The sequence below is a fragment of the Ambystoma mexicanum genome, chromosome 3p, assembly GCF_040938575.1.
Source record: "Ambystoma mexicanum isolate Mex_15411 chromosome 3p, UKY_AmexF1_1, whole genome shotgun sequence".
NCBI classification, from domain to species: Eukaryota; Metazoa; Chordata; class Amphibia; order Caudata; family Ambystomatidae; genus Ambystoma; species Ambystoma mexicanum.
The window spans coordinates 715776469-716064826 of NC_090925.1; the positions used below are offsets into that span (position 1 = coordinate 715776469).

General features: G+C 47.1%; 1 protein-coding gene across 1 annotated transcript; it reads right to left on the reverse strand.

The window, feature by feature from the left end:
* Nucleotides 1-31822: 31822 nt before the first annotated feature.
* LOC138580767 (GDNF family receptor alpha-4-like) lies at nt 31823-211289 on the reverse strand. The gene is made up of 8 exons (XM_069651566.1): nt 210698-211289; nt 156389-156661; nt 148396-148488; nt 135849-136185; nt 130042-130151; nt 98368-98502; nt 42138-42253; nt 31823-39361 (listed from the first exon to the last, which is right to left on the reverse strand). Exons 1-8 carry the CDS (start codon nt 210846-210848, stop codon nt 39200-39202), a joined length of 1377 nt encoding a protein of 458 aa, XP_069507667.1. The 5' UTR covers nt 210849-211289; the 3' UTR covers nt 31823-39199.
* Between the last annotated feature and the right edge of the window lie 77069 nt (nt 211290-288358).

The window sequence follows — 288358 nt, forward strand, 5'->3', positions numbered from 1 at the left end:
AGTTTCCAGATTTTAGTACATTTAATTCTGTGTCAGCATAGCCACCTGCATGGGCCCCCCTTATCTTGACCTTCGTGAGGCAGGCTGGTAAGCTCTGAAGTTGGAGTCTTGTGAGCTGATGCTCTCCTCCCCTTCTCTGGTTGACCCCGATTTCCTAGGCATGAGCCGCTCTTTGTTGAGTTTCGATTCCGCTCCTTCTCTTGCCTTTGGAGTCACACTTGTATAATGTGCCTTATTGAGTTAGATATATGGTTGGCGCTTGCCGCTCTATCTTCTAATAAGCATTGCAAGCAGTATCGATTTCTTAGCATCTTGCGTTTCAAGCCTATTTACACACGTTTAACAGGACAGTTGCTTCCATCTTGTCTCGTAGCACTGTTTCCTCACGTTGTAACATTGTCTCCTCTCTGTGGCTATTCCATTCATTTTCGTAGTTACTCGCACTTATCTTGAATAGCTGCTTTTGTTAATTCACGGGTCTTGTACAGGCCCTTGTGTCATTTCCACTGGCCTTCCATTAAGGCTTTTGGAGTCTCTTCGTGGACAGTGTGTAGGTACGACTCATTTCGTATCAGCGGCTGGTATGGCTGTCTAATAGGGTACCGTGCTGCCCAGGGTTGTCTGGTTATGGGTGCTTCAACCGGTATGGATCTTCTGATGTATACTGGGCAGAGTCCCAGTGCAGCTCTTTCTAGGTTCATTTGCGCTCATACGTCACATATCTTGGCTAGTACGCTCCTGGTACCTCGAAATGAGAGGAAAGGGTGCAGGCCATGTCTTGGACCTCCTCTACACTGGGGTCTAATGTTTGTTGTTTAAGCAGTGGGAGGACCCAGTATTCTTTGAGGTTATTGGGCACTGTGTTATTCTTGGAGGAGGCATTGATAAGCTTAGAGATGAAAGGGGCTAGGTCTCTAGCTGCATCCTTTAGCATTTGGGCCGGACAACTTTGTCCCTTGCAATTGGAGGGTTTTAAGGAGAGTATCATTTTCTCAATTTCAAGGATAGAAATTTTCTTGAAACTGAAGGGTGTAGTAGTTCTGTCCAGTGTGGATTGGGGCGTTGCTGATCAGATGGGAGCAGTGAGGCCTTCTTATTAGCTATTTTAAGTTGGAGGGATGCAATTTTATTTGACAAAGCATTTTGTATGTCAGTACACCATTGCTAATCTTTGGGGACGTTGTTAGCTGAAGGGATCGGTGATTCAATTTCCCAAAGGATGGCGAATAGTTCCTTAGTGTTAGGCTTAGCCTTTGAGATTCTGTCGTTAAATGTGTTCTTTCTTGTGTTCATTATTTCTTTTTTGTAGAGTTTGGAATGGTCAGTTAGCTTGGCTTTGTTCTCGTCAGTGGGAGAGTGATGCCAAGTGGATTGGAGCTTTCTTTTTTGGAGTCTTAGTTCTTTAAATTGGGGTGTGAACCAGGCATTAAGATGAGATTTCTGCCTGCCTTTATGAAGTTTGATAGGTGCAATAATGTCCAGTGCCTTGGTCATGGCATTATTGAAGACATCCACTAGTAGGTTGGGGTCTGAGGTGCTTGTAAGGTTGTTTATAGAAGGAAGGAGATGAGGGAGTAGTTCGTTTTTCCACTGTGATATCCTTTTTACTTCTGGTTGGGAGTGGAGGTGCCATATCAATAGTTTTAGGGCTAAGGAGATCTAGTGTGGCGGAGAAGGGAATTAGATGGTGGTCAGTCCAGGGTTGTGGGTCAATGTTGGAGATGGCAATGTTACAGTTCAGATTGGCCAACCAATCGAGGGTCATTTCTTTGATATAGGTGGGGGTAATAACTTTTTGTGTGAGCCCATAGTCCTTCAGTAGAGCTGCTATTGATTGGGCATGTTTATTATCAGTGTCATTAAAGCCTAGATTAAAGTCCCCCAGCAAACAGAATTGTGAGTGGTCTTTTGTGTTATTGGCTAGAAGGCTAGTTAAGTCCTCCTTGAAGGTTCCCAGTGGACCCAGAGGTCTGTATACCAGATGGATAATTAGCATATGGTTTAATGGATACAGGAAGTTTGGCTGTGAGTATCTTGCATGATTGGCACAGTGGTGGGGTAGCAAGTCTTATGGGCAGATTAGTTTTAGATATGATAGCTAAACCTCCGCCTCTGGCCTTGGGTTTGTCAACTCTAAGTATCTGTTAGCTATCTGGTATGGCTAACATAAGGGCGGGTCCTGCTGCCTCATGGAGCCAAGTCTCAGTTAAGGCAAGCAGGTCCAGGTACCCATTGGTTAGGATGTCAGCAATTTCAATGGTGTGAGTCACCAGTTATCTGGCATTAATGAGCGATCCAGATACGGTTAAGTTACTATTAAGTTTGGGGTTGAGGGGATGTTTAGTTATGGGTATATTAATCCTTGTGGGAGTTTTAGGGATAGTGGAGGCAAGTGCAGAATTTGGGTTATTGTGCCTGTTCTCCTGCACTCGCCTAGTCGAGAGTTCATAGGTTTTGTTGATATTTCGTCTAGGACAGCTATTTTTGTTGTTAGTTTTCGGTTCATAAAGGCGGGGCAGTCTAGATCTGAGTCTCATGTTTCTGTCCTTAGGTGGGTAAGTTGAAATAGTGGCGAAGGCCATTATAGCGAAGAGGCTGAATAAGAGTAAGATTGATTGGTTTCATCTATAAAAGGCTGTAATATGTCCACATCACGATGTGTATTGTTAGCTGTGAAAAATCTCCAGAGTTTAGATTTCAAGGTTCTATTGAAGTGCTCAACAATAGGCACTTTAGCCTCATTGTGCATTACAAAATGATGCACGCTGTGTTGCATTTTGTAATTTTGCAGGCACCCATCCCTTACTGAAGACATGCTTGATAGCGGCTGTCACTTTTGAAGCAGTCTTAACCCTCAAAACCTCGGCAAAAAGTGTATTTTGATAAAATATCTATCACTGTCAAGATGTAGCATGCACCATCGTTCTGCTTTTCAAAGGGACTCATATTTACTGAATCCACCTGCCATTGTCTGTCAACATCAGATACCACAATCATTGTTCTTTTTAAAAAATTCTAGCATTTTTATGTTGTGTATATGCCTCTTGACCAGATAGCCATTCCTTGACAGCTCCATGTGTGATGGGCTGTTTGGCAAGTTGTAGTTTTCTATGAAGAGCGTAAACACCAACATAACTACCAATACCACTTTTATCATAATAGCTTTTATGCATTCTTAAATGAGAGTTGGTATCCATTCAAGCACTTGAAAAAATAAACAGAGGTGTGGCTGGTGAAAGACATTTTATTTTTATTATGGATATTGTACATGTAAGGTCTGGCACAGTGTTACCAATTGTGATATTTTTTCTACAGCATTATAAAGGGCGTTTTACAGACCTGCCCGTTCCCCCCACGTGTAACTCTGCATGCATACGAGACTTGAAGCATTTAAAAGTCCATACAACTCCTGGTCCTGTAAGATGTATCCCTAAATGCTGAATTAGGGTTCGGACAGGTCATCCAGGAACTGCTGCAATACCGCTCTAGGGTGTAGGTATAGAGAGTCCACATCGTATTTATACAAATACCAGTATTCATTCAATACCGGCAGCCAGGCGTGGGTACACATGTTACACATACACATTACACTTTTACAAGGACAATTGTTCTGGGGTGTAGGTACCCGTAGATATTTCGAGGTATTTGGGGCATTTTCAGATGTTCTCTTTCAGCATGGCGTATAACAGTTTTTCCACACATACACATCCTGGCTTCAGTTTACGTTCCACACGCATTGCTTGACCTTCAGAAGTCCTGTCCTAGAAAACAAATGTACACATATAAGGTGCAAGTTAATTGTTTTTTTTTATCTTTAAAACAGTTTCCGGCATATCAGGCACTACTTATGGTTCTTCCGAAAAATGCATAGGTCACAAAAATCTATTTGCATTAATCGGGCTATCTGATTTCTAAACACAAAACAGGGCCACCACCTGTAAAGATCTCATTTTTTTTCCACTGGATTGCGACAACTGTGTATTTTCAGGATGAAACATTCTCCACGCTATCATGTACGTGCATGCACGTGCCTTTATAGACCGCTTTAAACATCTGCAAAACTTTATATGAATTCATCATAAAACATATCTGTCTTATTGCTCGAGCATGATAATGCGGTTGTAGGAATTTATGATCATCATGTGGCAGGTCATCGCATTTATGCCCATAACACTAATAGTAATAATCACGCTTCAAGCATGTTTTCACTACACAGGTTGCAAAGGCTTGAGCAGTTAAGGTCTCCAACAGGGTCATAGTTTCCTCTTCTTCTTCTTCATCAGAACTTTCAAAGTGTTTTAGGCAGACACATTTCTTACACTTCTTGCTGCTCTGGGCTGCTCGGCTTTCGATAATTTTTTAGCAGCACACACAGTAAATATTGACCGTATTGAATGAAGACCACTGACTCTCAGTGCATCAACCTTATCTGCTGTTTTCTGCAATTCAAAAAAGAAAGAAGTTTAACTATTAAATATGTTTTTTAACAAGTGTTCACAGAGACACACACACACACACACACATACTTTTGTTACATACCAGATTGCACAGGTCAGGACCATCCGCTTCCATCTCCATAGCATTAACGGCATTCATAAACACCATGTCTTCATCGGTACACGTTTCTAGTTCTGGGGACATGGCGACCTATGGAAACAGCTCGTCCAGAACGCCCAGGTCCTCATACTTTAAGAGTCTTCATAGATTAATCCATATCAATGTAGTGTGTATCAATATAGACTGCATCGGTTATAACAGCATCTACACCATCACAGCATTCAGCAGCTGCTTTGATAGGGGAAACAGGCGGCATCATATTACCAAGCTTCATCATAACAAGGTGCAGACAGATCATCCTCATACTCCATAGCACTAGCATCAGGGTGTTGCGATTCCTCATCAGCTACAGGGGTTATCGTTGTCAGACTTTTCGGACTATAGTTGTTCTCCATTGTGTTCAAGTCATTGCTCCCTGAGATATTCTTAGAGTAGGAGCTGTAGCGCTTCATGATTCAGGGTATCGATGGCGTTGTACAAGCAGGTTTCCTAAGTCTTCAGGAGTGATGTATACCTCTCTCCAGAGCTCCTTCTGTATATATATATATATATATATATATATATATATATATATATATATATATATATATATTACCCTTCACTCCACCCACAGGGGCAGCATCACGCCAACATCATCTCTACAGTGCCCTGGCATACCATGACACATTTCAGGGTCAAAAGTGCACTACCTACATCACACCTACCCCAAAACATCACAGGTTAATGCCAGCATCATCTCTCCAGCGCCCTGGCGCACTATAAACCCTATGGCATGCTTCCAGATCTTGGAGGCAAACCAGCAGGGGGCCAAAAACAACATGTGCATCATTTCTGCATTATTATGTCGCCCCATGAACAGGTGCAAGGAGGGTCTGCATATGGCTTCACACAGATTACTACCGAGTCAAACTGCTGATGTCACTTGCCCACAACCGGGAGGCGGGCCTGTTGTATGACAACCATGATGCCACTTCCGGGGTGAACATTTTGGCAGGACAGGACTTGTGGGTGGCCCACATGATGTCACATCTAGGGTGGCACTTTTGGCAGGGCAGGACTTCCAGGTGACCCACATGATGTCACATCCGGGATAGGACGTCCGGTGGGGTGGGACTTCCGGGTGACCCCATTGATGCCACTTCTGGGGTGGGACTTCCGGTAGGACGGGACTTCTGGGTTAAAGGGGCGTTCCCACCTGTGAAATCTAACATGGGGAAAAAAGGGATAATTCCCCTCTACTGGGGCAGATATACGGCATACAGTGGACAAGAAACACATCTGGGGCTGTGGTTCGTGACTTGCGAGAGCCTAGAGGCAAAGAGAGCGATATGCAGCAAATCCAGAAGAGTGGAATGTAAACTGGGGCAGTTTTTGGAAAATGGGGGCAATGAGACCGTTCAGAGGAAAAGAGAGTTATATGGAGAGAATTAGGGGGCAGTGTAATATGCCATGTTGTAGTCCAGGCATAGATGAGAGTGATATGGGGATGTCAGGTAGTAGTGGGACATGGCAGGACACTACCTAATGCCCCTGATTTGACCCATGTCACTCACAGGGCAGTGTGATTGACATGGGTCAAATCAGGGGTATTTGGGCAGTTCTAAGGGCAATGGGGCTGACAGAGGGGAACATTAGACAGTATGTTATATGGAGCAGTTCTGGGTTTGCTGACAGGGATATGGACAAAATCAGTGGCCAATCGGGCACTTATATCGTCAGTGAAAGAATCGTGGGATGTGATATGGAGCAGTTTATTAATTCGTTTATTTTATGAAGAGTAATTATAAAAGTGTGAACTCGACCAGAAAATGGTTGACAGTGTTGCTGTACAATTCAGATATATCTAGAAAACAGTATAAAAATGCAATACAATGTAAAATACAAGTCATATATTCAAGAAACCCCTCTCGATGCACCCGTAAACCCAACCTTTCAAGCAAGATCATAAAACATACAACAACGACCTAACCAGCCCAATAATACGTTTGTCATCACCTTGTTCTGGACAGGTAAACGCGAGGGTGCTCCGGGCAGGGAGATGGATAGACTATTACAATAGAGAAATTCTGCCTCTGCGTTTTGGACTTCGTGACCCTGGGAATGCAGGGGCTCCTTACTTTATCATCTGTTGCTGCAGAAGATCAGCCACAAATGCCAGACAACGTATTTAAATTTAAAAAAGGATTAGTAAAGCCACTGCATAGACCCTGCTGAAGATGTGTGGGGACCCATTTCAACATGGGGGCCCCTGCTCAGAGCGAAAACTGTCTGAGGCACCCCTGGGGTGCATACATTACAATGGCGACAAAGATAAGATCAATAGCCGGTGGTTAGCACAAGACGCCGAGCCAGCAGGGAGCTGAAACACTAAATGACCACTGAAGAGCTATAAACACTGCTCTCTCGCTTCTTTGTCAGCAAGTGGCTGATGTGGGGAACCAGCGTTAGAAGTTAATGAGGTGATAACACGTCTGCATATCCCATGGGAAGTGACGGCGGGAAGGGCTTCAGGAAAGGCAGCTTGTAGTGCAAGCGCTGCAAAGCGCACAATTTAAGCCCAAGAACGAAAATAGAGAAAGGAATATATTGCTGTGTTGCAAGACTGCTTACCGACAACATGGGGGCAGTTGCTGGGGGGCCCCCTGAGACTCGGTGCCCCTTTCATGTGAAAAGGTTACAAGGCCCTGATGCCCTCCCTGAAGTGTATGGTTCAAGTAAACTTGGCACACCATCGTATTTTCTTGTGCCCTGTACTAGCTAGCTGCAGCATGAAAGGCCCGTGCAAGGGGTCCAATGCCTTTTTTGCCTCACCTACAGTTGAGCTTCCAACCATCAATAATAAAAAAATAACTTTCTACCGTTCTACTACAAATCTACAGTTGCAGGATCGGGTGCTGCGGAAGCTGGGCGTATATGGCCCCAGGAGTTTGTCATGAAAGGTTAGAACGTATAAGAAAGCTCAGCGAGCGGACCGACTCAAACACAGGCCATGTGCTCTTATTTGGCCCAAACAACACTTTGGCAACAAGTTTGAGATGAGGCAAATCGGGTGGCGGGGGGTCGGGGGGGGGGGCCGATTGACAATGAAGCTGTTGTGGCTGCAACGAGAAGATATGGATACCAGACAAAGACAGGCAAAATAATAGTATGAAGAAATGAGGCGAGAGTCCTGAGGAGGCGCAATGTGTGCAACACATGTCGACCTGCACCACAAAGCACAATGAATGTGACTGGTGTGTACACACTTGCATTGCTGAATATATATGGATGCTACAAAATAAAAAGAAACAGCGTTTACTGGTTTTATAATAATTTGGTTTGCTTCATTTTCAGTCCGCACCAAAATGGCCGACATTATCCTTTTCAATGAGAGGGACATGGGACAAAGGCGGGCATAGGCCAGGAAGTGGAACAGTACTTGTATTTATTTTATTTATTTGCATTTGCAAAGCGCACAACTGCCCTCGGGCTCTGTTAAGAATACTTGCTTAGTTACATAAGTGCATGTGGTCAGAGTCGGTAGCTTACTACACGAGAGCCAACCCCATCTTAAAGGGTGGCAACAACAGGTAGTGCATATGGTCAAAATAGGTGGCATAAACATGATAGCCAACCCCATCTTAAAGGGCGTCAGGAACAGGTAATGCATATGGTCAAAAATTGGTGGCATAAAACATGAGCGTCAACCTCATCTTAAAGGGTGGCAGCAACAGGTAGTGGATATAGTCAAAATAAGTGGCATAAAAACATGAGCGCCAACCCCGTCTTAATGGATGGCAACAACAGGTAATGCAGATGGTCGAAATAGGTGGCATAAAACATGAGCACCAACCCCAATTTAAAGGGTGGCGACAACAGGTAATGCACGGGAAAACGTAAGTAGTGAGATATGCGTGTCAGCCCCTAGTTACAGGCGGCAGTAGCATATAATACATAGACCAAGGGGGGCAGGGAGGGAGGCATACATGACACGGGCGACCAAGAGTGCCAGGGGGGTGGCATACATGACACTGGTGATGAAGGGGGCAGTGCTGCCGCGGCATACCATGGTGGACAGGGGTAGACAGGGTCTTCATTATGGGCCTTGGGTGGTGCGGCCGGCTCCCGGCTCCCGCCTCCCAGTTGCAGCCATTGGCTTAAGGGCCAATTGCAACCAATGGCAGAGGAGGCGGGGGCTGGTCCACAAAGCAGGAAGCATTTAACAAGTATTTCAAATGCCAGAAACGAATGAACAGCCATCTTGGAGGGCCTTGGCATGGTGGAAGAGAGCATGGCAACAGATGAAAATACCAAGTGCATGCAACAGCATAATCGAGGGGCGCATCATGCTGGACACAATCAGCCAAATGTTAATAGCATGGTCGATTTGTGCAAGTTCAGACCAGAATCAGAGTCGCTCGCATCAGCCACAAAAAAGTCAATGTTAATGTCTCAAGTCCTTACCCCCAGCAGAGCGCGGCGTGTTTTCAGATCCAGCGCAGATGTGGGGTGCTGGAGGGCAGAGGGAAGGGCTCCAACTCGAAGTTTAGATAGGAAATGAAAGAGCAGATGGAGGTAGGGCCCCGTTGTGGGTCTTAGGTGGTGCAGCAGGCTCCCGCCTTCCAGTTGCAGCCATTGGCTAAAGGGCCAATTACAACCAATGGGAGAGGAGGCGGGGGCTGGTCCACAAAGGCAATGAGAGGCGCCAGTGCCATTCGGAGTGCAATGGGGCCGAGAAGATGGCAATTCCTCAACGGTTTAAATGAGGCAACACAGGTATGGTATTGTTGGGCCTGGCAACACTATTTTCTGCTGCTTGTACACTGTCCCCCGAAACTGATGGTGCCGCTTTAAGTAAGCCATGCAAGAGTTCTGCTGTAAAACATGACTTCTCAGCATGATATTGGGTTTTAATGGGGCAACACTGGCATAAAATTGTTGGCACTGGTATCACAGTTTTCTGGAGCCATGTATGCTGGCATGGGTGGTGCTATTGAATCTGGCATATTATTGATCATGTGTAGTTAACTGGGGCAGTCTGGAAATGGCTTCGAAACGTACGAATTGGTATGGGGGTGTTTACAATGACAGTGTGGCATATTCAGCCGACGTTTGGCATACTTAGAAATCTGGTGTGTGGTGGTAACACACTGTCAGCTGATTTTGATTGCATTTTATATTCTGTATGTACTTTATCATCTAGCACGTGAGCAACGAGGTGCACTAAATGATACCTCTCCTGACACAGTGCATAGATCTGCTCTTTCTGGCACATGAATCACATTTGGCATGTATCCCAATGCACAGTTGGCATGTCTCCCAATGCACAGTCGCCATGTCTCCCAATCGGATAGGGACACTGTATATCACCTCCTGTTTCAGTGGTGTGGCACAAATATACAATTGGCTACTATGCATCCAGTCTTTCTGTCGGGCACACCATTTTATGATTGGCACATAATTGATTGGCTGAGACCACATGACTCTATATATTGTTGGTGACTTGACTATGGAAGCCAGTTGACTGAGGTTTTAAAGAGAGTTGGCTCTCCCTTTTTGACCAGAAGATGTTGAAGAATAAAAAACCCAGGACAGTGCTTCCTTACCCCCCATAATTGGTGAATTTCATGAATTTAAAGCGAGTGTCGGACGTTTCAAGGAGGACTGGTTCCCTCTTTGTCAACCCATTGGGGCCTATCAGTTGTTGTTAAATTAGAAGGGACTGCTTGCTGCGAGGTCCATGGGAGTTGACCAGTTGGCACCCCTTGTCTGAGGCGTCGCTAGCCACAGGCTCCCATGTCGAGCAGTTTGGGCTGGTGGCCTGGCAGGCTCTCCATCATTGATGAGTTGGAGCTCTTCATCGGAGGTGTTGAGAAAGCAGACTAATTGGCGATGCTGCTCAGTTGGAGCTGGGTATTTCTTAGCAGCCCCGATAAGGGGTTGAGATAAAATGATAATTTGGGATGTCTCCAGACCCAGCTGATGTTTCTTGCTTTCTTTTTCAACCTGTTTTACACATGAGTAATTATCAAGCTCACTTTAAAAAGGATCGCTTTGATTAACAGAATGGGCCTCATCGTAAGTTTGGCGGTGGCCTTGCCGGTAAAACCGGCAGGCTGCCGGCAAACTTCCGAAAAATTCCAGCGAATGGGCAATTACCGGTTCATTACGGCCCTGCCGGACGCGGTAATTGCCCATTCGCGGGCGCCGGAATGGAATGCTCCCCATTCCCATTTGAGCCCCATAGGGCTCAATGGGAATGGGGAGGTCGGATGCACCGGCACCATTCAGAATGGTGCCGGTCCATCCGACATGCTCTGCTCGCGGGTGCCGGTACGCTCGCCAGGTCAGACCTGGTGGGCGGGAAGGCCCCGCGAGCAGAACTCGTAGTTTGCCGGTCCGGGAACCACAGTAACGCCAAGCTTACCGGTACCGTAGTTCTCGGACGGGCAAACTTGTAATGAGGCCCAATGTGTTGATTTTTGAAAATCAATGAGATGGGCACGAATGTTTATGTTTATGTTTATTATTTGTATTGCGCACCAGACCCGTAGGTATCAGGGCGCAAAGCATAGGATAATTCACAGCTTGGTAATTGAGAGTTCAGTCTGGGAGACCTGTCGAATATCCACGAGGTGCATGGATGAGGTTGGAAGAAATGAAGTGCTCTTGTGGAATGAGGGGATATTTTTCAGAGTCTGACCACGGTGATGGCATCACCCTAGTCCTGCTCTTGAGTAGCCCTAATACAGAGGGAACTTAATTAAGCGTTAAGCACCCGTTCCAAGGGCTGGAACAGGTGTTAATGGCCCGGTGCCCAACTTAACGAGGGCCCTGGGACATTAACCCCCATTCCAGCCCTTGGAATGGGTGCTTAACGCTATTAGCACCCGTCACATGGGCTGGGATGGGGATAGCCGGAAATGGGTCGCCTCGCAGCGTCCTCTTCATGGAAAGAAAATACTATAGACAGATGGCTGCCATGGAATCGGAAGGCGGGGCTTCGTACAGGGCCCCTCTTCCATTTCCATGGTGAGCAAACGGAGCAGGGGCAGAAGATGGCAGACTATGAGGTCGGTGGGGGGGAAGATGGCGGACGGGGGAATCAGCCATCAGGCGGCTTGGAACGTGGGCTCAGATCAGCTGCTTCAGCCCGCGTTCCGTGCCACCTGATTGGCTAGCTTCGATGCCAAGGGTGCTGATGTAGACTAATAACAGAAGAGCATGTGGGATTTTCTAGTATACCTCAACAGAGAAGATGGTGGCCAAACATATCAGTAGACAAAAGACAATAATGGGACTAGTGTCCCTGCACTACAATGCACATTGCTTTAAAGCACAAAACACAGAAGATTAAACAAAACATTATGGTCTGGGGGGGGGGGCAGATTCCCTGGACCTTTGGTGTTCAGGCCAAGTCACAATAAGTTTGACACTCGGGGCACTTCCACTGTATTAATGTTCCAGAACTCCTCCAAGATGGCGAGCTTCACAACCCTAGCAAGATGTTTGCTTCCCTTTGCCCAGAGAGCAAATAGACTGATAGAACACATTCAAACAGAGGGCCATCTCAGCATAGTTCAGTGAGTTACATTCTTGCTGTTGAACTCTGTGTGCAACTATTCGGCTTTAGAGCCTGATAAACTGGGTAAAAGGAAGTTAGGTAAAATAAGGACTGTAATTTGCAGTGCAATGAAAGCAGCTTACCCATGGAAGCTTGTGCTCCATTCAACAAGTTCTTTTTGCTCTGAACCAGAGGTCTGCTACCTGCGATTCGCCACATGTTTTGGCCTACAACTCCCATGATCCACCACCATACACTATGCTAGTTAGAGCCACTGGGAGTCGTAGCCCAAAAGATTTCGGGAGTCACACTGTTGGAAATGGATTATTCTTTGCTGTGTGATTCCACCAGTGACACGGGTGTGGGGGGCTGAGGAAGATAAGGGGTTTGGGGTGACAGTGGGCAGAGCTGCAACAGTTGTTCTCGCCCCTGCCCCCCATTAACATTAGCCTCTCAGAAGATTACTCATGAGCACCTGGAAAATAACCCAAGGTTTCAAGTAACGTTGCAGTTAAACTATAAAAAGCCTTTCAAACTTGAATAGCTGTACTTGCGGAGGGCGTGGCCCAGCGGCAGCGGAGATGGCCACATAGTCGCGGAGCTCCCGAGACAGAGTATATCTTATATAAATATGAACTGATGACTTGGCCTGTCTATACTCTATTATCATTTGATATTGGTGCAACGTTTTATTTGTTTACAAATCCCCCCCTTCACCACAGCTACAACTGGATGTGTTACTGTGTTTCAGCTGGCCCAGAGGCGGTTTCATCTCAGAGCCTGCGTCTCCTCAGAGGCATTCAACTTCGATTCCTGCCGCTCTCTGTTGCAGTGCTCACTGCTTGATCCTATGGCAAGACAGGAGGCTCCTATTATGCATTACAATCTTACCTCTGAAACCACAGCAGCAAAGAAAAAACTTTTACAAACAAAAGAGTTTGAGAACAGAACTAAATAAAGTTCAATGTCAATGCAAAGTGGGGACTCCCCAATCCATCATGGAGGACAGGTCATGCCCTGCAGGAGAACAATGAGCAGGGACCATCCTCTATATAAATCCTTTACTCCAATCCCAACTCCTCTTTCTTTTCTGCTGATGCCACAGTTGAGTCACTCCTTTTAGTCCTTTCATTACTGTGCTGTCTTGACTTTTGTGTTTGCAGTGTGTTCTCTTGTGGAGTGTTTGCTTTTATAGCGTCCTCTTGTGAGGAAGTGTATCAGTGTTTTCACTTTTCACCAGGAAATGTTTATTTTGTTTAAGCGCATCTTCGGAGTTGCCTCAGACCTTCTGTCCCTCTCAGCTGCCCGTCGTGTGTGCCGGGCCTTTGAAGCCCTCGCTTCAGGCGGTCGCGGGAGGGTGTTGTTTGTCTACCAGCCCCCCCCCACACCTCCCCTTAAGAACACTGCGGAACAGCATGTTCTTGTTTGTTTAGGCGCAACAGGATTTCATTACACGCTGCTCGCGTGTTGTGTTTGCTTTGTGTTTGCTTTGTTTTCACTATAAAGGAGTAGTGCAGAAGGAATTATCACACGCTGCTCGTGTGTTTATTTTCCCTTGTATTTTTTTATCAGTGACGCGTGTGTCAGGCCTGCAGCGCGTCACTGTGAATTCGTAAGTAAAAGGAACTTCTTTGCATGCTACTCCAGTGTTTGTTTAGTTTCCATTATTAATGACGCGCACGGGCTGTCAAGAAACTAGGCTTCAAGCGTGCAGCGCGTCACAGTCATTTTCTTTTACAAAGTGAATTTATGGTACAATGCTCGCGTGTTGTTTATTTTAGTTTTTTCACTCATTTTTCAGTGATGTGTATTGGGCAGGGGGCATTTATTTACACATATATTTATATATATATTTTTTATGGTTTTTAGGAAGTGGTAGGCAGCTAGGCCCTTTGTATCACAATTAGATTTGAGTCAATTCTATTCAGATATTACTTTTTTAAGGATTAGATCCACACTGTTGAGTTCCTGTTTTTGTTTTGTCCTTCGAGATTTCGCACATTATATGTTGTTTCCCAAATAAACATTATATTTTATTTCATTTTTTGGAATGCAACCCATTAAAAATAGAGGTATTGATCTCGTGTCTCTCAGCTGAAAGAATGATTATATAAGTCGAGAGACAAAACTCATGAATTAATTTCACAAGTGATATTTGTTAAAAACGTTATTTGGAGTGTTGGACCAAGGATAGTCAAAGACTACTCCTATTTCTTATGGTTCGGAGATATGTTTTTTAGTGTAAGCTCCGTTCCTAAGATTTTTGAGTACTCAATCCCTTTTGGTGTTGGGATTAAGGTATGGCCTGAATTGGGGATATCTTTGATCCGTAGTTTTGCCAATCAGGTCACATCAAAAGCTGACCGGTTTCAGTGGTATTGAGATAATTGAGACCACTTTCTTCAGGGCTAAACACCAACACCAGTTATTGCGTAGTCTAATTTCTTCCACTGATACTGATGAATCTCTACTATTCAGATAGGAGGTAGCCCCATCACAGATGAGACAACTCCCATATGTCAAGGTCCTGGATTCGAACAAGTATAACAATTTACAGTGTCCCGAATCCAAAAAGAATTGCGCATTCTTTGCTCACCCGTACTGAGCGCACTGCAGTGACCCTTCCATTGAGCAGATCTCCTCACTCAGTCAGCTAGGCCCATCAACACGAAGTCCTGAGTTGGACTCAATGTTTTTAGTTTATTTTTCATTTATTTTAATTTTGTTTCAATTAATTAAGGTACGGTTCAGGTGTCACCCCACCCCTGCCCCAGGTGCAAACCTGTCATAAGCTTTGCTTCAGGTTTTGCACACGGGGGGGGGGGTTTCTAAGGAAACATCAAGTTGTGGAGGAAAGACCATGCAGAACGAGGTGTGAATTTCATACCCGCGCTTAGGAACACGAATGGTTGGGGTGTTCAGCACATTTCTAGAAGATAAATGTATTTGTATCATTATGGTTTTTTTCTTTCTGAAGATTATCAGCACAGCTGCTTTGTCTTGCTGTAGGCATACCATGACCTGCTCGGCTTCTGGCTTTGCCTGAATTATAAGGCGAGGTTAACCACTTGTGTGCTGCTGGGTGAGGAGCCTAGATGTGTGCTTGCACAGTATGTGTTTCTTAGGTTTCTCCTCTGTTGCAACGAGAATATAAATTGTTCGATGAATTTTAACCCTTTCCTGCTGGGTTTGTGATTTTATATTAAGGGCAAATTATATAAGTTTTCGTTTTTTTCTTCTATTAAAAGTGAGAGTTCAGCCATTGGTATGGCAGTAAGTCTTCATTGGACACTGTTGGTTAATCTTGGCTATCCTCACTAGTCTCAGCCTTAGGCGTCTATGAAAGAGTTTTTCTGTTTTAAGCTCTCTTTACGTACATTGGCTAACTAATATTTTTGTTACAGAACAACTCAGTTCTTCGCTCATCATCGCCCCCCATCCACCACCCTCTTTTTTCCCTCCCAGGTTAAGCAGGGAAGGGAGTAGGAGTAATAACGACAGTCCCTGTATGTTCCTTCTTGGATTTGATAGCTGTTACCTGCAGTTCCTTTTTTCTTTTCTTCTATTGATAACCTAGTGGCCTGGGGGTTTTTCCTCCAGAAAAGGGCTAGTTAAGCTTAGATCTCCCATTTATTTTGAGTGGCCCTCTTCCTGGATTAGATCGCTTAATGGTATCCTTTGGGTCCCAAAGGGGCAGGCCCCAGGAAAAGGGGGTAAATAAGGCCTGGAGGATTGTCAAGGGAGGTTATCGAATGTCTTGGGGTCAGATCACCCAGGCTTTAGTTCTGGCTTGGCCTCTTGGTGTGGGTACCTACGGAGCTGGACTTTAGGGATGGTTTGCCTGCTCGGCATCACTAACGCCTTTATTTCTATGGAACGGAGTAAGTTCTTTTCTCATGTGACTTCCCAATTGGTCATTAAGCAAGGTTGCTTTAATTGGGAAATTGCCCCTCAGGGGAATAGAGCCCGCTCCCTTCACTGTTTTTCTCCCTGGGCTCTTCCCGTCCTCGACAAAGCGCATCAAGAGGTATGCAGTATTACTCCTCTGCTCGAGGGGTTTGGACAAATTTTTTTGGCTCCGTTGGTGCCGACAGGGGTCGTGCTAGACCTTAGAGTATCTCCTTTATGCCTCATGGGATGGCCAGAGTTTTTTCTTGGAGGGTTCATTTTGAGTGTTTCCTCTCTCTCCTTTGTCCGTTTCCCGTACCTCCTTCCCTAGAGTTTAGTAAGGCAGATGGAATATGATAGTGTGGATGTAAGTGACCTCATAGGTTCTCGGTTGTGAACGCAATAACTATGCTCCTACTACATGGGGGGGGGGAATGGCCCAATAATAAATAACTTGCAAGGTCTAACATCTTTTGGTACATCTTCAAATGAAAAAAGGGTTTTTTATACCTATGGGCTGCATGATAAAGTTGGACCTCGGGGATGAGGGCTAGGTGGTTCTTCTGTTTCCTCCTCATCAGGAATCTCATCTTGGTTCCACTAATTGGTTTACACTTAACTTTGTCCTCTCTTTCGGTTTGGCCTTTTCCCATCAGTCTGGGGCTTCACTAGGTTAATGAAGCTGGTGATAACTCACCTCAGTTCCAAGGAGGGTTTTCGGATAATCATTTTTTCTTTGATGAAAGTTAGCGGTGTCTCTTCTACATTGATGGGGTTGTTTTGTTATTAATACAGGTGATTAGAAAGCCCTGCTTCTTCATCCTTCCGGATGACAGTCTCTCCTTCGAAAGAAAGTAGTCCATCTTCTTCCCTTGAAGGGAGCTTTTTCCCTCAGTTAGCTAACATGGAGGGCCAGATGGTCAGTTCCAGCAGAGTCAAAGTTTCAGATATCCTCGTAAGGCTCTGTCTTCTCGCACTTTGATTTCTGTTCCCTGAGATCACATTTGTGCTCCTTCAGTGACTCAAGCTCATGAATGCTTAGAATGGCTTGTCTCTTTACCGGTTCCCTCTCTGGGTATCTTTCCTGGGACAAATACCAACAGTTTGTGTTGAAGATGTAAGGATAGAACTTTCACAGACAGAGGTGGTCCTCTTTAGGGAGGAAACTGCATGTTAGCAGTCTGAAATTGATGGCGGACTCTCTTGCAGTCAGGAGTTTTTTCTGCAGGTTCTAGGTCAGACATATTTAGGGCGGGAGCATCGTAAGGTTAGACATGACTCTCTTGGCCAAGATCTTGCAAGTCTGGGTTACAATTTAGTGGTTCTTTCCTTTGTCCCTTACATGCTAGGTGCCCCGGCTTTGCGGTTAGAATGTGGATCCCATCCTTTTAGGAATCCACGGTGGATTTTACTGGTATAGTTCCTCTCTACCCGTGGCCTATCTCTGTTCCGAAGGGGGTTAACAATGGATAGGCAGTGTTTGCTCTGCAGGGCCTTCAGATTCTTTAGCTTTGGGTTTACACTCAAGCTAGGTATTTTTCTTCCAGGGAACGTTTATATATCGTGTCTGACTACTGCATTTTGTTTTATAAGGAAGGGTTGTCTGGGCTACCACTGTTTCTTCCAAGCTATCCAGGTGGTATATTTCTTTCTTTGAAAATGTTTTTCCGATGTCAGGCCATTAGAAATGGACAGTTTAATGTCTCCCTGAGCGGGAGGGTCATTTTTTCATTTTTCTTTGTTGACAGTATGGTTAGTGTAGGGCTTCCTCCTTTTATTATCAGATTCTTCCACAACTGTTTGATGTATGAGTTATTAGGTGTTTTTTAAAAATGTTTCAGTGGAATACGGAGGGTCTTAGTATCCTAATGCCTCTCTGCTGCTTTTGCTGTGGGAACTCTTTTGCGGGGTCCCTTGCCCCCCTTTTGACCAAATGGACCAAGTAGGTTTTGCAGAAAAAAGGGAAATAATTCTCCTTTCGTTCTTCAGTTAAAGATACTATGGTGTCTAGGACGTTTTCCTGAAAGGGGGGAAAAGTTATCATGCACCTGATTGGTCGGGGGAATAATAATTCGAATAATTTTATTGTTATCTCAGGTATATTAATAATGTTGGGGTTAATGTGATGGAAGGGCTTCGAACTTGCATAATAGGAGCCTCCTGTCTTGCCATAGAATGACTAATCCCACTCACTAACGTGAGAAGGGGTTTAGATTCTATTATAGACAAGGAGGTGAGTATTATCCCACCCTCCCACCCCTGATAGAATATGATATGGCATTTATAGCGCGCTTATGCACAGATGTTTCAAGAAAGAACATTTTTTGGTTTGTTGTTCTTCCCATCCTCCCACCCTTCTTTGTTTGTTGTTTCTTACAGCTTCGCACTGAGATGTTCTGTTCAGAAACATTGGACACAGTTACAAGATGTAGAGAGTGTGTGATCCGGGAGCTTCGCTGGATCCTGTCTTCATAATTGTATCATCTGGTCGGTGCAGTGGACGTCTGGTTCAAGGAAGCTACAGAAAGAGGAGTTGGGATTGGAGTAAAGGACTTATATAAAGGAGGGTCCCTGCTCATTGGTCTCCTGCACGGCATGACCTGTCCTCCATGATGGATTGGGGAGTCCCCACTTTACATTGATATTGAACTTTATTTAGTTCTGTTCTAAAACTATTTTGTTTGTAAAAGTTTTTTCTTTGCTGCTGTGGTGGAGGCATTTTATCTTTATTCTTCCTGTTCCTGGAGGTAATATTCACCGATACGAGTATCTCTTGGGGAAGCATTTCGGTGTCTCTCAGCATAGCGTGTGTGACACTTTCTCTTTGAAGTGGGGCCTTCTTCTTCTTTCAACAAAAAAAAGACTTTCACTGGAATAATCACTTGCTTTGCGCGCTGTAAGCACAGTTTACTTCATCCCGCGCATTGCTTATACTGTGGAGTTGATGTACAGCATCTGTCTGTGAACTCCTGGGAGGTCCCTTCCCTGCTCCATCTTATGCTGAAGCCCTCCTCACACAGCCCGGACCATTGACCACGTCACCTCCTGGCTTCATTAACATAACTAGACCCATCAATGCTGACCCCCAGTGGCCAAACCAAAAATTACACCTTTTAAATGTATTTGAATTCCTGCTCTATATTCAATTAATACTTACAATTGTTCTCCTTTTGCCTTGAAATATGGCGAATATCACCAACTCTGAAGTACTAGCTGATATTTCACCTTTTGTTGTCTGCCTGGAAAAAACGTTAGCAGAACCAAACCTCTATATCTACGCTGGATTCCCGCTCCTCCTCCATACAAGGAGAGCTCAAAGGTTTTAAAAATGAAATCAAGACTTTCTCTGGCAGACTTGAGGAAGCGGAAGAAAGAGTCAGCATATTGGAAAATAGGGTAGAAGGCCTTGAAAATATGCAATTGAGACTCGCACAATTGGAAGGGGAAGCTGCGGCATTGAGAGACGATCCCATCAACTTCCTCACCAAATGGATCCCTTCTGCCCTAGGCATCACCTTTTCACCCCCGCTAGAACTGCAGCTGGCTCATAGGATTAGACCCCACTTCTCCAGCAACAATACTTCACCAAGAACCTTTAAAGCTTGCTTCTTGAGCCATCAGCAAGCGCTTCAAATTTTACTAACAGCCAGCAAGAATTCTCCCATCCTTTTTCTGGGTAATAAAATCTTCATTTCCTCAGACTTTTCCAAAATTACCCAAACCAAAAGGAAAAGATTCCTGAATATGGGACCTCTCTTGAAATCCCTTAACATTAGATATGGTCTTTTAGACCCTGAAAGGATGATAATTACTATTCCAGATGGCCCTACCAAAGATTCACAGACCCACATGACCTCTACAATCTACTTCAAGCTCTTCAAGCATCACCGATGGATACAGCCTTACAGAACCCCTCGGTCAACATCACCAAGCCGGATTCCCTGCTTCTTTCACCTTCATACAAAAAACCTAAGAACAAACACATCAAGTGCACACCTAAGCCCAGCAAATCAACCTCCTCAATTCCATTTGATGTTCCATCTACCTCAACCCATCTTAGAGACAAATCAAGATCTCCCATTAAGTCCAATGATCCTTCTCTTCCAAATGTACAACCTTAACTGACTTCAAATGTGAGCTACACTTCATCATTACCTCACCCGACCAACTATGTATCCTTTAACTAATCTTACAGTTCATTACTTAATAGTTCCATTGGCCGTTTTGCGAGTTCATACTCTTATTACTTTTGACGTTAAGCTCAGCTCTTGCTCTTCGCTTCTCTTTGCCTGTGCTTATTCCGTCTCTGTGCTCTGGTATACCCCATAATACTCTTGCTCACTTGTTATTCAACTAATCTCACCATTATCCTTTTGTCATTAGTTATTCTTATATCATTTCTTTTAACCACCTTCTTCATTCTTATATGTTTCTCTCCCTATCGTTGTGTCCCTTTCCTTATGTTTTTTCCCCTGTACCTTGGCGTTATCACAGCATTTAGTAATTTGTAATTTTGTAATGGTTTACAGTTCTGCAAATCTCACTCATTGCATTATGTAATTGTGTTATTTATTACTGCGTTTTTCCTTGCTGGTGCCATGATCTTTTTTATCATTACAAATGTCTATTACGATTATAACTTGGAATGTCAAAGGGCTGAATCCTCCAATCAAACGTAGTAAGATAATTTCTCAACTTGCCAAACTCAAACCTGATGTTGTCCGTCTCCAAGAAACCCACTTGAGTTCTGATAGTGAACATTTCAAGATCAGAGCCCCTTGGGTCAGTCATACAATTTGTTCTAATGCTTTAGATAAGAAAGGTGGTGTAACTATATTAATCAACAAACGTCTACACTTTACATTAATGAGGGAAATTATCCTGAAGGCCGTTGGGTCATTATAGAAGCAATTATTAACAACCTGTCTGTTAATATAGTTAATATTTATGGTCCCAATGCCTCTAATCCCCTTTAATGGTCTAACTTTAATTTAAAGCTCTCACAGAAGATTTCTGACAGACTTATTGTCTGTGGAGATATGAATCAAGTTTATGAATTTACCCTTGATCGTAAATCTACCTCAAACTTTGTTAATTCCAAATTCCATAGTAATTTCCTAAGCCTACTTCAAATCTCAATTTAATTGACACTTATTGCTTCCGTCACCCAAGCACAAAAGACTTTACGTTTTATTCCCCTCCCCACCAATCCTTCTCTAGACTTGATTATATGTTTGCTAACACCTCTCTAACTCCTGATATTTAAAATTTTATAATTGGCCCCATAACCATTTCAGATCATGCTCATGTCTCCACGACGTTACAATGGACCGCTTTTTTTGAAACCTTCTCCCAGATGGAGATTGTATTCATTTCTCCTTAACGACAAATCCTTCATAGACAAAAAGTCCTTAATTGATGATTTCTTTCTCAATAATCGCCCTGAACATACATCCATCCATAACAATTTGGATACTTTAAAAGCCAATATCTGAGGGTTTATAATTCAATATGCTGCCACTAAAAAACGACAATCAGAAATTACGCACAACACTCTGGTGTCCTCTATCAAACTTATAGAGCAGTCATACTATGGAAACCCTGATTCCAAAACCTTGAAAGCTCTCATGGCCAAACGTATCGAATGTAATAAACTTTGCCCTGATAAAGCTGCTAATTCCTTACTTAAATCTAGAACTAAACTGCACATTGGATCCAACAAAGCTGTAAAAATGCTAGCTTCTTATTTAAAAAAGAAGGAAAAATCGCTAATTCCCTATATTCTCTCTTCTGATGGTATCAGATTAACCGATCCAAAAGATATCAATAATGCTTTTCGCGTTTTTTACTCAAATCTATAGTCCTCCGATCCTTCTATTAACACTTCTGAAATTCATTTGTTCTTCAGAAAAAAATAAAAAGTCCTCAAATCCCATTGACCTTTCCTCTCTTGAAATCCCTATCTCGTTTATCTGAAATTAAACAAGCCATTTCAGTGCTCAAACCTAATAAAGCTCCAGGTCCTGATGGGTTTACCGTAGATTTTAACAAAACATTTGGTGACTCCATTGCTCCAAAACTCTTACAATTATATTCACACTTTATTGAAATCAAATCAGTCAAAGTCCTGGTTCCTTTGGTGAAGTGCTTCTGGTACTCTTTCCCAAACCTGATAAGGATCCCTCCTTTGTTAAAAACTACAGACCCATCTCTCTTATTAATTCCGATTCCAAGATATTCACCAATATTTTGGCAAAACAATTAGAGCAATACCTCCCTAGGCTCACACACTCTGACCAGTCTGGTTTTATCAAAGATCGCCATGCTTCCTCCAACACCAGACTCTTATTGAACATGCTTGCTCACTCTCAAAACTCTGATGATCCCCTTACTCTCTTAACCCTTGATGCTGAGAAGAGAAAGCTTTTGATTGTGTCTCTTTGCCTTTTATGTTTAAACCCTTAAATTGGCATGGCTTCTCTCCTTATTTTATTAACCTGTTCAAAGTCCTATACTCATCCTCCACTACTAGAATCCTAATTAATAATTCCCTCTCCTCTTCTTTTCAAATTAAAAGAGGCACTCCTCAAGGTTCTCCCCTTTCTTCCCTATTTCTTCCCTACTATTTAATTTTGCACTAGAACCTCTCCAAAGCATTAGAACAAATTCCAACATCAAAGGCATCTTCATTAACAATATAGGAATCAAACGTTTGTCCTATGCTTATGACATTCTTCTTTATCTCTCTAACCCCGCCTCATTAATCCCACACTTAATAGCTACTATAAATCACTTCTCTATGATCTCTGGTTACAAGTTAAATTTTGATAAATCTGAGGTCATGCCTCTCACCAATGCATGTAATCCTACTAATACCCCACTATTCAGCATGTTTTGGCAACCCTCTCATCTTAAATATCTTGGGATCCAAATCACTAACATACTACTATTACGCTCAACACCAACCACTTAATTGAAAAAGTTACCGAAATTGTCTCAAGATGGTCTTGCCTTTTCTTATCTTGGTGGGGACGACTTGATATGATAAAAAGTATGATTAGCCCCATTCTTTTCTACTCTCTGTCTATGATCCCCACTGCGATTCACTCTTCATTCTACAAAATCTTTTCTCTCTTCTTTTTAAATTTGTATGGAATCATAAAGTACTACGCATTGCTATCAGCAAATTAAGACTCCCCAAACTCTCAAGGTGGGGGGGGGGGGTAAAATGCTGTAACTTCCAATTGTACCATAAAGCCTTTATTCTAAAACAACTAAATATTTTTAAACATTTTGAAACCCAACCTGAAATTGCCCCTCTTTGGGTAATTATTGAAACTAGCTTTATCTCTCCACTCTCCCTCTATCATTTCTTAATGACTTCCTCTTTACCCAACATTACCTCATTTCCTACTCTACATTTTTTTTAATCTATCTGGAATAAACTCTGTACCAATTCTTTCTCCAAAACCACTTTGGATGACATCATCCTTTGGTTTAATAAACAGAATTCTACCAAATCCAACCCCACTACTATTTATAGATGGTATTCCTCAGGTATCAAATTGATTAAACAACTTTTTCTTAATTCTACTGAGATCCCCTTTTTTACAGATTTGCCAACAATACAATGTTCCACAATCTGATCTCCCCTTTCACACATCCCTGATTAATAATTGAATAATTCCCTTTCTTCTTTAACCCAAAATTCCTCTACCCCGTTTCTGACTTTCGGAATCAGCAACCCTTCTATCAGGGCCGCCAAATGTTATACTTTCCTAAATGACCCTCCCTCACCCAATGTACTAAACCATAGCACGGTCAGAAGCTGGGAGACGGGCTGGAACCTTCAGCCGACCCAGCCCTTTGGACCCAAATTTGGAAATTATGTCACTCCACATCTGTCGCTGCCAATCTTACCCAAACTTTATTTTTCATTTATCACCGTGCCTTCCACACACCCCTACATATTGCCAAGACCAGGCCACCAGATAAGGTGTGTACTAGGCCTTTTTATGCATGTAAATCTTGTAAATACGACAGCTTTATTATTTTCGTGTGTACATTTACACATGGGTTTAGAACAGAGTGCAAAGGTTAGGTTACTTGACAGAAACCAGAAGGCTTCTTTTGATTTTTATCTACATGGATGTAATTGCAAGCCACCTCTGAAACAGAATGTAGTTCTCTGAAGCCTTTTGAAAAAAATAAACTGTATACTGTGATAAAAGGAATGGTTTCTTTCCATTCAGCTTCTCTTGTCTTGATGCTCATGGAGCAAACAGAAGCACTGTGCATATTTATTTTCCTAGAATTTTAGGATTGTATAATGAATAAGATGGAAAACTAAATTGCAATTGAGAATTCATATTTTGTAACAAATTATGCTTTTTGATCCAGTGAAAGCAAACCAGTATTGCACAATTGTATTTTTCAGAGTTCTAGTGCTGTGTGCATAATCAGACATTATTTTTACACTTATAATTTAATTTACACTACGATTATTAAAAGTGTGTAAAATAATGACTATGCACAGTCTAGTTTACATCCATTCTATCTTGCAGTCAGTGGGATACATTACTATAAATGGTCAGAGCCAGCAGAGTCTTTGCTCAAGGGTGATTATCATTACACCAATCACAGGTGTTCTAGCCTCTCAAATATTCAAGACTAAAATTAAAACATCCAAAACCGGACTCTCCAGGAAGTGCAAGCGCTGTTAAAAAACAAACGAAGGAAAGTTACATTGGTAATTGAAATAGAAACTCAGCAAAGCCTGTCCCTGTGATAATTCAGATAGGTATTTAACTTTATGTAGCGCTTCATAAATGGATTCGTCCAACAGCTAGGTACTGTGATTACTATACCTCAGTCGATACTCAGTTAACCAACCTCTGAAAGATGTTAGCCAATAAGAGAGCTCAGCCGGTTGAACACTTGTTGCTGCAATATGTGTGTGATCTGTAGGTTTCGGGTTTGAATCCTTTCGAGGTCGATAAAGGAGTCCCAATTTTGTTTTGGTGATAATTGTGATACATATGTTCTATGTACAGCGTTTTGCCAAAAGCGCTATATAAATAACCATTTGACAATTATATTAGATATAGAATTTAGCATGGAGTCCTTGCCTCTCTGCACTGTTGGATCATACATTGGCATACCATTAGGTAGTAATAGCTCTAGGAAATGAGGACTTTCATTAAACATCAAAAGACAATTCTGCTATCGAACCTCAAAATGCACAATACAATTCATGTTTGCTATGTAATTGGCTAGGTTTTTGAGATTTCAAAATTTAAATATATACAGGAGAGATCAAGGGCCAGACTTTCGAGAAATAATGAAAGGTGTATTCTGTCACAATGCAGAAAGCTGCCCGATAGTAATGATTTCCATACAGTTTTTGCACACGTCTGCTGGATGTCACATACATTTTACTCTCTTGCAAAGGAGAAAAGTCATTTTTACTCTCTTAAAATCACATTTACTCTCAAAGTTTAAAAATAGGGAGTAAAATACTCCCACCTCAAAATCTTATCTGGAGCACTGGCCAAGACCATGGATAATTCTCCCAATAATTGTTGGTCTTGTTATGAACCTAATGCTGATTTTCTTCATTTAATTTTAATTTTCAAGTGTTAATATGTATTCACTTTTTGGACTAAGATTTGGTCTTTCATGCAACAGATCTTTCACTTTACTGAACCATTATTACTTGCTGATCTTATGATTGGCTCCATTGTCAAACCTATAATACAAGAAATTGAATCTCCTACTCTATTTAATCTATTTGTCAGTATTGCGTTCAATAATATTATATGTAACTGTAATAACTCATCTAACATATCTTTTAACTGTTGGTGGAATTCCATATGCTCTGTTCATCGAATTAAAAAGTGTCGCACTTCTTCCTCTGACTGTTTTAACATATTTGTTTTTTTCAACTTAGTTTTTATTGACATTTTTTTCATAAAACAGATCGTTCAATAATACACAAATAACAAACTCAGGTTTAACCCTACCCCCGTCCTCTCCCTCCCCTGCTTATAACTAACCAAGCCCAGTAGGGCACTGGGGACTTTGATAACCACTAATTTGGGACCACAAGCCATAGGTCGGATGACAAAAGGGGTTAATCCAATGGAGCATATAGTGGATGCTGAAGAGCGCTTTTCAGTCAAAGAGCAAGGTGGGGCATTACCGGGCAGAGTTCCTCAAAGTCTCATTGTACCACAGTCCTCGTGGAGGAGCTCCACTGTCCAATCCAGGAGGAAGGCCTTCATTGTGTCGTGGGTCAGCGGTGTTAGTTTCTCATAAGTAAAGATCGAACAGAGTTTAGCCAGCCACTCTGATCTGGAGGGTACCAGGTTACTTTTCCATTTCTGAGCCAACGCTAGCCTCCCAGCTCTCAACATGGCCTGGACAACCTTAGGGAGGCTACACACATCTGATTCGGAGGAGGGGACTCCAAACAGGATTACAATGGGGTGCAGAGGGAGAGTGATGCCCACTATGTCTTTGATCCAACTCAGGAGCTCCGACCAATAGATCTGGACAGAGGAGCATTCCCACCATAAGTGACACCAAGTCCCCCGTTGGGTGCACTCCATAGGACAGAAAGGGGTTACACCGGGAAACATCTTAGATAGCCTATCGGGGAGAGGTGCCATGCGTGGAGGAGTTTGAAGTTGTGTTCCATGGCTGACATATACAGGGAATAGCCTAGGTCAGCTCATCCAAACCCCCCCCCCCCCGGTCTCTCTTCCCAAATCTGTTTGAATCGCTGTCTGCTTTCTAGATGAGCTGTGATCAGCACTTTATAGATCCTGGACAGCGTACCTCTCCTTCTCGAAGAAGACTCCACAATAACCAGATTGGAGTTTGCCCCTGGTTGGATAGCCTCTATCTATCTGTTCCTGAGGAGTTTCTCTTCTCTGGCTCTTTCCCGTCTTCTTGCTGCCCCCATCCCAATTAAGAGCCCCCCGGATCATAGCTTTAAAGGCCTCCCAGACTCCCGCCCACCACTTGGCCATTGTCATTATTCACAAAGTATTCTTTTACAGCTGCGAGGAGGGACTGGGCCAATTCTTTGTCCTTCAACAAGAGGTCGTTGCACGTCCACCTTGAGCTCTCGGAGGGGGCCCGGGACATCCCCAGTTGGACCCGAACTAGGTTGTGGTCCGACCACAGGATTAGGACGCAATGAACTGTCGACTAGGACATAGTTGATTCTAGAGAAAGAGGAGACCGGGTTAGAAAAAAAAGTGAAGAGGGGTTTTCGTCCATGGCGTGTTGAGTGAGAGTCCAAAAGCCCTAATTCGTCGTTAGTGTTTTGAAAAGAGAGGGCCATCCTCCTCTGTGTTTGGACATCCGTGTATGGGCAATTGGACTTCCTGTCATGCTGGAGGACCATGTTAAAATCACGGCCCACCAGGAGGACCCCCTCAGTGAATGCCATTTACGTCTTCACCCCCACCCAGAATTGGTCCTGAGCCTCGTTAGGGGCATAGATCCATACCAGAGTCACTTTGATACCCCCGATTTCCCCTTTCACCATTATGAAGCAACCATCCGAGTCTTTACACTGAGGCCTTGGTGCAAAGTGCGCTTTGGGGGACACAATAATTGCTACCCCACAAGGGGTATGAGGTGTGGAAGACTTCCTGAATGCGCTTGGACCTGAGCGACATCTCCCTACCCCTTGCCCAGTGGGTCTCCTGCAAAAATAGAAAATGCAGTTTCAGCCTATTAAACTCCTTCACCACCAAAGATCTCTTATGCGGAGAGTTCATCCCTCGAGCATTGAGCGAACCCACTGTCAGCGAGTGAAGTGCATCAGCCATCAGTGGGATGTCTCATTCTTGAGATCCCTCTAGGGACACACATATAACCCACCTCCCCCTATTGGCTTGGAAAATTCAGATCCTCTTCTGAAGGAGCAGTCACCAACAAATTCAGGTCCCCATTCGGTAGATACAACCAGAAATTACAAATTGTGTGTGGTGAACGTGCACAATCAATTCTTATGTGGTTCTTCAAATAAATCCAAATTCGATGAAATTCAAAATGCGGTGCATACCCGCTGGAGAGGTGCCTCCGTGAATCGGCACACAATGGAAACAAAAGGTGTGGACCAAGGCCGTAAAGCCAGCGGTGCGGGCTACACTCCCTACAACCAGAAATGACCCCACAACAGAAACTGAACCCCCAAATTACCCCCCTGGCCCCTGAATGCCTTGATTGCCTGCGACACGGGAGATGCCGCCCAACCAGGCCACCAACGTCCACCTCCACCAGGCCAATAGTCAACAATAAGCAATAATTTTTCGGAGCCCTCCCTCCCCCATAACTTTGACCACGAGGTCCTACTTCAGCATTACCCCCCCCCTTACAGGATAGTCCCCAGCCAGAATAGATGGCTTTGTAAACAAAGGAGAACTCTGGGCCAATGGGTCCAAGACAGCCTCAGTTGCTCCGAGGCAGTTGTCAAGAGTTTTGCCCCCCAACTCGTTATTCAAAAATGGAATAAAAACTGGGTTACAATTATTTGTTAGCAGACCTGGGGAGGTCAGAGCCACCCTCCTAAATTTTCTATTGCCACAGACTCTGCGCCTTTCTGTGAATCCGCTTGAGCGTCAGAGTGTCACAAGTTCTCCTTCCGTACTAGGCTGGTCGCCCCCCTGTCTGGGCTCACCAAGCAGTTCCCGGTTACTCTTTGGATGTCATCTTGCATGACCAAGGAGTATTTATAGCAATCATACTCAAAGGAGAGAGAGAAGGGGCGGCCTCATCTGTACCTTACCCCTTTCGGCTGGAGCCATTTCCTTAGAGGGCCACATAGCCCTCAACGAGCCAAGGTGAGAGCCGAGAGGTCTTGGTAGATTATTACCTTTGCATCTTCCCAGTCGATTGGGCCCTTTTTCCATGCCAGCTCGGGGATCTTACTCTTTTCCGAGTAATAGTGGAATCTCATGAGTATTGACCTGGGTCACCTGGGGGGGGGCCACTCTGTGCGCAGTCGATGGTTGGCTCGCTGGTGTTGCCCTCGTCAAATAGCTTACTAATCACTGAGTTCACAATCCTAATGATATCTGCTTGGGTTTCCCCTTCTCGTTCCGGAACCCCCGGGAATCTCAGGTTACTGCGTCGCTCCCTGGTCTCCATGTCATCGAGTTTAAGGGTGCATTTCTCCTGCCTCCTTTCCAGTTCTGACAGGCCCATATCAAATTGCATTTCAAGGAGATCGATCGAGGACTGGTTTGCCTCTAGGGTTTGGACTCGGTCATCTACAGAGTCTACCTTTTTATCCAAGGAGTCTAGCCTTTTGCTGGTGTCTGCCCTGAATCCACGGATCTCCTCCAGAAGGGCTGTCATACCCCTACTCATCGACAGGGCATCCATTGGTTCTGATTGCTCGGTAGCACCCATTGTACGTACTTCGGGCATCGGATACAGGGAGTGTCGAAAACCTTTGTAGGGATTTCATCCAGTCCATCAGGGGGGCCACGTTTTGCTAGGCTTGTTTGGACAAGTGGGGACTCCCACTCTGGGGGTGCACGAAGTGACCCCCCACCCCAAGGATCAGGACACAAAACAGTGATTCTCAAAGGGGAAGGTTCCACCAGGAGCTGCGCACTCAGACAAGGTCAGAGGGTATAAACCTTGATTGAAGGAAGAGTTTGTGGCTTTGGACTGTTAGGCATGTGAGGGGGGGTGTCTTACTGTTGGAGCTGGTCACAGAGCGAGGCCATGGCAGGGGCCGCGCTATCCGGTGTTGAATTGGAGCTTGTAGGCTTCTAGGGTCTCTGTACGGACCAGGTTCGGGTTCAGAGCAGGTTGACGCCGCTCCCTGGTGTTCTCATGCGCCCCCAGCAATGTAGTTATATTGAGCACCCGGGGTGGGAGTCAGCTCGGGGGGCTATGCGACGAGTATGCTTCGCTGTTGATCGAGGTAGGGAGACTCAGGTATCAGGGCAGGGGAGAGGTGTCAAATACCCACACTCCTCAAGGTGTTCACATATACGCCGGTGTCAGGGGGGGGGGGCTTTAACAGATGAGAGGTTGTGAGCAGGCCCTCATCCTTGGGACAGGGGTCTGATATGCTGAAAATCAACTCGGCGGAGTGTCACCCTCACTTTCCATTGATCGCCGGCTGGGGGTAGCACTGTGAACCTGTGAAGGGTGGCCCGCCTCTGCAGCGGGCTCCCCCAGGTCCCACCTCCCTCCAGGGGGTGAGCCCGATGATATCACTGAGGGAGGAGGCCACTGTGGCGCGTCTGGGTGTCTCCTCTCGCAAAGGGGGACCTGTGGAGAGCATCCTGACCCCTGGTGAGGTTGTAGAGATGATCAAGGGGGTGGCGGGGCCTGCACCGGGGCTCTGAGGCGAGGAAGCGCCAGCCACCACCTGACCACCTGAGGATCGGGATTAAGGCGAGTTCTGAAGGGGGGCAGCGGTCGCAGTGCACCTGTAGGGAGTGACTCGAGGGCAACGGGGGTATGTGCCTACACTCCCCTCGGCACCCCTCAAGGCATCGAGGAATCCCCTCCTCTATGATGCTCCCCGCTCACCTGAAGAAGAGGGCTAGCTGACGTGGCGGTGGGCCACAGGGCAGGACTCTCGGGCCTCGGGTAGCGTGGGTTACTCCGCCTGTGTCTCCCTCTCCCCCCTGTGCACGATGCAGGGAAGTGTCACCGGGTCCAGCCCGAGGGCGCTGCTGTCAACGGTGTAGGGGTCCTCCCCAGGCGTTATTAGGTGTCGGCTCCGAAAGGCAGCACCGGATTGGCGCTGGTCCCCCCTGATCCTCCGCGAGGCAGGGTGGTAAAAAGACTTCTCCGCAATCTCCTTCTCTGGCTCTTTGGTCGGTGCACGTACTGCTTCATAAATTCGCCTAGCCCGGAATTGGGGGGCGAGCGGTCTCCCTGGGGGCGAATCGATATTATCAGATGACAGGCCTCATCCGTGCCTCTGGCTTGGTCCTCGGGCTTTGGTGGGCATAGAGCCTCCGGTATTTCTCTCCTCCGGCGTCCTGCAGGCTCAGGGGGTCCCCTGTGGGGTGGAGTGGGGGGTGGGGGGGGGATTCTCCTGGGGGTTAGGGGGGGCTCAATCTCTCAATTTCGGCCCGTGTGGAGGAGACTGGCCGAGATGCGTCAGCTCATCTCGGCACCTCTTGATGGATCCTCTGTTTGTACACATTTATCAAAAAATGTAATTTATTTATTCATTATCTGAATAATCCTGACTAATTACGTCTTCATTTGACTGTGCCTTTCCTTTCCATAATGTTTTCTGTCCTGTTTCCTCGTCCTTGTCCTCCCCTTGTCTGTCTCAATATCCATCTAGTCATTTAATCGCTTTGAAGGTTTTTTGATACTTTATTCCTAGAGAATATATTTGTTGAAATCTGTTGATACCTGTTTAAAAAAGGGAGAACTTTTTCTTGAATCATCTGCTATTTACTCATTTAATAAAACATTATTAAACAGGAATAGCTGTACTTGCGTATTTGCTCCCGCCCCTCGGATCCCAGAGCCGGTGAGGTATTTGGACCTGGGGAATCTGGGACTAAAGGGACGCGGGGCCCCTGAGTGGGCGCGGCCACGCGCATTCTCCCTCTTCCGGCCCTGGGTGTGCAGCGGCACCAACACGTGCAAATCCCGCCTCTTTTTCAATAGGCCATCATAGCAGTCAGACCTCGGAATATCCTGGCTTTGAAAGACCACTCGCCACAGAATACGTGGAAAGGTACATTGCAAAGGAAGGCAGGCACATTAGAAGGACAGCAAGATAGTCAGGCACTGGGAAGCCAGCGAGCAAGATTAAGTACCACGGCACCGTTCACGTTAAAACTAGAGCTATATTTATTCACACATTACTGACAAATAACACTTTAGACATTAAAGCACAGTAGAATATACAGCATTAAATACATAGGTTTTGGAAGGCAGCCTAGAGTGGGGCAATCTAGGGTGAGAAGGCTGGGAAAGGACGGAAGGGTGGGAGCGTTGGCAAGGCAAGTGCTGGGAAAGACAATAGGCGTGAGGGTAGGGAAAGGTGGGAGAACTGGGAAAAGTGGGAGGCCTGGGAAAGTCAGAAGGCTGTGTAAGGAGGGCAGGCTAGGAAAGGAGATAGGGCTGGGAAAGGCGGGAGGGCAGGGAAAGGTGGGAGGGCTGGGAAAGGCAGTACGGCTGGGAAAGTCTGGAGGCTGGGGAGGGCGGGAGGGCTGAGAAAGGTGGGGGTGCTATAGGACATAGGAAAGTAAAAGTCTTTGGCGGTTGGAGGGAGACCATGAGAGACAGAGAGAGAGTTCTACACCACCCCGTACAGTCTTCCAATTGTCAAAGTGAAAAGCAGGGAATCATGGGAGCGAGAGAAGAGCCCACCTGTTTCATTCCAGTGGGAGAGGGTCTTGACCATAACCCGTTAAGCCACTCCACCAAGGACTGGCACACAAGCCCTCACAATAGGTTTGAATTGCTGAGCTGAACTTAATCCATTACTTGGTCATTGCCCAGCCTGGGGTAGCGTGGCCACATAACGTATTAGAAAAAGCCTGTTCTCCTCCCTGATGTCAGCGACAGATGCCCCCAATGTCACCCTGAGGGGAGGCCGGTTCTATAATAAGGGGGGTTATAATGCACTTAATAAATAGAGGTTTCTAAGCGCGGACCCAGGGATCGATCCTGTGCTGCCCTGCGTCGTCTTGCTTCCAAGGCGAGCACTTTGTCCCTGAGCTATCCTCCCGGCCCTGCCGTATTGTAGGGCAGTTGGCTGCCACTAGGACAGTTTGCCTTAAGTGGCTTGAGTCTGGACACTTGTGAGTGGTGGAGTTGGCCCTACCTTCTGTGATCCGGTGAAATAAGATCAAGGAAGACGCATGGGAGTCTCCACCATTCCGGGTGGGCTTCACCGCCTTTCAATGCTCTCTGAAGGGCAAAAGCGATGATTGTGGCCTGCTTGGTTCCCAGAAACAGTACAGTACGGTGGCCATTGAAAGTTGACAGAAAAGGTGGGTACTGTTTATTTATCGTTCTACCCTCGGGAGGCCTCTTCAGAGCGCTGAGATGGTGTAGGTAGAAACCCCTGGAGAAGTCTGTATGGTGGCTCTGCCAGCTTAAGGTCCGGAGCTCCAAAAGAACCGGTGAGTCTATAGGGCGTCACTCTAGCTTGTCTCGCTGTCCCTTATCTAGAAGGATCTGAAAAGCTGACCATCGCTGTCCGTAGCTTGTCTCGCTGGCCATTATCTGGAAGGATCTGGCAAACTGACCTTCACTGTCCCTAGCTTGTCTCGCTGGCCGTTACCTAGAAGGATCAAGAAAGCTGACGTTTGCTGTCTTGTCTGCTGTAGATGAGAAAGACACTAGTGTCTTTGGGCCGTCACTCTAGCTTGTCTCGCTGGTCGTTATCTAGAAGGATCTGGAAAGCTGACCTTCGCTGTCCCTAGCTTGTCTCGCTGACCGTTATCTAGAAGGATCTGAAAAGCTGACCATCGCTGTCCGTAGCTTGTCTCGCTGGCCGTTACCTAGAAGGATCTGGAAAGCTGACGTTTGCTGTCTTGTCTGCTATAGATGAGAAAGACACTAGTGTCTTTGGGGCGTCACTCTAGCTTGTCTCGCGTGGTCGTTATCTAGAAGGATCTGGAAAGCTGACCTTCGCTGTCCCTAGCTTGTCTCGCTGGCCATTGTCTAGAAGGATCTGGAAAGCTGAACTTTGCTGTCTAGTCGGCTGCAGATGAGAAGGATACTAGTGAGGTCCCCAGATGATGGTTGGAGGAAAGCTCCCAGTGTCAGGCAAAGCGTCTTCCAAACAATGCATAACGTAATCGACAATCAGTGAAATGTCTAGCAAAATGTAATCTGGGTCTGGATCACCTCATCTTGTATACCTTTCTGCGGCAAAGGTGTGTGCAGCTCAAGATACTAAAAAAGAAGCAGGGATTACGGGGGTGTCCCCTGGGCAATGAGGTCATCTAGGGGCCAACACCACAGTCTTCAAAGTCTACCGGACGAGGGAAAGTACACCCCTCCGAGGCATGGACGGAATGGGCCGATGCCGGCAAGTGGTGCGACTTATGGAAGTGCAGGTAAGTGTGGGGGCTGGGATAGGTCTGCTGAGAGCAGAGGGGGCGGGGGGCATTGGAGCAGTCAAGGCGAGTGATTGGAGAGCCACCATGGGAAGCCTCACCCACGCAATGTAAAGCCCCAGAAATCTGAACCGTGGAGAAGTGACCCAATCTATGATCAGGGAGCCTTAGCCTGAAGGTGGCGGCACGGTTTTGTGTGCTAAATAGTTTCAGCTCAGCTTAGATTCTTTTGTAGTAGTTGAGATGCGACCCCTGCAATGAAGAGGACCCTCCTGAGGGAGAAATCCCTGGTCAAGCCTTCCATGGTAGAAGACAAAGACCTCCGGGCACTGATTATTATCGAAGGTTGCATTTAGATTGCCGACCAGGGGTGGACTGGCCAGTAGGGAACTCTGGAGATTTCCCAGTAGACCTCTTTTGTGTGGTAAACTATTTTATTTCCAAATGTTCTCATAGGTAAAGGGTTGGACTTGCTGAAAATGCGCAATACGGGGCGACATTGAAAATTATTTCCAAGGCCTTTTCTTGTTCCCAGTGCATCCCTGGCTTCATCCAAGGCACACCCCTACATGAACGATAGGCCAGTTCTTGGCCTGTGGGCTCTATCTTTTGGATGCAAACGATCAAATATAGTTGGTGTTCAACCAGCCCCGAATGAGAAGGTGGCAAAGCGCCACCCATTGAAGATCCCCATCGCTCTCATGGCGCTCGATTTAAGGCGGTGACTCGTCCCGATTGATGCACCGACGATCCTGTTACCGCATAGGATTTGAGCTGGACACTCATGGAAATGTTGAAGTGCAGTGTCCATTAGAGCAATCCCTGGGGGACTCCACACGTGATGTTTGTGGCCGAGGTTATGCGCTTGCAGAGGAAGTGGGTGAACCCTTTCAGAGCTGAGCCATTAATGTGCAGGCATTCATTGAGGCGGCGAATACAGTGCACACAGTTTCAAAAAGCAGTGGAGAGGCGGGGCAGGTTCGGGAGAGCATGTGTGACCTTGACGTCTGGCAGCGAACAGCTCTTCATTAACATGTGGGAGGATGAGTGCGGGAATCCGATTGGTGATCACTCAAAGCAATGTGCAAGAAGTCCTGGCGGGAAAGAGGGGACTATGACTTGCAGAAGAAGGAATGTGTGTGCGGGAGGGGAAAGACACCACTACTGAAGATGTTTGAAAGGAATGTGTGCAGGGGTTGGGGGTAGCAAGACATTCTGTGGCAGAGGCTGAGGGGAGACACTTTGAGCAGTGACCCTAAATAAGAAATGATAAGAACAACCAATGTGTCTTTCTGGAATTCTATACAATGATTGCTAGACCCATTAAAGGTTTATTTCAGGCACACTTCAGGGGGTGAGTCACGGATTTCCTCTGTTCTTAAACACCTCAAATTCACAATGCAGCCAAAAACGTCCAAAAAGCATTTAGAGTAGAATAAGCATCCATTTCTGACTATGTATTTTGCTTTTCGCAAGTTGCAGTTATAGCATGATTTTTCTGCCGTGTCCTCGGTCACTTGACAAAATCGGTGTGCCTAAAAGCATGTGTACAGTGTACAAATGTTTGACCATAGCACATAAAGTGGCCCTTGATTTCATTGTGCCACAAATTAATGTTTTGTTCTAATGTGTCTATCTTTCCTATCTCCCCGGCCCGCTGTTCAGGATGTTTGTTTGCATGTATGAGGTAATTAGGGCCCAGAGTATGGGATGCCGTGTGAGTGCACTGCTTTCCCTCTGCTACTCTAAATTCTTTAATACACAGTTATGAACCCTCCCAATGGTATGTATTTTGCCAACCTCTGAAGCCTGAAAAGTAGATCAACGCAGGCTTGACATGTGACCAACTTTACACCAGACCTGCAAATTAACTGACCTGCTGTCAAATCTCAGTTACCAGTTTTATCGTATCCACTACACAGTGTAATTGCTCATTTTACTGTAGCTGGTAAGACAACTCAGTGGGTTGAGCACTCGCTGCTGAGATGTGTGTGTGATCTGCAGATTGCAGGTTCAAATCCCGGCAAGGCCAACTCAGCCCTTCATCCTTCTGAGGTTGATAAATGAGTACTAACACTGGTTGGATGATATTGTATGTATATTTGTTCTATATAAACAGCATAAGTGCTATATAATAACACATCATTATCTTTTGGCCTTGGGCGTCTGCTTGCATCCACAGCAATCTTGTTATATGGGCCTATACACACTGATAGTAACGATACATATTGTGATGCAGTCTTGTATAGAACGTATATCACATTACAGTGATATCGTAACCATATTTTTCGTAGTGTACTTAGGAACAATGCTATGTGATGCCACTTCCTGTTTTGTCAAGGGCTGAAAGGACATGTTCCATCTCTTCCGGTGATGTCACTTGGGGGTAGGGGCCAAAGGACATAATTTCCGGTGATGTAATCAGAGGTCAAGGGTCACGTGATGTCACTTCCACTACCCCTGGCATTATGGTGAAATGATGTCTCTGGGACGAGAACCAGACGTACCACAGGCAAAAGCTGCACTGGGGCCGGCTACTGTGAGCAGAAGTTTGAGGAAGCAGGGATACCGTGTGCACAGACTATATGGAACTGGAATGATCAGGGTAGAGCCATGGCTTGAAGGAGAATTAGAATCGAGTGAAGTGTGAGCAGCCAACAAAACTCCTCTAGTAAAGGCGAGTGAGCGTTCAGAGCTAGCTGGTGCCTGCTCTGCTGCTTCAGTCTTGCACTCTTTGCCACCTCTTGATTCCCAGCATACCTCCTACCAGCCATTTTCTGCACCAATTCCTTATCTGCTTCCTGGCGCCCGTCTCCTTGGAGCTCCATGGCCAACCATGGAAATGGAAAAGAGACTTTGCAAACTCCTTTTGCCATCTCATGTCAGCAATCCTGATTTTAGTTTATTTTGGACAGAAGAAACGTTTTGCGATCTCCGCGTAAGCCCTTACTTTTGCCCAAAAAAACATTATCCCAGCATCCTAATGGCAAACATCAATACGGTGACTCAGTTTGCTCGTACCTATTAACTCGTACTGTGGACTGTTACCACTCGGTACAATTCGCTGCGTCATGGAGTATTGCCTGATGACTACAGTGTGCAGAGGCTGGAGGGAAGCCAGATCGACAGCCTGCAAAGGCTGCAGGGATTGTGATGTGAGAATTGGGCAGATGGGCCCCGATCTGAGCTCACGCAGCAGGATTATGGTTAGTGAGACCCAAACTGGAGTGACCTCAGATGGGGGACATGCAGAAGGGTTTTGTGCTGACCAATCCCCTAGTCACCTTTGAGTTCCAGATGCCTTGTTCTGTGTTGACTGAATAGAAATGGCAGAAAGACTAAATGAGGGCATTTAAAGGAGTGACTACCACAGATATGTGAGCAGCAGCATGTTCGGCCTTCTGCTGTCTTGTCCTTGCTCCATCCATGTTATGTGGTGTGCATTATTATCTCACAGTGCGTACATCAACCCCCACGCTTCTCCCGGGTTAACCATTACCGGGGCCAATTGCTAGCCCAATGGAACCAGGATCAGAGCAGTGGGCAGTAAGTTTCATACCCGAATGAACCAGGGCCACACCTGGGGCTAGTGAGTGACATACTTGCCCCCAGGGACTAGCGCTTCCAGGATCCAAATCTGGACTGACGGGAAAATTGTGAAGAAGGAGTCAGCAAGCAGACAGAAGACAAGCAGCCACATTATGCCCCTTCCTCAGCAGTGTCCATCTGGGAAGAAGGAGTCAGCAAGCAGACAGAAGACAAGCAGCAACATTATGCCCCTTCCTCAGCAGTGTCCATCTGGGAAGAATGAGTCAGCAAGCAGACAGAAGACAAGCAGCAACATTATGCCCCTTCCTCAGCAGTGTCCAAGGGACTGTGGGCCCATCCATACAAGACCCGGTGCAGATGACGTATCTGGGCACATATGCCAGTGCGAGCCTTGCGGCGAGTAACTATCAGATCCTTTGCCGGGGCAGGGTCTGTGTACTTCTGACTATGGGATTGTTTGCCATTGGAAGACCTGCGTGAATGCCTTTAGGAGATCCCAAGCAGAGGGAGGGTCTGTGTCCATGTCTGAGGGTGAGACCGCATACACGTCCAAAAGGGGGCCGAGTACAGACCCAAGAGGGAGTAGACTGCATAAACCCATTAGACACCCTGCAGAGGAGTGAGGTCAGATAGAATTGAGCAGCTCCTCTTCCTCTGGTTGAATCCCATCCTCCTGGTCTTATTCTCTTCCTCTGGACATTCCTCGGTCTGTAAGTCCAGCGTGGGTGCTGTGGTCCGGCTCACAGGAGCAGGAGCAAGTCGTTGGTCCAACTGAAACGGCCATGGGCAAGTGCTGGCCCACTTTCTAGAGGGCGAGTGCAGGTAGGGCTTATTGAATCAGGAGTGGCCCCGCTGGGTGAAGAGAAGCTGGCCCGACTCAGTGAGAGTGTTGGTCTAGCCCGGCGAACCCAGATCAGATGACGCAGCTGGAATCCGAGACAGCGCAGGGAAGTAGCAGCGGGCCTAGTCTGGCTCAGGAAAGTCCGCTGAGTATGCAGGTCCGGTCCACGGATCTGGCTTTAAGTGCTGGCCCGGTTCAGCGAAGAGACAGAGATTCGTGGTCCAGTTCAATAAAGCTGAGCCAAGGGATTGTCTGGCTCAATAGAATGAGCTGAGCGCGGAACCGGCTCATTAACATAGAGGTGATTGGTGGTTCTCCTCAGTGAAGCTGGATGAATGCTGGTTTGGATTGGTTGAGCATGGAGCGTACTGGCCCACCCAGCGAAGCCAATGAAAGTGCTGACGATAGCAGGAGCAAGTGCTAGTTCCTATTGGGGAAAACTGGGGGCAAGCGATGGTCCCATCCTGTATAGCGGAAGTGATCGGCCAGTTCATAGAAGCCGGAGCCTTGTGGGGGTAATGACAGTCAAACGCCGGGGCCTGGACCAGCCTCTTCTTCAGATGGGGTGGGGTTTGCAGTTCTGATGTTAATGAGGGTAAGTGCTCCCCTTCCTGTGCCCCAAGGCAGAGCTGTCCCTCCTCCGCGCGGACCGAGAAATCAGTCTGCCCCAGATTGCACCCTTTCGAAGCAGAGAATATCAGTCACTATCAGTCCGGGCGGAGAGGGGGTGAGGGTCCAGCCTCAGGGGTGAGCTTGGGGCATCAGCGGCAGGAGGCACAGCAGCAGTGTCAGCCACAGAAAGGGGAATGGGGTGCAGGGCGCTGTGTTATTCGAGGAGCCCCGTGGACCCTTTGTAGAAGCTTCTTGGAGTTCTGCAAATTCACCCGTGTCCACCTCTACAGTCTGTTGAGAGAAGGACAGGGATTATGTGTTAGACGGGGGATGGGACAAACAGAAGGCAATTGACAAAACACAAAGCCACGCTGCCAACCACTGGGGGCGCCCAACCTGAACCCAGAAGCATAGCGAAGTGCAACTACCCCGCCCCTGAATCCCGCCTCTGCCAGGCGCCATCCATCCTGCGAACCATCACTGCACGCCATCAATGGCCACCAGCTGGCTTCTTGCGAACATCCTCCCTCCAGCGAGCCCAGGAGTGCAGGCGAGGCTGCACTCGGCACCTGCTGCCTTGCCCTAGCTCTCTGAAACGCAGGGCCTGTGTTGCCTGTCGCTAAGGCTGTGTGCTTTCATTTTGCTGCTACGGTTCAGGTATGTAAAGCACATCTGTTGCTCTGAGAGTGTCGCATGCTCCTTTTCAAACCTTTTCAGGTGGATAGTGGAAGCAATCTAAAAGAACAGATGTAATGTTTGTATTGAGGTAAATGAATAGCTCCCTGTTTTAGGCATTTACCCATCATTACAATCATTGAAAACACATGGGGCCGATTCATGGAATGTTCTGCACGGTTCAAAGTGACTTTGCACTGCTGAAAAGTGACTTTGCACTGCTAAAAAGTGACTTTGCTCTGCTGAAAAGAGACTTTGCTCTGCTGAAAAGAGACTTTGCACTGCTGAAAAGAGACTTTGCAATGCCGACACAAACCCCGTTTCATGGAGCCGTGCAAAGTGTATTTTTGCACTGCAAGTTCAGTGCAAAGGTCATTTTGTACTGCAAAAATGACTTTGCACTGCTAAAATACACTTTGCACAGTTCCATGAATGAGGGTTTGTGGCGGCAACCCAAAGTCACTTTTCAGCAGTGCAAAGTCACTTTGAACCGTGCAAAACATTCCATGAATCGGGCCCCAGGTGTTCACTTATGCAGCCTTAGGTCCTGTGTGGGGAATGACGGTAATGTGGTGTTCTGCAGATCAGGCCACTTAGAAAAGTCCCTCGTCTGATGTATTGAGGCCTGTCGGGGTTAGCAGGCTTGTGAATGAATGAATGAATGTCTGTCTGTCTGCCTCATGTTCCTCTTTTAGTTATATATGTCGACCCAACATTGACAACTGCTAGAGACAAGGGGGGGGAGGGGGCGTGGTTCGGTATTCTGGTTGGTGCGGCCAACATCCCTTGTTGTTTTGGTTGTGGCATCAGGGAGCTTAGGGAGGACCACTTTGGGCCTTCCCAAATCACTCTGGTGATTAGAGAGTAACACACCGTCTCACTATGTGCCCATCGCGAAAGCAGGAAGCATTCCCCATGCCAAGTGCCTGAGATCCTAACAACTATATCCTTATAAATGTTGGGATGCATGTCCAGATTTCCGCCCCCCCCCCCCCAAACGCTTTAGATTGCGGAAAATACATTGAAGGTGTGAGGGAGCGTGCAGTGGGGAGGGGGGAGGGGGGAGTCTTACTGATGGAAGTAAATGGCTGGGGTGGGGATTTAGAGGGGAAGAATAAACCACTTGCTTTGTGTTGATGTTGTGTAGAATAGTTTAACAGTAGCTTATGAACTAATGCTGCATTCACGGGTAGGCCTGAATTCTCGTGGGTCGTGTTGGAGACACAGAACAACGAGGCTTTATCATTATATTCCTAGGCGCGGCAAGGAACACGCATGCACACCCACACATTAATGTATTCAGTCGGGTCTTTGAACAATTGGGCGGGAATGTGCATAGCCGAACAGGCGAAGGGCTGTAGCCCCCGACGAAGGCCATACTCATGGAAGCCGGGGCAGAGGTCCTGGGTTCCCAAAACACGACCAAAAGATTTAGAGCATTAGCGGCCCCCAGAATGGTGGTCACTCCATTCGAACTACCAGATGTGTAGGAATACAAGTCTTAAATCCTCCATAAGGCGGGTTGATTAGCAGTGGAGTAACTTTGCTGAAAATGTTGGGGGGACATGACATCTGAAGAAAAGGTGCCCCAGCCAAATGAATGGGGATAACATGGTGCGTCATGAAAGTTGGGGGGAACAAACACCCCCGTCACCCCTAAAATTACGCCCATGTTGATTAGTGGATCTCACGGGAGGGCAACTGATAAGGGGGGAGCAGAGAACAACATGAAATATGATTTGGGCCAGGGAGAGCCAAGAGTGATGCTCATACGGTGGGGAGGGCATGATGAGGGCGCTGAGTTGTCTGAGATTGAGAAGAGGGCTGCTTTGTTCACAAGGACCAGACGGACCTCGAAGTTAACTGTCGAGTTCATGTTGATGACCAGGTGCATATCACGTGGTTAGGATTAAAGGTCGTGTGGTGCCAGTTGAATCTAACAAATTGCTTTGCAGTGTTTCAAGGTGGTAGAGGTCGTTGCCCACGTGTGGTGAAGATGGAAGAGAAGACAGCTAGACCAATAGGAGAATGGGCTATATGTAACTATTAGCATGTATATAGGCGGTAGCCAATGAGAGTGGGAGAGTAATGCTGTACATCGAGTGCGTCATGGATGACAATTTGCATGTTTATAAACTGCAGCCTGTGTGTAGAACCGGAGAGAGCTCTCTATGGCAGTGGGTTCATAATTCCCTGTCGCCCATGCCCTTTTGTATGCACAGTAAAGCTTGTGTTCTTCTCGAAAAGAGTACACCTATCCTTTTTCCGTAGTGGGCTGTATCTCCTTGGTCTTGTCACCGGTGAGTTACCCATCATAAGCACCCCTGAACTTCACCTTGAGTTCATTGCTATCATCTGATTTGACATTGGAGGGCTGAGCGTGTTTTCTTACCTGGTCCGTTTCTGGTGTGTGTGAGTTTTCATTGCGATCTCTTTGGAATGTACCGGAGGTTGAGAGAGCATGAGGCAATACCTCGTTCAGTCCCATCTGAGCTTTTATTGCTGCCTCTGTAATGAGAAGACATGCTATCATTGCAAGGAGAGTTCCACAAATAGTGCTGCAAATACTGACAATCTGCACCCTGGGCCTCTTTTGTGTTGTATTTCCACATTTCCTCATAGGAAAAGCATTGGGCATGCTGAAAATGTGTTATATGGGGCCCCTTTGAAGTGTATTTCCAGGGCCTCTTTTGGTCCCCAGTCCACCCCAGACTATAATATATCATGTATTATAATCATTATAATTTCTCTCGCTCTGTCTCGTTTCTCTCTCACACACACAAACACACTGAGCCTCCCTTTCGCTCTCTCTCTCTCTGTCCCTCTCTCTTCCTGTCTCTTTCACTGACGCTCTCTCTCTCTCTGGTTCTGTGTCTCACACACACAAACACACTCAGCCTCTCTTTTGCGCTCTCTCTCTGTCCCTCTATCTTTCGGTCTCTCTCTTTCACTGACTCTCTCTCTCTCTCTCTGGTTCTCTGTCTCACACACACAAACACTCTCTCTCTCTCTCTCTCTCTCTCTCCCTCTCTTTCCCCCTCTCTCTCGCTCTCTCGCTCTCTCTCTCTCTCTCTCTCTCTCTCTCTCTCTCTCTCTTTCACTCACTCTGCCTCCCTCTCTCTGCCTCTGTGCATGAGGCTGGGTCCATCTATCATTTCCATGTTAGCGAAGGAGATGATCGTGAATTCCGGGGGCGCCCTTGAAAAAGACCATGTGCTCTCGCTTTGCCCTGATAATGAGCTACAAACACTTAATGGACCTCATCACGAGTTGTGCAATATCCCGGCAGTAAACCCGCCGGGATATCGCCCAACGCAATTAGCGTTACTGCAACGCCGGATCACAAGTTGTAGTGGAGGGGTAAAGCCCCATTTTTACTGAGTCCATGGCCCTCAATGGAGCATTTTCGGCGCAATTACTGCAGTGGTAATTGCGCCTAAAATGGGCGGAAAGGCAACGCACTCACCTACAGCTCAGAGTTGGAGGTGAATGCTCCGGTTCCCCCAAACTCCTGATGAGGCCCATATGTGGTCGACAAACATATCCAAATTTCCTATGATTAAAGTCACTTCAAAGAACACCACTTTAATTCATCATTTTTACTCTGGGCTAAGGCAGTGTTTATGCATGGGTCCAATCTTGTCGATGCATTTCGGACTCTGTCCATCTTCAGGGCTGAACCAGGGCTCAAGTGGAGGGTACACGCGGGGGGTGGGGAGGCGGAGTACACCCATTTTTTTCAGAGGGTGGACTCAGTCCCCCCTCAGCTAAAATGGGAAACATTGAATGTCCTCTTTGAATTTATGCATTAAAGACGACCACAGGGATCAAACCACCGTCGTCAGGTTTTCCAGCCAGACACCACACCACTGCACTATATAACCTAATGAAAAATAAACATCTTTAGGTAAAATGTCCCGTTTCAGTACTTCAAGTCCCAGAGAAAACAGTTGTATTGATTCTTGGAGTTTAAAACATCCACACCTTTTAACGTTTCAAAAACACTATTAGAAGAAAATATCCCCTCTTGGTTTTATGTGTGTGTTGATTTTATAAAAGGCAAATTCCATTCATCCTGTGCAATTTGGGTGGTTATGCAAGGCCAATTTGATGAAATGTGCATATTTCACCTTGATATGCTAATTTCTGGCACCCTCACTTCCCACTGCATTTGTTGATGAGCCCCTCCCCCCCACTATCATTTTTAGGTCTTGACTCCTGTGCTGAACCCTTCTGGGTACCAAAGCTCCAGATTTGAACTGTGTTTTCAAATATCACTGGTAACTCTCCAGGATAAGACATGCAACCTCCTTCTTAGATCTAAACGCGCTCATCACGACTATAGACTGGGAGCAGCCAGCAAGGATGCTCGCGTTGCCACGGGGATGAGGCCATATTCCCGCCGTTTTTCTTCTCTGAAACAGTTCTCGAGTCTTTCTGTTCCAGCAGTTAGGCTGAGACACAGATGTGCAATGTATGTTTCTAAACGTGCCTAGTGTATACTACAATGCATGTGACGTAACAATGAAGCATTACTGGGCTGCCGTTGCAACCCTTGTGTGGGACTGTTCCTTATGAAGGCCCATCCTAGCGTGTGGACCAATCCACATTACGCATTTGTAAAGATCCTCCTGGATCTTGTAACAAGGTAATGCCACTCCACTCTCATGACACGTGCTGCAAATGGGGGACACCGCTCACTACTGGCAGCCTCTGTCATTACCACTGCCAGACCTGCTGAGACGCAGGTTCCACGTCCAGAGCGTCATGCATGGCCCCGTGAGCCAGTCCTCAGTTTTCACTGTGGATTCCGGGACTTGCAGTTTTCTATTCCCCTTATAATTAAGGGCTTACAAGCCGCAACATTCAAAGCGAAAGGTCAGGACCAGTGCTTTAAGTGGGCTAGGGCCCCCCTAGCCCCACCACAACATTGGCAGGATGCTTTATTCCACCGTTGCCTGTGATACATATTTCTATGTTTATAAAAGATGTCTTGCACATTACACAAACCATAGTAAGGTACGCATACAAATATATAAAATGTTTGCGTACCTTACTATGGTTTGTGTACGTTTTTAAGGCTATGCCCCATATGAGGCCTCCCCCCCTCGATTTCTTACCCCACTTAAAGCCCTGGTCACAACTGTCACAAGGGGTCACTCATGACATGTGACAACACGACAGCTATCCGAAGGGTCGACATCCAAAAAGGAGACAACAACCAATTCATTACATTGGTTGAGTTAAAAAAAATTGACATTCAAAACACCACCCTCCTGAAAGAAAGTCAACCTGTTTTTAAAAGAATTTGTTTATTATTTTTGACATGGAAGCCCACCCGTAAAGTCTGTCCCTGCACCTACCCCAACTCCTTTTCCTTACTTAACTGTCTTTGTGACATTATTTCTTCAATGTCAGCTCTTTTCCTGACATTTTTCGGGACCTGTCCTTTTCTGCCAAACTGTATTACTTGTTGAATCTGTTTTGTCTCCTTTCCAATGCCGCCATGTCGACCTTTAGCCATCTCCCCTCAGTCCAGGGCTGGACTGCCCCACCGGGACACCGGGACACCCCCCGCTAGGCCTCTGGCCTGTAGGGCCTCTTTTTGAGCGGAAGGATACATGTGTTACACATCGCGTCATTTTCCTCGGCTCCGCCTGGGTGATTTGCCTTGAATTGGCTGCCACCACTGACCGAGGCAGAGGCACCATCATTTTTTTTTCTTCCCAGCAGCTGGGCTGGGCCCGCCCGTGCGCTGGGCCTCCTGGGCTGGGCACCGCATTGGAATCGCACGTGCCCTGCTGCAGCCCAGGCTGTGCCCACAGTGCACACATTGGCAGCCCAGGTCAGCAGGGCAGGCAGCTGGCCCGGGCTGCATGAGGCCTTGGCAAGCCGCAAGATCGATGTCGATTGACTGTGTCAGGTAAGCAAGACGCTGAACGTCGCAATTGAAGGAACTTTATCTCGAGATTGTGTGATCATTTGCTTGAGTCGTTCCTCGAGTAAATAACTCCCCTGGCCTGTCCCTCTGTTAAGTTCCCGTAGTCACTATATTAATTAGCTCCCATCAGCAGGTGGGTGCACAAACGGGGGTCTCCGAGTGACAGCATGCCAGCCTTCATTGACAGCCTGAATGGGCCTAACTGGCATTCTTAGGCATTTCGCTACTAACGGGGGAAAGCATTTGTACTCCTGAACGTGGGAAAACGCTGATGTTGGTACAGCAGCACTCATGTTGTGCTGTTTTATTGCGAGACACATTAGGTATGAAAAGGCTTTAGTGTGTGGTGGTATGCTCATTCGCCAGTCCCAGAATGCAGCATCACAAGAGAATGGATGAGTGGTCTCGAAGGAAGACATTCAACTCAATGGTTCCCTTCATCGCAACTCAACCCCACTGCCCCCATGCCCTTCTCAATGCTGCGTGCATGTAGGATACATGCATGCTTGTGGATGCACACAGAGCGGGGCCTGCCCACAAGCATATTCAGCGACAACAAATTACAATATTGTTTTTCTAACTCAGGTTCACTAACGCTTGTTTTGTAAATATAATGGTGATAAACAAAACTACAAGTTCCAGAATGCAAAGCCTGGTTGCCTGAAATGTGCAGAACTGCCTGATGTGGGACACTCTCCATTTATATAATCATAGTATAAATGTCATTATACTTCTGTGAGTGCAAGGTACTCACCACACTGGCCCTAAGGTCTCAATAGTTATTTATGTCAGATGTATTGTTTTTTTCTGAGAAGTGTAGGCTCTCAGGTGGCAGGAGGGTTTACATTCTGCACTCTGCGCTCTGCAAATCAAAGATGATTAGCAGAGGAAGCACCCAGACACAGGTTTTGTGCGCACATAGCGTATGTTGGTTGTGCGTTCCTTCAAGCTAAGGGTGCTTCGATGCTACAGCATTGCGTGTAGCCAGTGGTTTAACCAATCATGTTATGTTACCCCTAGGGGATTTGTAGAGCACCCGTCCTGACTGGTTTTCTGCCTAACGTGCCAGAGTGTGATGGTTGCGAGTGGGATTGTGTGAACATAAGCTGGTGGGAGAGACGTGTGCTGGAACTTGTGCACACGATCTGTAAAGATGCTGGTTTATTTAAAAAAAGAGGTGGTTTTGTTCACAATGTGTGCAGAGCCATACCACAAATACCAAGTGCTTACACCTGAGAGGAACCTATCAGCGGTTTATAATGTAGTGTTTCTGAAATTCATAAATGAAAGACTCAAGCTATGGGATTTACCAGCAAGGTTTGGGCATAACAGGAAACACATTGAGCTTGCTTCGTTGAAACCTTACCATCTAACTTTTCACTCAAAACAAACATTAGCAAAGTCAGCAGTTTTGGTTTGTGAATAGGTATTAGTCATTTGCCAGGCACTGCTGTTAGATGCCCAGGTACTTGCACCATTTTGCACCTGTTACCATCAATTAATACCACCACGGCTGTGCCTGGCAAGTGCCCTTGCTGACACAAAAGCCCAAACTGTTGGCATTGCCAATGCTTGTTATATATGTCAGAGTTAAGCGCCCATTTGGTGCAAGTGCGATAAATAGCAGCTGCGCCTAAATCACCCTCTTGCCGAATAGGCGGTTCCAAATTGGCTTTCCCTCCACTGTGGCCACCCTGAAAGGGGCTCTGCCGTGAACTCTTCCATCCCATACCCGCCCCTTTCGAATCCCCCCTAAACCCCCTCGCTCCACCCTGGAAATGGAAGAGGGAATCCGCTTGGGACCTTGGCTCCCAAATGCATGGTGGCCTACTTTCCATGTTTTCACATAAACAGGACCCACCGGTTGCAAGCTTGCAGAGTCCCATTTGTTCCATCTATTACTCCACCCGTACCACCCGGGGCGTTTAGCACGTGATGCTAATAACTATAATGCCCTTTTCTTCTGGCCATTACCACTCAGTACAAACATCAGTATGCAGCATTATTACTTAAATAGAACACTCCCCATCTCACTCATTATGTATGTGTTCTCTTTCCAAGGTAGTTTGCAGATAATATAGCACTAAGGGTGAAACTCTAGAACATGCCCCATACTGCAAACCCAGCACTACAATCCCAGGCTCAGGCACTTTGGGTAAGTGGTGAAGCCGGGATTTGATCTGAATCTGCAATCTAGGCACTTAACCACATCTCTAACCATCTCCAGTGAATATTGATATGTTTTAAAGCAGTGTCATCCCAGGCCTAACATAATATATTTCTTTTTAAGGATTACATAAAAAATACACAAATCACATAACAAATCAACCTTCTAAAATATATATCATTATAAAAACATGTTAAGCAAAGGAATTGTGATTGTAGCTTTATTTTCTCCATCATAAAAAAAGAAGGGCAGCCGGCAGGCTAGACATCTGTCCATGGATGGCTGGTAAAGTCAGGGTTTGGGAACGGGAGCAGGTAGTCCGCTGTACTTGGTGATCTCAGAGGAGTTTCAATCATAATGCTCCTAATATGGCCCGCCATTGTCTGTCTGGGGCATCACTGCAGCAAGGGGAGGGGGCAGCCTGATGCTGTGAAGCACTGGCCAGGTGGCTCTATGTAGCGTAGGGTACTGTGCTATGAAACCGGACGCCCATGCCCAGTGCCAAGCTGCCAGAGTGGGAAACCACTCTCAGTCTAAAGCAGCACCCATGCACATTTGTGAAAGCACTTCTTTTCCCTGTTTGATACTCATTTTGCCCCCTCTTATATCCAAAAGCAAGGAGGCAGGAAAGACCATTCACCACCCATATGCTTGAGGATGCAGATTGCCACCACTTAGCCTCCAAGAGTCCTTCTTTCTCACGAAAAGGAATCCCAGACAGGACACATTCCTGCCTATTCCTTTCAATGGAAGCTGACCTCTGTGCTGATATGCCGTCTCTGCGCCACGACTTCTGAGCAAGAGATACTCCAGGGGCATTAGCAACGGTGTAAAGAGGGTCTTTCCAGCAACCTTTTAAGCAAGCATTGGCAATGCCAACAGTTTGGCCTTTTGTGTAGGCATGGGAAAGGCCCTTGCCACGCATTGCCCTAGTGGTATTAACGACCCTTTGTTGGTAGCAGGTGCAAAATGGCTTGAGCACCTGGGCATCTAATAGCAGTGCCTGGCAAAAGCTTCAAACATATGCACAATGCTTGTTTTTAACAGGGCTCCAGTGAAGGACACACAGAGTGCTTATAAATCGAGTGGCTGAAGGCAGGTCTGGTAAGACATTTTTATTACACCAGTAGCGTGTTTACTGCTCCAATTAAGTCATTCCTCCCTAGCTGTACTCCAATCCAATAGTTTTGACGTATAGGTGGCGCAAGCGACACCCAATAGTCCAAACTACAAATGGGAAAGCCCTCTTAAGCTAGTAGCGTAGATAAAGCGCTGCACACTTTTCACACCTAACATACTGTTATCGCTCTTAAATCCTATGTTCTTGAGTGTGTGCCATTTAGCCTTCCTGTATATTTCTAGTTTTCGACATTATAAAGTTGTGCCTACAATGACCAGAATGCATATAATGTGAGCCTAACAGCCAAGACTGGCTGATTATTTCAAACATCACAAGAAAAGTCTTTTAGTCATTGTTTAATACTGCAATCTATCGTGTTTTTTAATAATATTATTAATTTATGTAGCGCTTCTCCTAGCATCTAAGCGCTCGAACCCATGTTGTACAAAATCATCGCTTTTCAAAGGTGACCGCCTTGCTCCTAAGCGATCTTCCCAGTTAGGCAGGACGTGAATAGAAAGTGCAGTCGTGCAACAAAGGTGAACACGTTGTTGTTTTTATGGCAACCAATCGCACACAGTGCAGACTATTCTATTGATAAGTTTAAAAGCAAGTTTTATGCTGTAACGGGCCCTTGCGAGTGAGGTGTAAATGGACTGTTCCCACTCATCATTACACATGTGCACCTGACATGATAACAGTAACGCATTGCTTATATAGTGCTCCACAGCCATAGCCCTGGGAGCGCTGAAATACCAGAAGACATTATTATCCCACAGAGTGGTACTTAACTTATAGACCTTGGAAGGATGAAAGGCTGAGTTGATCCTGCCGGGATTCGAACCTGCCACAGCAGGATGCACACAGATATCAAGGGTGAGCGCTTATCTCACTGTGCTATCCGACCAGCTTAAAGGGATGCCAAATAGGTGGCTTAAAAGAAACAGGATGGGAGTGGGGAATTACCTCCAGCCTGCAAAGCCCTGCTGGAAGGGGCGGCCAGGCCTATTGGGAACTCTGGAGATTGCCCACTAGGCCTCTGCACCCTGGGCCTCTTCTTTATGGTAATGTATTGGATTTCCACATTTTCTGAAAGGAAAGGGGTTGGGCGTGCTGAAAATGTGTACTATGGGCCCACTTTGAAAATTATTTCCGGGGCCTCTTTTGGTTCCCAGTCCATCCCTGCCTCAGTCACTCGCCTCTGAAAGTCGGCCTTTGACCCTCCTCCTGGCACTGCCTAGCAATTTGATGGCAATAGGATGGCAGCAGCTGGAAAATGAGCATATGGTGGCAATGTCCAGCAAAAACCTGTTTAAAACCTATTTACAAGCCAAAATCGTTTGCTTTGCCAATGCGTGGCTTTTTACAGGACTCCTGTGCAAATAACACAACAGCGGTACGGATTATAAATCAATTGGCTGAAGGCACACTTGGATAAGACATTTTTATTATGCCGGCAGCACATTTATAGCTGCAATTGAGCCACTAAAGGCCTGGTTTACAAACATGTTTTAAATGGGACCTTCCCATGTCAAAGCGTGTTTGTAAATCGGGCCCTATGCCTCAGAAGAGTGTTTCGAAATTAAACTAGTAAGCATTATGCAGCTCCAGGTTTGACGTTACTGCTTAATAGAGCTATCTCAAGGTGATCCTAGGAGGGCGTGCTCGTAGGGGTATGAATAGCTAGGGGCAATCAATGCGTTGGTAAATACCACAAAACACATCCAAACTGTGGTCAATCCTCACATCTCAGCTCCCTCCTGTCTGTTCTCCCTTGCAATTGCAATAGTTTCTATTTATAGTTGACGTTTAGGGGCCGCCGAATTGCCAACACTAAAATAAAAAAATCTGCAAAACAAACGGCTCAGCACTTACTCAAGCAGGAGTAGCAGGTGCACATTGTTTCGTAGGCAGAGTGTAGTAGCTTGGAGTGGCTAAATCATCAGGCAGGAGGAGACACAGGCACCACTCCAGAGCCAGGTATGTAGAAAAGGTAGATTTGCTTTATTGTTACAGTTGCAGGTAGGAAAGTAAGTAAGGACGGAAGGTAACTCGCTTCTACTCCCTCTGGCTCTCTGCACAGAGAAAGAGAGGACGGCCATGCTGTAGGTAGGGGGACAGGTGATGATAAAGGTGGTAGGACGCGCCCCGCAGAAGGTGCGACATTGAAGAAGGACAAGTGGCCAAAGCAGAGGACCAGAGCCAAGATGCGGGAGGACGAGAGTGAGAAGCGGGCAAGTGAAGAAAGGAACAGGAGCTGCGAAGGAAGGGGAAATTAAGTACAGGCCGGGGTGAGCATACAGTGGAAAACACAAATGGTGGAGGCGCAGGGACATTCGGGCGCCTGAAGAGGAGGAAAGGCAAAGGGTGCGCAGAAAGCTGGGATGACATTAAAGCAGGCGACTGGAACGTTTGCTGTGAGGCAGTTAAGGCCAGGCAGCTCCAGCCACATTGTCATTAATGGAACAGCTAATGTGCCAATGTTTTAATTAATCAATAGTTCCTGGAGCCCCGGGTAATACTGGTTGGTCGGCGTTTGTGCTCAAGCAAAGCGATGGATGCATTAAAGGGGGCTGCGCGCTCTTAATCACGTAGCCGTGAGGCCGGGCGCTAGGCAGAGAGGCATGGAAGAAAGAAAAGAAAACAGGCCATTTAGTAATGGCCTCCCTCCGAGCAACGGGCGCGCAGTGTCCTAAGGGCGCAAGTCCCCTTTCTGTTTTCGTGCTGCGGGACCACTGGTGCAGTGGAGGGTGTAGTAGAGAGTGTGAGGCTGTTAGAGGACAAGGATGGGGGCCATGTGGCTCTGGGAGAGGGCAAGGAAAGCGGCAACAGGCATGCAAGGAGCGGGGTCAGCAGTAAGAGGACAGGCAAACACGTGGAATGGCGAGAGGCAACAGACTCCACAGCTGCACTGGCGAATATTGATTTATTTATTTTCTTATTTCTTATTTATTTATTTTCTTATAATGCGCAGGAGCCCACGGGCATCGGGGCGCCAAAGACTGAGAAAGGGAGTAGAGCAAGAATCCATATCATTCATCTCATTTAAACAAAACGAATAGTGCCCGGAACCCATGGATCCTGATTGGCTCTCAAGATCGCAAAGTTCAGGGTGCTGCTCTTGGTTACTGCTGCTGTGACAGTCTTCTCATAATCTGAAGTTCAAAGGTTCACTTTTTCTTTCATCCTTTGCGAGGTACTGAAATGAGCACATGCTGTTGGATAACAGAACCGCCTGTCAAATGTGCCAACAGACATTAAAATATAGCACAGCTGGGTGGGTTGCCTCGCTCGGCCCCGTAACACACTGCACATTATATCTCACAATACAACTGAGGGGATCGGGTGGGAAAGTCTTTTAAAGGAAAGACAAACGAGCCATGGGCTCTATGGGCCTGAGTCTCAAAAGATGTTTGGGAGCCAGTGATGCAATATGCTAGCATATCCCCTTCACTTGAGTCAAAAAAAAGTTCACCCCTTTGATAAAGTATTTCTGAATGTGCGCCTGATGTTCACATTCAGATGCCCTTCTTCTCTCCATGTGTGTCATTTTGCAAATCAAGCAGTGGAAGCAGGTTGCATTTCTATCCCTCATACAGGGATAGAAATGCATGTGTGCTTTTTTGACATTTCACAATGACAGACCATTCGAGGACCCATCTCCGTGAAACGTGCTCCTAACGGCCACATGGGTGATAGGATTCAATCTTACATTATTGTTTGTCACACACAATGTCACTAATTTATGCAAGTGGAACGTCCGGCACATCATTTGCTCTGGCGCACAGCCCCCTGGAGATGCCCAGTTACCCTGTATGATGAAGGTGACCTGCGCAGTTGAAAACATTGGGCATCTAAAAAGCGCATCTTCAAAGCTTTTATTAGATGCCCACATTTGTGTGAATGTAGCCCAGTGTGTTGGCAACAATGACATGGTATACTGATTTTGGATACACTTCATTTCCTTTTAGTTCTTCTTCCTCCCCTCCTTTAAGTGGGAGGGGAATTGGCTCCTCGCCATAATCCCCTTAAGCCCCACCAACTCCCCCTTGTAATCAACATTTTACCCACAACAGGCCCTTTTCCCTTTCTTGCTTTGTTTCTGGGTTAAGTGGGTTCATTATTGATAACAGATTCATTCTCGTTCTCGCTGCTTTTTTACCCCCAAGCAGGGACGTCATTTGGGGGTCGCCAGAGGTCGCAACTGCGACCTCGGAGTTCCCCCTTGCAACCTCTGTGGTCTCCCTTGCGACCTCTAAAAAAAGGGGAGATTTTTTGTTTTTTTGTTTTTGGTAAAGCAAGCTCCTGGGCTGTGTCCAGCACCATGTGGCTCTTTACTTCTGGTGTGGCTGGCTTTCTTGTTCAGGCCCCTTTAAAAAAGAAGAAAAAGAAGAACAGGAGTGCCACAAGTCTAACACTTTCAGCACTGACCCTAAATAAGAAAGAATAGGAATACCAAATAATGTGTCTTTCTGGAATTCTATACAAAAATTGCTAGACTCATTAAAGGTTTATTTCAGGCACACTTCAGGGGTGAGTCACAGGGTCTGTTCTTAAACGCCTCAACTCAGCTTTTCATCCTTCTGAGGTCGATAAATGAGTACCAACACAGGTTGGGTGATATTGGGTGTATATTTTTTCCATATAAAGCTATCTGATAACACATCATTATTATTTGGCAATGGACGCCTGCTTGCATTCACAGTAATTTGATAATATGGGCCTATACACACTGATCTTAACGATGCATATGGCGTTCCATTCTTGTATGAAATGTACATCACATTATAGTGATATCGTAACCATATTTTTCATAGTGTACAATGCTATGTGATGCCACATCCTGTTTTGTCAACGGGTGAAATGTCGTGTTCTATCGCTTCCCGTGAGATCACTTCGGGGTGGGGTAAAATGAAATCACTTCCTGTGATGTCATCAGGCATCAAGGGTCGTGTGATTTCACTTCCGCTACCCCTTGCATTTTGGTGAAATGATGTCCCTGCCCCCAAGCTTCTCACTAGGGGCACGGCAGACACATACTCCCTAGGCAGAGATAGCTGATGAATGTGGCGAGCCTTACACCCTCACACTTCCTAAGGCGGGCGCAGAGGAAATGCACAGAAAAGGTCACTGCGTGCCTGCCTTCCTCTGCGTCTGCCCCATCAAGGGATTCCCTGTACATGGCGTGGATGCCAGGAGGAAACACAGACGAGACCTTTCCCATCAGGTTTTATCACACTGTCCACTGGGATCAATATTGGCATCCCTACATCGGTGACCGCTTGTTCTATTAGTGGAAAAAGCAGGGAAAGTCTCTAGGAATCCATTCAAAATGACGGCTGGACTGTTCAGGATGGCGGCTGCCATTAATGAACCCCGCCATGCCTGCTTCATGGAGGTCGACAGGTTCATCCCATGAAGCGGTGACAGGCAAGGGAAGTCCGAGGTCAGCACTAATTCCCGTGGCTGTCACCGCGTCATGGGGTGAATCAAGCAAATCTGACAGAGCACTGGAACCGTAGACGCGGTAACAGTCAGGCTCTTTCTGACCAGTGGTTGAAGTGGGCAGGAGCGGTTGTGAGCGGTGCTCCTCTACGTTCCGTAATGGCTTCGTTTTTAAATAAAAGTGTAGGAAGAAGTTGAAACTTGCACTTCAGTGCTCTGCACTGACCATACCTTTAAATAGCAGGCACATTTGTTTGGGGGTTTGGATTCTGCGTGGGATGGGGCGTGGTGATCGAGTTTGTGGGAAGCGGGGGCAGGGCAGCAGGGAACAGAGTTCCACTACTTCTTTTCGCACACTTCGACCACTGTTTCTGACAGATTCTCTGGCACACCAGTGCCTGGAGGTTCTGAATTTAAGGAGGTCAAAAATCAAGGTAGCAATTGGCTCAAAACAGAGTTAGAGGGGTGGGATTTTAGAGCTTTGACGAATTGAAGAAAGTCTACTTCAAGTTTTAGGTGAGATGATAATATGCTGGCAGGGGCAGGTTTGCAAGGGGGGGGGGAGTTCATGGACAATTTTGTTTCCAAACCATTTGTATCTGGATGGGTAGGTGTGGAAGGCTGTTACCCAGCCCCAGCTGGAACAGTTTGTTGAGGTGGATGTGCAGACACTTATGTTCATTGAACAGAGTCTTGCATTGTGCCTTCTCCTCTCCTTGATTAGAAGCCGGTGAAGTTCCCTCAAGTGTGATGTGGCCTGTGCGTCCCAGGCAAAATATGATCTTGGGAGCATATTCCTGGGCCTTGTTCAATGTTCATGAATGTTTTAAAAAGCAAGCTGATATAGGGGGTATTGCAATAATCTGGATTTAACATAATCACTGCAAGGTTCAAGGAGATATTTTGGATTTTGGCTAATTACCTTAAGCGTATGTCCCCATAGAGAAGGCAGGTGTGACACAGCACATTTTTGCCAACTTTCTTCACTTGAGGTGTTTACAGGGAAGGTCATGCTCAAACAGGACGACATAACTGTAAGTCTCTGCATTACCATTTGAGGTAGGCTCAAAGAGTGTGGTCGGTCTAAGCACACAGACTGAAGCACTGCAGGGACCACAAGGAAAACATCTGATTTTGAATAACTGAGGTGAAGCCAATGCTGATGCATCCAGTGGTGGACATGTTTCAGCCATGCGGCTATTTGATGACAATCATCAGGGCCCTCCTGAATTGATATCAACGGTATAGATGCGGAAGTCAATATTGTGTGCTTTGATGATCAGGGCCAGGGGAGGGGGTAATATACCTGCCTTGAGCGAATTAGACGCACATAGCTGCCATGTTGTCCCAGGATATATGTGACATCATCAAGTTATCCTGGCTGTTCAGTTGCCAGCAGGTTGTATTTTGGCATGTGCATTTTAGTTTTTTGCACTATAGGTATGTGTCTACATGCCCCAGAATGCAAAGTACTGTTGGCTAGACATTGTAATAACAACATTTTTCCCACACTTTTTGTTTTCAATTAAGAACAATTATTGGCACCGTTAACAGTTTGGGCTTTTGTGTAGGCATGGGGAAAGACACTTGCCAGGCTCTGCCGGAGTGATGTTAACTGGCTATTGATAGTAGCAGGTACAAACTGGTGCGAGTACCTGGGCATCTAATAGCAGTGCATGGCAAATACCTTATATGTATGTACAAGTCAAAACTGTTGGCTTTGCCAATGCTTGTTTTTAACAGGACTTCAGGGAAGGACACGCAGAGTGGCTGATGGAAGACCTGGTTAAGACATCTTTATTGCACCAGCAGCAGGTTTACAACTACAATTAAGTGATTGCATTAACTCCCAGAAGGCTGCTTTGAAAAAAAACTGGAAGTCACTTTGAGTGCACGGTTTGATGGTAAGGCTTGAGTAAAGCAAGCTCAAAGAGTTCCCTTAAGGAAGTGCATTGGGCAAGGAGGGGCAAAAACTGGATGCGAGTCGCCATAGGGCTTAGCATGGCCATGGGCAGACAATGGGTGGCCAAATAACCAAACAACACCTACAAGCTGTGTGTCCCATCTCATATACCTACCAGCTAACCTTTGCCATGTGTCGTTCTCCTTCTGCACTTATCTAAAGTGCTCAACAGGGTTGTGTTCAACCATTTTACCAATTTCTTAGACATCCAGAACCTTTGAGGGCCCCTAAAAGCAAGTTTCCGCTCCTGTCCCTCCACGAAACTGCTCTCATGAATGTGTCAAATGTCATCACCTCTGCTAAACACTACAACTTATCCTGCATCCTAATTCTTCTTGGCCTGTTTGCTGCCTTTGACACTGTTAATCACTCTGATCTCCTTAATACTGTCTTTCTTTGTGGGATTTGTGATCGAGTCCTTGCCTGGATTGAATCCTACCTTGCACCTCGCCAATTCTCTATCTCGTGGAGGAACAACACCTCTCAACTCACTCCTCTTACTGTTGGTGTTCCACAAAGTTCTGTCTTTGGTCCACTTCTCTTTACACTCTAAACATCTGCTCTTGGGGCACTAATCTCCTCCTTTTGGTTCTCGTACCAACTCTTCGTGGATGGCACCCAAATCGTCTTCTCCTTTCCTGAACTCTCCCCTGATCTCTATATCAAAATTTCAAACGGTCTCTCTGCCATCAAATATTGGATGTCTTCACACTCTCTGATATTAAACTCTACCAAACAGATGTGCTCTTCTTCCCTGCCAAACACTCTCTCATCTCTTCCTCTGTCTATCCAGTTGCCAGCTGACACTCTCCCTTACTCTTCTTCTTCAGCTAGAAACCTCTGCATCATCTATGTCCCTTCCCACACCTTCCCTACTTTCATCTCCAAAACTGGAACAGCAGCTCGCCTCAATCACCTAAATACTAGGAAAATCAGGCATCTCCTTTCTTTCAATACCGCCAAGCATATCTTAACCACTCTTGTCTTCTGTAAACTGGACTACTGTGCCATCATCCACTTTGGTCTCATCAACTGTATTTCTGTCCTGAACTCCCTCGCTTCACACCTACTTCCGAATACTGTCACCAGGCGGGATGACTGATTATGAAACAGGACCAGATTCAAATCTCTTCTCCTGGTTCAGAAATCTGTCCACAGTAAGTCACCAGTGTATCTATCCTCCTCTACCATCTCATAATCTCTGCTCTGCCTCCTCGACTGCCCTTGTGGCTCCTCACCCTCCCTGTGCTTCCGCTCGCTTACCGCTCCTTCTCTCTTCTTGCACCACTTGCATGAAATTCTCTTCCCCCGGACAGCCGAGAAACAGTCCACGTGGATTTGTTTAAACTAAAAGCCTACCTCCTCGCCTCTGAGTTACCCTTTGTCTTAACCTACCTCTCATCTGCCTGCTAGCTAACATTTTTCCCTCGCCTCCAACCTACATCTGTTCCTCACTTCCTCTGCCTCACTCTAGCACTTCACCCATCATCGTCACATCCCACGCTCAGCTGACTGTACCGCCTGCCTACACTTAAAAATGTCTAGTGTTCATTGTCCTTAATCTTTGTGTGTCTACTTATGTATTGCCCCTGATGACTGTTCCATGTACCACCCTCCACAATCAGGTCAAAATGGCCCTCAAACTCACCGCGTGGCAAGAAGTTCACTGCTTCCCGTCAAATATGGTTTTGTATCTATTGTATGTTCTTTTGTGATCAAAAAAGCATTGTTCCTCTTGTATATAAATAAATATATGTAATTTCTCCCTAGCTGTATTCTGATGCAATAGTTTTGGCGTATAGGTGTCGCAAGTGAAACCTAATAGCCCAAACTAAAAATGAAGAGGTACATCAGTTCACAATTATCTTTTTCCTGATTGTAATTTGAATTTACAACATGGTGTATTTCGTGGTCTACTGTGATGAATCCCTGACAAAGATCTCCTCCTGTGTGGCCAGGGCCTGGCAGCCGCTACTTCATCCTGATCCTGACCCTGGGGGTAATATTATGGGGGAGGATTCCATGGGAGGAGACGGCCGTCAGGGAGAGGTGGTGACCCCATCAGGAGAGACTCAAGTCCTTGATGACTTGTTGTCATCATTTACATCCCTCTCATTATCAAACCCAGAAAATCCCTCCTGAAAATCACTCTCGTCGAAATACCATTTATTCCTCACAAAAATATAACACAAACGGTTGCATGTAATTATAACTAATGAAATAATAACTAATGAAAAAATAAATAACACAAAATAACTAATTCCAAAATAACTAATTCATTTTCTTGTTGTTTTTGGGGGCGTTCCTCCCAACCCCCCTTTTTAAAAATAAAAACACTTTTCCCCATTGCCAAAACCACTATTCCTTCTCACAACCCCATTTTTATTTTTTTTCAAAATTCGTTATTTTGGAATTAGTTGTGTTTTTATTCGTTATTTTTCCATTAGTTGTTTTGGATTCGATGTAATCACTGCATAACAACACAAACATAACATTTCCTGTTTATAATGTTTTCTTAAGTGAAAGTTCTGAACAAAATAACTGTAGAAATCTTAGAAAGTATGGGAACTCCAACTCCCATAAGGCCCCACGTACTGAGACAAGGAAGAGGAGATGATGCAGTTCTGAGAGTTAGGTTTCTCAAATATTGTCAAAATGGTCCTTTTCGTAATGAACTGGCATGTCATTCTGCTCTGCAGGGGGAGGATGCAAGGGCCTGCCATTCTGCTCTGCAGGGGGAGGATGCAAGGGCCTGCCATTCTGCTCTGCAGGGTGAGGATGCAAGTGCCTGCCATTCTACTCTGCAGGGGGAGGATGCAGGGGCCCGCTATTCTGCTCTGCAGGGGGAGGATGCAAGTGCCTGCCATTCTGCTCTGCAGGGGGAGGATGCAGGGGCATGCCATTCTGCTCTGCAGAAGGAGGATGCAAGGGCCTGCCATTCTGCTCTGCAGGGGGGAGGATGAAAGGGCCTGCCATTTTGCTCTGTAGGGGGAGGATGCAAGGGCCTGCAATTCTGCTTTGTAGGTGGAGGATGCAAGACCTCATTCGAGTGGCAAGCAGAGCTCCCAATCTGTACCTGCTCCAATCCTGCTTTCTGCCTTTGCATTCTGGGACGTGAAGTCCAGAATTTGTAATGGAAAAAAAGATACATTACTAAAGAATGCTGACAAATAACACGTGCATTTGATGGGCTGTGACTGCAAGACATGAGGCCAGTTGAGATCTCTGAACTAAGAGAACAGAGGAAGGATGGCCCCTGGAGGAACCCTTCAAAAGTGACCACATCAGTTGCATTGAGGGTTGTGGGGCCTGGCAGATGAGAAGAAAACCCCATGGAAGGTTAGGTATCTGTCACAGTGCCTATTTATTTATTTATTTATTTCTACCACGCCATAGCCCGCAGGCATCAGGACTATGCAGATTGCGCTGCCTTATGTTCAGCGGTTTGGACAGTCTCTTGTGGTGCGCGTGGTCCCTGCAAAGCGATGGAATGGGTCTGGCTCGTGCATGCGCCTCCACAATGCACAAAAGAACTATTGTAGACATTTGGGGAAGACACGAGAAGCACTCAGTGAATTTCTGGGAGATTAGACATGGGCGGCAAATGGGTCCCTGTGCGAAGGGCAAAGGAATCCAGGGCAGGGAGAGGCCTGGATGGAGCATTTTAGGAATCTATACTTTCACACGGATTGTCTCTCTGGGAGGGTTTACAACGCACGAGAGCGTGAGTGCAATCTCATCATAGATAGAAAAGACGTTTTGTCAGTTAGTAATAGTGCCAGCCCGTTGAGGCTGGCGGGCCACAATGATTTGTCCAATCAACTATTTAATGATCTCTTGAGGTATGGGCAACCATTCTGTTTTTGTTATTTGTACAAATCATAAAAAACGGAGTTTTACCTAAATCTTGGTAAACGGCATATGTGATCCCGATATTTAAAAAGGGCAACCGGGCAGACCCAGCGAATTGTAGACCCATAAGTATTTTCGACGCAGACAGTAACATTTTTGCAGCACTGGTCTTGAAAGACTTGCAAAATGGCCGAAAGGAGCCAGCAGGCGATGTAAAAACCAAAACAGATTCATGAAAGAAGTTGGAACCAGCCTAAATGGTTATTTTCTCAAATATTCGTAAGTGTAGGCCTGGGCTAAAGGCTCAAATTAAGCTATTTATGCTGTTACAATCACCCTAACCACCGCTTTTTATATGGTGAGTAGGGACTGTTGTGGGATAATCTGGCGAGATGGGGTCTTCTGAGGGGATTGTTAAATATTTTAATACATTTGCATAATGGTTCGAATGTTCAGGTAAGGTTACATCACCATGGAGACCTTACAAAAAAATATCATGACATATGCTGGTTACATTTTGGTTCCCAGCCGATTTAACCGGTACGTCTCCGACATTGGGGATGTCCTGGAAAAAGGCCCTTTTGTGCCTCCTAGAGTGGGAGATATTAAGGTTACTTGGCTGGCCCATGCAGGCGATTTTCTTTTTAGGCAATATGACCCTCAGAGGGGGTCCGAGGGCCATATTACCATTAATACCCCAGCACGTCGTACCATGGTACCAACTGCAATTTTGACTCGAGAAAGAAAAGCAAAAAATGGCCACCAGCGATCAGGAGAAGGGGCTAAACATAGTCCCTTCTCCCTTTCCATGGCAGCCATTCAGACGAATAGAAAAAAAGTAAACAAAAAAATAGCTGCCATGGAAAGGGAGAGGGGACTATTGTAGTCCCCTCTCCCTTTCCATGGCGGACAGTCACGGTAGGGACCCCGGAGCCATGGCGGCGGAGCTGAGGTTTCAGAGCCTTCTCGTTGTGGTAAGGTGAAGGGTGAGGGCCAATGAGCTTGCTTGTAACAGGCTCATTGACCCTCGTTGGGTACTAATATTTGATAGAACACAAGTAGGTTTGCAGAAGCTTATAAATGCTTTTCAGCAATATGCTGTAGAGGATCATCTGAAAATGAACACGTTCAAAACAAAGGTATTTGTAATGAGACCTTTGCGTAAGCCCCTGAATTTCACTTGGTTTGTCGACAAAGTTAAATTGGATATGAGAGATAAGTTTGTGTATGTGGGTTTCCCTGTAGTTTCTAAGTCAAATAAAGGCCAGATCTGGGAATATGTGTTGCATAAGGCTAACATCTTGGCGGCACAGATGGGCAAAATCTATGGGAAATACGGGAAATTCAGTTTGTATTTGTATTTTCTTTATTTATAAAGCGCACCTGGCCCACTCCGGGCGCATAATTTGGGTTACAACATGGATTAAGTGTATAGTTATACAAGGTAAGTAGCAGATTTGAGCAACAACTCCCATCTCATAACAACAACAGGGTAAACATAGTAAAGTACAATAGAGATGAACAGTTAGTTGAACAGTTAATCACATTTTATGAGCAAAAAGTTGTCCCTAAAATCTTGTAAGGTACAGAGGAGGTGCGAGAATGGTTTTGATAAAGAGTTTTAAAGCTACCACATTTGTGTGCCAGAAGCGGTAATTCACTTTGAAATAGCTATTAAGTCCTTAAAAGCCGTGGCTAAGTGGCGATTACTTGTTTTTGATAGGAAAATATTGGAACCCTAGTGATTTAAATCGATGGTCCAAAGCAGAAAATGGAAACGCATTGTTGTGTTTTCGCTAATAAGTGTCAATCATTATTGGGAGAAATGAATTTAACTAGGCATCTGTTAATTGAAAAAACCAAATTGGGTCAAACAAGCAATTTATGGCAAGTACTGGATAGACATGTTTGAAAAATCTCACAAATATCCACTATTTGCACAGATGAAATATGAACATAAAAAGTGGGGTGTGTTAGTTCTGTGCTCTAGCACCTTGAAGCGGCTCTTGTGCTAGATGGAATTACCAATAAAAGATCTCAGACCAAATACCAGACAGAATCAAGGAATATGAGAAATACTACTTTATTCTTATCTTAATAAAGCAGGGTCAACTGACAAACATCAGACTGATGCTTGCACATTCACACACAAACTTGATTACATAGAAGTCTTATACCCCAATATGCGTCATCTATGACATCATCCGACGTGGCATACTATAAAACCTACTGACGGGAGGGATTGGTTAGGGGAACATGTCTACATATAGAAAGTAGATGAGTTAGTATTTCATTGATGGTCTCTTATCTGTAAAACACACCTCAAACTACCTCGAAATACGTATAATAGCAGACAAAATGGCAGATTGGTCTATGCAACATTGTATAGCAGGTTGCCTCATAGACCCATTGATTGGTTGACTTGTCATGCAACCTTGGACTTTCGGCTTGCTAGCAGCATGAAAGGAAATCGAAACCCAGGTGCTTGAGTCACGTCACATTACTTCCCCCTTTCCCAACTAGGCCATCATCTCTCATCAGACCATCCATGAGCCAAAGTTTCCCGTCTGTAGTTGACCTTGCTGTTGCTCTCTGTTCTAGGACATGCGAAAGGAGTGAAAGCACATCATTTATCTTCATTTAAGGCTTAATGAATAGCCCTTGTTTTCAACTTCTGAATCACGCGTGAAGAGACCACAAATGTGTCCATTTCAACCTCCTATTTAATGCTATTTGATTCAATTTATCTGGGTGTTATTGCTTCCTTAGCCTCTAGAGAGTTGCTCACTCTACCTTACAGAGACTTTGTTCACTGTTAATTGTCCAATACATGGCTCTTGCAAATATTTTCTTTTCTTTTAATCTGAGAGAAATATGTCTTACGTCCATGTCTCATCCATCTGCCTCCCTTTGTGCTCGACAGTTATTTTTTAAAATAGAATCCTTGATCCTAGGCCAACAGACTTTTCATTTGCGCAGAAAGCCGTCGTCCAGCGTCTCCAGCACTGATCTTTTTCTGAGGTAGTGAGAAGGGATCTTCACACGACCGGGCGTCCATTTTCCAATAAGGGCCGTCCTTGACGCGATCTATATATTCCTCTATAGCAAGCTTCTATGCATCTTTTCCATCTAGCGTTACTGCATATTTACACGTATTGATCCACAAGTTACTTCATCTTATTTTTACATGCATTATCACTTTATCATTTCATACATGTTTCTCTTATCCCTCCAGTTACATCGTCACCCTTAAATATTTTCATATTGTTTATGCATATTCTTCATGACATCACTCTGCCCTTGTCAGATGTCACTCAGAGTTCCATAATGTCTATTGGTGCCTGCAGGCATCCATCGACTCTCTCAACGTGAGGGTACATTCGATATGGTTGTCTGAGTGCATAACATCTCCCATACACTCGAAGCTGTATAGGGGCAACACAGGGGGTCTCACATGCAGCTCTTCTCCTGCTGTTCCAGTATGACGGCGGTGAGGGGTCGGGAGTTAGGGTATATGCTTCTACCTGCTCCTCTACAGTTCTCAACTAGAACATTCGTGCTCAAACATTTTATAAGGTTTAGGTTGAATCTAATGTTGACAAGGGACATTGTAACAATTCGAAAGTTAATACTAAAAGAGCTGTATTCTGTAGATTCTGTGAGAATCCAAATGAGTTGGAAACATTGCGACACACAAGTATGGATTTTCCTAACTTAACGGAACCACGCATAGCATGTTTTAAATTGATAAAAGAATGGATTTTATTGATGTGAACAGTTTGTGGCAATGGATTTTAAGTGGCCTCTGTATGCCCCTGACTCTAGCTGTAGTGAAGTTTTTGAGTTAGATGAAACTGTTATAGTCTTATATAATGTAATGTAAAATTTATGAAAGAATATTGAGTCTCTGTCTACATTTCTGGAGGAAAGAATGTTATATGTTACACGTTGAAAGTTGTCGTTAATATTAAAATGCGGGTCTGTGGGTTTGAACTTGAGAGTGTGATATAGGAGAATAGGTACTGTTGGTATGTTTGCAGCTGCTCACGCTTTTTGCACCTCAACCAATGATTCAGATTCGTTTTTTCTCGTTGTTTTTGCATTACGTTGTTTGTGGGTTTACACCCATGTTTCCAGTATGCAGATCTAGGGCTCTTGCCTCATTCCTCAGCCATCAGGATCACGAGCTACTTCACAGGGCGCTAAACCGTGCAACTACTTTCCTGAAGCAGTCTGAAGGAAAGCTTGAAGCATCATGCCTGATCCAAGCCAGCCGACAGAAAGACAGATGCAGGACAGGTGCAAGGATTTTTGCCCAGGATGTCGATTGCCAGGGGAAGTGAAAGTGACATCTCACACTCAAAGTAATCACAGGAAGTGGTGCCATTCGACCCTTGGTTCCGATTATATAATTGGAAGTAAAATCATGTGGCCTTTGACCTTGATGAGTAGAAAGTGACTTTACAGATGTAACAGAAAAAAATGTTTGAGCTTATATAAGTTAATGTGTAATAAAAGGTGTTCCTACTGTGGCTGTTACCGCCTCCCGGTGTGGAGGTTAGTCTGAATGCATCCAGCCTATTATGATAAAACGGTGACTGATAGCCTGACAAGGTGTGATGGGCGAGCTGAACCACTTAAACACTCTTACACTTTCACCAGAGAGCAGCCCAAGCCCTTTCCACACGCCTCCTGCTGAAGCTCGCATTGAGTCGTGAGGCCACTCCCAAGAGTCACTAACCGCTATAACACATGCAGGAGAAAAAGAGTTCCGTTCCCAACATCTGCCAATGAGGAGGTTGGATGAAATATACTTCAATTGCCTTTTGTCTACTTTAATTAACCATCATATGTATACTTGGTGCTGCTTCGATATGCCATGGCAGATGTCATGATATGATGGGGGACATAAGGTGTGGCTTAGGGAAGATGATCTGAGGTTGGGAAGAGGGCGGTACACACACTACTTGTTTTTGTGATGATCCAGTTATGTGGCATTTCAATCTCTCATGGGTAGCCAAAGAAGGGACTTGAGACTGGGTTTGATACAGTGTTCTTTAGACCATCAGAGAACAGATCTGCTCGTGCGTTTTTGGGAGAATTGTAATTGGTGTAGTGAAGAGACCGGCAGGCAGCGAAGACAACATTACAAAGCCCAGAATAGCCAATATAGAAGGTTGGACAAAGGTGACGTATTTTCTGGATGAGACAGACATGTTACGAATTTCCTCATGGCTTTCTGCTTGAAGATGGCAGAAGCTGACCTTTGAGGCGATGTGGCATGCAAGAGAGAGGTTACTGTCAAAGACAACGCCCAAGTGATGGGCTTTGGAGAAAGGTTGTGGAGGGTCGAGCAAGTTCTTGTGCCAAGTGACAGTTAGAGGGGGAGGTGGATGGTTAGGGAGGGAAGGATTTCCCATGTAGACCCGTTTAGGCTTAGCCGGTTGGCATTCATTCAAGAGCTGAGACAATTCCACAGTGTCTTGGTGTACCTTAAAGCAGATTTGGTCACTGTGTGGAACAGGGGGTGGGGATGAATATTGAAGATTGAACATCAAGGAATTGCCTCAACAGCAGCTGAATAAGGACTCAAGAAGGTGGGTTCAGCGGGGGTGGGGTAATTTGGTTGTGGGATGCTTGCCCATGTGTATGCGGGTATGTGAGTGCTGTGTAAGAGAGTTTTCCTTTGGGCACAGAAAAGATTACGGAGCTCATGTTCGTTGTGGCGTGCCGTGAATGAAAAGTGTACAAGCCTTGAGACAGGCTTTAATGTCTTCCATTCTCGCCATGCAACATTTTCATTCATTTGTATGGTGGAGAGAAGGAGCTGAATGCAACTAGCATTTCTGCCAACTTACTTCCATTCTGCCATACAAGTGCTCCAGCATTTGCGCCGGAATGTATTTTAATGCTGGCACAAATGCTGGAGATCCCCATGGGGTCCGCCAGCTTCATGTTCAAAGCAAGGGGACCCCATAGGGATTCATTGTGCACATTGCCTGCCATCCTTGCATGGCAGGCAGCATGTGCAATTAACATTCAACATTGCCCAACATGCTCACATGTCAGGCAGCATTTAATTGTAATTGTAAACACTGCTTACCATGCTTGCTTGCATGGTAAGCAGTGTTCACAATCAAAATTAAACACTGCCAAGCATGGGAATGTCTGGCAATGTTTACTTGTAATTGTAAGCACTGTGTTCCATGCAAGCATGCAAAGCGGCACTCACAATTAAAAGTAAATGCTGACTGGCATGCCAGGCAGCGTTTGCTCACTTTGCACAGCGGAATGCAAATGTGCAGGGCAAAAAGAGAGTAAAAACAATCCGTAAATGCTTTCATACATGTTTCTTTTTACTCTCTGAGGGGCTCATGTTGGTCAGTGGCATAACATGATTGAAAGGCGTAAAAGCTTAAACGTCTTTCAATCATGCCGCGCCACATTTTCATGCATTTGTATGGCAGAGAGGAGAGGCGGAACAGACCTTACGTTTCCATCGCCTCGCTTCCTCTCCATCATACAAATACTCCAGCATTTGTGCCGGCATGGATTAACACTGCTTGCCATCCTTGCATGGCAGGTATCATGTACTATTGCAATTAAACCTTGCCAAACCTGCTCGTATGTTTCAGTGTCATTGTAATTGTGTCAGAGTAATTGTGAACACTACATAGCATGGTAAGCAGGGTTCACAATCAAATATGTCCGTGTTCTGTGTACAAGGATTGAGTAAATGGATCAGAACAGCACGGAGGGGGCTGCTTGCATGTAGGGGCAAATGTATGCCGTCCCCACCCCCATGTGAGCAAAGACCACGTTGGGCCACACATTAAACTTCAGTCGAAGTCCATAAAACCCTCTTTCCCACTCCCCGTTCGGCTTGCCACCGGCAAACAGAGAACTTTATCAGCCAAAGCCCATGGGCTCGCTCACATTGCATCTGTCAGCTGTTCGGGCCACATGACCAGCGGTTTTAGCCTTCGCCCAGATCACCTGACCCACGGCTGACAAACGCAGAAGAAATGGGCACTGTGCTTTCTAATTCCCGGGAGTGCTATTTCTCAACCAAAAAGTCCAAGCCTGCCAGAGCACAAAACACTCAGCAAAGCAAATCGAGGGAACTTACCGTCAGTCACCAGGGCTGGAGAGGCTGCTGGTCACTGGGAACCAAATGAGGCCCTGGAAATCATTTTCAAAGTGGCCCCATATTACACATGTTCGACAAGCCCAACCCTTTGCTATGAGAGCATTTGGAAATAAAATATTTTACCACAAAAAAGAGGCCCAGGGTGCAGAGCCCTAGCGGGAAATCTCCAGAGTTCCCTATAGGTCAGTCCACCCCAGCCATTCACTCCAACCCCCATAGCTGCCACTCCCTGATTCTTGTTGCAGGCTGTGTACAATGTATCTATTTTGGTGGGAGCGAAAAAGTGGCAGGAGGGAGAGTGCGGAGCGGGTAAGGGTACTACAAGAGGGGTGAGGTGCAGAGGAAATCAGATCTCCCAGTCTCCCAAATTGTCGGATTTTTTCTGTTCCGATTGGAAACATTGAACCTAAAGGTAACTACGTCAGTCAGAGTCCTGGTTATAGATCTAACTGTGCCGAGTGATCTGCCAAACAAAACCTGAAATTCACTTTTGATAATTTTGTGAAATTGAGTGTCACATTTCACCAATTACGCTGAAATGACTAAAGTGAAATTGCTACAAAACAATCCTATTCATAAGTGTTCATTAAGTTTTCGAAGGAAACCTGCTAGAATCGTTTATCTGCAGTTTGTTCATGCAAAGTTTTTCCACATCCTGCAAATGCATTTTTGCAGCCGTTCTTTTCATCGAGATGTGGATTCTTTACTAGAGTTTTCCACTTGTTTTGCTGAAAAGCAACCGTTCAAATTGTTTTTTTACTACAGGATTCCCCAGCATCTTAACCAGAGGCGTAAATGGAAAACAAAAATCATATTTTTTGCAATTGGGCGAAGTGAAATATCATGAATTTCACACAATCACGTCAGCCGAAATTAAATGTCCACACCTCTGTCCATTGCCCATCTGGGGCTTTGTTATGAAGGCCACAAAGGTCGACCATTTTGAGCCAACAAGCCACACCCACCATCCACTTTAGAACGTTGGGGAGCAGCACTACTTCTACCACATAAGGCCCTTTGCTAAGTTTCCCGAGGGTACTCCCCCCTCACCCCGGAAGAATATCTTGTCACCCACCAAAACAGATTCCAAATGTGGAGTGTTGCACTTTGTAAATTACACCAAACATAACTTAAGTTGTATTCTTGGGTACCCCTTCCCCCCACACAATCAAGCCTGCCTGTAGGGAATCCCACAACCGCCACCAAATAATCTGCCTTCATCCCTCAATTGCCATCGGCACCAAGAGGCTGTGTAAACCTTGACCTTAATAATGCTATACTTTGACATATATTGATGTATTGTCAAGACTCAACCACTGGCAAGACAGTCGCTTGGTGCGATGTTAGCAACATATGCCACGTGCAACTTTTTTCGGTGACTAACATCTAACTCTCATCCTTGTACTCTAACAGAAACCTGCGTATACGCTAGCAGCCATAGCGTACCTTCCCGCGCATACACTTCTAGCCATAGCCCACCTTCCCACGTATACGCTTCTAACCATAGCCCACCTTCCCATGTATACGCTAGCAGCCATATCCTACCTTCCCGCGCATACACTTGCAGCCATAGCCTACCTTCCCGCGCATACACTTGCAGCCATAGCCTACTTTCCCGTGCATACACTTGCAGCCATAGCCTACCTTCCCACGCACACAGTTGCAGCCATAGCCTACCTTCCCGCACATACACTTGCAGCCATAGCCTACCTTCCCGCACATACACTTGCAGCCATAGCCTACCTTCCCGCATATACGCTAGCAGCCATAGCCTACCTTCCAGCACATACACTTGCAGCCATAGCCTACCTTCCCGCGTATACACTAGCAGCCATAGCCTACCTTCCCGCGTACCCACTAGCAGCCATAGTCTACCTTCCCACGCATACACTTGCAGCCATAGCCTACCTTCCCACGCATACACTTGCAGCCATAGCCTACCTTCCCGCGCCTACACTTGCAGCCATAGCCTACCTTCCTGCGCATACACCTGCAGCCATAGCTTAACTTCCCGCACATACACTTGCAGCCATAGCCTACCTTCCCACGCATACACTTGCAGCCATAGCCTACCTTCCCGCGCCTACACTTGCAGCCATAGCCTACCTTCCTGCGCATACACCTGCAGCCATAGCACAACTTCCCGCACATACACTTGCAGCCATAGCCTACCTTCCTGTGTATCCACTAGCAGCCATAGTCTACCTTCCCGCGTGTACACCAGCAGCCATAGTCTACCTTCCCACGTATACAGTAGCAGCCATAGTCTACCTTCCCGCGCGTACACCAGCAGCCATAGTCTACCTTCCCACGTATACAGTAGCAGCCATAGTCTACCTTCCCACGCATACACTTGCAGCCATAGCCTACCTTCCCGCGCCTACACTTGCAGCCATAGCCTACCTTCCTGCGCATACACCTGCAGCCATAGCCCACCTTCCCGCGCATACACTTGCAGCCATAGCCTACCTTCCCGCGCATACACTTGTAGCCATAGCCCACCTTCCCGCGCATACACTTGTAGCCATAGCCTACCTTCCCGCACATACACTTGCAGCCATAGCCTACCTTCCCGCATATACGCTAGCAGCCATAGCCTACCTTCCCGTGTATCCACTAGCAGCCATAGTCTACCTTCCCGCGTGTACACCAGCAGCCATAGTCTACCTTCCCACGTATACAGTAGCAGCCATAGCCTACCTTCCCGTGTATCCACCAGCAGCCATAGTCTACCTTCCCGCGTATACACTAGCAGCCATAGCCTACCTTCCCGTGTATCCACCAGCAGCCATAGTCTACCTTCCCGCGTATCCACTATCAGCCATAGTCTACCTTCCCGCGTGTACACCAGCAGCCATAGTCTACCTTCCCACGCATACACTTGCAGCCATAGCCTACCTTCCCGCGCCTATACTTGCAGCCATAGCCTACCTTCCTGCGCATACACCTGCAGCCATAGCCCACCTTCCCGCGCATACACTTGCAGCCATAGCCTACCTTCCCGCGCATACACTTGTAGCCATAGCCCACCTTCCCGCGCATACACTTGTAGCCATAGCCCACCTTCCCGCGCATACGGTAGCAGCCATAGCCTACCTTCCAGCGCATACACTTGCAGCCATAGCCTACCTTCCCGCGCATACACTTGTAGCCATAGCCTACCTTCCCGCACATACACTTGCAGCCATAGCCTACCTTCCCGCATATACGCTAGCAGCCATAGCCTACCTTCCCGTGTATCCACTAGCAGCCATAGTCTACCTTCCCGCGTGTACACCAGCAGCCATAGTCTACCTTCCCACGTATACAGTAGCAGCCATAGCCTACCTTCCCGTGTATCCACCAGCAGCCATAGTCTACCTTCCCGCGTATACACTAGCAGCCATAGCCTACCTTCCCGTGTATCCACCAGCAGCCATAGTCTACCTTCCCGCGTATCCACTATCAGCCATAGTCTACCTTCCCGCGTGTACACCAGCAGCCATAGTCTACCTTCCCGCGTATCCACTATCAGCCATAGTCTACCTTCCCGCGTGTACACCAGCAGCCATAGTCTACCTTCCCGCGTATACAGTAGCAGCCATAGCCTACCGTCCTGCGTTCACGTCACATACATCCCCACGTCTAGCACTAACTCACCTATGACATCTTCCAGCTCCTTCCTCCCGCTCCTTTCCTCTATACTAAGTTGCAACTAAACTCACTGACAGGGTGATGACACACCATACACGCATCCTACGATCACTCTCATGCAGGCAACAGGCCGCAGATTGCTGAAAAGCAATACCCACATGAAGGAATGATATCTTGTGGCCTGCCAATCAAACATAAAATTGCGCTTTTCTCCCCCCCCCCAACCCACCAAAAATCTTTCCTTTCTTTCTTGCAGGACCCCAAGACACTATGCAAACGGCAGAAGCTGCCCTATGTTAAGCCCGTAACATGTGTGTGATAGCGTACGTGTGTTTGCGTCAATGTTTGCTTGTGCATGTGTGTGTGTGTGTGCGTGTGTGTGTGGCGTGTGAATGTATGTCTCCCCCTGTTTCTGTCTCTGTCTCTGTCTCTCTCTCTCTGAGATTGGGTAGTTATAGTAATATACGTAAATATGTCATATGTAAAGCACTTTAGCTTAAATCGCTATACGAAAACAAAAAATGTAAAAAAGTATTATAATATTATTGTTATAAAAAACAAATTATTATCTGCCACTGTGTTTGCTCTGCGACGGTGCCATATAATAATGCCCTAAAATGTATCCTCTGTGAGGAGTGAGGGTTGAGGAGGAGGAAAGAGGTGTGAGGAAGACAAAAGAGGAGAAAGAGGCAGGAGTGAGGGAGAAAACAGAGTGTCCTAAATGGTTGTTGCCTGAGCATCTCCCTGTCCATCCGTTTCTCTCGCTCTCTCTCTCTTCCCCACCCCCACAGGTGTCTGTCCTTGTGGTTCCTCACTTGTGTAATTGCGTCTCTCTTTCATGCAGCCGGAAGTGTATTAATGAGCAGGAACAATTCGTTGCATAGACTATGATCTTATAAATGCGGGCACATAGGCCAAGGCAAGCATCGTAAATATCAACAATCATAATATAGTAGCTTGCAAACTTTCCCTGCAAGCTATTTCCGGAGATAAGCGTGTGATGGAGCTCATGTGTGCAAGAGGCCATTACGAGTCGTTGCACCCCACACACCACATTTCGAATCACTTGGTTTGCACCTCAAGTTTTGGGCTTTCTTGATACGCTCTTGCCTCCCGAGCTGAGTGATCTGGTCGGGATGTACCATTCCAACATAGGAGGTAAGAATTCAGGGGCATCACCATCCGGGCACTTGAAGACCAATGTACAGAGGATTCTATTATGCAGGGGCAGCCAATCAAGACTTTCCCTCACCTCTGAGACATGATCAGATATGTTAGCACCGCACTGGTGTGGATTGCACCGTTGTGGATGCCTCACTATTGTATTTGTTCATTAAACCAATGTGCACGCTACCATCCAGTGCGTTTCCTGAGGAACATGCGAGAGTTGCCTATCGCCCCCACAATGACTGCACGCCGGTCCTTAGGCATGAAAGGCAGATTAGTTCAGAATCAGTCATGGGGCATCATAACAGGTTTGCCAGTTATTCTGGCGGGTTACCGGCAAACCCGCTTTACCGTCTCTGCCGCCTGATATCCCAGCATTACCGGGACATTACGGGTGGCGGAGTCATGGTAAGTTCCCATTCGCATGGGATGGGATTGCTGGAATCGCTGGCCCAGATAGGGGCCTGAACTACCAGCAGGTCAGGCCTGCTGGTATACCAGTGCTCCTACCTGCAGACTTGTGCTTTGCCAGCCTGGAAAAATGCCAGTGACGGAATTACCAGCAATATTTCCAGCATTTGTTCCAAACCAGCAAAGTTGTAATGATCCCCATAGACTTTTAAACTTACCCTTAAGTGAAATGGTTTCCCCAAAGGGGAAGAGGAAAATGTTTTGGGCTAGCCTTCTGATCTGAGCTTCTTATTTAGAGTGTTGTGGCTGGAGTTTGCCTTGTTTGGCTGAAGCCAGCGCTCAGCTTCCCGCCCAGAAATGTCATAAATTAATAGGCTTCTCCTTAACTTACTGCCCTCTGATAAAAAATGACCCTTACTTTAATCCAGATGCATGACAGGGATCAATGTAATACAGAAAATACATTTCTGCCCATGTTATTGCGTGTCATGAAGGTTTTTGTGATGTTTCGGACCAATTTTCTCCAGTAGATTCTTTTAACTAGGAACTTGACTCTTAAATGTCTGTAACCCTCTGTGGCACCTAAGGGGCCCCGCAGGTGGGGACTCCCACCAATGTGCCTGCGAGTTGCGGTGGTTCTGGTTAGTGGAAGCACACGTATGTAGCTATATTGGCTCACACAGAGCCCTTTATTCTCTCTGAAAGCTGCCAAAATGGAGTCTCCAGGCCACTGTTGTTTTTTACTCTTGTGTGATTGGGTGGAGATGGGGAATGGCCATTACGTGTCATTTCCTGACACGCGGCCTCTCCGGGAGCTCACAAAGGACTACTGTGGCTGTGCCTGAGGTTGGGAATGCCAGGGATTCCTCTGGATTCCACATCTTGTGACTTTGCCCAGGAAGATGCCTATGAAAGTTTGTGGTTGGTATCCAGCACTGAGGACTGGCTGCCAGATGATGTGTCCTTGCATGATTGAAGGTTTGGGTCACTTTCTGCCCTTCAGTTTCAGTATAAGATTGATCCTCTGCATCAATGCCTTGTCAAATGCTGGAATTTGATCCTGAGCAAAACTGAAGGTTGATGGCAGGAAGGATTTTAATTAATCATCACCTCTGACATTGCTCTGGGTAATCCTACAGAACATCATCTTTCAGCCTGCAATGCCATTACAGAAGGGAAACGACCATATGCAAACCAAGCTTGGCACCACCCCAAAAGGGTCCGTCCAGTCCAAACTGCCAGGTCACATCCCCTGTACACGAGAGCATAAGCAACCCCAAACATGTCTCAACATCACTGGGCATTGTCAGTGAGGCATAGCTTGGGAATTGAGCATAGCAGCTTCAAGACCGACTTCTGAGCATACCTGTCCAACTCGGGGTCACATAAGCAAAACTGAAGGTTGATGGCTGGAAGGTTTTGAATCAATCATAGCCTAAGGGGCATTGCTCTGCGCAAACCCTCCAGACAACCATTTTTTTCGAATTTGATTGCAAAGCATCCAGACAGACGGCCAATCCGAAGACAATGAAAGATGCACTCAACAGCATCTTTTGGGTCACTAGAAACCCGGCGGTGAATCTCAGCCCCTCTGAGTACTAGAGAAACCCTCGTTTGGTTAGCTTTCGCCTTTGTCTGGCAGGGACAACGGGATCTGTTGTCGTGAAAGGTTTTGAATCAATCATAGCCTCGGGGGCATTGCTCTGCGCAAACCCTCCAGACAATATTTTTTTTCGAATTTGATTGCAAAGCATCCAGACAGACGGCCAATCCGAAGACAATGAAAGATGCACTCAACAGCATCTTTTGGGTCCCAAGAAACCCGGCAGTGAATCTCAGCCCCTCCGACTACTAGAGAAACCCTTTTTTGGTTAGCTTTCGCCTTTGTCTGTCAGGGACAACGGGATCTGTTGTCATGAAGTCCTTTTCATGTTCATCCATCCTCTAGGGACCGCTTGTGCTGCTGACAATGGAATCCAAGCACTGCATCCTTCTGGCCTCCCAGTGCAGTTTTTGCCTCTACTGGACCTTGTATTCAACTCTTCGAGTGCGTAGCAGGATGATGGCACCAGGGCAACCTTCAGGTATGTGTCCTGCTGCACCTGGGATCTCTGCATTGATCCACTATTGATCCATCTCCGATCAGAATTCACTGCGCTACTGATTCTCCACCTGATCTTCCTACAGGAGTCCCTCTCAAATCAGGTGCAATTGGATTTCTGTGCCTCTGGGGTCACAGTCGTGGTTTGCTAACCATGCCCACGAATCCGACACCCACAGTATCACCAGCTACTGCTCCACTCGGTCTGCAGGCTCCTCCACAGCATGTCTCTGAAAGCATCTCTTCATTAGCTCTTTCTTCTCCGAGGTCCGCAGACTCTGGTTGAAGCAGTGATTCTATGCCTCCGGCATGGCAGGGCACCTGATCTGACCCATGCCCACCCAGCTGACAGTTGGGGCGTGAATCATTTGGGGGATGGTCCTATGTGGTGGCAGCAGGACGGGAGGGAGTGAGAAGAAGTGATTTTTTAAGCCACAAGTCAAAGGATTCCATCGGTAAGGGTTTTCCTGAGGCCGGGCGTGCTAGAAGGGTGCGTAGCAGGGCTTCAGACAGGTCAGGTAGGATCTTGACCTTGTTCCATCATTTGTACTCATGTACGGGGGCAGGATGGGCCTTGGGTGGTGGGGGCAGCGTGCAGACAGAGAAAGAAATGGCTGACTGGTCTGTCCAGATGAGGGGTATGGGACTAGATACAGAGACGAGGTCGGAGGAGCTGAAGATTGCATCAAGGGTGTGGCCGCAAATGTAGGTGGGACCTGCGGTATGTCGGGAAAGGTTGGGAGCCTCTAGACCAGGGGTGCACAACTGATTTTGACAGACGGCCGAAAGTACCTTCCATGAGGGCTATAGTGGGCCAAAAAACCCTCCACCCCCAACTCGGCACACACTCTCAAGCATGCACCCATACAGACCAGAATCCCCCACCCCCCAAAATCAGCACACTCTCAAACATGCACCGATACAGACCCACACCCCACCCCCCAAATCAGCACACAAAGGCCCTCATTACAACCTTGGTGGAGGACTGTGGCTATTAGCACCATGGTCCATGCCACTAAGGTTATGATTCCACCATGGTGGATGGCGGAATTACTGCCCCATTCCAAGGTGAGTGGGGCAGTAATTCCCCATTCACCATTTGCCCTTCCCCATTCCCATTTTTGCCCCCATAGGGCATAATGGGAATGGGGAAGGCGCTAATTACGGCACCGTGCCCATGCCGTAATTGGCTCCAAAGTCCCTTTGCGGGTTGGATTTTTAACACCTGCTAAAAGCAGGCGTTAAACACCAACCCGCAAAGGGACACTTGTAATCAGGCGTTAAGGGTTAACGGCGCCGACGGCGCCGTTAAACCCTTAACGTCTGAGTTGTAATGAGGGCCAGACTCTCAAGCATGCACCCATACAGACCTAAACCCCCTACCCCCCACTCAGCACACACTCAAGCATGCACCCATACAGACCCAAACCCCCCACTCCGAACCCCCAACCCCCAAATCAGCACACTCTCAAACAAGCACCCATACAGACCCGAACCCCCCACCCCCCAACTCAGCACACAAACTCTCAAGCATGCACCCATACAGACCCAAACCCCCACCCCCCAAATCAGCACACTCTCAAACATGCACCCATACAGACCTGAACCCCCCCAAATCAGCACACTCTCAAACAAGCACCCATACAGATCCGAAATCCCCAGCCCCCAAATCAGCACACTCTCAAACATGCACCCATACAGACCCGAACCCCACCCCCAAATCAGCACACAAACTCTCAAGCATGCACCCATACAGACCCAAACCCCCCAACTCAGCACACACACTCTCAATCATGCACCCATACAGACCCGAACCCTCCCACCCCCCAAATCAGCACACTCTCAAACAAGCACCCATACAGACCCAAACCCTCCACCCCCAACTCGGCACGCACTCTCAAGCATGCACCCATACAGACCAGAATCCCCCACCCCCCAAAATCAGCACACTCTCAAACATGCACCCATACATACCCGCACCCCACCCCCCAAATCAGCACACAAAGGCCCTCATTACAACCTTGGCGGAGGACCATGGCTATTAGCACCATGGTCCATGCCACTAAGGTTACGATTCCGCCATGGTGGATGGCGGAATTACTGCCCCATTCCAAGGTGAGTGGGGCGGTAATTCCCCATTCACCATTTGCCCTTCCCCATTCCCATTTTTGCCCCCATAGGGCATAATGGGAATGGGGAAGGCGCTAATTACGGCACCGTGCCCATGCCGTAATTGGCTCCAAAGTCCCTTTGCGGGTTGGATTTTTAACGCCTGCTAAAAGCAGGCGTTAAACACCAACCCGCAAAGGGACACTTGTAATCAGGCGTTAAGGGTTAACGGCGCCGACGGCACCGTTAAACCCTTAACGCCTGAGTTGTAATGAGGGCCAAACTCTCAAGCATGCACCCATACAGACCCAAACCCCCTACCCCCCAACTCCGAACCCCCAACCCCCCAAATCAGCACACTCTCAAACAAGCACCCATACAGACCCGCACCCCCCACCCCCCAACTCAGCACACAAACTCTCAAGCATGCACCCATACAGACCCAAACCCTCACCCCCCAAATCAGCACACTCTCAAACAAGCACCCATATAGACCCGAAATCCCCAGCCCCCAAATCAGCACACTCTCAAACATGCACCCATACAGACCCGAACCCCACCCCCAAATCAGCACACACACTCTCAATCATGCACCCATACAGACCAGAACCCCCCCAGATCAGCATACTCTCAAACATGCACCCATACAGACCCGAACCCCCACCCCCCAAATCAGCACACTCTCAAACAAGCACCCATACAGACCCAAACCCTCCACCCCCAACTCAGCACACACACTCTCAAGCATGCACCCATACAGACCAGAACACCCCACCCTCAAATCAGCATACAAACTAGCAAGCATGCACACATACAGACCCTGCATCTCAACATACACCGCACTTACACTCCAAAACAAACATTCATGCACACCCGACACCCCCCCACCCCTGCATCTCAACATACACAAAACAAACATTCAAAACCAAACATTCATACACATCCGACACCCCCCCACCCCCGCATCGCAACATACACAAAAAAAACATTCAAAACCAAACATTCATGCACATCCGACACCCCCCACCCCCGCATCTCAACATACACAAAAAAAACATTCAAAACCAAACATTCATACACACCCGACACCTCCCCCACCCCAACATACACAACACAAACATACAGCAAAACAGACCCGACACACAAACAGACCTCTTACTGGAGACGTGCTGGAAGGCAGGTAAGCTGCAACGCTGGCGAGGTAACTGGAATCGTACTACGGCTGGCGTGGTCCAAGGCTGAAATGCCTTCCGGCATCAATACTTATGGACCACGCCAGCCGTAGTGCTGGCACTCCATTGGTGCAGCACACACGCACTACGTGGCTCATAGGAGCGATGTGATGCGTGTGTGCTAAGCCAATGAGGGCCAGTGTTTTGTCTGGCCCGGAAGACAACAAAGACTTTCCTAATGGAGGGCGGCCGATGCTGCATGCGGGCCGCCCTCCATTAGCAAAGTCTTTGTGCCTCGCAGGCCAGACAAAACAGCATGGTGGGCCGCAACTGGCCCGCGGGCCGTATGTTGTGTACCCATGCTCTAGACTATCAACTAGGGGTTGGGCCATGGGGTTGTTGGGCACATCAAACCAGATGTTAAAGTCCCCCACTAGTGTGAGTGCTGGGTGGTTGATCAGAGTGGTAGCTAGTGAGTCGCAGAGAGTGTTGGCAAAATATGTAATAGGCAGTCTTAATTCAGTTTGTAAATACTCTAGTTTTTGTAAACAAAACAAGTTAAAATGTGAAAATCAATGAATGTTTGTAAAAGAAAGATTTCCGGCAGGTTCCTTTGTTCTTCACAAATTCTCCTTTAATGGAAAACCCAACGCGTTTTGAGCTGGTAACACGATTCAATCCTGATTCCTACTTTCTTAAGACCCGATATCACACAGGTTAGGATTTCCATACCACAGACCATTTTTTACATATCCACCAGGTCGCCCCTCTCTGGAGTTGCACGTGAACAACAGTGGAGATCCCAGGTGATACTTACCTTCCAAGTTAACTCACCGTATTTGAGTAAGAAGGTGAGAGTTTGTCTAGATTATCCTAGCTAGAGAACTTACAATGGAACGGTTGTTTGCAATGTATATCATCATACAGCACAGATATCCCATTAGTTCTTCTCCCCCCTTTTTTTTTACCTTGTAGAAATATGGGTACCATTGATGAACATATTTGGAACATGTCCATAGAGTGTACACAAGACCAGAACATTTCTGGAGCTTTTTACCTATAAGGTGACTTATCAAGCTTAAGATGCTTTTGGATCTTGATTGTATAGATATGTAATTCAGACATGATCAGAAATTGTTATATTGATAAAGCTTTTTCGTTAAATTACAGTAAGGGCCTCATTACGACCCTGGCGAAAAGGGCTTACCGGTACTGGTAAGGGTACCCGTACCGGTAATCCCTTAGCGCCTAATTACGAGGTCCCTTTGCGGGTGGCACTTTAATGCCTGCTTTTAGCAGGCGTTAAAAAACCAACCCGCAAAGGGACCTTGGCGGCAAGTACGCTGCCGCAATTTGCGGCACCGTACTTAGCGCCTTCCCCATTCCCATCGAGCCCTATGGGCCAAAAATGGGAATGGGGAAGGGCCATGGCGGCATGGGGAATTACCGCCCCGCCAACCTCAGAATGGGGCGGTAATTCCCCATTCCGCCATGGCGGAGTCAGTAAGTTACCGGCATGGACCATGGTGCTATTAGCACCATGGTCCAACGCCTGGGTCGTAATGAGGGCCTAAGACTTCAGACATATGAACCCTTGATAAAGAGCATACCAGCTCGCAACGTGTTGGGTTCCCCATTAAAGGAGAATTTGTCAAGAACAAAGGAACCTGCTAGAAATCTTTCTTTTACAAGCATTAATTGATTTTCACACATTAACGAGAGTATTTACAAACTTAACACTGTGGATTACATATATGTATGAACTTTTGTCAAAAGAGTTTGGCTGAGTTTCGGCCATTGAGAGTGTGCAGGGCACAGGAGTTTCTACATCTTGGGAGCTTTTATTCCACCTTGTATACTTCTACGGTCCATATGCCAGGACTGTCTTTTCTCCCCTGCACCTTAAATGTTCACAACCAGTAATCAAGACCAATTTATACTAATTCAACAGCCCCAAGTAGGTGTGCATTGTGGATCACTTTTTCAGAAGGTCAAATGATACAAGAATATCCATTGTTCTGAAATACTCTCTACGCGTGGGTTTCAAGCCCCTGTGAACTTGTTACCAAAAATGACCTCTTTGCTTTGGGCTTGACCTGGTGATAGCTGGAAATGGATTCCCTCTGGGTGATTGTATCTTCTTTTTCTTTTCCCAATGGGATCTCTGCTCTACTAATTTTACCGTTCATGTGCTTTAGTTCAAGTTTTCCTTTGTCCTGTTTATTGACCCAAATAAATCTCAATCTCTCTCACCCCAACCACTCCCGAAAAAACCCAAACTCCAACTTCACTGAATCTTGGTTTTGGCTAACTGGTAGCACACCTAGCAAAGGCCACTTATTGTCATATAGTACATATCATATACTTGGAATACCAAACAAGCCATCCTTCCGTATTTGCAAAAGAGTACAGCACACAATGATACGGATATGATATGTTATTATTCTAATAAGCAGAGGTTTCTAAGCGCAGACCGGGGATCGAACTTGTGTTGCTCCTTGTCGACTTGCTTCCAAGGCGAGCACGTTGCCCCTGAGCCATCCTCCCGAGATGGAGAGCATGCTTTCTGAAGCAGGGGGTGGGAAGGGTATGCCATGATAAGATATGATATGGCATTTATAACGCACCGATACACAAGTGTTTCAAAGCGCCATGAATAGCACTGAAAGCCGAGGTCCACTGCAGTAGTGAAGGCCTTTTTTCACTTACAAATACTCGGCCAATGAAGTAAGCTCTGGGCATTTAATGGCAATCGCTGGCGATCGATTGTCTAGCCATTCAATGACATTCCCACGTAATGCTGCGAGTACCTGACTTTTAATGGCAAAACCTGGAAATGGTGTACTGAGGCATTGTATAACCAAAAAAGTGATGGGTGGAAGGTTTTGATTTTTTTTTTTGCCCGTCTGGGCCATTGCAAAAAGGGGTCCAGCCATATGCAAATCAATCAAGTACTACCACCAAAGGGAGCAGCCCAGGCCGAACTGCTAGGGCGGGTCTCCCCTGCACGGAAGGACGGTTTTGAATTAATCTGAACCCCTGGCACAGCTCTGGGAAACCTTCCACACCACAGTAGTTTTTTAGCCAGTCTGCGCCAGGCAAAAGGGATCCAGCCATATGTAAATCAGTCAGGCACTGAGAGCAATGGCTGGTGTGTGAAAGCAATACCTGTCAAAATATGTCTGGCGAATGTCTGCATGTTGCTTTTACAAAAGCCAAGCCTATTTGTTTGTCAGTGCTTGTTTTATTTTGAGTATTTATTGAGCATAAACCTAGCTTACGGGATGCAGTGCATTGGCAGGGGTCATAGGCATATCAGAGACAGGTACACAGGGCACCAGTCCTGACAGCACAGCACGTACTTCCGGCTTGTCGGGAAAAATTAACATGTACAGTTAGTGGGGATAACATTAAGACTGAACAAGGGTGAGGTGGGAGATGGAACATGGAGGCAGGGCTGCAGAGGTTGGCGGCAGGACCTGGGGCGGGCACTGTTTCTATGCTTGTGTGTGTTACGCCGCTGTACGTACCTCTGAATATGGATATGTGTGTGTGTACGCGCGTGTGTGTGCGACTGCGCGTCTGCTAGCAAGTGTGTGAAAGTGCTGCAGACAAGAGGAAGGAAAGGGGTAAACATTTAACACAACTGTTTCCCTTCTTGGGATCCCGGGGAATGAAGCTTTTATGGATATTAAATATTTAGGCCGCAGGCTGCTGGGGAGGAAGGAGGCCGCTTCAGAGGGATTTTAATGCACGCATTTCATTGTATTTTACTTAACAGCTTCTGCCTTATCAACCCCTGCCAAGGAGGAGACAGCTAGCCGATAGCAAGAGATCGGACATCTCTTTCATTGGAAGAGGCATCACTCCGATTAAAAGAGATTGCATACTTCAATATTAGGAAGGGTTGGTGGGAGAATGGGGCACCTCACTTCCTCATGGCAGTATTCCCCTCCTGGTCCTGGGGTTTCCTCTAATGTTAATGTTAAAGGTATTTATATCACGCACCGTCACCACTGCTGTGGTCCCCAGGCGTTCTGGCGGATCTGAAAAGGAGGGTGTGAAGAGGGGGGGGCGGGTTAGTAGGGTGTAGTGGGAATAGGAAAGTGAGAGTTGTGATGCCCTGTTAGCCGCTTGAGTTTGGTTTTCACCGTTCGCTGAGCTTAAGTGCGGATTTCGGTCAGTGCCAAAATTCCCATGTGCTGTTGTGTCGGGTTATGTGTTGTTATTAGACAGTTGTTACAATGTGGTGAAGTGCGTGTGGATTGCTTTGCAGAGAGGTGGTTGTGTGAGTTTTTGAATGTTGAGTATACAGGAAGTTGAAATTTTAAAGTACGGTTATAATGGTTTTTAAGTATTTTGTCGATGTCTTACCATTTTGTCTTCGCGTTTCTGTCTTCCCGTTTCTGCACCCAACCTCTATGGTTATCCTGTGTGTTTGGTACTGTAGTTTGACTGCCTAGTTGGCGGGCATGTTGCGGAGTGGGAGTCCTCTTTTGTGTGGCCCCAATGGCTTGTGTTTCTACCTCATTTCCGCAACTTTCCCTGCTCTGCGGCAGGTGTAGTTTTGGTCACAGGACTTGTCCGTCATTGTCTATTCTGCTGGTTGTCCTCACCTATACAAGTACCCTTTAAGATTGGCGGCATGTGGGCCTGGGTGGGTGGTGCGCACCGACCCTCACTTTGATAATGGAGGGGCAGGTTAGGGATTATGGTTTCCTTCGGGCGTATTCACGGTTCCCTTGTGGTCGTTTCTTCCTAGTTAATTCCTCCCGAATCTGAGCAAAGAGCCAAGTTTTGAGTAGTTTTCTGAACTCCAAATGACCTCTTGTGTTGTGTATGTTTTTTGGTGGGTTATTCCAGGTTAAGGTTGCCAGGTGAAAGAAGGATTATACTACGAATGTTCTTTTTTTGTAATGATTTGGTACTAGGCGAATGCCGCATGGTTATTTCTTTTCTTTAGGAACTCTGCTCCTTGGCCGTGGACTGCTCTGTGCATTATGCACATCGTTTTGAACTTTATTCTCTCTTTCATTGGCAGCCAGTGTAGTGGGCTTATGGCCCTTTAGGAACCTGCATGCAATGGATGGGTTCACAGAATAACTCTTGAGTCCAAATAACCAAACCAACTCAGGAAGATGGCAAAGTACTGTTTTATTCTCAATTAAATAAAACAGGGAGTTACAACGAACATCAACGGACGTACACTCGATTTCTCTCATAAAACAAGATTACATACTCAAAATACATCAGAGGTGATGTCATACTATGTGGCAAACAATGTAAAACCTACTGGAATCAGGATAGGCTTAGGGGGAACATCTAAGTACATATTATATAGGAACCAGGATTTTACTTGTTTGCCCACTGTCAGGTGGACAATATATGCCTATCTCTAAAACATGTCATCTTCAAAAACATTAGGTACACAGTTTCTCATTGGTCTTCAAACTATAAGGTCCTTTGTTATACAAACCACTACAATTGGTGGGCATGCTTGCGCCAGGTCTGGAACATTCAGTTAATTTAGCAGCACGTAACCCCAGACCCAGGTGCAAGGAGATGAGGCCTGACTCGACCTCCCTGCCCAATTAGTCCAGCATCTCTCATCACCCAAGCCTTGTTCCATGAAGATTGTCTTTGAACTTGGCCTTGCAAAGTACCCTTGTCTCTGAGAATACATGGGAGTGCGGGCACCTACTATCGTTGTTCTAGGACTCCAAGTTCGACTCTATCTTCATCCTTGGCTCACGTGACAGGAGACCATGTTTTGGTCCATTTTGCAGGTTTTAAATGTCTTAAATGAATAAAACTTGGCACTCTTGGTGTTCTTTCTTTTCACCTTAACAAGAAACACAAGCATCAGAGAATTTTATCCATCGCATGTTCACTCCTTTCCAGAATAGATAGCCGACCTTGGGTGCTTCTATCTTGGCTTCATGCCAGACAACCTCGCCGTGCAGCTTCACTATTCAGCTTATTCTTACTGCAACACAATTTTCCCTTTGTTCTTCATGGATCCTGGCTTACTAAATTTGTGATACCGATGTCCAGCTTTCTATACAGTGGTGGCTTCGCCTGCATTCTATTCGCTACATATAGCCAGCTTCTATGATGAGTTAGTCCACCTTGTGTTTCAGCGTCTGTACAGTTATTGAACGGTTGATTCTCTGTAGCACTTTGTGCATGTGTAATCTTCTTTTTCATATTTAAAAGTTCACTTTACTCTTTACTTTGTCATTAGTTTCTGTAGGATCCATACACTCTCTTCCGCCAGTATCCTGAGACATCGTTCATATTCTCTTATGACGTCACAGGCTTCTTTCTTTGTTTCTTTTCTCATAATCCTTCTTGGAGTGCCTCCCTCAGATGGTCATCCCTTCGGCGATACATTCCGAAGGGTTGTCTCAATGTGTATCTTCTTTCGAATATACGCTGCGGTATTGGCATAACTGCTGGTGTCAAACACGGTATGATCTCAGGCTTCCAACATATGGGAGGTAAGGAGGTGGGGTTTTCTGCATGCAACTGCTCCTCTACAGTAGCATTTCCAGCGCTGGGGTAATGTGTTCTCTTCCTGGTAGTCTGAGCAGGTGTCTTGCCGCAGCGTTCTGGATGCGCTGATGTTTTTTTAACAGTCGTTCTGGCATTCCTAGGTATAGGCTGTTGGCATAGTCTACTCTAGACATGCTGAGTGCGATGATGGTGAGTGTTTTGTGGGTAAAAGAGAGGAATGGTGGGATCCTTTTTACTGTGTGTTGCAGAAAGAAACATTTCTTGATTATGGCGTTTACTTGTGTTTCAAGTGTTAGTTCATTGTCCATCAAGACTCCCAGGTTTTTTACTGTCGTTGATGGAGTCGGTGATGTAGTGGTTGTTTTCCTCCCTTTTTTTAGCTATGATCATTATTTCATTTTTGCCCGGGTTGAGATTGAGGCTGTTTGTGTTCATCCAGCTGTAGAGCTCTTGTAGGCAGTCGTACATCGTTTTGTTTTCTTCTTGTGTATCTTGTATTTTGTAGACGATCTGTGTGTCATCTGCGTAGTTGTAGCATGTGAGGCTGTGTTTTTTTGATGAGTTTGACTAGTGGCATCGGGTATATATTGAAGAGCAACGGGAAGAAGGATGATCCTTGTGCTACTTCCCAAGTGGATTACCTTGTAGTAGATTTGAAAGGTTTGATCCAAACAGGCTCTGTCCTGTTTGTTAGGAAGGATTTAAACCATAGTAGGGCTGTGTTAGAGATTCCCATTTCTTCTAGTCTCCCGATGAGGATTTCATGGTTGACTGTGTCATGTGCTGCAGAGAAGTCCAGAAGGTGCTGTGCTTTTGTCTGAGTCTGCATTAGTCTTTAGATCATTCCAGATTGAGAACAGTGCCGTTTCCGTTCCCCTCATCTGTCTGAAGCTTTCTTGTGCTTGGTCCAACAGTTGGTGCTCTTCTATGAATGATTGTGTTATTCTGTAGACGTATGTCTCGAGTAGTTTAGCTGGGTAGGGGATGTTGGGTCTGTAGTTGGAGAGGTCTTCCACGTTTCCTGCTGTCTGCTTGAGGAGCGGCTTGATCTATGCTGCTTTGAATGATTGCTGTACTTTTCCTGCTGAAAGTGATTGGTTGAAAAGGTTTCTCTAGTATTCCATGGGTGTTCCTTGCATGAGAATTGATTTGTGTATGTCTGGAGGGCATCGATCCATGGGGGAGCCTGCTTTTTTGCTGTTGCTTACCAGCTTGACAAATGTCTCAGCTGATAATTGGGGCAAGCTTCGGGGTTTGTCTGGTGATCCTCGGTTGGCTGGGTGGGTTGCATGTTGTAGTCAATTGGTCTGCTTTATATATATGATCTGTTGGATGGTGGTGATGTTGTCTGTGAAGTGGTCTGCAAGGTCATTGCATAACTTCATTGAAGGTATCGCAGCATTGTTGCAGCCAGGAGGGTTTCTTATTTTGTTTATGATGTTAAACAATCCTTTTGGGTGTTGGTGGCTTTGGTGTCTCTGTTGTCATAGTATTTCTTTGTGGCCTTATGGATTTCATTCTTCTATAAGTGGATTTGTCACTGGAGTTGTCATTTCTTCACCTGATCATTTTCTTTTCTCCATTATAATTCAAGTTGCTGTTTTTTTCTTTTCATGGCGCAGAGTAGCAGGGTAAACCATTTTGGATGATGGGGTGAAAGGTTTTTCCTTTGAGATCCCGTCAATCATTCCAGCAATCCATTTATGAAGAAGTTCTGTTTTTATTTCGAGGTCAGCTTCGTCCAGGTTTTTTGGTGGTTTGTTGATTTCTAGTAGTTCTGCTATGTTGCTAGCTCTGATGGCTCTCCAGTTTCTTTTCATGATAGTTGGCAGTTTGGCTGGTTGTTTGGCCGTTGTCGTGGGGAGTGTGATCACAAATGGAATGATGAGGTGGTCACTCCAGAGGAATTTGTAGAGGTGGTATCATGGTGGTGAGAGGTTTGTTGGCGAATATTGCATCTAGCGTATGTCCCGCAGTGTGGGTTGCTCCTTTAACTAGCTGATTTTCTTTTTTTTTTTTTTTTTTTTTTTTAAAATGGTAGCAAAAATTAATTTACACCTTTACAAAATGTTGTCAGAAATAACATAACAAAAATCACAATATACTATTGGGTACAACACAAAATATAAAACCACTTATACATCAAAGCTTATAATACAACAAGTTTAAAATTCATTAAACACATAATACAATATAAAACAAATTTCTCTTTTCAGGTTTTTTTTTTTTTTTCTGTGATAATTACAATCTCCTGGACCGCTCAAGAATACCCGTTACAATTCAATTTAATTACATGTCCGTTTGAAAAAAGTGCACATATAGATTTTAAAAAATAACACCAGTGCGCATCAATAGGGACAAAAGGATTGCCTCTCCTTTTACAATAAAACTTCATGATGCCAGTTATACTACATTCGTTGGTCTAAATACTATTTGGATGCCAGTCTAGCGACAGTGTCCTTCGTGGTATACATCGATTTATTTAATAACAAAAGGTCTTTCTCAATCATATTCACAACTCTCACTATTGCTAGCATGATAGAATTAGACTGGCCCCACATACAGTGCAGCCAAACCAACTGGCGCTCGGTACCAGGGAATCAATTAGGTCCTGTTGCGTCATGTTCAAAGATCTCAAGATTGCCAACATATGTGAATTAAATTCAACAATAGATGCCGGATGATCTTCATTTAGCATTAAGCTAAAATCCTCATAAAGGGAATTAGCTGGGGGCAAAATCATTTTACTAAATGAGGTTAACCTGCGCCAGTCGTGTTTATCTGCTAAAGGATAAAGTCCCAGTTCATGTAAAAGAATTGGATTAGGCAAATAACCAGGAAGATCTAAAACCCTTTTCCAGAGCTTGCCTTGGTGAAGATTTAGTAGTGGCCCCAAATTTACCAAGCAGGCATCCAGTGTATAAAGTAGAATAGGTTCTACTTTCATAGTATAATAGTGGAGCAGGGGCAATAATGAGTATCTACAGTACCTAGCGAAAATAATCCACATCTGGGCAGACAGATGGTTCAACTTAATGTCCAACACTAGACGCCACTTACCGACAGACATGCCATTTGATATATGGTACCCCAAATACGTGATCTCTTCCCTCATCATAATTGGATGTGAATTTACAGCATACTTAAATCTCAAATCTTTCTTCTTGAATGGAAAGGCTATTATATGAGATTTAGCTGAATTAATTGTCAAATTATTCTGGATACAATACTCATGGAAGATATTTAGTTTGTTTTGAAGCCCAAAGGGTACCTTGTCAAATAGAATGACATCATCGGCGAATGCCAACCAGTGAAGACGAAACTTGCCCAAGGTTACCGGGAATGTGTTGGTTCCCTCCCATATTTTCTCAATATCGGCCAGGTATAAATTGAAAAGTACCACGGCCAAGTTGCAGCCCTGCTTCACACCAATTCTTGTCGGGATGCTGTCAGATAACAGGCCCTCTGGGTTGATGCGCACCCTATAGGAAGTATTTTGATGAACAGCCGCTATTATCGCCACCAGCTCAGAGGGGATACCATAAGACAGCATCTTCTGCCAAAGGCGGTTGCACAATACGCTGTCAAATGCCGCTGATAGATGTAAAGATGCCATATAGATCGTACCATTTGGCTGAGCACGTGATGCTGACAATAAATGGGCAAGAATTGACGCATTAAGCTGCGTGCCCATTTCTCTACGAAAGCCAACCTGGGCTTTAGAAAGAATATTAGCGGCGTTGACATGAGACTCCAGTTCACACAGGACCAGCGTGAAATGCTTTTTGCTGAAATATCAATTAAGGCTATTGGCCTGACGTTTAGAGGGTCATTTAAAGCACCCTTTTTGTGAATTGGAATTACAATTGCCATGTGCCAGGAAGGAGGAATTTTTCCAGTTTGATATATTAGCTGGTAGCAAGAGAGCAAATACCTGGCCCAAAACTGGGGGTCGTCCTTAAATACACACAGCGGCACCCCGTCAGGCCCAGCCGCTTTTGAAAATTTCATTTGTGAAATTGCCCATATGATATCCTTAATTTCCCATGGACAAACGGAGGGAAACTTCAACTGCAAGTTAAGGGACTCCAGCCTTCTGTGTGGTTTCCTGGCAGATTGTATTTCTGGAGAAAGAATTTCATCCATTCAGGGCCAGATATAACTGCCACCATGCGGTTATCCACCTTGCCCAAAGGGTTTCTTAGAATAGACCATTGGTCCCTTGTATTTTTCTTGCAAAGCAGTTCAATCATCTGTTGATTGGCAAGATCATAAGCAGCATAATGCAGAAACTTCAGCTTTAACTTAAAGCGAGTAACAATAACGTTTTTTTCTCTTTTTTGGTTTCCTAGGCTGGTCATGATGCCTCTTACCTTCCGAAGCTCGCTATTTTTTTGAGTTTTTAATTTGGCAACCTCTGCCATGTATGTGGGTACGGCTTTCGCAGAGCTATTTTCAAGGCATTCCTTGGATAAGCTCACCAAGTGCGTTCGGATCATCTTCAGATTTAATTTGTTCATTTTTTCCACATTCTCCACAGATAAGTGCTCATCGTGATTCAGCAAAAGATCCCTATTTACATGAAACACAATTTTTTGACAAGTTCTGGGCTGCCATCTGACAGACAGAACATGCCTGTCACTTTCCACCATAGCAGCAGGCTCGGCGATTTCGTATGCATGAAGCCCCATGTGTCAGTAAGTACTCAACATTCGAAGGTCACTCAAACCCACACTCAGAACTGTGATGAGGTCGAGCAAACCAGAACATACCACTGATGATGCAAACACATAATCAATAAGAGACGAAGAAGTCCCGCGCTTCCAAGAGGTTTTGCTGGCATGAGTGGCAAATTGGATCGGATAAATGCCCCACGCTTCAAAGAAACTGGCCCATCGATTTCCTCTCCGAAAAGCTTGATGTGCATATGGGGAGGAGTAATCGGAAGGCCGAGTGGTGCCCTCCAGTTCTAGATACAAGTTCAAATCGCCCCCAATTATAATCTCGTGATTAGGACAAAGGAGAGCAGCAAGGCCCAGGATTCTGTTTGATTCCTCTAAAACCGAATCCAAAGAAACAGCACTCGGATTCCAGTAAATGGATAACAGGTGCAGTGAATGAATTTTGCAATCAGTAAAGGTCAGCTCCACCAATATACAAGACTCAGTTTTATCTAAAGTGCGTGACACCACCTTCAAGGCATTATTGATAAGAATTGCGATGCCACCAGATGGACGACCAGAGCGGAAATGTCATGCAGGGACACTGAAACATGTGTAACTATCAAACGCGAGAGCGTCCAGTGCCATTGTTTCCTGCAACAGTAAAATGTCGGGCCTGTGATGTTTCCCGACCATGCCAAGCCTTGAGATTACATACGCCGTAGCAATTCCAAGATGCAACGGCAATCCCAGACAGTTCCGAATCCGAGGTTGCAGGTTTCATAGATGCTGCCACTTTAATCAAGGGCTCCAACCATGACAAACCACTTAACACCTGTGTAAGCGAAGCGAGTTGTAGGGTTAGTTGGTTGGCGTGCAACTCGAAAGGGGGCTGCTACAGGGGCTTCTACTTGAGCGGTGGGGGCTGGCGTAACAAAGTCCAAGAAGGCCCAAGCACACTCCATATCCGCAAACAAACAAGGAGTGAGGCCCAATGATTCAAAGTCGTCTGTGAAATCCAGGATTCATTTAGTTATTATCTGTGATTGAACTCTACATAGCACTCTGTGATTGTTGTGGGGAGCTAGCTTTACCCAATCCAGGTCCTTTGATGATAAATTCCTTAACGAAGGCATCTGAAAAAATGAGTTCATCAAAAAGGACCTGTTAATCCTGTCAAGACCATTTATGTCCGGATTACTGACCCATCCAAGTATTACTTTCATCTCCTTAGGGGTTTCCGAGAAAGACAACATGTCAGCAGTTGACTCCCCTAGATGAATCATTCGAGCTGGGTCTTCATCCCGAGAGATACTGCATATCAGTGCCAAGGATACCGGCACAGCCTCCGGATTGGAAACAAGACTCACCTCCTCTTCTCTCCCCAGCATGACAGATTCCTGTCGTACTGGGTCGGTAGACTTGCCCCCATAATTCGAAGATGCGGTCAATGTCTCGTTAGTCATTTTTGGGTTAATTACAGATTTTGTGTCTGCAGTGGCCCGCTTGACCACTTTTTTGCTTTCAATGTTAGGAAAAAAGCAGTGAAGTTGAGGTTGAGACTTAACAGGTGAGGTTTTAGGGGGAATAGGAGAAGGCACTTGCATATTGCCACATTTTAGTGCTTTGATTTGGAGGTGTTTTTTACTTTCCTCGTTCAAATCACGAAGATCCAGAGCCAGGTCATCCTGGCTGGTCCCTATGTTGGTACTCAATACAGGAGTAATTTCTTTATGAGTCTGGGGGCCCGAATCCAGGATGGCTTTTTTTGTCACTTTCTTCTGTGTGGCCTTCACAAGATTTAGGCGTTTTTGAGCTCTCAAGGAAGTACCTTCCGGCTTGCTCTGAATGAGTCACCTCTAGCTCACATGGCAACGGGGGAGCTACAGATTCGGTGATGATCTAACTCTCAATAATATCCGTTAATGCAGAGGGGCTGTCAGGTAAGTGATCAACCCTACTAGCATGCTCCATTCCTCCACTTGAACAGTCAGAGGCTTCCAAAGGTTGCGACTTCCCAGCCAACTTGAAAAGTATATGTTCAACCTGGAAGAGATGATCGTGGTGTAGTTTGGCTACTTCCATCAGATCGATAGCCTCGGAGTCGGGATGTTCTAAACCAACCTTCTTGTCCCCTTGCAACACTTGCGAGTACGATCTTTGTGGCAAGTAGACATTCAAATGCCCATTTTCCGTTTGAGAACCTTGCGACCGTGATGGAGGAGTAGAAGAAGCGGGTGTTGATAAAGCTACAACATTTGCCAGCATTTTTTCAAATTGAGCAAAATAGAAGGCCTTCGATTGCTCCTCCGCCAGAATAAAGCCTTCCAGTCTGGCCATCTTTTCTTTCATAAAGGCTATAGAGCCTTGCATTTCCCCTAGGGAGCAATGGGTAAGGCCATGGCCCTTATCCAGGAGATTGAGTATTCGTGAAATCACTGGAAAGTTAACAGGGTCAGTGGAAAAGGTACCAACAGGTGAGTCTCCTGGAGTTGAGGATGACCGCGCTTCCTCTTTAGATGCAGTGAGGCCAACATCATCATTCCCCAGAGTAAAGGCATCTAGTACATGGGGCAGAGGATCCCTAGGTGAGTGAACATAAGCACCATGGCATTATTATAGCCAGAGGACACACCACCTCCCGCTCCCCTCACTGGGGTAGCTGGCCAATCTTTGCCAAGGTCGCTGAACTTTTTACAACTTAATTCATCAGGAAGATGAAAATGGACTTGTTCGTGAAAAGGAAAGGACCTAGAGGCGGGTGAGGAGGGACCCAAGGATAGCCGCACTCGTTTATCCAATTCACTCATAATTGTGGGCGCCAGCATTGATGTATCCGATACGTGAGGGAAGCCCTCTTGCTCCTGCTAGAAATGCAGTTACTGTCGTGAGCATGGGCAATATCACAGACCATCTCCCCGTCGTTTTCATTGGCTTCTTCAACAGAAAAGGTGGGGAGATTCCCCAGCACGGGGGGACTGTTATCAAAGACTCCAAGCAAGGAGCGAAGTCCTCCATTTTGGAAGCATCAGGTACACCTTCATCTGGCTCAACAGCCGCCCCATCAGACAAAGTTGACATCGATAGTAGGGACTTTTTATTGGAAGGTAAAAGAGGTAAAGTACTGTTATGCAATTTGATCCCCCCGTGCTTCCGAAGGCCTTTCGGTGGAATATCAGACTTAAAGCCGCTTCTCAGAGCGTGGCTCATGATCTACGCCTGGAACAAACACCGGTAAGCAAAAGCTGGTAGGAGGATACAATTGGTGTATATGCGACTGGAGCAGCGAACCAACCGCTGCTGGGACCCAGTGCCACTATTCAAAATAACTACCACCCATCCCTCTCACTCACAAGATGGGATCCTTTGTATAGGGACCAGAAGAAAAAGGAGAGCAGAACAAAACAATGTACATCAGACGCTGCAGTGCAGAGAAGAAGAGAAAAAAAAATGTAAAAAGGAAAAACAAAAGAAAGATAGCTATGGACACCACAAAAGAAAAGTTATCAGGTGGTCTAAACAGTCTTAACAAACACCCCTACCAAACGTCATAGCGTGAATTTAGAGTTGCAAAAGAGGTTACCCAAAAATAGCTGTTCCAAGCACAAAGCTCCTATGGTAACATGACGCTATCTATTCGTTGGTAGAAAATATCATTACAATGTTAGATTTAAAGTCATGGAACACCTATAAGCACCTAGGCCCCGAGGATCAAAGGCATAAAGCCTGCAGTCTCCGGAGGTAAAAAATAGGTGCTCGTGCGTTCCAGCCAGCATAAAGGTTTGTCAACACCCTCAATCACAATAGCCTGTTTTAACAAAGACCTAACTTTGCAGGAAACTATACTTTTATTCCGTGTACCATTAGTCCTAATGTCGGAGCCCTAAACCGACAATTGCCCATAACCAGGGGCATCAATGCTCGCTCCACTAAAGTGCGCCAAGAACCCAAAACGGCGATAGCCACCAATGCCCACTGCTGCAAACAGCTAAGTATGATGCTAAACTAGTTCAAATTTGACATAGAGGCCCATTTCGCCCCTAACCTTTCTGCCGAGAGAGGCTCGCCAGCCAAACAAACTGTTACCCTGGAGCCCGGCGGCCCGCCCCGCGCACCGCGAACAGCAAACAGTACTTGTCAGTACTTTGCGGTGCGCGGGGCGGGTGCGCCAGGATGCAAGTATTTATGGAGGCTGGGGAGACGTTGCACGGCAGAGGGGGCGGAGCCTCCTTCCAGAGTGTGTACCTTGGAGAAAGTAGAGAGATGGTGTTAAGCACACAAGTTACCAAGTTTAACTCTGGTATGCTAGCGTTAAGGGCACACAGCTTCAATGGGCTCCTAAAAAAACAGTCATAGGGGCACACAGTCACCTCCTACCTCTTCCGTTCGGGGCCAGGCAGACTGGATGTCACCAATTAAGACATCCTCCAGGTGCAAAGTCAATAACGCAACACAAAGGCTGCTCCGGGCTGCGTAGGGCTGGGAAGCTGGAGAGCGGCAGTGGGCCTCAACGTTCCAGTAAAGAGCTGGCGGCAGTCAGCAAACAGTACTTGTCAGTACTTTGCGGTGCTAGCAAAATAGCTGATGTAGTTTCATTGTCTTCAGTTGTTTGGTTAGTGATTTCTGTGAGTTAGCGGATTCTTCATCAAACCAGATGTTAAAGTCTCTGAGGATTACTAGGTGTTCCTGGTTGAGGGCTAGGTTGGCGATTGCTTCAGCGAATACGTTGGTGAAGGTTGCATCGTATGTTGGGGGTCTGGATACCAGAACGAATTTGAGGTTTGTTTTGGGATTTGCTGTTAGGTGAAGGATCATGGATTCCCAGTTTTTGATGTTTAGTGGTTCATCCATTTTAATTTGGAGGTGTTTTCTTTGTATGCTATCGCCAGTTCTCCTCCTCTTTTGTTTTTCCTGTTTACTTGTGAACACTTGAAGTTGTCAGGGATGCAGTTATGCAATGTGGGTTTGTAGTTGTCATCTAGCCATGTTTCGGTTATGAATAGGAAGGCGATATCACCTTTGCATAGGAAGTCGGAAATATCTGTGGCATCTTTTGACATTGATCTGGCATTGATTAGGTTGCAGTGGATTTTTTTGACGCAGTTAGAATTGTTTTTCAATCCTTGCTTTGACTTTTGGTTGTTCTGTTGGGCTTCTTCTCTGTTTAGGTTACAATTTGGTTGGTGCTCCATGTATTCTGCTTCCTTGCTGAAACAATCTGTTAGGTTGATTGTCGGGTTAATGATAAATTCTTCTGCTTCTTCATCTTCTATGTTTTGATGTGGCTGCTCGTGGTGCCATTTTGTTTTTGTGATGTAAGGGGTGAGGGCATTGGTTTCATTCCTTCCTATTCTTGGGTCATCTCTTCTCTTCCTGTGGGGTTCCGGTCGGTTCTCAGTGTGCCTGGACGAATCAGCGCTGTTGAGTTGTGTAGGCGGTGAGACAGTTGCGAGATACAGTGTTAGACATAGGGTTTTAGCTCTTCTTCTGATATTTGTTTCATTGGCTGGGGTGTTTTCCGTTGTGTGTTCTGTATTTGTGGCGGTTTCTGTTGGAGTTGGGTGTGTATCCGGTTGTTTTTTTTTTCTGTTTCTCTTTGGCGGCGTCCTGCTCTTTGACGGGGCATTTTAGGGTCTTTGGTGGTGCAATAGCTTGGACTTTTGATTACAGGGGCTGTAGCCCAGCTGTAGGACTTTGTGTGGTTTGAATGTTTGTGAGTTTTGTCCTCTTCCGCTGTGATAATGGGGTGTATTCTGTTGGCTTGTGTCTTTGTAGGTTGTTTATGATCCAGTGGTGAAGATGCTTTTGAGGGCTGCTCTTGTCGGTTGGCTGGAGTGCCTGCATAAGACTGAGTTGTAGATGTTGTGGGGTTCCTGGTTTGGTTGTTCTAGGGTGAAGGATGTATCGCTCAAGGTTTTCAACAGTGGTTGGCCAGGTAGTGATTTATGGTTCCGGACTTCTATCTTCCGATGGCCGAATGTCTAAGCAGGACATGGTCCGTTTTTCCGGTTACTATGGGTTTTCAATGGAGAGGTCACGCTGTTGGACTAACTAGCTCCTGAAATTAGACTGTGGGTTCACGTTTAACTGGGGCAATGATCTGGCTCTAAGCAATTGCTTTCTGTGGCTAGCTGGGTGTTCCCGGAAAGTGGTGAGGTCCTGGGGTTAGGCAAATGGCATGCAATGGGGTACCCACTTAGATTCAAGGTTCCTGGCTAGCGGGAGGGTTGCTAGGTCTCAGAATACAATAGGCAGATGTCATATGTCCCCCTGGCTTGGTATTCCTGTCTAGTGGGAGAAGGCCTAGGTTTCACACCACATAGGGAAAATAGGGAGAACACACTTAGATTTGGAATTCCTGTATTCCCAATGCAATTAGCTGGTACGGGAGAACACACCTAGATTTGAGAATCCTCTATAGTAGGAGAGAGGCCTAGGTTCCACAATACATTGCTAGGTACGAGAGAACACACCTAGATTTGAGAATCCTGTATAATGGAGAGAGGCCTATGTTTCACAATACAATAGATTTCACAATACAATAGGCAGATACGGGGGAAATCACACCCAGATTTGAGATTCCTGTATAGTGGGAGAGAGGCCTAGGTTTCACTTTACAATTAGCGGTATGGGAGAACACACCTAGATTTGAGAATCCTGTACAGTGGGAGAGGGGCCTAGGTTTCACACTACAATAGGCAGATATGGGGAAAGTACACCCAGATTTGAGATTCCTGTATAGTTGAAGAGAGGCCTAGGTTTCACAATACAATTAGTGGTATGGGAGAACACACCTAGATTTGAGATTCATGTATAGTGTGAGACAGGCCTCGGTTTCACAATACAATTAGTGGTACGGTAGAAACGCACCTAGATTTGAGATTCCTGTACAGTGGGAGAGAGGCTTAGGTTTCACAATACAATTAGAGGTACAGGAGAACACACCTACATTTGAGAATCTTGTATAGTGGGAGAGAGGCCTAGGTTTCACAATACAATTAGCGATACGGGAGAACACACCTAGATCTGAGAATCCTGAATTGTGGGAGAAGGCCTAGGTTTCACAATATAATTAGCGGTATGGGAGAACATACGTAGATTTGAGAATCCTGTATAGTGGGAGAAGGCCTAGGTTTCACACTACAAAAGGCAGATATGGGGAAATCACACCCAGATTTAAGATTCCTGTATAGTGGAAGAGAGGTCTATGTTTCACAATACAATTGGTGGTATGGGAGAATGCACCTAGATTTGAGATTCCTGTACAGTGGGAGAGAGGCCTAGTTTTCACAATACAATTAGCGGTACGGGAGAACACACCTAGATTTGAGAATCCTTTATAGTGCAGAAGGCCTAGGTTTCACAATACAAAAGGTTTTTAAAACAGTTTGTGTTCACAATGGATTTCCTAGCGAGTGTGACGGATGTGCCTGGTTGGTGTACTTCTTTCAAGTGGTGGTGGTGTTTGGTGGGGTGAATGCTAATGTTGTTATTAGTACCAGTGAAATTGTGCCTACCTCAACCGTTGATGCTGGTTAACCGCAGTCTGTTCCACGTTTGGCGCATCTGGACACTGCAGCCAACTGCTACTGCTGGTTTGCGGGTGGAATTATGCCTTTGCAACCACCTCGTTGATTGCGGTTGCAGCAGGGAAATGTTGGCTGTTAGGGGAATGGTTTGAGTTTCACACTGCACCCGGGGACTCAGGTGGGAGCACTGCTGGTCCTTTTCCTTGAGCTCAGTGCAGTGAATGAGCTAGGTGATGGGGCACAGTGGGTCTGTTTGGTTATATATGTCACTGAGGGATTGAGGGGTAGTTGGCAGTTTAGGCTGAGTTTATGTTAGTGGGTGCCTTCTTCCCCTGCTGACACCTGTAGACACAGTCTGGAGCTGCTACTGTGGGAGCCACCCTTTGACTTGGGGCCCTCAGACGGAGGGGCTGCCGGGCAGGGGGGCTGCCTTAGAGTGTTGTCTAATATGTGGGAAAGGGCCAATCAGGATGCAGGGGCTGGTTGGGAGGCAGGGATGTGGACCGACGAGGAAGCGGGCAGGGGTCTGGGCACTAGTACGCACACAGCGCTTCTGGCGCTTTTGAAGATATAAATTGGATAATTTCAGCTGGCTCTAGCAGCGGGGAGTTCTCTGCTGCTTACCTTGGCCTTCTGGTGGAGCGCAATGGTGGATTCACCCACCGGAGGCACCAGGTTACTGGCCCTGTGTTGTGGGTGGAGGGAAAGGCCAATCAGTGCCAAGCCGGCACTTTCAAAGTTCAACTCCGCGGAAAGGTTCTCTCAGCCCTGCATCCTTCTGAGGCAGATACGTTATGTACCATTAAATTGGATCATAACAACAGCTATAATTAAGTACAGTGCTTAGACGTGGGAGGAGCTTGGCAGAAAGCACTACATAAAATCCTGATGTGTGTATTCTTACTATTACACAGGCATATGTTAATGTACTTACAGAGGCATACATCGCCAGGGCTTAAATAGGTCCCTGTTGTCGGCCATTACACAGGCAGTTACCGCTCGGACTCACAAATGCACTTAGTACTATCACTTACGATGACTGATAATATTTATGCGGCTAGGGGGTGAGCCTTCCTCGTATAATATCAGGACTCCTAACGCCAATCTAAGGCATCAGTGTTTAAGAGTGTGTATGAAGCTTCTTCACAATGAAACTATTTTGCACATGCGTGATGCCAAGACTCATTCAACACGCAAGTGCTGGCGCTGTAATTCATTTGAGCCTGAGACACTGAAGCACTTGCTAGTCCTGTCTCTTGCTCTCATACACTTTTGCATTGTTCATTTTGGCAGGTTTGTTTTTAATCATTCACACGTGGATTGTGGCAAGTTATGGAGACGTTTGCACTGTGCCGAAACGACCTCCCCCATAATACTGGCGGCGTTCACTTTTTTAAGTGTCTTAAAACTTGTTTATCGACATTTTTATGTGTTTTAAAGATGGCCTTTCTTTTATTTTCTTGTCCTATTTACTCTTCCATACTTCTTTCTCTGCTGTTTACATCATGTATGCGTGTGCATTGCAATGAATGAATTATTATGTGTATTTATATAAATGTGTTAAATTCTGAACTGTTTTATTGATGACAAAAACAATATATATGTGTATATATATATATATATATATATATATATATATATATATATATGCAGCAAGATGGCCCTTAGGATGGCACGTTACTTACGCAGGCAGGTGTTACTTGTGAACAGGTTGAGGATGGCGTTGCACTCTTCCAGGTGGTTCCCACTACCTTCACACGTGCACCAGATGGAGATGTCCAGGCTAGAGTTGCTGATGTAGTTGGGAGTCAACGTGGTACCTTCGCCAGAAAAGAAAAGGGAAGACTCTGAGAACGCTATCTTTTCATGAAGGAAAGGTTAATGAGAGCTGTGGGGCCAGCAGAACCCGGCCGGTGCAAGCTCCTCCCACTGCCCACCGGTGATAGCTTCTCACACTGCCCAGCCACTGCCCAGTCATTATAGCTTCTCACACTGCCTATCACCAGACCAAGCTTCTCCCACTGCCCAACCATGATCGTTTCTACCACTGGCCAGCAATGATTTTATTTATGTATTGTGCATTTGTAAGGCCATTATACAGCAAGTAAATTGTGTTTCAAAGCTCCCACAGGGCAACAGGGAGGGAACAATGGATTTAAATACAGTTAAAACACTGAAGGATAAGGACGGACCTACTAGGCCTTGTGAGCATTCAGAACATGCAAGTGCAGGGAGAGGAGAAGGGAAGTGGGAGTGGGGGTAAGTGCTAGAAGTGCACATGCTCATGAGTTAGCAGAAGATGTAAGTGCATAGTGGAGGAAGTGCTATGGAGAGGTCAGTTGCAATAAATAGATAAGTGCAGGCCTACAATGGCATAGGCCAGTGGGTATCAAGGCAAGTGCTGAGAGCGGGGCAGAGACTGAAGGGGATTGGGTTTGGGAGGCCAGGGCCCAGAAGGACATATACAGGCCCTGGTCACCAAACTCAGCAACTTTGGGATTAGCAGAGGAGGGAGGAAGGGAAGGAGGTGGTGAAAAAGAAAGTCTTGAAGAGGTTCCAGAGTTTTAAGAGTTCCAGCTCAAGACGAAGAGGAAGGGGTGGAGCTGTTCCATAGGAGGGAGCCAGCTGAGTAAAGAGATTGACCATCAGCACTCTGTTTAACGAAGCGCTTGACACACAGGGAGTTGGTACCGGAAGAATGTAAAGATCTGCATGGAGAGTATTTAGTAAGAGCAAGTTGGAGATAGCGAGGTCCCCAGCCCCAGCAAGCGGGAGCCAGTGGACAGTTTTTAGGGCTGAAGAGATGTGGTCCCTTGGCTTGAGGCCAAGGATAGGTTTTGCTGTCTTATTCTGGTTTAGCTGGTGGGGTCGCAGAGAGGAAGAGGGTAGATTCAGGAGAAGGCTATTGCAGTAGTCTAGCCTAGAATGACCCCCAGACCTCTGGAGCCATTGAGCTTCTGGGGAAAAGTGAGAAAGGGGAGAATGCCTTTGAGGTGGAAGAGTAGAACGTGGGACTTCTCAGCAAGGTCCTGAATGTGAGGAAGGAAAGAAAGAGAGGAGTCAAAGAAGACTCCAAGGTGTCTGACTTTGGATGAAGGAAATGGGGGAGAGCACATAGAGGAAGGCCAGAATGAGGGGAAAAAAGAGGGAGCAGGAGTCCCAATAGGAAGGATCTCAGTCTTGCTGGCATTGAGGCAGAGATCGTTGAACGTGCACCAAGACTGGATGGCAGATAGGTAGTCAGGAATGATGGAAGAAGTAAGGAGAGGGTCAGAGGGAAGTTTGAAGAAGAGTTGGGTGTCACCTGTGTAACACTGGGGGTTAGGGGAGAAGGTAGAAATGAGATGTGCCAGTGGGACAAGTTAAGTGTTAAAGAGCCAGGGGGAGAGTTTGGAGTCCTGAGGGACACCACAAGTGGACAGAGGTAGGGGAGGAGAAAGTTCCCAGAATAACCTGGAACTGACGGTCAGTGAGGAAGGAGGTCAACCAGTCCAGTGACCACTCCGAGATACCCAGGGTATCATAGAGCCTTTTTATGAGGATGGAATGGTTGACCGTGTCAAAAGCAGAGGAGAGATCAAATAGAATGAGGGCAGCTGGAGAGTTAGAGTTAAGAGATGCAAGCAGTTCCTCACGGGTATTCAGAAAAGCAGTGTCCGTGCTTCTGGATGCTCAGAATCCAGATTGATGGTCGTGGAGGCAAACAAGTTCAAGTGTGCGAGGTAAGTTGGGGGAAGCCCAACTTCCCCAGGAGTTTCCCAAGGAAGGGGGTGATAGATATAGGGCGGTAGTTGGCTGAACAAGTTGGGTCTGCTGAAGGTTTTTTAAGTAGAGGGTGCACAAGGGAGTGCTTGAGGAAGGAGGGGAAAGATCCAGTGGTGAAATAGTGGTTGCAGAAATCAGCAAGCGCAGGGGCAAGACAGCCAATATTGTCCTTAATGGTTCTGGAGGAGCAGCGGGAAACCTCTTTGGAGGAGACCTTCATGGAGTCGATGACGCTGGAGATAAAGGAAGAAGAAGGGTGTGAGACCATATGAGGCATGGGGACAAAGGAGGGAGGTGAGAGGGACGCAAGGATGCTCAGGATGTCCTGAGTTTTTGTAGTAAAGTGTGTGGCCAATGCTTTGCAGAGGGCTTGGGAGGGGATGGGTGAGGGGGAGACTGCGGAAGGGTTGGCTAGTTCCCTTCCACAGCTTTGCACACTACCTATCACCAGTACAAGCTTCTCCCCCCATGATAGCTTCTGCCACTGCCCACCACCAAGGTGAACTTCTCCCACTGCCCAAACGTGATAACTTATCACACTAGACACTAGCTATCACCTGTGCAAACAGCTTTTCCCACTACCCACCCGTGACAGCTTATCATGCTTCCCACCTGTGATAGATTTTCATACTGCCAATCAACAGTGCAAGCTTCTCCCACTGTCCACCCATGATAGCTTCTCAGGCTACCCATTGCAAGCTTCTCCCACTGTCCACCCATGATATCTTGCCCAACTGCCCACCTGTAATAGCATTTCACACTGTAATTACCAGTGTGAGCTTTTCCCACTGACCACCAGTGATAGCTTCTCACACTACCTATCTCCAGTGCAAGCTTCTCCCGCTTCCCACCTGTGACAGCTTCTCATACTGCCAATCAACAGTGCCAGCTTCTCCCACTACCTACCCGTGATATCTTCTCCCTCTGCCCATTACAAGTAGGAGCTTCAACCACTACCCATCCATGATAGATTCTCCAACTGCCCTCCTGTAATAGCTTTTCACACTGCAATTACCAGTGTGAGGTTTTCCCACTGCCTACCCGTGATAGCTTCTCACACTACCTATCTCCAGTGCAAACTTCTCCCACTACCCACCCGTGATATCGTCCCCCTCTGCCCATCACCAGCGTGAGCGTGTCCCACTGCCCACCCATGATAGCTTCTCTCATTGGCCTCCTGTGATAGATTTTGACTGCCCATCAACAAAGAAAGCTTCTCCCACTGGCCATGCATGATAGCTTCTCCCACTGCCCAACTGTGATAGCTTCTCACACTACCCATCACCAGTGTGAGCTTCCACACACGGCCCAGCCATGATAGCTTCCAATACCACCTATGCCCAGTGCGAGCTTCACTGCCCACCCGTGATAGCTTCTCACGTTACCCATCTTCTTTCCAAACTTCTCCCACTACCCACCCGTGATATCGTCTCCCTCTGCCCATCACCAAGTGAGTGTGTCTCACTGCCCACCCGTGGTAGCTTCCCCTATTGCCGCCCAGAGATAGCTTCTCACACTGCTCATCAACAGTGGATGCTTCGGACACTGCCTATGCATGATAGCTCCTTCTGCCCACCTGTAATAGATTTTCACACTGCCCATCAACAGTGTAAGATTCTCCCACTGTCCAGCTGTGATAGCTTCTCACAGTGCCCATCAATAGTGTGAGCTTCTCCCACTGCTTACCCACCCGAGGTAGCTTCTCACACAGCCCACCTGTGACAGTTTCTCCCACTGCCCATTCTCAGTGTAAGCTTCTCCCACTGCCTATTCATGATGGCTTGTACCACTGCCCTCATGTGTTAGCTTCTCCCACTGCACATCACCGGTGCAAGCTTCTCACACTATGCACCCATGATAGTCTCATGCTGTCCATCACCGGCGAAAGCTTCTCACACTGCCCACCAGTTAGAGCTCCTGTTAGTGCCTAACATTGCTGCAATTTAAGAGATCATGTCTGAACCAAGGCAAAGACAAGATAGAACAGTTGCCTTCAGGGGGTCCACAAATAGTGCAGAGACCCTTCAGGGTACACTGAACAGGAGCAACAGCATGTTGTTGATGGGAGCCATAGATGACATTAAGAAAATTGTGTGGCATGCCCAGAGGGCATTTGTGGTCCCCGTGCACAAGAGAGACTTCCTGCATTTACTTGGGGCTGATATCCATATATATAGCCCATTGTGTGGTAGACACATAGTGTTCACCAAACCCAGACTGGGGATGCCATTATGAGAGGTCACAGATGGCCCCAAGGACCGCGCAAACCCAGGGTGTGGGGGTGTAGATATGGGCCAGAACAGCCTCACAGCATGCTGTAGCATCCTCATCAAGTCATGAGTAGCATTGACAATGTTGGGGTTGGATCATTGCCTTAGCCCCAACATTGCCACTTTATATAGGCCTAGCAAACACCCACAGGAGTGGGTGCAGTTTGAGGCCGCACCTATCTTGGTAGGGGCCTTCATGATCCTCCAGAAAGGTTGGGCCTCTTGCTGCTTGCCGCACTCTCTGTGGCACAGTCACACAGACATCTCAGGTCAGGGTGGGAACAGAGTGGGTTCGGGCTGAACTTGAAAATAGGACTGGTTGTGTTAAAAACACACGTGTCATCCTCTTCCCATTGTTCTGCTTGCTAGACGGACGTCGTGTTTCTATGCAGTCATTTACCATCAGGGAGCATGGAGAAGGAATGTGACATCATCAAGAGAGGCCGAAGCGGAAGGTGACATCATCAGCAAGGGCAGCAGCGGAGTGTGACTAGACAGGGAAGTTCTCGCACTGTCTGGAATCCTGCAATGTTTATACGGTAAGCACTGGCACAGGGCCAGAAGTGAGATCATCGCAGGCCCAGAGACGGGGATGGGAATGTGACATCATCAGCCGGGATTACGTGAGAGCTCATCACCAGGATGGCGGGTCTGAGCACGCCGTCAACCCGACCTTTCAGGGCCACAGGAGCCGTTTATATTCTCTGCTCTTTAGTATATTACTTCTGAGGAGAAAGCGGGCCCCATCTGCGTGGGACTGCCAGGTCACCTTGCTCTCGCGCCGACTAATTGAATGTGCGCATTTGGATATTGCCGAGCACTTCTCCTCATAAATAGGAGTCTCTAGGCACTGGGGTGACCTCAAGCCCGCGAGCTTTCGTATACGACCATCTGGGTGCTTTCTTAAACTGTGAGGCAATTCCCACAGACCTACCCGAGACTGTTCCATGCCTTCACAGGCAGCGCAGACCCTGCCCCCTCCCCCACCAGGCTAAGAATGAAGCCTCGGCATCTCCTCAAGGGTTCGCGCTTAAGGATATTTGAAATGTATTTTGGACATGGGCCGAGGGCAGGTTCGAGGATTTGCACAGGGAAGCGCCCCATTTTGTATATGGAATGGCATCTCGGGAAGGGACAGGCCACTAAATGGCATCAGTCTTTGGTACTGTAGCATATGACAGGGCGTTAAGCACCACACATGTAGTAGAGGCAGACAGCATTGCACCGAGCTTAAGAATGGTCACTAGCATAACTGGAACAACAAATATAAGGGCCTCATTCTGAGTCTGCAGGTCCGGTATTGATGTATACCAGCACTTTACCAGCCGGACCAGCCGACTTCAGGTTTGCTGGTGGGTCACCCGAGTTACCTCCAGCAAAAGGCTGGAGGTAAGGCAGGTGCCCTACCGGCAAAAAACGCTGTCATTACCGGCATCGGTATTGCCGGCGCTTGTAATGACTGCAAATCCCCTTATGGAGTCCTTTCGGACTCCATGAATGTGGATTTACACAGTCACTTCGGCACCCGTAATCTGGCGGTAATCGGTGCCGGAATCGGTAACCTTTGCCGATATCCTCGTGGCTCTACTGCCAGGATATTGGCAATTTTGGAATGATAGGGGCTCATTCCCAGTCGGGCAGTCCGGTAAAAAAGTGCTAATGTCCATTGATACCGGGCCACCCGACTACGGGTTTGCCGGTGGGGCACTTTGGCTTACCTCCAGCTAAAGGCTGGAGGTAACCTAGGCGCCCTACTGGTAATAAAAGCCCTCATTACTGCCACCGGCATTACCGGTGATGGTAATGACAGCAAATCCCCTCATGGAGTCCAGTGGAACTCCTTTAATGGGGATTTACACTGCACCGCCGGCACTCTTAATCCAGGGGCAATGTCGCCAGACCGAGTGCCGGAAACGGTAACAGTCTTTACATGTATCCTGGCGGCTCTACCCCCAGGATACCGGCAAGGTTGTAATGAGGCCCATAGTCTTTTAAGCTAGGATTGAAGCTTTTTTTCCTGAAAATTATATACTCTGAACTAAATCATCTCTCGGGAATACATTTTGGCAGATAAACTACAGAAAGGGAAAATGATTTGCTCAGCTATCAGGCCATGTGCAACTATTCAAGGTAGTAGGAACGATCCCGAAGGTGCTGCGTGTTCCCAGAAAATTGCCATCACCAATCTCCTAGGACCTAAGACAGAACGCTCGACTTTGAACCTGTATAATTGTTGTATCTTTCTACCGTTGGTTCGATGGGAACAGCTTCCCTCCATCTAACTTGAATGAATAGGCCCTGTTTTGTGGATTCAGGTCACGAGTGTAGGGACCGCGAAATGGGGCTCTCTTGCTTGTAATTTTAGAGGATTTTTAACGGTGTCTCTCGGAGGTGCCCCATCTCTTCTGGTAACTGTAACTTTCCTGTCTTGTTTGCCCTTGGCGAGGCTGTGCTCCGTGTTTGCACTGGAAGCCTTGTCTGCGTGCTGCTGCAGGATCAGTCTGTCAGCCTTTCCCTGTATTCTAGAGTTCGCCCTACTTTCACCATTCACTGCAGCGCACGTATGGCTTCCATCTTTGTTCTTTTGGCCGTCCATGTAAATCACAATTAAGCATGAGCAAGCTGTCGTATGAATTCTCAGGCGTCTTGCTGTTTCCGCATAGCTAAAGATATACTCATGTGTGTCAGTCCTCTAACTATGTGAGTCATAAGCATTTGCTTCGTGTCTATCTGCAATAAACTTAAATGTTTGTGTAGCTTTGTGCATGGATGCCTATATGCTTCATGCCTAACGCATCTAGGTCATGATGTCAGTAGTGACTCCATCAGCTTCTTCAAGGTTATAGTCAGTCAACGTGTTCGATCGATGACAGCTGTATCTCCTCAACATTGTCAGCCGGGTATGGTGTGAATGGTTGTCTGAGTGTACAGCATTTCTCGCATCTGCGATACATCGATGATGGCGAAGAAAGGCATAGAAGTGATGTGTATCTCTCGTTTCTCTGTCTTCAGGCTGAGAGTTGGGTGGGGGTCAAAAGGGCCGCACTTGCATCTCCCTCTTCACACTGTTTAAAATCTTCCCAAACGCGCTAAACATTGCAGATGCTACGTCCACTGGCATGGGAGCTTGTGTTTTTTGAGAGGCCGGATTTTGAAAATCCAGCCCTATTTTATCATTGGTTATACATGCATATTCTTTCAGTAACTGATAAGACACTGGAGAAACACTCCTGCTTTTCTCAGGCACCAGCATAAACCCATCTCCTACATTTTGAACTATTTGTAGCTCCAACATACTCTTTGCTGGTAGTACACTGCTGAGTGTGTTGCAGGAATCAGCATAGACTGGATACCTACACCAGCATAGCTCCCCCACCTACCACGTCAGCGCGCATACACAATAGAAAGACATCCTATCATGCAACTGGCATGACAACAGACTAGGAAATGTCCAATTTGTGACTGTTGCTGAGATTTGAGACTGCAGTACCATCTCAAATAACTGAAAGGGTTGTATTTACACCACTTTTGTAGGTTGGGCAAGTGAAATATGCAATTGCACATTTTAGAAAATATGCAAGGCCATCCTTCAATTCTGCGAAAAAGTTTTCAGAGTATTCACAACGGTACATATAAAAGTCAGAAGTGCAGAAGAGCAAACCATTAACTAGAAATGGTTAAAATGGGCCCAAAGAGGACAGGAAGGGGGCGTACACCATGCAAAGTAACAGCATTAGAGGTGTATGCAGGGAGTGGCCATGCAAATAAACCATAACCTTAGGAAACAGTAGACTGTATAAGCGATGAAAATGGCCTATTCATGAAAGGTAAACAACTGGTTTCAGATTAATTCAAAACCTTCCAGCCATCACCTCCTTTGTTATGCTTTGTCACCCCAAGTGGAACGGGTATACCCAGATGTGGGTCCCGAGTTTGCAGGTCCTAAAGACCCAATCTACACCTCACTGATGATGCCCAATGAGTCTGAAACATGTCTGGGGTTGCTTGTGTCTGGACCAGAAGGGATGTCACCAATCAGTTCGGGCTGGACTGGCCCTTTAGGGTGGGACAAGCCTGATTTGCATATTTTCTTTCCCCTTTCTGTAATGGTTAGGCAGCTGAAGACTGATGGTCTGGGGGGTTGCCCAGAGCAATGCCATAGGTTAACATTAATTCTAAACCTTTCAGCCATCATTTCTTTTATTTTGCTTCAGTCACCCCGAGTGGGACGGGTATGTCCTGATGTAGATCCCGAACCTGCTGTGCCTAGAGACCCGAGATACCCCTAACTAATGATGCCCAATGAAGCCGAAACATGTCTTGGGTTACTTTTGGTCACATGCAGGAGGCATGTGATCAAGCAGCTGGGGTTGGACTGCCCTTATTGGGGTAGGACCAAGCCTGATATGCACGTGGTCTTTCCCCTTTCTTTAATGGATTGGCAGGCTGAAGAACGGTGGTCTCGAGGGTTGCCCAAAGCAATTGCAATGTCCTAAAATTATTTCTAAAGCTTCCAGCCATCACCTCTTGTGTTTTGTCTAGTCACCCAGAAAAATGCCTGTCAGTTCTGAAGTGTAGCGAGGGCTATGGGGATCTGCCTGTTCTTTTTTTAAACATGACTGATCCAGCGGACATGTCACTGCTTGAGCTTGCAGAAGGTGAGAGCTACGCGTGCTACCATATGACGGACATGACGGTACAGTGGTAGGGTGGCCTGACCACACTACCATGCATGAGTTCATGGGCCATACCACCTTAAACGTAGGTGGTATCTGTCCTGCATTTATTTGCCTCTGAATCCCTTCTGAGGAGCAATGACATCACAATGTGGATGTGAAAGGCCTCGAACAGACAGACCTCACTCGAAGGTCTCTCAACACCTCTCCAGGCCCCATGATGCCTGTGTAAGAGCAAGGTCAATGTTGGGATTCTAGAACATAGCTGCCTCCCTAGTGCGTGCATTCACGTGCGCGCGTGTGTGTGTGTGTGTTGTGCGCGCGTACATGCATGCATGATTGCGTGGGTCTGTGCGCATGTGTGTGTGGTGAGATTGACTGCACCCATGAGACACAGAACGCCTATTCTAGAACACGAAATGCTGGCATTTAATCAATGCACATGGTGGCCTGACGCCAACCACATCCTCATGAAAGTCAATGGCAACGACCCTGGTTCCTCCCTCCACGCTGGCATTTAATCAATGCACCTGGTGGCATGACGCCAACAACATCATCATGAAAGTCAATGGCAACGATCCCGGTTCCTCCCTACACAGCTACATTTACAACCGCTCTAAAAATACACGGCAATTCGAGGCCAGCTGGTACGTGGCACCTGCTTGCTTGGTGATTATTGCATGGACAAAATTAGAGCATACATGTACATTGGTCCAACAGACAAGGCTTGCATGACATTGGAACCCAACAGGTGACAGTCCGTGATGATAACAAAGCCTTCTGACACCAAACAGAAACTTGGTTGGCAGAGGTCAGCAGCATTTAAGTGAAGGGCACACCTTGGCGTCCAAACGGTGGTCTAGATGCAGAGGTCCATCCTCTGCTGCCAGGCCCATTCAATGAGCACTGTGCCCTAGGACCCTGTCTCAATGTGCAAGACGATAGGGGCCTTGATTGGTGCACAGCAGAGATCTGCCGCCTTTGGCTCGGCACATGTTCTGGACTACAGCTCCCATCAGCTCTATCTACAGCCCAGCAGGTTGCAGAGCCGTGGTGTACAGCGTAGCACTTCAGCACTGCCTTCTAATCCATGCCAGTCATGGCTTGCACCCGGAGCCACCGCGTAGTCCCATGTGCAGCTGTCCTGGGACTGAGGGATGTGTGAGTGGGCCTAAAAGGCCACACGGTACAAACATACTTCACCTAAAGCGATGCCAGCCATGACAAATGATACAGTGTGCAGGATTTAATGCATATAGCTGCAAGGAGGGGAAAACAGTTGCTCCACGCCCCGCCTCTGGATCACATTAGCAATGCAGCCAAGATCGGGCGCTTCCATCCTACACTCTTGGAGGGCCTGAAGATGCTGCGCCTAAATCGGCGATCCCTCCACTCGTCCCCAATTCTTCCCCAGTGTAGATAGCTCCCTCTACCCCTCCCAGCTCCTTTGCTACCCCCACAACTTTACTTGTAATGCCCCCGGGGGGTGGAGGGGTGGCCCCTATGTACAGCGCTCCATTGCTTCCCAGCCAGGCTTGCCCTATATAAATCCCCTACATACATGCAACCTTGATATGGACGGCATATGTTCTATACTTGGCATCAGTGTGAGGGCAATATTATTGACCAATATGCCATACCAATTTGTTCCACAGCCACAAATTGCCCCTCTGCTCTATTTTCTGGATCAGATCCTGAGCGAGCGAGGTCCAGGCAACAAAATGGACGAGGAGTAGCGTGCAGTCAAGGGTCCTGATGAAGATCTTGTGTTTGAGTGCGTGTGTGTCGTGAAGGGAACCACAACTCGTTTTTCTGAAACGAGTGCGTCCACTTGAGGCAAAGCACTCCCCCATGCATTTCGTTACCGTTTCAAATGAATCCGTTATGAACTTGACCCGCCTCAACTAATGACTCTCTAGTGCTTTGGTGCGGTGGGTGTTTGTGCGCAGGCAACCCTGTCAGTCCACTGAAACGTAGTTGGAGTACCAAAGGGAGTCAGGACTTCAGGTACAAAAGCAATGACGTTTACTGCATCCATTGTGGCAGGTAGTGATGCCTTTTTTTCAGCGTGGGGGGGGGGGGTGAATGATAGTGGTAAGAACCAGAGGCCACAGCCTGCATCACCTCCACTATTTCACTGTCATTGCCACACCCCACTCCTTCAGGTGCATCCATCCATGTGGGTCAATTTGCTTCCAATATGGTGCCTCCAACAAAAGCTGTGCAGTATAAATGTATCTGGGCGGGGGGCGTGGGGGGAGAGAGCCAGAATAGCAAAGCAGATCATGATCTGAGGCCGCAACACATGGGGACTGGCGGTCCCAGAGGTTTCCAGCAGCCCAACTATCCCACGCATTCCCCTGGACACAATCCTCAGACCCACCATGTTTGAAACAGATAGAAGAAGCATGCTGCAAATCCCCCCTGACTGACCACCCGCACATACGGGTGCCGAAAAATCAGCCAAACGCAGGCCCCCTAAAAGTAACACACAATAACAGTGGCAAACTAGAAAGCAGCTGCTCAGAAATGGGGCTGCACAATAAGTCAATATGCCAATGTGTGTTATGATGTATTCTGGGATATACACAATGTCTGATGTTACTGTCATTTGTTAAAATGACAATAAAATGTTATGTTGAAAGAAAAAAAAAATCTCCCTGGTAGAGCGCCTGTCGGTCGGCTTTGTCGAAAATATTAGCCTATTGGGAGGGTGGAGAGAGACCTTTTGTTTGTGTGCTACCATCAATTTATGTCACCAGTTTGGGGGTGCACTGTAGAGTTGGATTGTTCTCCACAATTGTTCCGTAAAGCACACTCAAATTCGAGTGCTAACACAATTTGGCATGTGCCGGATGAAAGTGACAGTTGCCACAATGTCCCTCTATGGAAGCCATGCAACGAGAGAGTGCAGCAAAGCTGATATGTCCAAAAGCATATATATGATATGGCATTTATAACGCGCCTATACACAAGTGCTTCAAAGCAGGTTGAGGCAAGGGAGAGGGAACAGAGGGAAGACAGACAACGATCTTACTGTGCCAGGTGACATTGAGATTGCACAATATATAGCGCTCCAGGGTGTGCTGACAGATTCATGCAACACTTCAGGAAGCGCAAGCATCTGTTCACCACAGAGTTGGTGCACAGTGTCCCATATCATAGGCTCCTGAGTGGCCCCAAACTTCCCTTGCCAGAATGCACGGCTCTATAGGTTCGATATATGGGTGGTTCTAGGTACACCCTCAAGTGAGGGTGGGCTCCCATTTTGTAAGTTCTCAAATGAGTGCCAGGCCATGTGCCTTCTCTCCTGTCACCCCTCCCACTCAGCCAGTTTCCTTCTGGGGGTCCAGCGGTGTTATGGACACCTCTGAAGACACTGCTAGGCTCTCCTAGACTTCATCTGCATATACTGCTCCTTCCCAAACCAGTTACCTGCTTTCATTCAGAATAGTGGACACTGAATATGTACCTAGGGGACTCGTTAACATGACCCAGTGACACTTCGTTTCCAGGCCAACCTGGAGGCAGATCCTTGACTTGCTAGCAAGGCTTCAAAATCCTTATGGACAGTAGATCACATGGGATCCCTGCATGATAACAGATCCAAGATTGCCACTGCTGATGCAGCCTCCTCTGAGAGCTTAGATCACATGGGATCCCTTCATGATCACACCTCCAAGATTTCCACTGCTGATGCAGCCACCTCTGAGAGCTTAGATCACATGGGATCCCTTCATGATCACACCTCCAAGATTGCCACTGTTGATGCAGCCACCTCTGAGAGCTTAGATCACATGGGATCCCTTCATGATCACACCTCCAAGATTTCCACTGCTGATGCAGCCTCCTCTGAGAGCTTAGATCACATGGGATCCCTTTATGATCACACCTCCAGAATTGCCACTGTTGATGCAGCCTCCTCTGAGAGCTTAGATCACATGGGATCCCTTCATGATCACACCTCCAAGATTGCCACTGCTGATGCAGCCTCCTCTGAGAGCTTAGATCACATGGGATCCCTGCATGATCACAGCTCCAAGATTGGCACTGCTGATGCAGCCTCCTCTGAGAGCTTAGATCACATGGGATCCCTTTATGATCACACCTCCAGAATTGCCACTGTTGATGCAGCCTCCTCTGAGAGCTTAGATCACATGGGATCCCTTCATGATCACACCTCCAAGATTTCCACTGCTGATGCAGCCACCTCTGAGAGCTTAGATCACATGGGATCCCTTCATGATCACACCTCCAAGATTGCCACTGTTGATGCAGCCACCTCTGAGAGCTTAGATCACATGGGATCCCTTTATGATCACACCTCCAGAATTGCCACTGTTGATGCAGCCTCCTCTGAGAGCTTAGATCACATGGGATCCCTTCATGATCACACCTCCAAGATTGCCACTGCTGATGCAGCCTCCTCTGAGAGCTTAGATCACATGGGATCCCTGCATGATAACAGCTCCAAGATTGCCACTGCTGATGCAGCCTCCTCTGAGAGCTTAGATCACATGGGATCCCTTTATGATCACACCTCCAGAATTGCCACTGTTGATGCAGCCTCCTCTGAGAGCTTAGATCACATGGGATCCCTTCATGATCACACCTCCAAGATTGCCACTGCTGATGCAGCCTCCTCTGAGAGCTTAGATCACATGGGATCCCTGCATGATAACAGCTCCAAGATTGCCACTGCTGATGCAGCCTCCTCTGAGAGCTTAGATCACATGGGATCCCTTCATGATCACACCTCCAAGCTTGCCACTGTTGATGCAGCCTCCTTTGAGAGTTGAGCATGAAATGCTTGCTGGATGCTAACAGCGGTCTATGTAGTATAACTGTCTACAGGCCGCCTGGTTATGTTATGTTAAGAAGCTTTTACACTGTGCCAAATCCACACCATAGTGGGCTCAGAGTGCCTGGCTTATCTTGTAGGTAACTGTGTTCTGCTTCGCCAGGGATGGCCAGACCTTGGTTTGGGGAGGGACGAGGAGTGGGGAGGAAAAAAAAGAAGGAAAGTCAGTGCTTTTTATGACAGAGATCTGGGTAGTGAATGTTTGTCATACTGTGGGGGGTGGGTCAGTTGGAGTGCCGTCAGCTCTTGAGGAAGGTGGTGTCCCTGGTTGTTGTTTCAAAATCATTGGTAGAGTGATTGGCAGTTTGCTTGGAGAGCCTCAAAGTGATTGTATGCGTGATGGGCCGGATGTTGTGCTCAAGTCACCCAATAAAAAGACGGTCTTAATCTTGATGAGGTCTTTCCTTGTCTCGCTCTTCTCTAAAGAATGGCCTGACGCCAAACTGCTGGAATTGATGGCTGATGTTGTACTGTTACAGGAAACCCATCTTTTGCAAGCCTATTGGCACAGACTTCGATCTAGGTGGTTTTGCATCCCTCAGGCTCAACGAGCTGGATTGGCTATATTACTTGCTCACTGCCTGAATTTTACTTTGGTTAAATCCACTAAAGATCCACACAGGAGATACTTGGGTTTTCATATCCAGATTGGGGAGGTGGACGTTACTTTGTTCTCGATTTATGGTCCCAATCAGTTTCAGGACACGTTTTATACCCAGATATTACCTCATATTGCACAGTTTCAGAAGGGTGACCTTGTAGTGCGAGGGCGGGGGGGGGGGGCTTTAACTTAGTGCTTGAAGAGAGGCTGGATAGATCGGCCGTGACGGGGGGGTCTATTGCAACCAGGTCTGACTCTCTTGGGAGAGCCATCCGAGACCTAAGACTGGTGGATATTTGGAGATGTAGCACCCTCAGGATAGGGATTATATCCACTTTTCTCATATCCATCACAGTCATTCCCGGATTGATTTCTTTTTGGTTTCCCGCTCCTTAGTTCCGAAGGCAGCTGCTACTCTATTGAGTTGGCGCTAGTTTCAGATCATACTCCAATTGTAATCCAGATAGAGGGGCTCACACAGGGGGCTAGGAAGACTTCCCTTTGGAAATTCAATGAATCTTTGCTCACTGACGCAACCTTCAGCGCCTCCATTGCCGAACGCATTGCTCTGTATTTTCAAGAAAAGCTTACAGGGGATTTGGCCATTGTGACCGTTTGGGACGCTTTAAAGCCTACACTGCGAAGGGAAATTATTAGCATGGCTTCTGCTAGGAAACTAATTTTACGTTCCCGGATGGAGGTGGTGGAAAAACCCGTGACTGAGCTGGATTCACTATACAAAAGCGGGGGTGACTGTGATACTGGAAATGCATTGGAGGGACAGGGCCTTCCTGTCCTTGACCTGTAGTCCTTTTTTAATTTGTGTTCTGTATTGTTTTCTGCCCAGAAGTCCATGTGGGACTCCTGGCAGGGCAGATTTTCCTGTTTTTGGTTTGGTGTGCAGACCCATGGGATACCCTTATGGCACCCATTGGTGAGGGTGCAACCTTGTGCCCCTAGTGTATGTTTTTGGGCACCTGTGTGTGACCCACAGAGCAGGGTATAGGCTGGTGGCAGCTCCATGCTGAATTTGACAGCTGCTCTGAGTATCCTCCATTTTGGGATACCCAGGCCCTGCCATTGGAATAAGTTGATTCCTGATAGGAAACAAGATGGCCCCTGTGGCCTCTTGCTTTCTATTGCCTGTTACCTTGTTTTCCCAAAGTCCTGGGAAGCCCTGACTCTGTCCCTTCCCCCTGACTGGCTGTTGGGTGGAAGTTCCATATATGGTGTTGTTGTCAAGTCCAGGTAAGACTAGCTGGAGCCAGGGTCGGACTGGCCCTTTCGGTCTTTCGGCCCGTGGCCGAACGACTTTGGGGTCCCCTGGGGCCGGTTTTCCGGCAGCCACCTCTGGGCCGGTTTAAAAAAAAAAAAATGTCTTTTTTTTTTTATTGGAAGACCGGCCCAGGCCCGGCCTAGTGTGTGTGTGTGCGACGAGCCGCGTCGCGAGTATTCGCGGGCCGCGGCCAAGTCAGATGGGGATGGCCGGATGGGGGGGTTGAGTGAGTCGCCTGCCCTGGGCTGGGCGAGCCAGCCAGTCAGTGAGGAGGTAGGGCTTGGAGGCGGGAGTCAGGAGGGCGAGGCGCCGTGCGCAGGCGGCGCCGGCACACTATGTGAGTGAGAGTCTGCTCTGCACAATCATCATAGCAAGGTAACACTAGTCACTAGATGCATGCAGATGCATGTGCATAATTCACGGGCCGGTGTCGCGTCGGTGGGCCTGGGCCACTGCAGGGCCAGGGGGCCAGTGCGCCTGCCGTCAGCTCACGAGCCTCTGGCCTGCGGCTGCGGCGGCCACAGAGAGAACGACTTGTTTAATCTGTGGGACTCGGAGCCGGAGGGAGGCAGGCTGAAGCAATTGCAAACACCAAAGCAATTGTAACACCTGCCTCCCTCCTCCCCTCCGAGTCCTCCTGACCCTGGGGGCTACAGCCTGCCTGCAGGCTGACTGAGGGCTCCGCTGAGCTGGGGCCGAGCCTGGCACTGTAAACACAGTGACACATTTCACACTTGCTTTCAACTTTGCTGCGGAAGTAAGTAACACTTCTTTGCAAAGTTGAAAGCAACTGTCTTCAACTTGTGTGCCTGGGGGCTGGGCTGGGCCCCGGGGCCGCCGGCGCCGTGGACGAATCGGACCCAATGAAAATTCCACCCAATTTGCCGCCAAATCGCCAATGCATACATTATGCTGCTGGCTGGGCTGCTGCTACATGAGCCCCAGTGCCCCACAAGCACACGCCGTCTGCAGTGGACCTCGAGACCGACAGTGCCAGTGCCCACAGCCCACACAGGACAGGAGGACCACAAGGCAGCACTGAGGCGACCGGCCAGCAGACAGTGGAGCCAGTGCCGGCCACACAGACAGCAGGCAGCAGCCCAGCCACCAGCCAGCCAACTGAGGTAAGGAGTGGACTGGAGTGGGACTACTGTGAGCAACGTAAACATTAGGGCAGAGCCTGAGGAAAAACATAACAAGTGCCTTTGTGTCTCAGCCACACCGTCCCTTTTCAGGGGCTTTCCCTGCCATGCCATGCCATGTGAGTGTGCCTGGGGTGGGGGGGGCGGGTGCATGCAGGTCTGCTGTAAAGTGATATACATATACAGGAATGGATCACCATATGTATCATTAATATCAGCGCATATGGGCCAATTTACCAAATTACTGTGAATGCAAGCAGATGTCCAAGGCCAAATGATAATGTTGTGTTATTGTATAGCACTTACTTGTAAGAGCTTCATATAGACCAAATATACCTACAAAGTCACCCAACCTGTGTTGGTACTCACTTATCAATCTCAGCAAGATAAAAGGCTGAGTTGACCTCTCTGGGAGCTGAACCTGCAACCTGCAGAGCACACGCACATTGCAGCAGTGAGCGCTGAACCCACTGAGCTATCTTACCGGCTATAACTATCAGAAAACTAGCCACTTAAGAAACACATAGTCACATGCTGCTGACCACAGCCCATTTTAAATTAGGGGTTGCAAGGGAGACCACAGGGGTAGCAAGGGAGGCTTCAGGGGTCACCAGGCAGACCCCTGGCAACTCCTACATGACATGCCTGCCAGATGTGGTTTGATTTACAAATACCCGTTTCATAAAATGTGTATGCAATGGTCACCATATGTGCAGTGAGATATATAATTATGTCGGCTGACGCCTCACGTTTAGCTATATTTTATTTTATTTTGCACAATGTTTCCAGTGTCCTCCATAATACAAATAGAGTTTGGTTGTGCCGTTGACCAGGGCAATGAATGATGTGTATTATTACATAGCACTTCATGCCGGACACCTCCCTGCTAAGGTGAGAGGCACTGCTGCTGCCCACTTGCTGCCTCTCTGACTGAACCTCTGATCCTGGGCTTACCGTGCAGGTCTGCTGTGCCACTGTGATGCGCACATGCACTCGCACGGCACATCCCGCTCAGACCCATCCCTCATTACTCTCGTGAGTCCGAGTTGCCAGCTATTAGCATACCGTGTCCTCGCAGTGATGTGTGGCGCAAGAGCCAAACTGAAATTGCACTGTCACCAAAAAGGAAGAGCGCGAAATGCCCCCTCGCCCCCCACCCACCGCACAGCCCTCACTTGGAGCAATACAAACGGAGCAGCAGGGGATGAATACTACCCCCACCCCCCAGCCCCACCTGAGCCCTTCCTGGCACAACTGCATTCATTTCGCTGTTTATTTTCCCTGGGGGTGGGCAGGGGGCGGGGGTCGATTGGCACCTACCCATGGGTTGGTGCCTTTTTCTTTGAAAATGATGCATTGATTTTTTTTCCGATTTCCTGTGGTGGTATTTTCACCCAATGTTATTTTTTATGTAATTAGAGGGTGGGGGCCAAACCCGGGGCAGAGAAAAGGAGTAGGGGGCTCCTTTGGCGCGAGGCTGCAGCGAAGAAGCACGGTTCGAGTTTCTGAGCAGGAAGGGGGTGGGGGATTGAATTATTAATGCACTTTGCAAGCGGCGAGAGTAGTTGGTGGTGACCAGTGTCATTCCAGGCTGCTGCAGAAAAGGGGGGAAGAGGGGAGCTTTTGTATTTTCGCACCTTCTGCCGGGGAAATAAAGGAGGGGGCTGAGGGGAGTACCTGCCTGCTTCTCTTTTTTTCCCTCGTTCTTTCTGGACGCCCACGAGATATTTGGGGCGATTTTCTGCAGTATTTGAACGTCAGAGCACTAACAATTAAGTGGATGGATTTGTGCCGAAAAAGTGATGCATCCCAATGTACGTTTCTGGTGTCACTCTGCCAAAGCGTGTTAAGTACTGTGCTGCTTTGATTCACAACTGTAACCCTGTGCATGGGAAATTAAGTTTAAATTTTAAAAAAAGTAACTATTTGCCTGGCGGGCCCGGCGCCTGAGGAAAACATGTATCTGGTAAATGTGTTTTTATTGTTTTTACCGTGTTTTAAATGTTAATATTGTATTTGATTGACAATTGTGCTTCTATGGCAATATGCCGAAATAACGTTATTTTACTACTACGACTAAAAAGCACCCAAATAGCCCCATTCTTTGGCACAAGTGGACAATTGGGTGCAATGCAAATTGAAATCTAGTCAACACACGGTTGCACAAAGAAAAGCAAACTTTTTTTAATAAATCCTTTTACTTTTCCCTTATACAAGTCTGGGCCTGTGGTGGGGGGGTGGTTGTACGTTTGGAGCCTGCAGAGCTTCTACAGGCCACGACCTATAGGCGAGCCCGCCCTTCAAAGCTAACAGCGCAAGGCATCCTTTTGGCCGAGGCCTAAAAGCATCCTTTGAAATGTGGTGCTCATCAGAGTCCGGTAATTCCCCAGTCCTGGTCCCAATTCCAGCTCAAGTCTTTCCATCTTTCCTTCTTCTTTGACCGAAGGCTTTCTGTCCATTTGTTTTAAAATTTTCAATATTCTTCCTTTTCTCTCATCAAATGTTACTCAGTTTCCTCTGCACATCTGCCTTTTATAGTTTCCATCGTCTTTTAATTTCTCTCTCTTCAGACTCACCTTTTTTTGTCCTTAACCTATCTTGCAAACTTCTGTTTCCGTTTATTTTTCGACTTTTACCTTCTCTTTTGTGTTAATATTTATCAATTTCAAACTATTTTCCTACCCTGCTAAGTCACCAAGTGTTTGTTTCTGATTTCATTTCCCTTTCATTGTGTATATCCCTACTCCATAGTCCAAACTTATTTTTCTTTAGACCCCACCCTTACCGTACACTTCCTCTGCCTGCATACACCCACTCTCTTTTTGCCTCCTGCCTGAGTACCAAATGCATACATGTGTTCTTCCCCAGCCCCCACCAGGGCCCATCCATCGCTCTTTTTGCACTTGTTTGCCCCTCTAGAACTTACCTTCCTCCCCAGGCTGCATCTCAGGTTCTGCTCTTATTGGCCTGCCTTGACCCAGCCCACCTCCCCAGGCTCCATCTCTCTTGCTGCCCTGGTTGGTCTCTCGTGCCCCAGCCCACCTACCCAGGCTCCATCTCTCCTCCTGCCCTGGTTGGTCTCTCGTGCCCCAGCCCACCTCCCCAGGCTCCATCTCTCTTGCTGCCCTTGTTGGCCTCTCTTGCTGCAGCCCACCTCCCAGGCTCCATCTCTCCTCCTGCCCTGGTTGGTCTCTCGTGCCCCAACCCACCTCCCCAGGCTCCATCTCTCCTCCTGCCCTGGTTGGTCTCTCGTGCCCCAGCCACCTCCCCAGGCTCCATCTCTCTTGCTGCCCTTGTTGGCCTCTCTTGCTCCAGCCCACCTCCCAGGCTCCATCTCTCCTCAAGCCCTGGTTGGTCTCTCGTGCCCCAGCCCACCTCCACAGGCTCCATCTCTGTCCCTGCCCTTGTTGGCCTCTCTTGCTCCAGCCCACCTCCCCAGGCTCCCTCTGTGTTCCTGCCCTTGTTGGTCTCTCTCGTGCCCCAGGCTCCATCTCTGTGCACCTCAAATGTTGTGTATGTTTGTGTGTGTCCAGCATGGACTCCGCTATGTTTACACTTTGTTTCCATCATGTGACAAGCTGTTTCTGTAATTCTGTGCCACATTGTAAGTTTGGCGGTATCAACTATGGTAATACCGCTCAACTGAAATTCCTCTTACTGCATGCGGCTACGATAATACTACAACTGATTTAGGGTTGGTGCCAAGTACAAGTTATTGCCCGCTTTTGAGGCCAATTGAACTGCATTGGGGACATGTGGTAATAAGATGAGGCAACAAGCAGGCAGCATACGCATGGGCTGCAAAGGCCATTATCGTGTTTTTCGGCAAGATAGGCGCTACTCTGGAATGCCACCTGTTACCACCATACTTATAGTGAGGCCGACAGTGGCAGACTGGCCCATAAGGAACTTGGGAACACTCCAGAGGGGCCTATGCCTCTGAGGACCTGTCTGGGGCTGATCCAGTTACGAGTTTTATTTTTCCACCATCCGACAAGTATGTCATAATTTTTTCACTGGTCTATTGCAAGACTGAGCTCAGCTGTTCTTGGTGAGGGCAGCAGTCAGAATTAGGTGGCACAGCCATGGGCCAATTTATTGCCCTACTGCCATGCTTTCATGCTTAGTCTCCCTACCTTTCCACATTCAGTTTCCAGTGATACATGCCTTTCGAAACCGAGCCTATAGTATGGACATTGTGAGCTAAGGGGGGTGGGGTGGGGCTGGGCATGTTGAAGGCTATAGCTGTACCAGTTCTGGTGATGAATGCGAGGAGTTTGGGTTGTAAAAGCTACTGGACGTGAGCAGTAGCTCGCTGTGCCTGTTACTGGAAATGGTGTTACCTTGCGCTATCTATTGCCTGACATGTGGGAATTCGCTCCTCTACCCGTTACTAAATGGGTGCAGCAACGTTCACAGAGAATGATCAGGGGCCGCTTGTGTTTGAGCTGGCTTTACCATGGCTGAGAGCAGGCTGTACCAGTTATGCTGTACGGCCCCTTGGGCATCAGAGCTGGTTGTATTTGTTACTGGGCAATGTGGGCATGAGCGAAATGTAGTAACTGTATCCGTTTTGGAAGCTGGCTGTACCTGTTCATTGGCATGAATAGTTAGGTAAAGAGTATTGCATGCTGATACATTGCTTTCCTTGATAGAGATGGATTGTGGCCCTGCCCATGATAAAACATGACTTTTTTCTGTGGGGAGGGGTTGCAACTGGGGGAAAAGATGAGGGAAAAAGTGTCAGTACTTAAAAGTCAGTTGAGCTGGCATACGTAGCATTTTCTGACCTCTCCCTAAACCTCATTTCAGTTTCCCTCCCCCCTCCCCTCCTATCCAACCATCGTCACCCTAACCCTCCTTCCCTGCTGGGGTTGTGGAGCCCTGTATAAGCATTGACTTGCAGCAGGTCCCAAAACCGCAGTGGGGGTGGTTGCTTCATGCCACTCCTGCGCCTCGGAGCTGTGGACGGACCCTGTCACAGAACTGTATGCAAAGTAATGTTATTTTATGAGTTGTGTTATAATGTAACAGACACATGAACCCTCAATATGTAGCATTTTCTGTAAAAGTCATGAATTGAGGCGATTCACGGATGATGGTTTGAGGGCCACATTTTTTGAGGCGAGGGGTGGGCCACTTTTTTGAGGCGAGGGGTGGTCCACTTTTTTTTTGTTGTCCGGGCCTATTTCTTGTCCCAGTCCGACCCTGGCTGGAGCCTTCCCAGTGACTGTATGTTGTGGGTACACCCTGTGGGTGGCATCTGGGTGAATGGAGTGTGTGACCAATATGCACCTCTGTTGTGGATATCCAGTTTGTGGTGTTTGACACAATGACTGAGACAGCCCTGCCCGAAACTGGTATGAATGCAGAGTGTAGTGTTGAATGGCTGGGTACTTGTCCCAATACACATTCCTTGTTGTGAGTGTCTGAGAGGGAGGAGAATGGCCTGAAAGCACTGTATGCCAGATTGGCTGACTGACTGCTGAATGCCCTTCTGAGTGATTGGTTGCCGGAGTGTGACCCAGCAGAATGAAAGCGAGATCAACTAGTATATCTCAGGCCTCTCACTGCTAGAATTCGTTCAGAAGCTGAAGTTGAAACTGACGCTTGATCTCGACAACCGAGCCCAAAGAAGAAGGTTTACTGCCGTCTTCTTTCGCCCAAATCTTAAAGCCGCTGAGCCGTCGAGACTGATCCAAAAGAGGACCTGGTTAGGCACCCTCTTCCTGTGTTCCGAGGGACCATCGAGCACTGCTAACCTTCGCCGAAGCTCCCTGGAATTGAGATCCTCGACAGGCTGCCGACCGGATACGGGGACCACCGAGGAGAATGAAGATAAGCACCGGACATTCCATCACCGTCGTCAACCAGGGTTCGCAGGTTTGATATAACCGTTGGAGGCCCGTCGAAGCCGTGTTGCCCAGAAGAGGGGACTGATTGACGTCGTGCCATCGACGATCGGAGCCAAAACGCTCCTTTGCCTAAGACTTTTGATTCACACACACGCTGGACGCACTGCCGCCCGCCTTATCCCGCCGGAGAAGGCCAGGCTGTCAACGCAATAAGGAGCACAGTGGGTTTCCCGCCACCCAAAAACCATAGAGATGCCGGATGACTCGAGCCCTTGCTGGGCCACAGTTCTTCACAAACTCTTTCCGGTCCTGAACTATCAACATTGAGGTGCCCCACACGCCTCTTCCTTACAGGGTGTCTTCGCTCCATCATCGATGAGCACCGTTGGGACCGAAGCTGCCGCCTCGACGCCTAGTTCACTTTCTTCAAGGGATCTCGACGATCCGTGTCTCCTGCTTTAAAGGGAGCCGCTCAAGAAGGATCTGTCGACGACTCGTTGTCGACCTCTGCTATTCCAGGTACATTGGGGTGGTAGAAACATTGTAGAAGGAAATAAGACTTATTGAACAATATATGGACTGGGCTTGTAGTATATCTTTATTTTACAGGTTGCCCAGGTGGGGGGGGATCTCCACACAGAACTGTGTTTACTGGTAGGGGCCATTATTCTGCCAATTGTTCTAAACCAACTGCTTTCCTCCTATATCTATTGTTGGTTACCTTTATTAAGTGAGTTGTGTGACATTTGACCAGAGTACAGTTGATGCACTTTAATGAAATCTGATAATAATTGTGGTACCACTTAGAACTGTATATATTTGCCATTATAGATTACCTGAGCACAAAGTGAGTTATTGTGATTGTATATAACCTTGAACTTAATTTTATAAAGACTGTGTTTTAACTAATACAGTGTGTGGACATTCCTTTGTGGGTGTGTGGGGACCACACTGTACTTAAGAACCAGCCTGCATCACCTCCTGAGAAGCTAGGCCTTGATTGCTCGTCCATTGCTACCAACAATAGAGAATCTTGGCTGGGGTCCGCTGTGCCTCTCCTCTACCATCTAGAGAGCAGCAGTACAGACACCCACCTCCAGTCTTTACAGTGACCGCAAAGTCTATAGACAACTTCAAGTGGCCAGGGCTGAACTTAAAGCTTTATGGGCATCAGATATTTCTTATAAGCTGCTCCGGACGAAGCAATTTTATTCAGGACTTCCATCAAGGCTTCTCGCCTCCTTGCATATAAAGTCTGAGAATAAAAGTCTGAGAAAGCTAAAACCACCATTATTAAACTCTGTGATAGCGCTTGTCAATTGAAAGCGGATGAAGGATCTAAGCTGTGCATCCTGGTGGAATATTATAAGTCCCTCTTTAATGCAGATAGCTGGGATGTAGCAGCTCAAGGAGCCTTTATCAGGGAGGCGCGCTTACCTTCTATAGCCATTGAAGCTCGTCATAAATTTGAAAACCTGATCACGTTGGATGAGATCACCCAGATTATAGGTTCTCTCCCTAATAAGGGATGGCTATTCAGCATCCTTCTATAAGAAATGTATTGACCTACTCGCCCCACAACTAGTCATCTTATTTAATAGCTTTGCCGACTCTGTGCAGTTTTGCCTTTCATGGGGGAATCCCTGCTTTCACTTATTAGCAAACCGGATAAAGACCCCACCTATTGCAGTTCTAAATATTGACTCCTGAATTTACTCTAAAGTTCTTGCAGCCCGATTGGCGGATATCCCCCCTGAGTATAATTCAGATGGACCAGGAAGGTTTTATACCTGGGCGCCAAATCTTAAATGTGATTGAACATGCAAGGAGGTACAACCATGACTTGGCGGTACTATCTATTGATGCCGAAAAGGCGTTTGACCGCATGGATTGGACATACCTTTTGGAGGTGCTGAGAGGATTTGATTTTCGGCCAGTATTTATTAAAATGATACTGGCCAACTTTGTTCATCCAACCACTCATATAAAATTAAATGGGGCTCTGTCTGAATCACTTGCTCTGTCTAGGGGAACTGTCCAGTGGTGTCCGTTATCTCCCCTATTATTTCTGTTATCGATGGAGCCATTAGCAAAAAAGGTCTGACTAGCAGACAACATTCACAGCATCACTATAGCAGGATGTCAGCATATGATTGCCCTCTATGCCGATGACCTACTCTTCCACATGCACAGGTCTCATACTACTCTACCTCTGATAACTCTTTTATTGGAATCGTTTCACGAGGTCTCTGGCTTTAAAATGAATTACTCCAAATCCACTATCCTTAACGTGTCTGTGAACCCTGAGACAAAGCAGGAACTTCAGAGAGCCTTTGAATTTCAGTGGTCAGTCGTCCCATAGGTATCTGGGGGTTCAGATCTCTTCACATTCCCAACTGTATACCCGTACTATCCCTGAGCTCTTTTCCTCCTCTGAAGCGGACTTGGCCCACTGGGCTCTATTGGATATCTCCTGGCTGGGTCGTGTCGCAGCCCTCAAAATGATGTTATTGCCTAGGTTATTGTATGTTTTCCAAGCCCCCCAATTTGGGTTCCCAAACAGGCATTTGGGCTCAGAAGTCTCTGAGGGTTCCCCATCACACGCTGCTGATGGCGAGGGATAAAGGGGGCCTGGGAGTCCCGGATATAGAAAGTTATCTTTACGCAGCAAGATTAACCACCTTATTCGAAATGCATGAAGTAAAAAAACCACAAGTACTCCACTTTTGCGCTTCAAATTGTAAATATATTGTTTATGTTTTTCACATTGTTTTTTTCATTAGTGCCAATGTTGGTTAATTGATCTTCATTTACATTCACATTGATATCAAACTTTAGGTTGTTGGCGATTCAAACTATAGGTAATTCAGAAGGTCATTACATTGTCATTCACATCATATTGTGGTTGGTTTCAATATTGGAAAAGGTTTGTATGGTTCCTCAGGAGGGATTGGGCTTCAACATGATGATATTGCGCTATGATAAGATTTGTCGTGCACTTCCTAAATTCGTTGTAGTATTGCTGAATATAGCCAGTGTTTTGTCTTACCACAGATTACTCTTAGTCTTTTGTAGTTGATGATCCACGTTGTTGCAGCTCGATTTTGAGGAAGTACAACGGATACGATTGTCCGATTCGAAATCATGAATGCTGTTCAGAACCCTAAGCATTGGTTAAATATAGAGCAGTCTAAGATCCAGGTCCCTCTACATGACTGGTGTTGGAGATCACCCGTAGTTCGTAAGAAAGAGGCTGGCATCCTTACATCGACTAGGGTCTTGATGGAATATTGGGACAAAGCGGCCCGTAAGTATCAAGGGAATACATTTCCCTCCCCCTTACTCGTGTTCGGCGCACCCTAGAATTTCCGCCAGGCTTTCCACCAACTCGGTTCAGCAGGTTTGGAGCGCTTAGGGCAGCTTTTTGAATCCGAAGAACCACTGACCTTTGATAAATGTAAACAGCTCTTCTTGGTCTGGGATATTGATAAGTACACCTATATTCAACTGCGTCACTGGATCTCCAATATTAAGGTCACCCAGGGTGTCAAACGGGATGCTACGCCATTTGAAGACTTGTTCATAGGGGATGCCCCCTTTGTAGGGTTTCTGCATTGTATCGTATCCTTGATGCCTGCAGCTTTAAGCCCCCACATGCTTACATTTTGCGCTGGGAGGAGGAAATGAATACCCCTATCGACGATCTCTCATGATATAATGTATGGACCAGGGCTGCTAAATCCTCCAGGTGTGTGCTCCTGAAAGAAAACAGTTATACATTATTATTTCACTGGTATCTAACCCCCTCACGACTTCATAAAATGAATCCTGCCGTTTCCAATTGCTGTTGCCGCTGGGCGCAGGCTCCTGGGTCTCTTTACCATATTTGGTGGTCCTGTACAATAATTCAGGTGTACTGGAAGCAGGTTTTGGCCCAAATTAAAAGGATCACCAGTGTGGAGCTGCCCATTGAACTCTTGGTGCTGCTGCTGGGAGACGAGGATCCCGGGGGGCACTACAAACTGTCCACCACAATGTCCTGATTACTTACACACTTTTTAGTCGCTGCTAGAATCGTGGTAGCACCTAATTGGAAGTCGCCTGTAGCCCCAGAGATCTGAGAATGGTGGGCTAAATTGTAGTTTATTGTAACCATGCATAAAATTGAAGCTGCCTAAAAAGGCGAGATGCCTACATTTCTTGCAGAATGGGCGCCCCTCCTTCAACTTCTTACTGAAAATGATAATCCTGGTCGCCATCATACCTCATGATATAACGTCCTTTACAGTACTCTGCTACTTTTGTTCTATGAACTTTGTGCCTGATGGACAGAAATGCTTCCTGGATTATTTTATGCCCTGTGCTCAGCGACAGTATGGTTTATTTGTATTTTGTATATCCCATTTTTGTTTGGTCTCCCCCTTTTTTGACTTGTTTTGTTCGTGTATGCCTTTACGATGTTTGCTATACTTAGCATCTTTTTGAAGCCTTTTCGCTATTATAAAATTGTTGGCTCTACTGCATTGTTGATGCTTTACATATGATTAATAAAATTTGAATTATAAAAATAAATGGCCTATGTTGCCAGCCTGCAAGCTGTCTGCAACAATGTCCTCGTTGTTGGGGATTTTAACATTTGTTTGTATGCTGTTGACAAAAAGTCCTGTGTACTGTTCCTGAGCTCTTGTGAAGCTCTCGCCATGAAGGTCCGGCCCTCTAGTTTCGTTTAGTTTATTTATAGAGCGCACCAAGCCCAAGGCATCTAGTTCCAGCCACGTGGTTGGACACACGCTGGAAGCCTTTCTATCCCCTGGCTTATCTCATGTCAGTCCTTCCTTCCTGCTTACTTCTGGCATGGCAGATCCTGCCAGGGCCGAGGCCCTGGCCACCCTCAGTGGTGTCTATGTAATTTCACGAGTCTTTGCCCACTCCGGGCTATGGGCCTCATTACACGGATGGCGGAGAACCATGGCGCTATTAGCGCCATGGTTTATGCCGGTAAAATACCGGCACCGCCTTGGCGGAAAGGGGAATTACCGCCCCATTCCAAGGTTGGCGGGGCGGTAATTCCCCCTTCCCCATTCCCATTTTTGCCCCATAGGGCATAATGGGGAAGGCGCTAATTACGGTACCGCAAATTGCGGTACCGTAATTAGCTCCCTGGGTCCCTTTGCGGGTTGGTTTTTAATGCCTGCAAAAAGCAGGCGTTAAATCCCCCAACCCGCAAAAAGGGACCTCGTAGTAAGGAGGTAAGGATTTACCGGTACCAGTATTTTACCGGTACCGGTAAATCCTTACCGCCATCCGTGTAATGAGGCCCTATGTCTTTCTGCCAACCTGTGCATCATCTCCCTGCTTCTTGCATGATCCTGGCTTCTTTATCACTGGTTCTGTGCAGCAACTTCCTTTTTCCCCACTGCACTTTCCTGCCTTTCTTGTTGCACCCCATGCCCTTCATTATTCACCCTTTCCCGGGTTCTCTTTCCCTTGAAGTACCCCTACGCTGTCCCCCTGCTTTTCCCCACAGCACTTTTCTCTCTTTCTCCTTTGCGTTCCCTGCTCACTCCATCTCTTCCTTCCATTTTCTCACTCCCCCGCACCCTCTTCCCATAAATTCTAACCTTGTCGCCCAGCTATCGACACTGCCTATGGTGCTCCACTTTGGCCCTTTGGCATGCCACGCTTGTCCCCGCCTCTTCCTCCCTGCTACTGCCCCCAAGGATACTTTCTCTTGGTGACGCCTTGACCCAGAAACAGTCTGGCATGACCTGCACACAGGATATGCCATTGGGCCTCATTACGCGGTAGGCTGTAAGGGAATACCGGCACCGGTAAGGGCACCGGTGCCGGTAATCCCTTACCACCCTATCCCGAGGTCCCTTAGCGGGTCCCTTCCTTAACGCCTGGTTTTACCAGGCGTTATGGAAGGGACCCGTTAAGGGACTTCAGAGCTAAAAACGGTACCACAAATTGCGGTACCGTTATTAGCTCCATCCCCATTCCCATTGAGCCCTATGGGGGCCCAAATGGGAATGGGGAATGGTTCCCGGAATGGGGACTTACCGGGTCCTCCAAGGTTGGAATGACCCGGTAAGTCCCTATTTCGGGAACCCGGACCTGGAATGCGGTAAGGGGGTAGCCATGGTGCTAAAAGCACCATGGCTACCTCCTACCTCGTAATGAGGCCCATTGTCTGCTTCCCTGGGACCCGATGCTAAAGTACAGCATTTCAATCCATTTTGTATTGGGCCCACATTGTCAATGGGCCTCATTCCGAGGTTGGCGGTAAAAGGGTTAACGGCGCTGGTGCTGTCAACTCCTTACCGCCCCATTACGAGACTGCTTGCGGGACCCACAAAGGGTGCCTGGTAAAACCTGTTGTTAGCCCCTCCCCCATTCCCATTGAGCCTTATGGGGGCTCCAATGGAAATGGGGATGTACCAGGTCCGGGTTCCTTGAATGAGGAATTACCGGGTCCTCCAAGGTTGGAATGGCCCTGTAATTCCTCATTCAAGGAACCCGGACCCAGTACCCAGTAAGGGGGTAACCATGCCGCAAATTGCGGCATAGTTACCTCCAAGGTCGTAATGACCCCCAATGTCTCGGTGTACTTATCCCTCTGAAACCACTGAGTACGCTTCAATGATGTTGCGTGCCTTTACCTAAAGCTATTGAAGCGGGTCTCGGCTGAAGCCTTTGATGCCACCTTCTCCTCACCATGTTAATTCTTGGTGTCATCTTCGTTGGCCCTGGACACCCTTTCCCACTGTTCTTCACTGCTCCCATTGCCCAGAAGAGGATAAAAACCTCCTCAGAAGCGCAACAGCTGGTTTGACACTGACCTTGCACTCATCAAGAGGGACAACTGTGCCCTCGAATGGCAATGGCATACAACCAAGACCAGGAAGGGCAAGCTTGCATGCCTACGCCACTTGAGAAGTTACCACAGCACCATCACATGCAACACAATGGCTGCCCTACGCACGTGCATTGACCCGGTCACTAACAGTTCCGCTGAAGTATTCAGCCTCTGTAAAGAGTTGAGTTTGGATGTTGTACGCTCCCTTATGCCCGTTATCCCCCATGCTCTGCCTGATAACGTGTCGTTCCTCTTGGCCAAGTCCAATATTGCCATTCTAGCCATGCCTTCCGCTATGGGCCCTCCTGTCCCCACAGCTCGTCCTACTGCCTTCTACACAGCTTTAAGACAGGTAACTTCTGCAGAACTCACTAACATGGGGAGGAGGATGAACGCATCAATGGGACAGGTCGTGCCCTGCTCTGCCAGCACTGTCAAAAATAATATTGCTTGCTTGGCCCCTGCTCAAACCCCTTAATGCCATAGTTCCATATAGGCTGATGTGTTTTCCTCAAGAGCTTAAATGGTCCCACATCTTTCCTCTGCTCAAAAAGTTGTCAAATGGCCGATCGCAATCACCCAGTTACATAGCAAGCTCCTGGAGAAGATGGCCTTTACTCAGCTATAAGGCTTTGAATAAGCACATAGCTTGCTCCATGGCCACCCAAGTGGGTTCCCACCTGACAGAGGAGCTGAGCCTGCTCTCCTTTTTTAGTTCAGCTTCTCCATTTCTTCGACAACGTCTCCCCTGCCATCCTCACCCTCCTGGACTTATACACTGCCTTCTACACGGTCCATCATGCCACCATTCTGAACCATTCAAAAACATCCTTTGGCATCAGTGGAAGTGCTTTTGGGTGGAGCTCCTCCTTCGTCGTAGATAGACAGTCCAAGTCATTCCTCTTCGAGTCAAGAACCTCGAACTGAGGAGTCCCTCCGGGCTGTATCCTCTCCCCCTGGCTCTTCATCATGTACCTACAGCTACTGGCTGGATCTATTGTTCCCATCTACTACACCTTCAAGTCTATTCTGATGCCCCTTAGATCACTTTCAAAATGGCCTGTGCAGTACTCTGGAAAAAATGCCCCCACCCCCTCTTAGGCACGGACGGGCACACATGGGGAGGGTTTTATAGGTAACCAAGCTAGATGGAAGCAAAGGCATTTCCAAATAACAGCACAGTGTTGCAAAGCATATCACTGAATATCATGAACACATGACCAAGGCTGACGCAGCATGGCATAGCATAACCAACATAATGCAGCAACCCAAGTATAGTATAGCAAAGCTCAACAGACAAGACACTGTAGCATTCCGACCCCAGCGTAATGAGAGACACCACAGCACCTGCTGCTCCTTTCAGTGGCAGAATTAGATCATTTCTAGAAGAGCACAGCACTTGCCTAAACTGGGCCCGTTCTCCACAGCACAAGAGCCCCCACTTAAAAGCTACTTCAAGTACTCAAGAGCGACCATGACAGTAGGACCCGGGCATTGCCATCAGCACGGGAGCTGTGTATCTTCCTATTGAACATACACTACGCCGACCCCCTGCCGCCCCAGCCCTCGCCCCACCTTGCAAGCATAACCCCCCCATGAATCCCCCCCCACTCACCCTCTCCCTCCCTCCCCACACTCACAGTGTAGGTCGGGGTTCCTGCTCATCACTAAGGGGTCGATCAGTTGGGCAGGTCCACGTTTCTAATGTGTCTACCACTCCAAAGTGGTATACCGAACCGAATACTCAGCACGGTCCCCACCGACCAAATCTGAGTGCCCATAGCCCCACCTGTTGATGCTTTGCCCCTGGGTTCAGGGAGAGGACAGGTGGCACTTGCCCCCAGATCACCCCAGCGCTTGCCGTGTGACGCACGACGATTGTTCTGCTTGCTGCAGTTGTCCGATTCACATTGCAAAATGGCTGACTTCTGGGCGCTGGTTTCCATGTGTTTAGAGAGCTTCGGGAGCGCTCTGACGCGGCTCTCGGGTGCCATGTTAGCTGTGGATAAGTTGGGGGAGGAAAACAACAATGAACAAAGCAGAGAAACAATCACCTATCAGGCCCATGTAGGACTGCAAGCAGGCGGCCCGGTGGTCCTGTGCGCAGGCAGCCGCGGCTCGGCCCAGGTGCTGGCAATGGTTCTGGAAGTGGGCCAGTCGGGACCTGTAAGAGCAGAAACAACGGTGAACAGTCACTCAAGAAGGCAGCACAGCAGAGCAAGCAGAGGGGAACAGGGAGAGCAAGCATTGGTCCCAAGGGTGCGTGGAGTGCAGGAGAGCAGACGTTCAGGCGACGGGTGAGTACAGGGTAGACTGGGATATATAGGATAAGAGAGCTAAAGGAATGATAAAAGCAGGAAAGTGGAGATCACGAGAATAAGGAATGAAAGAGAGAAACACGAAGGCCATGCAAGCAAAGCAGGCAACAGGGAATTCTAGATAGCACAGCTAGGGGGATGATAAATACAGGAAAGTAGAGATCACACGAATGTGGAAGCAAGAGATCAAAGCTGAGGGTATGCGAGGGAAGCAGGGCAATACCAACAGGGAATTCTAGATAGCAGAGCTAGGGGAATAATAAATACAGGAAAGTAGAGATCACACGAATGTGGAAGCAAGAGAGCAAAGCCGAGGGCATGCGAGGGAAGCAGGGCAATACCAACAGGGAATTCTAGATAGCAGAGCTAGGGGAATAATAAATACAGGAAAGTAGAGATCACAGGACTATTGAATGCAAGAGAGCAACGCCGAGGGCATGCGAGGAACACCAGACCACTAGCAGCAGGGAATTCTAGATAGCACAGCTAGGGGGTGATAAATACAGGAAAGTAGAGATCACACGAATGTGGAAGCAAGAGGGCAAAGCTGAGGGCATGCGAGGGAAGCAGGGCAATACCAACAGGCAATACTGGATAGCAGAGCTGGGGCGGGGGTTGATAAATACAGGAAAGTAGAGATCACACGAATGTGGAAGCAAGAGGGCAAAGCTGAGGGCATGCGAGGGAAGCAGGGCAATAGCAACATGGAATACTGGATAGCAGAGCTGGGGGGGGGGGTGATAAATACAGGAAAGTAGGGATCACATGAATATGGAATGCAAGAGAGCAAAGCTGAGGACATGCAGGGAACACCAGGCCAATAGCAATCGGGAATAATAGAGCTCCATGAATGATAAATACACTAAAGTAGATGGAGTGGATGTCAAACGAATGTGGAATGCAAGCGAGCAAAGAAGGGCAAAAGGAATGGAGGATACAGGCGAAGAGAGCTGGAGGATCATACATGCAGGGGAGCAGAGGTCACGGGGCAGGGGTTCCCCGGTACTGGCAGAGCCATGGCCTCTGTGTTGGTCAGCAGCGTGTCACTATGGTATGGCTTGGGGCTCCGTCGTCTGCTGGGTGTGGGCTTGCCTACGGGGAGATCCTCAGAGAGGATATATCTTGTGACCTTCCCCAGCTATCCTGTGTCAGTAGGTGGAAGGGACATGTGCTTTGGTCCACCATCTGGCCATATTGCGATCCCTTCTTGCAGGAGCTTGGACGTAGCGACCCTCGGCAACATCTGGCCAGAGCTCCGTCTGCGTTAGTGAGCCAGACCCCATCGGTTGTGTCATTTGCTGGAACAGGAGCTTTGTATAAGTGTAGAGTCCGGTGACCGGACCCAAGACCTGCGGTGTGCGTCCGGCCCAGCTGCATGGATAGCATATGTGTAATGTGAGTCCGATATGATGGAATTGACAGAAACTGTTGCCGTGAGTTTGGATTGTTTTTCTATAGCAAAGGGACAGATGTACAGTGATGCCAGGTCAGAGATGTTCCCACAGCATCGAAGGTCTTCACCATGCTGGATGGAGAGTGTGGGGGGGAGGGGCAAGGGACGGGTAGGGGCATGCACAGGCTCGTGGCTGGGCACAAGGCATAGGAAGAACCCAGAAGCGACTGGACATTGTACAAACCATTCAGAGGTATGTGTGGGGAAGGAGGTCAGGACGGGTGTACGGGGGTGGAGGGGGATCCACCCCTTCATGGCAGCAAGAAGTGGGGGAGTGGGGTGGGACTCCCCTTACAAGACATCCAGCGGGCTGGACAGGGAGCATGCAGCAGGGGGAAGTCGCCCCGAGATACTGGCGTTGGGTTTGGTGATCATTGAGTAGGTGAAAGGAGAAGGGTGATGTGTGGGTGCCATTGAGTAGGTGAAAGGAGATGGGTGATGTGTGGGTACCATTGAGTAGGTGAAAGGAGAAGGGTGATGTGTGGGTACCATTGAGTAGGTGAAAGAAGGGTGATGTGTGGGTACCATTGAGTAGGTGAAAGGAGATGGGTGATGTGTGGGTACCATTGAGTAGGTGAAAGGAGAAGGGTGATGTGTGGGTACCATTGAGTAGGTGAAAGAAGGGTGATGTGTGGGTACCATTGAGTAGGTAAAAGGAGAAGGGTGATGTGTGGGTACCATTGAGTAGGTGAAAGGAGAAGGGTGATGTGTGGGTACCATTGAGTAGGTGAAAGGAGATGGGTGATGTGTGGGTACCATTGAATAGGTGAAAGGAGAAGGGTGATGTGTGGGTACCATCGAGTAGGTGAAAGAAGGGTGATGTGTGGGTACCATCGAGTAGGTGAAAGGAGAAGGGTGATGTGTGGGTACCATTGAGTAGGTGAAAGGAGAAGGGTGACGTGTGGGTACCATTGAGTAAGTGAAAGGAGAAGGGTGACGTGTGGGTACCATTGAGTAGGTGAAAGGAGAAGGTTGACGTGTGGGTACCATTGAGTAGGTGAAAGGAGAAGGGTGATGTGTGGGTACCATTGAGTAGGTGAAAGGAGAAGGTTGATGTGTGGGTACCATTGAGTAGGTGAAAGGAGAAGGGTGATGTGTGGGTACCATTGAGTAGGTGAAAGGAGAAGGGTGATGTGTGGGTACCATTGAGTAGGTGAAAGAAGGGTGATGTGTGGGTACCATTGAGTAGGTGAAAGGAGAAGGGTGATGTGTGGGTACCATTGAATAGGTGAAAGGAGAAGGGTGATGTGTGGGTACCATTGAGTAGGTGAAAGGAGAAGAGTGATGTGTGGGTACCATTGAGTAGGTGAAAGGAGAAGGGTGATGTGTGGGTACAGTTGCATGTTTGTGGCATGTAATACACAGGTCTTTGTATCCCCCTCCCCCCTCTGCCCTAAGCGGCTGGGTATGAGCTGGCAGGTTAGTCAAGGATGGCTTGGAGCTTTCTCTATGGCTTCTCCCTATTATACATGTCTACTGTGGGATTCAATTGGGCAATCTTTAAATACATGATTGAGTGGAGTAGTGTGTGGATCAAGTGGTGCGTTAGAGGCACCTCATGCAGAAGTCTTTGCCTCCTTGCCCTCTGCCGGTTCTAGGTGGCAGGTTAGGCGGGGCTGTCGAGAAATCATGTTTTAAGTCATTTATTAAGGAGAGGTGGCCATGCTTTAAGCCGGTGTGGCCAGAAAGGCTGTGCCAGAGTTCCATTTCTAGAAGGTTGTCACCAGCATGTTCCATCTGGCAGGGTAGTCTTGCAAGCAGAAGGCATAGGCTTTCTCTCTGATGGCGGGTGGTGCAGTATGTGGACAGCTGATCCTCCAGGAATTGTGGTCTCCTGCTAGAGTAGGCTTGTGCGTGAGGCACCTGATTGAGAACCCGGGAAGAGCCTACCCGGCCCTCGGATGATGCAAGCTCTAGAAGTGAATGTAGCGGCAGTATGGCACTGGTGCTTTGGACCCTCAACGGTTTGCTGATAAGACACATCATGCTGCATACACAGAGGACATTGACATAGTCTAGTTGTGTGAAGAAAAGTGCAATTGCGTCATATATTCCATGCCGGTATGCTAGGTTCGGCACGACGTGTCACCTTGTGTGGAAGTGGACGAACCTGGTGTTGGCTTGAGGTGCTAGAGAGAGCCAGACACCAAGGCTTCCAATAGCCATGACTGAGCCAGGCATGAGCCATGACACTGTCAGGCATGGGCAGAGTGCATGACCAAGGGAGAGCTGGGGTTGGACAGCTCGGGTGATGCACACAAGGACTTCAGGTTTGCCCGGGTTTAGTTGTAGATGGTTCCTGGTCATTCTGCTGTTGATCTCTCGTAGGCAATCTCCAGTGTTTTAGGTGCATCTGGGGAAAGTGGAAGCTGTTTAATCTGCACATGTACTTCTCTGGACTGCCTCCTGTAGCAGGTGGAACTTTTTGTTTTCAGTGGAGACAGCATCCCCCCTCATCTGAGCTACCACTCGCTTGATCAGCTTGCTCCGAGTTTACTCTCCTCCCGCCTTGAGAATAGGGGAGCTGCAGTCCGGGTTCCCCAAGATGCCACACGATCACCGAGATACAGCTGAGAGTGGGCATTGTGTAGGGTATCCAAGACACCTACCTTCCTCAGCCGAGATGTGTCTCCCATCAGTACTCCATGCATTTCCGCAATGGTATAGGAGGGTGAGGGGTGGGTGACGCTGGCGACAATCGACTAAGATCCCTTTCCACACAGGCTGACTTGCGTGGTCCTGGGAATAAGTGGTGATCTGGTCAAAACAGGGTGCAGGAACCCACACTACCTGGGGGAGTGGGTGTGCAGTCCCGTTGACACCCGGAAAAGGGGACATTACCTCCATGTCAATGGGTATTTGTGGTATGTTGTCAGATGCTGTTTGTGCATGTACATTTTTTGTGTATGACATCTAGCAAGGGTAGTGTTGTTTATGAGTGGCATACCACCCAGGGTCACCTAAATGAAAGGGGGCACATTAAGCTATGAAGAATGGGAGAGGCAGCATTTTGTGTGGTCATTGGTTACATGTTTGTACCCTGAACTGTGTGTGATGTCGATGTGCACTGGAGAAGTTGGAGTCCTACCAGTCCCAGCGCAGTGCAGCCCATCTTCTCATGAGACGCGCGTTGTCTACTGTGACTGCAAGTCGGGGGATCCATCTTAGATTCAGGTGCCTGAAACTAGAGGCCGGAAGATGGACGCCAGACAGGAAGTTGGGAAAATGACCGGAACTTGGCATATTCTGGACGAGAACACTGTCCAGTCCACTGATTCTCACCGTATCTCCACAGGCATGGGCCTAAGGATCAAAGGAATGCCGATGGATCCCTTCTGGTGAGCTCATTTCCAGCAAGCCCCTGTCTTTACGCCCTCACACACTCTATCCATTTCCCCAGCATCCTAATGTAGAGTGCATGGGCTCCTCTGAGTCTTGGCACAGGCTGAAAGATGGATTCCCTGCTTTCCAGCCTAGGCTTACTTTGCTCATATGCCACCTCCTGAAAGAGAAGTAATGGCGCAGGACTGACCGTTTGGGTCACTGTCCCGGTAGGCTAGACTGTGTGATGGGTTCCTGAGTCCAGTGTGCACTCTGCGGCTCAGGGTTGCATTCAAGCATCAGAACCAGCACTTTGTAATTAGCCTCTTTATATTCTTATATAATCTTTTTTTTATCCAGTGGATGAGTTTATTTAGAAGTACACTTCAAAGCATGCAAATAAGCACCTTGAAGCGCTTAAACATCGGTTTTCATTTATAAGCAACCACTGTTTGGCTTGATCGCCGGTCTGTTTTTTGGAAAGACATGATGTATCCCTCAACAGAGCCCAGTATGTCTACTTGAACTAAAGTGTCCCAATGGCTACCCACCTTCAAAGGGCCCACATGACAAATAAAGAGCAAAGGCATCACGGGAGAGTAGAGAATTCTCAACTTTGGAATACAAAGAAGGTCAAGCAGATATCAAAGGAATGGGGGGGGCAGCAAATCTCGGGTGAATGCATGATACAGCAGCCCTTGGGGTAACTGAGAATAGAACAGAGCTTAGATGCACGGTAAGTTCCAGAAACACCTGGTTCGAGCAGTACCTGCACACGTGATCCCGCTGACAAGAGTCCATCAGCAGCAGACAGTTCCGCTGCACGGGTTCTTCATGGGAGCACTGTGGCACAATGGTATTGCGCCGCCGCTCGCCACACTGCGCATCCTGACACGGGCAGAAGAGCATGCGCCTGGTGAAGTCCTCCGGAACCTTCTCGAAGAAGTAGCGTAATTCGCGGTGGCACTTGCGTTGATTGCAGGCTCCCCCGGTGTTGTCGGCGCTGCATGCCGACACGTACTCGTTGCGGTGCCTCCGACATCGGCGGTTCGCCAAGCAGACGTTTGCCATATCCAGACACAGATTGTTCCCACTGTCAAGAGAGTCTGGAGAACCACAACATTGTCGTTATTTTCTTTGTTTTCCTTTTATACACAATAATAAAGAATATATATTTCATATATTTAAAATCTACCTAAATGTATTGTCCCACCACCACCAGTCAATTTTCTTTATTGCCATTTTTGTGCACAGCTCGCCCACAGAACAGGAGATAAGGATACATCATTTCTTCTGAATTCATGACTAAGACCAATACAGTTTGTATGGAAGTCAACAGGCATAATTTCAAGAGGCTCACTACTTTAGTTTCTTCACACGTTGCGCTAAATGTGCCCACGGTACTGCATCCAAGACAATGGCAAACACATACACCCTCCTCAGGACACCATACACAAGCCGCTCCGCTCCCTGACAAGCTGGCCCACCATCCAATCCCTGTGGGTCCAGCATATTTAACCTGTCCAGGTCAGGGCTGACCAACCAACTCCTCCTAGCTTCAGGACAGAGGTTGGCTGGGGTGAGTGTGTCCATTGGAATTATTCCTTGCCCAGGTGTTGTGGAAAGAGCCACAATTTGAGAGATTTGCAAAATTGGAGAATTGTGGGGGCATTCCGGGCCGAAACACCGGGATCAAGTTCCAGAAGGTGAGTGCATGACAATAGAAGGATTGTTTGCGGGTCCTCTCTTTGTGGACGAGTTGTGATACAAGCCAGTTGGTCGATTTTTCTGCACGAGGAGCGTGTGCCACCAGATATGTGAAGAAAAACACTCTCCTCACATAGCAGAAGCTGTGTGAGCTCAAGAGAATGATCCTTCACCTGCAAGAGCTGATTGTTAGAGGAGTTTTCAGGATTCAAGGAATATTGCAGGATCCCTCCAGCAGCCTTGCAACACCCGCCAAGTCTTTCATGCTAGGATGGGCCTAGCATCACATGACCACAAGGACCAGCCAAGTCCTGCACCCCCAGATCCAACATATGGGCTGAGTAGTTAGTTACAAGTATGACACTGAAGTTCACTCTCAACAAGCATGCCTGAATCCCTGATCTTATTTTTTTCTGCAGTGCACTCAGATGTGGAAGCTACCCATGGAGGTAGTGGAGAGACTTTCTTCTACCTGGCATCAGCAAGTGGCTGAGAGCAGCTCAAACACACCCACAGTTCCCGTGCATCCCTACTCCCTCTATCTGGAAACATGAACAGTGTGCACCAGGGATTACCACAAAGAGAGTTCTACCATTTCTTGCTTTTCACTGCCATGCAACAAGTTCATTTGAGGTGTTTCTACACAAACCTGTTCAGGGGTCAACTCTGCGTAACTGCGCTGTCATGCCCAAGTACAGAAAGACAAGGTGAAATACTGCAGCATGTGCCAAGCTACCATTTTGTGTGGACTGTCCTTGTGGTTTCCACCCAGAGCAGCCATCTTGGACAAAGGACTTGAAAAGGCCGGTCTCGCTTACTGGGAAATCCACCATTGATAGAAGGTACTTTGCGCCCCAACGACTTATTCAATATTGAGAAATTGCGCAGATTTAGCGAACATTCTTCAGCAAAGAGACCGTTGTGGAGTTTGTGTTCTCTGTAAACCGTAATCCTTCCCAACTCCTCATTTGTCTCTTGCCAGCTAAGCATAGATTTCAACTCCTAAGCCCTCTAATTATAATTTAAAACATTCATTTTCTGCTTTGGAATTTATCTGTCAGTACATTTAATGTTTTTGTTTAATGCTTGTATTACCATTTTTTCTAGGATAACAAAAAAGATCCTAAGTACAATTTCTAGAACCCCAAAAGATCCTGCAGATTCTTGAGTTTAAATAATGTTAAAGGGAGGCTGGATCTGCGATGGAACAGCACATGGGCTACAGGGAAGCGCTCTATTAAATATGTTATTGAACTGGATCAATATATGTAAAGCTTGAAAGAACGACTTACTTAATTGCACATTAAAATGAACAATGAGGGCGTTACTCTTTTCTGAATGATCATTACCCGACCGTCAAGCAGTAAATTTAATAGCACCACCAAGTGCACATTATGTGTTATAGTGTAAAAGTAAGTAGAACGAACAGTGAGGGGATGTGTGGGTTGGAAAGTAAGGAGCGGAGGATGTCTAGGTCAATTTATACGTTTTCCATAAAGAGGCAGTGCACCCCATACAATAAGGGTATCTACTGAAATATGTTTACTTCTCCTCCTCTGAACAGAACCCTGTGTCAGGGAGGTAGTGACGATGCTGTTCATAGGGTGCGTTACCTGATAAATCCAGAGGGTCTACTCTAGCGTATTGGTCAGGTCTTCCAAAGGCAGCGAGTTACACCATGGATCATGGTTCAATGCTGATGACCAATTAGCATGGATGTATGTATCAAAGGGCTCCTAGCAGGTCTTTCCAGGATCATATTGGAAAGTATTGTGTTCCCAGGGCAGCCCTCAAGGGACAGATGTGGCCAATGCAGCATCGACTGACCCGGAGGACCATCCAAGCCCTGCATCCCAAGTCATGGCCTGGGATAAGCAGCACCAATCCGAATGCTCGGGTATCATCATAGAAAGTATTTAGTGATGAGCAATCGTAAACATTGGTTTATAAAAGACAATCAAGACTCACGGTGAAAACATGCGTGCGATCAGACTCGGCCAGCTCTATGTGGTCGCACCGCTTGAGTCCACTAGTGCCTATGCATGGAGATGTACAAGACTGATATAATTCTAGCAGAGGCTGGAGCTACGGAGGGTCTTCTCCAAGAAATGTATAACATCCCCCGCAGTCTCTCTGTCCAAGATTGGACCCGTTTCATTTTCCCACATTCTTTCAAGAATTGCCTTTGTGTGCCAGTACAAACAGTCCCTCAACGCTTCATAGAATTCTGATGTCTTGACATGAGCTGTTCTTGCTTGGTTCTGTTCTTACCTTTTGAAGGAGTCATTTCCCTCAGCCTCTCCTTCTGCAAATGATCTAGCACGGATGCTAGATCGTGAGGTGTCCATTTTGGCAAATCCAATTAATAGCTTGTGCAATCATCGGTAGAGCAGGTATGCGTTAAGGGGGAGGAGGACAACTACAGATGTTCCAGTGATCCCCATATTAGTCCCTCGTGAGGGGGATATTAGTGAAGCCAAACATGTGATTGCTTGCGCATTAAAAGCCTTTCCATATCTAGCAGAACTGCAGAGAATACTCCCCCCCCCCTTCCAGCATATCTGTAATGTGGCTTTTCAACACTTGTCCACTTTCTACAGGAAGACCCTAACACGACACAACATCCTCAGCTTTGGGAATTGATTCTAATCACTATAGAATACTGATTATTTGCTCTATTTCTTATTATTTTGAATAGAGGTACAGTTGTACTCATCACTCTGTGTTTTTGCTTTTTGATCTAATCTAAGCATCTCAGTGATAAATAACCGTTTTTTCGTCAAGATTGAAAATTGTTTTAGGTCTTTTTTCGTTTGTGTATTCTTTTTTATGTACTAATTCTCACTTTTTTTGATTGTTTGAAAGTTTCAATACTCAATTTACAAATGGAAGATCTACATTTATGTTTTTGATTGTATATGTTCTTCCAAGTTGGATTTTATTATATGTACCATTTTTTGATATAAAGGTTTAACATCAATCTTTCTGAATATCTGTTCATTGTGAAGGAGTGTTTCAGTACACATATTTGCATGCAAAATTGATAACCATTTAGGTTATGTGGGTCTAGACCGGGTGAAAATTTCTAATTCATTTATATTTCACACTGACTAACCCCAAGCATACTAGTACCTTTGTTTTGCTGAGATCACTTTCTACAGGAAACATTACCAAAGGCGTGTGCATGTTCCCGTAGAACCCTGGTGGGAAGAGCAAATGTACCCACAGGGAATATTAAAAGAACTTGTGTGGCCATCGCATTGATCGTTGAAAGATGCTTCCAGCTCAGCTATTGGGCTTTGGCAGAACATATTGGGTCCTTACTATATAAGCAACAAATGATAGTGACCTTAACTTCTAGAGTTCCTTGGGAGGATGCTAGGTTCATTGCCAGATAACAATTTCATTGTGAGAGGTAATGGAAACCACCTACTTGACCACCTCTTGGATCATTGAGCCAATGTGAACGTTAGAGTAATTAACAAATAAGATTTCCTAAAACATTGAAAATAAGGAATAATAGAAACTCTGAAGGTTTCATCACCTGAGAGACCTTGAATACATATTCTTCTCCATTGCGGAACTGTGGACCGCATTTCCTGTGCCGCCCACAAAAGAGGCTGTACAGGAAACACTGCCCACAAAAGCCCGGCAACAGAAGAGGAGGGCGTACGAGGGGCAAGTTGGACCCAGAGAGGAGGGTGGTGGCACAGGACAGGTGTGAAGGTGTGTGGTATGTGTGGGGCGGGTGGGGCTTTGAGTTGTGCAGGATGGTAGGAGGGGCGTGCTGGGCACCGAAAAGCAGTTAAACTGTACCTGGTGGGTTCAGGGGCAATGTGGGGAGTGGACAGGGAAGACTCGGCAAGAGATGGGGCCTGGCTGAGAGGGAAAGGGTGAGGACGCTTGTTGTAGGGGACTCTGAGGGGGTGAAAACCCCTGATGAATATGATCTATAACTATTCGTGGCACGTTTGAGGACAATCCGGTGTAGCCCAAAAAAGTGCAGCCTTTTCGGAGAAACATCAAATGGGCGACTGTTCGACTAAGAATCTTCTAGTCATGCCAATATGCGTCACACTGGAGCCAGGGGTACAGTGGGTGCCATTATAAGAAGCATATACATTTCTGATCACCATAGTACAGATTTATTCCACTAATTACCATGAAACAACTTAATATCAACTGAACTTTTACTTGGTAAAAGAGACAGATATCAAGGACGCGGTTACTCGGTGTAGAAAAGGAGTCTCTGACGTTAAGACATTCATCGCAAACAATTTGAGCATATTGAAAGCTACTTTACAAAAACACAATGAAATTCATGGCCACAAAAAAGAGATCATCAAACATTTCGGAAGAAATGGCTTACAACGCCAGCTGTCTGCACTGACTACATATACAGCTGCTAATGACCTAGAGGTAAACAAGCAAAAAACGAAGATCATGGTGTTTGAAAAAAAATCACAAAAAGAAAAAGAAGAACTCATGGTTTCTGTCTGGAAACAAAATCGAACAAGTGACAGAATTTAAATATCTTGGAGTCCACATTGACTCCACGGCTAAAGACTCAGCGATGCAACATCATCTCTTGGAAAAAATGAAAACTCTAGCCTCGCAAGCAAAAATATTGGATAATAAATACGGACGCTTTTCATTGTTGCCCCAACTTAAATTCTACAGGGGCAAAGTTATCCCAGCTATTACCTATGGAGCTGATGCTATGCCATCTTTACCCAATTTTCTATGGGCTAAACTGGAGAGTCTCTTCTGGCGCTCAGTACTGAATCTACCATCTTCCACTCCGATCGCCTTGATAAGACGTGAACTCTACCTCTCCTCTCTAGAGTCAATAGTTAAAAGAGTGTCAGTCATGCTATACCGGAAGATCAAAGATCCCTCTTCCTCTGGCGGAGATGAATTCAACTAAATCCATGCTATTGTCCAAATGGGAGCTAATGTGCCTACAGCAACTCGAAATCAGCGGCAGCTCCATGGAAGTACTCTTGGGCAATCCAACAAAAACTAAATTACGAATCGAAGAAATGGATTGGATAAGTACATTGGATAAGGCATCTGAGTACAAGCTAACTAGTCACTTACCTCCAACACGCAGAAAATTGAATGTAATTCAATCCTTTCTGATAAAACATCCAAACAGAAAAACTCGGAACACTCTTCTGCGTGCGAGGTTAAATCTGTTACCCACAAATGAAATCCTGCACACAAGGGGCCTTTATCCAACTAATACTTGCCGCTTTTGCAACAACACCGAACAAAGCAAAACACTACGGCACCTCTTATTACTGTGTCCAGGTACAGACAAATTCAGACCACCATACATACTCCATCACCTAAAGAATGCCTACCTGAGGGAAGAAGAACTTTGGTGGGACCGTTTAATAGGAGGCTTGAGACCATCTTGGACTATAGCAGCCACTAAAATTTTGGACCAGATCTTTGCACACGCACCTCTGTGCTAGAGTGAGCCGATACAAACAGATGGTAGGGAGTGTTCTCACTTTGTGCTTTTGCCTCCGCTTTCACCCTCACTATTCTCGTCTTCACCTTTACCTCCATCTTCATCCTCATTTTACTTTTGAAACCTTATAATTTCTTCACGACTTTTCGTTTCATTTTTTTTATTGGACAAATATGCTGTGAAATTTCTGTTCATCTTCTTGTAAAAATCACTACGGTGATTATATACTCGTATAAAAAAAAAAAGAAAAAAAAAAACTGTTGGAAAGGAGTACATTTTGAATAGGTTCCCAAAGGATTTTAAGGAAACTTCTGAAACTCAGTGTTCAGTATAATTAAAATTAGAGCACCCTAGTGTTGTTTCCAGAAAACTGCGTGCTATACGACCTGGTATCACCCGCAGATTGTATATAACCTGGAAATTAAATGAGGGCGCTTACATTCGCCGCTGCCACCTCTGGCGCTGCCTATGATAGCCTGGAAAATGTACTCACCGCCTGCTAGTTAATAGCAGCGTTTTCCAAAGCCACTCATATCCACGTCCCATTCCGGAACTACAATAGTTGATGTTCCACATTGACGTAGCCCCGCCCCCTCCAGGAAGACAAACACATTTTACTTTTGTTAGTCTCGGGAGGATAGCTCAGGGGCAACGCGCTCGCCTTGAACGCGAGATGACGCGGAGCAACACCGGTGCGATCCCTGGGTCTGCGCTTAGAAACCTCTGTGTATTAAGAACGTTATAAATGACCAATCATCATAACTGTTTCCAGTTTACCTCTACATAAAGCATTGCGCTTTGCGCTCTGCCACAACTTAATGCCCCTTCTATATGCAGTGATATAAAAAGGGATCATGGCCCTCAATACCTTTTTAGCCAGTGCACGCCAGCAACGTTTTCATCTTCCTGCTGTGCAAACCTGTATAGCGTAGCCCCCACTCCTTCACATAAACTAGACAAACATTTTCTGTTGGGCAACAATGCTGAAAATAAAACGAACATACATCCAAAGTAAGTGTAACACATTTTTAAATAATACAAATACCCATATGGTAAATGTTGTAAAAAATGTTTATTCATTATACTTTTGTAACTAATTGGTCACTACTTTAACCCTGAATATGCATACCTGAAAAGAAAAGAGAGTGTGGCAGAAAGGACAAATTGAGGTTTGGCGCACTTGACCAAAGAGTAAGATGGTTGACAGGCAGCAGAAGGGTGTGAACACCCTGCCTACAGTGTGCACTTAAATAAACTATGACGAGGGTTGGTTTGCTCCCAAGAATTGCGCACACAACCAAAAATTACAATGCTCAATTAAGCGTAGTTTAATGCAGTTCGAAGACACCTAATTGAGCATTGTCATTTTCGGTTTTGTGCGCAATTCTTGGGAGCAAACCAACCCTCATCATACCTGAAGAGAAACCTTAACAAAAAAACACCTGCATGTTATCAAATTATAAACTCCACCCACCCACTGCTAATTACCTCTCACAAACATCTTAAAACAGCCACAACCAGGGAAACACTGGTAGGGAAGCACCTTGTACTTTCTACTGCAATCTCCAACCCTTTTCCCAATAAATACTTAATTTCTGCAGCATGTATGTATGTGTCATTTGTCAATTTTCCTACTCTAATTAAACAATGGGGGTGTTCTAACAGCTTTATAGACCTGCAGCTGGGGCTGTACCGGGTGTTATGGTCCCTCATACCTCGTTAAAGGCCCTTGCTTCGCTCGGGCCATTAACTCGTCCTTCAGGGCCCATACCTCCCAGTACGGCTCGAGCTGCAGGTCTATAAAGCTGTAGTAAAAAGTCAAACACCAAACAAGAAAGGAAAAAGAGCATCCAAGCTAAGGGATAAGAAGGGAAACCCAGTTGCAAAAGGAAATGATATTGTAAAAATGTTTGCAAGCCAACATACAACGCTTATACAAGTCTGAGCTGGAGCCAAGTTATGGAGCGTTGGAGAGGCTCTACGTGGAGATGTCACACCGCAGTAACATTGCACAGACACAGTTGTAAGGACAAAGAAAGACTCTGCCATTCCGATGAGTTACAGTCTGATCGCGCCAGAAATGCTGAATGCAAATTGCATGCCAAGATTTTAGTAAACAGGCTTTTGTAGGTCCCCTTGAAGATGATGTAACAAAATCCATCAGGCTTCGTAAAACGACCAATTTGGGTCAGCAAATTCAAGGCCTCTATGCAATATGTATGGCACTTAGGCATGTCCTGATTACTTACCGGTAATCTTCATTACTCCCAGTCCTACTCTTCCACGTTAGGCACACTGGGACTGGGATGCGGAAGCAGGAAGTAGTTTTAGAGCGAGAGTCCGGCGCCCCACTCTTCAGTCAAAAAAAAGTGAATCACCATTTGCATAGAAAGCAAACTCAGTCTAGGGGTTTTGCATAGGAGTGTGACTGGTGAAACGAAGAACCCATCCAACCCATGCTCTAATATGGCGTGGGCCGGGTGAAAACTGCATTTCACAAGTTGAAAACTGATACATGTCAACTGTAGCCGTTTCTATTTAAATAATAATCCACGCCCATTTTGAAAAGGCGATGGGCACCAGACACGGAGGCCAATATCTCCCCTAATATTATTTCTGTTTGGCGCCCCCTGCTGGAGAGGTTTCAACAGAAGGAGGCGTTCATAGGGATCAAAATAGGTGATTCAGAGAAAATGGTGTCGTCCTAATATGACACTAAAAATCCAGAAGTCACGCTCTAATGTTACAATCTGTTGACGTCAGTCACAAAAATGCAAAGCACAGTGATGCATTTGGGGGCTTTTAAAGTGCCCTTTGCCAGCTCTTGTGAACCTAATTTCTTTTTCTGTATAAGAATTGTGTCCACCTCCTAACCTGCTTCCTAACCTCACGGCCTAGCATTCTTAAACAATGGTCGAAAATATCTCACACACAGAAACGATTAAAACACAGACGCCCTGTTACTGCACATACACAGTTATTGCCCAGACGCAATTACCGCTCAGATACCCATGATGTACAGGCAACAATAAAACACAAACCATTTAGCACAAATGCACGATTACTTCGCAGACACGTTTGACGTGCAGACACTGTCGACGCACGAAAGCCTTTGGTGCACAGACCCTATTGCAGTCGAGACACCCTTAAAGTGACATTTTATTTTCAAAATATTCAACTAATCATCATCGTCACCTTCCTGAACCGCAGTTGACTAAATGTAAACAAGCAACATTTCAGAATTACTCTTTGCCACTCTACAGTAACTATTACAAAGTAGGAATAATAGATTGAGAGCTGGAAAGCTGACTTTGGGCCTCCTTACAAGTACGGCGGTCCGGAAATAAGGGTGCCAGTAGCATTGTGCCTGCACACTTTCCCGACCGCCATACTGTCCTGCCTGGTTCTCAGGCCCCTACTAGCATAGTTGTCACGTAAGTACCGGCATTGATAGCAACAGTGCCAACGCTTCTGTGTCTCCATGGAAATGGGGAGTAACCGTTACCGCTGCCACTTGGGATATCCCGGTGGCAGTGGGATATCAGGTGGCGGTACGGCTGTTACGGAGTTGCCAGAAACCCATTGCCTACCGGCGGGTTTTCTGGCAACGTCGTAATGAGGCCAATTGTTCAGATGATGCTGCTTGCCCTCTGAAACCGAAGACCACACTGTATTACCACATTACACATTAAACAATTGCCCTCATTACGAGTTGGGGACAAAGGGGATACCGGGCACCATTAAGGACATCGGTGCCGGTAATCCCTTTGCGCCCTATTCCGAGGTCCCTTAGCGGGTCCCTTCCTTAACGCCTGGTTTTACCAGGCGTTATGGACGGGGCCCGTTAAGGGACTTCAGAGCTAATAACGGTACCGCAATTTGCGGTACCGTTATTAGCGCCTTCCCATTGAGCCCTATGCAGGCTGAAATAGGAATAGGGGAATGGCTTTTTCAATGGGGACTTACCAGTCCCGCAAAGGTTGGAATAGACCGGTAAGTCCCCATTGAACCAGGGCGGACTTGGTACCGGTATTGGAGGTAGTCATGGTGCAAACAGCGCCATGATTACCTCTAAACTCGGAATGAGGGCCAATATAACTGAAAATAACATCTGTCTCTATCTCTCTCTCATCTCACACACACACACACACACACTCTTTGGAGGTGTATACATTGTACTGTGTAGTGCAGTGATACAATAGGCCTCATTACAAGGCTGGCGGTCCTGTAATGAACGGTGCCGGTACGGGACTGGCACCTTTCATTACGGGCTGCCTGATTATGAGGTCCCCTAGCAGGAACCGGAACAGATGTCTGGTAAAACCAGGTGTCCTTTCCAGGTCCCGGGAGGGTACCAAGGAGCTAATAACAGGCCTGTTACCAACGGGCCCGTTATTAGCTCCATCCCCAATACCGTTGAGCCCTATGGGGGCTCAAATGAGAATGGGGAATGGTTCTGCGCATGAGGAATTACCGTGTCCTCCAAGGTCGGAATGACCCGGTAATTCCTCATTCACAGACCCCGGTATTGGAGCCTGGTATGGAGGCCCAGTGTAGCACTATGTTCACTTTCAGACAGGAAGCAGCATCAGATGAACAAAGTCATGCTGCAAGTCCTCAATCTATTCTTGTTACTTTGTAGAAGTTGCTGAAGCATGGCAAACAGTCATTCTAAAAGTGCAACCCCTGTCTGCTCAAAGGAGTCAATCTGAGGGCTCATTTTGCAGGACAATTTGTGCATTTACAAATAGTCAGTTGCAATTTACCAATATTCCACTGATTATGGTTTCAATGATACCACTCCTTTAAAGTCAAGACCACACATGCCTTCCCAGTGGGGGGCCCTGGAATTAAGCACATGGAGCAGATGCAGGGCCGCCTGAGGGCCTCAATGAGCCGCGACCTAGAAGAAAGCCATATCTTAAAATGTAGGCCGAGATCCGGCGACAGCTCGTCATAAATCCAGGATTTAATGTTCACAGCGAGTGTGTTCATTGAATTAATGTCGCTGCAACGGGTTACTTATCCCTTCACAGAAATGGCCGCCAAGGTCATTGCAGAAAGGGCAGACACCGCCAGACTTCAAGACTTCGGTCCTTCGGTTACAGCAAGAAAATGTCATTGCTGTATAATAAGCTGCTACATGCAGCCCAATCAAAACGCTTGAACAGTGCCTAATAACAGACAACCAGAACCAGAACAGAGAAACTCTAGTAATCTACTGATTGTCCAATTGGAACTCAAGGACATCTGTCCCTAACAATTGTCCAATTAGAAGCAAAGCAGAATTGTCATTTACTAATGCCCCAATCAGAGCAAAGAAACAACATCCCAACCAATAATCCAAAGAAACCGTGAACTCTTCCTAATGGACCAGTCAGAACCGAGGAACACCAGCTCCTACTAATAGTTCAATCACAACCAAAGAGCAACAGTCCCTGCTAATCACCCTCTCGGACATCAGAACATCCATGATTAAGTCCCCATCTGAAGTACCGAACAAACACTCTTTTCAACCCACTATCAATGGCCAATCCAAGCTCCAGGAACAACAGAATCATTCCCACCAAATGCTCAATCAAAAATCGGCAAATTAGTCCCTTGCACGGGTCTAGTCAAAAACAAGCAGCGAAAGGCCAGACTGCATGGCCAATCAGAAGCAGCCAAAAAAAAAAAAAACACGCTATACTTATGGCACAATCAAAACTCTAGAAAACTGTGCCCTACCAGTGACCAAACCTGAACGCAAGAACAACAGCCCTCGAGAGATAGCCCAACACGAGCCAAGGAAAGCACCCCTTACCAATGATCCAGTTAGAAATTAGGGAAAGTAGACCATGCTAATGCCAAGCAAAACCAAAGAACAACATCCCCTTTTATTTGCCAATCCGAGCCCAAGAACCAGAGCATCCTACTTCTGACCCACTCGGAAGCTGGAAACAAGAGCGCTCTATTGAACGCGGAGAAAGTGGGCCAGGTTGGTGCAGTCCAGGGTGCTCCGCTACACGAGTCCCATCATGTCTCGGGAGGATAGCTCAGGGGCAATGTGCTCGCCTTGGAACCTCTGGGTATTAAGTGCATTATAAGTAACCTTTCATATCATATCATTCATTCATCTATGTATTCATACCTGAGATCAGTGCGGCCAGGTGTGAGAAGTCTGTAGTGCCGGGCAGCTCTGTCTCTGCATCCTCATAGGGCGAGTCTTCCAAGCCCAAAAACCCTAGAGTGACAAATGGAGCCAGAGTCACAGAGGTCCCCCGTTCAGAGCTACGGTGAGGTCCATACATTTCCATCATATCATGCGATAAGACAATATAGCATGGGGTGATATGTCATAACGTTTCAAGAGATAGCAAAAGATCATATGGCATGAGATAGCATCACATGAGAGACCATAAAATAATGTCACATGATCTAATCTAACATAAGAAAAGATGACATAACTTGAGATAGCATAACATAAAACGAGATAAAATATTGCAAGATTAGAAAGCATGAAATTCATATCACCAAATAACATGTCATGTGATAACCTAACATCAGATAACCTAATACAGGATGCATAATATATCATACCAATAAAATGCAAGGTAGCAGCAGGGTTTTCGGAAGCAGGAGGGGAACTACAATTGCAAGCCGCCCTGTTAGTCCTTGACCTCTCAACTACCTAGGGCACTGTGGATTGGGCTAGAAGGCAAAAATAATGGGCTAGGATGTTTGGAACGGCCTTAAAATGGGGGTTTTCCTTTATCCACAAATGAAGACAAGTGCAGGTGGACCCTTGGGTGTTGTCCTTAAGCAGGGTAACGTGTCGAGGGTTTGTGGGGTCCCCGTTGACATGTGCTCTGGCAACACCCACATTCACATCTGATTGGAAATTGACTCCAGGGGCTAGAATAGCATCACCACACGCCTCGACCACATCTACTGGAGGATGCAAGAAGGGGTCTTCCATTGGACGACACTAACATCTGAAATCCTGGAAATGAAATGGCAAAGCCTGAAATAATCCTGTCTGACTGGCCCTCAAGGCTAGGAAAACTCCCGGCCACAACACAAAGAAGTTCGAACCTGGCATTATGGACGAGGGTTTAAACTTTCAGATATCACAGCACTGGAAAATCCTGTCGCTCCGCCAAATCAACTGTTGGGTGGGACAAACCAGGCTCCTGGGGATGGCGTTCCTCGTCTGCTGCAACGTGGCCTACGCTCCTCCAAACCAACTATTGGGTGGTACAAACCAGGGTCTTGGGGGTGGTGTTCGTGGTCTACTGCTACGTGGCCTACTCTGAGCTTTCCAAAAGTCCAATTAAGAGGCTGTGAAGACTCCAGGCCTAGCGGCAGCTAGAATGTGTCAGAATCTGCAGAAATGAGACCCTGTGAAAATTCTCATGAGTGGCCTCCAATGGCTCCACATGGAGTCTAAAAGGAAGTTCAAGATAATGGGCCTCATTACGAGGTAGGAGGTAGCCATGGTGCTATTATCATCATGGCTACCCCCTTACCACATTCTGGGTCCGGGTTCCTGAAAAAGGGATTTACCGGGTCATTCCAACCTTGGAGGACCCGGTAAGTCCCCATTCCGGGAACCATTCCCCATTCCCATTCCAGCCCCCATAGGGCTCAATGGGAATGGGGATGGGGATGGAGCTAATAACGGTACCACAATTTGAGGTACCGTTATTAGCTCTGAAGTCCCTTAACATGTCCCTTCGATAACGCCTGGTAAAACCAGGGGCCTCATTCCGAGTTGGAGGTTAACATGGCACTATTAGCGCCATGACTTCCTCCAATACCGGTACCGAGTCCGCCCTCGTACAATGGGGACTTACTGGTCTATTCCGATCTTGCACAAAGACTGGTAGGGCAAAGGACCGGCTTGCCCACAGAAAATGGGGCTTCTCTGCATCCTCGTCAGATCTGCTGGCTGTCTTCTCATCTACTAAGGGGTGTTGAAAATGCAAGAGCATGACCACAGGTGTCTGAAGGTTCCGGACCCAGGAATCTGGAATGGCCCAAACTACAGCCTTTCGGTAGAGCCACCAGAGTCTCTGGAGGCTCTTAACGATGGTGCTGGTCGGACTGCCCTTCGGGGCAGAGGTGGCTATGAAGCGGTGTGCCAACGACACGTGCCAGATGGGGAATCGGGCCTCGCAATCGGCTAGATTCTATATTTCTATATCTACAATGTTCTCAGAACTGTAAAGAAAACAGTGTTCCCTAGGGACGGTACCATGGCAGAAAAAGCTGTACAAAACACCTAAATACACAAATAAATAATGTACCATTGAATAACATAACACAGCATAGCGTGAAGATACATAACACCGGATAAGATAACGAGGTAACCCAATCTAATATGTGAACACAGAGCAACACGATAAAATATCAAATAAAAATGTAACACGTGATTAGGAGAGAATAACTTCAGATAACGCCTTGTTTTATGTGATCCCTACAGAGATTTTTCAGTTTTGTGGTAAAATTAGAGATGTTACTATTTTTAAGCTTAATAACATGTCTGTTATCGAGCTCAGAAGGGTGGAAGTTGGAGTCTACTTGCGGAATTCAAAGCTGGGTCAGCAAAAGACGGATGTCCGCGGCTGGTATTTATTCCATTTGTTACCTTGCCCGATACTTTGGGATAACATGTGAGATGGCATAATGTAACACTGGATAACAGAAAATAAAATCACAACTTGAGGAAACATAAGAAAACATAACATGAGATAATGCAGTATAGCATAGCGTGGGATAACAGAGTGTGAGATATTGCAAGATAGCATAGTATGGGATAACACAGTGTAAGATATTGCAAGAAAGCATAGCATGGGATGATGGGTAGTGAGATATTTCAAGATAGCATAGAATGGGAAACGGCATAAGATAATGCAACATTGCATTGGGATAATGGATCATGAGATAATGCAAGATAGCACTGCAAGATAGGATGGGATAACAGTGCAAAAGATATTGCAAGATAGCATAGCATGGGATAATGGAGCATGAGATATTTCAAGATAGCATAGAATGGGAAACAGAGCTTGAGATAATGCAAGATGGCATAATATGGGATAACAGATCGTGAAATAATGCAAGATGGCATAGCGTGGGATAACAGACCGTGAGATAATGAAAGATGGCATAGCATCAGTTAACGAACCGTGAGATAATGCAAGATAGCACAGCATGGGATAACAGGGCATGAGATATTGCAAGATAACATAGCATGGGAAACAGAGCAGGAAATATTGCAAGATAGGATAACATGGGATAAGAGAGCATGAGATAATGCAAGATAGCATAGCATGGGGTAACGGATGGTGAAATAATACACAATAGCATGGGAAAAGAGATAATGCAGGATAGCAGAGCATGAGATAATATAGAGCATGCCAATAGAAACAGAGCAGGAAATACTGCAATATAGCGTAGCATGGGATAACAGAGTATGTGATAATGCAGGATAGCATAGCATGGGATAACAGAGAATGAGATAATGCAAGATAGCATAGCGTGGGATAACAGAGCATGCGATATAGCAAGATAGCATAGGATGGGAAACAGAGTGTGAGATCATGCAAGATAGCATGGCATGGAATATCCAAGCGTGAGATAATGCAAGATAGTACAGAATGGGATAGCAGAGCATACGATAATGCAAGCTGGCATAGCATGTTTATTATTATTATTATTATATTTATTGAGCATGAGATAATGGAGCATGAGATTATGCAGAATAGCGTAGCATGGGATAACAGAGCAAGCGATACATTGGCAATGTCATAACTTTGGTAGGGATCGCATATCCTAGAATGCTAATCAACATCATTTGAATTTTAAAAACTATTTACCCAACTGCAAGTCATGCTATTAAATAGGTAAGGAATTAAATTGGGAGTCAGTCAGTGCAGTAATCCAAACTAACAATTCCTGTGAGGGTGCCATAAGCAGGAGTGGTGTCTTCGCAGAGCACTGCACCACATTCTCCCTCAAAACATTGCTTGCTCCCCGTTTGCTAAAACCACCCCAAGCATTTACAGCAGTGTAACCAGAGGAAAACACACAGATATCTTGAAGGAGAGAGATTTTGTATGGGTAAAAGGAGAGAGAGAGCAGCAACAGGGGCCGCGGTGGAGAAGGGTCTAGCGTTCGGGGATATTCATTGTCATTTTGTGGTGTCCTGCAAAAAGCGTGTGTGTGTGTGTGTGTGTGTGTGTGTTTTTTTGCACTAGCAGCCCATCAGTGGCCAGATCATTTCCTTAGCAATGCCAGAAGAGACGGATCATCAGACTTATTCATAAAGGGACGCTTTCCAAGAAGAAAGGGCATTTGGAAAACCAACATGGTATGTGTTCTTGGCTAAGCAAATTATTTAATTGTACTAACATTTCAATCGGGGTCTTTTTGAAATGGGACTTCTAATTGTGACTTCTGGTATATATTGCAGAATTCATGGAAATGTTATACGCATCTTACTGAGCAAAAAGCACATTATCGAAGCCAATTGTAATCATAAAAATTAGGATGACAAATAGCACAATGAGGGCTCTTTGCTAATTTGCTTGAAATCAAAAAGCATTTTGAGAACATTAGAATGAACACAGGTCTTTTTATTTAACACAGATGTCAGTGATAAAAGGGTTGTATGCTTCAAACACTTAGTGCATAATGCGCCTGGACTTGGTGTCATTTCATGTTCACAACACTCACCCTAACATTGAAGGGTCTCTGACCATGAACAATGGATCATACAGAGCCTTGTAATCTGGATGTGAGGACGAAATCACTGGCACCTGTCTGCACTTACGGGGGTCGCCTAGCTGAAATTTAAAAGAGGAGGAGTGGAGAGTGGAGAGTGGAATTTGGGTCACGGAGAATTTCTTTTATTTATTTCATTGCTTTTTTATAATGCCACTTAATAGCCGGGTTCGGTTTCTGAGCACGAATCTGGGATTCCTAACTCTGCTGCTCTGTGTGGTCTTGCTTCCAAGACCAGCACGTTGACCCTGGGCTATTCGCACAGATAAAGAGATCTGTGTGAATGACCAGTTGCCAATGGACAGACATGCTTAGAAAATTATGTATATAGGATAGAGAAAGTACAATGAAGATAAGATAGCTGAGCTAAGAAAGCTTGCAATGGAAGGACTCGACTGAGATGTACCCGCTCTGGCTAGCGACGGCCTCCAACACCCTCACCCCTGCCCAGAGGCGTTGCTAGGGGTGGGGCTGTAACCCCGGGTCTTTTGGTGGTAGCCCCAGATAGAAGCTCAGGGGTTACAACCAAAAAGGCTAGCTAGCCCCGAGTCCCGACAGTCCCAAAATTAGCATAGCCCCGGATATTTTCCAGACCTAGCAACACCCCTGGGCCCTGACCCTTCCTCCAGAAATAAATGTCCATCTAACCGGTTTTAATGGGGAGAAAGCAGCTTTTGTGAAACTCTCTCACTGTCCCCCTCCGCTTGCTACGAGAAGACTTCTTTTTTTCAGATACAGCTCAAGACACAATTGTTTAGTCTGTATTTGCGTGATTAATTATTTAGTATTTATTTTCAGTTTCTTTTTAATTGCTGCATTTGCTGGGTTTATTTGTTTTTTAATACTTTTATTATGAAGCATCTGATGCCTATGGCCTTGTTGACGCTTTGAAACAGGCTAATAAAAAGTAAAAATAACACAAATTGCATAGATAGCATAATAATGTGTTCAATAAAACATGCACAGTGATAGGAAAACATCAAAGGAAATGCAATGAGGTAGCACAATAACGTGCATGAGTGTAAGGCAGCCTAGGCCCTGCAGTGCAGCACAATAACGAGCATGAGTGTAAGGCAGCCTAGGCCCTGCAGTGCAGCACAATAACAAGCATGAGTGTAAGGCAGCCGAGGCCTGGGCCTAGCTGCAGTGCAGCACAATAACGAGCATGTGAGTAAGGCAGCCAGGCCCTGCAGCGCAGCACAATAACGAGCATGAGTGTAAGGCAGCCGAGGCCTGCGCCTGCAGTGCAGCACAATAACGAGCATGAGTGTAAGGCAGCCGAGGCCTGCGCCTGCAATGCAGCACAATAACGAGCATGAGTGTAAGGCAACCGAGGCCTGGGCCTAGCTGTAGTGCAGCACAATAACGAGCATGTGAGTAAGGCAGCCAGGCCCTGCAGCACAACACAATAACGAGCATGAGTGTAAGGCAGCCGAGGCCTGGGCCTAGCTGTAGTGCAGCACAATAACGAGCATGAGTGTAAGGCAACCGAGGCCTGGGCCTAGCTGTAGTGCAGCACAATAACGAGCATGTGAGTAAGGCAGCCAGGCCCTGCAGCACAACACAATAACGAGCATGAGTGTAAGGCAGCCGAGGCCTGGGCCTAGCTGTAGTGCAGCACAATAACGAGCATGAGTGTAAGGCAGCCGAGGGCTGTGCCTGCAGTGCAGCACAATAACGAGCATGAGTGTAAGGCAGCCGAGGGCTGTGCCTGCAGTGCAGCACAATAACGAGCATGAGTGTAAGGCAGCCAAGCCCTGTGCCTGCAGTGCAGCACACTAACAAGCATGAGTGTAAGGCAGCCGAGGCCTGGGCCTACCTGTAGTGCCGCACAATAACGAGCATGTGAGTAAGGCAGCCAGGCCCTGCAGCGCAGCACAACTAAGAGCATGAGTGTAAGGCAGCCGAGGGCTGTGCCTGCAGTGCAGCACAATAACGAGCATGAGTGTAAGGCAGCCGAGGCCTGTGCCTGCAGTGCAGCACAATAACGAGCATGAGTGTAAGGCAGCCGAGGCCTGCGCCTGCAGTGCAGCACACTAACAAGCATGAGTGTAAGGCAGCCTAGGCCTGGGCCTAGCTGTAGTGCAGCACAATAACGAGCATGTGAGTAAGGCAGCCAGGCCCTGCAGCGCAGCACAACTAAGAGCATGAGTGTAAGGCAGCCGAGGGCTGTGCCTGCAGTGCAGCACAATAACGAGCATGAGTGTAAGGCAGCCGAGGCCTGTGCCTGCAGTGCAGCACAATAACGAGCATGAGTGTAAGGCAGCCGAGGCCTGTGCCTGCAGTGCAGCACAATAACGAGCATGAGTGTAAGGCAGCCGAGCCCTGTGCCTGCAGTGCAAGGCATGATTCTTGCGAAGTCCTCTCTAGCCACGGCGAGGTCACCTATCAATGGAAGCCCAGCCTGTGGGAATGCAGACCGGGTGGCATTGTGCACACGTGCAACTCTAGGATATAATTATCACCCACTCCAAGGGTGGTTGTCATGTATGGATGTGGTTTTCTTGCAATTACCGCGTAAGTCCATCTTCATGCGGTTTCATAGAGCTTTTGGGAAGAGGTGAGGGGTGGAATAGTAGAACGCGAGGCGGGAAACGAGGAGGATCGGGATTGGGTGGGAGGAGAAGGAAGGGGGGAGAGTCAAAGGAAACAAGGGCCGAGTTAGAACGTCGGCAGCACAGTGGGGTAGTGACCTAAAGTGCACCTTGGCTCTCTCCCATACGGATACATTTCCCTGGAGAGCCCAGAGGTAGAGGCAAAGCAGGTAAACCAGGAAGGGGTTTGCACCCTGCTGACCACACTGAAGATGTGATGCAGTGCCCAATGGGCCACGAGCACCTCAACCTTCAATGCTACTCAGGCGAGGGTTTGAGCCCCATTATTTGCTTTGAATGCAGAGTGTGAATGCGCACGTGCAGGTTCTTTGTGGGTGTTCTGCCATTACATGGCAGAATATTTCAACGAAGCCCATTACATCGATTTTTTTTAACACATTTCGCTCCAATGTAAATGGTGGGGTTGGGTTCGGGTATTAATTAAGGTGGGGGGATGTGATTGGCGGGCTGCATGGGGTCTCCCACCATCTCATTTTTTAACACAACTCGCAGCAATATATATGACAGGGTTGGGTTAGGGTATTAATTAAGGTAGCGGTATGTGATTGGGGGGGGCTGCAGGGGGTCTCCCCCCACATTGAACTGCGGTAAAATGTTTTTTAAATCGATGCAATGGCCTTTGGGGAAATATCCTGGAAGAAATGACATGGATCCTCTTTGTGTTCTATTATGAACAGTGAAGACGGGCTCCAGGGCCCAACAGTCTGCAGCCCCATCTTCTACATCTTGGTCGCTCTTTGTTACCTGCGGCAAAGACAGGACGCAGGGCCCAGTAGATCCGGAGGCATTGGTTCTCACTGCGCATTCGGCGCTGACACTTGCAGATCCCAAGGGGGCTTCGGTGAAGCATCCTTTTGGCCTCGAGGCACTGCTGGCCCAGCTCATGACTGTTGGCGGCACCCGGTGAGCATTGGCCAAGCAGATGGTAGCTGGCAGTGCAGGGGGCCTGCTGCAGGCATAGTCTCTCTGCGTCAATGCAGTCCGTCTGCAGGCTGGCCACAGCCGCCAGCGAGGCACCTGTCACGGGTAGATAGATGAAGGAAGACACGGTCACCAAGAGCAGGTATAGTCGCCACAATCAATAATACAGTTACCACAAGCGGGCACAAACCTCACCAGCAAAGAACTGTTGCAACAAGCAAGCAATCTGTACAACTGCCATAAGCAGCACTGCCATCTTGTGAAGACGTCTCTGTAATGAAGGAATCCAGTACCAACAGGCATAGCTACTGCAAGATGGCACATTCACAGCATCACGAGCAGGCAGGGGTGCCTCTGTAGGCACACGTTTTAATGTCATAACGACCACACAATAATGTCAGAAGAGCTGTGAATGTGATTTCAAAAGTGAATATTATCAAAAGCATTATCAGGAAGATACCATCACGTCCCACAGCAGGAGTGATTGATATCTGGATATCTGCCAGCCAGAGCAGCTGGGAGTGGTCTAGAGATACAGACGACTAAGGCAGAGTGGCCATGAGTCCCCACTACTTTCTCAACAACAACGCTGGGGATCCCAATGGCATCCCAGAATTCGGCAAAGCATTTTCTCAGAAATGAGTAGATTAATGGCAAGTATATCAGGGACATAACATACAGGGATAGAGCCCCAAACTATTGAGAGAAAGTAACAAGATCAAACGTTCTTTAAATACATTGGCCCTCATTACAACCCCGGCATTAACCAATGGCGCTATTAGCGCCATGATTTACGCCAGTAACTTACCGATTCCCCAATGGTGAAATGGGGAATTACTACCCCATTCCAAGGTTGGCGGGGCGGTAATTCCCCATTTACCATTGGCCCTTCCCCATTCCCATTGTTGCCCCATAGGGCTCAATGAGAAAGGGGAAGGCGGTAATTATGGTACCACAAATTGCGGTACCGTAATTACCTTCAAGGTCCCTTTGCGGGTCCCTACCTTAACGGCTGGTCCAGACCAGCCTTTAAGGTCGGGAGCCGCAAAGGGACCTCATAGTAAGGCGTGAAGGGGTTAAGGGCGCCGCAACCTTTTACGGCGCCGTTAACTCCTGAGTCGTAATGACCCCCATTGTGATTGACACAGGCGTGATTGACACAGGCTTGTGCAGACCCTCCCCCCCTCTCCTAAATGCAGCTTAACAAAGTGGAACAAACCGCATTTGAGACAGCATCACTCAAGTTGCTTCAATGTGCAAAGCATCCTGAAGTAATACCATGTTTTGCAAGAGATGCATGGATGCATAAAAAAACAAAATGGTTGTTTTATACTAGAAGGTAACACCACAGTGCATACAAATCCAATGGTGGCATGTCATACTGGTCCTATACTATTCAATGCTGAAAAAGCATTTGCTAGTGTCACGTGGCATATTCTCTGGCCATCCTTAGGGGCAGTAACGGTTCTATGGGGAATTGGGTTTGTGGGGCAGCATGCTATATTTCATCCTGCCAGCATACATCAGTGTAAGTCGACACATTGCAGAGTCATTTTCAGTTCTACCCGGTACAGGACAAAGGGAGACCTCTCCTATCCCCAATGAATTTTGTACGGTGCATGGAGCCTTTTTATGTGTGCAATTAAGAGCACAGGGTTGTTTTTATACGAATACACTGCGAACAGTATTTGTATACGCAGTTTATATGGCAATTACAACAGGTGAAATGGCACAGTCCATAGCTTTCATTAAAGAGCTAGCAAATTTATATGGGCAATATTCTAGCTACAAGCTTAATCTTTCGGAAAATGGTATTAAAGGAGCATAAAAAGTCGACATACAATAAAGAGGGAAGGGAGTACCTTGGAATTAAGTTTACATTTAGTAGTTTATTTAAGATAAAAATGATGAGACTATTGAGGATTAGTCCAGATTCTGTCACAGAATGCAAGAAGCCTGGGCTGCCGCTAATAGGCAATATAATCAAAATGATTATGCTTACTAGTTTATTATACTTATTCGGGGTGCTGACTCTCTACATCCATGCAGCATTCTTTCACAAACTTCAGAGTTTAAGGGCCTCATTACACGGACGGCGGTAAGGGTTAACGGTCATGGTACCGGTGACCGTTAACCCTTACCGCCTTAAGTTTATGTTTATATGCTTCTATAGCGCCGTAAGCCCGCAGGCATCAGGGCGCTCTGACACATAATAGGTACGGGCTAAATTGGACATCCAGATCTCTGGCTCCGGTGCGTATCAAGAGGACTATTTAAATAGGTGGGTTTTCAGGAGTTTTCGAAATTGGAGGCGATTTTCTTGGCTTCTCAGGGTTATCGGAAGGGCATTCCATATCTGAACCGCCTTTACTATGAAAGATCTGCCCATACCGGATTTCAGCCTCTGTTTCTGTTCGACTAGTAGGTTCTTACCAGCTGAGCGAAGATGTCTCTTGGGTGTATAAAATTCAATATTTTTCTTTCGATAGTGGGGCGCTTTGCCAAAAAGGCATTTATGTACCAAGGTGAGGGCTTTAAATTCAATCCTGTCTTTGACTCTAAGCCAGTGGAGAGATTCTCTCGCTGTGTTAACATGGTCTCTTCTAGCCAGTTGTTTTACAGTCCTGACCACGTCATTTTGTATGACTTGGCAGTGTTAGGACACCTACCTGTACTGGGCGGCGGGGCTCTGGGGGGGCGTGCTGGTTCCTGGCGGCTGTACCCACGTCTCAGATTGTGGAGACGACGCGCCGCCCCGGGCACATTTCCCCGGCGGATTTGCTCTGTCCTGGCCCGTGTGGGGCACGGTTGTCGTTCACGCAGCTGTTCGAACGTGTTTGCGTTCCAAACCTCGTTCGCGAGGCGACATCCATTCGCGCATGCGCATTGCAGCGCGGTTCAAGCCTCGTTTTCACACGGGACCGCTACTTAAGCGATCCGAATTGTTTTCCCATCGCGTCTCAACGCGGTTGGTTCCCTTCCGCTTCGCTCCCTGGTTCTGAGGTTCTTGGGTCCTGATCCTGTGCCTGGGCTGTGTCCTTCCTGCCCCTACCCTTGTCTGGCTCCCCTTTCCCTTCCCTCTCCTGTCTTCTTGTGTACTCCGGTCTACCTCCCTGGGGAATCCTCCTGCTTCCATCCTTGCCTGAGTTGCCCACTTCCTGCTGAGTCTCCTGTGGTCCTGGTCTGCTTCCCCGGCTCTCCTGCATTGGTACCTTGGATTCACTGCTTACCTGTACCTGTACCATAGACTCTTTGCTTACCGGCATTGGCACCTTGGACTCCCAGCTTACCTGTACTGGCTACTTTTGTACTTCACTATCCTGGATAGCTGCTTGGGATACTTGCCGGTACCTGCCAGAAACATCTACGACCTTCCCAGTCAGTGCTTGCACTGTTCTGACGCCACGTTAATATTGGGAAGCGTCATTCGTGGCGTCAGGAGCCGGCCCCAGTTCAATCCTGTATTACAGGACGGGTCCGGGGTTGGTTCTTTGCATCGCTACTCTTCATTTGCGAAGACTTCATCAGCTACGTGTCTACCTCTACCACGACCTGGCTACCTCGGCACGCAAGACTTCTGGAGATACAGGTACGCCCCGTCCTCGGGACACACAACTTAACAGATTGAGACGCCTTATCCCCAGTTCTGAGACGGAGATGGAGGAATCCCAGGAGATCCATGACGAAGTCAGAGCCTTAAGAGCAGAAATGGCGGTATTACGTCAGGAGAATCTCAATCTTCGCCAGATGGTCATGCAAGGAACCCCTGTTATTCCACATGCGGAGACACCAATGGCTTCTACCGCACCCATGAAGTTTGATGGTGATCCTAGGCGTGTGGCAGAATTCTGCAACCATTGCAGGATACATTTTTTGTTCCGGGCATCACATTTCACACAAGAAAAGGCTAAGATCGGCTACATCTTGGGAAATCTAACAGGAAGTGCTTTGGCTTGGGCTTCTCCCTTGGTATCGGCTAACAGTCCCATTCTTAATGATTTTGTGGCATTTGAGAAAGCATTTTTGGAGGTATTTCAGTCTCCCAATTTGGCTGTTACGGCACAGAATCAGTTGATGGATTTAAAACAAGGACCCAGTGATATTATCACTTATATAAGTCGGTTCCGTCAATTGGCTACGGACTCTCAATGGCCCGAAGTAACGCAAAAAACTCTGTTCAGACGCGGCCTAAGAGAAGAATACAAGGATGAGTTACTTCACATACCCGAACCTGAGACTCTGCCGTTACTCCAGGAGCAGGTCCTACGTATTGATCATCGCCTGGCCGAAAGAAGAGGTGAGAGACGTCGGTTAGAGAGGTTCCTTCCCCGACCACTTCCTCAGGCTGGAGGCGCGCCTGTCAGTTCGGAGATGGGTTTAGAACCGATGCAGCTAGGAGCACTCAGAGGACCATTATCGGAGGCTGAGAAAAGACGCAGGAGAAGTCTCCGTCTTTGTTTGTATTGTGGTACTGCCGGACATTTTCTCAGTGCTTGTCCATTGCGACCAATCAAGAAGGCGGAAAACTAAGAGGCCTGTCGCAACGGAGGAAGGCAGTGACAGGCCCTTCGATCTCTTCAGTCCTTCCCATTCCTGTGACGACCCATCCACCCATGACTCCGGTGGCCCTTATGGCTCTTCAGATCCGGGTTACCTGGCATAGCAAATCAGTGATTGTATTGGGTCTTCTGGATAGTGGAGCCTCAGGTAATTACGTGGACTTTGAATTTTCCAAGAAGAACGGGATACCTCTGCTTGATAAGGATCGTGCTACCCTGGTGGAGGTAATTGATGGAACCCCTTTGGCCTCCGGTCCGGTTCGCCAACATACCGGAATACTACAGTTACAGATAGCTGAACACCACAAACTGATTTCTCTTGATGTGATTAAATCACCCTCATACCCGATAATTCTGGGGTTGCCGTGGCTATTACATCATAACCCCATTATTGATTGGGCTTCCCGTAACCTGACCTTCGCTTCCAATCGATGTAGTCGGGAGTGTAACACCTTCGTACCTAGTACCGGATCTTCCACTATTGCCACTCAGACAGAAGGATCAGGACCATTCCACGTGTGTACCTTGTCTTCGGTACCCTCCGACTACAACGATTACCATGAGGTATTTTCTGAACCTGGTACCATTCCTTTGCCACCTCACAGAGACTTTGATTGTGCCATAGAACTACTACCCGATGCAGTAATTCCTCATGGCAAATTGTATTCCTTATCACCTCACGAGAGAGAGGTCCTGCAAGAATACTTGGATGACTGTCTTCAGAAGGGTTATATAACACCTTCTAAGTCACCTGCGGGATTCCCTTTGTTCTTTGTGAAAAAGAAGGAGGGCACTTTACGGCCTTGTGTGGACTATAGGCAATTAAACGACATCACACGAAAGGATCGATATCCGTTGCCCTTGATACGCAACATTATGGAGTCTTTGCGGAATGCCCGTATATTTTCTAAGTTGGATCTCCGAGGGGCATACCATTTAGTACGTATCAAGCCGGGCGACGAATGGAAGACGGCCTTTAAGACCCCAGCAGGGCATTTTGAGTATCGTGTTATGCCGTTTGGTCTGTGCAACGCTCCAGCTGTTTTTCAACGTCTAATGGACGACATTTTCTCGGATTTGATTGGTGTATCCGTATGGGTATACCTCGATGATATTTTGATATTCTCCAAAGAGAAAGAGGAACATCCACGTCATGTGAAGGAGGTTCTTGGTCGGTTACATCACAATCACTTATATGCCAAAGCTGAGAAATGTCACTTTCATCAGAGTAGTATCGAATTTCTTGGATATGTTATTAGTGAATCCGGAATACACATGGATCCTGCCAAGGTACGGGCGATTCAGGAGTGGAGACAACCTTCCGACTTGAAATCTCTTCAGCGTTTCTTAGGATTCGCCAATTTTTACCGGCGTTTCATACCTGCCTATTCGGAAGTAACCGCGCCTTTGTCAGATTTGACCAGCAACAAGACTCCGTTCAGATGGACTGCAACAGCAACCAGTGCTTTCAAGAAACTGAAGGAGGCATACAGTACTTCCCCGATTTTACATCATCCTGATGAGAACAGGCCATTCATCGTGGAGGCAGATGCTTCCGATTTTGCTGTTGGGGCTGTCCTTCTTCAAGACGATCCACAGACAGGGTTGGAGGTTCCTGTTGCCTATTATTCCCGGAAGTTAACATCCAGCGAAAGAAATTATGCAATCATTGAAAAGGAGCTATTGGCCATAAAGGTTGCATTTGAGGAATGGCGTCACCATCTTCTGGGGGGAAGATTCTCAGTGGAAGTACGCACTGACAACCGGAACCTACAGTATCTACGCTCCTTACAGTGTCGTACTTCTCGTTTGGCTCGTTGGGCCTTGTTCTTTTCCCAATTTGATTTCACGATTTCCTACATCCCTCAGTCACGCAATTCGAAGGCTGACGCTCTTTCCCGCTCCCTGGAGAACAACGTTGAACTAGATCATCGAGCTCAACAATTACTTCCTTCTAAACACTTCTTGTTGGTTATATCTCAATGCCTGGATACCATCCTACAGGACACTCAAAAGGATCCCAAGTATTCCTTACTTCTCCAACACCCTTCAATTAGGGAGAACGGTGGCCTACTCTTCTTTCACAATCGGTTATACCTCCCCACTGAGGTACTTCGGACTGCCGTCCTGCAAGCATTACACGATTCTAAGATTGGGGGACATCGCGGCATTCGATCCACTCAGGAACTGATTTCTCGCCAATTTTGGTGGCCAGGATGGGCTAGGCAGACAAGAGAATATGTGGAATGTTGCCCAGTGTGTGCCCAGGTCAAGATTCCACGAAAGAAACCTATTGGACTTCTCCAACCCACCGAGAGAGCACCATATCCTTGGCATACTATTGCCACCGATTTTATTGTGGACCTCCCTCCCTCGGAAGAATATACATGCATCATGGTGGTCATCGATTGTTTTTCTAAGCTAGCCCATTTCATTCCATTCCGGAAGGTACCTTCAGCCGGTAGTATGGCTCAGGCCTTTTTACATTCTGTTTATCGCTTACATGGGCTTCCTGAGAAGATTATTTCAGACCGTGGATCTCAGTTCATTTCTGCCTTTTGGAAGCAACTTTGCCGTCACTTGGGTGTCCAGCGTGCTCTCAGTTCCGGCTATCATCCACAATCCAATGGCCTGACTGAGCGGACTAATCAGACTTTGGAGCAATACTTACGCTGTTTTTCCAATGCTTCTCAATCCAACTGGGCAAAACATCTGGATCTGGCTGAGGTGGCTTATAACAGCTCTAAACACTCAGCCACTGGAATGAGTCCTTTCTATTGTTCCTCGGGTCTTCATCCCAGGTTGATTCCATTTCATCCTGTTCCTTCCAGTGCAGTTCCTTCCGCGGATCAGATGGTTGCTGACATCCAGAAGAATCAGATCCAGGCCACGGGAGCTCTCGCCAAGGCATGTGAAAGTATGAAGGCACAGGCTGATAGGAGAAGGAGTAGTGAGCCAGCTTTCCAGGTTGGGGACATGGTATGGCTCTCTTCTAAGAATCTACCAGTACACAATCTCCCGACTAAATTAGCACCCCGTTTTCTGGGACCTTTCCGGGTGATCAGACGAATCTCCTCTGTGGCATTCAAGTTGGATTTGCCGCAGTCTTGGCGGATTCACCCCGTCTTCCATGTGTCTCTCTTTAAACCGTTTCGGTCTGATCCGTACGGTCGTTCGCATTCTCGGCCCACGGCCATTGATGTGGGAGGCACTCCGGAATTTGAGGTGCAGGAGATTTGTGACTCCCGTTTCTTCCGGGGTAGGCTTCAATTTTTGGTGGACTGGAAGGGTTACCCTGCTTGTGATCGGACTTGGGAACCTTGTGTGAACGTTCATGCCCCCCGTCTACTACGGGAATTTTTTCGTAGGAATCCCTGGAAACCGGGTGCTCCGGGTCTTTCTGGTGGGGAGCATAGTGTTAGGACACCTACCTGTACTGGGCGGCGGGGCTCTGGGGGGCGTGCTGGTTCCTGGCGGCTGTACCCACGTCTCAGATAGTGGAGACGACGCGCCGCCCCGGGCACATTTCCCCGGCGGATTTGCTCTGTCCTGGCCCGTGGGGGGCACGGTTGTCGTTCACGCAGCTGTTCGAACGTGTTTGCGTTCCAAACCTCGTTCGCGAGGCGACATCCATTCGCGCATGCGCATTGCAGCGCGGTTCAAGCCTCGTTTTCACACGGGACCGCTACTTAAGCGATCCGAATTGTTTTCCCATCGCGTCTCAACGCGGTTGGTTCCCTTCCGCTTCGCTCCCTGGTTCTGAGGTTCTTGGGTCCTGATCCTGTGCCTGGGCTGTGTCCTTCCTGCCCCTACCCTTGTCTGGCTCCCCTTTCCCTTCCCTCTCCTGTCTTCTTGTGTACTCTGGTCTACCTCCCTGGGGAATCCTCCTGCTTCCATCCTTGCCTGAGTTGCCCACTTCCTGCTGAGTCTCCTGTGGTCCTGGTCTGCTTCCCCGGCTCTCCTGCATTGGTACCTTGGATTCACTGCTTACCTGTACCTGTACCATAGACTCTTTGCTTACCGGCATTGGCACCTTGGACTCCCAGCTTACCTGTACTGGCTACTTTTGTACTTCACTATCCTGGATAGCTGCTTGGGATACTTGCCGGTACCTGCCAGAAACATCTACGACCTTCCCAGTCAGTGCTTGCACTGTTCTGACGCCACGTTAATATTGGGAAGCGTCATTCGTGGCGTCAGGAGCCGGCCCCAGTTCAATCCTGTATTACAGGACGGGTCCGGGGTTGGTTCTTTGCGTCGCTACTCTTCATTTGCGAAGACTTCATCAGCTACGTGTCTACCTCTACCACGACCTGGCTACCTCGGCACGCAAGACTTCTGGAGATACAGGTACGCCCCGTCCTCGGGACACACAACTTAACAGGCAGGTATGTATGTCTTTAGCGCAACCCCCTATCAAAAGGGCATTGCCATAGTCCAGCCTTGATAACACTACTGCCCTGGCAATGGTAGCCATGTTGTTGTCATTCAAGAACGGTCTGATGGCCCTCATTAATCGCAGATAATAGGCAGTGTTCTTACGTAAGAGAATCGCCTGAGCCTCTGAATTAAACGAGGAATTCATCATCATACCCAGCGTCTTTACTTGACTGGAGACTGTAATGATGGCTTTTTTAATCTGGAATGTTTTATATTCCCCACCCAATTTTTCCAATTGGGAAGGCCTTACTACGAGGTCCCTTTGCGGGTTGGAGACTTTAACGGCTGCTTTTTGCAGGCGTTAAAAACCAAACCGCAAAGGGACCAGGGAGCTAATTACGGTACCGCAATTTGAGGTGCCGTAATTAGCACCTTCCCCATTCCCATTATGCCCTATGGGGCAAAAATGGGAATGGGGAAGGGCAATGGGGAAAGGGGAATTACCGCCCCACCAACCTTGGAATAGGGCGGTAATTCCCCTTTCCTCCAAGGCGGTGCCGGTATTTTACCAGCATGGACTAATAGCACCTTGGTCCACCGCCGTCTGTGTAATGAGGCCCTCGGACTTAGCTTTATTTGGAACAACAAAAAAGCAAGAAAATAAATTGACATTCATATGCCTAGCAAAAGAAAGGGGCAAGTTGGCCTCACAGATTTTAACAGATAACGGGCCTCATCACAAGTTGGGCTGTAGCCCTTAAATGCGGTGGTAACGGTGTTACCGCCGCATTTAAGGGTTGGCCCTATCACGAGTTGGGCGCTAAATCGGCTGTTTTACCTCCAGCTTTTTTTCTGAAGGTGAAAATCCCTGTTTTCGGCTGTATTACAGCCGGCTGTATTAGCCCGCAGTATTAGCACCGAAAATTCCCCATTGAATCCAATGGACCCTTTCAGGAATGGGGATTTACCGTTCAGTCCCAATCCATGACCCGGTGTTAATACCACCGGACCAGTCGGCTCTAGGGCTATTACAGTCGGCGGTATTACAGCCGGGAATACAACCCAACTCGTGATGAGGCCCAATATATAAAAATATAAGCTAATCAAATGTCAGACAAAGAAAGCGGGAAAACGCTTGTAAAGGAGCGGCATGGGGTCTCTAGCAGTCACCCCGATTACCAGCAAACGGATACTTGGGTCCCAACAAAATCCCTGCCGCAAGAACGGAGACTCAACCATAGGGCACATTTTACTGTCTTTATTATCCAACAAAAATTACAGGGATCACACTAGAACAGCATATCATTTCCAGAGCTCTCATCCTTCAAATGTGTGTCACTCCGTTTTAACCAGGTGTACAAAAACAGGTTACGTCCCACAAAACCTGTCATGGGTGTGGATTGGTCAGTTTAGGGAAACTATGCGTGCAATGTATAGATGCTAGTATGATTATTGGATCACCATATCTGGTGGCTCCGCCTGGAGCCACCTCCACCTACAACAAACAGAAAGTTGCAGGAAAGTAAATAAGCTATTGGCCACTACATCATAATACGTTTTTATGTGAAAGTTAACTACGGATTGGACAAATCGTGTCTTCCCAGCCTTGGGACATTGGACATCTTCTACACTGGGTGTACCTTTTCAAGGCGATGGGAACGAGCACAGAGGTGCTGTTTGTTCCATCATGTTGCCATCTCTGATCACCTGAGTCTGAGAGAGTACATTCAGTTGTTACCGTTGAGGAACACTTGTATCTTTCCACCTCTGGTTCAACGGTAACAGCTTCTCTCCATCTACCTTGAGTGAATAGGCATTGTCCTGTTCTCCCTTGTCACGTGTGTAGAGTCCACGAAATGGAGCTCTCCTGCTTGTAATTATGACAATTTTAGACTGCATTTCTTGCAGATGCCTTATCGTCTTGGTAATTGAAAACATTCCATCGCTGCTCGTCCTTGACTAAGGTGTACACTGTGTCTGTACTGAAAGCTCGGTCTGTCTGCCTTTTGCTGAATCAGGCTGTCAGCCCCTCAATGTATTTCGAAGTCTGTCATAATTTCCATCTTTGTTCTTATGGCTTTCCATGTTAGTTGCAATTAAGCATGTGCAAGCTCGATATATTAATTCTTGGCATCTTGCTGTTTCTGCTATGGCAAAGTCTTGCGCTCTCTCTCTCTATATATATATATATATATATATATATATATATATATATATATATATATGTGTGTGTGTGTGTCCATGCTCTACCTGCGTGAATCACAAGCATTTGTTTTGTGTCTACCTGCAATAATCTAACGTATGTTTGCGTAGCTTCGTGCATGGATGCCCGTGCACTTCATGTCTACGTGCACCTACGTCGTGATGTCAGTGATGATGTCATTAGATTCACGCATTATAGTCAGTCGACCTGTTAGATTGATGACAACTCTACCTCCTCCACATCGTCAGTAGGGTATGTTCTGAATGGCTGTCTGAGGGAGTAACGTTTCTCGCATCTGCAATACATCGACGATGGTGCTGAAGGGCCTAGGAGTGATGTGCATCTGTCATTTCTCTGCCTTCGGCTGCGAGTCCCCACACTTGGACCTCAGTCTTCAGAAAGCAGCCAGATATACTTTTCGTAAGTAGAGGAAATACCAAATTACATACTACGAAGCTGGGTGAGTGCTTTTTCCAATAGAATTACATTGAAGACGATCCAAACTGTGTTCAGATTTGGTTGTAATGATTACACAGAGGAAACCTATACATTATCGAATTCTGTCATAGACTGCATTCAAAGTCTCCCAATGATATTTCAAGACCCAGACACCAGCCAATGGACACAAAAGAGAAATGAAAATTGAGGGTTTCTTCCAAGCGAACAGTCAGATATATTCTGAACAAGAACTACCAACCTCACCTAAAAACATTTTTTTTAAATTTCTGTAGGGTAGAGTCTGCCTTCAAAGAGAACGGGCAGAATTAAAATCCATGCTCATGCACCATATTTCCTGAAAGATGCACCAAATGTGCAACCATTTCAAAGATGGAGGACGACATGAAATAATAGGAAAAAGACTATAATGAGGAGTGGGCCGCAGGTAGTCAGGGTCATCCGGGCCCTCTATAAATCAGAAAACAAGTCTAATACACACAGCACTAATCCCATAAAATGTTAAACTTGAATATCTCAAAACCATATTCGATCTATATTGATCATCAAATCAACTATTTAATGCAGAGGAAGAATTAACTCATAGCGTCCATGATGGTTCCGTCCAAACACTGTCCTACTACATGTTTTTCATTTTTGCAATGACATGTTTGAATTTTTCTTTACAAATGTTTGATTGGGAGGTGTGGGTAGTGAACAAAGCAAGATGTGAGCCTCGGGGCTGTGCTGATGGCGCTGCTGGACTCTGGAATAAGGATGGGAATCTTATTGTGGAATTCTGAATTGAGGCGGACCTCACTTAAACCCACAGAAAGTTCAAAATCCTGATGCTCCCCAGTGAATTCAGCTGTGATCACCCTGGAGTGTTAGGAGCGTGCTGAGTCCAGCATCCTAAGATGATGGCCAGGGCCTAATTCTGAACAAAACGGGAGCTGCTATCTACTACAGTAGACCACAAACAGCTTGCTTGGTGATTGCACACCTGGGGTTGCGTGTGTGGTGGGGGCTGTAGTGCGAGAGTTCACATTCCACCTACGTGTTGCTGGACAGTAACCTGACGAAAAGAAAACTAAAGCGCCTGGGGTTTGAACCTACCTTCTGGCAGTGCAGGGAGCTGCACCAATACCCAGGATTGTGAGCTGCTGAGGCACAAATTGAGGTTTGGGAGTCACTATTACAGCAGGGACAGAGGTGCTGAGAATGATGGCTGAACTCACCATTAAAATTGAGGAGGCGGTAACTCTGGGCGGCTTACACATGCTTTGGTAGGTGTTCCAATGCAGGATATAGTACTGTGAATCAAGAAGTTGCATGAGACTTTGGAGCAGAAGATTAGTGAGTGAGCAGTGGGGGAGACTTTGGAGCAGAAGATTAGTGAGTGAGCAGAGGGGGAGACTTTGGAGCAGAAGATTAGTGAGTTAGCAGTGGGGGAGACTTTGGAGCAGAAGATTAGTGAGTTAGGAGACTTTGCTCCGGGGCGATCTTCAAGAATTGCCAGAGTGGGTCACTCATAACGAAACACAAGTGGCCAAACTAGAAGATCAAGTTAAGGCACTAAAGGAAAAAAGTGGCTGAGGTTGTCACTAACACCAAGGTCCCCGAGGGAAGATGCTTACATCTGTTCCCATCAGAGTACAATTAATTGGAAGTCTCCAGGGCTGCCTCCTTGCTGGAAAAGCTGCCACTCAAAGCAATGGGCTTGACTAGATGGTCAAGGCTTTTTTACAATGGAATCAGCACATAGGGCACCGACAAAGAAGCCGCTCCCGTGGCACCTCCAAGAGCACGGATTACCAAAGTGCTCAATTTCTGGGGGAATGTGGTGGACCTCCTCGAAGTCAGAACAAAATGGATTCTGTCCTGGAAAACCAAAATGTAGCCATCATAATAGGCGGTAATTTTAATGTACATTGCGGTGACCCCCTTGACAATGGAAGGTTTGGCCACCTGCCGTGAGTCTGAAGTGCAAGCAAGGCGACAACCTAAGGAGACCATTGCTGAACTGCATGGCAGCATCCACATGGCAATGGTTAATGGGAGAGGACCAGGAGCCCCGGCCGGCTATCCTACTTGACACCAGGGTCAAAAGGCATCCACATTGGATGTCTTTTTTTAATGCTGCAAAAAACTAGAATTGGATACAAGACATGAATATTAAAGAAACAAAGGAGAGTGATCATGCCACATTGTGCATAAGGTTAGAAGTCTTGTATAAGAATGCAATAGACTAATGCCTCAAAAATCTCCCAACAAGGTAACCAAATATATTGGACCAAAAGATCAATAATGACCTTTAATCTGAACCATGAGCAGGCTCTGGAGAGCATGATCTTATTACCCAAAAGAAAAGGGCAATGAGACAAGCAATTGGAGAAATCCACAAAAAAAAAGAGGATATACATTAGCCCAGAAACTGGGGAACATAAAACAGCTGTAATGAAGCTATACAACTGGTTGAACATGCTTTACTGTTCTGAAAAAAACTAAAAATGGCAGGTGTTATTACATGTATTAGCTGCTAAATATACCAAAATATACTGGCAGCCATTGAATGAAGATGCTGCTCCAGTAACATCACTAATCAATGTCATTACTGAAGAGCAGTGGGCGGCCCATGCAAAAGACCTAACTCCACCAAAAAATGAGACGCGTGATATATTGGTCCTCATTACACGGTAGGGGATTACCGGCACCGGTGCCGGTAATCCCCTACCGCCCTACTACGAGGTCCCTTAGCGGGTCCCGTCCTTAACGTGTGGTCTGCCCAGGCGTTATGGACGGTTCCTGCTGAGGGACCTCAGAGCTAATAACGGTACCGCAAATTGTGGTACCGTTATTAGCTCCTTCCCCATTCCCATTGAGCCCTATGGGGGCTCAATGGGAATGGGGAATGGTTCCCGGAATGGGGACTTACCGGTCCCGCAAAGGTCGGAATAGACCAGTAAGTCCCTATTCCGGGAACCCGGACTTCGATGGCGGTAGGGGGTAGCCATGACGCTAATAGCGCCATGGCTACCGCCTACCGTGTAATGAGGCCCATTGACTAAGGCCCACTGTAATATAAGCAAATACGATATCGAGGATATCGAGAACATCACAAGAGGACTGAGAAACACAGGTGCACCGGGCCCGGACGGCCTGACTGATACAATCTTGAAGGCAAACCCCTGACACACGGGCTCTGCTCCTACGCTGAGGTTTTCATAACAAACCAGTAAGAAATAAGATCCCAAGATCCTGGCAAAACTCCTTGCTGATCCCGGTCCACAAGGTGGGGGGGAAGGGATAAAATCCCAATAATTATAGACTCCTGGCCCTGTTGGACGTGACCGGCGAGGTCTTTGCCACAGAACCTAGGGAGTCGCCCGCTAGAATGAGCTCTCTCTCAACGTATGCCAAACAGGCTTCCGGAAACATTGCTCCACAATCCACAACATACTATTTGTGAGAGCATTGACATCCCGAGCGAAAGGTGGCATAGGACCACCACTGCATGTGGGATTTATTGATTTCAGCTGAGCGTTTGACCGAGTCAATGTTTGGGGAAAGTTAAAATCCTGGGGGATTGACCCGGGATTACTTAATATGATCATCTTATTGCACAAAAGACGCGCAGGTCAGAGTGAGGCTGGATGGGGGAGGGAGCACTTCACCAAACCTGCAAACCGCAAAGTAGGCCTGAAACCAGGATGGGTGCTGCACGCACCGAGGCTTTTCAATCTTTATATAGCCAACATGAAAAGCGCACTGGGCGAAGCAAGGAGCTTTCCCTCCTCTTGGGGGTGGGGGGCAAAGCTACTTAACATGATGGCATATGCCAATGATGTGGTCATTTTTTACCACATCTGGACGGGGCTCAAGAGGTCATTACATGCACTCAGTGGATATGCTGGAGCCAATGATTTGGTGATGACTTACAACAAAACTTAAATAATGTATTTTGGGGCCAAAAGGAAAAACATTAAAGAGAGCATAACTTTAAACTCCAGCAAGATAGAGAGAATGAGTGAATACAAGTATTTGGGAGCTTCTATAATGGAAAGAAATTGGATGTTGACCTATATGAGCTCTTGAAAGGAAGAGCCTTGAGAAAGCTAGTGGCAGTGGAAAATGTCTTGAGAACACAGGCTGGTCTTACCATGTTAGGCCAAGTGCTATTTTATCAGCAGTGTATTGTACCAACTGTTCTATATGGATTGAAGTCATACAACCAACTGGATCCCCTTAGGCAGATGCGACTCGAGGGGACCATCCTGAGAAGAATATTGAAAGCCCCAAAGAACGAACCTCTGAGCACAATGCGACTTGGGCTGGGCCTTACTCCCCTGTATACCAAGCGGTTAATAAGAGGTGGATGTTTATTGGTAGAAAATTATAAAGGAATTTGAAATTCCGATCTATGAGTTATTGGGCAGGGAGCTGGCCAAGAAGGAATCTGGGAGGCTAAAAGATTATAACAAGGTGTACAGCATTTTTTGAGGCCATTGATTGGACCCCTTATTGGGAAGAAGACGCTGTGACAATACATAAGCAATTAGGGGAAAAGGCTAAAATATAGGATATATGTGAGAGCTTGCAATCCCAGAAGAACTATAAACTTACTCAAGATCTCATTGAGGGAACACACATTCTGGGCAAGATGCAGCCACATTTATTGAAATTCCAGAGTCCTACGACAAGGAGGGAATTCATGCCACTTAGGCTGAATCGCCTTCCGTGTCGAGCGGTGATGGGATCACGATTTCATATCCCACGGGAGCAGTGCCTTTGAGGGTAATGTGAAATGGCAAAGGAACAAACTGCAAGACATTTACTTACCCAGTGCCCCCAAACAGAAAACAAGAGACAATTGATTTTGGGTAAGTTTGGTTCGTTTTCAGAACAAATGAAGAACGATATGTTCTGGGGACGGCGTCTGTTGGGAAACCAGCAGTCATGGGTTACGGTTTATGGCCATAATGACCCTCTGGAGAGAAATTGTAACAATCTTAGACAGGGAAATATAAAACCTCGCCATGGGGTGGCTTTGGTACATATCCTATGAGGAATTGTCCGAACTCTTTTATTAATCGGGACCCTGTGAGTGACAAATGATGATGCATAGTTTGGTTTATTGAGACGAGTATGTACTGTATACTGTGATGTTGATGTCTAAATGCGTATACGAATAGTGTTTAAAGTTACTATAGCACACTAAATCCTAAATAAATAAATAATTCTGCCCTTTCAGTGTATCCTGTTTATACCGCAACTGCCGAAATTGCGACACTGATACCAAGAAGTCAAGAAAACCCTCCCACAACTCAACCTGAAACAGCAAAGCTTACGGTGATCCATTAACACAACATAACACGTTCTTTTTTTTATCTTTTTTTCAAGGCAGTGGTTGGACCTACAGGTGCTTAACTTTGCACAAGAACATCCCAAGTGATGAGGTTGCTGACGGAAGGGAAGATCTGGAATCCAAATTACCCTCAACCTGCAGATCGTTAAGCCGTTGGGTCTTCCTGGGTTCCCCAACAGTCGCCTCCCTCACATTAAAGGTTGATCCTTTAGCTATACAACAGACAGAGATGGGGGCGTGTCTTACTCACCAAGGCAATGATTGACGCCCAAGCCACAAAGCGTTTGGTGCACTCAGGGTGGGGCCACCTCCTCTCTTCTCTCCCCGAGTGGCCATCATGTGACACTTGAAAACTCCCAAAACACACATTTTTCCATTCCTTTTAATTTCAAAAGATACAATTCTAAAGGATGTGAGGCGACTCCATGGTACACACTACAGTGTAGTTTTCTTATTTAGTGGCGCCACATTGTAGGGTTTTTCCCTAAATGGAGTTTTCAATATTCCCAAGCGAGAGACTTTACATGGTAGTTTCTCCCCTAAATCCCTTTACCTTGGTGGCAAGATCCTTGTGTCCCATAGGAGCACACAGAATAACCATTTGGTTTATCCAATTCGTCGCATTTTCTCCTTTCGGCATTTGGGACTAGGGTTGGGAACCTGATCAGTGTGTTCCAAATGTCGAAGACTATGCCTTGTTCCCTGAGATAATGTCTTGTGTGAGCACCACTGGGCATTTGATACTGTAGGGACGGGATTTAATGACACGCTTAATAAGAATGGAGACATAGCATGATAATGAGATCGCCACATGAACAAGTGGCTCACTCCGTGCGTGAAGCCATGTGATAACTTGAGCTCCTGGATGTGTGGGGGAGCCATATCAAGCATATATGGAGCGCCTGGAGACTGCCCTTGGGTGGTAGTGGTGTGCGGTAAAAATCAACATAACATATGTATACAGCCCACCTGTCTGCAATACACCTACACAAATAGATTATACACTTGCATCCAAGGGGTATTTGCAATGGTTTTCCGATTCATGGCATTTTACCAAGGGTAATCTCTGACCACTCCCCCGTATGAGGCACATATAGATAGTCAATGCAGCGTCGCGCGATACCTTAATGGCAATTGAGACTAGAATCTTGAGAGGACAATGTGTTCCATGAGGCTCTTGGGGGAGAATGGGTAAATTTCTTTGAAGACAAACAGGGATCAACTGGTTTAAAGGGAATCATTTGGGACACCTGTCCCATGCTCAACTGAAAAAACACGAAGAGTTGATTGGATCATTGGAAAACTACCCGTCCGGGAAGGACCAGCAAATCTCTGCACTTGCAGAAACCCGAGGACCTCGTGTCTCAACACTTGAAACGTCACAGGGGTTTGAGTGTAGATCGTGGCAATGCAAACATCATGCGTATGATGATAAGGCAGGCAAAAAACGGGCCTGTCTAGTCGACAATCCTGAGAATAGGCCCACCATCAGCACAATACGGGGCATGGGAGCCCACATCCCACCCAAAGAGGAAGATGTCAAGGAGGCCTTTGTAAATTACTTCAGAATGTTGCGCACTCAACTCCCTGGAGTGGATCGAGAACAGATGTTGGAAGCCATACTGCTGCATACCCTACCCAAACCATCAAAAGAACAGAAACAATTACCAGACAGAAATATTTCTTTACAAGAAATAATGACACCTTTCTGATCCATGTGGAGGGGTGGAGCTCCCGAACCATACGGATTGCCAGCTGAGTTTATCCTACATAAGCACGGTTATATGTGATCTTACCACAAACAATTACAGAGTGGTACATTTCATCGTACACAAAACACCGAAAAACAGCAGATTTATTTTTGTTTTTTTAATTTCGAGGGTCCCTCCCACAAGCCCCCCGTTTTTCGGTGTTTGTGTCCACTCAGTGTTTTGTTTGTGATACAATGGGCCTCATTATAAGGGTGGCAGGAACGGTATGAATGGTGTCTGTAAGGCACCGGCACCGTCCATACCGTCCCGCCGCATTACGAGTTCTGCTAGCGGGTTCCTGGCGGGCTGTGCAGCACCCGCGAGCAGAACTCGTCATTGCACCGGCACTGTTATCAACGGTGCCGGTGCAACCATGCTCCCCACCCCCATTCTGCCCTATGGGGTGGAATGGGGATAGGGAGCCCGGCAATACCGCCACCTGCAAATGGCCAATTACCGGCCCATTCAACTCGTAATGGGACGGTTATTGCCCAATCGCGGGTGGCAGGGCCAGTAGCGAGCATGCTGCCATACAGGCATTGCTACCGCCATGCTCGTAATGAGGCCCAATGACTGGATACCATAAGAAGATCTACGGGCTCTGAAATTTCTAGAGGTGACTGAAGAGACAGCATAACTGGGGCGACTGGCTGACACCCTGAGAGCGGTAGTTAGCTCAGCACTGCTAAAACCTGACAGATGTCAATGTACTTACACCCCAGACAGAGCAGTGCCGCAGTTCCCGTGCCTGGTGTGGTCCGCATGGGGCGGGCTGGGCTTACACCAGGCACATTGACAAAGTTGAGATGGGTCGCACATGTCATCCTAGAGTCAAGTGGGGCGGCTGATGAGTTGGCAGTTGTCTCACTCAACGCTGAAAGAGCCTTTGGCTCTGTGGGTTGTGACTTCATGCTTGTGGTCTTGGAGTGGATGATTTTAACCCCTGGGTTCCTAAGGGTTGTCCGCCTGTTGTAAAATGAGCCAATGGCTTGGATTCACAAAGGAGAGGTGATTTCTAGAAAGTGGTCAGAGGAGGGGGGGGGTACGAGACAGGGATGCCCTCTGGCTCTGTGTAAACATGTTCTTTGCAAGCTACAAGGGATCCCACTAAATTTAGCAGGACACATTGCGTAATGCCCGATTCAGTAGACTGAACTATGTGGGGGCCGGCATGATGGTGCCAAGTGGCCCCCACAGCTATTATTCTTGTCTCCTTCGGGGATAGCAGACAGACCCCAGGCCATAGTGGCTTCCTCAGAGGGTGCTTCCCAGCCATGTGCAAGATGGTGGCTGCACTGGACTATTCCTCTGTTCAGTGGGCCGCAGTGTCAGAGGAGTGCTAGCACCAGTTGAGGATACACCTAGTCATGAGTAGCCGGTGATATGAATGGACAGATACACCAATGCTTGCAGAGCTTACATAAGCAAGAACTACCTGGCCTTGAAGTTTTCAGGGGTATTAATTGACGGTGCAAACCACAAGAGGAGATTTTCTTTGGATTCCCAACGCCCACGAGGAAGCTCTTGGATTGCAATCAAAGATCAAGCAGGTATTGCGTCCGTCAGCCCATGGAAAGGTGATCTAAATGAAATTTCATGACATCTCCTGGTCTACTTTGTCAGAATAATTAGTGGGTGAGGATGCTTGGAGCTTGGTGGTGATGTGTTCCCCTACCGGCCTACCTTAAGGTACCTACAGGGCTCTCCATGGCAGACTTGCAAAGTAAGATCAACTGGAATTCGATAGAAATGGTACCTGACCCAAATGTTTTAGGATCTACTGCCCGAAATGTGGGGAGGAAAAGGCGTAACTGGTACACATGTTTTGGGCATGCCCAGAAATAAGGAGATTCTAGGGGGAGGTAGCACACTGTTTGAAGGAGGCGGAGATAAACCTGGAGGTGGAATGGGTGTGGGCATGCATGGTAGGGCGGTTTCCCAGACCGAGGAAATTGAAACACATAAGCAAACTTAAAGATCTGGCTAATATACTCGCTAAACGCAGAATTGCAATGGGCTGGAAGGCGAATAACAGACCGAGTATAGTGACCTGGTGGCATGATCTTCGGAAATGGGCGGACACGGAGACAGTGGTGTGGAGTGAAGCATTAATAAGAGGAGGGGAGGAAGAGGTGGAATTGTTGACATCCTGGAGGCAATTGGTGGCTACACTGTCTGAGTCAGACCAGGCTCACCTGGAGGACAACAGTTCTTCTGGGGAAGAAGTGGAGGGGGTGCCCTTAGAAATGGTGGGGCAAGGTGGCGATGTGGGTTAGGCTCGGGATGTGGGGGAGACAGGAGGGCAGTGGACGCATTATGAGACTGTACAGAAGATCTGGAATGAATACTGTTGTTCACTGTCTGGAGTTATGTTTGTTGAAATTAATAAAAATTGATTAAAAAAAAAAACAAAAAAAAAACATGGACATGGAGTGGCACAGCAGACTGCACAGTAGTCCAAGACTGCATTTGGAAGCTACTGATCCATAGTACCCGCATGAACTTGATAGCAAATATGTGTGAGTGCTTGACCGTAACACATCACCTTTAGGAAAGGTACTTTATAATCCAGTGTGTGTCTATTAGGGAATAATTTTAGAGAGATGATACAGGATTAAGACAATCAAAAGAAGAAAAGGACAATGGTCCTCATCATTCTTGCCCCTGGCAGACGAGGCACATGGTTTAGACCAGTCTGCTACTAAAGCTGACTTAGCGGCCATGCTGTAGTAGGAACTAAAGAGGGAAATAGCTTGAAATAGCACATTGCAGGGTCAATTTCTCTAAGTCCAAAGCGGAGTTATATAAAATCATTGCAGCCCCTGAAAAAGAGTAGACAGCACTAAGATGGCAATGTGTGACTATCCACCGAACAGGGTGAGTCTGTTGGAAGCACATTTCCAAGTGCCGTTCGATAATCAAGAAGACTCTGAAAATCGCTCCTGTCAAAACAATATCCGAAGGATTCCTCTTGACATCGCCCCTGAAGAACTAGAACTATTTCTCCAGGACTTGCTGAAACACTCTCTGCACTTAACAGATGACTCCAACCCCATTCTTCATTGACCGCACAAAGAAGGCTGCAGAAAAAGAAGGACCTCCTTCTTGGCATTAAAACTAGAGTTCAATTCTCTAGAATTAAGGAGATATTTTGGCAGAAATCTGCCACAAAAAAGAAATATCTTTTAAAAGCGCTAGCCTATATTTCTTCCAGGACGTGGCCAAGGAAACTTTTGATAAAAGGAAGGCTCTTTAGCAAGTAAAATCCTGTATTTGCAAAAAGGCAGCTTCAGTGTCGATCACGTTTCCCATGCAGGCTTATTTTCCATGTCCAGAGTGACTCCATATCAGCCTCCACAATGGACAAAACCACTGGGATCCTAAAAGCAGAAGATTCATCAAGCCCATCTGAAGGGGCTTTGGTGACCGAGTCAGAGACGGAGCGGGATGGCTCATGAAGGCAACCGAGAAAAAGGGAAATGCTCTTTGCCAGGTGGAGTGGGTCAACAATAATAGCCTTTGCCAGGTGGCGTCTGTCCCCAATGATAGCCTTTGCCAGGTGGAGTGTGTCTGCAATAATAGCCTTTGCCAGGTGGAGTGTGTCCCCAATGCTAGCCTTTGCCAGGTGGGGTCTGTCCCCAATGATAGCCTTTGCCAGGTGGAGTGTGTCCCCAATGCTAGCCTTTGCCAGGCAGAGAGTGCCCTCAGTAAAAGGAATAAAGGAAAGAGAACTGGAGACAGACTGAGCTGACTGGTAAGGTGGTAAGGGGGAATCCACACAGTGAGGATGTTTGCACCCTTCCTGTGCGCCAACAGGGGCTCACTGTGGCAAATGGTCAGATCTTTCACCGCCGCAGGGTTTGGGGATGGGGAGGTGGGAAGGCAGCCTTTGTGACCTGAATTTAATCCATAAGCAGCTTTTTCGGCGGTGCATTGCTATGCAGGTTCTTTAGAGTCAGGGTAGGCGTGTTCTTGAGGGGTCTCATGGCGATTTAGAAGTCAGAAGAATCTGCGCACCTCCCACATACAGAGAGGGGCCCTATGAGGCAGATTGTGTGCTCTTTCACTGCCATGGAAATTTGGGGGGGGGGGGTTGTGGGTGGTGTGAGGAACCTGAAGGTAACATCATTAACTTCTCAGGGAAAGTCTGTTCCTAGGTGGTCAGGGAAGAGCAGATGTTACCGGACACCAACCCTGGGGAGTGGCTGTCTGTGGGAGGATTACCTGGGAAAAGACCGACCCCAGGAAGAGGAGGCTTTTCTATTGGAAAAAGAAACATACAATTCCCCTGTGGTTCAGAATAACGACTGTAACTTTACACCAGCCCCTATATCTATGTCACGTTGTATGATAGAAGATGTAGGGAAAACTCTTGATTGCGATTATGTGTCAGAAAAGATGTACTTAGACGAAGATGAACAATCGAGTAATGAATATTACTCCTTCAGAGAAACCACTGACACATACTAGCTGTTCTCATCATGTAATCAATACTGGGAACTTAAAAACTTAAAAAGTAAGAGTGATCTGAGAAGATAAAGGGCCTCATTACGACCCAGGCGCTAATGGGTTAACGGCGCCTTAAAAGGCTGCAGCGCCGTTAAACTATTAGCGCCTAATTACGAGGTCCCTTTGCGGGACCCGACCTGAACGGCTGGTTTTACCAGCCGTTAAAGTAGGGACCCGCAAAGGGACCTTGGTGCTAAGTACGGTGCCGCAATTTGCGGCACCGTACTTAGCGCCTTCCCCATTCCCATTGAGCCCTATGGGGCAAAAATGGGAATGGGGAAGGGCCATGGAGGAAGGGGGAATTACCGCCCTGCCAACCTTGTAATGGGGTGGTAATTCCCCCTTTCTCCATGGCGGAGTCGGTAACTTACCGGCATGGACCATGGTGCTAATAGCACCATGGTCTTCCGCCAGGGTCGTAATGAGGCCCAAAGTCTCTTGGATCCTGATGCGATTCAGGAAGTAGCAACGGCATGGGGTGAACAAGTAGACGCGAGTGAACCAGAGAAACCCTGTAGCGAAGAGTCTGAGTCGGAGAGACTGCGGTCACAAGGCTGGGGGCAGCGGAAGCCCCAGAGTGAAGGCCAAAGCAGTGAGTGGAGCGAAAGGGGCTGGAGCAGTCGCTGCGAGAAGGAGGAGGTCCAAGCCACAACTTTCACACAGCAGAGGACGCAGAAGTCACAAAGAAGGTCCGGTGAGCCTGGTGGAAGCCATAAGGGAACTGGGATGCTTCAGCGCATGTACCGCAAACCACCCATAGAGGTGAATCTCTGCACGACGGAGATAACCAAACAAAATGAATGCACAAACATTGTCAAAAGTCAATAGTAAGGACATTGGAAGTCTAAAGAAAGGAAACCGAGTGAATGATCAAACATTGTCAAAAGCCAATAGTGATGACATTCGAAGTCTAAAGAAAGGAACCCGAATGAATGATCAAACATTGTCAAAAGCCAATAGTGATGACATCAAAGTTTTAAAGAAAGGAAACCGAATGAATGATCAAACATTGTCAAAAGCCAATAGGGATGACATTGAAGGTTTAAAGAAAGGAAACCGAGTTAATGATCAAGCATTGGCAAAAGTCAATAGTAATGACATTGAAAGTATAAGGAAAGGAAGCCAAGTAAATGACCAACATTGTACAAAACCAATGGTTATCACAGTGAAAATACAACAGAGCTAAATCAAGATGTTGAGCAAGCATTGGACAAAAACTGTAACCAAAAGGTTAAAATCTCGAATAAAGTTATCCAAGAGGGAAGGCAACCCTTAATGAAAGGTATTTGTGAATTCATTGACCGCTTGAAAATCCTGAGAAAGGGCAAGAAGGAAATTGGAATAACGTTGTCAAGTGTCAAGAGAGGAGGGTCGAGGACCCAATAATGGAGAAAAGGAAAATTATTAGAAGTCTGGACAAGCCCTGGCAGGAGTGTATACCAGGCACATTGAGAACAGTTTAAACCTGGCAGGCGAGTTTACCAGGTCTTGAGAAAGTGAAATTGCTTAATGAAGTACTGGGACTTTTGGCAGGAGAGTACCCCAGGTATTACAAAGGAAACGAATATTGTTTAATGAAGAACTGGGAATCATATCACAAGAGTATACCAGGTATTCTAAAGAAACTCTTTAAGGAGAATTGGGATTGCTGATTGGAGGGCACACCAGGTTTTCACAAAGGCAGCTGAACCTAATTTTCAACTTTAAAGGCAAATTAATTGGTGAAAGCGATCATTTTATTATGCTGAAGGGACTAATTGATTATTTCAAAATGACTTGAACCTCGGTGCATTCTCCCAACGAGAAACTAGGCACATTTTTGACCATGCTCTTTCCATTACTGACAAGATTTTATGAGGGAGAGCTCATCTTGGGTAGGGATTTCAATGTCATTTTGGACCGCAATGTTCATAACTGTAGGTAGGCACCTACGAAGACCAGCAAGCACTCCTGGCGCAAGGGGCAGCGGATATGAATCTTGCAGATATCCGGAGGCACATGAATTACCAGTGCTTTGCCCGCTTTTATCATCCCCAAGTGGGTTATTATAGAATAGATTTATTGTGTGCATCTCGAGAGATCAGAGAAGGCCCCTCTGACACCAGCATAGGACAAATAGTATGTTCAGGCCATGCACTGATAGTCATGCTAACCATGTTTGATGTCACACAGACTCCTAAGAAACCCCCTTGTAACCTGCATGAGGTCCTGTTAAAAGATCCAGTAATATTGGGTTACAGAGGCGGGACTCCGGCAGCACTTTAACAAAAAGGACCTTGGGGACATGGCACACCCTCAATCTGGGAGGCTAAGAAGGCAGTCATTAGAGGGCCAGTAACTGATCAGTCATAGGCATACATCCCGTGATGGACCGCCCTATAGGATGGCTGCAGCTCTGCCAGGCACACGCCAATCATATTGCTCAAAGGGTAACAGGGCTAAGCGCCTCATTGGCATATAGGGTGAAGTGCATGCAAAGAGCAACATCGCTGCCCTTAGAAATGAAAATCATATGAAATTATATTTAGTGTATCAAGGTGCGAGAACACTCCTGGCAAGGAACACTCAGAGAAGCGGCCCAAACCACAACTAACGCCCCTTGCACCCAGTAGGCCTGATTCACAGAACGTTTTCCTATGGGATTGCACTATTATACAACGCTTCCGTTAATCAGGCCCAGAGAGTCCAATCAAGCGATCAATCCAAACAACATAGATTTGCTCACAACCTCTGTGGAAAACTCTGCAGAGCTAGAAAAGGATAGCCAGCAATGTCCTAAGGCGTGGCCTTCCTAGAAGAGTCCGGTCCTGAAGGATTCTCTCCTTGATTCGACAAGACATTTCTCGCCATTCTGCCGGGATCCCCAACTAGGCTATTGAATTCCTTCTTAACCTTGAAATAGGTCACGGGTTCAATGTCAGGGCCTGACAGAGGGGCTATTGCAGACCGATAGCTCTGTGAAATGTTGATGCTAAAATGTTTACTAAAATAATTGTTAACAGGGTGAATCTGATCATTCCCTCCGGATTAAACAAGATACAGAAAGGGGTGACGTCTCCATGACAGTTTCAGAGAGATAATCGAACTACGGACAAGAAAGGAGTAGCCAATTGTATTTTTAGTGGCAGATGTTAATAAGGCTTTTGATAGTATTGAGTGGAGGGTTATACAGAGAACCCTTACCACATATGTGACCCGAAAATTACTAAATTAATTTAAAAAAAGATTGGAGACCACTTTAAATGCCCCCAAACCAGGATTATAGTATACTCTGAGCATATGCAAGTCCTGTGACTGTTTTGGGGCGCTGGGTAGGGTTATCTGCTACACCGCTATTCTTAGCGCTATCCACGGGGGCTGAATCAGAATGCAACAGGAGATGAAGTAATGCAAGGGGGAGGCACAAGCCACCAAATTGCCCTGTATGGCGAAGCTCCCATGTTCTTCATGAAAAACATTGTGATGACCTTGCCAGCTATCAGACAGGAGCAGAGTACATTTAAGGCGGTATCCCGGTTTTCTACAAATTACAACCATCTTACAACCTCAGCATCTCAGAATCTTCCTAGCCTAGGCCTGAGCTAAACTGAATATGCCTTCAAGTGGGAGACAGACACCCTGGATTATCTAGGGGTTAAGTCGGCATGAACACCTAGATGTCTGCTCAAAGAAAACGCATCAAGGAAGATTTGAACAGGTGGGTGGGTGTCGGGGGGGTGGGAGGGGCTTGGTGTGGGGGAATGTATTATGCCAAAATGGCTGTCCTTTCAAAGCTGCCATTTGTGTTTCAAACCATCCCAGTAATTATCCCCAGGTGAAACGTGCAAGCCTTTCTGGAGGAAAATATGTACTTTTATTTTTAAAGGCAGATGCCCAGGGTCCCAAGAAAACTTGTAATAAGATCATTGAGCCTTCCTGGTTACCTTGCAAGAAGAGTATTAGGACCTTTTGAGATAAAAGGATCTTCACGTGTTTTTAGCTGTGGTTTCTACAAGTGTATTTATTTACATTGAAACATAGGGCCTCATTACACGGTAGGCGGTAGCCATGGCGCTTTTAGCGCCATGGCTACCCCCTTACCGCATTCCGGGTCCGTGTTCCCGGAATGGGGATTTACCAGGTAATTCCGACCCTGGCGGGACCAGTAAGTCCCCATTCCGGGAACCATTCCCTATTCCCATTTGAGCCCCCATAGGGCTCAATGGGAATGGGGAAGGAGCTAATAACGGGCCGCTACTAGCGGGCCCGTTATTAGCTCTGAAGTCCCTCCACGGGTCCCTTCCTTAACGCCTGGTAAAACCAGGCGTTAAGGAAGGGACCCGCTAAGGGATCCCGTAGTAGGGTGGTAAGGGATTACCGGCACCAGCGCCCTTACCGATGCGGTAATCCCTTACCGCATACCGTGTAATGAGGCCCATAGTCTAGACACATTGGGCCTCATTACGATATTCGCAGAACGGGTTAATGGGCTCCGCTAATGGAAACTGACCCGTTAAACCCGTCCCGCAAAATTACGAGGTCCCCTTGCGGGTCCCGGTAAGGACGCCTGGCAAAACCAGGCCTCGTTACCGGGTCCCGCGAGGGGAAGAGGGAGCTAACAACGGCCCGTTGTTAGCTCCCTCTCCCATTCCCATTGAGCCCTATGGGAACCCGGTAAAGGAGCCCGGTTTGGTGGCAGTCATGGAGCTAATAGCTACCGCCAAACTCGTAATGAGGCCCATTGTCTGCAAAGAGAAGGTCAGCCAACACGTGTTTCAACCCCAGAGGGTGTTTATCAAGGCTGATTTGTTATAGGTTGCAAACAGTTTCCAATACCATATTACAATATTGTGGGGCAATAGTGTTCAGATTGTTGGAAAATTTGTGATAAGTGGTGAGTAGTGACAGTGTGATTGTGATTTAACATCGTTCGTTTTTAATGTAAAAAGCAGACAAAATTAAAATGTTATATACGTTGGTCAAATGACTGCAAGTCATAATAGACTTGCAAACAAAATAACGAGGATGAGGAGGAAAAAGAAGACAAAAGTGGGAGGAAAAGAAATAGAATTAGGTTTAGATTTTTTGGTCTTGGATTGGCATATATTTGAAAAAAGTAAAGGAAGAAAGAAAATGGGGGCCGAAAGCATCTTAGTAGATTGGTAAGGTGAATGGGATCAATTCCGTGAAATTGTCAAGGCCAATGGGCGAAGTCATCCAATATGCTATGGGTCATTTAGGCTGTGCATGTGGAAAGGTTAATGGGGGAAAAATGTATCATCAGAATGTTTATTCAATCCCGAAGTTGCTGGCAATGTAAACAGTTTGCTGGCCGTGGTGAAAGTGTACAAAAGACACGAACGCTGTGGTGGTGACGATTAGTTAGACTGGTGCAAATTAATGAGATCGAAATGGGTTCTGGTTTGTGGGTGCCAGATGTGGAAAGATATTTCAAGCATGTGAGCTGTTTTTGAAGCACACCGTTTCCAAACGTCTGTGGATCCGATGTTGTACCTCCCACCGAAAGATAGGGTCCACCACAGTAACATCATTTACATGGCCTATAGGAAATATGGCAATACCCAAACCAAACACACAAAATTCTGTTGTGGGCCAGTTTTTTTGGGTCAAAGTGGGCCACTTTTTGGCCCATGTGGACCAGTTTGATAAGTTACTTCACCATGCGGCTAGTAGTTTTGACCAGCGTTACTGAATAAATATTCTTTAAAATGCACAAGTTGCATCACATTTTATCAAAAACCTCTGCCTTGGGTATTACGCAAATAGGGATGAATTGCCATTTGCAACTGTGGCCCACTTTTTCATTTGTGCCCGAGACAATGTTATCCCCCAGTCCGACCCTGCCAGGGTTCTCAGGGCCGTGCAATTCTTTGCTCACTCCAAACCAGGAGTAATCTGCATTCGGCAAATGGACCAGGAGGATTGTTGAATCTTGACCAACGCTGTATTGATGGATCGCTGCTGACCGTTGCACAATGCAAGGACTTGCTGTGGGCAGAAGAGGGTGAACAGTTCCAGTATGTCCGACTAAGACACTGGATTACCAATGGAGAAGTCTTACGGGCACGCACACACTACCCCCCTATGAGGAACTCTTGGTAGATCCGCTAGAGTCTATATTTATTACTAAATTTTGCAGGTCCCTAGGCAGGTAGGATAGGATTGAGAATGTAGTATGTGTTAAATTGGGGAAGGGATCCAGGTATGGAAATGTGCTTGGCAAACTGGCCTAAGATCTGGGGAAGAGCTGGCAGGTGTTCCCAAAGTCTCACAATCAAGGGGATTTCTTATTAACTGTGCTACAGATAGTTTCTTATTAGAATCATCACAGTAATCCCGCTTGATCCTTCTGTTATCTTTTTAGGCTTTAGTGGTGGTGATGGTCACTCTCCTATGTCTGATAGTTCAACTAAAGTATTGGCTCACATGGGACGCTCTGCAAGGCTCACCTTATCTTATATTTGGAAAGCGGAAGATGGACATTAGTTTGAATGTGTCAGGTCAAACTATGAGACCAGGGTCTGATGGAAAGAAAACGATGCTGCCATCAACAACCAAGTCTCCAACTTTCTGAAAATCTGATAAAGTGGCTCAGATCTGTCCATAACCCAATTGCTCTTGCGGGTAGAGCTTTGACTGGTTTGGAGTAATCCGCTGTATTTGCCTGAAGGGATCATTTTGTACTATTTGCAAAACATGAAATGAGCTAAAAGTTTGTTTATAAAAATAAAAGTGTGAGGGGAAGGTGTTAATAGGTATATGTATAGTTACACTTGGCCTATTTGACAAAGAACATATCATTTGCATTGCCACGGCTTTCAGCAGGATAGTTCTTGGAAGAGGGGTTCCCAGAACGTTTTGTGCATTTTTAAGAACTCTGGGTTTCACCCCAAGCTACCCAGAGTAATCCAGACATGGACCCCTTGCTCACTGTGCTTAGAGAGGCACAGCTCCACCTCACTGATGAGGCCCGACTAGGCCGAAACACGTGTCTGGGGTTGCTGTTCGTTGTTCAGAGGAGAATTGCCTAGCATTTTGGTGCTGGACTGCCCTTGTGGGTGGGTCAAAGACTGATATGCAAATAGTTATTTCTCCTCTCTGAAAAGTACAGTGAGGTAAAACGTGTTTGTAGACCCTCACAAGTGGGCACCTTCCCATAGAACAGGTTATTTGGCTGTGTTCGTTCTCGGTAGTGAGACCTTTTTGTGCACTTTCAGCAGGACACCCAGACTAAACCTGCAATTAAGCCACTACTAGTCCAGGAGACGGTTCTACGTTTATATAAAGACACCTCATTAAACGTATGCATTTTGGTCCATATGGCTTTGAGCAAAATGCACACATTCAAACAGCTGTCTGCAAATAAGCATATTGCACAATAGACACCTCGGAGAGAAGAAATATGTCGGTGAACGCACCAACAGTAGGAAATATATATGAGCCAACCACCTATGCATACATTTTGGTAGATATGGCACCATTTGATGACATATGTGGACAATGTATGTATGTGGGGTTCTTGAATAACACTCCATACCATCTTGAGGTTTTTTTTAAGCGCTCTGGTGGAAGAAGTTAAGAAATAACATGAGCACAACATTTATTTTTAATGCTTCGTATCGCAATGGAGCACCTCACTTATAAATGAAAGACTCATGCACATTGATCAATATACAGCCATGGTCTTAATTGTCGCTATGGTTTCCGATTCTCATAGTGGTGCAAGTAAAAAAAAGTGCAGATAAAGCACTTTATTTTACTTGCGCAGCTTTAAGAAATGTACAGGTCACCTTATTCACAAAGGTGACCTATGTTTCTTGGGGCTGCGCGGGAACGCAAAAGATGCGCTGGCCATCTCGCTTGCAAACATTCCCGGCACTAGTGTATGACAGGCCCTTTAAGTGTCCTTTATTGTGAAATGTGGACAAAAAAATAAAAAAAGCATTTCAGTACCTGTTTATGGGATAGAAATAGAACAGCAACAATTCAAACCGCTGCTGTCACACTTAAATAACAATGCACAATAGAGTCAGAAATGACCATGTCATGCCTTACGCATCCCCCTGCCCTTGTTCCCAAGACGCTTAGGGGAACATGTCTCATTTCTACGCATTTCAAAGTGCATCCCAATTTCAAAATGCCCCCTTAATTGTGCAACTGCGCAAGGAAGTCTGACTGTGCAATGGGCATATTTAGATGCTCTTTGCGATAAGGGCACAACTTGCTTTGGGGCAAGTGATGAGATGCAGGGACATCATTTAGGGGTCGCACCTGCGACCCCTGAGGTCTCCCTTGCTACCCCTAAATAAAAAGTTAAAATAAAAAATCATTCGTTTTTATTTTTAGTTGAGGCTCCTTGGCTGGGGCCAGCAGCATGTGGTTCTGTGTTTCTTGAGTGGCTCGTTTTCTGATAGCTATAGCCAGTTAGATAGCTCAGTGGGTTGAACACTCGCTGCTGCAATGTGCGGGTGCTCTGCAGGTTGAAGGTTTGGCTCCTGGCAAGGTCAACTCGGCCTTTCATCCTGTAGAGGTTGATAAATGAGTACTGACACAGGTTGGGTGATATTGGGCCTCATTATGAGTCAGGCGTTAAGGGGTTAATGGTGCCGTAAACGGCGCCGACCCTTAACGCCTGATTACAAGGTCCCTTAGCGCCATGGTGATTTTAACGCCTGCTTTTTGCAGGCGTTAAAATCCATGGCGCTAAGGGACCATGGTGCTAATTACGCCACCGTAATTTACGGTGGCATAATTAAAGCCTTCCCCACTCCCATTATGCCCTATGGGGCAAGAATGGGGAAGGGTAAAATGGGAAATGGGGATTTATCACCCCACTCACCTTGGAATGGGGCGGTAAATCCGCCATCCACCATGGTGTAAACGTAGTTTACACCATGGTGGTAAGGATACGACCCAGGCGGTAATTTACCGCCTGGGTCGTAATGAGGCCCATTGTATGTATATTTGTGTTATATGAAGTGCTTACACGTAAGTGCTATATAATAACACATCATTATAGTTTGGCCTTGGACGTCTGCTCGCAATCACAGTAATTTGGTGAATGGGCCTACATGCGCTGATATTAATGATACATATGGTGATCCAATCTTGTATGAAATGTATATGACTTTACAGTGATATAATAACTATAGTTTTCATAGTGTTCTTTGAAACAATGCTATGTGATGCCACTTCCTGTTTTGTCAAGGGGTGAAATGTTGTGTTCCATCGCTTCCCGTGATGTGACTTCGGGGTGGGGTCAAATGAGATCACTACCTGTGATGTCAGAGGTCCAGGGTCATGTGATGTCACTTCCGCTACCCCTGGCATTTTGGTGAAATTAAGTCCCCGATGAGATGTATTGTTGAGCAAAAATTGCGAATCTGCATATATGTATGTATGTCCCTAGATCTCAAAGGGTTAATTTTTTTTGTCCCCGCCTTTTGGTCTCTGCATAATTTCTGGTGGAAGAGTCTGATCATCAGCCAACCAAATAAATGCAAACACACAGCACAGAAAAAGTGCAGTCTAGCACAGATCGGGCTGAATGTCATTAAGAACATGTCTGTTGAAATCGGTGGTTTTTTAAACTGGGGGTTTGGGGGGGGGGGGGGGTCCTTCATTGATTAGGTTGCACTAGTCGAGATGGGACGTTGCAAAGGCAAGGACTCAGCACAATGCTGAGAGGAATGGGCAGAGGTGGTGTAAGCCACCTAGGAGAAGCACTGGGCGCGGCGTGTAATGAAGACATGGAGCAAGATCACAAAAACGTTGCACCGGTGCAAGTGCAAAGTTGCACCATATTAGCACGACTGCAAAGTTTGCCCTAGTGCAAAAAATCATTGACATGTGCACTTTTGCATGGTATAATTAGTAGCGCAAATCTTGCCCTAGTGCAAAAATATGCACTTTAAATGCATTCTTGTACCAGGGCAAAGTTTGCCCATGTGCTAATACCATTCCGTATTAGCAGTAGAGCAGACTTTGACCTGGTGCTAAAATGAATTGAGTGCATGTTTTTGCACTAAGACAATTTTTGCGCTACTAATTATGCCATGAAAAATTGCACATGTCAATGATTTTTCGCACTAGGGCAAACTTTGCAGTCGTGCTAATACGGTGCAACTATGAACTAGCACCGGTGCAACGTTTTTGTAATTTAGCCCCATGTCTTCATTACACGTCATTTACCGGAACAAATGCGTGCGAACCCTGTAAAAGGTTCCTGCACCCTGCTACACTGCTTACAAGCACCCCCAAGTGTGATCGGAACCGCGACTGCGTGTACGCACCCCTAAACCTGACGCCTGATCTTACCTCTGTGTGGAGATTCCTATGAGCAAGTGTCTGTACTCCTGCCTTCGGGTGGCAGATAGTTAGAGTGCATTTGTCCCGGGAGGATAGCACAGCTGCAACATGCTCGCCTTGGAAACAAGACGACACGAAACAACACAGGTTCGATCACCGGGTCCGCACTTAGAAACCTCTGGGTATTAAATGCGTTATGAATACGCAACTAAGACATAGGACCTCATTACGAGGTAGGAGGTAGCCATGGCGCTATTAGTGCCATGGATACCCCCTTACCGCATTCCGGGTCCGTGTTTCTGGAATAGGGACTTACCAAGTCATTCCGACCTTGGAGGACCCAGTAAGTTCCCATTCCGGGAACCATTTCCTATTCCCATTCGAGCCCCCATAGGGCTCAATGGGAATGGGGGTGGAGCTAATAACGGGCCAGCTATTTAGCTCTGAAGTCCCTTAACAGGTCCCTTCCATAACGCCTGGTAAAACCAGGCGTTGAGGAAGGGACCCACTAAGGGACCTCGGAATAGGGTGGTAAGGGATTACCGGTATCCTTACCGGTGCCGGTAATCCCTTCCCGTCCACCTCGTAATGAGGCCCATATTCCTGTAACAGCACCTCGATGCCCCCGTGCTGAGTGAGCGCTTTAAAAATGCAAATGAAATAAAAAATTGCATGGCCATTTCCTTGGTGAGGGGTTGCATAGACCGATCCAAGAATACGCTTGGTTATAAGCATTTGTGTGTGTGCGATAGACTGCCTGTGGGTCGTCCTCGTAATGCCCACATTTTCCCTTGTTTTTCCCCATTTTGCGTGTTCCGCATCCAACTCTGGTCTATGCACAGATCACAGCCACGCTCTGCGTCTTGCGCAATGCATTTGGCCGCTCGCAGAGACATGCCGAGCCTGCGCAAAGTCCTCCCACAGTTCGAAAAAGTCCTGCGCAGACGATTCCATGAATTGACAAACTGAGTTGAGTGCGGCACGCAATGTCCCGATTTAAAGTGCAAATAATTCCATAAATCAGGGCCTGAACCTCCAACACACTTCTTCCACAGATGCTCAGAAGGATTGACGGATGTCCTGTGGCCATGGCATTGCAGAACCATTGCATCTTACGGTCATTCACAATCTCTTGTGAGGATAGCTCAGCAGCAAAATGCTCGCCTTGGAAACAAGACGACACGGACCAACACAGGTTCGATTCCCAGGTCCGCGCTTGGAAACCTCTGGGTATTAAGTGTGTTATAAATCACCTATCATATCAATAAATATACAAAAGGTGCGCAGCCTCTTTCCCCAGGCAAGAGGAGGGTGTGCGATGGGTGCGTAGCATAAGCACTCACCTCTGACATGGGGCAAGCCTGTTCATAGAAAGTTTGGTTCCTTGCCCATTTAGCACTTTTTCCTTCCCAGTCAACAAAAATAAGTACATTGAGTAATTATTACAGCGCTTCGAAGTGTGAGGTATCCTGCATAAAGAGTGATACGCTATTATTACGCCAAACATCAGAAAGCGGGCAAAGCACCAACGGGCTGATTAAAAGCGAATGTAAAACCCGTACGGAAATGATATACTTTGCATCCTGATAAGATGCCCTGTCTGTTTTTTTGGGCCTCGCCAGACTGCGGTCAGTGATGTATGTTTAATTAAGTCTGGACGCTGAAAGAATGATCTCGAAGTTTCCCAGCTGCTGCTCGTGTTGGTGCCAGCGCGTGTTTACTCCTCAACGGCTGCGCAGCTGAGCGCGCGGGGGAGCAGGTGGCGCGGCAACCGTGACGCGTTCCCCTCGCCTCCTGTTGCACGTGCTGGGACACCGTCGCCCCGCGTGTTTGAACAGGACTTTGGGTGAATTGCCTACTGCTTGACGTGTCTTGTTACCTGCGTGTGAGTAAACGAACTGTACGATAAAACTACAGTTGCAAACAACCATGCACAGCTGGGCCGTTCGGTATGCAAACAAACGAGAGCCAAGCGGCGATTGGTTATCAAATCTGTACTTATTCGCTCATGAGCTAGCTAAGTCTGGGCGCTGTGGATTGAGTCTAAGGCAGAGCGGTTGGTGGAGGTAGTCGTTTTTGGTAGGGGGCCTAGGGCTCTTTAAGGGGCACCTTTCAATACCATTTCACTACTTTGTGGGTGGCCGAAGGGTAAGAGGAGATCTAAAATGAGACCCCGCCCCATTTCTAGCTCTTCCAACTGGTGGGGAATCTTGGAGCAGCCCGCCATGGAACCCGGGCACTGGGAACGAAGAAGGTGTTAAAGTCATGGCCAGCTGTAGGCCTTGGCCACTTGGGCGACTGCCTGGCGCCTTATTAGCCAGCCTGCCATGCCAGCTCAGGGGAGTCTTCCAAGGGTACCCACGAGCTACCGTGGTGGGTGAAGATGCGCAGCCGCCCTATTGTAATGAAATGTGCCCCGCTCTCCTAATGGCGCTGGGTGTGCCAGAAGGAGACCGGGTGCGTTTTGTTACAATAGGGCACCAATGCTAAACCAGCATGGGAGCGGGGAGTTAATCACTTTTAAATAGGGCACTGCTGCTGGCTTTGCAGCAGCGCTCCATTTAGCAGAGCAACTAAAAATGTGCCCCCCACAAGGACCCGGATAGGAGGGTGCCAGGGGCAGGGTGGGAGGGGTGGGGTGGGAGTCACAAATTGTCAGACAGTGAGCTTTGAATACCTTGTATGGACTGCTAATTTTGGCAGATGAAGCATAGTGTATTAAAACGATTTACCCAGGAGCAGACGCTTTGGTTATGTGGAGAAGCCGGGATTCAGGCACTTCAACATCTCTTCACAGGTGTAATTGATAGAAATATTTTTTTCAAAAAGTTATTTAAGTTTCTTTGAAAACAACATCTGAATGAAGGTATTGCAAAATATGGTGATTGGGTTTTGCTAAGTGAAGTTAACTGCTGTTTTAGCAGCAGTTTCATGATTGTATTTTTATTGTTTATATATTTGGCCATATTGTCCAAACTAGCAGATGCTACAGTTAACTATTATTTTGGCTGTCAAAACAAATACACTTCCAGCAGCTTCAAAGGATGTCATGTCAGGGCAGGGATTGGGCCTGGGGCAGCCATGTCAGGCTGCGTCTACTGCTTGATTGCCTTATAGTGTGATACGGCCTATTTACCTGGGAGGTCTTGAGGCAGTGAAGTAAGTACATTTTCAGAACTTGTTTATTCCCGTATACCTTGTGCTTGAATAAACAAGTTCTAATCCTGACAAGAGGTGTGGGAAACACCTCCCTGACCCGTGACCTTGCATCCAATTAGCCCAACAAAAACTCACCAGAAATGACCAAGTGCAGCGTGAGTTGATTCAAAACCCTACTGCCCAAACAGCTCTACTTAAGTACATTTTCGGGTTTTCAAATGTTAACAAAATTAAGCAGGGCTCAAGTCCTAAATAAAAGTGGAGAGCTCCATAATAAACACATAGGTGCTGAGTACATGGTCGCAGAGGGTGCAGTTGCACCCGTTCTTGTTGTGCTAATCACTGTTTCTGGCAGGCTTTCTGTCTCCTCTCCTGCTGGGTTCAGGCTTGCTGACATGTTAACGCACATCTTACAAAATTAGCAAGTGCTGCTCACTTCAAAATGGGCAGGGAGCATCATCAATGGACCCCCTGAATCTTGATTGGAGTGTGAGGGCACGGCGTAGCAGGGGGGAAGCAGGGGATCCTATTGTAGAATACTTAAAAGACAACTCAGCAGGTTAGGCAACTGTTGCTGAGATGTTATTAGTTAAGACCTTGCCGTACATTTTATGGCTTTTTTCCTATTCCTGCTGCAAAATGTGCTGTGAAATGTGTTGTTTTGACCTGTGAAAGGATACAGCGCCTCCGTTTCATTCAGTGTGGGAATTTCTACCCCGGTAGCGAAAAGCAAAACCTGCCACCCATGAATATACTCACAATAGTTAATATATCTTAAAGTCAGATATGCACATTTAGTTCAGTTGGTGTATCCCCTTAGAAGAAAGTGCACAAGACATACAAGCATTGGCCTTTCAAAAACATTAATAAACACTGGGAAAATTGCCAGAAAGAGGAGATTTCATAATTACTGCACTGACAAAGTATAAAAGGAGCCCACCTTTTAAACTCAACAATTTATGATGAAATATTTCCTGGAAAACAATATCAAAATAAGAGACGTGTTCTTTGAGAACACTTTTATGTAATCTTGTGGGTAAGCGACTGCACTGGGAACATGACAACCTGGCGTGAAATCCTAATAGCCGAACCGTTGAGCAAGCAAACATTTGTTTTGAATGCCGGCAGCAAATCACTTCTGAAAAAAGTGGGCAGACACTGTCCACCCAGTTGGTCCCTGAAAATAACCACAGATAATAGCGCATCTAGTCCCTAGGATAGTAACCTCTCCCACCACATCCTGGGAAAATATGCATGACTAACTTGCCCTCTCATCATTTCCCCTCCTCGCCCACGTGTTTGTCTTTCAACCATACTCTGTTTTATGAAGATGACTTGAAAAGTACACAAACCACAGTAATGTACTCACACAACTATAAAAATCCATGTATAAATATGCTATGCAAAAAGTGTACAATTGTGGCATTATTCCCCCCACCTTGAATGGAAGACTACAGAATACAATTCAGCAGAAGGAAAAAAATGGCCTGTGGTGTCTGAAAATGTACTTTCAAGATTAAAGACTGATACAAAAGGCAATGTGTGAAAAGGTCACGTGTGTGTTTCAATGTTTGACAAGGCATGCTTCATATATAGTATGAAGAAAATGTTACGTCCTACCTAAAATCAACGCTTTTGGTGTGTTAAATGTGTCACACAAAACAGTTTTAAACTGTCGTGAAGGCGGGCATATATTCAGGAACTACCTGTTGCTTTGAGCGTGCTTTCAAAATAAAAAATGCCCATTTGCTGTTCTTCACTTAGAAACGTAAGAGCCACCCCATAGCAGGGGGGCACTGGACCCCCACACAGACTCCCCATGAATTGGGCCGGCATTGGACAGCACGAAGCAACGATCTCCTTTTCAAATGAAAGCATTCCTAGCTCCCTGAAACATTTGGCTCACTTGTTGGAAGCAGTGCTGGAAATAGAAATAATGTACTGGGGGAACCTACCTTGGGTGGGCAGGGCTATGGGGAGGAGGTGGTACGGCCAAGAGGCATGGCCAAAGGCCAAATCACGCAACACAATATCTCTTCATAGAGCCCAAGCCTGGTCATTTGCATAAAAGCAAAGTGCATTATGGGAACATAAGAATGCCCACCATTTAAAATTTGAAACATATCTGATAGCAATTCAGCAAGAAACCCTGTTGAGTGAGTGATGAACATTGGTCTCTGCTCTTTTCACTAATCACAAGACACACCCTAGCATTAAAAGTTCTGCACAGAAAAACATATATACCAATTTGGACAGGTCCCACACAGTATGTGAGGCTTTGGCTGTTTCTGCATTCAGTCTCCCATGGTGAGTCTTCTGAAGTCTGGGCCTGTGAGACCTCTCCTTGAGGACAAAGGCAAGAGTTTTTGGGCTGTCCCTGGGCCTGGCGACCAAATTGCCCTGATCAGAGACATAATTTCACCAAAATGCCAGAGGTAGCGGATGTGACATCACACAACCCTTGACCTCTGATGACATCACAGGAAGTGATGTCATTTGACCCCACCCCGAAGTGCTATCGTGGGAAGCGACAGAACTCGACCTTTCACCCCTTGATAAAACAGGAAGTGGCATCACATAGCATTGTCCCTAAGTACACTACGAAAAATATGTTTACGATATCACTGTAATGTGATATACATTTCATACAAGAATGGATCGCCATATGTATCATTAGGATCAGTGTGTATAGACCCATATTACCAAATTACTGTGAATGCAAGCAGACGTCCATGGCCAAATGATAATGATGTGTTATTATATAGCACTTACACTGAAGCGCTTTATATAGAAAAAAATATACACCCAACATCACCCAACCTGTGTTGGTACTCATTTATCGACCTCAGAAGGATGAAAGGCTGAGTTGAGGTGTTTAAGAACAGACTAAATCAGTGACTCACCCCTGAAGTGTGCCTGAAATAAACCTTTAATGAGTCTAGCAATTATTGTATAGAATTCTAGAAAAACACATTATTTTCTTTGCTATTCCTATTCTTTCTTATTTAGGGTCAGTGCTGAAAGTGTTAGACTTGTGGAACCCGCTGTTCTTTTTTTTTTCTTCTTTTTTTTAAGAGGCCTGAACAAGAAAGCCAGCCACTCCAGAAGTAAAGAGCCACCCAAATGGTGCTGGCCACAGCCCAGGAGCTTGCATTCAAAAATAAAAATAAAAAACAAAATTACACTTTTTTTCCAATTTTTTTTTTTTAGGGGTAGCAAGGGAGACCTCAGAGGTTGCATTTGCGACCTCTGGCGACCCCTAACTGACGTTCCTGGCCCTGATCCTTCATCATCCCTCTGCTGCCTATGACACAATGGACCACGTGATGATACTATAAAGAGTGGATAGAGGTAATGCCCTAGACTGGATGTGTTTCCCGCTCTTTGACCGCAGATTGGAGCAACGGAATCAACTACCAGAAAGGACCCCCAGGGGTCTTCCCCTACACCCTTTTCTTCAAAATATACCCTCGCCCAACAGCCAAGGTATTCAAGCAACGTAGGGTACAGTTCGAGTGATAAGCTGATGATGCTCAAACTCACTTATATTTGGACACCGGCCCAGGAGCCAGATCAGGGTCACTAAATGCCTAAACCGCATCTTGCGCAGAATAATATAGAGCGCCCCCTGCCTGCCCGCAGGTAAAGCGGATTCCAATACTGGGGCTGGATTCAAAACTTCTCCTACTCAATTCACCGAGAATGTCTTCTGTTCAGTTTACCAACTTGTCAGTGCGTCCTCCCAACAAAAAGGTTTCTTGCTGACAGGACTTTGCCCTGCCCATCCGCACACATCCTGACTCCAGCGGAACACTCTCCGGAAGAATATCGCGCGCCCCTTTAAATACAGGAACAGCTTATGGACCATGTCACAGGTAAACCAAACAATGTGCAGCAGAACTCTGCTTCCAACCAAGAACAACCATTGTGTGCGATACCACATGGACTTAAGCAATCCCTTTCATCGAATGAAAGTCCAATAGTGTACAATGGAGTCTACCTCTCAGTGAATGATAACCATAGAGTCGCTTTGGTAAGAGAGTAGTAGACACACCAGCAATAAACCTTCTTTGCCATCTACACCAGAATGATGTCTCACACCCAACTGGTCCCTTATCACATGGTGCGACTTTACGTTTCAGGGAAACTAGCACAAAGCATGGTGCAGCGTCCACCTATACCACACCTCTGCCACGTGCTCTGGAGTATCCCTCCTCCATAAAACCGAGTATCGATGGTGAGAGACGAGGTCATGGCTAGAGAGAATGCTGGCAATGTAATCCATCCAGGCAGGCAGGCAGCACAGAAGAATCCCATTGGTAGGATTCACGAGCGGCAAAACCAGGCTGTCACAATGTGTCTATATTTGTAGAAACACGCCATGATACACGGCTTGGCAGCACTGAGTTGGCTGCAAGAAGGTCTTAAGGGTCAAATGAAAAGCCCTCTTCCGCATACAGAAATCCTACTGGAATAGAGGCTGCGAGAATCTGCAAGCATCCCTCACCACACCCACCGTTGTACGCCAGCAACCAAAGATCAACTAATAGGCGGTTACTCCTAGCATCCCATTCGACTCCATCTGCCCAGGACTATCCTTCATCGCTCTTCTGTTGGAGGTCCAAGTGCTCGGAAGTGTTTGTGACACAATGTGGGAGCTTTAGAACTCTTCCTGTCATACTCGCTCATTGGCCAACATTTACAGCTTCATGCCAGACACTGGTCTAAGTGACCTCCACTTTCGCTGAACTTCAGTTACTACTAGAGTGGATTATACCAATAACGATGGGTGAAACTGGGCTCACCCTTGAATGGAGTAGCACAAGGACCCCCTCTCAGGCCACACTATAAATAATTGACACTCTTGGCCTCATGGCCTTACTCGGGAAGCTCTTTCTCACTTTCCAGCTCTATATCAGCACCACAGAGACCTATCCATGGTCCAATATGAAGAACTCATTAGCCAGGGAGGATAGCTCAGGGGCAACGTGCTCCGCTTGGAAGCAAGACGACACAAAGCAATGCTGGTTCGATCCCCGGGTCCACGCTTAGAAACCTCTGGGTGTTAAGCGTGTTATAAATAACATATCATATCAGGTGGAAACGGGTGGCCAACCACAGCTCTAAGACCAAGGTTCTATTAGGCCTACTGTACACGCACCAATTAACCCCCACGGTCCCAGCCCACTAATAGTCTGCTACCACACTGTCACATTGACACTCCATTTAAGGATCCAGGAACTCCTGTTATCATTGTAAAGTATGTGCATAACCACACATGTGCAGGGGAAACACAATGATCATCAAGGGCACTGAAGCGCCAGCTCACTGGCTGCTCCTGCACCAACCTCCCGCTCATATGACCCGGAACATGGCTCAGTGAGATCAGCTGCAGGTCACAGGTTCAAATCAAACCTGTCTGACTAAACCTTTTAATCTTCCGAGAGTGATGAAAGGAGTACCATTGAATTGGGAAATAGTAAGAAATGTTATCTACAGTGCTATGAAACAGAAAAACTGCGGTGGCATGCACTATATACATTCTCTTATCTGCACATTGATAGCCAGTGAGAAAAGGTGGTTCTGTCGCCAATGGCGACCCCAACCATTCATCCCACGGCGCACCTGCCTGCTCCACCAGCTTCCATGCAAGGGTCATAGCTCTTCCCATGACCAAGAGAGTTCATGTCCCTTGTATCGGTTAAGTCTTTCTTGAAGCGGCCCCCCAGAGATGAAACCAGGACTGTGCAGATTTCCCGGGCCCTCGTTATTTGGCTCAGCTCTAGCACCTGCCCGGTCCCTCCATTTCCTCAGGTCTTTGTTAGGGAACGTATCATCTTTTTAGTGATCTCCTTCCACCTGGATGCCTGCGGGCCTAGGAGCCCTTTCTATCGTCCCCTTTCTCTAGCTAGGCTCCAGAACACAAACAACCTTTGATCGCACCCTTCCTATTACCGGGCTCCAGGTTCTCTGATCAGCCTTGGTCTCTTGCCCTCCCTGCAATGGCTGCAAATCATTAGATCACCCCCTTTCCCCAAAGGGGCTCCAGTTCCTAAGAGCCAAGTCGGTTCCACTGTGATCTGTCTGCGCACCAGGCCCCAGGGATCTCTTCAAACGCCCCCTTTCTCCGGCTGCTTTCAGCATTCTGGAGGTGCCCTAAAGGACCACTTCCTCTGGCAGCGATCCAGCGCCTAGAGGTGCCCCGTTGATTTATCTTGCTGTTCTCTGGCAGGGCTGCAGAGCCCAAGGTGCCCCTCGATCGCTCTGTTCTCTCCGGGCCCATGCATAGCCCCCCAATCACGCTTTTTCTTTGGGGTCTATACTGGTTTTCATGCCCTTTCCATCGCCCCCTTCTTCTGGTGCCACACGGGGTCCTAGCAGACCCCTCTACCAGCATTTTTCATCGCCAGGGGTCATCTCGAGGGGGCTACAGGCGGGCAAACTTCTACAGATCTCACAGGGTGGGGGTGCACCCTGCCGACCCCATCTCAGCAGTTACATGCTTACATTCATCGATGCATACTGCTCTACGCCTGCGCTTTTTTCGGCACGCATGTTACAGTGAGTGGGTCACCGCTTGTTTGCTGGCACCATCCGGCTGGTGTTCTCCACTCCCACGGGCCATTAGCACCTCTTTTGCCCCTGCATTGGGGTGAAACCTCGAGTGGGGCATCGCCGGTTGCTAGCAGGCTACAAAAGGAGTGTGATTCTAGGCAGCTCCCAGCAGGGCCGGACCATAAAATTGTCTCAGACAACAATGAAAAAGTGGCCCACAGTTCCAAACGGCAATGCATTCCTTTTGTGATAGACTGAGTAGTACACAAGGGGGAGTTTTTTTTAATCAAATGTGATGCAAATTGTGCATTTTAAAGAATATTTATTCAGCAACACTGGTCAAAACTACTGGCTACATAGTGAAGTAACTGATCAAAGTGGCCCACATTGACCAAAAAAGTGTCCCCCTTTGACTACAAACAATTGGCCCACGCCAGCATTTTGCGTTTTTGGTTCCGCCATTGGCCTCTTGCCCTGCAGGCCACTCCGAGGCTGGCTGCCACCATGCCCCGCAGCTTCGCTTCGAAAGGACATGGCTCTCGGCCTCACTGCTTCATCCAGTGTGGAGGCAGAAGCGCGCCCCAGCAGATGGATTGCTGTCTGCCTCTAGCTGTTTTGACAACTATGTTCAGATCTGATCAAGTGGCTCTTTAATGCATCTGCGGTTCACTGTAGCAGATCCAGCTTGTGAAGAGTGTTCATCTTACTATGGGGAATATATATTACCAAATAAAATTATCAGAGATGAAACGCATATTAATAAGTTGAGGGCCACCTTAAGAAGATAGCTCAGTGAGTTTAGCAGAGATCTGTGCTGATATACCATATCATAGTACCCATGCCTGGCAAGGCCAACTCAACCTTTCCTCTCTCTCTCTCAGGTTCACTTTTGTGTATATAAAGACTGTTGGTAGTAGCACATTTTGTGCAACAATACCAAGTACCTGCAAAAAAGCACTAGTTATAAAACGAACATACCAACATTATGGTCTACTTACCATCCATAATGAAGACCATGGTGGGTTAGTCGGGAGAGGTGATGAAGTAGGTCAAATTAGGGCACAGAAACCAACCCGTTGAGCCTCATATCCTGGCTTTGCCATAGGATGATACTTTGATCCTGGACAGATCATCGTAACTGATTGTGTAGTACTTGGCTGTCTTTGGTGAAAAGGTTTGCTTTCTCACATCCTACTGGCATTCTTTAGCCAATTTGATTAAAAGGGATTCCAAACAGGAGGGCTGGACAAAAGTCAAAGGCCTCTGGTGAGCTTATTTGACCCAAATTCTTTGCTTAGTTCTAGAATTCTAAATGTACTTCACTTCATGAGTAGCAATCTGCAGGTCTGTGTCAGACAAGGACTATAAGCAGTTGAACTTGTCTTTAAAATAGACAACGATTGCACCTTGTGCAAGACAAGAACTGGACAACAAGGCGTCAGGGGCCCAAAATGTAAACTGGGTTTAAATTCCAGCTTCACCGCTTAGGCAAAATGTGTGGCGATGAACAACATATTTAATCTCATTGTGGCTAACTTGTCAAAATGTCTGGTCCCTAAATACTAAAACCTGTCAGTCACTAAGAGTGATTTACTTCTCGGGGTAAGCTCTTCAAACAAACCAGACGCATCTCTTAACTGGCTACACTGATTCTTCATGTAGTATGTTAGTGACCACCATTCATATATCGCACACCACAGAACCATGCAGGTCTTGGTTCACTCATGGCAACACAATTGGACAGCCGCGGCCCCCTTCTGCTCTAATTTCAGATATGTGAACCTTCCTGCTAGCTTCTACCCTGCATCCACTGCCAATGGTGTGGTGTGTGTACCTTCCTCGTGGCTTCCAGCCTGCCTCCTGTACTCAGGCTTGAGCGCTTTTACTGATCGGTAGCCTGCATGTGCACTGCAGGTTAAATTCCTTCCTCGTGGCTTCCAGCCTGCCTCCTGTACTCTGGCTTGAGCGCTTTTACTGATCGGTAGCCTGCATGTGCACTGCAGATGGAATGCCTTCCTGGCCGCTGCTATTGTTTAACCAAGTCCTGTGCCGATGCTAGAACACAAAGGCCCTCGCCGTGGACTGCTGATGTTGCCTATGGAATGCCCAACATTTACAATTCTCATCCTAGCAGCGCTAGAGGGAGTTGGGAGAAGTCAAGGGATACGTAGGGCGGATTTTGATTGCTGCCATTGGAGGATATCAAATTATGGGTTGTGGTTGGGATGCAGGGGTTTGGGGGTGTATGCAGATTCTTGGATCGTTCCTTTTTGCTGCTTTGAGAGGGGCCTACAATGTGTCTGGGCCCCAAAACCCTTAAACTGGCCTTGCACCAATATTATTTTTTTTTTGTTGTTGCTCTTTTTTGTCTCCATACATGGTACTTCGTGCCACTAAGTTACTGTGTAGGTATGGCTCATACAGTGAGTGGCCACCAGATGGGTAGGAGCGGGGGGGGGGGGGGATGTAGTGGCACTGCTCTTCATCCTTTTTGTCACAATTGAGCCTGTGATGAGTAGTACCTGAGTGACAGTGAAGGGAGACCTGGAGACCCGCCCATGCTCACAATCTTTGCTGTAATCCTTGGCAGATTGCTCATGTCCGTCCAGGGTTAATGTAGCCCTAGTGTTATTTAACCTCCGGCCCACTGGCTTTGCCATCATCACTAAGGGTCCATCCTCCTCCACCCCCGGAACCTTCTGGAAGGGAACAGGCATGTATGGCAACCTATCACGTACTGATCCCAACACTCAACAGGAGACAGGCTATTTCCGGAGTTCTTGCTGATGTTACCCACACAACACCGGGGAGAGAGGCTTAACCCCATGCGGACGATTATATTAAAGAACAACATTTCAACAGGCCCTGCACTATACACTACCTCTTGACTGCCCCCCTCTCTCTCTCTCTGTATGTCTCTCACACACTGGCTCTTTCACAGTGGTGTTAAGGGATAAGCCCCTTTGGGCAAACCACACACTTGGTGGTTTTTAAGCAAACCTCAACACCTCAACACACCTCTTCCCCAGGCTTCTCAGCATCCCAAATAAAACACATTCCCATCATTTCCCACTGGCAACTGCACACTGCCCTACCTGTTTGTTACGTGTTCTTAAGGGTCTGTTGTGATCATTGTCCAAGTCTGTATACAATTAGATGAACACTAACGTAGGTCCCTTTTTTTGAGGGGGCCCTCATGACGCCAGGCAATGTATAGCCCTGGCCCCCACTCTGTCATGAACACCAGGTCTGCGACACGGCAGTGGTCCATTTGGCGTTGCTGGAAGCATGCGGAACGGGGCTGGACGGTGCATTCACGCTATTTTGGAAGCGGGAAGTACCTGTCTAGCTTATTTCAATATGGCTGCCATTTACGCTTCATCACTGATGGAATTGTTTATCAGATAACAGTTCGGTCTATGTAGCCCGTTCTATGTTCTTTTGCTGAAGTAAATAAGATAGTAGTTTATTTCGAAAAATTAGTTTGATATACCTTGTTTTATTTATTTACAATGGGGCTCGCCAATACCCGTGTTTTGCACCACCTACACCCCAAAACCCCTCACCTCATCTATACACGTTACTCTTAATATACATATATGCCCCTGACCCCAACATCAAAGTCATTTTGGTCAAGTAAATACCACATTGTAACGTACAGAACGGGAAACAAACCAGGCCACATTTGTCCGGGGGATAACATTACTCTGAAGTTATTTTTAAATGTCCTTTTTAAAATGAAAGTGTGTGTGTAAATATAACACAAAACTGTCTCAGGAATAAATCCTCCCATAGAGAAACGTGGGTTTGTTTGTTTTTATTTGCTTTCTTAAAAACCAAATTCATGTTCCTCCATACATGAACTGAAAGGGACAGTTCCACTGCCTCTTGCAGGTGGTGCTGGGCGGATACACAAAAATAATGAGCACCACCAAACATTTTGCCCCGGCCCCCGAAAAAACCTGTGACTGTCATGTTCTCAGTGGTCGAAGTAAGAGGGAGCGGTTGGGAGCGGTGCTCTTCTACTTTATTTTAATTATGTGTTACTGTTCCCATAGTTTTATTTTAAAAACAAACTGTGGCTTCGTTTTAAAATAAAACCGCAGGAAGAAGTTGAAACTTGCACTTCAGTGCACTACACTGAACATTCCCTTAAACAGCAGGCACATGTGTTTGGGGGTTTATATTGTGCATGTGACGAGGCGTGGTGATGGGGTTTGTGGGGAAGCGGGGCAGGCCAGCAGGGAACATACTTCCACTGCTTCTTTTCGTACAGTTCGCCCACTGCATGTTCTCCGGGTTTCCCTAGAGGCTCAAGACGTACCCTTGATAGCCCACTTTCTATGGGATGTCACCACCACCAGGCCTCTTAACATGCCATATCAGTGCTTTTTCTAGTTAGGGCAGAGACCCCATAACAGTACTGTATACAACACTCATAGCAGTACTGTAAACAACGGATGACACTCGGCTCGCTTTCAGGCTCCCCTCAGCCGCCTCTTTTCCCTCTTTCATCCCAGATGGTCTGTCTGCAATCCAGGTGTGGTGTGCCGCTAATGATCTCTGCCTTAATGCCAGTAAGACAGAGATCCTCCTCATCATCATCACACCTGCACCTTCCTTTCCCGTCACTCTCTGGCCACACACTCTGGGCCCTCTTCCTGCTCCCACATTTGGGGCTAAGAACCTCTAGGTCATCTTTGACTCCACCCTTTCCTTCTCTCCTCATATCTCTGACCTCTCTAAGAAGTCACACTACCAGCTGCACCTCCTCGGAGGTATTCTTCCTTTCCTCTCCTTCCCCCAGAAGTTCACTGTCTCCAGAGCTCTGTTTCTCTCTAGGCTGGACTACTGCAACAGCCTCTTTCTAAATCTGCCTGTCTCTACAACTCATCCAGAACAGCACTGCTAGACGTATCCTTGGCCTCAAGCCCAGGGATCGTATCTCTCCAGGCCTGAAATCTCTCTGGAACTCAAGATCGCCCTACGGGCTTCTTATTGAACGAGGCTGAGTTTAATTTTCCACAATTGCATATAGAACCATTCGAGGTGAATTGATGAACATTGTAGAAATAGATGTAGGAAGAAGGACAACTCAAAGCCCTGAAGATGGATATGATTTATCCAAACCGCATCGGCTATACTACTGTATATAAATAACCAGTACTTGATGTAAAGGTTTAGTACTTTGATACTTTTCTTTGGATCTTTGAAGATTATTCACTAATTTTCCTATGTGATATTAATTCAATACCCGGAAACGGGATATGTTGGTATAAATGAAATACATACAAAGTTGTTTTATGAACATTTGTGTTCTTTAAAATTGAAATTGACTCAAACATTAATTTAGTAAATTTGAAAAGGGACTATGTGTGGTTAGAGTGCAAGTGGGCTACGTGTTGGTTACAACAGGCTGTTGTATACATTATTTGCTTTGAGTCTCCATACGCCTGGGGGCTACACCCACATGCACCAGAAGTGTAATCTATTAACCATTTGAAACCAGACACACAAGAGGGAAGTAGAGGACATACATATTACAGGTAGTGCCCCTCCCTTCACATTTTTCTACCCCATAACAGTACCCCATTTCTTTGCCCAGGCACCCAGCTCAAAAGAGTCCACCCTCAGCCCACCCTTCATCCTCCACAGCTCAGAGGAGCTGCATTGCTTGCACCCTTTCTCTTGGTGAGGACTAGACCTGGGTATCCGGACACCTGTGCCACACGCCTGGCTGTGATGAGGGAGCTGTGGCTGTGACAGCCTCCTTGCAGGTGGACAAGCTCCTGTGAGTCGCTGTTTACTCTGCACCACACACACACCAGGCAGAACAATAGAGTTAATAACTAACCTGCCGCACGCGCCCTGCCCATGCACAGCATGCATCCTAAAGCCAGGGCACACATGATAAGTCAAGAGTCTGGGGAGCACCACGGTTAAATCATGGCATGGGGCAGGGATCTGAATCGAGGGGCGTATTTGGGAGGATGCCAGGCTCTAAAATGATTTGTCAGCTGGCCTTGAGCCTTTGAAACGATCACACGGACTGAACAGGAGGTTAATTAATTCCTTTGTGAAATAGGTGGGGAATCATTCACGTATAGTCAATCCCTCAAAATCAAAAGTAATTCGATTTTCAAACAGCACTAAGAAATGAGTATAGGTAACTCAATGATTCCGTGCGTAGATTACCTGGTCTATTTGGGTTTCCCAGTATGTGCATCCTTTTTGAAGAGCAGCACACTCTGGCTGAATGAAATTACAGAGAAATTGATTAGCCAAATAAAAATGATCGATATAAAGTTTGGCAGGTTCTCCCCTAAACCAGTGATCAGATACTATGAAGCCAAAGTCATAACGAAACTGTTGTACGGAATCGAGACCCACCCATGTGCTCTTTTGAATTATGAGAGTGCGTTCAGGCTGAACAGCTGTTGCGAGCTACCTTGGTGCTTTGTTGTAAGAAATGGCTGCACTGGTATTGTGCTATTTGTTTGCTGCATGTGGAACTTGGAACATTGCGGCTCCCCAATGTCAAGAATAGACTCCCTGAAAAAAATCACAAGTCTTCCACTTTTGCGCTCCAAAAATAAATTTTATTGTGCTCTTTTGGAATATCTGCCCGAATTGGAAGTAAGAATCTGAAAACGGATATTAAATATACTAATGAGATTTCCTGGGGCAGCTGTCCGCTATGATTTGGGTTTAGCCTCCCTTCAATCTCGTGCCTATTGGAAAATCTTATCCCTTCTGAGAAAGATTTCAATCCCGGTAGAGAATTCTCTGTATGTCGATTTTAAGATATTTTATGAAGCCCAGTGCTACCCTAGTACGCGAGCACTAAAAGTTCTTTGTAGCTCGATACTGGATAAGATGAGTTGCTCGGCACAGGACTAAATCATTATTATATCAATATGATTGGATTATAAATAAACTCATATCCATCCTTAGTTCATTTGAGGGAAGATCACAAAATGAGAGGCATTTTAGCCCCCTTTCTTAGCATTTACCGAGATAAAGTTACACAAGTGATTTTCATCCGCTTTCGTTGGAACCTGCTTTAGTCTAAACAAATCATGATAAGACACAACAGGACCCCACTGAGTCTGGGAGCCTGCCGGTTCTGTCAGTTAGCAGGTTTTGTGGAAACATTGGGTACTGGACTGTTCAGGGTTAAGTTTGCTCTGTGAGCTTTACCTGGGTAAACTGGCCTCTTTGGGTTTTGAAACAGATAAGGGAGAATTTTGGAATAGATGTCTGTCAGGCAGAACTACGTCTTCCGTAATTGGAATAACATATTTTATTAGAGCAATGAATATAGACGAGTTTTTAGATGAATGATGTTTTCTTGCACATATTTAATGTTTTGTGATGAATGTAATGAGCTGAAGTATAATGAAGCTTAATGATTTTTTGGTGTTATACTGTATTAGTAAGCATGTGTAAGCAGTGCTGATTTTAAGTATTGTGATTTCATTATAAGTTTTTTTTAAATAGCTCTGCAGCATCCTCCAGTTCAAAACGTGTTTTGAAGAAGCCATCGCGTAGCTAGCATGTAGCACTATATTAGTGCTCACTAGCACAGCGCAAAACACATTCCAGCACAACAAAGTCCAGCCTAACTCAGCAATGGGCAACACAGGCCAACAGCGCTTTAAAGAATACAGCCCTACACAGCACCACAGCTGATAACACTATGCAGCTCAATTAGGCTCAACACAAATCAACATAGCACAGCTGAACATAGCACAACTTAAAACATCTAAACAAAAAACAACACACCACAGGTTAACGAGCACTGTCTAACGGAACACCTTAACACAACCTACTGCACATTGGCACAGTCCAATGCAAAAACCCTACCAAAAGTTACCACAGCTGAGCACGTCGCATCTATATCAATCAGAACTCACCCAAAAACAACACAACTCAAACCGACTTAAGTCAGCACAACTCGATGTAACGTATAACTCGTCCCAACCCATCAAAGCTCAAAACTACACTGCACAACCAAACCTACCAAACTAATCCCTGTCCAACAACCCGATCCATCACAACATTCCCTTTTACAATTCAACACAACAGAAACCAAACAACCCAGTCCATATAAACATCAAATAGCCCAACTAAATACAAGACAAAAGAACGCAAACCTACTAAATACAACACAGCCCATGTAAATAAAACCATTAGGACTGTTTGAACACACCACGATTGAAAACAACACAAACTAACCAAATCCATTGCAAGCCTACCCACCAAACCTCTACACATCCCAGCACAAGTGAGCATGACACATTGCAACCCAGCACAAGGCCAGTAGCACAGAGCTTCCATGAACACAACTCGAGGCAAACCAACATAAAACAACCTGGAAAACATTTTTCGAGGGAGTTTCCCTGCTGCGCGGGTTTTGCTCAGAGTACGCCGCATGATTCTGAAAGGGGAACAGCACCGCAGCCTGGCGCATCCTGCTAGGCTACCTCTAGTTCTGCCTTCCCTGGGGTTCTGGGGAATTGCGCGCGCGCCTAGTGTTCATTTAAACCAGATGAATATCTCTTTGTGAGAAACTTCTATAAAGTCCTTCCAGTAAATGGCAGCCCTTCCCTGTCAGTATAATCAACAGCCCGTTATTGCAGAACCCGCCCGCGTGGATTTCGAGCGTAGCTCTGCGTGGTGCATTGACATATAGACAGCTAGGGGGCGACCAGGGTTCTGGGCCACACAGTGACCACGCCCTCCTTGTTTTTAAAGCACAGAAGCGAGTCTGTTGAGTAACTTCTTGCAGGAAAGTTCTAAGACAAGCCCCCCCCCCCACATGGACCAGACCAAAATAGAGAATTGAAATGGAAGTGAAAGAACAATAAGAGGCGGCCAGGAAGTAGCGCCTTCTGCTAGAAGACTCTCTTCCCATTTGACCCTGCCCCGTGGGCAAGCGTGGGCATCACCAGTACTGCTGTGGCAAGGAGCTTGGGGTGCGCCGCCAGCTCTGCGCCTGCCTTGCTCAATGCCCGCGGGCACCCCCCAAAGCTCGCTCCGCGGCCCCCTCCTCTTCTCTTCCCTTGCAGTATCAGTTGGGTCCAGACACATGTTTGCTGGCGGTGGGGGTAGGGGCAAGGCACTCGCTTTGGGGACAGGATCCTGCAAGTTAGATGGATTCGATCCGGGCAAGCGTTTGAAACCCAGAGTACGCACGAAGGTGACTCCCCAGCCCCTTCCCCTCGCCCCCTCAGCCTGGAAGGCCAGCTAAATGCTCAGCCTCATTCATTTATTTTTCATTTATTTATTTGAATGTATAAAGCGCGCAGCGGCCCTGAGGCATCTTGGTGCTGTTACAGAAGATGCATCACTGCACCCACATTCTTCCATTCCTGGCCTCGCCAACCCCCTCTGTGCCCGCTGCTCTTAGGCTCATCTGACAGGGAAACGGTGCTTAATTTGTGGGGGTGTTTGCCAGGGCTCAGCCCTGGCACTTATTGTCTCAGACTCACTTTCGTGATGAGGTGGTGATAGGCAGCGCATCCATCACCCACAATGAGCAGGTGCGAGCTGCAGCGTAACCCCAAATATTTCACGACTGTGGGGAGCGGCTATGGGCGGCGGCGGCAGCACTGGTGGGGAACTGCCCACCCCCAGTAGCACAGGAGTGCTAGAACATAGGTGCCCCCGCCACGCCCCGCCCCCGATCACCTCTGCACACCGCCACCTGCTCCGCTCCCACTCTACCAACACCCCGACCCAGGCTCGAGTCCCAGGTGGGGGACTGGCCATCCGCCCCTCCCCCATACGGTCATTAACTTCACCACCGGCAACTAGTTTAACCTTCCCGCCCCGCCCCCCTCGCCCCCACCAGGTGAGTAGACACGTGCGTGTACAGCAGATCGCCGTACAGGCTTCCCGCCCCTTGCTGTCCGCGGCCCCGCCCCCAACCCTACCATTAACAGAACATCTCCCCTGACACCACAAACGTCAACGGCGCCCCACGAGTTACATCACTTTCCCGCCTGCTTGCAGTTTCCCCGTTCATTGCGTCCCGTTTTCGCCCCCAGACATCTGCGTTCAACTGGCAGGACACAGACTACTTCAAATCCCGTTTGGGCCGACTCAGCCCTTCAACCTCCCAAGACAAAGCATGAGTTTCATTGAACCGTGAAATAACAACCAGACGCAAAATGATGTAAAGCGTGAGGTACCACTGAGGTTTGAGGTTCGTCGAACCGCGTGCATTGTATCCGTGTACTTTTGTTCGATATGATTTTAACGATTATTTTTTTAAGTGGGAAGGTCGCCCATAAACCTCAGTTCTAGCCCACCCCCACCACGCCCTAGCCCCACACACATCAGCATAAAATACATACAAATATATATGCAATTGGTCGAATTCGAGCAAAAGTGCACGAATAAAGTGTACACCGTTAAACTGACACCGAAACACGTGTTACAGCGCAAACGTCAGCCAACCTATTACACACCAACACAGCAACATCCCACACATACAGCTGAACTCGACACCTTCAAATACACACCAACCCAACGACGGACAATGCTACACAATACACCCAGCCCACGGCAACCTAAATCAGCCTCACACCAAACAACACAATCCACAGGAGCCCAACCCCTCCCAACATAACACATCACACCCTATGAGCACAGCACTCAACTACACCCGACACAACTTCATCTATACCACACCGTTCAACCTGATACATAATATCGCCAACATGTACATCACAGCCCAACGACCCAGTACAACACATCTCCAAGCAACCGAACAAAACAGACAGCCCAACGCAGCTCGACCCATCCCAGCACAATCTAACTCAGCACAACTGTAGACTAGCCAGCCAACCCACACCAACACACTGCAGCTCAAATCAGAAACTCAAACCATGCTCCACTTACCAGAAAGTGAGAGGGCCACCAGCGCCCTCAGGAACTGCATCCCCAGGGCCCCAGGGACCTGCACCCTGAGGGGCCCCGAGTACTGCACCCCGAGGGGCCTCATCTTCTGGGAGGTCAGGATTAGTTGCAGAGCCCCCGTTCTTCGGGTCATTCCAGTGTGTAGCTCCCTGAGGTGGGACCTCCTCGCCTCCCAGGTGGGCTTAACCCGAGGTCCCCCTAACCCACCACGCCCGGGGCAGCCGCGGGGGACATTGAGTGGCAGAGACAGTTGGCAGTCCACAGAATGGGGACCTTGAGGCGCTACGAGGACGTGCTCCAGGCGTTAATCCAGTCGCTGTAAAACTCTGGGGATTAGTGACCCCTGCACGGCATGAGGGATTGTCTGACTTGGACTTCTGAGTGCTATGAAGCCTTGCCCGGGATGGGGGAGTTGGAAGGCTTTGGAGACCTGGGCCGGGCGTTATCGGGGGAGCCCGCCAATGTGCCACACTGAAGCTGCGCGCCCGGCTGTCCCGCTAGTGTCCACCGCTGGACTCCCTCGCAGCCCTTCCTTCCCTGGCTGCAGCTGCGTGCAGACTGAGTGCAGCAGGAGCGTCTCCGTCCTGACTCCTCCTCCTCCTCCTCTTCTCCCATCCTCGTGCATCCCCCCGCCTCTCCGGGCTGCCCTCGGAGCCCCCGTGCCTCGGGGATTGAGGTGCACTGGCAAAACTCCGCGTGCATCAGAACAGCACGCGCCCCTTTCACTAGCGGAAGCGCAGGTGCGGCTGCGGGGCCGGACTGAGGTGCCCGGGTAGGAAGGGTCTGCTTTGGCGGAGCTACGTGGGTCCTCAATAGCCCAGGTGTCGAAGAGGACACGATTGAGATGCATTGCCCGCGCTTGCTGTGATTCCCAGTACTGGACTAATAAGCGATGGCAAAGGTCAGATTCGGATGCATTGCCGCAGCTTCCAGTACTAGACCGGCAGGGGTCATTCGCCTAGAATTCCGCGAGGCGGGGCGGGTCGGGGGGCAGGGAACGGGGTGCATTTGCCGAGCTGGAAGTGGATCTCAGCATTGGAAAGCAGACGTGCCGTGTGCAGCGTTGGGGGGTTCATTGAAAGGGTCTTGTGACTCCCAGGAATGGCATAGGAAGGGTCTGGAGGGCCGGATAGGTAGGTGTGGCAGGATGGGAACAGCAAGAGTGTTGTAGGGCAGGAATGAAATGTAGGTAGACCTCCGGCCGTTTCCCATTGCAGGGGGTCTTATGCGTTGGGATGACGTGCACAAAAACAGGACGCACAACAGGTCACACGTGATAGCGGCGGGCCTTTGAGGGTCACTGTCATTATATAGCAGGGGATACTCAAATGCAGGATTGCCTTTCCTAGGAGGCGCTATGGCGGTACTGGGATAGCAGGGATAATGCGGGGTGAGGAATGGTGCATTGGCAGGGCCGTGTGTGGGTGGCGTTGCTGGAATAGCCGGGTTGATGCAGGGTGGGAAATGGTGCACTGGCAGAGCTGTGTGTGGATGGTGGTACTGGGATAGCAGGGATAATGCAGGGTGGGAAATGGTGCATTGGCAGAGCTGTGTGCGTATTGCGGCACTGGAGTAGCAGGGATGATGCAGGGTGGGAAATGGTGCATTGGCAGAGCTATGTGTGGATAACGGTACTGAAATAGTAGGGATAATGCAGAGTGGGAAATGGTGCATTGACATAGCTGTGTCTGGATGGCGGTACTTGAATTGCAGGGATTCTGCGGGGTGGGAAATAGTGCATTGGCAGAGCTGTGTGCGGATGGCGGCACTGGAATAGTTGGGTTGATGCAGGGTGGGAAATGGTGCATTGTCAGAGCTGTGTGTGGATGGCGGTACTGGAATAGCCAGGTTGATGCAGGGTGGGAAATGACGCATTGGCAGAGCTCTGTGTGGATGGCGGTAGTGGGATAGCAGGGATGCTGCGTGAAGGGAATTGGTGCATTGGCAGAGCTGTGTGTGGATGGCGGTACTGGAATAGCAGGGATGATTGAGGGCGAGAAATGGTGTATTGGCAGAGCTGTATGCGGATGGTGGTACTGGAATAGCAGGGGTGCTGCAAGGTGGGAAATAGTGCATTGGCAGAACTGTGTGCGGATGGCGGTACTGGAATAGCCGGGTTGATGCAGGGTGGGAAATGGTGCATTAGTAGACCAGTGTGCGTATGGCAGTATTGGAATAGCAGGGTGGGAAATGGTGCATTGGCAGAGCTGTGTGCGGATGGAGGTACTGGAATAGCCGGGTTGATGCAGGGTGGGAAATGGTGCATTGCCAAACCTATCTGCAGATGACGGTACTGAAATAGCAGGGATTCCGTGGGGCGGGAAATGGTGCATTGGCAGAGCTGTGTGTGGATGGCGGTACTGGAATAGCCGTGTTGATATAGGGTGGGAAATGGTGCATTGGCAAACCTATGTGCAGATGACGGTACTGGAATGGCATGGATGCTGGAGGGTTGGAAATGGTGCATTGGCAGAGCTGTGTGCGGGTGGCGGTACTGGTTTTCCCTCTATCACCCATCACTAACGTTAGGAGTGGGTTGCATAAACTTTTCACTCGCTCTGTGTGCCAACTTGTTTTTCATCCTTACCTAGGAATGAGCCAGGCACTGACTTCGGGTACATCCTTCCAGCATGGCTTTTCACAAGGTTTTTTTTTTAGTGGTATGTAGTGTCGACAACTGGCCCGTTAGCCGCATGTCGGACTAACCGCAATCGGCTACAATAAGGTTCTTTGGCACCTGCTTGTGTTTGCTGCTCTCTATCCTTTTTTAAATCAGTTCAATTCCTCCGCCTGAGTGGGGTTCACGGGTCGGGGGTCTGCACTGGCTTCAGTCATGTTGGCTTCACTCATTAGGCAGCAATCCTTGTACTCTGGGTTTTGTTCCCTTGTTTTTATTCTCAGGGTTATTACTAGCCTGCTTTCATGGTCCCCTGTGGATTAACTATTCTCCATTCTCTGTTTACCACAGTTGATCCCAGCTCGCCCCCACCATCTTCCATCCACTTTGTCCTTTTGAGGCTGATCCACAACCATTCTTGAGGACCCTATGTTGAAGCCGAAACTCGAGTCGACGATGTTATTGGATACTTATAGCTTTGTGAACCAAAATGATTGTAATTTAGGACCGATGGCCCCAAAGTCTGTTATACAGTTATAATGAACAGTGCAAATTTAAAGCAATTGCAGATAATTTTGCTTTATGTATTTCTCAGTTTTATTTTGTCATTTCAGTGTGTCTGTAGTTGATTGTGTGTGTGGTATAAATGTGATTAGGAATGTGGATTGTTCATCAATATCGAGTGGAGTGTGGGAGCAGTGTTGTTGGTGTTCTTTGTTGTGTTAGGATATGTTGGTAAGGACATGGTCTTACCCCACCCCCCTAGGCATCGCCAAATAGAATAAACGTCATCACAACCCTGCGGGAAGAGGCTCCCTCATATACTGTAGGGGTTAGAACTCTATAACATAAGTGAAACTGGCTATTCTACACTGCCCATGCCCCATCATTAGGACTCCATTTTGTATTAGGCCCGAACTCCCTAACTCTGTGAGGCTGCTGTATTCGCATCCCCAGCTTCTCTCGCAGAGGGACCAAGCCACTCACACATGACATCAGCTCTGCGCGAATCTTGTTCTCACGGAAGTCCACCCGGTCTCTGTCTTTTCAATGTTACAATTCTCTAGTATCATTCTTGCACTTAACGCACTCGGCGAAGAGCGTGGGACAGGGACAGGCTGCAGCACAAATGCCCATCTAGCTCCACTAAACTGCCCATGCCCTCTCACCCTCCATCCCGCCAGGCCAGAGCTCACCCGTCCCAACCTCATCATTCCTTTCATGATAAGCATCTAACCCCCTTTGGTTTTGACTGTTCCAGAACACCCACCACCATAGGCCTAATTCAGGGTAGCAATATATTCTTCCAAACAATAACACATGTCTATCCGTATCATGAGGCACTAGAAGGATGGGCCGTAAATCAAACCCCCAAAATAGATACTGAGTGCAGGTGGTGCAGTATCAATGAATCCCTGAATGTAGAGGTCGGCATGCCAATACATTATCCCCTCTCTACAAAGGACACTCCTTGCATGGGATGGCCAGGTATCCGCCATTATTTATTTCTTGTTGTTTAGCTTAGATAGTCTCCCTCGAACTGACCTTCACCGCGGAGATGAGCCCAGCTGACCCTCGTGCCACAAGATCGGCTTGGAAGCAACAGCCAATTAGCACCTGGCATCCCCTAAAGAGCAAGCTGTGCCACATGGCCATTCCAATCAGCACTGATTTCTGACCCTATGTAGTGATGTCATCCATGATGAAATTGTCTTTTATAATGTGCTGCCCGTGTCATATTTGGCAGAGCGCTCTCTGGCAACAGAGTTCTTTGTTGCCATTTTCCTATATTATAAAAACTTTGTTATCCTTGCAAAATGATCTCCTGGTCTCATACCCTGATGGGGTGCATGCCTTTTTCTTATTTATTGCCATTACTTTGGACGTGCAAATAAGGTAAGGGACATGCCTTCAGATACAAAACCTTTTTTGTAACCAGGTTGGTCGTTTTTATTAGATGACTGATGTATTGTCTGTCTTCTTTTGAAAAACGATGCAAAGCACAGTAAAAATCATTTCAACATGAATTGAAGGTTGTTTGAAATAATCTGAAGTACGCTGCTAGAAGGCACTTCTCTCTTTGTGTTTTGTGTGCCTGGGTTCCAGGTCTTCCATAGTGCCTGAGCCCCTTACAAGCTTTAGCCTCACCTCTTTCCTTGTTCCCGCAGGTTGTCATTTGCCATGAGTTGGGAGGTCCGTTTCCAGAAGGCCAACCGTGTCCACCACATGATGGCTGGACCCCGAGGGTGTCTTTCCCATTCTGCCTTCACTAAAACAATAGCGCCCCTCACAGGTGATCGAAAAGGAGGTAACAGGGGCTGAATCCTACCCCTTCCATGCCCTCAATAGCCCTTGTCATGCCTGGATCTCCAATGACCATTTCCAAGTTAACCAACTCCTTCCTTAGAAAACTTCCTAGCAGGGACCCAGTCCTGATCACTAACTGGGATAGTGGCTGTCCTGTCACCTACTTGTAGGGTCACTGCGGCAGAGGGAAATGTTTCAGGCACACTTGTGAATCTATTGCGTGCAGAAAAGACCCTTTGGCAGGTCCTCTAAGGTGAGAAGTGATTGGTCTACCACATAGCTGGCAAGTTTTTCTGTTCCATGCGGAATCTTGAAGGCCCACTCCTGGAATGGGAAAGACAAGTCTACTAGTTCATAGCATGCAATTGGAAGCAAAAACCAGGGCTGGTTCTAGGTGTCACACATGGAACTGGGAAACTTGGCAGGGAGGCTACCACGCAGCTACTAGCTCCAGTGTCTCTCAATGCAAGCATCTTGTGCTCTTGGCACAGACACTCCCAAGACTAGGAGTGTTCTCCAGGCCATGCGTTCATGTGCCAGATCGTAGTTTCAAATCCCAGCAAGGCAGACTTAGCCTTTCCTCTCTCTGAAGTTGATCAAATTGAGTATATACATTTTGGAGATATTAACACTGACTGTTCTACAAAACAACATGCCTGCACCAGAGAATGATAGTTATAAAAACGAACACTGCATTAGTATGGTGCAGGTCTAGAGCTTGGTGACTCCCAACCAGGCTTGTAAATACTGGATAGCCACCCACAATGACGAGCATGATGCATTAGTCGGGTGGCGAGGTTAGGTGGCTAGATTAGAGACAAAGGAGCCAAGGTGTTAAGGCCCACATCCCGGATTTACACCCGAGTAGTACTGTGATGCTGGACAGAGCATCTTATCCCACTGCATGGCACTGTACTGTCTTAGGTGGAAGCGTTTGCCTTCCCACATTCTGGTGGCATTGTTTATGTCCCTGCCGGCTCTTTAATTTCACATAAGTCATTTGAGTGGAAGGACAGGAGAGAGCCAAACGAATGTAATAGGCCCATAGCAAGCTTATTTTAAGGTCTTCTTATTTGACTAGAAAATTGTGTTATTTTTTCTAAAGTTTCAAATATTCTTGTTCACATTCTTGTTTGCCTCAAACAATTACTATAAACAGGTGAGCTTATCGCAAACCTTCTTATGGTGGGTGTATTGAAATCTCTAAAATATGACAGACACTCCAGATAGGATATTGTACATTCACATGAATCAGTATTTGTATACGTATATGCTTCCGTTCATAGTGGCGATAAAACAAACTACAACCATTCTCCTTCTGCATAACATGTTTCTGCAGAGATCTTAAAAAGAAATACCATCACGTTGGTTTATTGTGTGACTTGTGTACTTTCCAGGTCAGGTCTACAAAACAGCTCGATTTCTAGCTCATAAAAGTCAAACATTCACAAATAATTGCAACTTGCTGTTTGATAAGAATTAAGAAGCAATGCGGTCAAGTACCAAAATTACAAACTGGTCAAAAACTGCTTAGCCCTTGGCAACTACTCGTTGAATCTCATAGAACATAAGCTGTCTAGTTTGCAAGTCTCCAATATGTCAAAATTGTCAGCCCCTAAAAGTAATTTAGTTCACAAATCATCACACACGGTTTAAGTGGCTATCATGCGGATTCCTACATAACAATGTAGATCATTGGTATGTTGCACATCACAAACCTGTTTCTGGGCCCAACACCACTTGAAGAAATATGCCAGCTCCTAATCTCAGTCTATGTTCGGGTACGTGCGCCTGCCTGATAATTTCTAACGTGAGGCCTCTATGCTGTGGCAAGTTTGCACTACCCGCTGCTTTCCTCCTGCCCCCCTCGCCCACGCTTCAGCAGCAGTACATTTTGGGAGGATTCCAGTAGGAGTTCTGTACCCAGTCTGGGGCATGTGTACCCTTATCAAACGACTACTGGTCTGTGTGTGCCCTGCATCTCTGCTGCAGCCTGTATAGCTTCCTTATGGCTTCTACTGTTAAAAGGCGTCCTGTATCCACGCTAGGCCACAAAGACCCTCATTGTGGACGGATAACGCTGCCCTTGAAATACTACTTATTTAGTGTTCTCAAGCCAGCATGGATGAAGCGGGCAAGGACACTTTGAGGGAGTTCCATGGCTTATTTTAATCCCTACCAGGGCAACATATTAAGCTGTGGGTTATGATTGCGACAAAGTGGAGGAGGTGGGCACGACCAGAGAGTCTTTGTCTCTGTTGCAGGCTGCAACATATCTGAAGATGTTTCTGGCTTAAAGAGGTGAGACGCAATCTCGCAGCAGCAGCCAGCACGGACGAGAAATAAACCACCAGAGCCCCATCAGCACCACAGCACTGTCTGCAGCTCGCTTTCCTCCATTAGCTAAACTAAAATAATGTCACCATTGTCTGCCTTTCATGGATGCAAATAGAGCCTGAGAAGAGATGTAAACACACATATTGGTGGGAAGCATTTCCCTCCTGGGACCGCAGGATGCTGGCAATGTCCGCAGGATCTCCACGTCGATGTTAAGAGCTCCTTCCCACATAGAGTACTCTGACATAAAGCAAAGCACGGGGGTCCTCTGTAGGGAGACCATGTTGCTAAAGCAAACACAAATGCAGGGAAGTAATAGCTGTGATAGGCCCAGCTCTGACTCAAGGAGGACGCTCTGGCTTGCAATCTGTTGGAAGGGATTTCATTGTGGATTTACAAATGTAACCCATGTTGTGCATAGTGCGAGGATACTGGCATATACCAAACAATGACTACGAACAGGTGACTATCCCACAGACTCTTCAGGGTTGATTGTAAGTCTGAAAGCAGTCCCGCCATGCAAATGCTGATGTGCGCTGTGTCAGGTGTGAAATAAACGCCTTCTGCCTTTTAGGTTCACTTCATATTGTATTTTGGTCCATGCAGTCCTGCGTTTGTAATAGGTACAGGAGTACAAAATGGTATGCAATACAAATGCCAGGACGCATGGAACAGCATTTGGCAGCTTTGTTGTGGCATATTGTTAAGAAGCCAGAGGGTTCTTGAACGTTTCATGACAGGTGAGAAAAGTGGATCATGCATTTCCTGCATGTCTACCTTTAGCAGGCTTTTGAATTGTCATATTTGGGAGCTACTGTTCATGCATTTCCTGCTTTACATTGTCATATTTGGGAGCTACTTTGCATGCATTTCCTGCGTGTCTACCCTTAGCAGGCTTTTGAATTGTCATATTTGGGCGCTACTTTGCATGCATTTCCTGCGTGTCTACCATTATCAGGCTTTTGAATTGTCATATTTGGGAGCTACTTTGCATGCATTTCCTGCGTGTCTACCCTTAGCTGGCTTTTGAATTGTCATATATGGAGCTACTTTGCATGCATTTCCTGCATGTCTACCATTATCAGGCTTTTGAATTGTCATATTTGGGCGCTACTTTGCATGCATTTCCTACATGTCTACCCTTAGCAGGCTTTTGAATTGTCATATTTGGGCGCTACTTTGCATGCATTTCCTGCATGTCTACCCTTAGCAGGCTTTTGAATTGTCATATTTGGGAGCTACTTTGCATGCATTTCCTGCATGTCTACCCTTAGCAGGCTTTTGAATTGTCATATTTGGGAGCTACTTTGCATGCATTCCCTGCATGTCTACCCTTAGCAGGCTTTTGAATTGTCATATTTGGGAGCTACTTTGCATGCATTTCCTGCATGTCTACCCTTAGCAGGCTTTTTAATTGTCATATATGGAGCTACTTTGCATGCATTTCCTGCATGTCTATCATTATCAGGCTTTTGAATTGCCATATTTGGGAGCTACTTTGCATGCATTTCCTGCATGTCTACCCTTAGCAGGCTTTTGAATTGTCATATTTGGGAGCTACTTTGCATGCATTCCCTGCATGTCTACCCTTAGCAGGCTTATGCTACTTTGCATGCATTCCCTGCATGTCTACCCTTAGCAGGCTTTTGAATTGTCATATTCGGGAGCTACTTTGCATGCATTTCCTGCATGTCTACCCTTAGCAGGCTTTTGAATTGTCATATTTGGGCGCTACTTTGCATGCATTCCCTGCATGTCTACCCTTAGCAGGCTTTTGAATTGTCATATTTGGGCGCTACTTTGCATGCATTTCCTGCATGTCTATCCTTAGCAGGCTTTTGAATTGTCATATTTGGGCGCTACTTTGCATGCATTTCACTGTTTTGTAGCAGAGGAAAAAAACATGCATATGCACCAAATCTGCCTGGAGCATCTCTGTCTTGTATCTTTGGCTAGTCGATAAAATGAATACTGTTTAGCTGGGAAATATACAATATATTTTCTTAAAGGATATGAAGATACTGGTACCCACTGTGATGCAGTACATTCTGCTCCTTTCCGTGTGATAATGAATTCTGCCAACTATGAATGCTTGAGTCATCCACACTGCGGTGGGTGCATCTGGTCTCAAAGCCTAACACACTGGATTTAGCAATCAAATCTTCCCAAACAAAAAATGGAATCACAAAAAAAAACGTTCTTTATTTTGATATGATATGATATGGCATTTGTAATGCGCCTATACACAAGTGTTTCAAGGCGCAACAAGGCAAGGGGAGGGGAAACGGTGGGAAGACAGACAGCGATCTTACTAGGCCAGGTGACATTGAGATCACGCAAGTGCTTAAAATGTTCATCAAATCACGCACAACAATCTCCATGCCCTCAGCAAACAATAACTACATGCAGATACCCTTATCATACCGTTTCTTTTGATGTGTGTCTTGAAAGTACAGTGATAAAACTCAGGAGAGATGATTTTTGGGGCTCATATTACTTTATGTTCTATGGAAATGTAAACCGCCCTTTGCTTGAATTGTGCAATAACTAGTAAGACGTATTCAATGGCCTGGAATATAATGCTTTAGTTGTGCAGTTGCAGGCTAGCAAGAGACCCCGGCTACAGCACTTTCCCTTCTGATTCAGTTGTGAGCAACCCACTGGTCTGCAGCCACAGGTAGAGGTGTGGGGGTTATCACTCGGCATATGTGTCCACTTTCTTGCCTCAAATCCGTTCATACAGGTTTTTTATATAACACCAGTCATCCCTGCGCCTCCAATGATATCTGCCTTATTGCCAATATTGCCAATAAGACAGAGATCCTTCTCATTTGGACCCCTGGCCCTGCTTTCCCTCTCTCACTATGGCCGCCCAACTTGGGCCCTCTTCCTTCACCTTCCGGCGAGGCAAAAAACGTTGGTGCCTTTCATCTTCGACTACACTCTCTCTCTCTCTCTCTCTCTCTCCTCACATCTTGGACATCGCCAAGAATTCCCACTATCAGCTGCACCTCCTCAAAGGAACTCTTCCCTTTCTCACTTTCCCCCAGAAGCTCACTGTCTCCAGAGCCCTGTTTCTCTATAGGTTGGACGACTGCAACAGCCTCTTTCTCAATCTGCCTTCCTCTACTCTCCACCCTCTGCAACTAATCCAGAAGAGAGCTGTGAGACTTATCCTTGGCCTCAAGCTCAGGGATCGTATCTCTCCAGCCCTGAAATCTCTCCACTGGCTCCCAGTTGTTGCAAGGATCAAGTTCAAGACCCTTTGCATTGTTTACAAGGCTTTCTGGGGTCGGGCCCACACTACATCCAATACTCTCTTCCAAAATACTTTCGTTCTCGAGCCCTTCCCCCAGCTATCTCCAACTCTCTAAGGGTTAGACGCTTGTCCAGGCAGAGAGTGGGGGGTAGACCTCTCCTCTGCAGGTGCCTCCCTCTGGAATGGCCTCCCTGCCCCTCTCAAACTTGAGCAGACCACCTGAATTTCCGGAAGCAGCTCAAAACGTTCCTCTTCTCCTCTGATTTCTCTCTCTCCCTCCCCTGCTGACCTACCTGTCTGATGTACCGACTGGTTGCTTGGCTACGCTCAGTCTCACGGAGTCCAGGCTCTTTCTTGATCAGTCACCCTTGCACTGCCTCTGGGCCGACCACGCACTTGGGGGCTGTAACTGTAACCCTACAGTCCCTTGTTCTCCTTGCACTACCCAGAGCCGCGCTGTCCTGGCTGCACTTACTCAGAATATTACTGCCCTGTTTTCCCCTCCCCTCTTCCTTGCACTTCCCCCCTCCCTTTCACCTTGCATTTCTCACTCTCCCACTTGCACGATCTGAATGACACAAGACCTAGTAAGATTGTCTTGTCCTCCCTCTGTCTTCCCTCCCTTGTCTTGTCGCGCCTAGAAACACTTGTGTACAGCAGTGTATGACTTATATCATATCATTTTATCACAGATGTTCAGAAAAATATACAATGCTGCAGTAAGAAACGGCTAGAATGACAGCACCCAAAGGCCAGTCTAGCCAGGTAATTAGACTTAGCAGGACTGCTTTATCATAAATGGGCAGTTAAAAAACAGTCATAGCAAACTGAGGAATGACCAGACTGGCTGAACCAAAATGTCGCTCTAGTCACTAATGCCACATATTATGCCTGCTTAGTCTGGACATAGAAAAATTATTTATCGCACAATCCTGCCCCCCACACATCCCCTCTGCCTCCCACACCCTACCCCAACCTCCAAAATCAGTTCCTTGGCCCAGAATCACCTTCACGTCCCTCTTGCTTGTCCTAGAGTTTATGTATGATACTCCTTGCCTCATAGGTAAGTACTGAGATGAGGAAGAGTGGGACTAGGAGTAATGAAGATTGCAGGTAGCTAAGTCAGGCATTACCTCCTTGTACCTCTACCTCATCCCAGTACTTGTGTATGAGGCGCATTGCCTCATACACAAGTACTGCCTCATACACAAGTACAGGGACGAGGAAGAATAGGGCTAGGAGTAATGACGATTACCCGTAAGTAATCAAGGCATTAAACACAAGTAGTGGTGTAACACCATTGAGTTGACTGGGCTTCAGCACTCCCCTCCTGAAATTTTGGGCTATGTTGACTCATCCTGGCTGACCTTCAGGGTAGTTGCCGGACAGAATAGGGCACAGATGTTAAACAGCATCTGGGTTTCGCTATTAACAAGGGCCCGGCCCAGCAATTACTAATGTACAGCATTTCACTGTTAGTACCTGCATTCAAATGCAAAATGTTTTAAGCAATTGAAATTGTGATGTGGGTTTAGTACTTGCATACCAGGGGAGTGATTGGAAGGGTAGAGAGGGAACAGGAGACCGCTCATTTTCACAGCAGTCCATATTCGGGTGCTTTCAGACTTAAAGGAGAGAGTTCACTGCTTGTAACTTTGAAGCTGCACTAGAATAGTCTTATTAAAATATGTAAAGAAGTTAGATGCCCCACACAAATAAGTTTGCCACTCCTCCACCGCCCGTGAAGTTAGCGCCTATCCCAACATTTGAAGGATTAGCCCCCGAAATATAAGTTTTGTTGCGCCCATGAACACAAGCACACACACCATTCACCACATACGCACAAGCACACCTAGCCATCCATACACTTAAGTGTGCACTCTTTCACCATACAGGCACACCCATGCAGCCATCCATACATTTAAGTGTGCTCCATTTCATCATAGGGGCACACACACCCAGGCACCCACCCATTAATTTAAGTGTGCACTCTTTCACCATAGAGGCACACACACCCAGGCACCCACCCATACATTTAAGTGTGCACCCTTTCACCATACAAGCACACCCAAGCAGCCACCGTTACATTTAAGTGTGCACCCTTTCACCATAGAGGCAACACACCCAGGCACCCACCTATACATTTAAGTGTGCACCCTTTCACCATGCAGGCACACCCAGGCAGCCACCCATACATTTAAGTGTGCACCCTTTCACCGTACACGCAAACACGCACACCCAGCCACCTATACATTTGTTTGCACCCTTTCACCATACACTCACACAGGCAGCCACCTACACATTTAAGTGTACACCCTTTCCAAATACACTCACACACGCACACGTCATGGGGTTGAGCAGAGCCCTATTACTGCAAAAAGAAATTGTTTCTTTTTGAAGTCACTCTGACTTCAGAAAGAAATTATTTCCGTTAAGCACTGAACCATAATGGAAATCATTTCTTTATGAAGGCAGAGTGACATTAAAAATAAGCTATTTCTTTTTTAAATCATAGGGCTCCCCCACCCCACCCCATGACATGGAGGCCTCCATCCTGGGGTCTTCCATGTCAAGGGGCATTGGGTGGAGCCCTCGGACTTTAAAAGAAAGTTTCTTTTTGTAGTCACTCTGCCTGCATAAAGAAATTATTTCTGTTACAGAAATTATTTGTTTATGAATACAGAGTGAATTCAAAATGAAAGATAAAAAAAGAAAACATATTTTTTTCATTTTTTTTTTCTCCAAGTGGGGTCCCCTCCCAGGACATGTGCTAGCGGGGGGCTGCGGGGGCCCTCGTTACGCCAGTGGAAAGGAGATCCTTTCTTTGTTTGAAGGGATTTTTGGAATTACTGGAGGAGCGCCGCCGCCAGCTGGCGGTCTACCTTAGAAAACAGCGGGGAGCCTTCACCGCCAGAACCTCCAGCTCCTCATCCAACTATTTCACCTTCTGCTAGTGGCCATCCTCGCCAGGGCATTGCCGATCACCTTCTGATGCACCTTGGCTGGGTGACTGCAGGAACTGGGTGATTTTAGAAAGACACTGCAACTCTTCCAGTGTTACATATGATATGGCATTTATGACGCGCCTATATACAAGTGTTTCAAGGCGCGACGAGGCAAGGGAGGGGGAACAGAGGGAAGACAGAGACAGCGATCTTACACAGCCAGGTGACTTTGAGATTGCGCAAATGCAGAGGAAGGGGGGGAAGTGTGTGGGGGAGGGGGCAGTACGGTACATGGGATCCAAAGTTAAAAAATAGAATAAATAAAGCAAAAAGTGCGGCCAGCTGGTGGCAAGTGCAAGGGTAAGTGCAGACATCAGGTGTCAAGTGCTGGTAGGGGACTGTAGGGATACAGAAAACATGAGATAATGGCAATTCTGCATGCAGTAATATTCTTTTCCATTTACAGTAAGCAGATTGTTTTACATTTTCTGCTTTCTGCATGCAAGGCTTACCGGTATCACACAGCCTGCAGTAAAAGTCTAATTGTGTAGAGACACCCATTTTGTTGCATGTTACAACGGCAATTACTTCATGGAGATTTTCACCAAAAATCTGCCAAACTTACAATATGCCCCGTGTTGTTAATCTTACACCAGTCACTTGCTGATTTCTGTATGGTATTTAAAGAGAGCTCTAAGGCGCAGGGCCATCAAGGCGCTGATAAACTGAAACGGTCTGGACAGTTAAACAGTAGTAGCTCACCCTGCCTTCATAACACACAGTCACGTGTCCGTGTCCACAGCTGCTCTCACACACCTCCACTCAGTCTCTCACAAGCAGTATCACAGTCAGTGCAACAGTTACTCTCTCACATCCTCGCACTTAGTCATCACATTTTAGGGCCTGGTTTCCAAAGCGTTGTTTGATGGGTTTGTGCCGTTGTAAAACGTTTTTGTAAATTAGACCCTGACTCTCAAGGCCTGGCATACCGAGCTCTCAATCTGCCCCACGTCATTCTCAGTCACTTACATTCCGCCTCCCCTGCCCCTGAGGTTACTGCACAGAGGCCCTCATTACGAGTCATGCCGGTAAGGGAAAAATGATGCCGGTATTTAAATACCGGCATCATTTAACGTCCCGTAGCATTCTGACCCGCAAACCCGACATTAACGGCACCGTTATCTACGGTGCCGTTAATAGCGGCATAGGCGCGTACACGCGCCTCTTCGGGTAGTAAATACTGGCATGCCGGTAATAGGGGGCAATCACAACCCACGCAAACATGCAAATACCGGCATCGCGAACACGGAAATAACGGGCTGCATGATGCCAGAAAAACAGGCATCGCGGACCACCCGCAAACAGCAGCCAAGATACAAGGCAGCTGCCACAGGTGCACACAATCCCCACAGGTGGAGTCAAAGGAGGCTGTGCCAGTACAAAAGGAGCACACCCACACACCACACCCCCCCACAGGTGTAGGCAATGCAGAGTGGCCCAGTACAAAAGGAGCACACCCACACCCCTTCCCACACCAAAATGCTACCACTAGCATTTGCAATCATGGCGCTGGAGGACATGCCTATACTGCTACAACTACAGCAACAACAGCAACAACAACTACAGCTGCAAGAACAGGCAGCACAGAGGAGACGCAGGAGGAGAAGGAGAGTGAGACAGGCCCAGCAATTACCACCAGCCCAGCCACCAGCGCCTCGTAGGCAGCCACCAATCCCTCGCACCAGACCCAGCCCATTCAACCTAACCCCTGAGCAGATCCACACCCTGTACCGGTTGGACCGTGACACCATCACCACCATAGTGGACATGATACACAACGACATTGCCAGCCACATACAAATACGCACTGCCACCCCCCCACTACTGAAGGTGGTTTCTGTGCTACACTTCCTGTCCTCAGGCACCTACCAACACACAGTGGGCCAGCTGCATGGCATTTCACAACCACTATTCTCACGCATGCTGAACCAAGTGCTGGAAGCCCTCCTGAAGCATGAAAGCACCCACATATCCCTACCACGGACTGCCCAGGAGATAGCCGAAACCAAAGTAGGCTTCCATGCACTGGCAGGCATGCCCAATTGTGTCGGTGCCATCGACTGCACCCAGGTGGAATTGGTAGTCCCCCATGCCATAGAGGCGGTGTACCGCAATCGCAAGCAATACCACTCCATCAATGTGCAAATGGTATGTGACTCCAGCAAGATCATCACCCATTGCTGCGCCCGATTTCCTGGATCCACACATGATGCCATGGTACTGCGCAACTCCACGCTACCCCGTCACATGGAGCGACATGCTGGACCACGTGCCTGGCTGCTCAGTGAGTTGCACAACAGGCCCATGGCCATGCTGTGGGGTACTCATGTGTGCGGATGCAGAAGGGGGGGATAGTACACCTGGGTGGGAAAGGGGGGGGGGGGTAGTTTACCTAGGTGGCAATAGCCAGTGAGTGGAGAATGAATGCAGAGCTAAACACTCCTCACCTGACACAGCCAAATGGAAATGACACATCACTGGGCCACATATCACAAATAAAGCAAATGGGAGACAACAAGAGGCACAACCGGGGCACCATGGTGATGGCAAGCAATGCATGACTGAATAGGATGGCAACTGTGCCAATGCGGCCTGTGTGACCATGCATACTCAAGAGTATAGAGCATGAATTGGAGGCTAAACATTGTCGCACTGCCACAGCACATCTGCCTCAGCATGCATGATTACACCCTGCATCATCTATTCAACCCCATCCAGTGTTCCACACCTCTTTACAGTATACATTCCATATTGGTGACTATTTGGTACACGTACAGGGACATGTGCATGCTCAGCTGCTGCCATGACCGTGCTCCCCGAAGGTGTCAGTTCAGAGTGACACACACCTATTTGTATCTGCTTGCAGGTGATGGAGGATATCCCTTGAGGCCATGGCTACTTACCCCTGTGCGGATCCCGCAGAACAGCCATGAAGAGGAGTACAATCGTGTGCACACTCGTACCCGTGTTGTGATTGAGCAGGCCTTTTGCCTGTTGAAGGCGCGGTTCCGCTGCCTAAGCAGGTCTGGTGGGGCACTCCTATATAGGCCTGAGAAGGTGGCAAAGATCACCATGGCCTGTGTCATGCTGCACAACATGTGCGTCCGAAGGAATGTACCACTGCCACCTGACATTGACATGCATGGCCCGGGTGAGGATGAAGGGGATGGAGACGGAGGTGAAGGAGCCCCCCTGCCAGTACGTGATGCACGGGACGGCCATGCTGTACGCCAAGCACTAATTGACGAATACGTTTAAGATACAGGGACCATGAATTACTTTTGTCAGTCAGACACTAGGGCCAATGTGAACATGCACAAAGGGAATGTTGTAATTTGGACATTGAACACCGTAATACATTAAATGGATGCACACCAAAAATAACAATGTCCAGCCATGGACTGTTCTCCAGAAAACTTGTGTATTATATGAAAGTGCAAAACTGTGCCCACTCCCCCCTCCCACAATCCCCCAACAAACTCCCTCTCCCACCCCACAAACCCTCAAAACACCCCTGTTAACTCCCTCTCCCATCCCACAAACCCTCAAAACACCCCTGTTAACTCCCTCTCCCACGCCACAGATGCAAAGTGTCCCCATGTGTGCAACGGACAGTGCTCCCTTCCACAATGTGTTTTGCCACAATGTCATTGTCCGTGCATTCACTTCTTTCGGACTTTAGTGTCGGGTGGTGCCATGGCCGACTGTCGTGCGCTCCTCCTTATGTGACGCACCGGACTGGATTGCGCCGAGGTGGTAGGGCTAGTAGTCGCGGAGGAGTCTATTGTCAATCGACTGTCTGTGTGAAGGTGTGGCCGCTGCATCGGAGCGTTACCTGCAAGGATGGCCTCCGTGAGTTTCCCCATGCACTCCCGGAAGGCACGCGTGGATGCCTCCACTGCTGCAGTATTGGCTGCTATTACCCTTTCGATGGCACTCATGGCCTCATTGCCTGCTTCCACCTGCTGGCGCATGATCTGGAGCATGTACTCCTGCCGGGCCTCGACCCTTGTCAGGCGGGCATCAAATGAGATGTCGTCCGCAGGTCTACAGGTTGCTGGCAGGGTGGAGGAAGGCAGAGTGGAGGAAGGCAGAGTGGAGGAAGGCAGAGTGGAGGAAGGGGCCGGTGCGGAGCCATCCTCCGGGGCACTGTCCTCAAACAGCGCAATGTCTGATTCCCCGAGGTCGGAATCATGTAGACACGGATCATCGAGGCACTCAGACTCCGCTAGCGGTTGGGGCCTGGCAATTTTGGCTTGGGGTGGGTGTGCCAGGCATCATGTCTGATTCTTCTTCCACCTCTGTGGACACAACGTCCCTGTTGGCTGGCGGCAGGGCTACCACAGTTGTGGTTCTTTGTTGTTGGGCAGTGGGTGCAGGTGTCCCCTGCAGGGTTGGTGCCTTGCGTGGCACACTGGCTTTGGCAGGTGTCTTTTCCTTGGCTGGTTGTGTTGGGGTGTCCCTGGTCCCCTTGTGTGCACTGGACGTGCTTGCACCCCTGTCCAGTGGTCCACCTTCATCATCGGTGCCTGGGGGATAGAAGAGATGCAGGTCATCAGTGATGTTGCCAAATGGCAGCTATGTTGAATTGTGGTGGGATATGTTCATGCATTCAGCCATCATTTCATTTCTGGTTTGTTGCTTTAGGTGTACTAAGGGGGAATGTGGGGAATCAATGCATGGCTGGTGGGGTAGCATTAGTTTAGTCTCTGTGTGGTGGGTGCATGGGCATGGTTGGGTCATGTGGAACCTCTGTGGGGATTGGGGTCGTCACTCAGCGTCCATGTGGTGCAGGGAGTGACAATGATTATTCTATGGATATGTTGATGCATCACCTTGCCTACTCTAACTTCCCCAGTTGGGCCACGTCATGTGTCGTGATACGTGGTTGTGATGGTACACTCACCTTCCTATGTGGTGATTGCTGCACCGACCTCTTGATCTCCGATCCCCTCAATGGTTTCGGGGTCAATGAAGCCACTTGCCGTCTCCTCCCATGGCATCAATTGGACTGGGGAGTGTGGGCCACCGCCTGTCGCCATTGCGGCTCTCCGGTTCTCAGACATGATCCTCCGGACACGGAGGCGGAGGTCGTCCCACCGCTTCCGGCAGTAGTGCACACTCCTCGGGGCGCACCCCACTGCTGTCACCCTCTAAGCTACCTCAAGCCAGACCTCTTTTCTGCGGGTTTGGGCCGCATGCTTTAGGTCTGTGCTGCGTATTACATCTGCATGCTCTTCCAGGGTGTTGGCGAGCATGGTGAGCTCAGCGTCCGAGAAACGCTGCTTCCTCTTCCTCTGTGTGGATTTCCTGCTGGCCTTGGACATGATGATGCTCCTCTGACACACTACGACACGGGAGGAGTGTTGGTTGTGGAGGATTGCAATGGATTGTGTTTTTAAAGATGGCTGCCGGCCCATTTCCCTTTCCAGCGCGATGATGTAATTTCCGGGTCCGGTTTTGCGAACACGGTTATTCCGTGCCGGAGTTACCGTGCCGGTGTTTAGAGGTTCATTGAAGGCGGTTACGGAGTGGACGCAAGCCACAATGCCGGTATAGGGGGGTTGGTGGGACGTTACCGGGATGGCGGTTTTTCCACTACCCGCATGGGGGGACGCGCGTGCTCGCGCACTCGTGATCGGCCGCTGGTAACGGGTTCTCGAGGGCACGGACACGCACTTCCTGCCATGCCGGTAATTGCGCCGGATTTTCCGGCCGACTCGTAATGAGGCCCAGAGTGCATTTTCTTGTAGCTTCGTTTGTAAATCAGGCGAACACAGACCACCACCGGCCTGAGACAGGGCTGTGTTTTGGCCCCCGCTCTGTATAATCTTTGCGTGTCCGTTGCGTTTGAATTCCTATGAAAAACATTGAATGTCCTCTTTGAAGGGATCGACCCACAGTCAGCGGGTTTGTAGGCTGGACGCTTCACCACTGCTCTATATAACCTGATGAAAAATAACAAACTAAAGGTGAAATGTCCCATTTCGGTACTGCAAGTCCCAGAGTAAACATTTGTATTGGTTCTTGGAGTTTAAAACATGCATACACTTTAATGATTTCAAAAACAGTGCTAGAAGAAAATATCCTTTCTTGGTTTTGTGTGTGTGTGTTTCTTTTATGAAAGGCAAATTCCATTCTTCCTGTGCAATTTGGGTTGTTGTGCAAAGCCAATTTGATGAAATGTGCATATTTCACCTTGATATGCTAATTTCTGGCAACGTCTCATCCCATTGCGTTTGTGGGTGAGTCCCCCCACCTAAATCTTTAGGATTTGACCCCTGAATTCAGTTGGCTAGCCCAATGTTGGGGTATGCTGATGATTTCTTGCTCCTGGACAGCACAAGGATTGTGTTACAAGGGTTGCTAAGTGGCTTTTCAGAATATGCGAACCCGAATGGACTGATGGGCAATCTGACAAAAACGAAAATGTTAGCGCTTGCGAGGGGCAGGAAAACAAGCGCAAAACTCTTGGGACTTTCAGAAAACAATAGTAAAATGCAGCCCGAGTGTAGTCTATGTGGGCTTTTTGGTCTCAACTTGCCCCTCGTCTTCTACTATTAAAACAGTATTGTGGCAGAATGCAAAAATATTGGGAAACCAGCTTTGAAAAATGGATAGGAAGCATGGAAGATATTCACTTAGCCCGGCACTAGATTTTTATGAGGACAATATGATCCTTAAAATTACGTACGGGGTGGAGCTATGGTTTGATAGCGTACTCTCCACTCTCGATTCCGTTGAAGCAGCGGTTTGGAGGACCATTCGGAGGGTATGCTCTCAAGGCGAGTACCAATACGGCGGAAATGACGTTGCTATATGGAAGCATCGCTAGCCCCATAAAGAACACACTACTGTATTCAGAATTATTAAAACATGTGGATATATGCACAATGGCACGGGTCCCGGAAAACCTTTGCATTCTTTCTTAATTACTAAATGAACCTAGTTTCGAAACTGAGGATTTCATTCTGAGACCCAATCAAGTTAAGTTATCCTTGTACGGTGCAGATGTTAGCATAGCTACGGAGAGCGTGCATAACTACGCCTCTCTATGTCACGTGCGCCATGAGCATAAGAAAAAAGGTGAAGTGGCTCGCTTTTAGAAGGTATTTCCAAATAAGTGCTACCGCACAATACAGTTACGGTTTCTTCCAATGAGAAGTCTGCAACTAAGGAGGGGGCCAAGAAGGATGGAGGAGGCGACTTGTCGGTTTTGTAATAACATGGAGTCCATCGAAACTACAAAGCACCTCCTTCTGTGCTGTGCTGCTCTTGTCCCATCAGGACATGAGTATTAGGTCCCCAGGTTTAATAACATGGTTTGTGCAAATGAGGAGAATCTTTGGAAATGTTGACTTTGGGGGCTGCGTGAATGCGGATAGATTCGCAATAGCAGCATTTCTAGATGCTGCTCAGTTTGAAAAGGTGACACACTATTTAAGCATTACTATAATGAATGTTATGGTTAATTTGATTATTTGTAAGGACATACAATGAATTACACATTTGACTGTGTATAACGCTCGTTCTTATTGGAGGTATTGATTTGATTGTTTTTAGTATTTTGTTTACATTTTTATGATATTTGATTAATTGACTGTACTAATGAATTGTTTGTTTTTCTATGATATGTAAAGGTTTATTGTCATATAAACCAAATGCATGAAAACAAAAATAAGGGTTTTGCACTCCTGACGAGCCATTTTGCAGTGCCCCAGCGGGAGGGCGCAAAGCCGAAGAGCACACCGGTGCTGGGGTTGCCCGGAGGCTGACGGGGCACCTCTGCCGTGGCCTCCCCCCTCCTCTGCCGCTCATCACTAGGCAGCGGCCGGTGATCTCACAAGGTCCGATGACCTCACGAATGCAGTCATCACTGAGGAGTGAGGGGGGGGGGGGGCATTAGGCCCGATCTCCTCATCCCCCTCCCCCTAGAGCACTGCGCTTCAGGCCTTATGCCCCTTAGAAGACATCCTAGCTCGTCAAACGCGCCGCGCAGCCGTCCTGAACCAGCCCCGTGAGACCAGGAGCTGCAGGCATCACCCCGAGCGCCCAGAGGTGCCCACGGGCCTCACCCTCGGCCCAGCCAATGAGGCACACGGCTCTGTCGCGTCTGTCTCATTGCAAACCTGGGCTCCCGGGCTCAAGACGTAAGCAGCCTGGCACCCAAGCAGCGCGTTGCCCATGACCGCGTGGACAGGGCTGGGAGTGGACGTGATCTATTGCCGGAGCTCACCGGTGGTTAAGGTAGAAGGGGACCCCTCTCCCCTCCCTCCCTCATAAACATTTGCCTCTCAGAAGATTAATTGTGAGCACCTGCAACAGAACCCGACAGAGGAGCGTTTCAAACAATGTTGCTGTCAAAGTATACACGGTGCGCACTGGTTAAACCCAGGCTTGGACTGGCCTATAGGGCAATAGGCCCACGGCCGAACCAAAAACACAAAATGCTGCCGTGGCCCAGTTTTTTTGGTTAAAGTGGGCCACTTTTTTGGCCAATGTGGGACAGTTTGATGAGTTACTTCACTATGCGGCAAGTACTTTTGACCAGTGTTACTGAACAAATATTCTTTAAAATGCTCAAATTGCATCACATTTTATCTTGTCTGCCCTTCTTGCATGGTTCTGCCTCAATGCACTTGGAAAAACTGCAGAATCGTTGTCAGACCTATTTGATGTTACCTACACCGTTAATTGTATTATATGCACTTGTTCCATGCACCCACCTCTGCCCGAGCAGACTTGTGTTCAGAAATTCAAGGGCTCTGAATGACTTGTTTTTTTCCCCTTGTTCCCTTCCTCCTTGAGCGCTTTGAAACACTTGCTTTGTGTATATGCGCTTTAGAAATGAACAGTACCATACCATTCTTTTGCCGCAGCATACAACCCTGATGAGCGATTTCAGACGGTTCATCAAGCGTTCGCTTGGTCTTGTGGGCACCTGCCTCGCCCCCTTGGCCAAGTGCCTGGGTTCCAAGCCCTACTTTGGCAAACACAGTAAACACTGCGTGGGCAGAGTTCACTGACAGCTGGGACAAGAGACTTTCCCAGATCTGAGACCAGGAGTGACATTTGTTTGCAGAACCGTCCGGAAAAAATGGCCTATTCCAGCAGAACTGCGTCCATATGAACATAAATCCCCATACACGCAGTAAGATAGTTTAGCAAGTTAAGAGCACACCTCTGACATCCAGCACTCGCAGACCTATAGGGAAATGTCTGACGGTTTGGCCCAGTTTTGGAGGCCAGTGCGGGCCACTTTAATTACTTACTGTGGACAGTGGTTTTAACTAGCGTTAGGCTGAGTAGTGTGGGTTCCCCTTGCTCCCCTTACCTGATCCCTACCTAAGCAATAACATAACAGACCAATACTTATTTTTTTGGAAAAATTATAGGCCATAGGCATTTTATTTTCTTACAGAAAATGCATAACAAAAAATAACCAATACACCAATCATATGCTTTTGTGTCCAGTTATGGAGTTGCCCAAGGCTCCTCCCGAGTCTTTGGTTACCCTTGGGCCTCCGTTCCTGGGCACATGCCGCCACACCTGAGTAGGTGCTTGTTAGGATCAGCCTTCCTTTCTTATGGTTTCACCTTCTGAATGATGTAGGTATGTGGTGATGTCATTTGTGGAATGTATGAGGTATCTTGGAGTGTTTGTGTATGAATGGGTTCTAACCCAGGCAGTTGATCTAAGGAAGCCTGGGTGGTGGGAGCCAGTGGGTTTCCCTCATGATTTCCTCTTATCTCCTTATGGACTTGATGAGACCTGATTTGTACCTGTAACTGAAGAACCTGAATAAAACAACCATTAAGCATACCTGCATCTATATCCTGATTATACCACTATGACCCAGACCGGGACATAACAATTGGCGACGAGGACTGGTCTCCAACAGGACTGGTTGGATGGACCCTGAAGGCTACAAAGGCTACAAGGCAACAGGTACCTGTGTGTGTGTGTGGTCCAGGATAAGGAGAAAGGAGATACTGCTGCGGGGGGTGCAGAGCAGGAAGGAAGCTCAAGTGAGAGACTGTACAAGGAGAGGGAACCCACTGCCCCCATGGTCCAGGAAGAGTCCCACCACCCAGGGCTGAGAAAGGGACAGTGCCTTAGTAGGCGCAAGGACAGGCACCCAGGGCTCAGGAACTGTTGGTGCACTGGGAGGAGCAAGGACAGAGCAGGCTGCCTGCTGAGGCACGCAGGGGCAACAAACGGTGGCACCCAGGGAGAATTCAAAGAGGCAGCTCTGTGAGGCAGCTCGCCTATGCATTCATGGATGTGCTTTAACATGGTGTGCTCGATGTGCCCAAAGACTGATCTAGTGTGAGTTGTTGGTTCGCCATATCTGTGAAGTCCCAGGGGTCGCCTGAGCTGCACTACTCCAGCTGATGAGGGAATTCTGTCATCGTGATTTTCGAGTGAAGCATTGGGAGTGCTTCACAATGGGTGTTGTGCAGCGCCGTTTTGGGCAATGACCTCAGCTAGCTGCAGTGACAGTTGGCCGGAGAGGTCCGTGTGCTCCTGAGTTCGTAGTGGCACTGATGATGTCATTGGACTGCTGTGAGGTATGGCGGATGAGTAGAACGTCCATCCAGAGCGTTTCAAGGGAAGCGCTTATGATGCTGTTTAACCATCAGAGGAATGCACCCAGCAGCGTGGTGAACGTTATGACGTGTACAGGGGAGCCGTTTTCAGTTCCGACTTCGGAACATCCTTTGTTTACATTGCTCAGGCTTCGGTATTGTGATGGATGTGTCCATGAAGAAGAAAGAAGAAGAAGAAAAGTTTTTATCTCACACGCAGCGTTTGAAGTTTTCATAGTGCTGGTTTTTTGTCAGCGTGTGACTCGTGTCTCAGTGCCAGCTTCATTGGTATGGCGCGCATGAGATGTGCGATTATTCATAGCTTCGTATAGTGTAATCACATAATGTTTCATGAGAGTCAAGTACGGAGCTGCAGAAAATAGTAAGCATTGCTGCGCTGGGATAGAGAATTTAATGCAATGGTTGTTCACATTAGCCTGCTGTTTATCTTGGCATTATGCATTTTGCAAATATGTTCAGTCTGTGTACTAGATTTGAAACAACAAAGATTAATGGGTACATAAATTCGTACATAAATGCATGGTGAAACAGCATGGATGGATGGATGGATGAAAGATGAGAAGGCAAGGATGTGATGGAGTGCTAACATCTTGTTTTAAAAAAAAGCCATTAGTATAACCTTTTAAAGTTGCAGGAAGGTTATGTTGCAATGTGGCAACAGAGACTTTTAGAATGCTACAAGAAGTTTTTATTACAGGGTTATATTTACAGTGATGTTGTTTATACACGGGATGAATGGAGTTGCGTGCAGCATGATGTGATTCCATTTTTTGGTGATATTCATTTTATGCTTCCTGACTTGTTTTAGTTTTTAACCATCTTGAGGATTTGCAGCTTGTAAAGTTGTACATGAAAAGGCAGCATGGACTTTTAGATGGTGTCTCTACAGTTGTTTCAGAGGCATGTCATTATTGAAATGTTATATTGCTATCTGATTTATTAAGCACGTGATTTGATTTGGAGTGTGGGTAGGGCCCTGCCCACACCCCTCAAGTTACTTCCGGTTGTAACTAAGATGTTGTTGCTTGATTGTCTGAGTGATTAAGTTACACGACTGTGAGAGGTTGCATGGGGTGCAAGTAACCTGTGTGACGTGTGCGTGCACTGACTGGTTGTGGCTAGTCAAGAGGCTCTGCGGAGTCATGATAGTGAATTGTATGACTAGTGGTAGTCTGGTCAAGCGGCTCTGCGGAGTCAGGGTTGTGAATTGTGTGACCAGTGATAGTCTGGTCAAGCAGCTCAGAGGAGTCATGGTAGTGAAATGTATGACTGGTGGTAGTCTGGTCAAGCGGCTCTGCGGAGCCATGATGGTGAATGAATTGTGTGACCAGTGGTAGTCTGGTCAAGCGGCTCTGCGGAGTCATGGTAGTGAATTGTGTGACCAGTGGTAGTATGGTCAAGCAGCTCTGCGGAGTCATGGTAGTGAATTGTGTGACCAGTGGTAGTCTGGTCAAGCGGCTCTGCGGAGTCATGGTAGTGAATTGTGTGACCAGTGGTAGTCTGGTCAAGCGGCTCAGAGGAGTCTTGATAGTGATTGGTGTGGCTCTGCGGAGTCATGATAGTAATTTGCGAGGCTCAGAGGAGTCAGGGTAGAGATTAGTGATTTGTGTGGCTCAGAGGAGTCAGGATAGTGTTTTGTGCTGAGCCATGATGGTGAGTGATTCATTATTATTGTTTTACTTGAAGTGTTGTTTCTGGGGTCATCCAGGATTTTCTTCTGGGTGGTTCTGGGAGCTTGGCAACAGAACATCTTGGTAGTGGGGTTACCTGGTGGTTTAGTAGCTATGAGGGCTCGATGTGTCTGGCCAACACATCGAGGAAGTATGGTGGTATGGTTGACTGGTTCTCCACCAGTTGCCTCTGTTGTGAGTGTTGCTATGAATGTTGAGTGGTTGAGGATGAGTCAGGTGAGTGTGTTTTAATTGATTGGAGGCGCCCGTCTCTTCAGTTGCCATGAGTCTATGTCTGGTGTAGTAGGTTAGACATGTTCCTTGTAGGTGTGTAGCGGACTTCGTGCCAGCCCGTATAGGTGGCTGTTTGTGCTCAGGTGTGGCAGCCCTGAGGTCCACCAGTGGCAGTGGTGGATGGGAGGTGGTTTGTTTTCCTCAGGTTGCGTATGGCATGCTGGTTAGTAGCCCAGAGGGGCAGGTCTGTGCTCCAGCGTGGCAGGCTGGTGACCCGTTGGTGGCGGCGACGGGTGGAAGGTGATGCGTGATTTTTTGAAGGACAGAAGTTGTTGTTGTTTAGATGGTGGGGTGCCGTTACTGGATTGTTAGTTACGCCTGGTTGTCCAGCTGTTACATTCTTGGTCTTTTAGAGTGACTGGCAGAGTATTCGTGCTTGAGGCCTTTTGATGGTTAGGTGTGATGACGGCTTCAGGTCATGGTGTGTTTGAGGTGTGAGTTAGGATTAGCCTTCCCTTCTATGGTTTATAAGGGAAGGAGGTGTTAGGATCAGCCTTCCTTTCTTATGGTTTCACCTTCTGAATGATGTAGGTATGTGGTGATGTCATTTGTGGAATGTATGAGGTATCTTGGAGTGTTTGTGTATGAATGGGTTCTAACCCAGGCAGTTGATCTAAGGAAGCCTGGGTGGTGGGAGCCAGTGGGTTTCCCTCATGATTTCCTCTTATCTCCTTATGGACTTGATGAGACCTGATTTGTACCTGTAACTGAAGAACCTGAATAAAACAACCATTAAGCATACCTGCATCTATATCCTGATTATACCACTATGACCCAGACCGGGACATAACAGTGCTGACCCCCCCGCTCAGGTCCCTCCAAAAGCCCGCCTTCCTGCACCCTCGCTCCCGGAGTGCCCTAAAAATGTTGTCAGTGAACACCTTCATTCTCTTGATTGAAAGATGCACCCCATCCTCGTGAAACATTTCTGGGTTATTCTGAGAGAGGCTGTGTCTCATGAAATGGATTCCTGTACTCTTACATTATTTCTCGACTGATTTGTTCAATTTTTTTTCTGGCAGTTTCAATTGCCTGCCTCCGGTGTGCCCCATACCAGACCCTTCTTGGTATTACTTCGGACATAAAAATGTCAGTCTTCCACCAATTGTGGGCTATGCTGTGTAGTGACTCGCAGATGTTTCTCTGCAGCTCTCCCCTGTTTGTGCTCACCAAATCGTTCCCCCCGAGGTGTATAACCAGGTACTCAGGAGGGGGTCCCTAAAGCCGATTAGGTCTGATAGCCTGTCGTGGATGTCTTCCCAATGCATCCCCGGGAGGCCCCACCATGATGTAATTGCATTTGTGAAGTGTAGTTCTTGCTTCACTTCCTCCATCCACCTGCCTGACCGTGTCACGAAGGAGTGCCCCACTATCCATGCCGATTTGTAGGGGCCTGTCTCTGTAAGAATGGGGAAAAAGCGGTCATATGAATTTCTCTCTAATGTACCTTTTAAAACATTGAGGCTTCCACCTCCCAATTTTTTGCACCCCTTCTGCTCCCAGGCCCCCTGCCCATGCGGAGGTAGCAGCGCCTATCCTGAATGAGTGTGTCCCAAATTCCGCTGGATCCCAACCTGCTTTGGACACTGCCAGTTTCAGTACCGCCTGGAACTCGACCTGCTGAGCGCGCTGCCGTCCCTATGTATCAATAGTTGTCCGTCGACCTCTGGACGGATATCTAAGAATTCCTGGGTGATACATCATGGACAATGGTCCTTCTCTTTGATGCAATTGAGGTCTATTGCTCTCCCCTTCCCTGCTTGGTCCGTCTTAGACTTTCTTAGCATGATGGACATACCCTTACACCCCATACTAATCTCGCTCCTCGCCAGGCCATCTCCTGCTGTGGTGTTGCTGGCCACCAGCTGCCCTACCCTAAAAGCCCCATAATATGCCAGTGTGAATGCTGTCCTGAACAATGCTGTTTCATATTTGGTGCTGCATGTTTCTTGTAATACTTTTAGCAGAATCACTAGTTTCCCAAAGTTTACTGGCCTTCTGGTATCTGGCTTTTTTCCCTCCAATTTTGCCCATCCCTTCATAGCATACTTTATTTTTGGGCTGTTGGTTGGGTCTGGCACCCCCGCCACCTTTGTGGTGTATGCTACCGCAGCTAGGTGTGCTGCTGCCCAGCTTTTCCGTTTCCCTTTTGCAAACGCCCCTTCCAAAAATGTACGCATTTTTTCAGTTGAGATTTCCCCCACACTTTCTGCTCTTGTTTCAATCAACACATCTTTTACATGTTTCTCGTACAGCTTACCCGTTTTGTACGTTAGGGCATTCCTGGTCAGCTTGTGGATGACCCGTTCCACTCTCCGTGGTTCTCTGGTTTCTTTAGAGTCGACCTTGTGGCCAACCGTGCCTTCCCTTCCATTGCCTCCAGCGGGACCCATGCCTTCCGCGGCGTGGGCTTTCTCTCCTTGTCGGCGTCCGGTCTCAGCTCCCTGAACTTTCCCCACTGAAAACGAGACAACGCATCAGCCACTATATTTGCTTCTCCAGCGATGTGCCTTTCCCTTATGTTTGCATTCATTTTAATGCATTCCAATGTGATGGCTCTCATCAATTCCAACACCATTGTGCAAGATGCGCTTCCTTTATTCAAAACATGTACCACCTCCATATTATCTGACCATACCGCCACTTCTTTGTTCCTAAACTCATCCCCCCATGCGCATAGTGCTACCCAGATTGGAAAGAGTTCTAGTAGCGTTATGTTTTTTGTCCATTCTGCCTCTTGCCATGTCTCTGGCCATTCCTCTGCACACCATTTCTTACCCAATATTGCGCCAAAGCCCCAGCCCCCGGCTGCATCAGTGAACAAGACCCTTTTCCCTTCATTGTTTATGGGTGATCGCCAGATGACCGTCCCATTAAACTTCCTCAGGAATTCTGCCCAAACTTCTAGGTCTCTTTTGATCCCTCCCCCGATTCTTACTCTGTGGTGCCCCATCCTGGCCCCCCTTGTCCTTAGTTCAATGCTTCTTTGGAACACCGTCCCCTGCGGGATGACCCTTCCTGCGAAGTTTAACTTCCCTGCGAGTGCTTGTAATTCTCTTACTGTCGCCTTGTTCCTTCCTTTCAGCTCTTTTATTGTTAGTAGTAGATCTGCCACCTTGTCCTCTGGGATCCTGCATATCCCTTTGCTTGAGTCAATCTCTATCCCTAGGAATTGAATAATCTGCATGGGGCCCGTTGTTTTCTCCTCCGCCAGTGGAATACCCCAGTCAGTTGTCATTTCCACAAATCTGTCCAGAGTTGCTTTGCATAGTTTTGAACCCTTGAGCCCCACAAACAGAAACTCATCAAGATAGTGCACTATCCCGGCCTCCCCCATCTTCTTTGTGACTGCCCATTGCAGAAATGAGCTTACCCTTTTGAAATATGCACAAGAAATTGCACACCCCATGGGAAGACATTTGTCTATGAAGTATTTGCCCTCCCAATGCATGCCCAGCCACCTTTGCGATTCGCTGTTGACAGGCAATAGGCGGAAGGCTGACTTGATGTCCGCCTTTGCCATCCATGCACCCTTTCCTGCCTTCCTCACTAGCTCTACCGCCTCCTGAAAGTCAGAGTAGGTTACTGTTGCTTCACTTTGTGAAATGCCATCATTCACGGATGCCCCTGGGGGGTATGACAGGTGGTGGATTAATCTGTATTCCCCCTCCTCTTTTTTTGGAACTAACCCCAGTGGTGAACATATAAAATCAGCAAATGGCATTGTGGAGAACGGACCCCCTATCCTACCCAATTCTACCTCTTTTTGAATTTTTCTGGTCACTATCTCTGTATTCTCAATTGCGGATTTTAGGTTTTTTGGAGTGTCCTGTGATCCTTGCCCTATAAAAGGTATGTTAAAGCCCTCTTGAAATCCCTGTTTGATCACGTTTGCTGCTTCCTGGTCTGGGTACTCCCGGAGCCACTTTTCCATTTTTTCAATTTTTACCAGTGTGTCTCCCTTCCTGTTCCAGTCCCTAGTTCCTCTTTTCATTGCTCCTGTTGCCTGCTGCTGCTGACCTTGTGCATTTGGAGCTGCTGTGGTCACCCTTACACCTCTCACATTTGTGGCTGAACTTACACTTCCATCCCCAGCTGCAAGGCACCCCTTTTTCAAAATTTCTGCATTGCCCTGCATCTGCCCTTGCTGTCCCCCCTGTGTGGTTGGCGGCAGGCTGCTCTGCCATCCCCTCTGTGACCCATAGTTCCTGCTCCGAAAATTTTGATCCCTTGTTCTGTCATAGTTATTCTCATATTTCCGGGCATTGTATCTATAATCAGCTCTTTAATCATTTTGCCAATATTGCCTCCTCTGCTGCCCTCCTGTGTTACGCTCCTTTGTTTCCCATTTTTCTTTCAATACGTTAAATATGTAGAGGTTAAAATTCTCCTCATCCCATCCCATATCTGTAAAACAGTCCATCTCCTTTCTGAACCCTTGGTCGTATTCTAGCCACGCGTCCCCCCCCCAAACGCTGTGTGCACCTTTAACACCCTTTGCTGATATGCCACTAATGCTAACCCGTCTTCTGGGAATTTCTGTAATATGATTGTGGACATTATATTAAAAGCTATCATCCAGTTGTCAAAATTTCTTGTTACTGGCCCCCTTTTCAGTATGACTTTTTCGTCCTCTTTTATGTCCTCCAATGCCACATTCATTCCCCTCTTCTGACAGTCTAACAGAGTAAAAATATCAATTGATTCTTTTCTCCATATTTTTTCCTTTACCTTGTCGTTTATGTACCAAGCCATTGCCTTCATGGACCTGCCCTGAGCATCTTTGCCCATTGTGGGTCTGCCATATTTTGTCATGACTGGCCCCCCTTCTTTATCTGCCGAAACTGTAGCTGTTACCGTTGGTGGTACCACCCCCTGAGGTGGGTTCCCTGCCAATGGTACTGCTATTGGCCCTATTGGCATTACAGTCTGTGCGGTGGGTACCACTGCTGTTGGCCCTATTGGCTCTACTGGTTGCGGAGTGGTTATTACTGCTGGTGGCCCTGTCGGTGCTATTGGTTGTGGGGTGGTTACCATTGGTGCCCCTCCCTGGTTTGGTACCCCCGGTTCTTTTTGTGCCACTGGTAGCGGGGTTTCCCTGGGTTTCTCCCCTGCCCCACCTGCCCTCTTCTCCCTGTTTACAACCCCTTTCCATTTTACCCATGCTCTTAGGTGATCCCTTTCTCCATCATCGCTGCTCCCTTCCTCTGAAGAGGAAGACCCCTGCTCTTCCCTACTCCTTCTGCCACTGGTTCTGGGCGACTTACCTGTACCAGTGACACAAGTTTTCAACATTTCAACAATTTTCTTTCCCACATCAATTTTTACAGTACCTTTTTGTTTTTTCCTCTCTTCTTTTTCTGCCTCTGTGCCTCCTGTTGTGGTAGTGATGTCTTTGGCTCCTCTCTCCTCCTTTTCTGTCCTTGTGGCACCACCTCCTCTCGTTCACTGCTGCTGGGCTCTATAAATAGCAAAGGTGATCCTGCCTTTGCCCTCTCCTACTTTTGCATCACCTCGAGCACCCATTGTGCCCCATATTCCTCCTCCGCTTTTTTGGCCCATTCGCTGAATTCCTTGGCCCTTCTTGCCCTTTCCTCTGCCATTTTCCTGGACTGAATGTTCCCTTTTGGCTTCCACTTGTTTAAACAAAACGTTTTTTCTTATCCGTGCTTCCTTTTCTTGTCGGTGGCTTTGCTCGCTTATTTCTCCTTGCTTCCTTCCCCACCTGCTGGGCCTTGTTATGGTGGAGCGTGTGCCCTTTAAACGCGAGGCTGTTTGCACTTCAAAACCTGCTGCCTGCCCCTTTAAGGGCCTTTGCTTCTGTGTTTTTTGTTCGATTGCTTAAGCCACGCCCCCTATTGTTCGCGGGCCTCCTTCGCCTCCAACCGCCTTCACTGCTCACTGCGGCCGGGCTGGCTGCCTTTCCTCGCTGTGATGTCTCCTCTCTGTGTGCCGCCTGGTTCCCTCTGCGCGGCCCTCCTGCTCCCGAACCCGCCTCCCTGTGCCGCGCTGGAGCTGGATTTTCGATGTCTCGGCGCCGCTGCACAGTCCCTCCCTCACTCGAGCTGGACCTCTGGCTTCCGCTTGTTTCTCGTCGCTGATGCCGCTCTCCGCTGACACCGGTAAGAGCCAGCTGCAGCTTCTCTCCGCTCCTTCGTTCGTCCGTCGTAGCCTGTAATTGAATGAAAAACAGAGTAAGCCCGCAAGAGCAAACGTCCAGGGGAAATATCAGGAGTAAGCCCGCAAGAGCAAACGTCCAGGGAAGCAGGAAGAGTAAGCCCGCAAGAGCAAACTTTTCTTACTTTCCCTTTTCTAGGCCCTAGGAGCTTACCCGAGAGAGGTGAGCTCCTTACCTGGTTTGGTATCCTTTCTTTTCTGCTGGGGCTACTTATACCCCCTACCCTCTTTGTTCTTTCCTTGGAGGCCGGGCTTCCTCTCCGGCCCCTGCTGTTGCCTTTCGCACCTTCCCCAGGTGCCACTTCCTGGACTCCCTGGGCCTTTTGTCCTTTGGGCGCCATACGGACGCCCCTCCCTATGGCCTTCCCGCCGTTTCTCCCCCACCCTGCGCCTAACCTCCCAGGCCCTCCATCGGCCCATATTGCATATTGCCCGGGGCCAGGGGCATACTGCTCCGTGGAACGTTTGCCATAACCCCCTCACCCTCGCTACCCTATCCAAATATACAGTTTGTTGCAAAAAGTCATGTATTGGAACTTGAGAAAGTGGGTGACTTTTTTTGGTTGCTTTCTGGATCGATTTCCCAGAGGTTGCGCCACCTCTGGGATCTGCATACACCTCCCAGTCACAGGTTCGAATCCCCAGCAGGCCCCACACTTTTCCTAGGTCGATACATTGAGTGCCATTAAACGAAGCTGCCTTGCTCCCGCATCCTCACTGTGAAAACAAGCTCTCCATGCCAATCAGGAGCGCCCATGGGGTGGCAAGTGGTATATGCAGCCGCTTGTCCTTGGCAGGAGGCCCTGGGTACAGTGCTATTTGCACAGCTGTGCAGGGCTCACCCTTTCTTCGGTGGCATCTGTGCTGCTACAAGGTACCACCGCCTGCTGCTGGGAGTGGGCAAGTATTCACAATCAAGTAAGAGGTGCCAATTACTGAGGCACACTGGCACAGCACACTCCATGCTGCTTGGAGAAAAAGGGTGACATTTCGTTTTCCATCTCCTTCAAAAGTAGTTTCCCCATCTCACCCCAAACAGTTCAACGACTTTTAACATGCTTCCTGATAATGTTCACGTTTATTTCACACACACCTAAAAATAGCTTTTGCGACATAACACGTTTTTACATTGCGCCTCATACCATATTTGGGCCCGTTCTAAGCTCTGTAAAGATACTTTTACTACGAACCAATTGTGTTTTTTAAAATCTTTTTACGGCCACTCTGGGCCACTCCACAACAGCAGCGAACACAGTCAAAGACAAGCATTGGCAATGCCAATATATTTGGCGTTTACTGTTGTTCTTTGCATTGAGAGGCACATGGGTACAAGGAGGAGAGAGCAAAGTTATAAAGGAGGATGCGATAATGGCTGCAGAATGAGAAGGGGAATAGAGCAAGGGAGGAATCCATCGATAGAAGGTGCCGATGATGAGTAAGAGGAAATATGCGCGAGAAAGGATGAGAGAGTATGAGAAAGTGAGAGTGAGAGGAAGAATGAGAGAAAAAGTAAGGGCTGAGAGCATAGGTGAGAGTTGGAGGAGATGGAATAAGGGATTTGGGAAGCACATACCAATTTCATAAAACGTGTTAGTTATGTTAATATCTTTGGCACAAGCATTTAGGCCCTGGTTCGTGGAATTATTTGCATGTAAAACAGGGATTTGCTCGCAAATCCAAATCCCTGTTTTACACGCAAATAACTGCATGAATCAGGGCCTTAAGGATTAAGTTGTTACGCTGGATAATCAGTCACACGGAGATGTATGCAGGAATGTAATAACTTCAATGCAGATACTGTCAAACCTATTTTTTTGCTGCAGCAAGATGTGGCAAGGGAGTTTAGGAAGTCAGAAGGGCGGGTTTTCAAGAATGAAGGGTCGTTTGATCTGAGCACTTACCACAAACATGTATTTGAAAAAGATCCAAAATTAATTAGCAGTAATCTTAGTTGCAGCTCTGATTGCCTGTTGTGCCTCTGTAACTAACTTTGCTGGCTGGTTGCATTTTCTGCCTGCTAGAATTGACAAGAGTTGGAGACATAAGCATCACACCCAGGTTGGTGTCTTTTGGCCATGTATTGCTCAAATCCTTGCAGTCCCACCCACTCCCTGCTCCTCTCAACTCAAAGCACAGCCCCCCTGGATCACTTGGAGGTAACACTGTCCCACTGTTAGTGCTATTCCTAAGCAGTCTTCTCTTCTGAGAGGTAATTGTTTACCTGGAGTTGTAAATGAGCTCCTAATGTAATAAAAAGGTCTTAACCAAGAAACACTTGTGTACAGGCGCGTCGCGTTATAAATGCCACATCATATAATATCAAGTGCGCCTTCAACCACTTAATTTATAAACAATATGTGTGTCCTCACTTATGTTCCTTGCACTGAAGTCCTGTTATAAACAACTTTGACTTGTGTGTAGATATTATATAGGCTTTTTCCAGTCACTAGCATCATATGCCCAGGTACTGAGACCATTTGCCAACTGTTGCCATCTTATGTCAAGATAGTAGCATTACGGCAATGCCAGAGTAATGCACATCCCATGCTTATACAAAGCGAAAACTGTTGCGCTTGCCAATTCTTGTTTTTAAAAGCACTTGCTAGAACATCTGTTAAGTCGGCCCTGACAGGATTCGGCAGATTGCCTGCAGGTTAAAAACAGAGATGTGTAGAACGAGCGTGTAACTCACTGCTCGGTGTAACCATTATATTTATTAGAGCAGCAGAGTCAATGTAAAGTGCATTATGAGTGCCAATCCTTGTTCAAACAGCACTCGTTGAGTTCCATCCGATAAATAACATCTTCCTTGTTTCACCTCTGTTGCACATCAATCACGTCTCTTTCCGTGTGTGACGAGTGCCCAGGGGTCACCGACATGCCTGGGAAAATGGTGGGGCAGCATGATGTAGCTCCTGCTCACCCATTGTTCTTGGCAGGGCGACTGCAGTATAGCAAGCCAAAGCTCCACTTGACTTCTGTGCCGAGGATGGACCAATGCTATAAAGGCAGGGGAGGCCCCTTGCCAACACGAATCCAAAAAATGCTGTAGATCCAGGCTACTAGTAACACCACACACTAGGAACTAGCCCGAGCAATCGGACACCCACCATGAAAAGAAACAGCAGCAACGCGCTGCTGACCTTGCGCCCCAGCAAGGACAACACTCCACATAAACACAAACCCTCACGGGTCACACCCACAACACAGTAATGCTTAGCAGCATCAGAGAGACAGCCTGCCATGCATCCCTCCCCTGCCACACCGCACCCTCCGGTGACCTCCACTGACCGCCATCTTGCAGCACAGCGTTTTGTCTGAGCTCTAGTTAAGAGAACAAACAAAGAGGAATTCGGACCACCAAAAGCAACCTATCAAGAACACCCTGACGTTACCTGCAGTAAGCACACAGAAGGCTGTCTGCTCGCCAGCGCAGCAAACTTTTAAAACCTGTAATATAACAAACTATTTTATTGCCATCAGTGTTAATAACAATTTTATGGAGTCTAAAACACTTTTTTTTTGTTATTTTCAAGCAGTGCAAATTGGAAACATGGTGGCATGCGCATTCGAACAACAAAGGTAGCTCGTCTGCCTCATAAATCAGAGGCCTGCCTGACTGCCTCACTCTCTGTCTTGCAAAGATATCCCTCTGCGGCTTCAGCGCTGTAAGTCACACAGACACGTGACATGTGACAGTACTCCTGATTGGGAGAAAATACACTAAACAAGCCGCTATTGGAATACATCCGCTAAGCAAAACAGGAATTTACACTTTGTCTGTTGGCAATTGTATGCCACAGCATTTCCAGTTGTCATGCCAACCACAAAGACTGCTTCTTGGCACCCCTTTCTTCTTGTAGCTATTGTTTAAAATGCACCAAAATTAATCAGGTGATTCTTTTCAGCTCCCGCTGTCTTTCAGGGTGCACATTTTTATATGTTCCACTAACAACTACATACTACGTAAAACAATACTCCCCCTTCTTTCAACAGACTATAAATTGAAACTTGTGCAAGAAGTTATCTTTAGCAAGTTATTCTACTGCAATACCATGCATCTTGGCTCCCAAAGCACCTTCTCAAGCCAATGCAAGCGGCCCAATGCCCCAGGTCCCGGGCTGTACAACGTATGGCGCGATGGAGGGCCTGGAGGGTTAGGCGTTGGGTGGGGGAAAAAATGGCACGAAAGCCAAGGGGTGGGGTGGCCAGGTGGCGCCCCCACCCCAGCATTGCCTGGAAACAACCCACAAGACCAGGGAAAGGTGTGAGGGGAAGCAACAGGGGGGCTGGACCAAGGGCCAGTGGAGTATAACTAGTCCCCCAAAAGAAGGGGGAAGCACAAACCAGGTAAGGAGCTCACCTCATTCGGGTAAGCTCCTAGGGCCTGGAAAAGGGGGAAAAGAAACTTTTTTCTTTTCCATTTCAAGTTGAGCGGCCAAACTTGCGTTAGCCGTACAAGTAGGAGAAACACCTACCTTTGAGGAATCACTGTAGCCGTGAGGAGAGGACCGCCGGGAGCTGGAGGACTGCCGTGGGAGGACCGCCAGCCATTGCAGGACACGGGGTCCTGCACGGCTGAAAGTCCAACCAGCGTACACAGCAAGACAGACAGCAGTGTCGGGAAGCTGCGTCGGGAAGCTGGAGGGCGGTCGGCCGCGTGAGCCACCAGCTGCACAGAGAAATCACTGGTGGAACCTGGAGGAGCAACAGAGCCGTAACGGGCGCCCAGGAGGAAGAGCAGGCGAGCGGCATCGCATGGCAAGGAACAGGACGTGCACACAAGGTTTGCTGGAGGAGGGGCCGACCCAGAGGCGCTGAGTGAAGCTGCACAGGAATATTAACTGGCGGCTCGGCAACAACAGGAAGAGCGGCGAATAGGGGGCAGGGCTTAAGTATTCGTAGGAGCAGCAACGCTCGAGAAAGGCCCGGCTGGGGAGGAACAGTGAGTTCTTAAAGGGACAAGCACACAATCACAGCAGGCCCGGCTGGAGAAGGGCTACTAGAACATCTTAAAGGGACAGCAACTATTTGGACACAGTAATACCCTGAAGAAAGGCTTAAAGGGACAGCAACTATTTGGACACAGTAATACCCTGAAGAAAGGCTTAAAGGGACAGCAAATATTTTCACACAGCTGTGACCTGAAGGAGAGGAACAAGAAAAAAAAATATATATATATTTTTTTTAAAAAATAAGTGACATCAGAGAAGGAACAGAAACCGATTGAGCAAAGAAGAGGCAAAATACACTGTGAAAGGAGCATACAGACAAGAAGCATGGCAGAGGAAAGAGCAAAAAGAGCGCAAGAATTCAGCGAATGGGCCAGAAAGGCAGAAAAGGAGTATGGTGTAAAAATGGGTCCTGGATATCATGCAAAAGGAGGAGAGGGCAAAGGAAATGTCTCCTTTGGTGATTGATGAATCCAGCGACAGCGAAGCAGAGGAGGCAATACCACAAGGACAGAAGAGGGGGAGAGAAGAGCCAAGAAGGACCCAAGACCAGACGGAGGCGCTCAAGAAGAAGAAGAAGAAAGAAAACAATAAAGGTACTGTGAAAAGTGATGACAAAATTGGGAGGAAATGTGTAAATATGTTGAAAACCTGCATCTCGGGTCCGGGTAAGTCGCCCAGAACCAGTGACAGGAGGGGTAGAAAGCATAAAAGGCACAGGGAGGAGCAAGGGGTTTCTGCACGGAAACAGAGAGCAGCGATGATGAAGAAAGGGACCACCTACAGGCATGGGTGAAATGGAAAGGGGTAGTGAGCAAGGAAAAGCGGAGGGGCTCTGGGTTAGAGGGAGCTGGTAAAGGCACAGGGGGGGCAGGACCACTAGATAGCCCGGTCCCCACACCTCAAGGGGTACCAGTGGTACCCAGTCCACAAGGGACCCGCCGGGGTCCAGTCCACAGGGGATTACACCCAGCCCACCCATGGCACCCGCAGGGCCCACACCATTACCAATGATAGGGAACACCCCTCAGGGGGCGGTCCCACCAGGAGCAGCTACCACGGTCACAGCAGTCAAGGAAGGAGAGCCAGCCTTGACCAAATATGGCAAGCTAACAATGGGGAAGGATGCGCAGGGCCGGTCCATGAAAGCAATGGCATGGTATATAAATGACCAGGTTAAAGAATAAATCTGGAGGAAGGAGTTCATAGACACTTTTTCCCTGCTAGAATGCCAAAAGAGGGGAATGAATGTGTCAATAGAAGACATGAAAGAGGATGAGAAAGGCTTACTAAGGAGGGTGACAGTGGTAAAGAGTTTTGAAAACTGGATGGCAGCTTTCCCTCCACTATTATACTGCAGAAATACCCAGAGGAGGGGGTATCATTGGCCACATATCAGCAGAGAGTGTTGAAAGTGTACAAAGCATTTGGGGGGGATGCATGGAAAGAATACGACCACGAGTTTAGAAAAGAAATGGATTGCTTCCCAGATATAGGGTGGTATGAAGAAAGTTTAACCTGTACATATTTATTGTATTAAAAGAAAAATGGGACACCAGGGAGCAGAGTTCAGGAGGACAATAGAAAAGCCAATATTGGCAGAATGACTATAGAAGTGATTACAGGTATAACAACAGAAGATACGAAAGCAGCTATGACAGATCAAGGGATCAGAATTTTCAGAATAAACATTATAGCTCACAGAGAAGTTGGCAGAGTAGCATACCACCAACGGCCCAGGGGGGCGGTAGGGGAAATACTTGGTCACCACGGACAGAGTCAGCACAATGCAGGAATTTCGAAAATGGGGTACCATGCAGCTGGGGCAGGAAGTGCAAATTCAGTCACAAGTGCGAGAAATGTAGGGGAGACCTTAGAAGCGCCAAGTGCACCAGGGCAACGTCAAACAGCAATAAAAGCAATGAGAAGCGGAACTAGGGGCTTGGGTGAGAAGGGCACCACACCAGTCAAGATTGAAAAAATGGAAAAATGGCTCTGCGCATTCCCCGACCAAGAGGCTGCCAATGTGATTAGAAGGGGTTTTCAGGAAGGTTTCAACATTCCTTTTGAAGGGCAGGGGTCACAGAACATCCCAAAAAATCTGAAATCAGCTATGGAAAACAGGAAGTTAGTAAGCAAAAAAATCAAGAAAGAAGTCGAACTGGGTAGAATTGGGGGGCCCTACACAGCCCGGCCATTCAATGAATATATATGCTCACCATTGGGGCTAGTCCCAAAGAAGGAAAAAGGGGAATTCAAACTTATTCACCATCTTTCATACCCCCCCGGGGCATCAGTAAAGAATGGCATCCCACAAATGGAAGCAACAATAACTTACTCCGACATCCAAGAAGCAGTAGAGGTAGTCAGGAAGGCAGGCAAGGGGGCATAGATGGCAAAAGCGGATATAAAATCAGCCTTCAGACTGTTACCGGTCAACAAGGAGTCACAGAAATGGTTATGTATGCAATGGGAGGGAGAATATTTCATTGACAAGTGCCTCCCCATGGGATGTCCCATCTCATGCGCACATTTTGAAAGAGTGAGCTCATTCCTTCAATGGGCACTCACGAAAGAGATGGTAGAGGCCAGGGTGGTCCATTACCTGGACGATTTTTTATTTGTAGAGTCCCAAGGATCTAAATTGTGCAAAGACACATTGAACACATTTGTAGAGATAACGACCGAATGGGGTTTTCCGCTGGCAGAGGAAAAAACTATGGGCCCAACACAGACAATACAGTTTTTGGGGATAGAAATTGACTCAGGAGGGGTATGCTGGATCCCAGAGGAGGTGGTAGACCTGCTGGAAACGATCAATAACCTAAAAGGGAGAAACAAGGCCACCGTAAGAGAATTACAAGCATTGGCGGGAAAGCTAAACTTTGCAGGAAGGGTCATACCACAGGGAAACATCTTTCAAAGGAGCATTGAGCTAAGAACAAGAGGGGCCAAGATGGGGCACCACAGAGTCAGGTAAGGAGGAGGAATCAAAAAGGGCATGGAAGTTTGGAGAGAATTCCTGAGGTCATTCAATGGGTCAGTGATCTGGCGCTCGCCCATCAACGAGGAGGAAAAAAAAGAGTGTTGTTCACGGATGCAGCCGGGGGTTTTGGTTTTGGGGCAATACTAGGAAGAGAGTGGTGTGCAGAAAAATGGCCGAAGTCATGGCAGGAGACAGCGTGGACTAGGAATATCACGCTGCTGGAGCTCTTTCCAATCTGGGTAGCATTGTGTGCATGGGAAACAGAGCTAAATAACAAAGAAATGGCTGTTTGGTCAGATAACATGACAGTGGTGCACGTGTTAAATAAAGGGAGTGCATCATGTCCAGTGGTATTAGAATTGATGAGAGCCATCACACTAGAATGTTTGAAAAACAATGTATGCATAAGGGCAAGGCACATCGCTGGAGAATCAAATGTGGTGGCTGACACCTTGTCTCGTTTCCAGTGGGACAGGTTCAGGGAGCTGAGGCCAGACGCAAAAAGGAGAAAAACGCCCACACCAAAAAAGGCATGGGTACCACTGAAAGCGATGCAGGAGAAAGAACGGTTGACTACAAGGTTAACTCTAAACAAAAGGAAAAGCCACGGGAACCAGGAGGAGTCATACAAAAGCTGGCCAGGAACGCCCTAGTGTACAAAATGTGTAGGCAGTACGGAAAGCATGTGAATAATGTATTGGTGGAAACAGGAGTACAAGATGTGGGTAACGTCACAACGGCCAAAATGTGTGAATTCTTAGAAGGGGCATTTGCCAAAGGGAAAAGGAAAAGCTGGGCAGCAGCTCACTTGTCCGCAGTGGCATACACCGCAAAAGTAGCCGGTGTGACGGATCCAACAAACAGCCCGCTAATAAAGTATGCGATGAAGGGTTGGGCAAGGTTGGAAGGAAAGAAGCCAGATAGCAGGAGGCCTCTGAATTTTGGGAAACTGGTGGTTCTGCTAAAAGTATTACAAAGCACATGTAACAGCGAATATGAGACGGCTCTGTTTAGGGCAGCATTTGCCCAAGCGTACTACGGGGCTTTCAGGATAGGGGAGCTAGTAGCCCGGAATAGGATAGCAGGGGATGGACTGGCAAAAAGCGATGTTAGCATAGGGTCCAAAGGCATGTCCATAATGTTGAAGAGATCCAACATTGACCAGGCGGGGAAGGGGAGAGCAATAGAACTCAACTGCATCAGAGAGAAGGACCATTGTCCCAGATGCATCACCCAAGCATTCCTAGAGATATGACCGGAGGTCAATGGTCAATTGCTAATACACAGGGACAGGGGAGCACTGAGCAGGTATCAGTTCCGGGCAGTATTAAAGAAAACAATAGCTAAGGCAGGGTGGGATCCAGCGGAATTCGGGACCCACTCCTTTAGAATAGGAGCAGCCACGTCAGCATGGGCAGGGGGCCTGGGAGCAAAAGGTGTGAAGAAGATTGGGGGGTGGAGGTCACAATGTTTTAAAAAATATGTAAGGGAGGAACTGATATGAACCTCTCTCCCCCCACTCCAACAGATACAGGTCCCTACAAGTCGGCATGTATCATGGGGCATTCCATCGTGCCCCGGGCAGGCAGGTGGATCGAGGAGGTCAAGCAGGGACTCCATTTCAAGAAGACAATCACATCCTGGTGGGGCCTCCCGGGGATGCACTGGGAGGACATTCACGACAGGTTGTCTGACTTGATCGGCTTGAGGGACCCGCCCGAGTACCTGGTAATACACCTCGGGGGAAACGATCTGGTCAGCTGCATGGCATAGAACACTGCTGGTGGAAAACTGAAATTTTCATGTCAGAAATTATACCACATAGAATCTGGTATGGGGCACATTGGAGGCAGGCCATCTAAACAGCAAGGAGAAAGCTAAATAAAGCAGTGGAGAAATACTGCAGGAGCACAGGCCTCCATTTTATAAAGCACGGTCTTTCCCAAAATAACCCAGAGATGTTTCATCAGGACGGGGTGCACCTGTCTAGCAAAGGGATGGTGGTTTTTTCAGACAATATTTTCAGGGCTCTAGAGGAGCGGGGATGCAGATAAGGGGTGCTTTTGGGGGGGACCTGAGTGGCCGAGGCAACGCCCACTTAGGTGTGGCGGCACTTGTCCAGGAACGGATGCCCAAGGGTAACAAAGACTTGCTGAGGAGAAGGTTTGGCATCTCCAACCCTGGACACGAAGTGCCCAAAAGCACTTATAGATTTTGTTTGTGTATTTTCTGTAGAAAATAAATGCCTACGGCCTATAATTTTTCCACAACAAAACTGTCTGTAAATCATTCCATAGTTTAGAGGATAGGAAACAAGAGCAAAGGGGAGACTACACTACTCAGCCTAAGATTGAGGAGCTAAACTAGTCCCTGGCCTCAATAGATCTGACCATGAATTGCCAGCCTTAAATTCGCTGAAATGGCTACCAAATGAAAGGAGAATGTGCTCCAAACCAATTTACATAACACATAAAAGTTACTGTGGGAAAAAGCTTGTGGTGCCCCTCAAATCAGGTCACAAAGGAAATTCCGTCCTCGAGCGCGGAGGTCCGCGACCTCACAGAAACCAGATAGTAGAGGAAGACCCTGGGACCAGTGTTGTAGAACGAAATCACTACAGAGCTAAGAATCGGGCAAAGGCCAAACAGCTTCCAAAAGGCATTAAAACGATACTGCTCAGGGTTAAGATCCTCCACTCTTGCCTCAGAGCCTCCCTCTTCATACATTCCACTAGGACTAAGCATGCAAAAGAACTTTTGGCCGGGCATAGCTCCTCCTTGCTTCCAGTTGATAGCCACTACCCTGTTATGTCCAACCAAAGTTATTTTTGTGTCTTGTCTATGTACACTTGCTCTTCAAACATGTATATTCTATCCTCAATGGATCGCACTCCTGTATGCTTTACTAAGTAAGCACACTGAAGCAACTAACCTGTGCGTGCGGTGCGGCGGGGCTAACAGCCATGTAGAGAGGACATGATTTGAGTCGGTTTCCAACAGATCGTGTATTTCGGATCCTTTCTACAGTGTTCTAGACCCTGCAGATAGTACCTGGGGGAGTCCGTACAGGGGAGCCGCCCACCCATACCTGCATACATTAGAGAAACAAAAACCCGAAGAAATAAGTCACCCAAGCCACGCCCATGACTAAACAAAGCTCTGTATTAAAAAAAGAAACACGACTACCAAGAAACATAAAAAATGCTAAGAAAACAGGGCAGTTTTTCCCCAAGCTAACAATTGCAATAGAAACAGGAAAACCTGGTAAATGGGTCATCCTTTGTTTTCTTCCTCGCCAGTCTTCACAATGCATTTCTTTCCCTTTAAAAAGCGAATGTAGCTTTATACACAATTTTAAGCACTCAGCCGACATGCCCAGGCACCCCTCGTACACATGCATTGTTTATATACATTCTATAACTTGGCAACGACATCACTGGATTTTCAGGGACAGTCGTGTAATGTTCAGTGCCAAATACCATGAGGCAGATTCCAGAAACGTGCATTTTTGCGTGGTGTTCGCGCTCAGGCAGCAATTTGTCTATTGCAGGAACGTTTACAGCTCATTTATATAGTGGTGTCCTGAGCGGCCAGAAACCCGGAGCCTCCAAGCTCTTCTCCAGAGACCCCGAGAAGAGCATAATGCTGGTCAAGTGGCACAGCGAGTAGAGCGCTCGCTTTGACACCCGTGCAAAGCCTGCTAACGCAGATTCGAATCCCGGCAGGGCCAAACTCAGCCTTTCATCCTTCCGAGGTCGATAAATGAGCACCACACACCGTGGGTAATAATAAGCAGCGCTCAGATACCCGAGGGTTCGTAGCGCTATATAAATGCCAAATTATTATTATTATTATTATAAAAACCATGAGTGTCTGGGCTAAACCCGGAGGTTAGACAGCTATGTCCCCACCCCCTGGCTAACCCTGATAGATCGTTGTGGAGGTGCAGCTGATGGACTAGCTCCACTGGTAGCGAAGTGCGGCTGCCAGGGTCACCTATCATTGTGTCCACGGCGCAGAGATAAGCCCACAACGGTGCGGGCCTGGGGACGTGGAGCTCAGCGGCCTGGTGTGCCGGTAGCTGTCAGCGTTGAGACCCGGGCGTCGGACGGGTTCCTGCAGGCAGGTATGTTGAGGCCCGCCACTGTGGGATACAGAGGAGCCAGCAGAGAAGAGCTACGCCGGCCCTGTTCGGCATGGACAGGTGGCTGAAGCTAAGCTGCTGGTGGGGGGCTGCAGCGCTTGCACTTTGGAACGGGTGGCAGCCCGCAGCCGATAATTGCAGGGGCCCCGGCAGCTGCATGGTGCAGGAGGAACCTCCTGCTCACACAAAGTGGCCTGGGAGAGCCAAACCTCCGCCACCACACCCCGAAACGCGAGAGCACAGCGTCCAGCTCTGGGCTTGCCATTAGAGGCACACTGAAGACGATACATACAGCTTCCGTGCCATGAGAAAAGGGGACGCCCCCCGACTAGTGAGACCATGGGCGCCAGGAGGGAACCCTTATGGTGACCGTCTAGGTGGATCCTTGTCATCACGGGAATAAACGCACCATTGGATGTGTATCCAGAGTTTTTGCAGGGTTTTATTTGTCAATTCGTGGCCTGGCCTTACCTGCCAAGAGGCATAACACAATTATGAAATGAAGCATTACCAATTGACAAATAAAACACTGCAAAAACTCTGGATAAAAACACTGCATGCGCAAAGTTGCCTTTGGTCCGACTTAATCAATTTACCCCCTTCGGGCAGTTCGGGTGTGGCCCCAGACCAAGGCACATGCAGTAGGCATAGCAAACACAATACTATCAGACCAAAAGACGACCCCAGCCCAGGTGATAAACCAGCTCATCAACCGCCCCTATGACATCCTATCTCGAACAAGAAAAAGTACCCTGAGGACTACGCATTCTAATATTCCCTGACTTCAACAACCAAGAGGATGCGGATTTTGCAGATAAATGCGAGGATAACCTCATCCAGGGTTCCAAAACAATGAAACAAATCGTTGTGGAACACGCCGACCACGGACACTGGAGGTTAGTCACCCAGATCAATACCCTAAGCAGGAATTAGTTGACATGCATGCACCTGACCTCCGTCTCTTAATCTTTTTAATGTTGCCACTGCAACCTTGAGGCTAACACACACTGGCCCACTATCAGATTTGTCTGACTCAGCGGCTGTGTTGAACTCGTTGGCGTCTTTTGCCGTTGGAGTCAAGGACGGTACCACGATGGCAACCGCGTCTTCCCGCCCTGGCTATCAATGCAGGAGGGTTCCATGTATCACTGAAATCCATTACACCAGTCGCCAGCTGCGATTCCCGGTCTTACGTTTCTTTCATCGGAGGCTTCGTAGGTCTGGGTTGAAAAGGGCAAAGTCAACTCCCTACTTGGCGTCCTTTCAGGTCTCGCCGCCTTTCTCCTCCGTTTGAACTACCATTCTGGAAAAGTGGTTTCCTCATGCATTCAGCCATGCTCAAAGTGTGCTCTCATGCTCCGCCTTTTATGCCAGTGGAGAAGGGAAAGAGCAGACAGGTGTGTGTAGTTGTCGGCAATTGCCTAACTCTGCCTGACCCTTGTGTTGGAACATGTCAAGTAAACGGCTCTGGTATTTGTATGTTGCCGCTCGCAGTGTGAAAAAGTGTTTGTGTTGGAAAAGGGGGAGGTGTAGAGTTTCTAAGTATCCTACTGGGCAGGATAGGGAAAAGGTGTCATAAGGAAGGGTATACTGCGTCTAAGGAGAAAACTACTGCACAATGCATGAAATCCTGAAGAGACATCAAGACGAGGTAAAAATATGCAAATCCCACAAATTCTCCAGAGATGACAAGCATTACAGCGCCGATAGAGTTTTCAACTTCCAGGCAAAATATGATGAGAACCCAAGACCAACATTGCGAGAGAGCAGTCCCAATACATATCCTGGGAAGTCAGACAAAGACAGCAAACCTGACAGATACCTCAGCTGCCCCAACCACGGCACACACCAGCAACACTCGCAAGGGTGATTTTTTTAGAACAAATCTGCCATTGCAAAAAAAGGCAACTGAGCAATGACAAGCAAACATGTACGATTCCAAGACCATCTAGAAACCAATATATCTGCATGGGTAGGGAGATCAGAGGAAAGAAAGGAGGACGACAGAGACAAGGACGCAAAACCAGAATCAAAAAGAAGAGTCACTCGATCTTGGATGCAGAAGCAGCAAAGGCCAGCGACATGAAAAGCCTAGTTCTCAACCTATCCAGCATTGAACCCACACCATTACAGCACAATGGGCCTCATCAGAGGTTGGGTGGAGTGGTAAAAATGATGCAATAACACTATAACTGCCGCATTACCTCTCTGCCCAATCCCGAGCTTGGCCAGAAAGTTGGGAGATTCACCTCCAGGTTTGAGCTGGAGGGAAATCTGACGACTTTTCACCCATTTGCGGCATAACTTTGGGACCCAATCTCGAGTAGTGCCAAACCGCATAGAATTCGACCGCCAGCTTTGAGTTGGAGGTGAATGCACCAACGTCCTGCTCATTTTAGGTGCAATTAGCGCTGGGGTAATTGTGCTGAAAATGCCCCATAGAGTCCTACGAACTCCAAAAACTGGGGATTTACTGCAGTACCACAACTTGTGATCCAGCGCTATTAGTGCCAGACCAAGTTGCAGTAACGCTATTTGTGCTGTGCGGTATTCCGGCAGATTTACCATCAGGATACTGCTCAACTAGTGATGAGGCCAGTCCCTTAAGGAACTATAGTGCAATACCAACATTATCATAAAAGAAGCGGATAACGGTGCGAATATTGTTATTCTTGATAGATGTGAGTGACTACATCCTGATGGCAAAAACCCACTTAGACACACTCAATTGCTCTGAGAATCTCCTTCTCAACCCAACAAAACAGACCGTTAACGATGCCTCAAAGCTAATTCAAAAATGGGTAGGAACGGGGCTCCCCACAGACAATGACCGCTTGTTCCTCACAGTCGAGCACACCCACATGCCAACTATCTACTTTCTATATAAGATACATAAAAGCTACATCAAAATACCTTTGAGAAGACCGATTCTAAGTGGCAATGGTTGGGTCACGGAATCCTTGACCCAATATATCAATCGAGCAATTGAGAAAGAAGTCCTAAAGATCCCAATTTACCTGAAAGACACAATGTATGTGGTCAATATATTAGAAAGCATTGAATGGCAGCCTTACTTCACACTAGTGAACCCTAGATATAAAGTCTATCTGCACGTCCATTCAACATCGCCTGGCCCTTTCCAGCGTAGACGCCTGTTTTGAGAAACATGCAGCGTCTTACTTTACCAATGTGGAGATGATAAAGGAATTTTTGAATTTCTCACTATCCAACAATGTCTTCCTATTTTATGGCCTACATTCTCACCAAACCAGCGACATCGCAATGTGTGCTGCATATGCTACAGTACTGGGCAACCTGTTCATGCACCAATATGAGTTCCAGCATGCATTTGCCAAGAAACTCTACAAACCAAAGATCAATAAATGGTATTGGTTTATAGAGGGCGTCCTAATGTTATGGCAAGGTGATCAAGAACACAACAGGGGTGGGGCACTTACTGGACAGAACAGTGGGGAGACGACACAGGAACAACACACTGAAGAGACTCAGCTTTGAAGACGGTGGGGGTGAAGACAGCAATGATAGCTTAGAGACGAAGGGTTCAGGTGTATTACCTGGCAAGAGAGAACTAGCATGACATGAGAATTCACAGTGACGAAAGGCTCCATCCAGGAGACATGACAGAGGTGGGGAGCTGACACAGTTCCCATGACTAGAGAAGAGTGGCAGACTACCACAATATATACCGTGGTAACAGATGGATAAGGATACCCTGAGGTGCTAGCTACCCTCATTTAATGCAGGTGTGGGGAAATCAATTTAGAAGCTAGAGAGACTGACAGCAGGGACGACATTGGCAGTGGGTGACATGAAAAGCTTACATTCGGGCATTCTTGGAGAGGTAGCTGATGATATGTGAAAATGGGCAAGGTACCCAATGGTGACAGCACAAAACACAGTGTACCCCTTTTTGTTCAACACAGTCTCTTCATTCACGAGAAGGGTAGGAAGTTAATTCACAAAAGACCTCTGTCTCTTAATCTTTTTAATGTTGCCACTGCAACCTTTTATTCTAACACACAATGGCCCACTATCGGGTTTGTCTGACTCAGCGGCTGTGTTGAACTCGTTGGTGTTTCTTTTGCCGTTGGAGTCAAGGACGGTACCACGATGGCAACCGCGTCTTCCCGCCCTGGCTATCGATGCAGGAGGGTTCCATGTGTCGCTGAAATCCATCACACCAGTCGCCAGCTGCGATTCCTGGTCTTACGTTTCTTTCATCTGAGGCTACATAGGTCTCGGTTGAAAAGGGCAAAGTCAACTCCCTCCTTGGAGTCCTTTCAGGTCTCGCCGCCTTTCTCCTCCTTTTGAACTACCATTCTGGAAAAGTGGTTTCCTCATGCATTCGGCCTTGCTCAAAGTGTGCTCTCATGATCCGCCTTTTATCCCAGTGGAGAAGGGAAAGAGCAGACAGGTGTGTGTAGTTGTCGGCAATTGCCTAACTCTGCCTGACCCTTGTGTTGGGACATTTCAAGTAAACTGCTCTGGTATTTGTACGTTGTCGCTCACGGTGTGAAAAAGCGTTTGGCCCTCATTACAACACCGGCGCTAAACCATGGCGCTATTAGCACCATGGTTGGTGCCGGTAATGTAACGAGTCCGCTAATGTTCAATGGGGAATTACCACCCCATTCCAAGGTTGGCGGGGCGGTAATTCCCCATTGAACATTGGCCCTTCCCCATTCCCATTTTTGCCCCATAGGGCTCAATGGCACTGGGGAAGGCGGTAAGTACGGTACCGCAAATTGCGGTACCGTACTTACCTCGAGAGTCCCTTTGAGGGTCCCTACTTTAACGGCTAGTCTAGACCAGCCGTTCAGGTCGGGTCCCGCAAAGGGACCTCGTAGTAAGGCGCTAAGTGGTTAACGGCGCTGCAGCCTTTTACGGCGCCGTTAACCACTTAGCGCCAGGGTCATAATGAGGCCCTTTGTGTTGGAAAAGGGGGAGGTGTAGAGTTTCTAAGTATCCTACTGGGCAGGATAGGGAAAAGGTGTCATAAGGAAGGGGATACTGCGTCTTACCCGTTAGTGTCCCACTTCCACTCCCTGAAGAACCCCATCCAGGTGATCGTCCCGCACTGGTCCACCTCCAGGAGCTGGATCTAATAGTGATGGCTGTGTCCTGGCCACCTCGATGAAAGATCCCCAGGGACTAGCGGGTGGGACACCTTCAGGTTTCTCACAGAATCCATGCAATTGGAATATGTCCCGAAAAAAGACTTAAGCCATCTCCAGAGTAGAAGGTAAACCAGGCAGTGGGGTGAAGGGTGCCATCTTACTAAAGGAATCTATTGTCACCACGATGGCAGTACATCCACGGGAAGGTGGTAGGTCAACCACAAAGTCAGTGGAGATGTGATACCACAGTCTCCTGGGAGTCAGCCTTTTTCCAACAAACCCACTGGCATAGCTGTCATGTACTTTCTTTGTACACACAGGGGCAGGCGTAGACATAATTCTTAACATCCTGTCTTACCGTAGGCCACCAAAAAGACTGTGAAATCAATTTCAAGGTGGCAGCAATCCCCTTGTGTCCGGCTACCCTCATATCATGGCACCAGGACATAAACTTGCACTGCAGGGAACTAGACGGAACAACCATAAGGTCTCCATTAAAGAGTAAACGGTCTTCCTCAGTCAAAGCCTGATAATTCCTTCCTGAAGGGGCATATTGGTAACCTACCAACGCTTCCTTAACTTCCTGTAAAAAGGAGGATATGGCAAAAATAAATTGTTCTTCCTGGATCACCCGTTCCATTGGGGGTGTCAGCTCCAATGAAACAATAGGGAGGCATGAGAGACAATCTGCCACAATGTTTTCATGTCCCAGAATATACGTGATGGTGAAATGAAATTGGGCAAAGAAGTAAGCCCAGCTGGCTTGACAAGCATTGCAGCACTCCTTCAGCTGAAGTACCCTTAGGTTTCGGTGATCAGTGCGAACCTCAAATGAGTGAGTAGCTCCCAGCAACAGGTGGCGCCATTCAGAACAGGCTTGTTTGATGGCTAACAGTTCCTTTTCGATAACTGAGTAGTTAAGCAGCTCACTGAAGGTTAAGGTCTTGGAAAGATAGGCAATGGGATGTTCTTTGCCATTGATCAGTTGCTTAAGTACAGCTCTGGTGGCCTCTGATGAGGCATTTGCCTCTACTATAAATGGCAGGGATGGGTCGGGCTGTCTAAGAATGAGAGATATGCAAAACCTGAATTTAGATTTTACAAAGGCTTGTTCAGTCTACCCTGTCCAAATGAAAGGAATATCTTTCTTAAACAAAGCCATGAGAGGAAGTATAATCTCTGAAAAGTCTTACGAGAGAAGTTGGCCAGCCAAAGAAAGTGCTAGATTTCCTTCACAGAGGATGGGAAGGCCAATTAAGAATTGACGTGATCTTGCGTGGATCCATCTCAGTGCCCTTATCGTATAAGACGAATCCCAGGTATGGAACCCAAGACACCTTGAATAAACACTTCTCTGGTTTAACAAGAAGATGATGTTTGCAAAGCCTATCCAATACTTCCGTGAGATGATAATGATGTTGATCCTTGCAGCTGGAATACACAAGTATGTCACCCAAATATATGATAACAGAGTGATACAAGAAATTGGAAACAAAAGCCTGTCCATAAATCGCTGGAAGACCGCAGGGGCGTTGACCAGACCAAAGGGCATAACCTGATAATGAAAATTCCCATAAGGTTTCCTGAAGGCGGTCTTCCATTCGTCTCCATTGCATATTCTGAGGAGATGGTAAGCACCCCAGAGATCCAGCTTTATGAACACTACTACCCACTGGATGGCTTCCAGAATGTCCTTAATAAGAGGCATGGGATACCTGTCCCACATGGTGACCATGTTAAGGCCTTGATAGTCGAAACATGGCCTCAGCTCTTGAGAATCCTGCATAGAAATAAAAAACAAGGATGGCCCTGCTGAGGATTTAGATTCCCTAATCAGACCATTCTGTAAATTGCTATCAAGGTATTCCCTCAAGGCTTACTTTTCCAGTAGGGAGAGCGAGTACATGCGTCCAAATGGGATCATGGCATCAGGAATCAGATTTAGCGCACAATCCTCCATCCGATGAGGTAGAAGATCCTTTGGTATCTTATCCTCAAAGACATCAGTGTAGTCCTGACATTTCCTTGGAATAGTATGTATCCTTAAGGTGAGGGACTGAAATGTATGGTTCATGGCGGGCAAGACCTTGCTTCCTCTACCGATTCAACAATGGGTAGAACAATAATCAGAATGAAAATGTAGAGTGTTTCTGGACCAATCGCATAGAGGATTATGCAAACGGAGCCATGGTATCCCCACAATGACTGGAAAATGAGCTGCATGGATGAAATCAAAACACAAAGTCTCCCGATGATCAAAAAGTGAAACGGCAAGAGGCAGAGATGCATGTGTTATGGGACCCGAGCTGAGAGGCTATCCATCCACTCCTTCTACTGCTTGATTGCCTTGACTTTCCTTTCTTGGAATGCCCTCCTCTTGAGTCCAGAGAATGTCCATAAAGTTGCCAACAGCACCACTGTCTAATAAGGCTGAAGCTTCTATCATCCTGCTTTCTGGTAGATAAAGTGAAGTAAGACTCGCACCACCATAAGTCTGGAATCTATGCCCTCTGAAGATGGTTGGGTAACGAAACTGGGACATTCCTGTTCACCTCGGCTAGTTGTCCCTCCTAGAACCAGGCTCTTATGTTGCCCTGTCTTCTTGGAGGGACTTCAGAGCAAACTCGAAGTAAATGGGTAATAGAAGTATAGTATAGTCACAAACCCAAACCCCTTCTCCTCCTTCTTTCCGTAGAAGTTAAAGGACCTCTAGTAGTCACTATTTGCATGGGCTCTTCCTTGGAGGAAACTTCAGGCAAAGGTGGATTCAAGGGCATTGGTTGGAAAAAAGGGGTTCAGTTACTCTTCTTGCATTCAGACCTACACTCCGATAGTCTGTAGTCAATTTAAAGAACAAGGGTGATAAGGTCCGACAAAATTTCCGGACAAGTGGTGCATGCCAATTCGTCTTTGGTATCCTCATGTAAGCCCCTCCTAAAGATGGTGTACTGAGCCATCTCATGCCAACCAGCTTCAGCTGCTACTTGTTTAAAGGAAGAGATGTATGACATGACGCTGGAATGTCCAGGAGAGATTCACAGGTGGAGTACACCACTTCTGGTCTCTCAAAGGTATAACATAGCAGTGCAGTAAAGACTGCACGATCCATAAGGACTGGATTAGCAGAGGTTACCAACGGCGTAGCCCAAGCTAACAAGTTTCCTGTCATATTTGAAATCATAAATCCGATCTTAGATCGGTCAAGGGCATAAGTCGTGGTCCGAAAGGAAAAATAAACAATGCCAGCATCAAAGAACTCCCACACCTTCTTAGGTGAGCCGTCAAACTTCCCTGAAGCAAATCCCAAAGAAGGCAGTTCTATAGAATGCGTTTCCCTTGGAGTAACCAGTTGCTTAAGCACAGTGTTTCCGCTTTTAATCCTTGCGCTTCCAAAGTGAGGTCCTGAATGGCCGATACCAACTCCTGGAGTTGTTCTACGGTGGCCATATTTTCCCTGCGTTGGAAAGACAGGTTTGGAGGTCTTCTTCTTGTGCAGAGTGGATCGCCGACTCTCGAAGAGAAACGTCCGGTCCCTGGAAGAAGCCACTCTGCTCGTCTGTGTATAACCAGAAGGACTGAGGGACTGAGAGGCTAAATGTTCTCATGCCCCCGGGACTATCACAATTCCGTGAGGCTATGCTGGATTTGGGACTGTCTCAATTTGTCTGTGACTCGACACATGCCCTGGGCAGCATCTTGGATCTTATTTTGTCATCAGTGACCAGTATTTCCGATGTACAGGGAAAACAGGTACTGTGGTCTGACCACAGACATATTTCTTTTGATGTTCTGGGGCCTACAGGGCAGGCAAAAGTACCCTTGGCTATGTCTTGGAGACGGACTGGCACACAGTTGATCATCAGCTGCTATCCTCTCAGATTGTGGCTTGTTGCAGAGATCAACTTCTCCTCACTTTCAGGCATCCTATTTGATGTCGCTAATCATGTAGCCCCACTTAAATTAGTTCAGGCGTGGAAACGGCCATCCGAGCGATGGTTCACTGATTCACTTAAAGTTTCTTGCTTGTGAGTTAGACAGGCAGAGCGGAAATGGCGCTGTGCATAGGGATCCGCGGAAAAGGCCTCCTTTCGGCATCTTGCGAAAATATATCATCAGGACGTGGTGATAGCTAAACAGACCCCTTTCACTGGTAAGGTTGTGCAAGCTCTTAATCAATCCAAAGATCTTTTTTCTGTGGTTAACTCTTTTTCTTCAACCACCTGTTTCTCCCCTATGGTGCCAACATGTCAAACTCTCTGTGACTCTTTCGCAGATTCTTTCTATACTAAGGTAGTGAACATTCGTAATAACATTCCAGGCTGTAAGCAGCACATAGATATGGGTTTGATCTGCGAAACGGCTGTTACCGACAGTGCAGGATGGAACAAGTTTCCTGAATTCTCAGCTAAGGATGTCTTGTAGGCAGTGGGGCGCCTTAAATCTGCATCCTAGTCTGACCCCATCCCATTGGCCACTCTTAAAACAATCATGCCTGCCATGATCCCTTGGGTCGTGGAGGCAGTGAATTCTACCTATCGAGTGGGCACAATCCCCGCCGGGTTAAAGCAGGCCATTGTGATTCCACTTTTAAAGAAACCCTCCCTGTATGCGTCGATGTTGGCTATTTTCCATCCTATTTCTCTTCTTCCTTTTTTCATGAAATTGCTAGTCTGTGATAGCGCCCATTCTCTCTTCTTTTCTGGAATCTTCATAATTTTTTACTCCTTTCAGTCAGGGGTTTTGTCCTAGAGTGTCCTGGTATCGGTGGTCGATGACCTCATCATGCTGGTGGATTAGGGCGGAGTGGGTGCCCTAATTCTGTTAGATCTGTCCGCTGCATTCGGCATGATCGACCACTCCGTCCTGTTAACTGGCCTGGCGTGTCCTGGCCTGGTTTGTATCTTTCCTCACAAGAGTCAGTCGCTCTCTCTACCTCCTTTCCTATTTTCTTCTCGCTCACTATTTTGTGGTGCTCCCCAGAGTTCGGCCTTGTCCAAAAGCTTTGCAACATCTATATTCAGCCTCTGATTTGCCTCATCTGTTTTTATGGCTTTCGCTGTTATTCCTACGCGATGACAGTCAGAACCTGGTTCCGACTTGATTGGGACTAAGTGACTGCAGCCCATGAGCTGCGGGAGTGTTTGTCAGCAGTGGGGAATTGGATGAGTGGGACTGGCTGAAACTGAATGGGGACAAGACCGACATTCTGGTGGTGGGCTCTCCCTCTGCTACAGCCATGTGTTCTGCTTCCACTGACCCCCCCGCCCCCCCCACCTTGGGTGATCTCCCTGTACCGGTGAAGGTGGTAAGGAACTTAGGGATCCTTCTGTCATCTGACCTATTGATATCATCTTAAGTTAGCACTGTGTGCAAGACTGGACACTCTCTCCTCAGAGTGTTGCACATAGTTCTTCCTTTCCTACCTAAACGTCTGTGACGTCTGGTAGTAGCTTCATTCATTATTAGTTGGATTGACTATAATGCACTATATATGATACACCGTTTCAACTGCTGCAAATTTTAGCAGCTAGGCTGGCAACCAACTCCCCCTTTGGAGCCCATATAAGTCCTGTGCTTTGGTCTCTTCACTGGCTCCAGGTGGCCCAGGGGATCAAATTTAAATCTTTGTGCCTGGCATTGTGCCTTTTTTAGATAGGAGCCAGAATATCTTCAGGATAAATTCCCCCCATATATCCCGTAACGGTTACTTTGGTCAAGTAATGCCAATCTAGTGGTAATTCCGAAGATGCGCTTGGCCCGTGTGGGCAGACAAGCTTTCTCATATGCAGCCAGCAAACTGCGGAATGGCCTACCATCGTCCTTCAGAGGCACTGTGAACCACCTACAGCTTAGGCGCGCTCTGAAAACTTTCCTGTTTTAGGGCCACTGTAGCGGGTGGTATCCTTAATTTTCCTCACGCCAAGATGCCCTCGGACAAAAGTACACGCTATAAATTCAGATAACATAACAAAACAGACCCCCCCAGGCAGAGCCAAAATAGGGGGAAAAGCCTTAAGCTAGCACAAAAAACCCCAAGGTCCAGTAGCTTTGGCCAAGTCGAAATAGGAGAAGACTTGAAAGAGCAAGAGTAGCACTTAGAGGTAGCAGAGCACCGGTAAGCCAGAAGGCGGGAGGAAAGTGAAGCGAGGGAATACAAAGCTTCCTGGGAAGCAATGAGTGAGAAAGTCTGGTGAGCTCTGATGATCCATGAAGAAAATGAGCATGGAGCACTGACAAAATAGACAGAAAAAAGGCAGACAGTGATGGAAAAACTAGCATCTTATCCCAAAGGAAGGTAGAGCATTGCAACGTGCCACGATGCTAACCACAACAACTGAAATCCTGTTGGGGGGACGCCATGTTGCAAAAAGACTAGAGCGAAACTCTAGTTTGGGTGGAAATGTAACAGCACATTAATAGTGGAACCTCCATGCCTACCATAACTTCCAAGGGGCACAGATCGAGAAACCACTGCACTCTGCTTCCTGGCGGCCTGCAGTTTGAGCCATTAGAGAAAGGGACTTGCAAGCATCCCGATCGTCAAGCCACACCCAGTGAGGGCCACTTTCAACGATCAACTGTTGGCATAGGGAAGGAAGGACATGTCCATGCCTTCCTCGTATTTCAGAATTAATTATCGTTCTCTCTACCCATGGCCTCTTCCCCCTCCATTGGTGTAACAGGGGTCCTCCACAGTCCCCACGGCGTGGCCCCTGACAACCTTCAGAAAGAAATCCTTTCTTTCTGAAGTGAGATGATTTCTTTTTGAAGCGAAGTGCATGCGCTCCGACATCAGAAAGATATAAAATGATTTCTTTCTGAAGTTAGAGCGCATACACTTGGATTGGAGTAAGCCTACTAAACCAATCCAAAAAGAAACATTCCAGTTGTGGTGCGGCTTTCCAGCCCCACTGTGCACAACAGGAACTTTGAAGTTCCTGTCTGCATTATGGAGGTTGGGGCATGGGAGCCAGCTGCCGGAGCGAGATGAGGCCTTCCTCCAAGAAGATGGATTGGGTCAGAGCAGATAAGAAAACAACATTTTGCAAATGTGAAGAGAGGGTCCCTGGAATGGCCCTGATTATCCTTATGTGAATGTCAACTCGTAGGACGAGGAATGAAATGTGTAACTTGCTGTTTGACCTGTCACTGACTACACCAATGTATCATATACATGACAAGAGACATTCTCTCAGACAGCCATTCAAACCACATCCAGTTGATGGTTTCGAGGAGACAGAGGTCTCATCAATGGATCAGATCGATTGATAATAAAGCCAGGTATCGATGACGTTATTAGTGACATAGAAACATAGCCACATTAGCCATGAAGCAAATATGCATCTATGCATGAAGTTACACAAACATACACCAGACTGACATGAAAAACATGCTTATAACTATGTAGGTAGGGGACGGATACATGTACATGCTAATAACCTTTTCTTTCTTTGTTTTGCCAAAGTGAAACCGCAAATTGCAGAATATACGTGGACCTAGCTTGCATATGCTTTATTGCAACTAACTACAAGAAGCCATGAAAACACATAGGGAACCTATAAAGTGACTGAAGTGAATCAGGTATGAAACGCCAGGCCTCAAGTACATGGAAGGGGAGAGTTGATCCCTGCAGCACAAGGCACAGAGCTGGTGTTCACAGCCAAGGACAAGGGCCGGTGGACAGTTCCTGGTTCCCGAGGCAGCAAGCCACCTGCAAAAATTCAGAATAAAAGCCTCATAATTGCAAACAGAAAGTCTTTGTTTTGTGGTCCACTCACACGTGGCCCAGCAGGACAGGACAATGCTCATTTACTCGTGGTGGGAAGACAAGCTGTTACCATAGAGACAGAGTGAAATGATACAAGTGTTGCCCACCAAAACTGCAACCTGCAGGCCCTAACCCAGGCTAGGTGATCAGACCAGTAGCAGCAATAGGGAACACACAGCCCTCCATCTCCCTTCCCATCACCTTGAAAAGCTACACCGAGCTCTGTGACCAGAAAGGGTCCCGGGCCTGGGAGGACCAGCCCTAGCCAATCCAGAAGCTTGATTTGTGAGGGGGTGTAAAATGTTGCACGGGTCAATGGTCTCCCAGCAACCCTGCAATAGTGTAATTTTCCACAAATTGGGGGAAGTCTCAGGCAGAGCCACCTGATGTTGAAAAGCCGGTAAATCAACTAACCCATATAGGTCCTATTGGTAGTTAGTCTAAGCTGACCAACAAGGGCTGTCAGGAAAAAGAGGATAGGGGCATGCATTAGGATAGTGAACTACAATTCCCAGAGAGCCTTGGGAGAGCGTTAGGCACTCACACAACCACGCAGCTGCTGCCAACATTAAAAGTCTGTTGTCCGCCTGTGCCAGGTGTGGATTATTGAAGTAGATTACGGCACGGGCAGATGCGCCGTGAGCAGCAGATTCCAGGAGAGCAGAGTACGGAGACCCAGGGCATGCAGCAGTGACTGCGAGATGCTTCAGGGGAACCTGGGACAGTGGGCACCCGGCGGTGATGGTGTATGCCCCTTAGGTCTGATCAAGGATGACTTCAGCAGTGTTCGGGCGGCCTTGTGAAGCTCCCAGACTTCAGTTAAGTCATTGCACCGCTTTATAGCATTCACAGCTCGTACAGTTATAGCGGAGCTGGTGCTGAGGTGGTGCAGTCTCAGCAGTTCTATCGTGGCTAGAGGAGGAGCTGTATCCACTCATTCATTCAAAACCCCAATTTACCGCAGAACGGGCACGGAGCTGGTGCAGAGGTGGTGCAGTCTCAGCAGTGCAGTCTGTTTACCTGTTCTATCGTGGTTAGAGGAGGAGCTGCATCTGTTACACTCACCTGGTTCCCACAGGGGGCGTCGATCCGACCCGGACAGCTGCGGTCTCCACCAACGTGATGCGTAGTGAAGAGATGACAGTCTGGACTGGCCCGCCTAATCTTGTCTGCTGGACTCGTAGAAGTATTCTCCTGCAAGTGGAGAAAGGGATTTAGCCACCCGTGGACTTTAGTGATAGCCCCCCAACAGTTCTCCTTCTCCCCACTAATCACCTCCGATATTCCCTTTTGGTAACCTCACCTTATGTTTTTAAATGATGAGCTCTCCATCCTGCATGGCATGCAGGGGCGCGTGGATACCAGTTACTTCACTGGGTTGAAGGTACTGGAGGAGTTCCGGAGGAATATTGACTCCAGTGTCTATAAAGTTCAAAGAGTTCAATATGTCTGATGTTCACTCTTGTTCCATTCCCTCGTTAGGTTGCAGCTGGGTCCAAAAGAATATTGCCTGAAGGCAGCTGATGGCGTTCAAGTAAGAGTCTGTATTACCAAACACTGTCCTGTAAAAGTTGCATGAGTTTAACTTGCTGTTTTCTCTCCCTTTATAGGTGCGGCATAGGAAGTTGCGGCGAATTAAAGAATAATACCTCCGGTGGTAAAGCAGGTAAGCCTATGGTGGCAAAGAGATTGTCCTTGTTGGTTTTCTCGGCTCACCTTGTTATTCCTTTTGTTTTCCCCCCAGGTGCTGGGTTTCGACGAAGAAAATGATGGAGGCAGCGCCGAGTCGAAAGATGCGGTGGACTGGTGAGTATAATGCGGCGCTGCTGCTGGCGAAGGGACGCGTGCTGAAATAATGTCCTTTCCAGGCTCGGAGATGTGCTGGGTCCGGAATCAGGTAAGGAATCAAACAATGTCTGTGATCTAACCTCTTCTCCTTTCTTTGCCTTTTGTCTAGGAGCTCCGGATTCGAGGTGGGCGTGGCAGAAGACTGGATGCTGACTTGCAGACACAGTGAGCGTCACGCTGCTGGATGCAGAATAATGCAAAGCATGGGCTGCTGTTCGGGCGTGGTTTAAATGGCCTGCAAAGTAGTCCCAGGTAAGAAGTTCCCCAGAACCACACCCGAGTGAAAAATAGTCCCTATAATAAAATAGTCCCATCCAGGCCTCACGTTGGCTTGGACTCATTTGCAGCATGATCTGCATAAGGTAAGTAAAGTCTATGAGCCTGGCGCCTATGGCGCCAGGACTGATTTCTATGATGAGCCTGGCACCTAAGGCAGTTGGGGTTTTAATGAGTATCTGGATGCCTGCTCCCGGGGCTGATGGACTCGATCCGGATGCCCGGGGGTAGGCATCATGACAGCTGCATCCACTCATTCATTCAAAACCCCCATTTACCGAGGAGCGTGCGCAGAGCTGGTGCGGAGGTTGTGCAGTCTCAGCAGTCTCCAGCTGGATCCAGCTCCTGGCATTTCGGGAATGTCATCTGACGTCCTATTACCAGACAAAAGCTGTGACAGTTAAGTGTGGATACCTGGCTAGCCGGACCTGAAGAGGCAAGAGGCTGACCTTTTCAATCCATTTCCATTTCAAAAGTCTTGCATCCTTCCTCCATTAGTAACACTTCTAACAAAGGTGTTCCGATTATGCCTGAGACATAGGCCCTCATTACGACCCTGGCGGTAAGTAACGGACATTACCGGCATGGTGCAATCAACGTGTCCGTGCTGGTCAGATACCGCTAAAAGCGGCACATTACGACTTCTCGGGCATGAGCATTGCGCCATGCCAGTAATGTAATCACCGCCATGGCAGTAACGTCCAAAAAACGCCACTTACCCGCATCGTATGCCGTGCAAATAGCACGTCCGCCACCCTAGCCATCGATATCAGCAATCACCGCTAATAGCGGTGACCACAAATAACGGGAACCGCTATTAGCGGTGACCGCAAATAATCGGATCCGGAAGTTGCGTCACCGCACTGGAACGGGAAAGAGCACGGCGGCCATCTTCAAAAACACAATCCATTGCCATCCTCCTCAACCAGTGGACACCTGACCCCCAAAACCTCTACAAACCTTCACCTACATCCATCAATCCTCACAATGCCTAAAGGTGTGAAAAAAAGTGGAGATCGGCTGCGGCAGGAGCGCTTCTCTAGGGAGGAGCTTAACATGTTGGCTGAAACACTACAAGAACATGCCGACATAGTATTCTCGACTGAGATGACCAGACCGGCGATAGCACAAAAGAAGGCCATATGGGCCATAGTAGCACAGAGGGTCAGTGCAGTTGGCACAACACCCCGCAATGCAAGACAGTGCAAGAAAAGGTGGGACGATCTACGCTCCGCGTAAGGAGTATACTGTCTGCAAATAGAAACCTGGGCATGGCAACTGGTGGAGGAACAGAGTCACCAATCAAAATGCAGCCGTGGGAGGAGATATGTGCCGCAACCATTGGCAGAGAGCATAGAGGGGGGTCGGAGAAATGGAGAGAGGAGCCCCAACATCAGGTGACGCAGGTAGGTGCCTTAAATCCAGCCATGCCAAACTCACTGAAGTCCAGATTTTTGGGAAGTGCAATGATGCCTGACCGGGTTAACGTGACACATTAGCAGAAGACTGCCTACAGGCAGTTCTGACCTCCACCTTGTACACATGCAGTATGCACACCCTTTCTGTAGGCACCCACATGCCTCCATGCTTCTACCACCTAAAATGGAGACAACCTGTATGTCACTGCCTCCAATGTGCACCATCTAGTAATCAAAATGAATGCAGTCATCACAATGCCTGCTCAATGTCCGCAGACCCATCACTAACCCTTTCCCTCCTTTGGTCCACCACAGGCTCTCATTCGGACAGTGCTGACAAAGACACTGCCACCACACCTGCCAAGAAGGCCAGGCCCGAAGTACCAACACACCAACCCTCCACCTCTCCTGCAAAAAGCAAACCCCCACAGCAGCCGAAATCTACAAGCACAACACAGGCCAGGGCACAGATGTGCACCAAGTCAAGCACCACGGTACCACCAGCAACAAACATCCACCAAGTGGTGCCCACTGAAGGCACTGGGTCTGCAGGAAGCAGCACGATTGGCGAGACTGCTGCCACCGCAGCTAGCTCAGACAATGATGTAGGGGATGCTGATGTTGTTGTGGGTCCCCACTGCCCACCTTCATTCCCCCTACCTGTCCCCATGCAGCCAGCATGATGATGGCATACAGGGGCAATCCCCTGATGACTCTTGGCCAGCCACTCCATGCCCAGTGGAAGATGTGCAGGAGGGGAGCAGCACAATGGACACGCCACTGGCATTATCCTTATTCCAAAAAAAACAGGAGTCGATGGAACAAATCATCACGCGCCAACAACAACTGTCCTCACTCTTGAATCAGCATGTGGCCGAATGTGGAAGCGCAAGGGCGGAAATGCAACAATGTTCAGAAACTGTGAAGGCAGCCATAGAATCCACCTCCAAGGATATCTGTGCAGAATTAGCCGCGGTGCGGCACATGCTCTCGGAGCTTGTTCAAACTTTGAGGGGCATGCGTCCTTGTGAGCAGCCAAGTACCTCCTCGGCTGCCAGTTCTGCCCCATCCAGCCCCGTCCGCAGATCGGCCAGGAACCTGCGGAGTACAGGCAGGGGTGCCCCGGGTACCGGGAGAGGGGGGTGCCAATAGAGGCCGCCCAGTGGAACAATCCCACATGATGCACTTGACCAGAGGCATGCACACCCTTTTATGGAGAGTTGAGGGGGGAAGGGGGATGGGGTGTGTTGGGGAGTTGAGGGGGGAGGGGGGATGGGGTGTGTTGGGGAGTTGAGGGGGGATGGGGTGTGCTGGGGAGTTGAGGAGGGAGGGGGGATTGGGTGTGTTCATTCAAATCACAATTTCAATACACTTTTTGGTTATGCACAAATCACATGTGTGGACATTGCTCATTGTGTACGTGTGCTTCATTGATGAACAGTCCACAGTGTACATGTCCCAGACACACACAGTGCCCCAAGTGCCATCTCCATGTGACACCCACCGTCCATGTGTGCTAGAAGCATTGGTTAATGAGAGTCTGACGCATTGCACGTCCCTCCTGTGCATCGCTTCCTCTCTGAGGTGCTGCCCCATCCCCACCCTCCTCATCCTCACCGTCAGGTGGTTGCAGTTCAGCGTAGGGGGCAGGGGCACATTCCGTCTGATGCACATATTGTGTAGCATTACACATGCCATGACGATCTTTGCAACCTTCTCATGGTGGTACAGGTGTGCCCCACCAGACCTGCTGAGGCAGCAAAACCGTGCCTTCAAGAGGCCAAATGTCTGCTCAATCACCACACAGCTTCATGTATGTGCACGATTAAAGTCCTCCTCGTGCCGGATCTGTGGGTTCCAGACTGGGGCAAGGAGCCACCTCTTCAAAGGATAGCCTGCATCACCTGTATGCTGGCAACAATGTATGTGTCAGTCATGACATCAGATTTCAAATCATGACGTGACACCATGGCATGCATTCATCTCTTACTTTGAACCCCATTTCCATGCACGAATGGAGTCACACAATGTGACCGCTATATGTGTATTCCTCTTTCATGGACTATTTTGCATGTCATCAACCAGTGTATGCAGGGGGGTCCAGTACCTTGTGAGTGCCCATCCACTGTGTTAGTCCATAGCGGTTGTTTTGGTGATCTAGTGGATGTCCAGTGATATCAATGCTCTCATCATGGCACCATTGCTGTCAGCCTCATGATGACCTCACTGAGCACTACAAATGTTGTTATGCAATTTATTAGGGCCTCTGTGTCAGTGCAGTGTATTGATGTTTATGTCCGTCATGTGACTCCTTTGTACGCAGTTATGGGGGACTGGCATTTCAGTTGATGGTGTTTGGTGCCGTGTATCGCCTGAAGTCATTGCATGTAGGTTCATTTCGTTGAGGTGGATGCGGTCTGATTAGGTACAGTGCACATGCAGATGGTTGTGTCATGGTTGGGACACATCTTCATTCACATGATAGGGCTGCTTACATCTGGCATTATGTGGTCAGGTGTCAGCTAAAGACTGGGCTGCTTTAGGGTATGAGCTGGCTCCATTACCTCTGGTACTCGCAGCCAGGTAAAGTATGCATCTCTCTCCCCCCCATGTCAGCCAGGTAAAGTATGCATCTCCCCCCCCACCCATGTCAGCCAGGTAAGGTATGCATCTCTCCCCACCCCATGTCAGCCAGGTAAAGTATGCACCCCCCCCCATGTCAGCCAGGTAAAGTATGCATCTCCCCCCCCCCCCCATGCTAGCCAGTTAAAGTATGCATCTCTTCCCCCCCCCATGTCAGCCAGGTAAAGTAGGCATCTCTGCCCCCCCCTCATGTCAGCCAGGTAAAGTATGCATCTCTCCCACCCCATGTCAGCCAGGTTAAGTATGCATTGGTACGTCAATCACCTACCCACTTCACATTTCCATGGCCATGACATGAGACTCACTGAGTAGCCAGAATCACGGCCCTGCATGTCGCTCCATGTAGCATGGAATTGTGGAGTTACGCAGGACCATTGAATCATGGGTTGATCTGGGGAATCGGGCACAACAATGTGTGATGATCCTGTTCGAGTCACATACCATTTGTACTTTGATTGAGTGGAAAAGCTTACGGTTGCGGTACGCTACCTCCATGGCATGTGGGACCACCAATTCCACATGGGTGCAGTCGATGGCACCAATGCAACCAGGTATGCCGGCCAGTGCATGGAAACCGACTTTGGTGTTTGCGATCTCCTGGGCAGACTGTGGTAAGGAAATGTGGTTGTCTGTGTGCTTGAGGGGGGCATTGAGCACTTGGTTCAGCGTACATGAGAATAATGGTTGTGAAATCCCATGCAAGTGCCCCACTGTGTGCTGGTAGGTGCCTGTGGCCAGGAAGTGGAGCACGGACACTACCTTCAGTAGGGGGGGGGATGGTGGTGGGTGTTTCAATCATGCTGACAATGTCGTTCTGTATCATGTCCATGATGGTGGTGATGGTGCCCTTTCCAAACGGTACAGGGTGTGGATCTGCTCAGCGGTGAGGTTGAATGGACTGGCTCTGATGCGTGGGATTGGAGGCTGCCTGCGTGGTGGCACTGGCTGTGCTGGTGGGGCCTGCTGGCCCTCGCCTTGCCCTCCTTCTCCTCCTGCGTCTCCTCTGTGCTGCCTGTTGTTGTAGTTGTTGCTGTAGCACTTCCATTGCAATCAGGTCCTCCATCCCCAACATTGCTAGTCGTATTGGAATCATTGTGGAGTGTGACTGGGTGTGGGAAGGGGTGGGGTGTGCTCCTTTTGTACTTGGCCAATCTGTATTGCCTCCACCTGTGCTGATTGTGTGCACCTGTGGCAGCTGGGAACACTGCACATGGCCATTTACGGTTGGTCCGCGATGGCGGTATTAGCACCATGGCGGTAAGGTACTTTATGGCCTTCGCAAGGGCGTTAAGAGCATGTCCGCTTGACTCGTGATATTCCCCACTTTGCGCCATGCCGGTATTTACGGCATGGGAGGTCGCGTGCCCGCGCGCTTGGTGCTGTTAGCGGCACCGTTAACTACGGTGCTGCTAATTACACTTTCTCAGGTCATAATCGGACCTAACGGTAAGCGATGCCGGTAACCCTTTACCGGCATCGTTTTCCACTTACCTCCAGGGACGTAATGAGGGCCATACACTGTTCATACTGCCCTCCAACATACTATCACGAGCCACACCTAGAGGTTTTGTCCACATACTTCACTCAAAACATCTCACGCGAGTCATGTGATGGAAGGAACGCAATACATGGAGATGTTGTTCGAACAATATAAAAAGTTTCAATGTGAGGACTCTATCCAAACAACACACCTCACATCTAGCCCCATGGCATTGGGTGTGTCCTTGACTCCCGCTCAATCCATCTCTGCCCAATTGACTTCAACAACACCCTGTGTGCAAACGCTCGAATGTACACAACAAATTACAAGTCATTTGGGAAAAAAATACCTGGAGCGATGGAGGGATTGCCTTGTGCGGTGCGGGCGGCGCGAGTGTGGATCTCTTGGTCGATGGTTTGGAGTGCGAACCTGGAGAGGTTGGGGACATTGGACAGGCTTGTGTCTTGTGTCGGGCGGATCGAGCCCTAGAAGTTGAACGCCCCAAAAACGACAGTGAAACTAAGGATTTGAATTCAGAGCACATTTCCACTGCGCATACGCGTGCAACATGGCAGGGGACTGTGCCAGAGAATTTGCAAATTACATCAAATATGGACCATCTAGTAGAAACAAACTCATTGGAGTGGGTCTTTGCAAATGTAAGTCCACTACCTAACAAGGGCATGTTAAAGGACCAAAAGGCAAATTGTTCTCATCATTCACAAGTGCTTGAAAAATCACGATTTACAAGGTGGCTTAACGCCACGTTCTGTCCTAGCAGCGTGGCATAGCCAAGATTAACACACGTCTGGCTCCCTACTCTAAGACAACTGACGCTGCCAAGAATGATGGCAAAGATAGATCCATTGAGGGATATTGCAGTGTCTGAAATGAAAGAGGAAAGGGAATGCTTAACCAATACTGAGACAGACACGAGTCAGAGATGCTCATAGAGTATCTCGTGGGAATACTCATTACATCCTTGTGAGCAAACATCAAGAAATAACTCTGCCTTTCAACATGATGGTTGTAATGTGAATATAACTGCAGAAACAATAACTCAATTGCAAAACTGCAGTTTGCCCATTCTATGCAATTGTATGACTCCCTTTATTAAACTATATGAGGCAATTCATGATACACTCAAAGACCAAGCAACATCGATAGCTATGTCACATACCAAATTGATATATTTGGAAGGCATAGTGAACAAGGTCAATGTGAGGCTGGACCAAGAAGCCAAGACGTCCTTAATGTGGCAAAATAGGCTCAGTGACCTAGCAAGAAGGGAGGAATCGGACAAAGTTGCTCTCATGACAGCAGTTCTAGAAAACAGTAAATGGATGCGCCAACTAGCAAAATCATAGCAAACAGTTAATTTGCAAACAAATGACTCTGCTCGAAATCCATTGAGTCTGATAAATCAACATATGCATGAAGCTGATGAACAATATGAACCCATTGACGTCAATATCCAAGGAAAGCACAGGTCTAATGCTGGTAGCAGGATGAAAAAACGAATGAAAATGCTGTCCACTGAGATCCAAGAAAGACAAATAACGTTCATATCTTCCCTTGGCATATTGGATAAAAACATTGAAATAGAGGAGTCGTTGATCACAATATCAAATGCACAAGAGACAGAAAGTGAAAAATCTATAAAGGAAAAATCTATTGCCGCAACAAAAACAGTAAATTTGGGTGATGTTCAGTGGAACCCTTTACCAGCCCTGCGTCAAAGAGACCACATCTCACTTGCTCTCCGAACCCTCACCCGTCTCCCAGTCGGACAAAGGGACACCTTCAAGACCCTTTGCATCACTCACCAAGCGGTGCACAAGACCGGCCCAATATACCTACAAGAAAAGATAAAACCCTACCGCCATCTCCCATCTGGGGCCCTAAGATCAAGCACTGCCCTCCGTCTAGTGATTCCATCCTCTAACTCTGTCAAGATCGCAGGATCCGCCATTTCAACCCGGGCCCCAATTCTGTGGAACTCACTCCACCCACATATTCGACACACCAAAGACTACATGACCTTCCGCAAAGCTCTAAAAATGTGGCTCTTTCCGTAATGCCGGCCACAACCATTTGAGGCAACTGAGTCCTTACACCGCATTGACAAATGCTCAATGAGATCCTGAGCAATGACGCCACTGAAGGCGCTTATTAAGTCACCATTAAGCAAACGCTTACAGAATAGCCAACTCCTTAGATCACAACTCCACCCAAACACTCACCTCCCATATCACTGTGCTTACTCTCTACTCTACACCAACACATCATTAGAGTACAGCTACACCCCTCAATCAATTTTGGCCTAGCTGTTCACATACGAATATTACCCCACAAACACCTCATCATTCTAGTAAAACGCCGCTACATCCCACGACAAAAACGGCCTAGCTGCACACATAAGTGTCCTACACATGCCTGACGCAGCCTGAACCCAGTCTCAGAGTCCACCCTCCAGCCTGCACACATTCAACTGATATAAATTCCACCACACCTAATGCTGGGATGCAGCTAAAATCAAGCAATTGCATCAGCTGCACACATATGTGGTGCACACAAGCACCCTATGACACCTTACTCTCTCAACTGACCTGGACTACGGTCCCCGAGGGCGTTCAAGCTACCAGCGCTTTGAGGTCATACCAATGATATATAGAGCGCTATATAAATGCCAAATAACATAACATAATATAACATTCAATATATTTAAAAAGAAATCCAATGTTAAGCGACAGACGGCCACCCCTATTGTGGCCAGCCAGACTACTCGAAGAATTATTGTGAATGGCCCACAGCAGAAAAAGTCTAAGAATGTATGTATTGTACAAAAGCCTAAGACAAATGGATCTAGTGCCTTCCTGCGGAATATAAGAATTCCTACAGCTGAGCCCAATGAAAAATCAAAGATTGCCCCAAGGAACCTCTCAACTAACTAGAGCGAATGAATGCACAAATAAATCACAGACAGAGGACTCTGCATCAGACCCGGCAAACTTAAATGGCACGTTGAATACAGAGGGCCTCATTACGACCCAGGCGGTAAGGGGTTTACGGCAGCGAAAACAGCGCCGACCCTTACCGCCTGAGTACGAGGTCCCTTAGCGCCATGGAGCTTTTAACACCTGCTTTTAGCCCTATGGGGCAAAAATGGGAATGGGGAAGGGTAAATGGGGATTGGGGACTTACCGCCCCGCCTACCTCGGGATGGGGCGGTAAGTCCGCCTACCACCATGGCGTAAACGTAGTTTACGCCATGGTGGTAAAGTCACGGCCCAGGCGGTAACTTACCGCCTGGGTCGTAATGAGGCTCAGAAAGTGACATGAGCAAAAATGATGACGGAATACCTGATTTATTAGATGAAATTACAATTCAAGAAAACAAAGAATTGATCATTAATATTGAAGAGTCGAAATTGTCTAACTCTGGTATTTTTGAAAGAAAAAAGTATCTGAGGACGTGCAAGTATTGCCGAGGCAGGGAAGCATGATCCCGGACCAAGTTCCTAGATCAAATCACCGGGGATTCTTAACCTTGGAGCAGAATCGATCAATTTCTTGGACTAACGGCAATATACAACCATCTCATGCCAGCCCAAAAAAAATACAACGCATGTCCAGAGAAACAAGAATAAACCCCAAAATAGATGAAAGGATAGACACACTCAATCTGGTATCAATTTAAAGGATTCTTCAGTCACGTGACAAATTGATGCTAAATCGTAAAGATGTGGTAAAATTATTACATCATAGTCCCAAGCTCAGATGCATCACATCTGAAGATATCAGGATTGTTGAACTCATGAATGAAAGGCACACTGACTGGGTGATATTGCATCTGAGATCCCCGCTAATCTTGCAAAGCCTACTGGAATCGACAAACAATTTTCTACCATTGGAATTTGAGCTAAGAAGCCATGTGAAACCTCAGGATGAGAATTATAACCTGAAAAGATCAAATGAGCCAACATGTTCAAAAGTAAAGAAACAAATCATGTATGACACTAAATCTCTGCCCCTAACATCTGTAATCGACTGGAAACGTGAAATGAGAGAGCAGCCTCCCATACATTTCCAAGTCAACTTTTCGACTGAGACATCATCCCAAGTTTGGCCCACTCATGCAGGAAGACTCCAAGAAAGCCAAGAGGAGTGTGAGTGGGGCTGGATCGCCTCATCCTTAGCGAAACAGATAGAGGATTAGGGCAAGGAGAAACCTGGAAAAACTGCTCTGAGCATGGGATCTTAGAATTCCCAGGGACTCTATCACCTCTTTAACAACAAAACCTTAGGCCTGGAAAAGTATGATATCATCTGCATACAAGAAACCTGGCTCAGGCAAACTCCTATCGGTGATGGGTATTCATGCTATCTAAATCCAGCAAAGAAAGGACTGACTGGTCAACCTTTATCTGGTCTCTTTACACTTATTAAAACTGGATGTGGCTTTGTTGTAAAAGAGACTAGGAACCCAAATCTTTTTTGGCAAATCCTTACAGTAAATAATTCGATGGAGACATGTCATGAGTTGCAAACATTAATTATCTTTAATGTCTATCGGAGCCCGGAAAGGGGTAACTTTAAAACATTTCTCTCCATGGTCATGAAAGAACTTGACAATATAGTTACTTAACATCAGACATTCTCAGTAATTATAAGTGGAGATCTGAATATGAAGTTAATTAGTATAGAAGGCGATGTCTTGGATAAACATTGATTGGATAAAAATGTGCACGAATGAACAGAAAGTGTTGAAGCTAGAAATCTGCATCTGCTTAACGGGCAGACAAAAGGCGACATAGCTGGACAATTTACATGGCTGAATAATCAAACTAAAGCTCAAATGGACTATATATTCGTCTCTAGGAATCGACTAGAATCTGTATTGCAATTTTGCATAAACAAGATGGTAATAAGCAATCATAATCTATTGGAGTTATTATGCACAGGATTCAACATAACAGAACCTCAAAAAAACAAATAATTACATCGAAGTCACACAAGGACATAACAGACTCAGAATGAAAGCCCGAGACATTAAATACATTATGAACCTACTGAGCACAACTCATGGAAACTCAACCAATACCATAGAATATGCAGGGCTGTTATCAAGATTCAAAGAAACAACAAAAAGGTGTGAGAAACCCTCATTTGAACCTGTCCATTTGCACAACAATTTGGTTGTGGAAGCTAAGAGGAAACTATGGTCGGATATAAGCACTATTAGGAGGAAACAGGATTCAAATATGTTAGTAACTCTGAAAGCCAGAAGGCAAAAATATAAAAACTGGCTAATAGTGACTAAATCGCTCAGAGCACAAGATGCCGAAACCATAATGAAGACAATCACGGGGCAGAATATAAGACAGTTGGGGGAGCTATTAAACAACAATGGAAGATTCCTAGAAAGTTTACTTACCTCGAATGTGTCCGAAGAGCACTGTATAGCTCACTATACAAACTTATATGCTAACATAACACCAGAAACTCGATGTGTAGTTAAACAGACATCGAAGCAATGGCAGTTTACCTGGGATACTGAGGCTATCATGCTAATGATTGGTAAAGTATATGTGTCACAAGCAGCAGGCCCGGATGGTCCAACCAACTTTGCATTGAAATAAAACCCAGATCTCTGGGCCAACTTCATAATTACACTATTCAACAGCATTATGCAACAGAACAAAATTCCATCGTCGTGGACTAATGCAATCATAGTCCCAGTATTAAAAAAAGGGGCACGAGGAAATCCTAAACATTGCCGGCCAATAGCCCTCTCTGATGTTTTGAGCAAAATATTTAGCTCAATCCTTTTACGAGAATTGGCCACCTGGGCTGTGGAAAGTGGACACCTAGATCCTCGTCAAACAGGATTTATCAAGGGTGTTGGTGCAACTCTAAATCTCTTTATTCTCAATATTATTAAGTTGAAGACCTTGCAAAAAAGAACAAAGTACTTGCTTGAATTTATCGATTTCGAACAAGCTTTTGATAGCCTGGATAGGAGTAGCTTGTGGCACAAATTGAAATGTTGGCAGTGTCCATCTGATTTGTTGGAGGCCATTATGATGTTATATTCTGATACAATTGTTCAGGTTATGTTGAACAACCAAGGTCACATCACAGCCAAAATATCAACATATAGAGAGTTACAGCAGGGCTGGCCACTTGCGTCTATATTGTTCAACCTGTACCTATCACACTTTCCTGAATCACAGAAATCAGTTGTTGGTTTCCCCCCTAAAATAGCCAACCAACAAATTACTTGGGTTCTCTACGCAGATGATGTTGTCATTATTGACCAGGATTGGGCTGCAACGAAGACTGAACACATTTATAGAATATACTATAGCCAACAATTTAAGGATAAACATCAAGAAAACCGGTGTCCTCGAACTAGGATCAATGCAAGGCAAGCACATAAGAGCCAAAAGACCCTTTTGCTGGCAGATTGGAAGACAACAACTGAATCAAGTCAACTTAATTGTCTATCTGGGTGTTCTTTTCAATTGTGGTATAAATGAAAAAGAATGTCTTGACATAATCCACGTAAAAACAAAAAGCTTAACTGCACAGCCTAAAGCCATCCTCAACAAATATGGGAAATTTACACTGATTCCAGCAGTTACATCCTATAAACAGAAGGAAGTGCTGGTGTTCACCTATGGAGCAGAAGCATTATTAAACCTGTCCTGGAAGACATGGCAAACGTTGGAAGGTCTTTTTTTGGAGAAAGGTGTTGTGTTTACCCAGGGGTTTATCGATCAGTAAAATCAGATACGAATTGGGGCTTCAGTCAATGTATTCACAGGTGTTATGAAAATCTCTTTACTAAGGAAATGTATATCAGAAGACTACTCCCCACCCTTCGAAATTCTAAGAACTTAAATGAATGGAAAAAGAGAAGGGTTGTTGGATCAATGGAAGGCCATGTGCTAACACAGCTCTATGAAATTGGAACAATAAAGGATATGTTGAGAAGGAATCCAGGCATGGTCAAACAAAGTTAAAGGACCATGACTGGATACAAACGCAAGTCAAGATATCTGCCAATCAAATGTGCATTTCGGGCATATTTGAAAGACCAGCCCTAAATGTTGTGCCTGGTTATCTAAAGCGATTCCCATCAAGTGACTATTGGAAAGTGATTATGAGATTTAGGCTCAACATACTACCACCGGGAGAAATCCCATTCCTCTGGAGAAAAAAAACATCCACAAAGCACGCAGTGGTGTAGATATTGCAAGAGGATCGAAGTGTTTGAAAGTTCCCAGCACCTACTGATAAATTGTCCTGCATTAAGAGCTTTGGGAACTTTCTATCTGGGAAACTTTGTTAGTAGGATGACCTCATTATCTGCGGATGGATAGTGGAACAGGATTGTAGGTGGACTTGATATGAGTTTAACCCCGACAGCAATGAAACTGTTGGAGAAAATATTGGAAAGTGCTCCATTGGAATGAAGCTGTCAGGTTATGGACGACTTGGGAAGACACTCCATAGGAACATGATTGATTAATGTTGTTGCTATTCATGATGATTGAAGGTGATGATGTAATGATGTGGTGTTTTGTATTTAAAGGGTTTGTATAAACCGTATTAAATAAAAGAAAAAAAAGTTATGGCTTTTCCGTGATACACTCTCAAGGAGACCTCACATGTGGAACCTTTGGAACAACAACGTTCTCGGGGCTTTAGGGAATATGAACGTCAGTGGCCACCGTGTGGAGTGGGTCAGGATGCGAGTTTGTGACAATAACAGTGCTTCAGTAGGAGTGCTTGGCAACATTACTTGTTCTTTGCTACATGTTTTGTGTTGCATGTCCCCCATTGGTTCACCTTGTCTATCAGGCCATGAGTCTTGGGAACACGTTGGAGAGCAATCCCCCCAATGTGCTTGTTCCATGGTACTAGCCATGTCCATGCCATGTCTATGTTGTGCTCAGTATTTATCATGTGTTCATCATGCATAATGTCTATCAGGATGTCTGACGATATGTTCAACATAACAGGCATATGTGTTACTAGGCTAGGTGTGTTAGGAGGTGTTAGGCAGGAATCAGGGTGTAAGCCAGGCAGTTGAGTAGTAAAGGTTGATGCAGTTACTGCAAAGGGACTATGTTTTGTTTTTCCCCAAACTCTCCTTACCTATCCAATCTTGATTCCCTAACCCTCTTTTCAGTTTTCCAAATTCCGCCCTTCTAACCACAACCTCTCCCTAATCCCTCCTCCCCCACTGGCGTCCACATGGTCACATGTAAATTCTAAAATCAGGAACCCCTGCCAACCACGGTGGGAGGGTCGAACTCATTCGGCTTCTGTGGTTTGGGAGTGGGTGTTGATACCCTTCCCTCAAGTTGTGACAAGGACATCCCTTAGGTTTTGGGGGTGGACCACATTTGTGTGACATCACTTGTGAATAAAAACGTGTGACACAGGTTCAGGAGCTGAGATTGCTGGAGATTTGTTTTCCTTTATGATCCTTATATGTATTGGATAATAAAAGACAGCATACTTTGCCCCATGGCTGAGTCTTCTGTTTTTGCATTGGGGAGTCTTTGATGGGCCCAAGATTCTCTGCAAATGTGGGACATTCTTACTGTGAATCTCCAATTCCTCTGATATACAAGTGCTGGGCATAGGAGATGATTTTTGCAGGTAGGGGTGGGGGGTGTGTTGCGCTACTACATCATTTTTTAATGGTCATACATCCATGGTAAAGCAAGCATGTTATATGTTTAGACTGGAATTTTGGTGGAGTTAGTCTAGCCATTTTGTACATGGGCATGACATTTTTTACTGACATTTGTAATAAAGCGACAGTGATAAGTGTTATTACCTGGCTAGGCTGGCTTTTTTGTGAAGCCACTCTAGCCATTTCTTACTGAGGTATCCAATTTTTCTTCTGGGCATCTATGATAAAGTAAGCATTGATAGGGAGAATTATCATAAATGGCTAATTTCCCTTACCTAATGAGTCCCTCAGCAGCTTTGCTGGATTTCTAGGGTTTATTTTTTTTTCACTTGGTAAGAATGTGAGCCTTTTTTCCCACTCTTGTATGTGTTTTGCTATGTGTGTTTGACATTTTGTGTGATCTTGGGCTATGGAGCCTCACCTACTCCATAGACACCAATTTGTTATGTGTGTTACACAGCACCCTCAGTGCAGTGACACAGGGTTGTCTTTCAGACTTCCTACTGACTCCATTTTCTGGGACTGACTACCGTCTCCCAGAAACATGTAAAGTTACCATTAACTTTACTTAGTCTCTTTAAACCACAGAACCAGTACACCCCATCTTACATGGAGTATTGGAAAGGGTTAAATCCTACCCCTTTTTGTCTGTCCCTCTTGGAGCCCTATTTTTTCTACTGCGGTTATCTTATATAACAATGGTATTGTTTTAGGCTATTATATTAGCCTCGAACTTAAACCCGCTTGACCATATTGATTTTAATATTGTTCCAGCTGGGTTTAGTCGCCATTTCTTATTGGTAAAGTCTTTCTCGTGTTCGTCTCTACGCGCCAAACCAGGTTTGGTTCCTTTGTTCACCGTCTTCTAGCGGGCTTCTGCACAGAAGCCCTCCTTTAGGTGCCTGAAAGTCTGGGTAGGCAGGATGTGAGGGAGGGGTCTTCGGACCCCTGCCATGGGTTCCCTTGGTAACCCAAGTCGCACTCCTATTTGATTGGCTGGGCCACTGTCCTTGCCAGGACAGCCACCCTGCTGTGTGATTGACAGCCAGGGTGTGTGAATGGGGGATAACTGCATAAAAAGCAGGTCTCTGGGTCTGGAAGAGCAGAGTCGCCACTGGAACGAAAGAACCGACGAGGAGCTGATGGAAGAGGACCGCTACCATGACTGAACCGCCCAGTGAAGCCCTGCTGCAGGTCCAAATCTTCAACTCCAACGACACGAGAGGATCCTCCAGGAATCTTCTTCCCTTGAGCTGGTGGGACCAACCAGTTTGCCCAAACTTCAAGCCAGGACCCCTCCTCTGGTCGAATTCACTGTACAGAGCTACAGTGGGCCGGATAGCCAGGGCGGTCGGACCCTGCTTGGGTTTTAAGGAGCGCACCTTTTATTCGTGGTTTTGCTCTGCTGCTGGTTTCTTCCCTGGGTAGCGCAGGTGCCTCCAGCTTCCTACTTCATGTCAGTCCACAGTCGCTTCAGGAACCGTGAGCCTGCAGGTACTACCAGGAACGTCTGCTCCAGCTATAGCTTCTTCTCTGTTTTAAGGTGCTGTGCAAATCTGGTTGTTCGTTTCGTTCAGCCACGGTGAGAGTGTGTGAAATCTTTTGCCAAACCGAGGGCTTGTCCTTCTCTTCTTATAACACTAACTTTTCTGCTGACCAACTCTGTCCGGAACTCGTGGCACGAACTTTACAGCGAACTACCCTGAACTGTGTGATCTTGAGCAAAAGACTTTTGTCCCATTGACTTTGGCCCTAAGCCTTTCTTACCTGATCCTATCACTGTAGTTTTTCTTGTTCAATTGCCCTGAGTACTTACCTGTTGGTGTGGTTCAATGTCTACCCAACTTTGTCTTTCCCTCCCTTTTTAATGATCAGAGTGCCATTTTGGTCCCACTTCATTTTGTGAGCTTAACTTGTCTGAAAACTATTGGGAGTGGTGTGGTGTATTAAGAGTGTGATTTTTAAACTGCTGATAATAGTGTAATGTTATTCAACCGAAGAGTAAAATAAATGTATATTCTTTTACTTGAAAACCTTGAGTCAATGTTTGCCTGAATCATAGTAATTGCTGTCCTTTGTGTAACTATTTGATACTGCTCACTTACTCTTGAGATAAGTCTGGCTCCTCAGCCACTACTACCACTTTTTCTGTGTGGCACAGGCTTGTACCAAAGGTGAATTTGTGCTGCCCCTTGTAGTCTTAATTTTGTGTAGTGTTCCCAAAGGGTACTGCATTGGATTCAGCCTAACAAGCATGATAAGTGTTATTGCATGGCTAGACTGGCATTTTGGAGCAGCCATTCCAGCAATGTCTTACTGTGACGTGAATTATTTTCTAGACATCTATGATAAAGCAAACATGATAAGTGTTGTTATGTGTCTAGACTTGACCACATTGTGCAGACAGTTTGGACATGTGTTCTTATTGTGGCATGGCATTTTTAAAGGCAAAGTCAAAAGGCTTATGTTCTTACGTTGTGATACTGCCATATATTGGCAGGACCAGAGTGGACATGCTTTCTTATAATATCCTTACTGGTGTTATGGGAATACTGGTATATATTGGTACAGCCAGCATGAAAATATTTTTATACTGACATATACTGTGGGTTAAGGCATCATGAACATGGGTGGGTAAAGGCTTCATGAAAATGCATTTGGAAATGCTCCTGTACACTGTGGGTGAGTTGCATCTATTAAATGTTTGGATTGGAGTTACCCTACATAACCAATTGCATAATGTCTGGCTTTTCACCCAATTTTTCACAGAAAGTGTACGTATTGTGCACTATTTTAACCCATTATTTAAATCCCCCACTCCCTTGCCCCCGAACTCCCTTTGGTTGGTTTGGGCTCCCTTGCAACGCTTAGTCACGCTGGCATACTTGTGGTATTTGTTTACGCCCCTCCAATAAAAAAATCGACAAGCTGCCTCTGGATGGGTGGCTTGTGGGTGAATGGGTATGAATGTGAGTGTGCATGGCTGGTGCTCAGGCAAGGGGCATTGGAGTATGGATATTTCCTTACACAATTTACTGGTATTTTTAGCAAAGCCAGCGTGATGAATGTTATTACTTGGAGGAGGGTTGGGGATGGGGTTTATAGAACAATGTGGCAGGCACACTGGACATTTTCTTTCTGTAGCATGGAAGTTTTACTCACATAAGGTGCAAGGGCAATATGATTGTTCTTACATGGGGATGGTGTCGGCATACAACAAACAATTCCTGTAACAGTGCCTCGATGCCCGCGGGCTGTGTGAGTGCTTTAAAAATGCAAATAAATCAATAAACAAATATGTACAGTCAGCAAGTACATGTTATCTTAGGGTGGCAGTGCATGTTTTACTGGTGTTAAGGGCAAAGTCAACATGATGACTGTTCTTACATGGTGGGTTGAGGCATGTGTGCAGCCATGCAAGGAAATGGTTTCTTACTGTAGCATTATATGTTTTACTGTCGTTGAGGGAAAAGTCCAAATGAAGAGTATTCTAACATGGCAGTGCGTTTTGGGCAAACATTTGTGCAGCAGCAATAACAGATATTCTTCCCGTGGCAGGAGATTTTTTACTGGTATTAAGGGCAAAGCCAACAAGAGAATGTTGGTACGTGTGGATACTGGCAGAGCCAGCATGAACAGGTGTTCTTACTGTGCATCAGAGGTCGAAGCGGGTGGGAGCGGTGCTCCTATACTTTTTATTTTTCAGTTTCACTGTTCCTATACTTTTATTTTAAAAAGAAACCGTTCCGGAACGGTTTAGTCTTAAAATAAAAGTGTAGGAAGAAGTTGAAGCTTGCACTTCAGTGCACTGCACTGAACATTCCCTCAAATAATAGGTGTGTTTGTTTGGGGGTTTGGACTGTGTGTGGGAGGGGGAGCAGCAATGGGGTTTGTGGAGAGTGGGGCAGACCTAAAGGGAACATAACTCCACTACTTCTTTTCGTACACTTCTGTTAGGAAAGATTTCGTAATTGTAGGTAATTTTCCTTCCATGTGGCAAC

Coding starts and splice junctions, on each gene's coding strand:
- LOC138580767 (XM_069651566.1), bottom strand. CDS start 210,848: ATGACCCGAAGAACGGGGGCTCTGCAACTAATCCTGACCTCCCAGAAG. Junction 148,489..156,388: donor GCGTCCTGTCTTTGCCGCAG/GTAACAAAGAGC, acceptor TTGTCACTCTAG/GGTTTTTGGGCTTGGAAGAC. Junction 42,254..98,367: donor CACAAGTAACACCTGCCTGC/GTAAGTAACGTG, acceptor TTCTCATTACAG/AGGCAGCAATAAAAGCTCAG.